Source organism: Dendrobates tinctorius, unplaced genomic scaffold (genome assembly GCF_039654945.1).
Source record: "Dendrobates tinctorius isolate UK_male_01 unplaced genomic scaffold, ASM3965494v1 ptg000105l, whole genome shotgun sequence".
Taxonomy (NCBI): domain Eukaryota; kingdom Metazoa; phylum Chordata; class Amphibia; order Anura; family Dendrobatidae; genus Dendrobates; species Dendrobates tinctorius.
The window spans coordinates 7,855,566-8,143,923 of record NW_027361773.1 but is presented as its reverse complement, the minus strand read 5'-3'; the positions used below and the strand labels follow the sequence as shown (position 1 = coordinate 8,143,923).

The following is a 288,358-nucleotide window of genomic DNA, read 5'->3' as shown; positions in this document are numbered from 1 at the left end:
TAATAAAAGGTGATGGCAGTAACTAATATTGGCCAAAACTGATGACAGTTTCCCTTTAAAAAACTTCTTCAATGTGGTTTTGAGTACTGTCAGGGGTACAGTTTTAAGAATGGTGTCACTTTTGGGTATTTTCTATCATATAGTCTCCACGAAGTGACTGCAAATATGATGTGGTCCCTAAAAAATGGTTTTGTAAATTTTGTTTCAAAATATGAGAAATCACTGGTCAATTTTTAACCCTTATACCTTCCTGTTACGTGTTACGGAACCACTCAGCACCCAGAATATGTTGTGTAGTTATATGTATGTATAATAGGTTCCATGGGAGATGCATGTCCCTAATGCATCAGCCCACAGGCTGCGCCCCTGGGCAGAGGGAACACGATATTCCCCTTTTGTCTGCCCCCCCACCTTTGTAATTCCCACAGTAAATATCGGCAGGCTCCGGCCACCTGCGGCTATTGTAATGTATGTCTGGCCTGCCGCTTTTCTATTGGCCTGCCCTCTGTATCTGTGTGATATATTCTGTGTCCTGTGAGTAAAGTGTTGTCAGACTGGAAATACGTGGAGAAACAGTGATCTTTTATATGCACCCATGTAACCAAGGAATTCCACCCAGCGTCCTTCATTCAGACTCCAGCCAAAGCAGTGTGGACCTCCGGAAACACGGGGTGGTACTGAAATAGGTACCCGAGATAGGAAGACCCCGTTACACTGGTGGCAGCCAGCGGGATATGATACCCCTTCTACAGGAGGAAAGGAATGAATGGAAAACAACTACCAGAAGTTAAAGAGGACTACATTAAAAGATCTGGTGGAAGCCCGAGGGTTGATCACCAGCAACAAAACAAAAGCGGATTTGATAGCAGCCATCATGGAACACGACAGTGCAGTGCCCCCCAATGTGAACGTGGAGGAGACTGAATTCCAGAGGGAGGTAAAGAACAGACTGGCGTTCTATGGCCCAAATCCTGCAGTAGAGATCATACGAGAGGTGGTGGCTGATGTGCATACTGATCTGAAGAAAAAGATGGCTGAGCGGACCAGGATAGAGCTAGCCAAGATGGAGATGGCAGAGCGGACCAAAGTGGAGCTGGTCAAGATGGAAATGGCAGAGCGGAGAGAGGAGAGTCAGCGAGCAGGGGGAGCTCTGGCCTTCGACCAGGTACCTTCAACAGTAAGCCACAAAAAGATCCAGTATAATGCCTTCCGACAGTTGGGGGAGGCAGAGGAAGACATTGATGGCTTTCTGCAGGACTTTGAGCGGCAGTGTGCCCTTCATCAAGTAAAGCCGGAGGAACGGGTTCAGATTCTGGCCAGCAAGCTGACAGGCCGGGCAGCGGACGCCTATCGCATGGTACCTGATGAGGACTGTATGTACTATGAGCGGATCAAAGAAGTGATCGCGCCCCGTACCACCCGCAAACCAATGGGTTGTGTGAACGCTTTAACGGGACATTAAAACAGCTCATTGGGACTTTTACCAGGACCTACAGGGACTGGGAGAAATCCTTGCCACACCTCCTGTTTGCCTATCGGGAGGTGCCCCTAGAATCCACGGGGTTCTCCCCGTTCGAGCTGGTATACGGGAGACGGGTAAGGGGACCCCTAGACTTAGTGCTAGAACACTGGGAAGGGGAGGGCCTCATAGAAGGGGTACCTATTGTACCCTATGTGCTGGAATTCCGGGACCGCCTACAGGAGCTGACCCAGGCTGAACATGCAGGCGACCCAGCGGCACCAGCGCGTATGGTACGATCGGAGGGCCAGAGAGCGCACCTTGGAAATAGGACAGAAGGTCCTGGTGTTAGAGCCCACTAAGCAGAACAAGTTCCAAGCTGCATGGCAGGGGCCCTACCAGGTAGTGGGGAAAATAGCTGACACAACCTATAATGTCGCCGATTGTGACGACTCCAGGGTTATCCGCATGTTCCACGTGAATAGGCTGAAGCCCTACCGGGAGCGCCCTGAAGAGGTAGTGGCCATCTGTGCACCTGAAGCAGAGGATTTAGCCGGACTTCCCTTACCGGATGTCTTAGGGGAAAGGACTCAGTCTAAAACATGGGACCAGGTACACTTGGGTGAAGACCTAGGCCCCCAGGAGAGACAGCAGGCGGAGGGGTTGTTGAGGCAGCGACAGAGGATGTTTTCGGGGAGACCAGGGTACACTCGCATGGCACAACACAAGGTCGAGACCCAGGATCAGACCCCCTGCGACAAAACCCCTTCCGCGTCCCTGAGTCTGTACGAGAGGGGATGCGACAAGAGATACAAGAGATGTTGCGTTTAGGGGTCATTGAAGAGTAAGATAGTAACTGGGCATCCTCCGTAGTGTTAGTGCCCAAGAAGGATGGGACTACACGGTTTTGTGTAGACTATCGTAAGCTCAATGAGAAAACAGTGACAGATGCATATCCCATACCGCATGTGGATGAGTTGTTAGACCGGCTGGCGGGGGCAAAGTATTTGACCACCATCGATCTATGCAAAGGCTACTGGCAGATTCCCCTTAGTCCTGATGCTATTCCCAAGTCGGCATTTGTCACCCCGTTCGGCTTATTCCAGTTTCGAGTTATGCCATTCGGGATGAAGAATGCCCTGGCGACCTTCCAAAGGCTGGCTGACCTGCTTCTGGATGTTCTCCAGGACTATGCTTGTGTCTACCTGGACGACATCACCATCTACAGTGCGACATGGGAAGAGCATCTAAATCACCTAGAGACAGTATTGGACAGGATCCACCAGGCCGGAATCACCCTGAACAAGTGTTTCATGTGGGCAAAGCAGAGGTTCAGTATTTAGGGCATTGGGTGGGAAGTGGGAAACAGCAACCAGAACCAGCCAAGATTGAGGCCATAGCCAAATGGCCCACCCCACGCACTAAAACCCAGGTCATGGCATTTCTATGGACAGCGGGGTATTACAGGAAATTCGTTCCCAATTACAGCAGCGTAGCCAAGCCCCTCACTGATCTGACCCGTAAGAACCAACCCCGCCAGGTAACCTGGACCCCAGAGTGTGAGGAAGCCTTCCGCCAACTAAAGGATGCCCTCACCAATACCCCTGTATTGGCCGCACCCGATCCAACTAAACGTTTCCTGGTTCACACAGACGCTTCTATGTTTGGATTGGGGGCAGTGCTGAGCCAAGTCGGGCCGGACGGCCAAGAACACCCGGTAGCTTACCTGAGTCGGAAACTACTGCCCCGTGAAGTAAGCTATGTGGCCATCGAGAAGGAGTGCCTGGCGGTAGTATGGGCACTCAAAAAGTTGCAACCATATTTGTATTGACGACAGTTTTCCCTCCTAACGGACCATAATCCCCTAGTCTGGCTTAATCGGGTCTCCGGAGACAACGCCAGATTGCTGCGGTGGAGTTTAGCCCTACAACCTCTGGACTTCACCATCCTCTACAGACCCGGCAAACAAAACGGTAACGCCGATGGACTGTCGACAAACGGAACTTGTACCAACCCCATAAACTTCGGTCATCCCCAAACCGATCCGTTAAGGATCAGACTGTGCATGCCGATCGCGTCGCTGAAAAGGGGAGCCGTGTTACGGAACCACTCAGCACCCAGAATATGTTGTGCAGTTATATGTATGTATAATAGGTTCCATGGGAGATGCATGTCCCTAATGCATCAGCCCACAGGCTGCACCCCTGGGCAGAGGGGACACGATATTCCCCTTTTGTCCGCCCCCTGTTGTGAGTTCATTTTCCCCTTCACCTTTGATATCTGATAAACTCCCTCTGCTGGTGAAGAGAGGTAGTGAAATTGATTGGGATGGGAAGAACCTGTTATCTGAACAGGCGGAGTGTGATTGGACATCTGGAATTTCTGAGTGGATATAAGGCAGCCGACGCCCTGCAGGGTTTGCTGGTGATCCTTTCTGCTCTGAGCTCTGGCATCCAGTTTTAGTTCCTGTCTACTAAAAGCTAAGTTTTTTGCCCTGCTATTATTCCATGAGATTTTGTCTCGTTTCCTTAGTGTTTGTATTCAGCCAGTCCTGGTTGGGACTGGCTGAATTCCATTTTTGTCTCTGATCAGTTGATCTCTTTGCTCTGTTTTCAGAATATACCTGAGTGCTGATATAGTGATTTTGAAGTCTAACGACTTCAGGGCCTTTTTTCCTATCAGACGGTTGGGACATTTTTGTAGGATTTTTTGCGGATTGCAGTCAGCATCTTTTCTGTCCTGTCCTATCTAGTTAGTTGGGCCCCATCGTTTGCTCAGCCTGTCTTTCTGTCTGTGTTTGTGTTTTCATCTGTTTTTCACCGATAATACATGTTGGGGGCTGTCTATTGCTTTGGGGTCTGCTCTGGGGCAGTTTAGATTTCCCCTTTCCTTCTTCAGGCTTATGTAGTTCTCCAGCTGTGACGAGGAGTCTAGGGCACCATAGGAACCCCCCACAGCTACTGTTAGTTGTGGTGAATAGGATCAGGGGTCTGCAATCCGATAGCTACCAACCTCTCCGGTTTTCTGGACTTAGCTTGTATTTTTGTTTTCTCCTCCTCCGGTGACTCATTCATAACAGAATCAAAACTGGATGCCAAAGCTCAGAGCAGAAAGGATCACCAGCAAACCCTGCAGGGCGTCGGCTGCCTTATATCCACTCAGAAATTCCAGATGTCCAATCACACTCCGCCTGTTCAGATAACAGGTTCTTTTCATCCCAATCAATTTCACTACCTCTCTTCACCAGCAGAGGGAGTTCATCAGACATCAAAGGTGAAGGGGAAAATGAACTCACAATAGCCCCCCCACCTTTGTAATTCCCACAGTAAATATCGGCAGGCTCCGGCCACCTGCGGCTATTGTAATGTATGTCTAGCCTGCCGCTTTTCTATTGGCCTGCCCTCTGTATCTGTGTGATATATTCTGTGTCCTGTGAGTAAAGTGTTGTCAGACTGGAAATACGTGGAGAAGCAGTGATCTTTTATATGCGCCCATGTAACCAAGGAATTCCAGCCAGCGTCCTTCATTCAGACTCCAGCCAAAGCAAAGTGGACCTCCGGAAACATGGGGAGGTACTGAAAGAGGTACCCGAGATAGGAAGACCCTGTTACACTTGCTAACAAAAAAAAAATATGTTTTCAAAATTGTGCTGATGTAAAGTTAACATGTCTGAAATGTTATTTACTAACTATTTTGTGCAATATGACTCTCGGATTTAAAGGCACAAAAATTAATAGTTTGAAAATTTCCATTTTTTTTCACAAATAAAGGCAAGTCATATCAAAGAAGTTTTACCATTATCATGAAGTACAATATGTCATGAAAAATCATTCTCAGAATCAGTAGGATCTGTTGAAGTGTTCCAGAGGTATTACCTCATAAAGTGGCAGTGGTCAGATTTAAAAAATGAGGCCAGGTCATTAACCTACAAAGTGGTTCGATCCTTAATGGGTTAAAAGAAATCGGTCAGTAGATTTTTGTTTTTTAATCTGAAATCAGCATAATGTAGGGGGAAGTGAGCGTGACTCCAGGAATATGTCACTTGCTCAACAGCTTGCTGTAGGTACAATAAAATCAGTGTTTTTATCAGCAGGATATTATCATTAGTGGGTTAGGTATTGAGTGCAAGACAGTAAGGCTAATCTGCGTGACCCCACCATGGCTACTAAATGGCAACTTGCTGACAATGTACAGAGTAACTGTTAATAAGAGATGTGGGCAGGGTTATACACATTGCCCGACTAATCAACCTCTATCCTCGATTATCCCCTTTACATATCTTTATGTTAGCTCCTGACTCCCCAAGATATCTAGTTCAAACTAATCTCCCGATATCTTCCCACACGTAATCTCTGATCCTCCAAAGATCTCTTTCTCTCCTCCACACTTGTATGTTCCTCACCCCATCACCTCCAGGACTTCTTCCGAGTATCTCCCATCCTCTGTAGTTTTGTGCCCTAACCCATCTGATTATCCATCATATTCAATACTTTCAGATAGAACTTGAAAACCCATCACTCCTAGAAAGCATAAAGCCTGCAATGACCCTGCTGTCACCTCACCACCAACGGAGCTGCCGCAACCCCCTAACTTACTGTTTCCTTCCCCATTATCTTGTAGAATGTAGGCCCACATTTTGTATATAACTCTTTTTAACATGTACAATACTATGGATTTAAAGATGCGCTAAAAATGAATAATAATGAGCTCAGCATTCTGACCACTGCTTCATCTACAGCAAAGAAAACGGGGATTCTGTCAAAACCGCACAAAGTCCAGCAAGTGATACATCGCTGGAATCAGGCTCTCTGCCCCTGTATCATGCTGCTGTCATAGTCCATTGCGAAAACGTACTGACAGATTCCTTTTCAATCAAAAATATATTTGTTTATTCCATTCTTTTCTATGACGTCACACATTAATGAAGATGGGCAATCATCTGTTTGTGCCTTTTAAATAAACAAGCTAAAAAAATGCCAACCCTTTTTTTTGTGCCTTTTGGTTTCACACTATGTGTAACATGGCTCATTTGCTACATTTCAACAAAGAAATTAACGTTTTAGTTCCACCACTCATCAGCTGCTATTATCTGATGCCGGTGTCAAGTGATTTATTATAACCCTCAATGCTCACATTGCAGCAATTGTTAAACATTACATGGTAGGCATGTATGTCCTAAGCACAGCTATTGTGTTGGTGAAAGGACAGAAACCTCACAAAATTGAGTATTCAGTTAATTCGTACAATTGAATGTCTTTAGGAAAGTGTGAAAAAGTGGATTTTATATTTAGACTTTTGTTAGCTTAACCTTTGCATTCAGATCTGAATTGGTGACCCTTCTCCACTGCTTGCAGAGCAACAATTCATTCTGGCACCAGGGATATGGGGGAGGTTATCCTTCATAACTTCACCACAAGTCTGTGCTTTATTTCAAGGTTTACATGAAAGCACAAAGTCAGCAATCTAGAATGTGTCAAACTTGTTTTATAGGAAACCTCTCTAATTTTTGCGGCCTCACAGAAATGCATTGGGGCTGCAAAAACGGACAGCAAAAACACGGCAAGTGTAAGGCTATGGGCACGCGCTACGGATCTGCAGCGTTTCTGGCCCTGCTGGTCCGCAGCAGTTTCTGCTGTGTTGTACAGTACCATTGTTTTCAATGGTCAAACTAAAAACGCTGTGCACATGCTGCAGATTTTTCCGCGGGTTGCAATCCGCAGCATGTCAATTCTTTGTGTGGATTCCGCTGCGGTTTCACCCCTTATCCATTTTGAGGTGTGAAACCGCAGGGCTAAACCGTAGGCTAATCCGCAGGTAAACTGCAGGACTTTTGACCTGCGGATTTTTACAAATCCACGGGGACAAATCCGCAGCTCTCAAAACTACGTGTGCACATAGCCTAAAGCCCCCGTCTCACTAAGCGATCTCAGTAGCGAGATCGCTGCTGAGTCACAACTTTTGTGACGTGACAGCGATCTCACCAGCGAGATCGCTGTGTGTGACAGCGATCAGCGAGCGGCCCCCCTGCTGGTATCGCTGATCGCTGGAAGAAACCTCTGAACATTTCTTTGGTCGCTGGTCTCCCGCTGGCCAGCACGCATCGCTGCGTGTGACAGGCGGGAGACCAGCGATCAGGTGTAAAAAATAATAAAAAAAATAAAAAATATAGTTATTCTCACCTTCCGACGTCCTGTTCAGCCATCCTGTCTCTCTCCACGCTCCGGTCCCAGTGATCCTTTGCACGAATGACCGCGAGACTTTGTTATCCCTCGAGACCGTGACATCTCGCGGTCATTCGTGCAAAGGATCACTGGGACCGAAGCGTGGAGAGAGGCAGGATGGCTGAACGGGACGTCGGAGGGTGAGAATAACTATATTTTTTATTTTGATTCTATTTTTTACAGCGATGACAAGCAATGCCGGGCACTCGGCATCGCTGTGCTGATCGCTGGTGCAGCTGTCTGTGTGACAGCTCACCAGCGATCACATAGCGACTTACTAGCGATCCTGACACCTTGATATCAGTGTCGGGATCACTGGTAAGTCGCTTAGTGTGACGGGGCCTTAAGACCAGCCTTATTCAACAATATCTGTCTTGAGCATTTCTAGGTGAGTATTACAACTATCTGGTTCCTGCAAGATACAGGGAAGGCATCAATCTGGATGGTTCAGTTCACCTGTAGGACTACTCTATCCCACTACTGAAGTTTACAATGAGATGCTCAGCTGGCTCCATTATTTCAATAGCTTAAAGGGGTTGTCCAGCTTTAGGCGTCAAGTCTGCAGTCACTCTATGTGCACTGTGAGAATTCGCCGACGGCAGCTGCATGGCCGCAGTTATTCCATTTGCATACATGTGGTCTTGTGCTGAATAGACATGCGCGGCCTCACTCAATACACTTGTCTTATGACTGCCTGGCACCGGAGAATTCTCTGAGCATGCAGTACAAGTGATCTGAGGATTCACAAGTCTGCAGTCACATAAAGAGACTATTTAAGCTAAGAGACCCCTTTAAACTATTCCAGTGTTCAAATCTCTGAATAAATGTTAAGCCAATGTGGAACATCAGATATGTGTAGTGCAAAAAGTCATATACAGTCATGAGAGAAATAAGCATACACCATGACGAGGTTTTTATTGCACATACATATAAAGGAAATCTGTCATCCCACATTTACATAGTAACATAGTTATTAAGGTTGAAGGAAGACTTTAAGTCCATCTAGTTCAACCCATGGGATGATTTAGCGAATCCTGCTTTGAGCAGGGGGTTGGACCAGATGGCCCAGGAGGTCCCTTCCAACTCTACGATTCTATGATATCCTATCCTAACTTTCCCTAACAAGTTGATCCAGAGGAAGGCAAAAAACCCCATGTGGCAAACAGTAAGCGTCACATTGGGGAAAAAAATTCCTTCCCGACTCCACATACGGCAATCAGACTAGCTCCCTGGATCAACGCAATATTAAGGAAACTAGTGTATATACCCTGTAATATTATACTTTTCAAGAAAGGCATCCAGTCCCTTCTTAAATTTTAGTAGGGAATCACTCATTACAACATCATATGGCAGAGAGTTCCATAGTCTCACTGCTCTCACAGTAAAGAATCTGTGTCTGTGAGTATGCTTAAACCTTCTTTCCTCCAGACGTAGAGGATGCCCTCTTGTCCTCGTCACAGGTCTAAGAGTAAAAAGATCATTACAAAGGTCTTTGTATTGTCCCCGCATATATTTATACATTGTAATAAGATCACCTCTAAGCCTTCGATTTTCCAAACTAAATAACCCCAAGTGTAATAACCTGTCTTGGTATTGCAGACCCCCGAGTTCCCTAGTAACCTTGGTCGCTCTTCTCTGCACCCGCTCCTGTTCAGCTATGTCTTTCTTATACACCCGAGACCAGAACTGTATGCAGTATTCTAAGTATGGTCGCACTAGTGATTTATATAGAGGTAAAATTATGTTCTCCTCGTGAGCATCCAAGCCTCTTTTAATGCATCCCATTATTTTATTTGCCTTTGCAGCAGCTGCCTGACACTGGCCACTAAATGTGTTTGTCGTCCACCCATACACCCAGGTCTTTTTCAGTGACAGTTTTACCCAGTGCTTTATAATTAAGCACATAATTATACATCTTGTTTGTTCTACCCAAGTGCGTGACCTTACATTTATCCCCATTAAAGCTCATTTGCATTTATCAGCCCAAGTTTCTAGTTTACATAAATCCTCCTGTAATATAAAATTGTCCTCATCTGTATTGATTACCCTGCAGAATTTAGTGTCCTCTGCAAATATTGAAATTCTACTCTCTATGCCCCCTACAAGGTCATTAATAAATATGTTAAAAAGAAGCGGGCCCAATACTGACCCCTGTGGTACCCCACTGCTAACCGTGACCCAGTCTGAGTGTGCTCCATTAATAACTACCCTTTGTTTCCTACCCCTGAGCCAGCTCTTAACCCACCTACACATATTTTCCCCTATCCCCATTGTTCTCATTTTATGTATCAACCTTTTGCGTGGCACTGTATCAAAAGCTTTTGAAAAGTCTATGTACACCACGTTCACTGCATTCCCTTGGTCCAGTCCGGAACTTACATCTTCATAAAAGCTTATCAGATTAGTCTGACAGGAATGGTCCCTTGTAAACCCATGTTGATATTGGGTCATGAGGTTATTCTTCTTCAGAAACTCCAGTATAGTATCTCTTAGAAAACCCTCAGGATCCCCTGGAGAGTGGTCGCATCAGCTGATGTGACAGCTCTCCACAGGAGATCGTCGTGGGACAATCATATTAATTGGATTACATCAGACACAGGGAGTATAGTGTTTGCTTTTTATTTTATTTTTTTTCAGGTGAGCAAGGGCTTCGGGGATTAGCAGAATATGGTGAGTATGAACTATATATGTGTGTATGCTTTTTTTTTTTTTGTTACATTCAACACATTAGCCTGATGATGGACTACTACTGTCCCATCATTGACTAATGTGTCAATCAATCATTGTCACTGTAGCAGGCACAGACCGATGGGACTTGTAGTCCCAACTGACAATGTCTGCAAACACACAAACACCTCACACAAACCCCCGTACAGACCTGCATACCCCCGCACAGACCCCCGCACAGACTCGCAGACCCCCGCACAGACTCACGCACAGCCCCGCAGACCCCCCCACATGTACACACGCATAGTCCGCACACATCATACAGGCACACAGTGTCTGTGCATGCGAAGTTAAAAAAACAGAATCTGGTGATGAATTCCGTCATTTGTTGGACAGCGATGGATCCGGCGCACATAGGCTTCCATTTTAGCAAACGGACGGCGCCGAATCCGTCGCTGTCCGACTTTTCGCTGGAGAAAAGTAACGTTCATATGTCCGTTGTCTCCGGCCGATGGACAAAGAATTTCTGACGGATCCGGCGAAAGACAGATGAAACGTGTGGCCATCAGTCAGAATCCGTCGCTAATACAGGTCTATGAGACCTGCGCTTCTGTGCTGGTGGATGGGAGAGATGGATCGAATGTGAGGGAAGGCTGGGAAGGTGCTGATGGGCCGGGGTGATCGAAGTGTCCCTCGGTGGCAGTCTCCTCAGGGATCGCCTCAGAAGGGTCCAACCATGCAGGCTCCCGAGTGCTGGTCACCGTGCTGTGGAATAAAGAGAAACAAATACAATTAATATAGTGACATGGCATTGGCCCTGGCTGAAAAAAAATTACACATGTCAACATTTTTTTTTTTTACATGGGATGTTTCATATTTACCTTCTGGTGACCATTGTTGCCCGGAGGAACGACAGAGCTCGTGCGTACTTGTACTTGCTCCTGTGTCCTCCAGGTCCACTCGGGGCCCGCATCTCTTTGTTGAACTCCTTCTTGAAACGATCCCTCACAGACCGCCACCACTTCACAATTCTCTCACCTGAAACGAGAAAGCACAAAGTGGTTGGTATACAACATCAGTGTTTCCCAAAATCCAGTCCTCGTGGTCCCCATGGGTCATGTTTACAGGATTTCCATAGTGTTGCTCAAAAGGAAATCCTGAAAACATGACCCATGAGGACCACGAGGACTGGAGTTCGGGAAACCCTGGTTTACATCAAGCAACCTGAATTGTATATACTTTCGCTCTTGAATCTGGGCCCGAGCATCGAGGTCCTCCCAGCAGTCCACAAGGAGCGAACAGATTTCCTCCCAGAGCCGTCGGGTAATAATAAGATCAGCATGGCGGCGGTCGGCCATATTCCATAGCGGCTCCCTTTCTCTGACCAGATCGATGAGGTGGTCCACATCAATCCCCCCCTCCTCACCGTCAGAGTCGGGAGCACGCTGTGAAGGCTGTTAAAGAAAAAGAGAAAAAAAAATTAGCCTCCACACTTAAGAAATGAAATAAAAAGGGAAAAAAATACCGAAGCAAAAATATTATATTATACTTACACGCTGGTGACCACTGCGTCGCTGTCGCTGACGACCCTGGGAGGCACTGCGAGGACCTCTTGGCCGAGCACCAGATTGGGAAGACTAGAAAAGAAAAAATAAAATTATGTGCTTGGATGTAGGCATTTGTGTTGTTTGCTGTGTGATGTCTGCGCTACATTGATTTCTATGTGTTGTGTGTAGTGTGATGTTGTGTTTCTGCATTTGATGCAGGAAACTTACCAATTGCGAGCCCACTCCAGGTATCTGTCCACCCCTTCGTTCTTTTTCTGGGAGATCCTCTTCAGCTTGTGATTCCTGTTTTGACATAAAAGCCAATTAATAGACATATATTCCAGAGATGATGGATTTTGGAAATAAAAACTTACCGTTAATCGCTGACGTTGCGAGGGAGGGCTCCCAGAAGAAGATGTGGTGTCCTGCTTCTGGCCATACTCCACTCCTGTTGTTGCTGCTGCTGCTGGTGCTGCTGCTGCTTCTGTAGGGTGGATTCTGCTGGTCAATAAAGAGAAACAAAGGGCCAATGAATATATTGATATTCAATGGCCCTAGTTTGGAGGAATGGGGGATGTGATAATTACCGTCTGTCATCTGCTGGTGGACTCCCCTCCGCTTGTTCGGCATGGTCGCTTGGCTCCATTTGGGGAGGTGCTGGTGGTGCAGTAGTCTCCTGCCTTCTCCTGCGGCTGGTTCCTCTTTGGCTGGCATGTTGGCTGTGGCTGAGGGTCCCACTGTCATGGTTTTATATATGTTTGCTGTGGGCAGGGCTACTGAGCATGCTCAGACCAAAAAAACCGTATCCGGCGCATTGCAGCACTCAGACTTTCATTGTGTGAAAAAGCCGGAAGCGCCGTGTACGGCAGGTCCGGCTTTTTCGCCGGAGACAAAAAACGTTACAGTTGCAGTTTTTTCCAGACGCCGGATTGAGACACATTGCCGATCCGGTCAAAACCGGACGAACCGCATGGCCATCCGGCGCGAACCGGCGCTAATGCAAGTCAATGGGGGAAAACCGGATCCGACATTGCATTTCGCCAGATCCGGTTTTAGTAAAAATAGCCGGATCGCGCCTGACGACGAAAAACTGATGTGTGAAAGAGGCCTAAGTTGGCCTGTAATACATGCTAGCCATGGTTTGGGCAGCATGAATCAATTGCTATATTCCTTTGAAAAAAATAAAATCAATGAAGACTTGTATCCCACATCTATGAGCTGTACTCACCTGACTATCAGGTCAGGTTCACACAAACGTACAGTGGCATGTAAAAGTTTCGGCACCCCTGACCAAAATTACTGTTCTTATGAACAGTAAAGCAAGTTGAAGATGAAATGACCTCTAAAAGGCCTAAGGTTAAATATGACACATTTCCTTTGTATTTTAGGAAAAAAAAAAAATATATATACACATATATATATATATATATATATATATATACATTGTAATTTTTACATTTTAAAAATTACAAAAAGGAAAATGGGTCAATGCAAAGTTTGGGCACCCTTAGAGATTTGTGTCCTTTAATCAAGGTTTCAGGCTTATGGCTTGTTCACTATCATCATTCAGAGAGGCCAGGTGATGCAAATTTCCCAGCTTTATAAAAACTCAGCCTCTTCTAATCTTGTGATAAAAAACAGCAGCCATAGGTTCTTCTAAGCAGCTGCCTAGCACTTTGAAAAAGAAAATGATGGAGAAACACAAAAGAGAAGAAGGCTATAAGAAGATAGCAAAGTATTTTCAAGTTGCCCTTTCCTCAGTTCAAAAAGTAATTAAGAAATGGCAGTTAACCGCAACGGTGGAGGTCAATATAAGGTCTGGAAGACCAAGCAAAATTTCAGTGAGAGCTCTTGAAGGATGGCTAGGGAGGAAAATCAGAGCCCATGCTTGACTGCAAAAGACCTTCAGAAAGATTTAGCAGACTCTGGAGTTACATAGTTCTACTGTTCAGAGATACCTGCATAAATATAGCCTTCAAGGAAGAATCATCAGAAGAAAACCTCTACTGCATCCTCGCCATAATATTCAGCGTCAGAAGTGTGCAAAATAACATCTAAACAGGCCTTATGCATTTTGGAAACAAGTCCGGTGAACCGATGAGGTTAAAATAAAACTCTTTGGCCACAATGACCAAGGGTATTTGGTGGTTGCTTCTCCAGTATACTTTTGCCAGACCACGTTGGGCTCAGACAGTGCTGTGGCCTCCATCCTCCCAGCGACACTGGTACATGTACTAGGGTCTCAGTGGAAGGTGCTGGAGAGGAGGCCAACCGCTGCCGCCAGAAAATGGATGACCGTTATTTCCAGGATCGACGCAAGCATTGTGCCAGCCGCTGTTAGTGCCATCACTGCTTCACAACACGGCCTGAGAATCGGGGGATAGGATAAGTTAACCCTACAAGAACTGCTTTTACTGTCTTTACTGTACTTTAATCCTACCTACAATTTTACATTTGAACTGCTTCATCCCCTGTTTAACTCTTTACCTCCCACTGTAAATTAAACCCAGTTAACCCTTGCTCTGTCTCCTGTCTGTCACTGCATCCCGCAACCTGCTCACATGAGGATGGTCTTGGATGATCTTTTCCACGGACCCCACATGAATGCTGACCTTTTGAGCTAGGTGACGAATGGTTACGCAGCGACTTCCACTTGCTGGGTGGTGTGTTCATCAATAGAGTGGGGTTGTCCTGTAATTAGAGCTGTTTGCTCCGAAGTCCAACCACATTTGAATTGACAAAGTCAGTTCTTAACTACATCATATAATGGGGAATCATCGCCATAAACCTCTTTCATCTCATCAAACATCTCCTTTGGTATGCAGCCTTTCAATTAAAGGAACTTGATGACTGCTTTGTATTCCACTGGGTCCATTATCAAACCTCACACCACTTCAGCACCTGTAAAATCAAGACTAGAGTTGAGCGAAACGGGTCGAAAAAATTCAAAAGTCGCCGACTTTTGGCAAAGTCGGGTTTCATGAAACGAAACCCGACCCTAGGATGAGGTCGGCCACGAGGTCGGCGACTTACGCGCCAAAGTCGCGTTTCAAAAGTTTGTTTTGCACTCTTTTTCAGCCAATCAGGATCCACGGACACTGTGGGCAACGTGATGACATAGGCACGGGTCACCACCATCTTTCAGAAGGGCATGCAAGTGATTGGCTTGCTTTGGTGGGCGTCACAGGGGGTATAAAAGGGCGTGCACGCCGACCGCCATCTTACTTCCGCCGATCTTAGTATAGGGAGAGGTTGCTGCTGATTCTGTAGGGAGAGCGTTAGGCAGGGAAGAAGACAAAAAAACTGCTTCTGCTGTTAGCGATTTGGCCTGCACAACACACCAGTCACTGTGTGTGCAGTGCAAGGGGAGGCTATATAGTGGTGTATCAGTGGTGTTGGTTGTTGGGCTGCTTTTTAAGGCTTCCTGACAGGCTGGCATTGCTGTTTACCCACTGCTCCGCAAACTGCTTTTTTAAAAGCAATCCCAATTTTTTTTTTTTGTCCTGCTGAGAAGAAAAAAAAACTGCTTCTGCTGCTAGCAATTTGGCCTGCACAACACACCAGTCACTGTGTGTGCAGTGCAAGGGGAGGCTATATAGTGGTGTATCAGTGGTGTTGGTTGTTGGGCTGCCTTCTAAGGCTTCCTGACAGGCTGGCATTGCTGTTTACCCACTGCTCCGCAAACTGCTTTTTTAAAAGCAATCCAATCTCCTTTATCCTCTAGTCACTTTTGTCACAGCTGTGCAATCGAGCCTGTCACATAGCGCTCAGATATTCATTGGGACTCACACAATCCAAAAGTGTCCAGTGTCCAAAAGTGTGTGCAGAGATTCAAAATCTCCCTTATCCTCTAGTCACTTTTGTCACAGCTGTGCCATCGAGCCTGTCACATAGCGCTCAGATATCAGTGGGCCTCACACAATCCAAAAGTGTCCACTGTCCACAAGTGTGTGCAGAAATTCAAAATCTCCCTTATCCTCTAGTCACTTTTGTCACAGCTGTGCCATCGAGCTGAAGCTAATATTCTTAGGTGACAAGCCGCACCATTCTGAAGAGTTGCTGACAGATCTGTGGCTGACTGCTGAACCTCCAGTCAGGCATGGTTGTGTGTGACAATGGCAGGAACCTGGTGGCGGCTCTGAGGCAAGGTGAACTGACACACATACCATGCCTGGCCCATGTGCTTAACCTCGTTGTTCAACGTTTTCTAAAAAGCTACCTGGGGCTGCTGAACCTGCTTGTCAAAGTACGCCTTCTGTGTACCCATTTTAGAAAGTCAGCTACAGCTTCAGCCGCACTTGCCGTGCTTCAGCAGCAATTTCAGCTTCTGGCTCACCGACTGGTGTGTGATGTCCCCAAGCGTTGGAACTCTACACTGCATGTGTTGAAAAGGATTTGTGAGCAGAAGAGGGCAGTTGTTGAATACCAGCATCAACAAGGCTGTCATTATTCAGGCTTGACTCCAAACATAAGACCTCAGGAGTGGACATGGATGTCAGACATATGTAACATCCTCCAAAACTTTGAGGAGTCCACCAAGATGGTGAGCAGCGATGATTAGTGTTGAGCATTCCGATACCGACTTCCGATATTTTTTCAATATCGGAAGTCGGCATCGGAATCGGAAGTTCAAAGTTGATTGACAGCCGAAATGACGTCATCATGATGCGCGGTGTGTGCGCATCATGATGCGCCGTCATTTCGGGCCTTCCGGGGGTCTCTGCCGGCCTGCTGGGGGGCTGTGTGGACTGCCCGGGGTCTGTACCGGCCTGCCGGGGGGCTGTGCCGGCCTGCCGGTGGTCTGTGCACCCTGTGGGGGTCTGTACCGGCCTGCCGGGGGGCTGTGCCGGCCTGCCGGGGGGCTGTGCTGATGTCCGGGGGTCTGTGCAAGCATCGTCCGATGGGACTATAAGTCCCATCTGGCGATGCCTGCTACCATGACAGTGATTGACACATTAGCCAATGATGGGACAGTAGGAGTCCCATCATCCGGCTAATGTGTTAAATGTTAAAAAAAAAAAAAAAAAAATACTACATACATACTACATACATACTACATGCATGCTACATACATACTACATGCTACATACATACTACATATATACTACATGCATGCTACATACATACTACATGCTACATACTACATATATACTACATGCATGCTACATACATACTACATGCTACATACATACTACATATATACTACATACATACTACATACATACTACATACATGCTACATACATACTGCATGCTACATACATACTACATACATACTACATACATACTACATACATACCACATATATACTACATACATACTACATGCATGCTACATACATACCACATACATACTACATACATACTACATACATACTACATGCATGCTACATACATAACACATATATACTACATGCATGCTACATACATACTACATGCTACATACATACCACATACATACTACATACATACTACATACATACTACATGCATGCTACATACATCTGTCTTCCAGGTGCAAAAATTAAAGATGTGTCTGACAGGATATCAGGACTCTTCAGACCTACTGATGACTACCCATTCCTGCTACTACATGTGGGGACAAATGACACCGCAAGAAACGACCTGGAAACCATCTGCAGAGACTTTGAAGACTTAGGCAAGAAAGTGAAAGAACTGGGAGCGCAGGTGGTCTTCTCTTCCATCCTCCCAGTGGATGGCCATGGAACAAGTAGGTGGAATAAGATTCTGCAGGTGAACAACTGGCTACGTCGATGGTGCCGTCAGCAACGATTTGGATTTCTGGATCACGGAGTGAACTACTTATACGATGGACTACTTGCTAGAGATGGGGTGCACCTTACGAAGACTGGAAAGCATGTATTTGGAAGTCGCCTTGCTACACTTGTAAGGAGAGCTTTAAACTAGAACAACATGGGAAGGGAAGCAAAAGACCAGAAAAAGCCATACACCTGACAAATGCTATTGAGAACTCTGCTATTAGAAGTGGAAAGGAAGAACAAAGACGAAAGAATCTAATTAATAAAAATATTGGTGAAAGAGAAACCAATCACAAACTAAAATGTTTCTATACTAATGCACAAAGCATGGGCAACAAACAAGGAGAATTGGAACTACTAACACAGGAAAAGAAATATGATGTAATTGGAATCACTGAAACTTGGTGGGACAATACACATGATTGGAATACAAGACTAGAAGGATACAACTTATTTGCAAGAAATAGACTTGATAAACGAGGAGGGGGTGTCGCATTGTATGTTCGAAACGCGTATATCTGCACAGAGATTGAAGCTTCAGAGACTGGGAGTTCTGTGGAAACTGTTTGGGTAAGAATACAAGGACAGAACAATGGAAAGGACACCATTGTAGGCATTTACTACAGGCCGCCTGTGCAAGCCGAAGATATAGATGAACTCTTTATGCATCAGATGGCCAAGTTCTCCAAAAAATATGACATAGTTGTCATGGGAGATTTCAACTATCCAGACATTTGTTGGGAATCTCTCTCAGGCAAAACTAACAGGTCAAGGAAATTCTTATCCTCTCTTGCTGACAACTTTATCTTCCAAAAGGTAGGGGAGAAAACAAGGGGAACTGCTACCTTGGATCTAATCCTTATAAACAGGGAGGAAATGGTTGAGGAGGTAAAAGTGGCTGGGACCCTAGGAGGTAGCGACCATGCTATTTTAGAATTTTGGATAACTAGAGGTGGAAGACCTGTGAAGACTCAGACGTCAAGGTTAGATTTCAGAAAGGCAGATTTTAAGGGATTCAGAAAGAGAATTGGAGGGATCCAATGGCTGGATATCCTTAAAGACAAAAATGTCCAGGAAGGATGGGAAATCTTGAAAAATGAAATTCTCAAAGCACAGTTGTTAACAATTCCGAAAAGAGGGAAGAATAGGAAGCATTTAAGGAAACCAGGATGGATGAACACAGAACTTAAGCACATGCTAAAAAGGAAGAAAAAAATGTTTATAAAATGGAAAGAGGGAGGCATATCTAAAGAAGAATATAATGCTGTCTGCAGAACCTGCAGGGCACAACTCAGATTAGCTAAAGCTGAAAATGAACTGAGGCTTGCAAGAGATGTCAAAAGCAATAATAAAGGATTTTGGGGATATGTCAAAAGTAAAAGAAAAGTCAAAGATGCTATAGGATTTTTACAGGATGAAAATGATGAAATGGTAAGACAGGATGTTGAGAAGGCTGAACTTTTAAATTCCTATTTTGCATCTGTTTTCTCTCAGAAAGGAAATGCAACATCAACTGTTATTCACTGTCCTATTAAGGGAATAGAAGAATCCAGGATATCTATAAACAGAAAGATAGTGAGGAAACACTTAGCTAACCTAAATGAATTCAAGTCTCCAGGTCCAGATGAATTACACCACAGAGTACTGAAGGAGATAGCAGAAGAAATTTTGAACCCCTCTCCATAATCTTTGAAAATTCTTGGAGAACAGGAGAAGTGCCAGAAGACTGGAGAAGAGCAAATGTTGTTCCTATCTTCAAAAAGGGGAAGAAGGTGGACCTAGGCAACTATAGGCCGGTGAGTCTGACTTCTATACCAGGAAAGATCTTTGAACAAAATATTTAACAACATGTATGTCAATACCTGGATAAGAATGAAGTGATTAAACAGAGTCAGCATGGGTTTCTAACTAATAAGTCATGTCAGACTAACTTAATTTCCTTCTATGACGGTATCACTGATTGGGTGGATCAAGGAAATGCTGTAGATATAGTATATCTTGACTTCAGCAAAGCATTTGACAAAGTCTCTCATACAATCCTTATTGAAAAAATGACTAAGTATGGAATGGACAAGGCAACTGTTAGGTGGATTCATAACTGGCTTAGTGATCGGACCCAAAGAGTGGTCGTAAATGGCTGCACATCCAGTTGGAAGAATGTCTCAAGTGGGGTACCACAGGGCTCTGTCCTGGGCCCTGTATTGTTCAACATCTTTATCAACGATTTAGATGAAGGAATTGAGGGTAAACTGATTAAATTTGCTGATGACACAAAGCTAGGAGGGATAGCTAATACTAGAGAAGAGAGAGAGAGGATTCAAAAAGATTTAAATAAACTGGAGAAGTGGGCAGCAACTAACAGAATGGTTTTTAACAGGGAGAAATGCAAAGTACTACATCTGGGCAATAAAAATGAAAAAAGCATATATAGAATGGGAGGAATAGGGCTAAGTGACAGCACATGTGAAAAAGACTTGGGTATACTAATAGATCACAGACTGAATATGAGTCAACAGTGTGATGCAGCAGCAAAAAAGGCAAATGCAATTCTAGGATGTATTAACAGAAGCATACAGTCTAGATCACGTGAAGTCATTATTTCCCTCTACTCCTCTTTGGTCAGACCTCATCTGGAATATTGTGTCCAGTTTTGGGCACCACATTTTAAAAAAGACATCAACAAACTGGAGCAAGTTCAGAAAAGAGCGACCAGAATGGTGACCGGTCTGCAAACCCTGTCTTATGAGGAAAGGTTGCAGGATTTGGGAATGTTTAGTTTGCAAAAGAGAAGACTGAGAGGAGACTTAATAGCTGTCTACAAATATCTAAAGGGCTGTCACATTGTAGAAGGATCAACTTTATTCTCATTTGCACAAGGAAAGACTAGAAGCAATGGGATGAAACTGAATGGGAAGAGACACAGATTAGATATTAGAAAAAACTTTTTGACAGTTAGAGTGATCAATGAGTGGAACAGGCTGCCACGAGAAGTGGTGAGTTCTCCTTCAATGGAAGTCTTCAAACAGAGGCTGGACAGACATCTGACTGGGATGATTTAGCGAATCCTGCTTTGAGCAGGGGGTTGGACCAGATGGCCCAGGAGGTCCCTTCCAACTCTACGATTCTATGATTCTATGATTCTATACTACATGCTACATACATACTACATATATACTACATGCATGCTACATACATACTACATGCTACATACATACTACATATATACTACATACATACTACATGCATGCTACATACATACTACATGCTACATACATACCACATACATACTACATACATACTACATGCATGCTACATACATACTGCATGCTACATGCATGCTACATACATACTACATACATACTACATGCTACATACATACCACATATATACTACATACATACTACATACAATACATTCATACAATACATACATAGACATACAGTACATATAACATAGAGTAACATACTTACCAATACTTGTCACATTGTTCCCCGAAGCCATTGTCTTTTACGGAATAAATATTAACATAACAAACCACAAAAATACTCACCCACGATCCGAAGCAGTCCACGAGTGTGTCCCACGACGATCTTGGGTAGAGAACTGCAGCATCAGCTGATGCTGCCGTTCTCTACGGGCTGCAGGAATCCAATGACGGAAGGTAGGTATCCTTCCACACTGTATTCCTCCGCCACTTAAAAAAAAAAAAAGTCCCTAGTCTCACTTTATGCCATTGCTGCGTGGGAAATTCCCACACAGCAATGGCATAAAGTGAGACTAGGGACTTTTTTTTTTTTTAAGTGGAGGAGGAATACAGTGCGGAAGGATACCTACCTTCCGTCATTGGATTCCTGCAGCCCGTAGAGAACGGCAGCATCAGCTGATGCTGCAGTTCTCTACCCAAGATCGTCGTGGGACACACTCGTGGACTGCTTCGGATCGTGGGTGAGTATTTTTGTGGTTTGTTATGTTAATATTTATTCCGTAAAAGACAATGGCTTCGGGGAACAATGTGACAAGTATTGGTAAGTATGTTACTCTATGTTATATGTACTGTATGTCTATGTATGTATTGTATGAATGTATTGTATGTAGTATGTATGTAGTATATATGTGGTATGTATGTAGCATGTAGTATGTATGTAGTATGTATGTAGCATGCATGTAGCATGCAGTATGTATGTAGCATGCATGTAGTATATATGTAGTATGTATGTGGTATGTATGTAGCATGTAGTATGTATGTAGCATGCATGTAGTATGTATGTAGTATGTATGTAGCATGCATGTAGTATATATGTAGTATGTATGTAGCATGTAGTATGTATGTAGCATGCATGTAGTATATATGTAGTATGTATGTAGTATGTATGTAGCATGCATGTAGTATGTATGTAGTATGTATGTAGTATGTATGTGGTATGTATGTAGCATGTAGTATGTATGTAGCATGCATGTAGTATATATGTGTTATGTATGTAGCATGTAGCATGCATGTAGTATGTATGTAGTATGTATGTAGTATGTATGTGGTATGTATGTAGCATGTAGCATGCATGTAGTATGTATGTAGTATATATGTGGTATGTATGTAGCATGTAGTATGTATGTAGCATGCAGTATGTATGTAGCATGCATGTAGTATATATGTAGTATGTATGTAGCATATATGTAGTATGTATGTAGCATGTAGTATGTATGTAGCATGCAGTATGTATGTAGCATGCATGTAGTATATATGTAGTATGTATGCAGCATATATGTAGTATGTATGTAGCATGTAGTATATATGTAGTATGCATGTTGCATGCATGTAGTATATATGTAGTATGTATGTTGCATGTAGTATATATGTAGTATGCATGTTGCATGCATGTAGTATATATGTAGTATGTATGTTGCATGTAGTATATATGTAGTATGAATGTAGCATGTATGTAGTATGAATGTAGCATGTATGTAGTATGCATGTTGTATGTATGTAGCATGTATGTAGCATGTAATTTTTTTTTATTTTTTTTTTTTTTTTTTACATTCAACACATTAGCCGGATGATGGGACTACTACTGTCCCATCATTGGCTAATGTGTCAATCACTGTCATGGTAGCAGGCATCGCCCGATGGGACTTGTAGTCCCATCGGACGATGCCTGCACAGACCCCCGAAGCCTGCACAGACCACCGGCAGGCCGGCACAGCCCCCCGGCAGGCCGGCACAGCCCACCGGAGCCTGCACAGACCACCGGCAGGCCGGCACAGCCCCCCGGCAGGCCGGCACAGCCCACCGGAGCCTGCACAGACCACCGGCAGGCCGGCACAGCCCCCCGGCAGGCCGGCACAGACCACCGGAGCCTGCACAGACCCCCTGGCAGGCCGGCACAGCCCCCCGAAAGGCCCGTACAGACCCCAGAGAGGCTGTACAAGGCAAAAACAGGGTTTTTCTTATTCCGATACCGGAAGTCCCATAGACTTGAATGGGACTTCCGGTATCGGAATCGGCGATACCGATACTTTTTTTTAAGATCGGCCGATCCATTCCGATCCGATACTTTGAAGTATCGGACGGTATCGCTCAACTCTAGCGATGATGCCATAAATAGCATCACCATCCCGCTTCTCTGCATTCTGAAAGCTCTCTTCTCACAATGAAAGAGGATGCATTGCAGGCAGAGCAAGAGGACATGGAGCAAGGAACCATACAGGGTGATAACACAGCCCAGCCTCATGTCATCCCAATGTAGATTGGTTGACAATGAAGAAGAGGAGGAGGAAGAACAGGAGCTACTTTCATGCGCTATAGATGGTACTAAAAGCACAACTGTCATACCGTCTGTTCAGCGTCGATGGCCTGAGGACAGGGAGGAGGAGGACACCTTGGTCAGTCGTCCTGTTGGTGAGGACACGGAAGGCTTGCCTGTTACCAGTCTGGCACGCATGGCTGACTTTATGTTGTACTGCCTTTCCTGTGACCCTCGTATTGTAAAAATTTTGGATGACAGTCATTACTGGGTAGTAAGACTTTTAGACCAATGCTACAAGGAGAACTTTAAATCTCTTGTTCCAGAAGAAGACAGGTGAACTAAAATGGTGCAGTACCAGAGGGCCATTGTTGCAGAATTAATAAAAAAAATTCCCCTCTCAAAACACTGGCGGCAGACATAACAGTTCATTGGACAACCAAGGAGTACAGGCGAGAGACACAACTCCAATACAGCAGAGGCAGGGGAACACTTGCAAAGTTCTGGGACAGTTTTCTCAGACCCTCCCATCGCCCTGGCCCTGAGGTACGGGGTAATGTCACAAGGAAAGGAATGTTTTCTAAAATGTTGAGGGACTACCTTGCTGACCGTACCAATGTCCTCCGTGACTCCTCTGTGCCTTTTAATTATTGAGTGTCCAAGCCAGACACATGGCATGAACTGGCTCTCTACGCCATGGAGGTCCTGGCCTGCCCTGCCGCTAGCGCTTTGTCAGAGCAGGTTTTTAATGTGACTGGTGGAATTATCACAGGTAAGCACATTTGCCTCTCAATGGAAAATGCAGACAGGTTGACTCTTATAAAAATGAACATGGCTGGATTGGGCCAGACTTCTCGACACCACCAAATGATGACAGTGAAACATAATCTCCAATACAGTGTCTTTTTGGAAGGTGTATTCCCAGGCACCTCTTCACACCCACACATGGGTATACACATCCTGATTTTGGTTATTTGGTGTCCTCCTCCTCCTTGATCCTCACCATCCACCACCACTAGAACACCAGGGTGAACGTATTCTGTCATACTCCAGCCACTCTAGTTTTTGTCAAGGGTGTTATGATGCCTGTCACCAAATTTAAAAAAATATGTACCCCCCCCGGGGGAAATGTTTGTCAGCCAATACACTTAGTATATGGGCATTACAAGTCGAAGACCTGCTCCTCTAAATTGGACATATTTTTTAAGGAGGCCTTCCTCCACGTCTCATCATCCACCGCCTCTAGATCACCAGGGTTAACGTGTTCTGTGCTGCTACAGCCAGTGTCAAATTCTTAACAAGGGTGGGTGGTTATGCTGGCCATAAAATAATTGTTATGATAAAGGTTGAGGTGTACCCCACAGGGGAAAATGTTTGCCAGCCTAAGTGTATGGGCATTACAAGTCTAGGAGACCCGCTCCTTTAAAATGGGCATATTTTTTAATGAGGCCTTCCTCCACGACTCATCATCCACAGCCTCTAGATCACCAGGGTTAAAGTGTTCCATGCTGCTACATCCAGTGTTGAATTCTTAACAAGGGTGGGTGGATATGTTGGCCATAAAATAATTGTTATGAAAAAGGTTGAGGTGTACCCCACAGGGGAAAATGTTTGCCAGCCTAAGTGTATGGGCATTACAACTCTAGGAGACCCTTTGTAATGTGACTTTTTTATGAGGCCCTCCTCCATCTTTCTTCCAAGGGGGAATTGGGGTGGGTGCAAATTTGGGTCAAGTCGGCCCTTGCATTCAATGCATAAGGAAACAGTATGGCAGGACCAGCTGAAGAATGTGAAGTGGGTTTTCCTGTGCCCATCCAGTACCTGTGTTCAAAGGCTTATTGAGGTGCAAATAACTTGGTAGCAGGGCAGGCCTTGCAGTCAATGCATGCGAAAACAGTATTGGAGTACAAAATGAATAATGTGAAGTGGATTTTCCTGTGGCCATCCAGTACATGGCTTCAAAAGTTTATTGGGGTGCATGTAACTTTGGGGCAGGCCAGGCCTTGCATTCAATGTAACATTTTTTCAGGAAGCCCTCCTGTACCTTGGCAGCCCATCCACTCACTGCATAGGCAATAACAGTATAGGAGACCCACTGTTTAATAATGGCTCTTTAAGAATATTAATGCCGCCTGATGGCCTTCTAAAAATAGGCTCTGTGACTTTGAGTCCCTCCCTCATAAATGAAACAAGATGTGTCTGCTTATGTGTCACACACCACATGGCCAGCTAGGGTTGTTAAATGTTACAATGACATTTCCCAGTGAATGCATTTGTATTGGTTGAAAGCAATACTAAAGTTGAAAAACGTATCAAAAACGCTGCGTGTGAACATAGCCCAATTGGTGGAGGAACATTTTTTTCTTTGTGTTAATTATTTTGCCTTATATGCAAGTCATTAACCTGGAAAGGATGCTCCTTAACATATTTCCCAGCAAAATCCATTTTGCTTTCGTGTTTGTATGTTTTTGGTGCGCCTGTAAAAGTGGTGTGAAACTCTGACATCATTGTTTACAGCTGTGACCTAGGAGTCAGAAATGCTTCCAGGGGCATTTGCCATGATGTTCCCCTGTCATTGGAGCAGTGTTTCCATAATTTTCAGATATTTTTAGAACTTAAAAGGACCCCCGGGGGGGATTGGGGTAAAAATGCTTGGGTCTCCCACAGACTTACATTGGGCTCGTTCTGTCCAAGTACCCGAGTATTCCAATTTGTTCAACCCGAGCAATGAGCACCCGAGCATTTTAGTGCTCGCTCATCACTAGTATTAACCATTTCACACCTGAGCCTGTTTTAACCTTCTTGATCTAATGGGTTTGGTGGTGGAACCTCTGTGCCGTGGACAAAGAAAAGCCTGGAGAGCCATAACTAGGTGCCTCATCGAATCCGACCTCTGATACGCTGCGGCTGACGATTCCGTGATCCGAGGAGAGACCAAGGAGGTGAGAGAAGATGCTACTTCAGACTGACCTCAGGAAGATGGTAACTGACCACGTAGAGATGGGTAGGCAGGACAGCCGAAAGAATGCACTGTAGAGGCAAGCACTTTAGGAACAACTATGGATTCAGACTGGACCAGCTGACATACAGATGAGCACTGGCAGGTGCAGACTGGACCGGCTGACAAACAGGAGAGCACCGGTAGGTGAGGACCGGACTGACTGACGAACAGAAGAGAACAGTCAGGTGCGGACTGGACCGGCTGATGAACAGATGAGCTGGCACAGCTGATAGGCAGGTAGACATGGCTGATAGGCAGTAATACAAGCACTGGGACTTGAGAACTAACAAGAGTGTTTAGGGACAAACTTATAACTTTGCACACGCACCTTATGCTGGAGGAGATGCCTTAAATAGTACGTGTCCTCCAGCCATTGGCTGAGGAGACTTTAGGAGGACACCCTTTAAGAGAGGGGAAGTGTGCGTACACACCCTAAGCACAGTGCTGGGGGACCTGCTGAAATATCGGCACTACACCTGACCAGGCCAGTTTTTTAAATATGACCAGTGTCACTTTGAGGTAATAACTCTGGAACACGTCTACATATCCCAGTGACTCTGAGGTTGTTTTTACATGACGTATTGTATTCCATGTTAATGATAAATTTAGATTGATATTTTTTGTGTTTATCTGTGAAAATATCAGAATTTTGGCGAAAAGTTATGTAAATACTTTACATAAGAAAAGAAAACTAATATTGAGGAGATTTAGAAAAATTATGTGAACATGCAAGTCCTCTTTAAGGCCTTATCTTAGGGCTGTGCAGCACTCTAGATTAGGTTTTTTTTTTGTATATTATTGGCATTGGCCATTTTTTTCACTGGGAAGGTGTTTAACATTTATCCAAATAAATTGTTTTTTAAAGAGGACTTGCATGTTCACATTATGCCCAACAATGACAAAAGTATTTTCGGAGTGATACCTTTATTGGCTAACCAGAAAAAAATGATATGTTTACAAGCTTTCAGAGCACAGAGGCTCCTTCATCAGCCAGGATTACAAATTGCAATAACGCTCTTTTCTCAGAGAATACGAAGTGTGGTGTAGTAACCACTGTGTCCACTAGGGGGGCGCTGTGTGGAGGTCCCAGGAGAAAGGATGAATGGCAGAATATTGAATGGCCGTTATGTATCTCAAAGTGGGTGGCTTTGAGATGGAGATTTATGCTGAGGTGCTGCTTTAATATGTGAGGGAGAAGTCTCCAGGTAACTAGAGAGATGGGCGGGTATGGTTACCTACAAACCCACCCAGGGGTGGGTCTGAAAACGCCTGTAGTAAAAGGCTATGTGAGTGTGTGAAGGACCTGTGATGAGGTCATAGTCATGTGAACGGTTGGTCCAGAGCGGAAGGTCCCGTGAGGAGAGTTGTCTCCTGGCTAACAGCCTGTGTGTGGCTGGGTGTAATGGCTGCCAGCATCTGAGAGTTCCAGAGGAGAGAGTGGATGTCTGCAGCGTGGAGCAACAGCCATGAGAGAACCCTGACGTGGGTGAGATAATTATGAGGCTGAAGAGCCTGTGTATGCTGGACATTGCTACCAGAGTGAAGCTATAATGGACGCTATGCTGTTATATGCCGTTTATGTTACTTCTGTGGGTTTATGATGGAGGAATAAACCGCATGGTCTATGTTAAGCTTTGATAGAAAACACGGTGCCGGATATGTTTTGTTCGCTGCCTAGCGAGGATCCCCTAACTGAATAACAGCGCTACCTAACATTTGGTGGAGAAAGCTATGGGCAAAGTTGTAGCCTTGTTGCTAGGAACAACGGAAGAGGACTGCAAAGTTGGTTGCTAAGGGCAACGCTGAGCCAGGAGGACTGACGATTGGGGAAGCCACTCTCCGGCTGTGGTTCTGGAACCGTGGGGCGGCCTAGTGAGTAAGGCAATGTCCAGATCGGTGAGCCCAGTACGGCCGTTTCCCCAGGAGAAAGAGACTTATAGGATACTTCTGCGGTAGAGGGGTCCGAGAACCTGCGCAGCCAGCAGGTGAGGCCATGAAAGCCGTGTTATACTGACCAGGGTCAGTGAGAAAGAGACTGGTGATTGCTATAGGGTGCCTCTGTGGAGAAGAGGTATCCGAGGACCTATGTGGCTGACACAGGTAACTGACTGGTGTTCGTGTGGTACTGACCTGGGTTAGTGGGAAAGACTGTGTTCCTGGAAGGTTCAGTGAGCAAGGTCCTGGAGGGCCAGTGTTGGGAGGATCCCTGGAGCACATGGTATGACTTTGGACCTGGTGAGGCATGAGTGTTGGGCAGTCTCAGGTGGAGATGGATGTCCTGAAGAGCACCCGCTGAGCCCCTGGACCTGTTGAGGCCGGTGTGTTGGGAAACCCTGGCAGGAGGGTCTGCTCCCTGAATAGCACCCGGTGCGCCCTGTGTGTTGGACGGTCTCAGACGGAGACGGTATGTCCTGAATTGCACACAGACAGGACACGTGAGTTTTTTGTGGTGTTTTTTTTTTCTTTTCTCAACTCAGCCTGCGGTGGCTCAGTGAGAGTCACGAAGGGGACAAGCGGCTTCCGGTGGATCAGCGGGTCCACGAAGACAGCGCAGCAGGAGCTGTGGCAGCACCAGAAGGAACTGGTGTGGTGTCGGTGATCGGTGACAGCAGGAGCTGTGGTGGTGCCAACAAGGACTTGTGTGGTATCGTTAAGACATAAACTGTGTTGTGTGAACTGTTGTCTGAAAAGACCGGTATAACGGACATGGGGAGATCCCGAAAGGGGGTGGAGTCCCAGAAGGGGGCGGTGACCCAAATCGGGGTGGTAACCCAAAAAGGGGTGGAGTCCCGGGAGGGGCGGCAACCCAAAGTGGGGTGTTGGTCCAGAAAGGGGCCGAGTTTGAAGAAATGACAGCACTGGGTGACTGAGTGGGTATGTCTGGAGTACCGCAGTGTGTGTGTATGTCTTGGTCAGAATGTGGGATATCCTTTCCGGATAGTAACGATGGGCCGCAAGTGTGTACCGTGATGCTGTACCAGGAAGGAGTCCCTGGTAAGCTGGACTCAAAGAGTCAGGTGACTCTGATAGGAACTCCGCTCATTTTATCTCTGACCCAGAAAAACGTCAGAGTTCGCTGCGTCCATGGGGTCATTGTGAATTATAAGGTGGACAGAGTCCTGATTGAGATGACAAAGGGGGAGTGCCAAGGTAGTAGTATGCCACCAAACTAAGTGCATACCTTTGAGAGGCGCTGGGACTTTGTCATATTTGATGATGTGGGGCAGGAGGATAGAGACGTTTCTACTGTTGGACTGGCAGACACTGAGACGCTGACGCCCCTAACGTGGACAGGCCAGACGTAGGGGCGACCGGAGAAAGAATGGCGTCGGACGAATTTACTGACCTGATGTCACCTGAAGGGTACCACAGTGTTAATGAGAAGAGTGTGGTAAACAAAAAGAGCAGAGCTGACATACGGATAGAGAGTGCCTTGGGAGTTCACCGTACGGTGTGGTGTGACTGTGACGTGTTGTTGCCAGTAGCCACCACTAGGACAAAATCTAGAGCTGTGCTGACTGAAACTTGTGACAGGACTGATGGTAACCTGATCGAGAAGATAACGGAAGTAGAAACACGGTCAGAGGGTAACGGGGGCTCGACTGACGGGACTAACCCAGGGGTACCCTTTGACGATATAATTAAAGACTTAGTGGTGCGACACGTGCTGGCCAAAAGAGAACAAGATCAGGAGATACAGCTGATAAAGGAGACAGTGGAAGGACATATCGAACAGGAAAGAGTCCTGAGACAAATGGCCGAGCACAGGGTTGAGGGGCTCGAGAAAGAAGTCTTGGAGCTCAGAGGTCACCTGTCCACCTGGCAAAGTGTGAACAAGAACCTCAAGGAAGAGATGGAGGAACTCAGAGGAGTAGTTAAAAGTCTTCTGCGGGAGAAATTGGATGAAGACTTACCGCAGGTGAGCACGAGTGAGACAGAACTGCCAGTAGCCATCGAGGCAAAGGGTCATGAAGTGATCAAATCATGTGAAGTTGGTGAGTTAAGAATTGAAGACGACAGTCACCCGGTCACGTCAACGGTAGTGAGGGAAGTGTCCGTGGTAAAGCTAGAGCCTTCGGTCCAGGAAGAGAGCAAGACCATGACCTTCCAGTCTGTGATTGATGTACCAGAAGACATGCAAGAAGCCTGTGCTGAGGAAGGTGTGCATGAGGCTTTCAAAGAGGTGGTCAAAGCGTGTAAGGTGCACTGGGCACCTGAGACTCGGCAGTTGGTGATAGCATCAGCCAGAGATGATACATCAAACCGAGTAGCTGTCCTGAAAGAGATGCATCTACAATGTCTCCACGCCAAACAGCTGGTCAGGCAGAGTAATATGAAGGCTGCTCGATGCCTAGAGTTAGCAAGGGAGGCTACGGATCGGCTGGGTTTGCGGAAAGATGTGGTTCCAGTACCCAAAGCTCTGATTGGAAGAATCATTGGAAGATCCGGGAAGGTAATGCAAGACCTTGTGAATATCTCCGGTGTGGTTTGGGTGAGGATCCCTCCTGATGATGAAGACCAGATATCCAGTGAAGTGGGTAGGATTCCCATCATGGTGGTTGGTTCCGTGGAGAGCCTGAGAGACTTTCGAATGCTCATAGAGTATCGAGTGGGGTACCTGCAAGAAATTGAGCAGTTGAGGCTGGACCGCCGGCAAATTAATAAAGAAGTACGGAATACCAGGTGGCGGCCGCCTCCAACCCAACAAGATGTAAGGACCCGAAGGGTTCCACCAAGAAGTGACAGGGCAGGTGGCCGAAGAATGTCAGTGAGTGGCAGTTCGACGGGCCGTACGAGGCTGAGAGACATTAGTTCCTTTGAGACGCTGAGTAGGTCAGACTCAGGCCAGACAGTAGACCCAAGTAAGACGGATGACCGTACCAACCAGGGGAGCTGGTCGGGGAACGGAACAAACAGAGAGAGGAAGGTGGTGACTAGACAGGGTCTGATGACGCAGACAGACTGTAACTGGAGGGTCAAAGATCAGGACCGATATTCTGACCGCTGGGGGCGGGGGAGGCCTAACGTAGAGAGGACGCCGTATGACAGATGGAAAAGGTGTGAGTGTGTGAAGGACCTGTGATGTGACCATAGTTATGTGACCCGGTGGGTGTGGCTATAAACCATATAATGTGGCCAGGGTAGGTCATATGTGGTGAATGCACGGACCTGGTTGGTCCAGAACGGAAGGTTCCGTGAGGAGAGTTGTCTCTTGGCTAACAGCCTGTGTGTGGCTGGGTGTAATGGCTGCCAGAGTCTGAGAGTCCCAGAGGAGAGAGTGGATGTCTGCAGCATGGAGCAACAGCCATGAGAGAACCCTGACGTGGGTGAGATAATTATAAGGCTGAAGAGCCTGTGTATGCTGGACATTGCTAGCAGAGTGAAGCTATAATGGACGCTCTGCTGTTATATGCCGTTTATGTTGCTTCTGTGGGTTTATGATGGAGGAATAAACCGCATGGACTATGTTAAGATTTATGAAAACACGGTGCCGGATGTGTTTTGTTCGCTGCCTAGTGAGGATCCCCTAACTGAATAACAGCGCTACCTCACATAAGCTACATAAACCGTTGCACTTGCTGCCTATGTGTATAAAATGCGATACAAAATTCAAATAAAGGTTACTTTAAATGCACTAAAGAATCTCTGTATATCCATAGCTAAATGAATATAGTTAAAATATGATAAACCTGTCAGACCTCGATCGGTGGTGTTTTTGATTCTCCAGTGCTCCGGCTGGCTTGAGGTCTGACAGGACACCATGTGTTGCCTGAGTAGCGTTATGCCCATGATGAAAGGAGAGAAAGCGATCGATGGGATCATGCTTGGTCCATGTGGTTTTGGCTAGCGGACCAGGGTACACACTGACCCCTGTGTCTCCACACCAGATTTATATTGTGTTTTTATGTTTGGCAGCATCACACACTAAAAGATGCTTTTTAAACAAAAAACTAGTTGTTGCATCATCATATTTTGAGAGTTATAATTTTTGTATATTTCCGCCGACACAGTCATGAGATGACTTATTTTTTACAGGAGGAGTTGATGTTTTTATTGGTACCAAACTTTGGACACAAAAGTTTTTGATCGCTTTCTATTAAGATTTTTGGGAGGCATAGTGAACGAAAACCAGCAATTCAGGAATTGTTTTTTTAAGGTTTTTCTTTAATGCCGATTACTGTGTGGTAATAGTGATAACTAGAGTTGAGCGACTTTTGTTTTTTTAGGGTCGAGTTTCGTTTCGTGAAACCCGACTTTTCCAAAAGTCGGGTCGAGCAAGATCGTCCGATTATAGGGAAAAGTCGGGGTCGTCCCGAAACACGAAACCCAATGTAAGTCAATGGGGAATAAAAGTCGGCAGTGAGAGGAGGACAGGAAACACACCTACAGTGCCCATTTGAATGCCAAAAGCATCAATTCTTCTTACTTAAGCTTGTCAACCTTAATTAACTTCATAATACAAGTTACGCACTGAAAAATGGGGGTTATTTGGCTAAAGTTGTGGGGGGGAGGGCTGGCTGCAGGTTTTCATGTGCCCTGGGCGAAAGAGCTCCCCTTTAACACATACCACAACTCATCATGCTCCGATACGGCAGAGAAATAGCGGTATAGTACAATGAAAAATACTTCACTTTTTACATCTCATGACGAGGCCCATCTATTTCTCCATACAGAATCATTGGTCCCGTATAATGTTTGAAACAGTATATGATGAGCTCCACATAATGCTACAGTATATGTTGGTCCCCATGGATGAAGCTCCACTGTCTTATGGGCCCAAATAATGCTCCAAACATAATGGGCCCCATTTCTAATGCTCTAGTGTATAATGGGCCCTGTAAATGCTGCTCCAGTGTCTAATGTCCACCTTTGGAATGTTCCAGTGTATGGTGGGCCCCATCTATCATTCTCCAGAGTATAGTGCTCCCCAAAAATTGCTGTCCCAACATTGAAAACAATCAAATAAGTCTCCTCGCTAGGGAATCCCTGTACTTGTCTGGACTCCTCGTAGTCCCCATCTTCCATCTCACTGCACAGTATTTCAACTTTGCAAGTGCTGTGATCCTGAGCAAGCAGGGGGGCCCACTCGTTGGCGACGGCACTGGCACAGGGCCCCTGATAGTACGGTGGTGTGTCTGATGGCGGGTGGGCCGAACCTGCACTTTCATCTGCAGCTTCCTCTTTGTCACCGTGTAAGATGGAACTGTATATGGGAAGGGTAACCTGAGTTTCATCAGGGTCAGACTCAGGTCGTGTAGCGTGCGAGGGGAATGTAGTGGTCTGGGTGAATGTACCAGCAGATTCATCGAGCAGTGGCTGGGCATCAGTGCACTTGTGTCACCCCCAGGAGTACGGTCGCCACAGTGGCATTACCTTCTTCCTAGGGAGTGTGATGTCATGCTTGGGAGCAAAGAACGATCTCTCTAGCAGGTTAACTGATTGGGCGGCGTTATTCCCACGAGTCATGACCCTCCAAACAGCGTTCATGAAGGCAAAGTGTTTGTTTTACGTGGGCAATATGGTTGCAAAGCTGAACCTTAAAGGAATGTCCAGAAGGGCACCACCAGGAGTGGAGCCTACGGTTAAATTCGACTCCACCTGGGAAACCTCAACCATGCCAGCTACAGAACAGATGCACACATTGCAAGCTTAATTCCGTTAACGAACGAGACTCCGTCATGCCCCGCGGTCCGAGTCCGGCTTACTAGAGGGACACGTGAGGCTCTGGCACATGAGATTGGCCAATAACTGGTGTGTCATGCCCTTACATGTCCGTGGCTGCATGTGCGCTACACTGAAAAGGCCAGCGTTTGTCGCTTACGGGTGCAGATAACCCGCTGAACAACGTTAGTGATGGGGATCACTGATTACAATTATTACCCGCGAACAATGATTTCCCAGTAAGTGCAGGTCAACCGCAGTTCCGGAATTAGGCCTAACCGTCATTCCTGAAAAAATGAAAAACTTACGTGTGCAAACCACAGGTGCTGTAGCTTGCTTAACAGCTCGCCAGCCGTTCTCACGCCCAATATGGATTACACGTGATTGCACAAAGGTGAGAAAGGGTACCGTATCCCCAGATAACATGTATGGATAGCGTACACATTAAAAATATATGTCTATACATCAGGAGGCAGGCTCAGACGGTGTTAGGCCCAGTATGGACTGCACGTGATTGCGCAAAGGTTAGAAAGGGTACCGTATCCCCGGATAACATGTATGGATAGCGTACACATTCAAAATATATGTCTATACATCAGGAGGCAGGCTCAGACGGTGTTAGGCCCAGTATGGATTGCACGTGATTGCACAAAGGTTAGAAAGGGTACCGTATCCCCAGATAACATGTATGGATAGCGTACACATTCAAAATATATGTCTATACATCAGGAGGCAGGCTCAGACGGTGTTAGGCCCAGTATGGATTGCACGTGATTGCACAAAGGTTAGAAAGGGTACCGTATCCCCGGATAACATGTATGGATAGCGTACACATTCAAAATATATGTCTATACATCAGGAGGCAGGCTCAGACGGTGTTAGGCCCAGTATGGATTGCACGTGATTGCACAAAGGTTAGAAAGGGTACCGTATCCCCGGATAACATGTATGGATAGCGTACACATTCAAAATATATGTCTATACATCAGGAGGCAGGCTCAGACGGTGTTAGGCCCAGTATGGATTGCACGTGATTGCACAAAGGTTAGAAAGGGTACCGTATCCCCAGATAACATGTATGGATAGCGTACACATTCAAAATATATGTCTATACATCAGGAGGCAGGCTCAGACGGTGTTAGGCCCAGTATGGATTGCACGTGATTGCACAAAGGTTAGAAAGGGTACCGTCTCCTCGGATAACATGTATGGATAGCGTACACATTCAAAATATATGTCTATACATCAGGAGGCAGGCTCAGACGGTGTCAGGCACAGTATGGATATGACGGCCCAGACTACACAGCGGAGGAGCAGGGAGAGGTAAAGATTGCAAATGCTGGGGCCCTGCCCAAGCAAGGGGGGCCCACTCGTGGGCGTCGGTACTGGCACTGGGCCCTTCATAGTACGGTGGTGTGTCTGACGGCGGGTGTGCACCACCACCGTCAGAGACACTTGATTGCACTATGAAGGACCCTGTGCCAGTGCCCGCGCCCAAGAGTCGGCCTACCCACCTGTCCAGGGCATCGGCACTCGCACGGTGTCGTGCGCTAGGTGGTGACCCCGGCCATGGGGGGGAGGCAGCACAGTTAGGGAGTTTTAGAAAGTGGCATATGTTGATGTTGGACATTCAGCTGATGCAAAAGGTGAAATAGGTCAAGTCCCAGGAAGAGGTGGACCAAAGCAAGCCATTTTTCTGTCACCCTATGTGTCATCAGGGGAAGGTGGGACAAAATCCTTGGAAACCCATGCGTGGTTCATTTTAATGAAGGTTAGATCATCCACATCTTGGGTTTACAGACGGGTCCTTTTTTCTGTCAGGATTGATCCAGCTGCACTGAAGACTCTTTCCGATAGCACACTTGCAGCTGGGCAAGCGAGCTCCTGTAAGGCATATTGTGCCAATTCAGGCCAGGTGTCCAGTTTAGCGGCCCAATAGTCAAAGGGGAATTACCTGTGTGGGAGAACATCGATATGGGAGGAAAAGTAGTTTGTAACCATAGTTGACAACTGCTGTCTCCTGTCACTTTCCATCGATGCAGTATTACCAGTTGTGTGAGCGGTACTTGAAAAATCAGTCCACAACATTGTCATGAAACCCCTGTCTCCAACGCCACTTCTGCTGTGTGCACCACGAACACCTCTGCCAAGCTGCCCCCGGCCCGTACGGCTCGTGTGAGAACCATCACCCCTGCTGTGTGCTGGGAATGCCTCAAGCAACCGATTTACCAGAGTTGCTTGTTTATTAGCCAATATTAGGTCAAGGTGTGAGCCAAGGTATGTGGCTGAGTTTTGAAAGGGCTATGGCTGCCACAAAATTACGCCCGTTATCACTAACTACCTTGCCTGCCTCAAGATGTACACTGCCCAGCCATGACTCAGTTTGTCGCTGAAAGTACTCGGCCAGCACCTCGGCGGTGTGTCTGTCGCCCAAACACATCATCTGCACCACTGCCTGCTGACGCTTTCCACTAGCTGCTCGATAGGGGGACACCTCATGTGCAACAGTGGCAGCTGCAGATGGAGTGCTCGTATGACTGCGCTCTGTGGACGAGCTTTCGCTTCTGGAGGAGGAGGAGGGTCGAACGCCTACAGCCAACTGTTTCCTATACCGTGGGCTAGGCAGCACTGTCCCACCACCGCTGTCCCCTGTGGACCCTGCATCCACCACATTAACCCAGTGCGCAGTGATGGACACGTAACGGGCCTGGCCATGCCGACTGGACCATGCATCAGTTGTGAGGTGCACCTTTCCGCTCACTGACTGCTTGAGTGCATGGACAATGCGGTCTTTCACATGATGGTGGAGGGCTGGGATGGCTTTGTGAGAGAAGAAGTGGCGACTGGGTAGGTCATAGCGTGTTACTGCATAGGCCATGAGTTCGCGGAAAGCTGCGCTTTCCACCAACCGAAAGGGCATCATCTCAAACGAGATTAGTTTGGCAATGTGGGTGTTCAAACCCAGTGTACGCGGATGAGAGACTGAGTACTTTCTTGACCTACTCATAGTGTCTGGGAGGGTGAGCTGGACTTGAGAGCTGCATATGGTGGAAGTAGCGGTGGACAGGGCGGACTGAGAGAGGGTTGATGATGGTGATGGAGTTGGTGTTCTTTCTGATGGCCTAGAATCAGTCTTTCGTTGATATAACAGTGGGATTCCCTGACTGCTGTGGCTTTGCAACGACACCTCAACATTTGCTGCTGTGCTAACCGGTGGGCTTACAGATAACCTTGGCCTGATCATGAGGATTTTGTTCAAAAAAGTGCCACACTGCACTCTTCCTACTTTGGCAGACATTTTGCGGCCTAGCACACTGTGATCTTTTGACCCTCTGGACAAGCTGTCCAGCAACTCTTTTGATGTTTGGAACCTGTCTTTGGAGTGCTCCGGGCCTGCCAGATAACAGCTGTTGCGATGTCGATGTCTGCTGTGGATGCTCCTCATCTGAGCTATTGGAAGCAGCACCCTCTTCCCCCAATGGATGCCAATCTGGGTCAACAACTGGGTCATCCATCACCTCCTCTTCTATGTCATGTGCACCTTCCTCTGTGTCACCGTGTATGGTGGTATAGTGTGCGGGAAGGGGCACCTGAGTCTCATCAGGGTCAGAATCTGGCTCTGTACACTGCAAGGACAATGTAGTGCTCTGAGTGAATGTACCAGCAGAATCATCCATCAGCGGCTGTGCATCAGTGCACTCCATGTCAGATTCATCTTGGCCTGGGTAATTCACCATTTCACTTGATAATCCAGGCATGGTATGTGAAAACAGCTCCATGGAGTAATCAGTAGTATGGCCTGCGTCATCCTTCAATCTTGGTTGGGGTGAAGGACACAAGGAAAGGTGTGGTTCATGAACATGAGCCTCCAATGACGACTCAGTGCTTTTACTTTTTACAACTGAAGAGGAGGCGATAGAGCTGGAGGCTGAGTCAGGAATGTAAGACAAAACTTTTTCCTGATGCTCTGGCTTTAAAAGCGGTTTGCCAACTCCTAGAAAACTAAGCGTTCGAGGCCTTATGTAGCCAGACGATGACGCAGGCTCAACACCTCCTGCATTCGGTCCTATTTTGCTCTTGCCACTACCATCAGATCCACCACCAACACCATCATTACCAGCTGCCAACCCCCGCCCAATTCCACGGCCTCTTCCACCACCCTTCCTCATTTTTGGTAGAAATGTCGACAAAATCCAACAAACTATATAGTAATGTAAAACAAGGTACAAGGTGTCTGTAGGACAGGGGAGATTTTGAATTTCTGCAGACACTTGTGGACACTGGACACTTTTGGATTGTGTGAGGCCCACTGAATATCTGAGCGCTCTGTCACAGGCTCGATGGCACAGCTGTGACCAAAGTGACTAGAGGATAAGGGAGATTTTGAATTTCTGCACACACTTGTGGACACTGGACACTTTTGGATTGTGTGAGGCCCACTGAATATCTGAGCGCTCTGTCACAGGCTCAATGGCACAGCTGTGACCAAAGTGACTAGAGGATAAGGGAGATTTTGAATTTCTGCACACACTTGTGGACACTGGACACTTTTGGATTGTGTGAGGCCCACTGAATATCTGAGCGCTCTGTCACAGGCTCGATGGCACAGCTGTGACCAAAGTGACTAGAGGATAAGGGAGATTTTGAATTTCTGCACACACTTGTGGACACTGGACACTTTTGGATTGTGTGAGGCCCACTGAATATCTGAGCGCTCTGTCACAGGCTCGATGGCACAGCTGTGACCAAAGTGACTAGAGGATAAGGGAGATTTTGAATTTCTGCACACACTTGTGGACACTGGACACTTTTGGATTGTGTGAGGCCCACTGATATCTGAGCGCTATGTCACAGGCTCGATGGCACAGCTGTGACAAAAGTGACTAGAGGATAAGGGAGATTTTGAATTTCAGCAGACACTTGTGGACACTGGACACTTTTGGATTGTGTGAGGTTCAATGAATATCTGAGCGCTATGTGACAGGCTCGATGGCACAGCTGTGACAAAAGTGACGAGAGGATAAGGGAGATTTTGAATTTCTGCAGACACTTGTGGACACTGGACACTTTTGGATTGTGTGAGGCCCACTGATATCTGAGCGCTATGTCACAGGCTCGATGGCACAGCTGTGACAAAAGTGACTAGAGGATAAGGGAGATTTTGAATTTCTGCACACACTTGTGGACACTGGACACTTATGGATTGTGTGAGGCCCACTGAATTTCACAGCGCTATGTCACAGGCAGAAATTGGCTAGTGTATCACAAACTACAAGGTGTATGTAGAATTGGGCAGAATAGGAATCTCCCTAGAGTGCAGGTCTGTAAGAACGGAACATGTCCTCATTTTATTCTCACAGAGTGACACACTGATAGCTTCACTGTGGCTGTGATAACAGCCGTTACACGGTACTGTGTGAGGAGCGTACACTGCTGTATGGTGTGAAAAAATGCACGCTCAGTACCTCAGCAGGACAAAAAAAAAAAATTGGGATTGCTTTTAAAAAAGCAGTTTGCGGAGCAGTGGGTAAACAGCAATGCAGGAATGTCAGGAAGCCTTAGAAGGCAGCCCAACAACCAACACCACTGATACACCACTATATAGCCTCCCCTTGCACTGCACACACAGTGACTGATGTGTTGTACAGGCAAAATCGCTAGCAGCAGAAGCAGTTTTTTTTTCTTCTCAGCAGGACAAAAAAAAAAATTGGGATTGCTTTTAAAAAAGCAGTTTGCGGAGCAGTGGGTAAACAGCAATGCAGGAATGTCAGGAAGCCTTAGAAGGCAGCCCAACAACCAACACCACTGATACACCACTATATAGCCTCCCCTTGCACTGCACACACAGTGACTGGTGTGTTGTACAGGCAAAATCGCTAGCAGCAGAAGCAGTTTTTGGTGTCTTCTTCCCTGCCTAACGCTCTCCCTACAAAATCATCAGCAGCAGCAGCTCTCCCTATTCTGAGATCAGCATGAGTAACATGGCGGTCGGCGTGCACGCCCTTTTATACCCCCTGTGACGCCCCCCAAAGCAAGCCAATCACTTGCATGCCCTTCTGAAAGATGGTGGTGACCCGTGCCTATGTCATCACGTTGCCCACAGTGTCCGTGGATCCTGATTGGCTGAAAAAGAGCGCAAAACAAACTTTTGAAACGCGACTTTGGCGCGTAAGTCGCCGACCTCGTGGCCGACCTCATCCTAGGGTCGGGTTTCGTTTCATGAAACCCGACTTTGCCAAAAGTCGGCGACTTTTGAAATTTTTCGACCCGTTTCGCTCAACTCTAGTGATAACACCTCTTTATTCTTTGTACCAGTACGATTAAAGTGATACCACATTTATAACAATTTTTTTATGTTTTGCCGCTGTTACACAATAAAAACTGTTTTATAGAAAGATATTTATTTTTGCATCACTTTATTCTGAGAGGTATAACTTTAATACTTCTCCACTGATGGAGCTGTATGGCAGATTGTTTTTTGCAGGGCAAGATGATATTTTCAGTGATCCCATTGATATGGACATTTGTCTTTTTTATCTTGTTTTATTCCACATTTTGTTCATGATTATGATGACGATACATAGTTTTTTGCCATTTTTTTTTTTTTTTATGCTGTTCACCAAAGGGGTTAACTAATGTGACCGTTTTATAAACCATGTTGTTCCGAATGCAGCAATACCAAATATGTGTACTTTTTTATTTTTGTTTTTACCTAAATATACGTAGTTATTGGTTTGATATTTGTCAGGAACACCGCACTGTACTTGCTCACTGAGCCAGTGTGCATGTCCTGAGTGTCAGGATCCTGTCAGCGCCGGCGTGCAGCCTCCGCTGAGCAGGGACTCACCCGCACTGTAGGGGTACCGGGGTCAGGTACAGCCAGAAAGTACCGATGCACAGGACCTGTGGATGCTGAAGTTTAGCAAGCAGACACGGGACCTACGGTCATGTGACTGCAAGGGGGCAGGGCTTAGCGTCCTGCTTAGTGAGATGGAAAGACACAATACAGAATCACTCAGAGTCAGGCAAAACGGGGTTCATACACAGAGATAGCCGTAACGTACCAAGGATGAGACAGAGCGGATAGTCAGGGCCAAGCAGCAGTCAAAACCAAACAGACATAGAAGGTACCAAGCAGAATCCAAAGCAATATCCAGAGAACAGACCGAGTCATACACAGATTATCAAGCAACCAGAACACAGCAAAAACACACTCAGGGGTCACCACACTATGCCAAGGGCAAGAGTGTAACTGACAGGGATGGGAGCGTCCTGAGGCTATAAGAAGCCTCTCACAGAACCAGGGAGAGGCCACAATCATAGCCCCAGGTGTGCAGGTAAGCCTGTACCGGGATCACAACCTTTAACCCCAGAAATGCCAGTCATCAGCACTGGTTCCAGACATTAACCCCACGTGTGCGAGTCAAACCCGCACTGAGATCATGACAATATTTTTTTCCTCTTTATTTATTTTGTGATTTATTTTTTTAAAATAGTTTAAAACATTTTCTTTATTTTTTTACTTTTATAATTAGTCCGTTTATGGGACTTCAACTTTTATTTCTATGATTGCTCGTCTCATGCATTGCAATACGCATGTATTGTATTGCATGAAAACTGTCAGTTTTGCACTTACAGAACACCTGATAGACCCAGCTGCTGGCAAACAGGCCACCATAGCTGGCAGACTGGAGGTTATCATTTGACCTCCGGCTGCCATGACAACCATCAGCTCCTTCTTGATCTTATCACGGGGGTGCTGGTGGGGTGAGAGAAGGTGCTAAATCCCTCTCACAAACTTCTAAATGCTGTGATCGCTATTGATTGCAGCATCTAGAGGAAAACACAGGGTTAGCATCATTGGGACGTGAGCCAATCATGTTGTTGCCTATCAAAGCTATCGCTCTGCACTGTAATTTCGGTGCTTGCAGGACTCTGTTGGTCCCAAGCGCCATAAGTCCACCAACTGTAGACAAACGTTGGCACTGCACAAAGCCCAGCAAGTGCCGATGTTTATTTACCATCGGCAATTGTGAAGGCGTTAAAGCATCCTTTGCAGGTAACAGTCAAGTGTGGCTTTGTAAATGGTCTTTTTACTTTTCTTCCAGACATTGCCATTCTCCCAAATTTCCAATCTACTTTCCCATACATACATGCTACAGGTGCTCTTAAGACTTAATAGGTTTGCAAAAGTGTTCTGATCTGGCTTCAATTAGCTCCCAACTACTATAACATCTGATGCTGGCTCATAAACACCTTTTGTGAAGGAAAAATAAGCAGATAATTGTGTGGATAGTTTTTAAAAAATAAACATTTCCACTAGAGATGAGCAACTTTGCCTTTTTTCGGGACAAGTCGGGTTTTATGAAACCCAACTTTCTCAAAAGCCGTGTCGAACGAAATCGGCCGATTATCGTGAAAAGTCGAAGGCCGACTGAAACACGAAACCCAATGCAAGTCAATGGGGAAGAAAAGTCGGCAGTGAGTGGAGGACAGGAAACACACCTACAGTGCCCATTTTAATGCCAAAAACATCAATTCTTATTACTTAAGCTTGTCAACCTTAATTTACTTTATAATAATAGTTAGGCATTGAAAACTGGGGGTTATCTGGCTAAAGTTGTGAGGGGGGTAGGGCTGTCTCCAGATTTTCGTGGGCCCAGTGCCAAAGAGTGTCAATGGCTCCTTTAACACATGCCACAATTCATGATCCTCTGATACGGCAGAGAAATAGCGGTATAGTACAATGTAAAAATACTTCACTTCTTACATTTCATGACTGATATCCATTTTAAATTCTCCAATAGCTCCAAAAACGGACAGTATATTACTCCATACAGTATTATGGCCACCGCATAGTGCGCTATACAGAATAATGAGGCCCATATATTTCTCCATACAGAATCATTGGTCCCATATAATGGCTTGAAACAGTATATGATGAGCTCCACATAATGCTACAGTATATGTTGGTCCCCATGGATGAAGCTCCACTGTGTTATGGGCCCTAATAATGCTCTATATATAATGGGCCCCATTTCTAATGCTCCTGTGGATAATTGGCCCTGTAAATGCTGCCCCAGTGCCTCATATATCATTCTCCAGAGTATAGTGCTCCCCAAAAATAGCTGTCCCAACATTGAAAACAATTAAATAAGTCTCCTCGCTAGGGAATCCCTGTACTAGTCTGGACTCCTCGTCGTCCCCATCTTCCATCACACTGCACTTGGACTGTTTAGGCAGAGGGCGTACAGACATGATGTCATCGTGCTCTCTGATCAGAATGTCACTGTCAGGAAACGCGGAAGACGTCACGGCGGTGGAGCAGGGAGAGGTAAGTATTTCAACTTTGCAAGTGCTGTGATCCTGAACAAGCAGGGGGGGGCCACTCGTTGGCGACGGCACTGGCACAGGGCCCCTCATAGTACAGGGCACAGGGCCCCCCACCGTCAGAGACAATTGATTCTACTATGAGGGACCTTGTGCCAGTGCCATTGCCAAAGAGTGTGCCCACCCACCTGTCCAGGGCAACGGCACTCGCACGGGTGCGTGCGCCAGGTGATGACCACGGCCCTGTGGGGGGAGGCTGCCGAGTTAGGGAGGTGGAAAAATTGGCATATGTTGATGTTGGACATTCAGCACCTACAAATGGAGTAATTGGAGAAGTCCGCAGAAGAGGAGGACAAAAGCAAGCTATTTTTCTGGCAACAGGGGAGGGTGGGACAAAATCCTTTGAAACCCATGCATGGTTCATTTTAATGAAGGTTAGATCATTAACTTTTTGGGTCGACAGACGGGTCCTTTTTTTCTATCAGAATTGATCCAGCAGCACTGAAGACTCGTTCAGATAGCACACTACCAGCAGGGCAAGCGAGCTCCTGTAAGGCATATTGTGCCAATTCAGGCCAGGTGTCAAGTTTACTGGCCCAATAGTCAAAGGGGAATCACCGGTGAAGGAGAACATCGATATGGGAGGAGAAGTAGTTTGTTACCATAGTTGACAACAGCTGTCTCCTGTCACTTTCGATCGATGCAGTATTACCAGTCGTGTGAGCGGCACTTGAAAAATCAGTCCACAACATGGTCATGAAACCCCTGTGCCCAACGCCACTTCGGCTGTGTGCACCATGAACACCTCTTTCATGTTGCCCCCTATGGCTCATTGGAAAAACATCACCGCCACTGTGTGTTGGAAATGCCTCAAACAAACGGTTCACCAGAGTTGCTTGTTTGTTAGCCAATATTAGCTCTAGATTCTCCTGTGGCATGATGTTTTGGAATTTGCCTTTATAGCGTGGATCCAGGATGCTGGCCAACCATTAGTTGTCATTGTTCATCATTTTGGCAATGCGAGGGTCCCTTTTTAGGATCTGCAAGGCATAATCGCACATGTGGGCCAATGTTAAAGGTGTCAATGATGCACTGCGAGTGCTGGGTGGAGGAGCACTTTCTGGCAAATCCACATCCCTCCAGTCACGCACAAACCCTGTACCTGACCTTGCCATGCCAACATTTTTTCTTGCCCCCTGAGAAGCATCTTCCTCCCCAAAATAATCATCCCCATCATCCTCCTCCTCTTCCTCTTCTTCCTCCACCTCGTCCACGAGACTTCCCTGACCAGAAAATGGCAGACTGTCATCAAGGCTTCCCTCCTCCTCTTCCTCCTCAGCTGCAGATGCCTGCTCCTTAATGTGCATCAAAGTTTGCATGAGCAGACGCATAAGTGGGATCCTCATGCTTATGATGGCGTCGTCTGCGCTTACCAGCCGTGTGCATTCCTCAAAACACTGAAGGACTTTACAGAGGTCTTTCAGCTTCGACCACTGCACAGCAGACAACTCCATGTCTGCCAGCAAACTGCCTGCCCATGTATCCTCCCACAAATGAATTACAGCCTGCCTCTGTTCGCACAGCCTCTCAACCATGTGCAGGGTGGAGTTCCACCTTGTTGCAACGTCGATAATTAGGCGGTGCTTGGGAAAGTGGAGCAATCGCTGCAGCTTCTGCATACGACTGGAGTGTATGGGCGACCGGCGGATGTGCGAGCACAGTCTTCGCACCTTATGGAGAAGGGGTGTTAACTCCGGATAATTATTGAGGACGCACTGCACCACCAGGTTCAAGGTTTGAGCCAGGCAAGGTATGTGTCTGAGTTTTGAACGGGCTATGGCTGCCACAAAATTCCAGCCGTTATCACTAACTACCTTGCCTGCCTCAAGATGTAGACTGAGAGTGGCGTCCTCCATTTCAGCGGACACACCGCAAGTTTCCTGGCGTCCTTCACTCCAGCGGTCTCACCGCAATCTATTTGGGCCAGAGGGAGCAGCGCCACAAAATATACCAAGCGCATTAGTGCCCCTTATATATACCATTTACAGAGAAGTTCTGATGAAGATCCATTATTGGATCGAAAACGTTTAACATGCATAATCTGGATGCAAATAAAACAAAAGAATTATAATTTGAGTGCCAAGTTCTTTTATTCTATTACGTGGGCTGGAAACCCTACTTGTGCACCTGCTGCCACTTATTTGAGAGAGTGCCTTGTTGGTTCTACTACGGTATCAAGATGTAGACTGCCCAGCCATGACTCAGTTTGTCACTGCAAGTAGTCGGCCAGTACCTCTGCGGTGTGTCTGTTGTCTCCCAAACACATCATCTTCAACACAGCCTGCTGACGTTACCACTAGCTGTTCAATAGTGGGACACCTCGTGTGCAACACTGGCAGCTGCAGATGGAGTGCTCGTGCGACTGCGCTCTGTGGACGAGCTTTCGCTTCTGGAGGAGGAGGGTCGAACGCCTACAGCCAACTGTTTCCTATACCGTGGGCTAGGCAGCACTGTCCCACCACCGCTGTCCCCTGTGGACCCTGCATCCACCACATTAACCCAGTGCGCAGTGATGGACACGTAACGGCCCTGGCCATGCCTACTGGACCATGCATCTGTTGTGAGGTGCAACTTTCCACTCACTGATTGCTTGAGTGCATGGACAATGCGCTATTTCACATGCACGTGGAGGGTTGGGATGGCTTTTCGCGAATAGAAGTGCCGACTGGGTAGGTCATAGCGTGGTACTGCGTAGGCCATGATCTCGCGGAAAGCTTTGCTTTCAGCCAACCGATAGGGCATCATCTCTAACAAGATTAGTTTGGCAATGTGGGCGTTCAAAGCCAGTGTACGTGGATGAGAGGATGAGTACTTTCTTGTCCTACTCAGAGTCTCTGGTAGGGTGAGCTGGACTTGAGAGCTGCATATGGTGGAACTAGCGGTGGACATGGCGGACTGAGAGAGGGTTGGTGATGGTGATGGTGTTGGTGATGTTGCTGATGGCCTAGATTCAGTCTTTCATAGCAATAACATTGTGATTCCATGACTGCTTTGCCCTTGCGACGACACCTCGACATTTGCTGCTGGTGGTGTGCTAACCGGTGGGCTTACAGTGGGGGAAGCGATGTAGCATTGCTGACTACCTTCATTCGGAGCAGGTGCATATGTGGTACGTGAGGTTTGGTAGTCCATCCACGCTTGCAAGTGCATGGTGGTTAAATGTCTAAGCATGAAACTGGTATTCAAATTTCTCAGATTTTTCCCTTGGCTAAAGGTCTTTGCGCACTTCTTACAGATAACTTTTGCCTGATCATTAGGATTTTGTTAAAAAAAGTGCCACACTGCACTCTTCCTACTATGGAATACATTTTGAGACCTTGCACGCTGTGCTAATTTGACCGTCTGGCTAAGCTGTCCTGCAACTCTTTTGTTTTTTGTAACATGTTTTTGGACTGCTACGGTCCTGCCAGATAACAGCTGTTGCGATGTCGTTGCCTGCTGTGGATCCTCCTCCTCCTCTTCTGAGCTATTGGCAGCGACACCCTCTTCCCCCAATGGATGCCAATCTGGGTCAACAACTGGGTCATCCATCACCTCCTCTTCAATTTCATGTGCACCTTCCTCTGTGTCACCGTGTAAGGTGGTATAGTATGCGGGAAGGGGCACCTGAGTTTCATCAGGGTCTGATTCTGCCTCAGTACACTGCGAGGACAATGTAGTGCTCTGAGTTAATGTACCAGCAGAAAAAGCTAGCAGTGGCTGTGCATCAGTGCACTCCATGTCAGATTCATCTTGGACTGGGGAATTCATGATTTGACTTGCTAACCTAGGCATGATATGTGAAAAGAGCTCCATGGAGTAATCTGTAGTGTGGCCTGCCACATCCTGCACTTTTGGTAGGGGTGAAGGACACAAGGAAAGGTATTGTTCCTGACTAGGAGCCTCCAATGACGACTCAGTGCTTTTATTTTTTGAAACTTCAGAAGAGAAGGCGAGAGAGCTGGAAGCTGTGTCAGCAATGTAAGCCAAAACTTGTTCCTGAAGCTCCAGCTTTAAAAGTGGTTTACCTACTCCCAGAAAAGAGAGACTTCGAGGCCTTGTAGAGCCAGACAATGATGCAGGCTCAACACCTCCTGCCTTAGGTGCTATTGTGCTTTTGCCACTACCAACAGATGCAACACCACCACCATCGGGACCAGCTGGCAACCTCAGCCCACTTCCATGGCGTCTTCCACCATACTTGCTCATTTTTGTGAAGATGTACCCAAAATACCACCAGCTATATGATACTGTAAAAAAAGGTAGAAGGTATATCTACTATTGGTGAGAATTTGAATCTCACTAGAGATTTGAGGACGCTGAACTATTGTCTCAAGCCCAGTAGAGATTACACCTCAATGTAACAGGCTGAAATTGGATGGTGTATGACAAGGTGTAGGGTGTCTATAGGATTGGTGAGAAATTTAATCTCACTATAGATTTGAGGATGCAGAACTATTGTCTCTGGCCCAGGAGAGATTACATCTCAATTTAACAGACTGAAACTGGATGGTGTATGACAAGGTATAGGGTGTCTATAGGATTGGTGAGAAATTGAATCTCACTATAGATTTGAGGACGCAGAACTATTGTCTCTGGCCCAGTAGAGATTACACCTCAATGTAACAGACTGAAATTGGATGGTGTATGACAAGGTGGAGGGTGTCTATAGGATTGGTGAGATTTTGGATCTCACTAGAGATTTGAGGACGCTGACAATGATGCTCTCAGTCCAAGTATGGACGCAGGCAGCCTAATAAGCAGGACTGCTGCACAGTGCACACACAAAAGGGTGGAAAAATCAATGTTTGGTAACTGTGCAGAAAAGAGGAAGAAATGTATTTTTGCTTTTAAAAAAGCAGTTTGCACAGCAGTGTGCAAACAGCAATGCAGCTATCAGGGAGCCTTATAAGGCAGCCTAATAACCAACAGAGCTGATGCACAAAAATAGAACCTCCCCTGTCACTGCACACAAAGTGTTGTAAGTGGAAATCGCTAACAGCAGAAGCAGTTTTTTGGTTCTTCTTCCCTGCCTAACGCTCTCCCTACAGAATCAGCAGCAGCAGCTCTCCCTATGCTAAGATCGGCATAAGTAAGATGGCGGTCGGCGTTCACGCCCTTTTATAGCCCCTGTGACACCACACAAAGCCAGCCAATCACTTGCATGCCCTTCTCAAAGATGGTGGTGACCGATGCCTATGTCATCGCATTGCCCACAGTGTGCGTCCTCCATCATTGGCTGAAAAAGGGCGCTGGAAGCATCTTTTGAAACGCAACTTTGGCGCTCTGGTCGCCAACCTTGTGGCCGACCTCACGCTATGGTCGGATTTCGTTTCATGAAAACCGACTTCAGCGAAAGTCGGCGACTTTTGAATATGACTGACCCGTTTCGCTCAACTCTAATTTCCACATTTGTCATATGCAAGAGATAAAAAGCCAGCAAAACGGGACAAAATGAATTAAAAGCAGTTTTTGTCCAGTTATAATCCATAGAGTCCTATTACTCCCGAAAGTTTTTTTTCTAATTCCAGCTTCTTCAGGAGATACAACAGATGCAATGAGATTGTTTTAATCTGACAATATTGGTCATAGAAAAAGTACTGCTCTAATTGTAGTACTTTGGTTCTAACACATAAGATTCATAATACACAGCAATATAGTTACAGGGATACTATATGTTTGCATGGTATTATTTTAATGTAATAACTGTTTAGTACACAAATGTGTATCCTTTACATGCAATGACGTCGGGGCCTGATTTTAGGTCTCGGTTTGTCAGATTAAAACTATAAGCTTTAATGCTTCAAATATTGCTGCAGACAGAAGTAGAATAAATTTAGCTACCTTTTTTTCCATTGACAAATTATCCAAAAATCGGAAAAAACAACTTTTTTGCAGGCGTAGAGACAAATCATAATGAATGGTAATATTGGCATGGTATTATTGGTGAGTATTGGCATGGTTTGTGATTGGCCGGCGCATCACGTGACCCAGCCTGTATAAAGGCCGGATCACGAGTGTCACCGACATTCTGGTCTCATTAGTGTAGGGATAGGACTCAGTTGGAATGAGGGACAGATTCTGACTTTGCCCTCTGCAAAATAAAAAAAAACTTCTGTGTGTACCCATAAATGTGTGCAACCCATAAATGTGGGAGTACTGTGCCAAAAAGCCTCTGTGTGTATTCTGCAACCCCTGCCTGTGGAAGTACTGTGCCAAAAAGCCACTGAGTGTACCCTGCATCCTTTGCCTGTGAGAGTACTGTGTCTTTAAGCTGCTGTATGTAGTACTCTCACCCCCTGCCTGTTAGAGTACTGTGCCTCTAAGCCGCTGTTTGTACTATGCACCCTCTGCTTGTAGGAGTACTGTGCCTTTAAGCTACTGTGTGTACTCTGCACCCTTTGCCTGTGGGAGCGCTCTGCCTTTAAGCCACTGTGTGATTTCTAATGGTCTTGGAAATAAATAATTAGCTAAATCAGCTGTTTTGTTGCCATTTTTAGGGTAAAGAAATTATTTTTTGGACAGGTGTGTTTTTTTTAGTAGTCTGGGAGCTAAATAATTAGCATCAGCCACCTTGTTGCCATTTCTAGGCCAAAGAAATTATTTTTCTAAACTGGTTTGTGTTTTCTAGTAGTGTTGCAAATAATTAATTGGCATCAGCCATCTCGTTGCCATTTGCAGGCCAAACAAATAATTTTTCTGTACCCCTGTGTCTTTTCTAATAATGTGGCAAATAAATCTCAGCAGCTGTCTCTTTGCCATTTGTAGGCTAAACAAATAAATTTACTGTACCGCTGTGTCTATACAAGCAGTGTATCTAAAAAAATGTTCTACTCTGCAGCTGTGTTTTTGTGAGTAGTGTTTCTAGAAATTTTTGGACTATTCAGCTGTCTCTTTCCCATTTGTAGGCAGAAAAAATTATTTTATTCTATCGCTGTGTCTCTATGAGTAGTGTTTATAAATCCAAACCTACTCTGCAGCTGTCTTTGTGAGTGGTGTGTCTAAAAAAATTCTAGTATGCAGCTGTGTCTTTCCCATTTGTGGGCCAAAGAGCCTATGTTTGAATTGTACCAAAAAGCCTCTGTTTATACTTTACCAAAAAGCCTCTGGGAGTAGTGTGCCAAAAAGCGTCTGTTTGCCGTCAGTAGTGCGGCCAACAGCATGCACTTGTAATTACACATTTTCCAATCTTGCTCTAGTGACAGAAGTAAGGAGGGCACGTTGTGCTTGTAGCGGAGATTAAGCAAGGTGGCCATCCAATAATCAGCACTTGTAACAATCTGGGCAGCTCGATGGTCGTTGCTTAGGCACAGCAGAATGTATTGCCTCTTGTGTCAGGCTGCACAGAGGCAACAACAAACTGTCCTCGGTGGGAGGTATATCATCTGGGTTCTCTGTATCCTATGTTTCCCCCCAGCCATGCACCAGTCATGCCCATGAGCTGGTTTGAGTGCCACACTGCTGTGAACACAATTGTCCCCCATACTCCTTTTCATACTCCAAAATTGTCCCCTTGGTTGTATATTTGTGCACTTGGCTGCTTTTGGTACAGAAACCCATCCTTCAAGACATGCATGGATGCCTGGCCTGATAATGGTGTGAATGGTCCCTGTTCCTCCTCCTCTTCTTCCTGTGCCATCACCTCATCCATCATCTTCTGAAGCTTTGTTTTTCTAAGAGGCATAGAAATGGGATAGTAACAGTGGTGAAGGTGCCATCAGTGCTGGCCATGTTCGTTGAGTAGTCAAAGCAGCACAACACGGCACACACATCAGGTATAGAGGCCCACTCATTGGTAGTGAACTGATGTTGTTCTGCAGAATGACTTGCCTGTGCATGCTGCAGCATACTATCGTATGCTGCTGTTCTCAGTCTTTCCAGCATATGCAAGGTGGAGTTCCACCTTGTGGGTACGTATCATATGAGGTGGTGAGCTCAAAGGCAGAGGTGAAGCTGCATTGCAGACAGGCGAAGAGCATCAGTTTGAGAATGCCGAAAGCGCGCACAGACGGCCCGAACTTTCAGCAGCAGCTCTGACATATCTGTGTAATTTTTAAGGAACCTCTGCCCCACTAAACTCAGCACATTTGCTAGGCAAAAGATAGGTGTCAAAGGAGCTAGGCCCAGAACTGCTAAGAGATTTCGGCCGTTATCGCACACCACCTGGCCAGTTTTGAGGTTTATCAGCAGTGCCAATTATAATTATGTCTGTTTTTTGATCACCATCAACAGCTCCTGCACAGTTTGACATTTTTCCCACAAACATGATTTTCTGAATAGACTGCTGTAGTTTGCCCCTAGCTGTGCTGAAGTTGGTCTCACAGGTATTACGTTGAATGAATGAGGAGGCGGTGGAGGAAGAGGAAGCAATATGGACAGAGAAACATCCAGCAATCCCCGGTGGTGGGTAGGACATATGCCAAAATGCTTTCCACCTCAGGCCCAGCCACCACTACATTTACCCAGTGGGCAGGTATGGAGATATTACCTCATATAAAACAGTTTGATGACATCTAGTTTATACTCTGAAAGACTAACTTACAACACAAGTCTTGCAGTGATTGGACAGTACCCATTTCAATTCCTCCAACAGCAATCACCAAATGGCACTCATGAAACATAAACTACAATGGATTGATGTGTACAAATCTTTCTCTGAACCATGTGTTAATTCTCAGCAAATGGGTAGGTGCAATATTACGCCTCATAGCAATGCCAGATAACTGTTTATAAAAAGCTCCACTATCACCTGCTGTGCCTCACAGTCTCTGCAGAACATGCAGGAGGGGTCCCACCTTGAGGGTACGTCGCATATGAGGCGGAGAGCAGGATGGCAAAAATGAGGTTGCATCACAGATAGTCGAGCTGCAGCAGGGTGAGAACGCCAGATGAGGAGATAGGGAGGAAGCGGATTAGGAGGAGGAGGTAACATGGGCAAAGAAAAGGCTAAGGGCTGGCCGCAGTGGCAGCTAACTTAATGGCTAGGGGCTGGCCTCGGCTTCCCTTATTTGTTGTGCATCTGGAGCAGCGTGACCACCACCTCTTCCTCCGAAGTGCCCAAGTCACTCCGAAGGCCTTGACTCTACGTGGGGTCTAGGACCTCTTCATCCCCCATTGCATCATCACACCTCTCCAGTCTGTCCATAACTCTGCTGCCCTACTAATCCACGTCTGTCCTTGCTATTCCTCTGCTTCTCCTATCTGCAAACCCCTTCATCGTCTCCCAATTCCATGTTTCCACTTCAAGCTAATAACACTGACCTACAAAGCTGTCCATAATCTGTCTCCCCCATATATCTATGAACATATCTCCCAGCACGTAATGTCTGGTCATCACAAGACCTCCTTCTCTCCTCCACAATCCTAATACAATTGCCTGAAAGATTTCTCCCAAGTTTCCCCCATCCTGCAGAATTTTATAGCCCGACATATCCAATTATCCCCTACATTTGGAACTATCAAGCGGAACTTGAAAACCCATGTCTTCAGAACAGCTTACAGACTGCAATGACCATGCTGCCACCTCACCAACACCAATTATACCATAGACTGTACCAACACCAATTATACCATAGACTGTAAGGCCACAAGGCTAGGGTCCTCTCCCTTCTGTACCAATCTGTCAGTATTTGTTCACTGTAATTTCTATTTGTGTTTTGTATGTAACCTGCTTGCAGCAGAGGAAGTTGTTTCATTTGGGTGCGTAGTAGACTCAGATTGACCAAGTCCTCTTTCTCCCTGTAGCAGCTACATTACCACCACTAGCCACTTGGCCACATCTCCTATTTGATGCTCTCCTCATTGCTTTCAACCCCAAAAATTGCAGACTATTACATGGCCTTTATACAAAGAGAGAGTGGCCAGAAGATTATTCAACTGCCTGTTTTCAGTGTACAAAAATAAATGAGAAAAACAAAAGTGTTGGCGACTTCCTCCTACTCCATCTCTTGACCAACACCACCACCTCCTCCTCAACCTCCTGCACCACTTGGACATCCGCCTCCTGTTTCAAGATTTTTTTTTTTTCTATGTTATTTTAAGTCACTTTCCTATCCACATTTGTTTGCAGGGCAATTGGCCTGCTCTTACCCTCATTTGGCTTCCTTTTTCAGCCCCCTAGTCTTTACTATCACCACTTTACAGCCATTTTAGAGCACTGAAGTTTGGGTCCCCATTGACTTCTATTGGGTTCAGGGTCAAGTTGGATCCCGAACCGAACTTTTAACTGTAGCTTTGTCTAACCTGCTGAACCCAAACATTCACGGGTCTGTTCATCACTACCCACATTTCCTTTGAGTTGTAAAAATAGATGTACTACCATCCTGAAAAAATATACCAAAAAATGTCCTCTACTTTTATGTATTATCTAGACATTTGGTAATCCTGTACTTTTTGTTTCTACTTCTTTTTTGTTACCCTGCGCACAACTTTCTTCTCTCTGTAAGCAACAGTTGTGCCATAGGATTTTCTTGATGTAAATAAACATTATCCTACCTCGGGAAGGGTTCCCAGAAACGACATTTGCTCATCCATCCTTTTGATTCCTGATGTAGATAAATTTACCAGAATTCTGAATACATGTAACTACAGGAACAATTGCTAACACTCTTGCACTCTTGTTTGTCTATTGGCAGGCTGACAAACCCTGACTTTTGGGTGATCTCATATGCTGCACTATTTACAAGGTCACCTGTACCTGAAAACACTAAAGAATTTAATAGAGTCTGCAAACTCAATAGTAATTGTTTGTCAATTACCTTAAACTGTCCTTTGTAGGGGCAACAAGTACAGTATGTGTGTAGGAACAGAGAAACAGTGTTATTGAGTAGAAAGGGAGCACTGTAACCTACAAAGTATATTATAATACTGTCCCAAACCATTTACACAGCTCATTGCAATATCTATTGGTTAACTTCCATAGTAATAATTTTGGCCTTCAGAATCAACCATTATTAAGCATTCTAGAATTTATGATTTTTGTATGATCTTTATGCGACCCTATTTTGTTGAACAAATAATAGCTTGAAGATATATAATCTTGGCACACATATAAAGAATATAAAAAAGACTATACTACTGTCACAAAGTGACTGTCCTACCATGATACGACCCAACGATTGGTCGGTCATCAAGCGGCAAAACAAAAAAACACACCAGGAGACACCAGGGAAAACTTTAACAACGGGGAGCCCTGTTGGTAGGGAATGGGAAATGGACACCTCCTGCACTTACCTGAGGATGTGCCCTGCTCTTACTAACATCCCTATACGGGTTCTCTCTCCCCGTCGCTGAGCAGGATACCTAAACCCTCACTTGCCCTGCTCCTATCCCTAAGTAGGGAACTGACAAGTGAGGACACTGGTCCCACAACTGCACTAAGACAACACAAGGTAAGATAAGACAGACAGCAAAAGGGAATGGGCAGGGGTGGGATTCAGCGGGTTCTCCCCGGTTCGATGCAACCGGTTGTTAAAAAAGCAGCCGGTTCCCCGAACCGGGGAGATCCAGAGCCGCGATCCGGTCCTCTGATGTTGCTGGTGGCGCTGCCTGCAGGCAAGGAGCAGATGAGGACTCTTGCTCTGCTTCCTGCTTGATACTGCTCTCGCATTGATACTTGACGTGCTGCTCTCTGTCTGTTGACTACTGGACAGAGCAGCACAGCACACCCCGGCGGCCCCCACTGCCCGTGCACTGATTCCTGCGGTGCAGTGTGGCTAAAATTGGAGGGTAACTAGACTCTGGAGCTCGCTGGCCTGGACTCAGGAGTTACCCGCCGCTGCGGCTGCCCAGTGAGCTGAGCGCCTGAGCCTGGACAGGAGGACTCTAGTCTGTGTGTGGTGACCGTGGCCCGCCGCCAGCCTGCCTCACCGCGGGATTATTTACTTCAGTCTTCAGTTCAACTTGAGCCTGTGGTACACACAGGCCAACACCAGGTCAGTTGTATATGTGCAGTGCTGCTACTTATTGGAGACCTGTGCTGTGCTGTGCTGCCTATTAGGGACCTGTGTGCTTGCCTGTTGGGGACCTGTGCAGCACTGTGCTGCCTATTGGGGACCTGTGCTGCCTATAGGGAACAATGCTGCCTATTGGGGACCTGTGCCTGCCTTTTGGGGACGTGTGCTGCCTATAGGGAACAATACTGCCTATTGGGGACCTGTGCCTGCCTATTAGGGAACAATGCTGCCTATTGGGGACCTGTGCTGCCTATTAGGGAACAATGCTGCCTATTGGGGACCTGTGCTGCCTATTAGGGAACAATGCTGCCTATTGGGGACCTGTGCTGCCTATTAGGGAACAATGCTGCCTATTGGGGACCTGTGCCTGCCTATTGGGGACCTGTGCTACCTATTGGGGACCTGTGCTGTCTATTAGGGAACAATGCTGCCTATTGGGGACCTGTGTCTGCCTATTGGGGATTTGGCACTTTGTAGTTCTGATGTGATTTTATAAGTACTATACATTAATAAATTATTATTACTCTGTCAATTATACTTGTGGTTGTGATATTTTCATGAACCATTCTTTTTGTTGTAAAAGAACAGAATAATCCAGCTCACCGCACTGCCTTGCTGGTAGGATCCAAATCCTGCGCACGGATTTGACTAGGCAGTCAATCAATAATAGAAAAAAGGGAAGAAAGTTCCAGCGCCAGGAATGGAAAATTAAAAATCCATTTTATTGTGCCAATGCATATTAAAATTCCAGCAGGTACAGCATATCAGTCGGATGACTGCAGAACAACGCGTTTCGACGCTTCAGGTCTTAATCATGTTCTTTTTGTTGTATTCTAGTTGTGGAAATATGCCAATTTAACCCTGCAATTAAAATCATCATTGTTTGACATAGATGGGACTTGAGTAACACCAGTTTGCAGGAAGGGTATGGTGATTTTTACTTTTAATTTCCATTAGGACGCAGACATGTAGTACAGAGCCTGGCCAGCCGGACAGTCAAGTGAGACAGCTGCATAGAAATATATGCAGCTGTCACACTCGGGTCAGGAGAGCCGCAGGCCAGTATGTGCACTGTTCTGATCTCATTCCAATTTATTTTTTTTTCAACTGTTTGACTGCGCCCCTACTTGTATATGTTTGAGGAAAAGGTGCATGTAAATGGGTGTGGCTTAAAATGGGGGTGGTTTTCCTACACACAAACACAGAACCTGTTGTTAAAAATTTGAATCCCACCACTGGGAATGGGGAACAAAAATACAACACTTGGCTTTCTCTGCTGCAATGCACAGCAGAGTAAGGCACCAGATCATAACATTCAGCTGAAGATCCACTGCACCAGAAAGCTCCTGTCTCCAGCTCGGTTGGTCTCCACAAGGACCTGTATAACCAACAGTCAGCTGGTGCATCAGGTGATCTTTTAAGGATGGTGGGAGTGGTCACCACCCACATCAGCAGAACTAGCAGCAATGCAATTACACCAGCAGGCCAGCGGGGGCAAAAACTGAAATTAACCCCCAATGGCCTGAAAGAAAAAGTTTTAATATGAAAAGCCTAATCTGCCACAGATTCAAAAATGGTTCGTGACAACTACCTTTTTTAATTGTTATTGATTTTACTGCACTTATGACAGCTGGCTCAGGAGTGCACCAGTGCAGAGCTGGTTGTCAGTGCCGAAGCGTGGTTACAGCTGTCAATCATTATGCTTTGACTGAAGCTGCACCTCTATGACTGAAAGTTGGAGGCTGCCAAGAGAAATAAAGTTAAATTTCCTCCCTGCAGCCGGGTTTCAGTTTATGGGCTGAGCAGCTTTGGAACGCCATTAGCCTACAGATTATACCCGATATCTGCGTCTTGGTATGTCAGTTTCTTTTTGATTATGAACATTTATAGGAAATATTGTTATAAGGATAACAGAATTCATTTATTTTATATTGTTTTATGTAGCATTATAAGACTGCTTTTCAAAAAATTGCCTACTTATGCAATGAATGTGCAAGAGCAGCAGACTCCTATTGAGGAGCCTAAGTATTGCCCCATTCTACCCTAATAACATTCTAATATGCGACATTGAACAACTCCTTTATGTTTATTTTTTAAGTTTTTGATGCACTATAGCACTTGTATATACTGAAGTATTATGTCTGTGTATAAAAAGATGCCTCAGCATCTGTCCGGCCCTTTTAGTATTTATTTTCACAAAAAAAAAGTCATGTTAGATCTATAAATGCAGCATTTTCCCATAAAATCAAATACACCGATAAATATTAGTTCTTCCATTGTCCTTTGAACAATATGTTGTGCAAGTAACTTTCTTGGTCACGTCTGTTTCTGGGAAAGCTAGGTGACAAAGGCAGAGGTTAATTCAAAAGATATAGATGGATCCAATTCTATCTTTAGCTAAAAAAAATTAAAAATGCATCCACAGCTGTGTATTTTCAGAAGCTGAATACAATAATGTCTGTAAAGCGCTGTGGAATTAATGATGCTATATAAATGAGTAAAATAAATAAAAAATAAATAAAATATATACCTTAGATAATTCTCATCCAACCAAACTGACTGTTATCTCTCCTGAATCCCCTAAACACATAAATGATTGGCTTGGACAAGCATTCATATGTTCTCTATTGGGAGAAAGGTGAAAGCTGCTGCCAGAGGTGTCTTATCTCCTATAAATTCAAACTGCCAAATATATAGATGTTGGTGGAGTCAAAAAAACAACCAACCATTCTCATTAGATGGTCAGCAAACCTAAACCAAAGTTTGTGTAATGAGTAGTGATGAGCGAGTATACTCGTTACTCGAGATTTCCCGAGCATGCTCGAGTGATCTCCGAGTATTTGGATGTGCTCAGAGATTTAGTTTGTGTCGCCACAGCTGCATGATTTACGGCTGCTAGCCAGCCTGAATACATGTGGGGTTGCCTGTTTGTTAGGAAATCCCCACATGTATTTAGGCTGTCTAGCAGCCGCAAATCATACAGCTATGGTGACAGAAACTAAATCTCCGAGCACGCCCAAATACTCGGAGATCACCCGAGCATGCTCGGGAAATCTCTAGTAACAAGTATACTCGCTCATCACTAGTAATGAGGCTTTAAAGTGGTTGTCCATCACTCTCATCAAATATCGGGTCAGTAGGGGTCCATCACCTGGCACCTCAAACTGATCGGCTGTTTGTAGCTCCTGCAGTGACCGTAAGTAATTAGGTGATGGAGTCACTCAGTTACCATTCACTTCTATAAGAACTGAGCTGCATTACTCATAACCTGCCCATACATCCACTCACTCCATACACTATATACTTTTGGATGTTGCAAACAGCTGATCGGTGAGACCCCGGTTGTCAGACCCCCCCCCACAATCTATTATTGATGACCTAAGAATGTGGGCCAAGATCTGAGCAGCTGTAAATGAAAACACGAGTACAAAACATTTTATCTGTTATGTTTTTACATCTCTGTAGATGGCTTTTATTTATAATAAGATCCTTGCTTTGGCAACAGAGTTAATGACACAAATTATATCATACAGGTATCATATAGCAGATCTATAATAAATTTTGTTAAAATTGAGGTTCGAATAACAAATCTTAACATTTTTTGAACCCACCCAAAAAAGACAAATAATCCAGGGAATATCTATTACATAATGACATACAAGAGCACTGAGATCTTCTCTTGAGAAAATGACACAGCGCTTAGGAATGATGATGTAATGAAGTCAGCACCAAATTCTGACATCCGCTGTCCCAGCCCTGCAGTGTTTCCTCTATCTGTAATCCAGATAAATCACACAGGAGCAGCCAGAGCACGAATGACCTATCCATAATACATTTATTATTTACCGTAGTATACTCTTTTATTAGCTATATTGTGCTAAACATGAATAAGCTAACTTGGCTTCAAATAATACAACATGAGATGAGAAACAGGATGGTAGTGTAATGTAAGGGCAAACTACCACAACTCATTTCTTTTCTTGTGTAGCTCGTGCTCATCTGAATTTGCAGCTCAGTTTTATTATAGAGAACCAGGCACCGCCACTATCAATCGATTCTCTAGGGAGGCTTTTAATATTTATTTTTTATATTCAAGCGCTTAAGCACAAAGCGGTCTGCTCATGGCAGTATTGTGGATTTCAATGTGGTGCATAGAATCCAATAGAAAATATCACGCTTCATTGTGGTATAAACCTGCAGTATTTGATGCATAGTGGGCATACTTTGCATCTCTACCAACTGGATATTTATACATGAGACTAGACATTTGATAAAATGAGCTGTACAACCCAGAATGCAGATTTTTTTTTTTTGTAACTGTAAAAAAAAAAAAATCATATTTTTAGTTTAATACATTTTACACTATTGTACTGAAAATGCATAGTATCACAATGTGTTACATTTTGATTTAGACAAACAAATAAAACTACGGTAGATCATATTTTCAGACAATTGCTACACATGTAGATTGGTACACCTCCCTATTTACAATACTGTATGTATTCGACCGAACATGTTAGAGGTTAAGTCGGCTTCATAAATGGTTGAAAGTGCAAAATGTTTGTAAAAACAAGCAACTTTGCATTTTACTGGTTATTAAAAATTGTGTAAATGCTTAAGAATAGAGGAATCTCTAATTCTTCAGTTCATTGCTCTAAAGGGGGTTTTACACTAAGCGATATCGCTAGCAATATCGCTAAAACGTCACTGGTTTTGTGACATTATAGCGATATTGCTAGCGATATCGCTATGTGTGATACTTACCAGCGACCGGCTCCCCCGCTGTCCATCGCTGATCGCGCGAGAATGTCCGGCTCCATTTCTCGTCGGGCGCTTCCTGCTGAGACTTCCTGCTGTGACGACGAGCGACGCTGGACGCGGGCGGGAGGACGCAGGATCGCTGTGTGTGAATGGTAAGTATCGTGCGCTGCGTCGCTGCTGCATCGCTGTGAGATCTTTCTGTATGAAAGCTCACTAGCGATCATTTAGCAATGCACCAGCGATCCTGACCGGGTCGGATCGCTGGTTGGATCGCTGGTGCATCGCTAAATGTAAAAGGGCCTTAAGCCTTGGTTTTCGGTCACCTGTGTAGTCTATGAGCATGGCTGTTTTCCTAGGTAAGCATTGAGCACTTGCAAACATAGTCTTAGGCTTTCAGTCATAGAGGAGCAACTGGCACGGCTTCAGTCACCAGTCAGTACATAGTCAGTGGTGGCTGTAACCATGTCCCGGCACTGATTGACAGCTGCCTCTGCAATGCTGCACTGCTTGTCAGTCAGTGCCATGGCGAGGTTACAGCCACCACTGACTATGTACTGGCTGTTGACTGAAGCCGCGTCTCTATGACTGAAAGCCCAAGGCTGGTGGGAGGAATAAAGTTAATTTTCTCCCAGCAGCCGTGCTTCCAGTGCGGTGGCTATTAACCTGCATATTAACTCCATATCTGCTGGTCACTGTGACGATCAGGAGCGGACAACGTCCAAGAGTGGACCCTCTGGGTCGCGGATCTGGAGCCCCTGGGCCGAGCACGCCAGGTGATGACCGACCCCTATACAGGGATCGTTAGGGGCAGGACCGCAGAGGTCAGCACCGCGACAGCCGGTACCAAGAGGGGCGGCTCACAGGAGGTACGGATGAATGAAAGGTACAGGACTGAGGATAGAAAGCAGAACGGGGTAGGAAGTGCAGGTCAAGGTATAGAACGGTGACACGGAGTACAGGACTGGGTGCTGGAGTACTGAACAGAGATACGGAGTACAGGACTGGGCACTGGAGTACCGGGTGAAGACACTGAGTACAGGACAGGGCACTGGAGTACAGGACGGGGATACGGAGCACAGAACTGGGCACTGGGGTACAGGACGGAGACACAGAGTACAAGACAGGGTACTGGAGTACAGGACGGAGATACGGAGCACAGAACTGGGCACTGGGGTACAGGACGGAGATACAGAGCACAGGACAGGACACTGGAGTACAGGACGGAGAAACAGAGTACAGGACAGGACACTGGAGTACAGAACTGGGAGCGAGCACCAGACTGAAACAAGGCAGGAATAGGAGGAAGGTTACAGGAAGGCTCCTGCAACCCGGCCAGAACACCGCAGGCAAGGCACACGATAATCAGGCGTCTCCACCATCTTGGAGACGCCTGATATAGCCTGTGCACAGCTCTCATTGGTGGCCTCACAGCTCTGGGCGGGCGCTGCAGGGTTAAGGAACCCTCAGAGAGCGCGCCCGCGCCCTAGAGCAAGTGCACATGGCCCGACGGAGCCAGGAGGACGGGAGTGAGGAGAAGGCGGAACCAGCGCGGCGGGGGGAGGACGGGTGAGTGCTGGCAGTGGCGGCGGCTACCGCCGCAGCCGTGACAGTCAATAGCATTTTTGACATGACAGGTTCCCTTAAAGGTGGATTTTCCCCTAAAGACATATAACCATAGTAAAACTCTTATCTCTCTTATCTTGTGATTTGTAGTAGTATATTGTAAGCTCTAGATTTTATCATTTTTTTCTATCTGTTTTTTCTAGAAACATTTGTGGATATTAATAAGAATATAGTCTACAAAAGCTGTGCATTTTTCTAGCCTAACATTCACATAACTGTAGTGAGAAATGTGATAAGCATAAAACTAACAAAAGTCTGTGACTACAGTAATGAGCATTAGTGTCTGGGACATTCCAATAAAAAACTATCATCAGTTTTATATACAAAATCTTCGTATATAGAAAGTCAACTGTATGCTGGATACCTCACATGAGCTAACCAAAAAATCCAGAGATATTACAATTCAATTTCAGTGCTTTCAGATTTAATCAATATGTGTCCTGCTCTTAATATTTGCTTCTGAAATTGACATCATTTAAAAGAAAAGTATGAAATTATTTATTGCTGATGTAATTGAAAAAATAATGTATAGGAAAAATATTAATATGTAGTAGTTTTAAAAGTCAAACTCCAAATTCATCAAGATTCATGAAAATGCATAATGCCAGAAATCTCACTCCAGTCAGGTACTAGAGTGAGATTTCTTTCATAGTGAATGCCACAGCTTGTCATGAATTAGACAAGTTGTGGTGACCCACCCCTGCCCACACCCCATTCCTCCCCCCCAGGTCTGCCTATTTCTGCAGAGCTTGGAAAAACTGGCACGAAGAGGCCAAAAATCACAAAATTGAGATACAACTTCAGGTTGTGCTTTAATTTGGCAACTTTTCAAAGCTTTTACGCCAGAATTCTGGCATGAAAGCTTTGTTGAATCAGTCCCAAAGTTTTAACAGACATTCGCAAATATTATATATTTATTGACAAGGCGGGTAGTACTACATAAATCAGATTTTGGACCAGTTACCCTGTCTTTCAGAATATATTCTATATATGAAGAGGACTTTTTTATGGGGTTCAACATTTTAGCTTTCTAGACTGTAGGCATCATATGGGTATACTGTAGATATGTTATATATCCCCAGCTTTTCTACATAACATAGCAACAATTCCTGGTTATATGTGGTCTACATCACTTACCTTTTGGAATGTCATTAGCATACAGGTTGTAGAATATGGGTCCAATTGTTAAAGGATAGTTTTGTACTATTCTTTCTACTAAGGAAACCTGTCTCTAGAAAAGTTCCTTTTACATTAATAATAATATATATGTAAAAGGTATAATTGTGACCACTTATAGTTCTCCCATCACCTATCCCATTTTATATCAAATCCTTATATATATATTTTTCTATTCTATGTATTTTAGGGAATAAGACACATTTGCATTTCCTTTTAATTAAAAACATTTTATCATTTGTGTTCCACATCTTGCATGTAGTAAAATAGCCTGCTTGAAGCAGTTTTTTGGTAAATTTGAAAGATGGTGCCCTATTGGATCAGTCTCTCTCCTCTCTAATCTATTTAAATTGAAATAAAATCAATTAACCTGGGATAAGAGCTGATATTATCACCTAGGATAGGAGGGAGAGCGTGTGGAGAACTGACCTAACAGGAAACTGGCTTTAAGGATTGAGAATGAACAGCATCAAGCAGCTTGAAGTTTATGGGGGCATGCAGACTGCAGAAAACAATTGATTTTATTAAAAACAGTTGAACACATATATTATCGAAAAACATTTTTTTTAAAAAACATACTATGCAATAAAACATTTGAGAGATGTCCATATCCTTTAATTTGTACATGTACCTGCCCATCAGGTCTTGAATAGTTGAATTTTAAAATTCAACTTGACATACGGTAAATAATACAGCTCTAAACAATCCAAATTATATTTCTTCAAAGTAGTACTGTCATTTCACTGCATTTTATGCAAGTCCTAAACAGTGCAAAAATAATCCTATATAAAATAAGTCAAACCATTGTAAAGTGGCCTCCATTTTCATGTACATGGGTTCCTCCAGTCTTCAGAAGTCACTAAGACTCTAACTTAATAGTGTCTCAATCTGCTCTGTATATCTGGAGGTACTGTAAGTTTTTCATTCCTTGGATAAAATGTGCTTGACCTAAATGGACCATCCATTCAATGCAATAAATCTGAATCCAAGTGAATAAAGTAACTAGTAAAAACGATTTTGTAAATTACGCAGTAAACGATGCAGATTTTCATTGTACACAAGAAGTTAGTATATATCATAAGACTATGGTTAAATATTAAGAAGACTTTATCTTTTTTCTTTTTTTTTTTTCAAATCAGTCATGCAGTTCCAGAGATATGGGCCCTTTTATTTAGTCATAATTTAAATGGTCTTTTCCAAGCGGGCATTGCTACCAGGGTAATACAGTAATGAACAGCCTAACGATTTCTCCTCCCTCCACTACAAAGAATACTGTAAGCCTCGTCCCTTGGGTAAAGACTATAAAAATCAACACTTAGTGAAAAGGTCTATATGTCTGGCAGATTTAAAAAAAGAAAAAAAAAGTATACGTAAGAGAGCAGTGTGAATAAAGCAGGAGCAAAAATGGTCGCTTTTGACCTGGTGACAGGTCCTCTTTAACACCTATCTATGCAGTAATGAGCATGAGCATCATATCAGCTTTGGTTCAATTGTAAATGTTCTCATGGAACAATTTATGCAAACAAGTCACATTATTTTCTGTAACACATAAAAGCAACATTATGTATCCACTGTGCAAGATGGATCCAAATGTAAGGAAACAACATTTTGCCAGCATCATGTTCTAGTCCACAGATTGTCTCCTGGAAACTGATCAGCTCAATATTGTTGATGTTGTCCACCTTGAGTCCTGATTTAAATTTCATTTGTTATTAAATCATTCCCACAGTCAAAAGGATGAGATGCCAGATAATCCTGATAAATTCCATCAATCAGTTTCTCTGCATTATTTTTTGCAAACCAACAATCAACTTGTTGAAGGCCATTGTACAACTTCCTCTGCTTTCTTATCACAGGGATTGAGCGATTTTGCACCTTCAACATACTGACAATATTTGAAGACAGGGCTGTGGCTTGGTCCCTGGTGCCCACTGACACATTTGTGACTTTAACTTCATTATATAAGAATTGGCCTGTGAAAAAAAAGATAATGTAACTTCTATTTTCACATCTGTTTCCTTATAATTCTTGAACAACTTTCTAATTAACTAAAAGTAATGCATCATCAGAAATAGAACTAGTATATACAACATTGAAACTGCAACACAGAAAACAACAAGGTGTGGAGTGGTGGAAATAACCGGATCAACCATCGTGTTAATGATATGCAAATGGCGAAAAGATGGAACCAAAATTTTCAAAACATCACAGATTATTCTGTATTGACAAAAATTGAGCTGGAGTTTGAGTTGGTATACATGCAAAATATAAACGCATGTTGACATTCGCCATTAAACAGACAAAACCTACAAGAAACAAATGGAGCATAAACCTTTCTTTAACTAAATAAGTAAAAAGCAATAGTGTATTTAAATAACAGAGTTCTTAACACTTTTTATTAAAAAAAACATAAAAGCCATCCCACCATTAGCACGGTTACCCTATTCGGGACTGTCCTACACCGTCTAACATTAAAAGCTTACCATGTGTCAGAAGTTTCCTGTGTGAATAAGGGCAGACAAAGGACTGGGTCCCGAACTGTGGATACCTCAACCTTGGGAACATTTTTAAATGTAATGTCCTGCTCCAGGAGGTTTTAATATTAGACATTGTAGGACCATCCCGAATAGGGTCACCTTGACAATGATGGGATGGCTTTTATGCTTTTATTTTATGAAAAAAAATACTGTTTTATTAAAAACCCTTCTTACTTATTTAGTTACAGCAGGGTTTATGCTCATTTTGTTTCTTGTACGCTTCATTCTGTATTCAGTACCACATGTAGAAGTACATGGCATTTACACACCTTGGCATGCTGTCAATGAGGTTATTAATGGTTATCTGAGGAATATTCTGCTGTGTTTTATTTACTTGGGCATGAAAAACATCAAGATCTACTGCTGGCAGATTCCTATGCAAATGGCAACCCATAACAAAACATTGTACTCGACAGGAAACAAGTCCAGAAATGTTACAGGCCATTGTACCACATTAAGGCCACAAAAGCTACTCTCCTCTTGAAAAATTACTCATAGGACATTTTGTAAAAATGGCAACACGACTGGTTCCATGATCAAATCAATTTAATACCAAACTGTTAATTTACCTGGAGAAAAGACTAGAGGGGTCTGGCTACCATACATTATACCTCTCCAGATTATCATCCTAGGAGTAGAGTCATTGTGACATTGCCTTGTGAAATCCCCGCTGAAGAGGATAGACCTGCATTCCAGTCTCTGATGGTTTGTGTAACACTGTTTGATTCCTTAGGCTTTATAGCTGCCTTTAGACCTTGGGTACACTGTAGTGTACAACGGGAACTCTATTATAAGACTTCTGGGTCTGAGGAGGGTATGTGATGTCCAATTCCACTTGTAGTGCAGAATAGATCAATTGTGGGACCAGTGGTATGGACATTTTTCCATTGTGTCCCAAGAGGCCAGGGCACATGTTGCTAGTCCTATTGTGACTAGCCTATGTGGCCTGAATGTGCTAAAATGGCCTGCAGCATCTTTGAACTTGTCTCCCATTGAGTACATCTGGAATGTCATTGACAATTGTAAAGTGACTTGCCAGTAACGCTTCTTAATCATTTGGGTGCTCAAGTAAATTCGGCCAAACTTTTCTCTTACAAGCATTAATAATCTTATTTATAGCATCTCAAGCCGGGTAAGTGTGTGTATTTCTGAGCATGGCACTTATACTCAATCCTGCATAAGTTGAGATGTTTGAAAATTTTGTTTCCACCTCTCATCATTTGCGTATTATTAACACGTCTATCCTGTGATTCCCAAAATTCCTTGAGTTTTCCTTCTTGGTGCTGACATTTCAATGCTGAGGAGTGTATTTCGCTATCTTTATGCCTAGAAATTTTCCTACAGTATTTAATTAAGTGGGTATCTCCAATCTATTGCCTCCTACGTCCTTGTAGCTATTGTATAGCATGTATCCAAATGCTGGTTCCAGCGTCTCAGGCACTGTTAATAATTGTATAGCTTTTTCTAATACGAAGAATAACTTTTATAGGCTGATGTCATATTATGCCTTTAAGTGAATTATTGCTTTTTGGTTCCTTTAGTAAATTCTGTTGTATCAACTTCTTGTTTTGTTAATATATACTGTACATCCACTGCAGCAAATGAAAGACCAAGAATTTAAGAGCTTTCCACCTTACCTAATAGGCCATGAGAATTAGGAGACAATCCTTTGCTGTTAGAAATGTAAAATCCCAAGTGATTCTTCTGATATGGAGCTGGATTTTTGTAGCGATGAACCAGAATAACAAAGCTAATAGTCCCTTGGACAGTTATGGTAACATTTGACTTGGCAGCGATGGAGACCATTAGATCCTCGTTTTTCACTATTGCATTCTTGTCACATGTGAGAATGAGACGATCTTTACTGTCCAGTATAACTTTGAAGGGAGTAACTTCTATATAAGTGCGCCTTGGTTTATTGATGATGATGGTAATTCTGCTAAAATAGGTCCTATGTTTCTTATGACCATTTGGTGGGGCTGGAGCTCCTATTAACTCTCCATTTACGGTTACACCTTAAACATAAATAGAACATGATTTACTTAGGTTATTCGGATATTGACTACAATGGTTTTGGCAAAGGTTCATAGTTTAATATCGTACCATTTAAACACTGTGGGTAAAATAGGAAAATTCTGAACAACTAACATGACAGACGATCATATTGTCTCTTGTAGATAAGACGTAGCTAGACATGTCTGGCAATTGCTCTCATAGAAAACACAGGAGAGCTCGGCTGAACAAGCGCTGGTATGTGTATGGTTGAAATGGCTGCTGGACAAATGACCGGCTAAACCATCTAATGTGCATGACAGGCTAAACTTTCCCATCGACAGTGGAAAAACCATTGTGAAGTGTATATATTATAGACATTAAATTTAGCTATAAATATATTTGGCTTATAATTATGATCCTTCATGTTCATATTAGTAGTATTGTTGAGCGAATTTGTTTTTTTGTCCCCGAATCCGATTTTGACATATTCGTGCCATATTCGAACACTATTTGTGCCGAATGTATGTTTGATGATCGGTTCCAAGCATATTTGGTAATTTCTACTCCCATTGACTCTAATGACTTTCAGCTGTATTCAACAAATATTGCAAAAACAATATTCGATGCCGATCGTGTTCGGAACCAAAACCGAACAAATTCGCTCATCTCTAATTAATAGCTTAATGATTTAGTCCATTGTAGCTTTTATCGACCAGTAAAATTGTCAACAATTTTGTATATGGTTGAACATATTTTTTATTTTGTCAATTTTATTTTGTAGAAATTGTGTAGGGTTTATTTAGCTAGATTACACCTCCACACAGTTTGACGTAATTGGAGTAACATAATAACTAGTAACATAGATGGAGAATTGAACTCTGTACCGTGAGGAATTAGAAAGCAGGAAGACCGAAGCCAAGAAGACCTGGCTTGGGAACTAAGCTGAAGATGACTGAAATGAATTAACATCTAAAATATTATTCACATGAATTAACAATGGAAAAGCATTTCTGAAATAGTATTAGTTGGGACTTCATGCATAAAATTAGTTTTTGTTCTTTCATTTGACAGGCTAATCACAAATTTTATTAGCAACTTACCAGAGTTTTTGTGATCGGACACAAGCCTTAGTATGTCACCGGGCTCACCATCAATGTTGAAGCACACTGTCAGTTTACTCAGCGGGAAATCAACAACAAAATGGGGATCACCATCCGCTAAAAGGACGGGGAGAAATACAAAAGGTTAACTGAGAATAGTTAATCCAGGTATCTAAAAATCTTTATTAAGTTTGTTCTTTTGAATCTTTAAGTCATCAGTTCATGTTGATTCTTGAAGCATAACCAATTAACAAGTTATGTGCTGGATTTTTCCTGGTCCCATGGAGCAGTCTATACCCTTCTATGCCATCTATAAGGCGTGCATCCATACATTTTCTCATCAACATTACATGGTGCACGATAAAAAAAATGCTTATCCATATGGCCCATTGTGGCATGTGGATATAATACAGTATATGGGCATCATCATGCTGGATACTCCAAGATAATGATTTTATTTCTATAGCAATTTTATTTCCACACAAACAATCTTAGACATCACATAATAACAGATATTTCAGCAATCCAAAAAAGAGGAGCCAGAATCCTGCTCACAAGAGCTTCCAATCTATGAGGAAATTGAAGGGACTAAAAAGGTAACAATAAAGTGCAAGTATTGTATTATGGTCCAGCCATCTTTATACTAAATAAGGGTATTCATTTGAAGATGTACGAACTGACTCTCCAGCCAGCATCTGTATGTCCTATGAACAGATCATAGGAAGGGACAGATTCTGAGGAAAGTGTAGGAAGGGAGAACTAAAAAAGTTAGATTACAGAGGTGAGGTGATAGACCTGTCTAAAGAGATGTGTTTTTAGGTGGGCCCTTGGCTGTGGGAAGGAGGAGGAAAAGAAAAAAAAGTGCGGTTTTAAGGGGCGTGTGCCCTTTAAAAGCTCAGGCAGCGTATCTGCTGGGGCGCGCGCAGGCAGCGTTCATTACCTGAACTGCTGCGGCACGTGTCCCGATTGATACTGGCAAGTGTGCACCCGGCGTATGACGTCAGTGTCATGCGACAGGCGCACACATCCACCGCTGGCCTCGGCTATGTCAGCGGCCAATTTACAATGAGCGTGCCGACCTGCAGCGGAGGATGCCACCGCCGGGAGCGCAGGCAGGTAAAAATAAAAGATAATGGGTTTTTTTCTTCTCTCTCTTTCATACAGGGGAGGGGGGGCCCTGGGTGGATGCACATACGGGGGGGGCCTGGATGGATGCACATACAGGGGAGGGGGGCCTGGATAGATGCACATACAGGGGAGGGGGGCCTGGATGGATGCACATACAGGGGAGAGGGGGGTCTGGATGGATTCCCATACAGGGGGGCCCAGGATGGATGCACGTACGGGGGGGTCAGGATGGATACACATGGGGGCAGGACAAGGGGCCACGATGGATACACACACGGGGGGGCCAGGGGCAGGAAGAGAGGCCCGGATGGATACACATTTGGGGGGGCAGGATAGATAAATATGGGGGGCCTAGATGGATACACGTGGGGGCAGGACAAGGGACCATATGGATGCATATGGGGGGCCAGGATGGATATATGGGGGGCCAGGATAAGAGACAAGGATGGATATATGAGGGAGCCAGGATGCATATATGTGAGGGGCCAGGATGAATTTATGGGGGGGCATGACAAGGGACCAGGATGCATATACATGGCTGGTCAGGATGCATATATGGAGCAGCTAGGATGGATATATGGGGGAGGGGGCCATGATGGATATATGGAGAGGGGGCCAGGATGGATATACATGGAGGGGCAGGACAAGGGACCAAGCTGCATATATATGGGGGGCCTAGATGCATATATGAGGTGGCCAGGATGGATATATGAGGGGTGGACAGGATGGATATATGGGGGGGAGGGTGGCCAGGATGGATATATTGGGGGAAGGGAAGGGCAGGACAAGGGACCAGGATGGATATATGAGGAGCCAGGATGCATATATATGGCGGGCAAAGATAGATTTATGGGGGAGGGGGGCAGGGCAAGGGACCAGGATGCAGATATATGTAGATATATGGGGAGGGGCCAGGATGGATATATATGTGGGGGCAAGTTGCATATATATATGGGGCCAGGATGGCTATATGGGGGAGCCAGTAAGGATATATTGGGGTCCAGGAGAGATATATGGTGGGGCAGGACAAGAGACATGTGAGGACCAGTATGTATTCCTGGGGAAGCGGGATGGATATCTGGGGGCCAGTCTGGACAAGAGACATAGGGAGCCAGGCTGGAGCATATTATAAAATATAGGGGGTCAGGATCAGGGACTTTATTACTGTTTGGGGGCCAGAATGAGGAACATGCTATATTAGTTTATGGTGACAAATGGGGAACATAATTTCTTTAGGGTCCAATTAGGGACATTATTACTACTGTAATATAATTTACTTTTTAGGAAATGGTTTTCCATGGAGGGAACAGAAGGGGGGATCCTGTTACTGTGCAAGGTGGCACTACGTCACTTTTCTTCTTCATCTGACATAGTGTAGAAGTCAGGGAAAAAGTAAGGAAAATGCTCTGGAAGCGGTCAGCTATTGATGACTGCGTGTTATTTTTTGCAGAGACAAGTCCTGGTTTGAAGAAATGATGGCGGTCTGTGCTGGTTGAAGAAAAGCAAAGATGAAGGACTTCAACTACAGATGTCACTGTTGAGTCAGTGTATTACATGCACACACACTATACACTATATGCTGTATACAGAGGTCCTGTGTATAATGTCAATGGTGATCACTGTATTACCTGTACACTGACACTATACAGAGAGCGCCTGTGTATAATGAATGTCCCTGGTGATCCCTGTATTACCTGTGCACTGACACTATATGCAGAGCTCCTGTGTATAATGTCACTGGTGATCCCTGTATTACCTGTACACCATACACTATAAACAGATCTCCTGTGTATGTCACTGGTGATCACTGTATTACCTGTACACACTATATTTAGAGCTCCTGTGTATAATGTCACCAGTGATCACTGCATTATCTGTACACTGACACTATATACAGAGTTCCTGTGTATAATGTCACTGGTTGTCACTGTATTACCTGTACACTGACACTATATGCAGTGATCCTGTGTATAATGTCACTGGTGATCACCGTATTATCTGTACACTGACGACTGACACTTTATACAAAGGTACTGTGTATAATGTCACTGGTGGTAATAACAGTGTTGTTAGTGTTGTGGTTTGTATTCATAATCAGTATTGTAGTATTCAGTCACTATGTGGTGGTAATTTGTGGTCTGGTCACGGTGTGGCAGTATTTCTCCTTGTATGTTGTATTATTTGGCCCTATATGCTGATAATATGTCATACTTTTCGGTCACTATGTGGTGGTAATATGTGGTCTGGTCATGGTGTGGTGGTATTTGTCCCTTGTATGTAGTATTATTCAGTCACTATGTGGTCTGGTTATAGTGTAATGGTATTTGTCCCTTGTATGTAGTATTATTTGGTCACCATGTGGTCTGGTCATGGTGTTTTGGTACTTCTTCCTGTATGTGTGATATTGGTCTTGTTATAGGGGATTGTGTTGTGTATAGCAGTCATTTGTTCTCTGATATTATTTATAAGATTCTTTATTTCCACTGGAGATTAAATACATTGTACACAGCGGCAGAGATGCACTTACAGGAGGTTTCCTGTGGAAAAAAGTACCGGTAATCATCTCTCCACAGGATAAGTAATAATGTGTTGATTGGTGGGGGTCTGACTACTTGGACCCATTCAGCAAAATGTGGAACTTTTCATCCCCATTAGACTGGAGTGGCATGTCTGACTTGACCACTGATCAATTCATTCCCTCAGTGGCTGCACTTGTTTTTTTCTAGAAGCTCCAAAGAGGGTGAATGGAGCTGCGGTCAGATATCCCACCTGCCGCTCGATTTTAAAATGGGGATAAGTGTCCTATCAATGATAAAACTTCCTCATTCTTCCGATCGTGCAGTTTCTAATGGTTGGACCTAAGCGATCACCTATCCTGTGGAGCCTATGGATCGGTGATAATTTGTTTTAACCAAAGAACCCCATTAATGTAAACTACTGTAATTATACATCCCAGTTATGGGGGCGCACAGTAGATTTGCAGGAGCTGCCTGTGTTTTACAGCCGATGCTCCACTATAATTGGGATAACGACTGACAGATATTTGCATATAGCTGTAGGGTGGACCCCTAGAGTCCATTCTCCTGGTGGGCCCCAGACACCCCAGTCCGACCCTGCTCCCAGACTATGAGAAATAAGATTGTCTGGTCTGATGAGACAAAGATAGAACTTTTGTAGTGATAATTCTAAGTGGTATGTGTGGAGTAAACCAGGCACTGCTCATCACCTGCCCAATACAATCCCAACAGTGAAACATGGTGGTGGCAGCATCATGCTATGGGGGTGTTTTTCAGCTGCAGGGACCGGATGACTGGTTGCAATTGAAGGAAACATGAATGCAGCCAAGTACAGCGATATCCTGGATGAAAATCTCTTCCAGAGTGCTCTGGACCTCAGACTTTGCCGAAGGTTCACCTTCCAACAAGACAAGGACCCTAAGCACACAGCTAAAATAACAAAGGAGTGGCTTCAGAACAACTCTGTGACCATTCTTGACTGGCCCAGCCAGACCCCTGACCTAAACCCAATTGAGCATCTCTGGAGAGACCTGAAAATGGCTGCCCACCAACGTTCACCATCCAGCCTGACAAAACTGGAGAGGATCTACAAGGAACAATGGCAGAGGATCCACAAATCCAGGTGTGAAAAACTTGTTGCATCATTCCCAAGAACACTCATGGCTGTAGTAGCGCAAAAGGATGCTTCTACTCAATACTGAGCAAAGGATCTGAATACTTATGACCATGTGATATTTCAGTTTTTCTTTTTTTAATAAATTTTCAAGAATTTCTACTTTTCTGTTTTTTTTCAGTCAAGATGGGGTGCAGAGTGTACATTAATGAAAAAAATGAACTTTTTTGAATTTACCAAATGGCTGCAATGAAACAGTGAAAAATTTAAAGGGGTCTGAATACTTTCTCTACCCACTGTCTAGCTGTATGAAAAGGTCACGTGGGCAAGGGTTCACAAGTTATGTGCCAGCCCTATATATTGGCCACACATGTATTTATACATATAAATGAGATCTCCTCTCCTTTTTTACTAAACAAAACAAACACAACCTCTTATTATTAGAGAGGCCTTACATCCCACGGAATAATCTTGTTAAAAAATAACTCATCGGTGAATTGCTGACAAGGCAAATTGTTCAAAGATTCACTCATTTCAATCTATGAAAATAAATACACAAATAAGGATATAATATATATGTATATATAATTCTATTGAGATTGTGCTACTATTATCTGATGTCAGATCGCAATGCATGTGCTGGCCGCACATCTGACGTGAGCATGATAGCTGCATATATTCCTATGAAGCTGTCACATTCAGGTCATCAGATGCTCATGCATTGCGATCCAACATCACACCAATTATCACAGCCATCTGAAACAGCCCTTATGTAACTAAGTAGGCATTAAATTACCTGATGTTTTGGAGATGGGTGGTTTGCTTGTGCTTATTAGTTTCGATGGAATTCCTATAAACAAAAAATTAAATTATATAAATGTGTATTACTGTGCATTTCCCTGCCAAAAACGTCAGATATGTCTGTGCTTCCTTTTGATAACATGTTTCCCTTGAAAAATATTTACACAGCGCTACTGTAAAATCCACACTTTGAACTTGCATTGTTAGGAAAACTGACCCACAGCTTCACTCCTACCAGAACATTGCAATGGTTATTTATAGTATGTAATAGTTCTGGAACGCTTCAACGGATCAAACTAATTCTGAGAGTGACATATTATACTGCATGATAGGCCGGGATCACACTATCGTGTGTGATGCGAGAAACTCGCACAAGTCTCTCTCATCAACACCCGGTGCTGCCACCGGCATTCAGGACTGGAGCTGCGGCTGCATAGAAATACATGCAGCCGCAGCTCCGGTCTGAGTGCCGGGTGTTGAAGCGAGAGACTCGTGCGAGTTTCTCGCATTACAAACAGTAGTGTGATCCCAGCCATAGTGGAAAATCCGTTCAATATTACTTGTCAGGCTCTCTGACCCTACACCATAATATCCTCAGTTTCCACAGAAAATCATGCGGATAGATTTCCTTTAATAGCTTACTTTATTTACTTATTAATTTATTACTTTTTTTATTATTTATTTTATGGTATTTTATCTTAAGTTAACATACAACATATAATCTACTGTTCTCAAAATGGCTGTTGATGGAGGAGTATGTGACCAGAGCTGTCAATTATCTACCTCTAATTTAAAAGCAGCTTTCCCATGTGAGATGTTTTCTAATTAGAGGGAGCTGATGGCTAGATCTGGTCCCGTACTCTTCCATCAGCAGCCATTTGAGAATAGGAGATCTGTGCAGTCTGTTAAAAAGGCTGCACTAACAAGAGGAGATCCTGTAATACTAGCAGGTGGCATAAAATAATGCTACCAACAAATTTGTAAAAGAAAAAAGACACTTCAGCAAAGCTTTCACTCCAGAATTCTGGATTAAAAGTTTTGAAAAGTCCCCATATTTAGCCACAACTCGGAGATGCACCTACATTTTGAGACTATTGGTGTCTTCCTGCCAGTTCACAATGGTGAACCTGGGGCAATGCAGGATTCAATACTGAATTTGATGAGTCACTTGTCTGTACGCCTCTTCATGAATCAGGAGCATCTGACCCGAGCATGCCTCCTCATCCAGACTGCCGTGAACAACGCCGGTCTTAATGAATCAGGCCTATGGTCTTCAACCCAATCAAGCTAGCTTACAGATCGAAATATTTATCCAATCAAAATAAAAATCCAGAAAATGAAATTGGTTTAAGTTAGCCCACCAATGATATTTTGTTATAATAGAACAAATTCTACTTGATGTGCTATGACTGACCTAACCTAAAACCTTTATATTTCCTATAATGGCACCATCTCTCCAGTATGCTGTTTGCATGGTATGATTAATGTGATTGGTGGACAGGTTTCTAAACACAAAAGATCAGTTTTTTGGCAGATAAGATAAATTTCAAACAGATCAACTATTCATTAAATACGCCAAATTGGATTAATATTCTAATTGGACAGAAATTTAATATTCATACATATAAAGGCTACCTTATCTGAGTGTAAAGTGTTGCTATTCTACCTTATGTATGCTTGCAGTAGTTCAATAGCGCTTTCACCGACTTGCTTACTCTCTCTTTAACATGAGCTGACTCTTCTCATTGTGTCCAAATCTACATAGCAAAGCTGCATGAAACAGAAAGAATTAGCCTATTGTGTGTGCTCCTGTGACTAGTATATAAACCCGAACATTTAAAGATTCTGTTTATATGGACAGGACTTCAAATCAAAATTATTTTCAAAATCAACTTATAATAAAAGGTTGATTTAAAAAAAAAAATGCAATCTTCTGATCATGAATTCTCTTTGAGAGCATAAAGATAATTCTGTATTACCTTGAGTAACTTTTTTTCCTTGCAGGGTAAGCAGTTTTTGACCAATCCCCTCTGTATAAAGGCTTGTTGAATCTTCTTTTGGAAAGTCTGCCTGGAATCCATAATCTTTGACTTCAAGAAGTGTAAATGGAGTCACAAAGTTGTACTTCATGGCAAGTTTGCTGGCCTTATTTGTTATTGTGTCTTTCTCCGCATCACTGTCACTTTTATGCCATGCTGTCAGTAGTTCCTTAAAAGTCAGATAACCCCATAGCCGTTCTATGTGGTTCTTGTCCTCAAAGATCTCAGATCCTGTAATCTCATTTTGGCCAGCACCGTCAATCTTTATATCGGCTTTTAGGATAACATATTTATTGCTGTTGCTTGCTTTGATTTCCACATGCAAAATATCATTGGACTGGTTAACAAGTTTTCCAGCCACCACAATTTCTGACCCATTAAAATAATTGTAGAACATGTTCTGGGTGATGTACTCAACACTGTCTTCTGGGTAGTCGATGCGTAAGTCAGACAGCAGAGGTGTGCCGATCTCATCATAAAACCTGAAAAGCAAACATTAATAATAAAAGTAGTGTTTACTAGCTATATAGATCAATCAGTGACTATTGTATGTCATCACATATTATTTTGAGAAATATGTCTGGTTAAGAGCTAATACTCAGACACCTACTTAGGATTTTCCACTAAGGTGAGAATGAATACAAAACAGAACAGCTATTATTTGGCTATAATGGTTGTTTTGTATAATACAGTTTAAAACAGAGTCAGAAGCCATACACTGTCTAAATAACATTTCCTTACAAGTGCCTGAAAATGAACACTGTACAGTGCAGCCACAAGCATTCACTGCAGAAAGGTACAGTACGAAGCATCAGTCTCATATAATGTCTAAGTAAATATTACCATAAAGTGACCAAAATAATATCAACCTACATAATTCAAACAAATGCTATAAAAATATTAGCATTCATGGTGGACACAAGTCAATCTATCCCTCTAAAGGGTTATTTTCAAGTTGTCTCTTGACCTTTTTTCAACTCTGCAGTCTGCTTAAAGAGGGTACCCATAAACACTAACAGACAGGGTAATTGCAGCTTACAACCATTTCACACTTCCGTTTTTGACCATCAGTCAAAATCCGCCGTTTTTGCAAAAAAAACGGATCCGCCATTTTTTTTGTCAGATCCGTTTTTTTTCCCTATTAACTTGCATTACTGGCGGATCTTGACGGATGGCCATCTGGTGGATCCGTTTTTTTGCGGATCCGTCAATTTTTTTGTGTCCGCTGAGATGCCTGGACGGACCATGTAATGTTTTTTGTAGTGAAGGATCCGCATTTTTATACAGCGCATGCCCAGAGGAATGAAGTCAGGAGGAAATTTAACCCTGAAATCATTTCTGGCGGACAGAGAAAACATCTTTCTCTCTCTCGCTCTCTTTTCCCGGGCAGCGGTTCCTTTAAGATTCTTCATTCAGCGGATCCATCAAAAAAACGGATCCAGTGGCATCCGTTCACATCAGTTAGGAACGGATCCGCTTTTCCGCCTTTTTGACAGATTTTAACTGACACAAAAAACTGAAGTGTGAAACAGGCCTTACCTGCTTGTTGTGTCTGGCGCCGTTCTTCCCCGGCACAGAGCAGTCACAGACGCTCCTGCTGGGTATTCCGATGCCTCTGCTGACGTCATGTCTACAGAGCGGAGGTTTCTTTTCTGCTCCGCACTGTCAATGGGGTGGGACTTCCAATTTCATTCTGATTGACAGCCGGATCTACGCTGCCTAAGTGGGGGAGCCAGCTTTCAATCAGAATTACGGCTGAAGTCAGGCCTTGTTGCGTCAGCTGAATTACCAGCAGGAGCCGGGGACGAACAGTGCCATGCACAACAGGTAGGTAAGTTGCAATTTTCTGCCTGTTAGTCCTTAGGTCCATTTTTTGTTTTTTCATAAAGTCCTTAATATACCCTTTAATTCCGGGTTTCTATCAGGGTGGGCTCTCCTCTGTGAGTGACAGTTCTGGTAAGTAGCAAAACTGTGATATTAGTAGAACTATAAAGCTCAGCACTAGTTCTCCTGTAACACATCAGCTATCTGTGCTTTATTCTGACATATACACAGCTACCACCATATTAAAACACAGAGCAGTGCATTTGAGCAAGCACAAAACTTGAGAGCTGTGATGCTGGGTGCCAGAGGGATTATGATTAATTAAACATGACAAAAAAGTGCGGCTCATCAGGAGCTGAGAGGGAAGTGAGCAGCTAACTGCTGTATAGAAAGACATAGGCAGGAGAGAAGTGGTTGGGATTTTAGAGGTTAACTCCACTCTTGGAATATAACTTTTGAGCATACTTGACCAGGCTCTGGTGGCTAAACTCTATGGTAACAAGATGTGCACTATGTAAGATAAAAGCTCTAAGAGGAGGAGAATTACAGCAGATAAAAATCAAGTCAGTTGCAAACTTGCTTATTTTCATGCTGTTTAATTAGACACCTTGAGAATAGCCTTTTAAGCAGGTGTGATCTTAGGTCACACACCCCAAGGTAAGCCATGGCGGAAGTGTGGTATACAAATCATGTTGGGGAATCATGGAACGGTCAAAGCAGGCATTAGAAAAATGAGTAAATTCTTTTATGTTTGTTTAACCCTTATCCAGTTTATATCTACATTTTACAAAGACAGAAAGAAAACAGAAAAATACTTCATTGATTGATTGCATACATATATCAATAAATATGACATGAAAATGCTGGTTAACTTTATCTTTGCAGTATAGTAGCGGTGTTTATTTTACTTGACCTGTTGGGGTTGTTATAGATCTGTTTGATCAAATAAGAGACACATTTTTATAAAAAACCTTGCATGTCTACTCACTTGGGGAAGATATCAGTATTAGACACACATATCTCTATTTATCCTTCTGAACTTTCAGCTGTCCATCACAGAAATGGTAAAAATAGCTAATTGAATAGGCAGGCTGTGGGAATCTTCAGAAGCTATTGCATGCCTTCCCTCTAAAAATACAGTATTTGGATTGTTTGCCGGCATGAATTCAGCTACTTATAAAAAGAGGATTATGCAAGTTAAAAGATGAATGAAATAAACATAGTCCTGCAATGTAAAAGTATCTTCTATGGTATTTGGACCCATGGACCAGGGTGGCATGGGAATAAAGTAAGGACTCCCCTGATTTCTAGAAAAAGCAGAATATTGATTTTAATTTATACAGGTTGCGGAAAGGATGTTTAAAGCTTCCCTGTGTCTTGAGTTTAAGCTTTAATGAGGTGTTCTGCTTTGGGTAACACAATGACTTTTTGCGTAATTATGTGACATTAGGTCAGGACTGGATTGAGAATGACACTCATTCTCCAGGTTGGGTTTAAATTTGGGTGCCACCCCACCTACATGCTTTAGTTTTAAAGCTATGGTCTAATCACTAATCTTATGCTAGGTTCACACAGAGGGTTTTTTAATGAGGATTATGAAGCGTATCTCCTCTAAGATTCTCTTGAAAACCTGCTTCAAATGCTTTTTATGATCAATTCAATGGAAGATCAACTTTGCTATACAAATGACAATGTGTTTTTTTTTTCACTTTATTCTCCCGCAAGGTTTTGAAAAACCCTGAAGGGCTTGTGCACTACTCGGACAGCCCCTTCTCAATCTGAATGTTTACTCCCATTAAAATAAAAATGGCTATACTTGCCTGCGGTGCCGATGCCATTCCAGCAGTGTCCACACTTGCGCTCCTGATGCTCAAGTGACACTGTTACAGCACACGAGACCCGCACCGGCTTCACTGTCCCCGACTTTGGACAAATTGAACATCGAGAGGAAGTGAGAGAACAGTCACAGCTCTGACTTCCTGTTGATGTTCAAGTCATCTAAAGGCAGGGACAGTGAAAGCCGGTGCTGATTTTGAGCAGGGCTGGTGCCACAGTATAACTTCACGTGAGCCCCAAGCATACATGGGTATGGGGGGGTTGGGACTGGAAGGGATAGAAGTCAGCCAAGTGCCTGTTCACCCAACAGCTATCTAAAGTGTACAGGCAACGTAAAGGGGTTGTTCCGACATAGCATATTATCACCTATCCACAAAATTGGTGATTATTAAAGGTCCGACAACTGGGATCTTGAGAACAGTAGTCTGGAGTGCCCTGTGTGAATAGAGTAGCGGTGCGCCGATACTTCATTGATTATCTATCAGATGCAGATAGACTACAGTATTTATGAGTAATGACTAAAAAATTCTAGGGTCATACTAGGCTCCTTTGCAGATGTGACCCTTCTGATCTTGTAAGTTTGTGTACTGAACAATAGCTTCTAGAAATAATATTCAATTTGCTTTAAGGAGAGCCAAATTATATACCGGGGTCAGTGTCGATTCTGGAATTTCTCCTGGGAAATCAACAGGAAAAATAAACTCTAAAAATTGGTATTCACCGCTGCACTAAGCCACGGGGAAGCTGCTCTGGTGATTAGTGTGTACATCACTCATTTGTCAGATGCAGTAAATATTTATCTGTGGAGTTAGCTGTGGCCGGATTTGTCTTCACAGTTGCCAAGTTGTGGTCACAACGGTTATACTGAGCTTTGTTAATAAATTGTAGTCATGAATTGATGAATTTTATTTCTTTTTTCAAAATAGCAGTAGATGATTATCCAAAATTTCAAGATGAAAAAACTGTCAGCCGGTCAGTCAGCTAAGCCGGCATACATTGAGGTTTGGTGACGTGGCTGTGTGTATGCCACTTCCTAAAATTGTGGAAGGAAGAAAGGACCATGCCAGAACAGCCAGAGGAGGCTGGACCTTGTACTCTAGTACACGATGATACATCCAGAATATTACAGTTACCTAATTTCTAACAGGCGATTTTCTAATTCAGACCACTCCTTTAAGAATGTCTTTGGAAACTACGTACCCTTTAAGCTGAAGTGCGGCATCTTCATCTTCACTGATTCGACGCATCATGCCACAGTTTTCTAGAGAGAGTTTCTCTAGTAGATGGAAGTCCACATCGTTGCCAATTCCAATGCTGAATAGGCAAAACTTTTCTTGAATGACATTTTTCGTATTTCCCAAAATTCGGGTAGATGCAATCTCCCCAACAGTAGGTCGCCCATCAGTCAAAAATATAATCAGAGAGACGCTCTTTTCATGCTTGCCATTATTAGCAAGGTAATCATTCAGAAGATTTGACGCCGTCTGGATACCACCATTTATATTTGTACCTAAAGTATAGAATATTTCCATAAGTATACTCCATGGACAAACCACAACATACAATAATAATAAAAAGTCAACATTAATCTTCTGTTTATAAATGTCTTATTAAAGGGAGTCTATTACCAGGTTATCGCTACTCCACCTGAGAGCAGCATGATTTAGGGGTAGAGACCCTGATTCAGGGGAGGAGTCACTTACTGGGCTGCTTACTGCAGTTTTGATAATATCACCGGCTTTTCTACTGTAGATCTACCAGTTCTGAGACTGTTGAGCCTTGTATAACCCCACCCACACCACTGATTGGCAGCTTTATGTCTATGCACAGTGTACACAGAAAGCTACCAATCATTGGTGGGAGCGGTATAATAGAGAACACATGAATATGGAGGACTACATGGCAGCAGGTTTACTAGTCCTCTAGTGATAATCTCCTACTTATAAATCAGTGATTTTATCAAAACTACAGTAAGCTGTTCAGTAAGTGTCAACACTGGAATCAGGGTCTCTGTCTCTACATCATGCTGGTCACAGATTAGGTCACAATAACCTGATGACAGATTCATCAGATACATCTGATATACTTCCATCCAATCAAATCTTGTTATTAATATATTGCAATATTATCAGAGGTGTCATTATTTTTATATTTTGTGACCCAATGTTAAAACTGTTTTAAGCATTAAGTACCTTTTAAATTTAATAATCTAGGGCAGGGTTCCCCAACTCCAGTCTTCAAGGCCCACCAACGGGTCCTGTTTTCAGGATTTCCTTAGTATTGCCCAGGTGATAATTGCATCACCTGTGCAATACAAGGGAAATCCTGAAAACATGATCTGTTGGTGGGCCTTGAGGACTGGAGTTGGGGAACCCTGACTAAAGGAAATAAAAACATAAAACAAATTGAGTTGATGTGTTTTGCAGGACCCAGTACATTGACCACATCCGTAATCTATGGCCACTGGCAAGAAGCTCTGAAGACCTCTCCGCATCTGCAGCTCTTTATTTATCTATCCAGTTTGGTGTAACGTCATTGTGGCGTGACGCACATGTGATGGCTCACCAGGCCAGCTCATCAAAGGATCCAGCGGCCACAGATTACTGACATGGTCGATTCGCATAAGCTCTAAACATAATAATTGTTCCAACTTGTCATGAGTCCTATGGATTTGTGTTAATTGGACTTGAATTATCAATTGATAAATATTGACTCACAAATTACACACAGAAAAAATATGTTGTACATATTCTGTATATATATATATATATATATATATATATATATATATATATATATATATATATATATATATATATATATATATACACACACTCACTGGCCACTTTATTAGGTACACCATGCTAGTAAGGGGTTGGACCCCCTTTTGCCTTCAGAACTGCCTCAATTCTTCGTGGCAGAGATTCAACAAGGTGCTGGAAGCATTCCTCAGAGATTTTGGACCATATTGACATGATGGCATCACACAGTTGGCGCAGATTTGTCGGCTGCACATCCCTGATGCGAATCTCCCGTTCCACCACATCCCAAAGATGCTCTATTGGATTGAGATCTGGTGACTGAGGAGGCCATTTGAGTACAGTAAACTCATTGTCATGTTCAAGAAACCAATCTGAGATGATTCGAGCTTTATGACATGGCGCATTATCCTGCTGAAAGTAGCCATCAGATGTTGGGTACATTGTGGTCATAAAGGGATGGACATGGTCAGCAACAATACTCAGGTAGGCTGTGGCGTTGCAACGATGCTCAATTGGTACCAAGGGGCCCAAAGAGTGCCCAGAAAAAATTCCCAACACCATGACACCACCACCACCAGCCTGAACCGTTGATACAAGGCAGGATGGATCCATGCTTTCATGTTGTTTACGCCAAATTCTGACCCTACCATCCGAATGTCGCAGCAGAAATCGAGACTCATCAGACCAGGCAACGTTTTTCCAATCTTCTACTGTCCAATTTCGATGAGCTTGTGCAAATTGTAGCCTCAGTTTCCTGTTCTTAGCTGAGAGGAGTGGTACCCAGTGTGGTCTTCTGCTGCTGTAGCCCATCTGCCTCAAAGTTCGACACACTGTGCGTTCAGAGATGCTCTTCTGCCTACCTTGGTTGTAACGGGTGGCAATTTGAGTCACTGTTGCCTTTCTATCAGCTCGAACCAGTCTGCCCATTCTCCTCTGACCTCTGGCATCAACATGGCATTTCCGGCCACAGAACTGCCGCTCACTGGATTTTTTTTCTTTTTCGGACCATTCTCTGTAAACCCTAGAGATGGTTGTGCGTGAAAATCCCAGTAGATCAGCAGTTTCTGAAATTCTCAGACCAGCCCTTCTGGCACCAACAATCATGCCATGTTCAAAGGCACTCAAATCACCTTTCTTCCCCATACTGATGCTCGGTTTGAACTGCAGGAGATTGTCTTGACCATGTCTACATGCCTAAATGCACTGAGTTGCCGCCATGTGATTGGCTGATTAGAAATTAAGTCTTAACACACAGTTGGACAGGTGTACCTAATAAAGTGGCCAGTGAGTGTATATATATATATATAAACAACGACAAAGCAAAGTCCAGCAATAACGTGAGCAATCCAGGGTGCTGTTAAAAATTTTTTTCTTTTTATTCATAAATCCATTAAAATGCAATGGTCCAAGCAGTTCAAAACAGCAATAACGCAGGAAAGTCGTGCAGATGGACTTTAGCCTTGAGATTGCTCATGCTTCCTCACAATTTGGTTTCTCAAGTCCTCAGACAGTTCTTTGGTCTTCTTTCTTTTCTCCATGCTCAATGTGGTACACACAAGGACACAGGACAGAGGTTGAGTCAACTTTAATCCATGTCAACTGGCTGCAAGTGTGATTTAGTTATTGCCAACACCTGTTAGGTGCCACAGGTAAGTTACAGGTGCTGTTAATTACACAAATTAGAGAAGCATCACATGATTTTTCGAACAGTGCCAATACTTTTGTCCACCCTCTTTTTTATGTTTGGTGTGGAATTATATCTAATTTGGCTTTAGGACAATTCTTTTTGTGTTTTTTCATTTAAGACAAATTAAATGAAGATAATAATACCAAAGAATTTGTGTTTGCAATCATTTTCAGGAAGAAACTGAATATTATCTGACAGAATTAAAGGGGTGTCAATACTTTTGGCCACAACTGTGTGTATATACAGTGGGGAAAAAAAGTATTTAGTCAGTCAGCAATAGTGCAAGTTCCACCACTTAAAAAGATGAGAGGCGTCTGTAATTTACATCATAGGTAGACCTCAACTATGGGAGACAAACTGAGAAAAAAAAAATCCAGAAAATCACATTGTCTGTTTTTTTTTTCATTTTATTTGCATATTATGGTGGAAAATAAGTATTTGGTCAGAAACAAAATTTCATCTCAATACTTTGTGATATATCCTTTGTTGGCAATGACAGAGGTCAAACGTATTCTGTAAGTCTTCACAAGGTTGCCACACACTGTTGTTGGTATGTTGGCCCATTCCTCCATGCAGATCTCCTCTAGAGCAGTGATGTTTTTGGCTTTTCGCTTGGCAACACGGACTTTCAACTCCCTCCAAAGGTTTTCTATAGGGTTGAGATCTGGAGACTGGCTAGGCCACTCCAGGACCTTGAAATGCTTCTTACGAAGCCACTCCTTCGTTGCCCTGGTGGTGTGCTTTGGATCATTGTCATGTTGAAAGACCCAGCCACGTTTCATCTTCAATGCCCTTGCTGATGGAAGGAGGTTTGCACTCAAAATCTCACGATACATGGCCCCATTCATTCTTTCATGTACCCGGATCAGTCGTCCTGGCCCCTTTGCAGAGAAACAGCCCCAAAGCATGATGTTTCCACCACCATGCTTTACAGTAGGTATGGTGTTTGATGGATGCAACTCAGTATTCTTTTTCCTCCAAACACGACAAGTTGTGTTTCTACCAAACAGTTACAGTTTGGTTTCATCAGACCATAGGACATTCTCCCAAAACTCCTCTGGATCATCCAAATGCTCTCTAGCAAACTTCAGACGGGCCTGGACATGTACAGGCTTAAGCAGTGGGACACGTCTGGCACTGCAGGATCTGAGTCCATGGTGGCGTAGTGTGTTACTTATGGTAGGCCTTGTTACATTGGTCCCAGCTCTCTGCAGTTCATTCACTAGGTCCCCCCGCGTGGTTCTGGGATTTTTGCTCACCGTTCTTGTGATCATTCTGACCCCACGGGGTGGGATTTTGCGTGGAGCACCAGATCGAGGGAGATTATCAGTGGTCTTGTATGTCTTCCATTTTCTAATTATTGCTCCCACAGTTGATTTCTTCACTCCAAGCTGGTTGGCTATTGCAGATTCGGTCTTCCCAGCCTGGTGCAGGGCTACAATTTTGTTTCTGGTGACCTTTGACAGCTCTTTGGTCTTCACCATAGTGGAGTATGGAGTCAGACTGTTTGAGGGTGTGCACAGGTGTCTTTTTATACTGATAACAAGTTTAAACAGGTGCCATTACTACAGGTAATGAGTGGAGGAAAGAGGAGACTCTTAAAGAAGAAGTTACAGGTCTGTGAGAGCCAGAAATCTTGATTGCTTGTTTCTGACCAAATACTTATTTTCCACCATAATATGCAAATAAAATGAAAAAAAAACAGACAATGTGATTTTCTGGATTTTTTTTTCTCAGTTTGTCTCCCATAGTTGAGGTCTACCTATGATGTAAATTACAGACGCCTCTCATCTTTTTAAGTGGTGGAACTTGCACTATTGCTGACTGACTAAATACTTTTTTTCCCCACTGTATATGTATATATATATATATATATATATATATATACATACACGAACGGTCAAAATTGTTGGTGCCCCTCGTTTAATGACAGAAAAACCCACAATGGTCATGGAAATAACTTGAATAAGACAAAAGTAAGATCAATGTCTGAATTTCATTTGTTAATTTTCATAGATTTTTTATTTATTATTAGATTTGTCAGATTCAAGTTATTTCTGTGACCATTTTGGGTTTTTCAGTCATTAAACGAGAGGTACCAACAATTTTGACCACATGTGTATTTTTTACATTTTACATTGTAGGGCTAAAATAGTAATAAGTAAAAATAAAACATAATATTGATAGAGATTGCTTGTAATGTATACAAATTAAGACTTATAAAATTATGTGTGTTAAATGCGGCATAAAAGGAATCTGTCAGCAGGTTTTTGCTATGTAATCTGAGGACAGCATGAGGTAGGGTTAAAACACAGATTTTAGCGATGTATCACATATCAGGCTGTTCGTTACTTACAGTGAAGGTTTTAGCACAAGGACATTATCACTGCTGTGACTAGCTGGCACGTGAGCACTTGTCAAACTCTGCCTCCTTGTGATAAGCATATCACTGTTAATAGACTATGTACAAACAGTCTGGTGTGGGCGGGGTTAGCTTTCCGAGCTCTGCTTCATCCTACATCTAGGAACTCTGATTGTGTCAGATCTGCTTCACCCAGTAATCTAAGTGATATATAGTTGGATTCAGCTTCTCTTTGCCTACATCAGGCTGCGCTCAGATGAGGTAGCAAACACCTGCTAACAGATTATCTACAAATAGCAGTTTATAAGCACCTACCTCCATTAGGTGACAAGCCAAAAATAAATTTTTTTGCATCTCTGATATTGTTAGGAGAAACTTTTACAAGCTCATTTTGCTTCCAAACTTTGATTTTGTTGGAAAATCCTATGATATTAAAGTGATCGTCAGGCCTCAGGTCCCGCAGAATTGTAAATAAGGCTTCTTTGGTCTACAGGAAAAAAAAAAAAGACATTCAGCTCAACAAAGAAACTTATATATAAGCAGGAGGGGAGGCAATTGGTGCCAACTAATGAAGAAAAATATTACATCACTGTTAGAAGAACAATCCAGCAGTTAGAACTTGTTCAGCGGTCGGGTATAAAACATGTCAGACATTTCTAACTCACTAGGCCACACTTCTGTTAAATCAGAATTAATCCAGGGTAAAGCTTTCCCTTTTTCATGCCAAGGACCTATACACATGGGTGCAAAGTCTCTGGAGCATTCAAAACGATATTCTATTGTAAGCATTTTTATGCTACTTGCTTAAAATGGTCGTGACAATCGCTTCCCTCGACATTCACTAACTGAGGCTCTCCCTGGAATATTACTTGCAGTTTTTTCCCATGCTGATATTCTATATAGTAAAAACAGATGCCATGGTATGGTGTTCACCCAGCAGCAAGCTAAAAACAGAACATGGAAATACACTGCAACGTCACAAGTACGTGCAGCATTTGTGTTTGAATTGTTGGTGCAGATTCCATATTAAATACACTGCAGTATACAGGATGGGAATGGAGTTTACACATCGTATTACAGGTTGTGGAAAAATGATTGGTTGTTTCTATGGTTGGCAATCATACAAGTGCCAGGCTTCATGCAGCCATGTTTCTGTACTCTGTAATTCTGGCTGCAGTCATATCATGAAGGCTTGGTATGCCATATTTACAGAAAGAGCGCTAATGATACCAGCTTGACTTTTGTATTCGTCCAAAAAGAAAAAGCTTGTAAGATAACGAACCATCTCAAGCATGAGAGTTTCTGCAATTATAAACTTTTACGAAATTCCTCATACTTCTGATTAGCGTGCAGGAAGAAGATACAAGATTAGCATATTTTCTACACAGATGAGTGTGGATACAAAGGATGATTTGTGAGACAGAGACTGATGTTCCATAGCTGGACCCATGAACTGTAACCAGCTGTAGATCTTCTTTATCAAGAAAAAGTAATGTGACTCAATCCATCACTGAAATGTCACTTCAATAATTAAGGTCATTGTGTCCAGACAACGTAATGCTTAAGTGGGCTTCCACATCAGCACATCGGTATTTAGTCAGGGTCAGCGCCAGTAGCCGGAGAACCCGGGCAAATAATGGTTGCCATCGGTGCTCATGTTTTCACTGACATCCATCAAACAAATATGACCGATCTGCACATTACATGCATGGAACATGTTCAAGAGCTGAGCCTGCTCCATACAGCTCAGGTGCTGGCTGTCTTATACAGTCTAACTGCTGCAAATTGCACTGGCTCTATCAATCATTACAGCAGCATTTAAGAGGTTAATAATAATAATAATAATTTTATTTCTATAGCACCGACATATTCCGCATCACTTTACATTTTAGAGGGGACTTGTACAGACAATATAAGACATTACTGCATACCAATGAACACATAGATCAATGGATACCAAGAGGAATGAGGGTGCAGCTCCCAAGCATACAATCTATGAGGAAATAGGGGAGGCACGAAAGGTGGATGGTAACAATTGCTTGTATTGTACGGACCAGCCATAATGTAAGAAATCGAGCGTTCATGTAATGCTGTGTGAGCGGGTTATCAGTCAAAATACGTACAGTTGTGGCCAAAAGTATTGACACCCCTGCAATTCTGTCAGATAATACTCAGTTTCTTCCTGAAAATGATTGCAAACACAAATTCTTTGTTATTATTATCTTCATTTAATTTGTCTTAAATGAAAATACACAAAAAGAATTGTCCTAAAGCCAAATTGGATATAATTCCACACCAAACATAAAAAAGAGGGTGGACAAAAGTATTGGCACTGTTCGAAAAATCATGTGATGCTTCTCTAATTTGTGTAATTAACAGCACCTGTAACTTACCTGTGGCACCTAACAGGTGTTGGCAATAACTAAATCACACTTGCAGCCAGTTGACATGGATTAAAGTTGACTCAACCTCTGTCCTGTGTCCTTGTGTGTATCACATTGAGCATAGAGAAAAGAAAGAAGACCAAAGAATTGTCTGAGGACTTGAGAAACCAAATTGAGAGGAAGCATGAGCAATCTCAAGGCTACAAGTCCATCTCCAAAGACCTGAATGTTCCTGTGTCTACCGTGTGCAGTGTCATCAAGAAGTTTAAAGCCCATGGCACTGTGGCTAACCTCCCTAGATGTGGACGGAAAAGAAAAATTGACAAGAGATTTCAACGCAAGATTGTGCGGATGTTGGATAAAGAACCTCGACTAACATCCAAACAAGTTCAAGCTACCCTGCAGTCCGAGGGTACAACAGTGTCAACCCGTACTATCCGTCGGTGTCTGAATGAAAAGGGACTGTATGGTAGGAGACCCAGGAAGACCCCACTTCTTACCCCGAGACATAAAAAAGCCAGGCTGGAGTTTGCCAAAACTTACCTGAAAAAGCCTAAAACGTTTTGGAAGAATGTTCTCTGGTCAGATGAGACAAAAGTAGAGCTTTTTGGGCAAAGGCATCAACATAGAGTTTACAGGAGAAAAAAGGCATTCAAAGAAAAGAACACGGTCCCTACAGTCAAACATGGCAGAGGTTCCCTGATGTTTTGGGGTTGCTTTGCTGCCTCTGGCACTGGACTGCTTGACCGTGTGCATGGCATTATGAAGTCAGAAGACTACCAACAAATTTTGCAGCATAATGTAGGGCCCAGTGTGAGAAAGCTGGGTCTCCCTCAGAGGTCATGGGTCTTCCAGCAGGACAATGACCCAAAACACTTCAAAAAGCAGTAGAAAATGGTTTGAGAAAAAGCAATGGAGACTTCTAAGGTGGCCAGCAATGAGTCCAGACCTGAATCCCATAGAACACCTGTGGAGAGATCTAAAAATGGCAGTTTGGAGAAGGCACCCTTCAAATATCAGGGACCTGGAGCAGTTTGCCAAAGAAGAATGGTCTAAAATTCCAGCAGAGCATTGTAAGAAACTCATTGATGGTTACCGGAAGAGGTTGGTCGCAGTTATTTTGGCTAAAGGTTGTGCAACCAAGTATTAGGCTGAGGGTGCCAATACTTTTGTCTGGCCCATTTTTGGAGTTTTGTGTGAAATGATCAATGTTTTGCTTTTTGCTTCATTCTCTTTTGTGTTTTTTCATTTAAGACCAATTAAATGAAGATAATAATATCAAAGAATTTGTGATTGCAATAATTTTCAGGAAGAAACTGAGTATTATCTGACAGAATTGCAGGGGTGTCAATACTTTTGGCCACAACTGTAAAAGTACAGACACAGAGGGCTATTAAATGCATAAAGTGTGTGAGAACATGATACAAGGATCCTGGTTATGAAGAGAATTTTGACTGGGCAACACAGGGATAGTTAAATAAATGTGTTGGGGCAGTAGGCCAGTCTGAAGAAATGTGTTTTTAGGGTATGCGCCAAACTGTGTGTATTGGGGATTAATTGAATTATCCTGGGTAGTAAGGTTGTAAACAATCAAACATGTCCCCCAGTGGTGTAACTAGAGTCTGATGGGACCCATTACAAAATTTGGAACTGGTCCTGCTCTTGCATGTTGGACAGATATACCGGCCCTTGTAGCATTCTAAATCCTATAAGGACATACAAGTTGCATCGTGGTATATATATTCCCCATCCTGGTATATATGTCCTTTATCCTGGGCTCCATCATGGATTATATATTCCCCATCCTAATATATATGTCCCTCATCCTGGGCTCCATCCCATTATATATAACCTCCATCCTAGTATATATGTCTCTAATCATGGGACCATCCTGGGATATATTTCACCCATCCTGGTATATACCATGTGTCCCTTATCCTGAGGTCCATCTTGGTATAGATATCCCCTATCCTGATGTATGTATGTTCCCAATCCAACTATATGTTTCCCTGTTCTTTAATGCATAGAAAAAAAGCAAGCATTCTTTTCTGAAGACGGCAGATGACTTCAGCATGCAAGCAACTGGAGCGTACGACATCACTGCCATGTGCCCCCAATTACGTGCATGCCGAGGTCAGCTGCTGGCTTCTGATTAGCCGGCAGCATGTGTTCCACTGCACTAACCTATTGGATCACTGTGACGCAATGCACTTCGGCTGAATGTGCATTTAAGGACACATATCCAGTTTAAGTTGTAAACTCTGTTATCATCGTACCCTTATATAATATCATCTATATACTAAACCCCAGTGACAACTACCTTATTGTCAGCTGAATATTAGGCTTTCATCTGTTGTGGTTTATAAATAATATTTTGTATATTTTAAATAGACTGGATAATAAATGTTAACTTAACCCCTTCACCCCCAAGGGTGGTTTGCACGTTCATGACCGGGCCAATTTTTAAAATTCTGACCACTGTCCCTTTATGAGGTAATAACTCTGAAACGCTTCCATGGATCCCGGTGATTCTGACATTGTTTTCTCGTGACATATTGTACTTCATGATATTGGTAAAATTTCATTCATATAACTTACGTTTATTTGTGAAAAAAAAAACAGAAATTTGGTGAAAATTTTGAAAATTTTGCAATTTTCCAACTTTGAATTTTTATGCCCTTAAATCACAGAGATATGGCACACAAAAAACTTAATAAGTAATATTTCCCACATGTTTACTTTACAACAGCACAATTTTGTAACCAAATTTTTTTTGTTGTTAGGAAGTTATAAGGGTTAAAAGTTGACCAGCGATTTCTCATTTTTACAACACCATTTTATTTTTACGGACCACATCACATTTGAAGCCACTTTGAGGGGTCTATATGATAGAAAATACCCAAAAGTGACACCATTCTAAAAACTGCACCCCTCAAGGTGCTCAAAACCACATTCAAGAAGTTTACTAACCCTTCAGGTGCTTCACAGGAATTTTTTGAATATTTAAAAAAAATGAACATTTAACTTTTTTTCACAAAAAAAATAATTCAGGTTCAATTTTTTTATTTTACCAAGGGTAAAAGGAGAAATTGGACTGGAAAAGTTATTGTGCAATTTGTCCTGAGTATGCGGATACCTGATATGTGGGGGGGAACCACTGTTTCGGCGCATGGCAGAGCTCAGAAGGGAAGGAGCGCCGTTTGACTTTTTCAATGCAAAATTGGCTGGAATTCTGATCGGACGCCATGTCACGTTTGGAGAGCCCCTGATGTACCTAAAAAGTGGAAACCCCCACAAGTGACCCCATTTTGGAAACTAGACCCCCCCAAGGAACTTATCTAGATATGTGGTGAGAACTTTTAACCCACAAGGGCTTCACAGAAGTTTATAACGTACAGCGGTACAATTAAAAATCATATTTTTTCCACAAAAATGATCTTTTCACCCCCAATTTTTATTTTCCCAAGGGTAAGAGGACCCTAAAAGTTATTGTGCAATTTGTCCTGAGTACGCTGATACCCCACATGTGGGGGTAAACCACTATTTGGGCGCATGGCAGAGCTCGGAAGGGAAGCAGCGCCATTTGACTTTTTTGGCTGGAATTGAGATCGGACACCATGTCGCGTTTGGAAAGCCCCTGATGTACCAAAACAGTAGAAACCCCCCACAAATGACACCATTTTGGAAACTAGACCCCCCAAGGAATTTATCTAGATGTGTGGTGAGCACTTTGAACTCCCCCAGTGCTTCACAGAAGTTTATAACGCCTGGGCGTGAAAATAAAAAAATCGTATTTTTTCCACAAACATGATTTAGTCCCCATTTTTTTTTAATTTCCCAAGGGTACCAGGAGAAAATGGACCCCAAAAGTTGTTGTCCAATTTGTCCTGAGTTCACTGATACCCCATATGTGGGAGAAAACTACTGTATGGGCCCACATTGGGGCTCGGAAGGGAATTAGTGACGTTTTGGAATGCAGACTTTGATGGAATGGTCTGCGGGTGTCATGTTGCCTTTGGAGAGCCCCTAATGTACCTAAACAGTGGAAACCCCCAACAAATGACACTATTTTGGAAACTAGACCCGCTAAGGAACTTATCTAGGTGTGTGGGGAGCACTTTGAACTCCCCCAGTGCTTCACAGAAGTTTATAACGCCCGGGCGTGAAAATCAAAAAACCTTTTTTTTTCCCCCAATTTTTTATTTTCGTAAGGGCAACAGGAGAAATAGGACCCCAAAAGTTGTTTTGCAATTTGTCCTGAGTAGGCTGATACCCCATATGTGGGGGTAAAACACTGTTTGGGCGCATGGCAGAGCTTGGAAGGGAAGGAGCACCATTTGACTTTTTCAACGCAGAATTCGCTGGAATTGAGATCAGTCGCCATGTTGCATTTGGAGAGCACCTGATGTTCCCAAACAGTGGAAACCCCCCAATTCTAACTCCAACCCTCACCCCAACACATCCCTAACCCTAATCTCAGCCCTAACCCTAGCCCTAACCCTAGCTCCAACCCTAGCCCTAACCCTAACGGGAAAATGGAAATAAATACATTTTTTTAATTATATTATTTTTCCCTAACTAAGGGGATGATAACGGGGGGTTTGATTTACTGTTTATGGCGGTTTTTATTTTTGGCAGCTGTCACACTAAAAGACGCTTTTTATTGTAAAAATAGTTTTTGTATCACCACATATTGAGAGCTATAATTTTTCCGTATTTTGACCCACTGAGTCATGTGAGGTCTTATTTTTTGCGGGACGAGTTGACGTTTTTATTGGTATCATGTTCGGGCACATGACATTTTTTGATCGCTTTTTATTCCGATTTTTGGGATGCAGAATGAACAAAAACCAACGTTTCATGAATTTCTTTTGGGGGGGTGCGTTTACACCGTTCCGCGTGCGGTAAAATTGATAAAGCGGTTTTATTCTTCGGGACAGTACGGTTACAGCGATACCTCATTTATGTAATTTTTTTATGTTTTGGGGCTTTAATGCAATAAAACAATTTTATATAAAAAATTATTTTTGCACCGCTTTATTCTGCGAGCTATAACTTTATTTTTTCTCTGATGATGGTGTTTGGTGACTCATTTTTTGCGGGACAAGATGTCGTTTTCAGCGGTACCATGGATATTTATATGTGTCTTTTTGATCGCGCGTTATTGCACTTTGTTCGGCGGTATGATAATAAATCATAATTTTTTTCTTCGTTTTTTATTTTTATTTTTTAAGGGGTTCGCTAAAGTGGTTAACTAATGGGACAGTTTTATAGGGCGGGTCGTTATGGACGCAGCGATACCAAATATGTGTACTTTGTTTTGTTTTTTTATATCCAAAAAATGAATTTATTAGGAAATATTTTTTTTTTTTTTTAATTTAGCGATTTTTTTTAAAATTATTTTTACACTTTTTTTTGTTTTTACCTTTATTACGTTGTCCCAGGGGGGACATCACTGTCCTGTCACATCACAGATCACATTGCGCTGCTGTGGGGGGCTCAGGGTAGCACGGAGGGAGCCCCCTCCCTGCCGATGATTCCCTTTAACCCCCGGTACACCGCGATTGTGTTTGATCGCGGTGTGCAAGGGGTTAACGTGTCGGGGCGGTCCGTGACCGCCCCTGACACATTGTGCCGGGTGTCAGCTGTGATAATCAGAATCAGCTGACACCAGGCCACGATCAGCGACGCTCACCACGTCGGTGCCGCTGATCGCACTAGACGTACTATCCCGTCCATGGGCATAGGGGCCCGGGTCCCATGGACGGGATAGTACGTCTGATGTCAGAAAGGGGTTTTCCGGGGCTATTTTTTTTTTTTACTATGGGCCTAAGGGCTAGCAGGCAGGTAGTTGCTATCTACCTGTTTATTCTATTCAACAGCAGTTCAGAGCAGTCACAAACCACTATTTCCATCGATTTTGCTCCTTTATGTTAACAGAGCAACTCTTCCTGTTCCAAGCTGCTATGTTAGGGCATGACTGGTGACATCATGCTGATTGACAGCCAAATCCTTGCAGTTCGGCAACTGGGAGCCAGCTGTCAATCAGCATGACATTGTCTGTGACCGCTGTGAGACAACAGAGATTGGCAGTGGGCAGAACGTTAGCAACTATCTGCCTCTTCTTAGGACCATAGCAAAAAAAAAAAAAAGTACTTGATAACCCGGCAATTTGGAGAAGGTGGCGAATTTTTAAATATTTGTTCATTTGTATTATCCTTATCCTTAAAGAAGCGCTCCCTTGGATATTTTTTCTAATTAATTGTATGTATATAGTGACATGTAAAAGTTTGGGCACCCCTGGTCCAAATTACTGTTATTGTGACCAGTTAAGCAAGTTGAAAATGAAATGATCTCTAATGGGTATAAAGTTTAAAGATGAAACATTTCCTTTGCATTTTAGGCAGAATAAATATATTTTAATATTTTCCATTTTTTTAATTTTTTCTAAGCAGCTGCCTAGAACTTTGAAAATGAAAATGTTGGATGCCCACAATGTAAAAGAAGGCTATACGAAGATAGCAAATCAATTTCAAGTTGCTCTTTCTGCATTTCAATATGTAATTAAGAAATAGCAATTAACAAACAGTATAGGTCAAGATAAGTTCTGGAAGACCAAGAAAATTTTCAGTGAGAACTGCTTGTAGGATTACTAGAAAAGGTAAATCAGAACCCCCGTTTGACTGCAAAAGACCTTTAGAAAGATTTAGCAGGCTCTGGATTTGTGGTACATTGTTCAACTTTTCAGAGACACCTGTACAAAAATATGGCCTTCATGAAAGAGTAATCAGAAGAAAACCTATCACGCACTCTCTTCACAAAAATTCAGCATCAGAAGTATGCAAAATAACTTCTAAACAAGCTTGATGCATTTTGGAAACAAATACTGTTGGCCGATGAGGTTAAAATAGAATTCTTTGGCCACAAAGGTATGGCCTTTGGTAAACATAAAGGTATGTGTGGAGAAAAAAGGCATCTTGCCAACCATTAAGTATGGGGGTGGATCAATCATGCTTTTAGTTTGTAGTCAATGACACAGTGAATATTTCACGGCTAGAAGGAAGAATGGATTCAATGAAAGTTCAACAAATTCTTGATGCAAACATAACACCATCTATAAAAAGCTCAAGTTGAAAAGAGGATGGCTTCTACAAATGGATAATGATTCTAAACCCACAATAGACATCCTCAAAAGGCGCAAGCTGAAGGTTTTACAATGGCCCTCACAGTCTCCTGATCTGAACGTCATTGAAAATCTGTGGCTAGACCTCAAAATAGAAGTGCATACAAGACGACCCAGGAATCTCACAGAACTGGAAGAATTTTCCAAGGAAGAATGGATGAATTTCCCTCAAATAAGAATTGAGAAACTATTGTCTGGCTACAAAAAGCATTTACGAGCTGTGATACTTTCAAAAGGAAGTGCTACTAGGTACTAACCATACAGGGTGCCCAAACTTTTGCATAGGCCCATTTTCCTTTTTGCAAGGTTTAAAAAGCAAAAGATGAAAATGAATGAATAAAAAATCTATATATTTCTAAATTATATATATATATATATATATATATATATATATATATATATATATATATATATATATATATATATATACACACACACACACAAACACACACACACACACACACACACACTGGTCAAAAAAATAAAGGGAACACTTAAACAACAGAATATAACTCCAAGTAAATCATGCTCCGTTCCATTGGCCTCAAGGACACCGTTCTCTCCTGGTTCTCCTCCTATCTCTCCGACCGCTCCTTTACTGCATCTTTTGCCGGTTCCTCCTCCTCTCACCTTCCCCTTACTGTTGGGGTCCCCCAAGGATCGGTTCTAGGCCCCCTCCTCTTCTCCTTGTACACTGCCCCTATTGGTCAAACAATCAGTAGATTTGGTTTCCAGTACCATCTCTATGCTGATGACACCCAATTGTACGCTTCTTCTCCTGACATCACACCAGCCTTTCTAGAAAACACCGGCGATTGTCTAAACGCTGTGTCTAATATCATGTCCTCACTATATCTGAAACTGAACCTGTCAAAGACTGAACCCCTGGTGTTTCCTCCCTCTACTAATGTACCTATACCCAACATTGCCATTTCTGTGTGTGGTTCCACTATTACTCCCCAGCAACAGGCCCGCTGTCTTGGGGTCATACTTGATTCCGAGCTTTCCTTTGCCCCCCACATTCGATCACTGGCTCGCTCTTGTCATCTGCACCTCAAAAACATTTCTAGAATTCGACCTTTTCTTACTTTTGACTCTGCAAAAACTCTTACTGTTTCTCTTATTCATTCTCGTCTCGACTATTGTAACAATCTTCTAATCGGTCTCCCTCTTACCAAACTCTCCCCTCTCCAATCTGTCTTGAATGCTGCAGCCAGGATCATATTCCTCACCAATCGTTACACCGATGCCTCTACCTTGTGCCAGTCATTACACTGGCTACCCATCCACTCCAGAATTCAGTATAAAGTTATTACCCTCACCCACAAAGCCCTCCATGGCTCAGCACCACCCTACATCTCCTCCCTTGTTTCAGTATACCACCCTACCCGCGCCCTCCGTTCTGCTGATGACCTGAGGTTAGTATCCTCAATAGTCAGAACCTCCCACTCCCGTCTCCAAGACTTTACACGTGCTGCGCCAATTCTTTGGAATGCACTTCCCAGGTCAATACGACTAGTCCCCAATCCCCACAATTTTAAGCGTGCCCTAAAAACGCATTTATTCAGACTGGCCTATCGCCTCAACACATTAACCTAATCTATCCATGTGTGGCACAGCCAAAAGTTTTACCATAACCAGATTTTCCGCATCATGTTCCCACATGCTTTATGCATCCATTAGCCCTCTGTGTCTGTACTGTCACACACTTAACATTATGGCTGGTCCATACAATCAGGGCAACTGTTACCACCCACCTTTCGTGTCTACCTCTTTCCTCATAGACTGTAAGCTTGCGACCAGGGCCCTCTTTCCTCTTGGTATTTGTTATAATCTACTGTATGTGATTGTTATGCTGTAATGTCTATTGTCTGTACAAATCCCCTCTGAAATGTAAAGTGCTGCGGAATATGTCGGCGCTATAAAAATAAAAATTATTATTATTATTATTATTATTATTATTAAATCAAACTTCTATGAAATTAAACTGTCCACTTAGGAAGCCACACTGATTGACAATCAATGTTGCATGCTGTTGTGCAAATGGAATACACAACAGATGGAAATTATTGGCAATTATCAAGACACCCTCAATAAAGGAGTGGTTCTGCAGGTGGGGACCACATCTCAGTACCAATGCTTTCTGGCTGATGTTTTGGTCAGTCACTTTTGAATGTTGGTTGTGCTTTCACACTCGTGGTAGCATGAGACGGACTCTACAACCCACACAAGTGGCTCAGGTAGTGCAGCTTATCCAGGATGGCACATCAATGCGAGCCAGAAGGTTTGCTGTGTCTGTCAGCGTAGTGTCCAGAGGCTGGAGGCACTACCAGGAGACAGGCTAGTATAAATCTGCTCAGAAAATGTACTGCGATACATAAATTCTGCTGAACCCAAGCAAAGAAACATTTGTAATAAAACCCTTTTGCAAAAAATGCTTTTCAGTCAAAAAATTCATGCATGTCTATTTCCTTAAATTAAAACAATCTGCACCTTAGAGCTACACCAAAAGACAATACCAGTTAGTCCTCATTAGGTTGATCCTATAACAAATCGGGGGTCATAACATGTCATTCCTGAGATTTCCACCACACAGAATCTTCCACACTGTACTTGCACCTGTGCCAGTGTAGAATTGCAGGTACGCAGGATGCAGTGACGAGCAGGTGGCAGAGCAAGAGTTAAAGGATTTATTACAGGGGATACTCCAAGCAGGGAAGTAAGACTTATGAGGGGAGCAATACTGAGTATTGTGTCAGGGTAAGAACAATGGTTTATGAAACAGGTAAACTTATCAGTCTGATGGTTTCCAGGCTGTGGAAGCTTGAAATCCCACAGCGGCGCCGCAAGTGACGCGTGAAGTCTCTGGCTTGATCCTGAAGAAAGTTGAGGCACTGTCTCCTGATGGAAGCGGCGTATCCTGGCTCTCCTAGGCGAGACCCTGTGTTCCCGGGGCGACGTCCATGGTGTGAAGCAGTCTGTGGTACCGCCAGAGTGTGACTCAGTTCAGTGGCGGAGGTGAAAGTACCCAGCTTTGTATGATTCACGGGGTCAGACCCAGGCCGCGAGACCGCGACAATCAGTGGAACGGTGCGGGACGAACACTCGGTGACAGGGGTCAGCGGGCTCACAGATTTACATTGCTCACAGTCAATGTGCGCGTGTGCCGGGGGGCTGCAGCACGGGCCTAAACTTTTGCATTTCTCCACGGAGAGTGAATCAACCTTCTCCTGCTGTGCACTCTGTCTTCCCACCAAGTCACCTGCGCCCTATAATTGAGTGCAAAGGTCTGTCCGGGTCAGAAAGCTTAGCTCCCTGCAACAATGGTGACAGCCCTGATAGTTCCGGAACCAACACGAGAGAGGTATCACCGGCCTGGTCCATCTTCCTACACTCTCCCTCTTCTTTTGCTCGCCATTCCATGGGTGAGTGTTCTTGTAAAACGCGTTGGCAGTCTTTTTCCTGGACAGTTTGCCAAACAAATTGGTCTTGATTGTATCGATTGGGGGGTATTCCGGCTGTTGTTCACTCGGAGCGCCGTAAGTCAGAAGGAGTATTTGAGTCAACTTGAGTGGTCGAGTCAGGTTGCATAGGTGAGGGTAGTAGCGTGTCCATTTCCACTGGAGCAGACTCCTCGGGAACCTCAGGTACTTGTTCCTCCTGTGGGTCTTCGGGTGGCCTTTCAGGAGCATCTTGCACCTCTTCCACTTGATCAGGATCCTTTGACAGATAGGGCAAAAGCATATTCTGGTGTACTATCCGAGTGGCAGAGTTCTCTTCCCCTTCAGGCTGAATTTCGTAAACGGGCCCTTCAGCATTGATTCGCCATTTTACCCGATATGGATTTCTCTCCCACCGGTTCTCTAATTTGTCTCGAGGATGTTTTTCTCGTACTAGTACACGGTCCACAGCATGGAGATCTGTCCCCCTCAGCGGAGTTCTTTCTGCATGCTCCAGTTCCTGGAATCTGGTGTGCACCAGACGATGCAAAGTCTGTAAACGATGGCAGTGTTCTCAAACCCAGGTGGACACCCCTGTCCGTGGGTAGTCCTCTTCTGGATCCAGCTCTAGTTCAGTGATTTCTTTCCCTGAACAACCAAATAGCAAGGTATGCGGCGTGTAATCAGTAGTTCTATGTGTGTGGTTGTGGTACACCCATACTAACTCAGCTACAAACTCGGGCCATCGGGATTCTGGTCTTCTTCCAGTGTTCGTAGCATTTGAATTAGGGTGCAGTTGAACCGTTCACAGGCTCCAGTTCCCTGAGAATGATACGGCGTTGTACAAGACTTCTCGATCTGATACAGGCGATTTAATTCTTCCATCACTTTCCCTAGAAAACATGCCCCCTTGTCAGAATGAATTCTCTTTGAGCAGCTGTATACTTGAATGAAATTCTTACAGATGGCATGCGCGGCAGATTTAGCAGTCTGTTCACGTGTTGGGGTCACGACAGCGAACTTAGTGATGTGGTCCGTCATTACTAGACAATGCTCTTATCCTGGATGAGCTGGCCCAATAGTCAGGTAGTCTATCATTGGTACCTCCAGAAGAGCAGAAGTCACGATGGTTTGTGCAGGAGCTCTCTGCTCTGGTGGTTTTGCCAACTCACAACTCCTGCATAGTCTACAGGTCTCTTCCACTACGGCCTTCAGTTGAGGATGATAAACTAATTGCTGTAACCACTGGAATGTTTTCTCTTGGCCAAAGTGTGCTCCCTTTACATGCGCCTCTGTGGCAACCTTAGATAACATCGTCTCCGGAATTACCACCTGCCAGATGGCACCCAGTTGTCATTGTAGATGGGTCTTCTGAAAAGCAGTCCATTTCTCATTTGGAGTCTTTCCCATTGTCGAAAAATCCGCAGAGTTTCTGGGGTTAGGGCATTTCTTTCTCCTTGACTGGGAAGTGGCTTAGACATCACCCACTCTCTTAGTTGGGAAAGCTCCCCATCTTCCTGCTGTAACTGAACCCATTCATCACGGGATCGTCTCATGACACCCTCCCGGGCCAACATTTGCACCTGTTCCTGCGTAGCTACCACCATCCTGGCAGAATCTTGGAACTCTCCTCATCTTTTAATTATTCATCTCTGTTTTGCCCAGGTTGCCCATGTTTCACCCTGGATAAGGCGTCAGCAAGAGTATTCTCAGCCCCTCCTCTGTGCTCCAGAGCTCCTAGTTTCGCATTTTCCAAATGAGCCAAAGGGTTGTTATCAGTACGCACCTGTACTTCAGATCCTGATAGGTATTCTACAAGCTTATCCATCATAGCCCACACCAATGCCAGCAGTTCTAGTGTGAAGGAACTGTAATTGTTGGGATTTCGTTCGGAATCATGAAGGGACCAACTCACATAAGCAATCACCTTCTCTCTCCCGTCCTGCATCTTCAACAACACAGCCCCAAGTCCATGCAAGCTTCCATCGGTGTAGAGAATGAATGGTTGAGAGAAGTCCGCATAAGCCAACACAGGTGCTTCTGGCAACGCCTTTTTTAGATCTTGAAATGGCTTTTCTTGCCGTTCTTTCCATCAAATAGTCCGGTTCTTGGCGCCTGAGTGTACTCCCTTTAAAAGTTCTAGCAGAGAGTTCACTATGCGGGTAAAGTTCTTCACAAAACGCCGAAAATACCCGGTCAGTCCCAAGAACGCTCTGACATCTTTCACTGTTGTTGGGGTAGGCCAATCCTGCACTGCAGCAATTTTCTCCTGGGACAGTTTCACCCCTTCAGCAAAAACGACGTGACTCAGGTACTCAATTTGAGTGCAAAACAGATGACATTTCTGAGGCTTCACTTTTAGGCCGTGTCTTTGAAGGCGACTCAACACCTGTTCCAATCTTTGTAGATGGTCCTCAAATGAAGCGGTATAAACTATTATGTCATCTAAATAGATGTGCATGGCTTGAAAGTTTAAATCACCTAAACACCTCTCCATCAACCGTTGAAATGTTCCAGGGGCATTGGCCAAACCGAACGGCATCCGGTTGAATTCATACAGTCCCATAGGAAGGATAAAGGCTGTATTTGCCCGGTCCTGTTCTGACATCGGTACTTGCCAGTAGCCGCTACCTAGATCCTACGATGAAAAGAATTTGGCATTTCCTAGTGCAGACAAGGATTATTCAATCCTGGGTAATGGATAGGAATCTTGCACAGTGCAAGCGCTGAGTTTACGATAGTCTACACAAAAACGCAGTGCGCCATCCTTCTTTCGTACTGTGCAGCTGAAATTATCCTCATGGCGTGCAAACATATCCTGATATCACCCCAGTAGAGATTCCACCTGCTGGATCTGTAGCAGAGTAAGGTCTGTCAGCTCTTCCCGCATCTGCTCCAATATACGACGCCCTTCTCGGACATGCTGGGGTTCTGGTGTCAGATGTATCCACAGCCACGGTCCAAGGATCTCTTTGCTTTACCATCAACTGCATGACCTGAGGTGGTATCACTTCTTTTGGCATGCCCATAATTCGAGCCACTTCACTTCTGTAGAAAGCATGATGTTACCTTCTCCTAAGTTGACACAGTGTACTGAGTCCATCCTGTCACGTACAATGACCAGCGTTCGCGCCACAAGGAGCACTGGGGGTTGCTGTTCCATAGTAGCTGGTTCGATTTGAATCTCAACTCCTTCTAGAGGGGTACAGGCCCGTACAGGCAGAGTAAGCACAGTCTGTCCTGGTAGCAAAACGAGTTTAGCAGAGGCTGGGATAATCACTTTTCCCAACTATCCTCCATCACTGGATGACTCCTGAGCTTGAGCCACGCCGATTAACTGTTGGAACACTCTTCTCTGAGGAGTGTGCAGGCTCCACTGCTTCAGGGTTACGTCTGAGGGTTCATTGATGAGGAGACTCCCGAACTCATTCATCCCCAGGGTGACAGAAAGTCAGTTACCTGCTTCTCCACTGGTCAACACCACTCCCTTCCGACTCAGATCTTTGCTACAGATGGTTATTTGCATCCAGACCACCCCTGCGACTGCGATAGGCAAGTGATTGTCAGCTGTCAACTTTATCTCGAGCCCCACTCAGGCCACATTGCTTCAGGATAGTGTCGCTGAAAGTAAGTTTCAGGCATCGTAGTCACCTGCGAACCAGTATCCACCAGACAACGTACTGCTCGACTGTCCAGTTCGTCCCAGATGAGAGGGCATGTAGAGACTAGATTCGTTGGACTTCTGTTACTCCTTCATGACTGTTCAGGCTCCGGGCGGCATCCCCCAAGCTCGAGCCCTCTAGTTTAACGGACGACGTTGAAGGGGCCTACCCCGTCGTGGACACACAATGGTTTAGGAAACAGTTAAACTTATTAGTCTGATGGTTTCCGGGCTGTTGAAGCTTGAAATCCTAAGGTGGCACCACAAGTGACGCGTGAAGTCTCTGGCCTGATCCTGAAGAAAGTTGAGGCCCTGTCTCCTGACGGAAGCAGCGCATCCTGGCTCTCCTAGGCGAGATCCTGTGTTCCCAGGCAATGTCCATGGTGTGAAGCAGTCGGTGGTACCGCTGGGGTGTGACTCAGTTCAGTGGCGGAGGTGGAGGTGAAACTACCCGGCTCTGTATGATTCATCAGGTCAGACCCAGGAGGGATGCGCCGGCTCACAGATTTACGTTGCTCACAGTCAATGTGCGCGTGGGCTGGGGAGCTGCAGCGCGGGCCTAAACTTTCGCGTTCCTCCACGGAGAGTGAATCAACCTTCACCTGCTGCATGCTCTGTCTTCCTGCCAAGTCACCTGCTTTCCCGCGCACGGTCCCTTTTATCCCCGATACGCCCCCTATAGTTGAGTGCAAAGGTCTGTCCGGGTCAAAAAGCTTCCCCCCCTGCAACAATGGTGACAGCCTTGATAGTTCCAGAACCAACGCGAGAGAGGTACCACCGACCCGGTCGATCTTCCTACACCTGTATTATGATACCATTGATTTCATGTACATGGAAAATAAAACAGGTTAACAATGTAGGTCGCATGTTATAACGTCACTGTAGTTTGAAGAGGAGTCTACAAAGTCATGCATAATTATAGTAGCGGCATAAAGACATAAAAGAATACATTGATAGTCTGTTGATCTGCATTCCTATGGAAGACAGTAATAGACCGCAGGTCAAGACAAGAAAGAGCACAGCCAGGGAATGCCAGGTGTACTGGGATATATTCAGGAGAACAATACTCTCTCCTGCCCGTGCCTCCTGGTTATTTTTATGCCTCACTGCAACCTTAACAGCATCCTTGTGTGTGAATTAAGTACATGTTTTCAGTGGCTCTGAGAATTGCTTGGTGTTGAAATTAGCATTACTGTTTGCTCAGCAGCAGCCATGGAGTTTCTTTGGCACAGCTCACAGTAGTTCCCATTGGAAAGCAGCCATTTGTTTATTACAGAGCGCCAGTCTTCTGCCAGCTATCCTGCACTACCAAGGAATGCTTTCTCAGTGTCAAGGCCTGTGTTTCTTATCCAGCTCTGGAGGACTCTGCATGTACAGAAAAATGTAAGATTGCATTTTTTTTTGGCTGAAGATTGCATAAACTATAGATTATAACATAAGGCAGGAAAATATTGAGGGTTTGATGGCTACCAACATTGATTAATTTGTCATTTAAAGAGTAACCTTTGTTTAAAAATACACATAAAAATAAGCAACTTTGTAAGACTTCATCAGAGAAATATGTTTTTTTCTCCTCCTAGACTGATAATTCATTTTCAAAATTCTCAATTCCCAGGCAATATCTGTATTCGGTCAAGACAGACTGTTACATTACTGAGATAGGAAGTGGCATTTGGTGCTGATAAGATTCTATGTAGATGGGAGGAGAGAAGGAAGGAACTAGAGATTGAGTTCCTCCCTATTTCACCCTTCTACATAGAATTTTACAAAAAAAACAACTGTCATCTTTTAGGACGCCTGTGAAAAAAGAATTTCAAGAATGAATGGTTCAGTACAGGAGGAGAAAGAAGCAGATTTATCTGAAAACATATGTTAAAAAGTTTCTTATTTTCATGTGCACTATTGATTTAGTAAATAAAAATTAAAACAATAATTACTCTTTAACACCTTCACCCCAAAGCCTGTTTTCACCTTCCTGACCAGGCCAATTTTTACAATCATGACCACTCTCACTTTATAAGGTTATAGCTCTGGAATGCTTCAATGGATCCCACTGACTCTGAGAATGTTTTCTCGTTACATACTGTACTTTATGATAGTGGTAAAATTTCTTTGATATGACTTGCGTTTATTTATGAAAATGACAAAAATTTGGTGAAAAATTCGCAATTTACATTTTTATGCCCTTAGATCAGAGAGTTATATCGCACAAAATAGTTAATAAATAACATTTTCCACATGTCTACTTTACCTCAGCACAATTTTTGAAACATTATTATTTTAGTTAGGAAGTTATAAGTGTTAAAAGTTGACCAGCGATTTCTCATTTTTATAACAAAATTTGCCAAACCATTTTTTTTAGTGAACACCTCACATTTGAAGTGATATTGAGGGGTCTAAATGATAGAAAATACAAAAAGTGACACCATTCTAAAAACTGCACATTTCAAGGTGCTCAAAACCACATTCGAGAAGTTTATTAACCCTTCAGGTGCTTCACAGGAACTTTTGGAATGTGGAAGGAAAAAATAAACATTTACTTTTCTTCAACAAAAAATTTTCTTTAGACCTACTTTTATTTTCTTTCGTAAAGGTAACAGTAGAAAATGGACCATATAATTTGCTGTGCAATTTCTCCTGAGCGTGTCGATACCCCATATGTGGAGGAAATCTACTGTTTGGGCACACGACAGGGCTCAGAAGGGAAGGAGTGCCATTTCACTTTTTGAATGTAAAATTTGCTGGCATAATTATTATTATTTATTTATATAGCACCATTGATTCCATGGTGCTGTACATGAGAAAGGGTTACATACAAACTACAGATATCACTTACAGTAAACAAACTAACAATGACAGACTGATACAGAGGGGAGAGAGGATCCTGCCCTTTCAGGCTTACATGCTACAGGATGGTGGGGAAGGAGACAGTAGGTTGGTGGGTTGCAGCAGTTCCAGTGTTGGTTGAGGTGATATCATCGGTAGTGGTGAGAGAGAAGGAGGTAGCGGGGTCATTGCAGGCTGTAGGCTTTCTTGAAGAGGTGGGTTTTAAGGTTCCATCTGAAGGATCCAAATGTGGTTGATAGTCGGACTTGTTGGGGCAAAAAATTCCAGAGAATAGGGGCTATTCGGGAGAAGTCTTGGAGGCGGTTGGGTGAGGAGCGAATAAGTGTGGAGGAGAGAAGGAGGTCTTGGGAGGACCGGAGATTACATGAGGGAAGGTATCGGGAGATTAGTTCAGAGACATATGGGGGAGACAGGTTATAGATGGCCTTGTAGGTCAGTATTAGTAATTTGAACTGGATACGCTGAGGGAATGGGAGCCAGTGAAGAGATTTGCGGAGGAGTGGCGAGGAGAGAGATGAATTAGTCAGGCGGCAGAGTTAATGATGGACTGGAGAGGTGCGAGGGTGTTAGCAGGGAGACCACAGAAAAGGATGTTGCAGTAGACGAGGCGGGAGATGATGAGGGCATATAAAAGAATTTTAGTAGATTGAGGGTTGAGGAAAGGACGGATTCTGGAAATATTTTTGAGCTGGAGGCGACAGGAGGTAGAAAGAGCTTGGATGTGCGGTTTGAAGGACAGGGTAGAGTCAAAGGTTACTCCGAGGCAGCAGACTTCCGATACTGGGGAAAGTGTGATGTCATTAATTGTTATAGCTAGGTCGGGTAAAGAAGATCTGTGAGATGAAGGAAAGATGATGAGTTCAGATTTGTCCACATTGAACTTGAGGAAGCGAGAGGAGAAGGAGGATTCGGCTGATAGACACTCTGGGATTCTGGACAGCAGAGAGGTGACGTCTGGGCTAGAGAGGTAGATCTGAGTGTCATCAGCATAAAGGTGGTAGTGGAATCCGTGGGACTTTATGAGTTGCCCCAGACCAAGTGTATAGATTGAGAAGTGTAGGGGTCCTAAAACAGAACCTTGGGGGACTCCAACAGAGAGAGGGTGGGATGAGGATGTGGTGTGGGAGCCCCAGATGTACCTAAACAGTGGAAACCCCCAACAAGTGACACCATTTTGGAAACTAGACCCCTTTGGGAACTTATCTAGATATGTATTGATCCCCTTGAACCCACAGGTTATAACATAGAGCCGTGAAAATAAAAAAAAAATCAAATTTTTCCCAGATAAATTTTTTTAGCTCCAAATTTTACATTTTCATAAGGGTAACAGTAGAAATTGTTCCATAAAATATGTTGTTCAATTTCTGCTGAGTACACAGATACCCCATAGGTGGGGGAAACCACCTGTTTGGGCGCCATATTACCTGGCAGATCTTGCTGCACTTGTTTTAGGGTGCCGTGTTATATTGGCAGAGCCCCTGAGGTGCCTTAGCAGCAGAATCCCACATAAGTGACCCTATTTTACAGACTAAATCTCTCAATGAATTTATCTAAGGGTGCAGTGACTATATTGACACTATAGGTGTGTCACAGACTTTTATACCATTGGGCAGTGAAGATAAAAATAATTTAAATTTTTACCACCAAGATTCTGTGTTAGCCCCAAGCTTTACATTTTCATACTGGGAAATGGGTAAAAATGGCACCAGAATTTGTCCCACAATTTCTACTGAACATGGCAATACCCCATTTGTGGCTGTACAGTACTACTTAGGCTCGGGAGGGACAGAGCGCTATTTGCCTCCTGGAACACAGATTTTCCAAGATTAGTTTGCAGATTCCATATAAAAGTGCTAGAAAAGCAGATTCCCCCCTCAAGGGACCGCATTTTGGAAATTAAACTCTTTGGGAACTTAACTACAGATGTAGTGACGATTTTGACTCCATGGGTGTTTTCTAGAAACAAGCAGCAGTGGATGTTGCCGAGTGAAAATTGCAAACTGGCGTTATAGTGACCAGTACATTGTAATGCCAGCTCATGCTTCTGGAAACATGCACTTGTAAATTAGGCAGGCTCTCATCACTACAGAAATGCCAAACATGTGGGCGCTAAATGTGGCATACTGGGGCTCAGAAGGGAGGGGGAGGCATTTGGATTTGGGAGCGGAGAATTTGCTGAATTTCTTTTGGCAGGTGAGGAGCCATTTTGCTTTTCCAGACTTTGCACTACCAGTAACGTGGAAGTCCGCTATATTTCCGTTAACAGATGACGGACCTGAGTGAGTGTTTGTTTTTTTTGTGGGATGAGTTGAAGCTTTTATTGGAAACATTTTACATAACATTTGGGATTAAATTTATCCGGCGCTCTACGCTGAGCACTTACGTCAGGGTTTCCATATAAATCTCCAATCCATCTAAATCTCCGAGTGACATGACAAACGAAACCCCCAATGGAACCGTTCACTATAATGAGGCTAATATTGCTTTAAATCAATTTTTTCAATAAAAATTGTATTTTTGGATATATAAATAACTAGCTGAAGAGCCCGGCGCTGCCCAGGCATAGTAACTAACTACGGTTAGTTATAACAAATTATAATGGTTATATCTTTATATATAAAGCTGAGTGTATAGCCCCACCCACTCCGCATAGCCACATTCACTATAATATCCCACATCATCCCGTCAGCCAGAGCTACCGGACTACTACCCCTAATATCCTACATCATCCCGTCAAAGCCAGTAAAAGTAGAATAGTGAAATTGCACAGAAACATGGTTCACTAAGATCCCAGGTTTTCTACTGATCAGGCTGATATTCTCACTTATCTGCCACCATAAATATCACAGTCATGCTTTTCACCAATGGACAGGCACAAACCTTATACATTAGTACAGTAGAGAAACCTTCACACACACATTTTCATGCACCGTCAACTTGTAATTTGTCCGACTGAGTTGCTCATGGATGTACAGCATCTGTATGCAGTATAGTATCATATTTAATGGGTTGTTATGGGAAAAGCATTACTTGTTATATGGGTATATTCAGGTGAATTATAGGGAAGTAGCACTTTAAAAAAAACTCACAGCATCAGAGCACAGTAACACATCAATAATGCATAAAAGTGTCTGTGAGAAAATATTAAACCCACATGACATTTAATATGTGCACTTTCCTACATTCATGTGTGTCACTTAATGATACCACACGGAAGGAGGGATTCATTTCTGTCATGTGCTCTGTGCTCCTTTCTGGGGGGCAGACAATGGCTGGGAGCTTATGTTCCTGGGGATGCTAGATTTCTCCCACAATGTCAGTGTCTGCTGAGGTGTTGTCAAGTGGGAAAATTTGCTCATAGCAACCAATCACAGCTCAACTACTTTTAACCAGCTCTGGTGAAATGAAAGATGCTTAGTGACACCCCTGCAATTCTGTCAGATAATACTCAGTTTCTTCCTGAAAATGATTGCAAACACAAATTCTTTGGTATTATTATCTTCATTTAATTTGTCTTAAATGAAAAAACACAAAAAGAATTGTCCTAAAGCCAAATTGGATATAATTCCACACCAAACATAAAAAAGACGGTGGACAAAAGTATTGGCACTGTTCGAAAAATCATGTGATGCTTCTCTAATTTGAGTAATTAACAGCACCTGTAACTTACCTGTGGCACCTAACAGGTGTTGGCAATTACTAAATCACACTTGCAGACAGTTGACATGGATTAAACTTGACTCAACCTCTGTCCTGTGTCCTTGTGTGTACCACATTGAGCATGGAGAAAAGAAAGAAGACCAAAGAATTGTCTGAGGACTTGAGAAACCAAATTGTGAGGAAGCATGAGCACTCTCAAGGCTACAAGTCCATCTTCAAAGACAAGAATGTTCCTGTGTCTACCGTGCGCAGTGTCATCAAGAAGTTTAAAGCCCATGGCACTGTGGCTAACCTCCCTAGATTTGGATGGAAAAGAAAAATTGACAAGAGATTTCAACGCAAGATTGTGCAAATGTTGGATAAAGAACCTCGACTAACATCCAAACAAGTTCAAGCTGGCCTGCAGTCCGAGGGTACAACAGTGTCAACCCGTACTATCAGTCAGCGTCTGAATGAAAAGGGACTGTATGGTAGGAGACCCAGGAAGACCCCACTTCTTACCCCAAGACATAAAAAAGCCAGGCAGGAGTTTGCCAAAACTTACCTGAAAAAGCCTAAAACGTTTTGGAAGAATGTTCTCTGGTCAGATGAGACAAAAGTAGAGCTTTTTGGGCAAAGGCATCAACATAGAGTTTACTGGAGAAAAAAAAGAGGCATTCAAAGAAAAGAACACGGTCCCTACAGTCAAACATGGCGGAGGTTCCCTCATGTTTTGGGGTTGCTTTGCTGCCTCTGGCACTGGACTGCTTGACCGTGTGCATGGAATTATGAAGTCAGAAGACTACCAACAAATTTTGCAGCATAATGTAGGGCCCAGTGTGAGAAAGCTGGGTCTCCCTCAGAGGTCGTGATCGGTGCTAGCACCGATCGTGGGGATTGCTGCAGGGTGTCAGCTGTCAGACAGAGCTGACACCCGCACCCTATCGCCACGGCGCTCAGCGTGAGCCCGCACGATCGTGCTGCCGTACATATACTGCTGCTTGCGGGAATGCAGCTCCTGCAGAGCAGTATATGTACAGCGCATGTTGGGAATTGGTTAAGCAGTAACACCTTTAGCTTGCTTTAGCTTGATTGATTGATTAAATGAGAGTTTTATAGTACTTGCTTTGTATTACTGATTAAAGTAATTAGCCCAAATCTGCAGCTTCGTTGCTCTGGTGTCCTTATAAAAAGACACAACATCCATACCTCCCAACTTTTGAAGAACAGAAAAAGGGACAAATTGACCACACTCATGGCCTCACCCTAATGAAAGCCCATTTACCATTTCTTTCTACTCTGACGCCCCCTGAGGAAGGAATTTTTCCGAAACGCGCATTGGGGCCAGCGGTGGACAGTGTGGTGTGTTCCTCTATAACCCTGGTATGTGTTTTATCAGTTATCATCTGCATATGAGGCCATAATATTGATTGATTGCTACTAGTGGATATCAGCCTGGGATTATTCCTTCTATTTAGATAATGTGATGTCTATTTACCTGACTAAGGCTGTTTGTCGGCCATTATTTTATGTTATGGCCCTGTGCACCTTACTATGTACCAGCTACTTATAATGGTTTTGTCATAATTATGATGATATTAATGAGGAGATCACTGCTCACTGTTCCACTGCTGCTTTTGCAGATAACAGGTGTCACTTTTTAGCCCATGTTTGTTACCTATCTGGTTTTCTAATAAAGATTTGCATTTTTTCTACAATATTATTTCTTTTGGACTTTTTACATTGCATTTTTTTCTGTAGTTTTTTTCTTTCTACTCTGTCAGTAAGAGGTGTCAGAGGGGAGGTGGCAGTGAGAGACATTCAGCAGACACTCAAGATTGCAGGGAGTAGACCCAAAACCGGGACTGTCCGCTGTATCCGGGACAGTTGGGATTGGCGATGAGTCGATCAATTCACGGGACTCTAGTGGATGGGAGTCCGCAAATCTCTTACCTTCTGGTATTCCCGGCACGGCTCTTGATTAGGCAGGGCCAGCGGGTGTAATCTTGGCATCCTGCTCATCTCTAGTTGGGACCTATGGATTTATTTTTTGTCCTTCACTCACAGTTGGAGCTGCCAGAACTTTCTAATCTTTCTGTAGCTTCACTATATGACACCTGGCTTCTTTGGGTCTGTAAAGCCGTGTTCACATGTTGCATAAATACTATGTTTTTTGTTTTCTGCAGGATCCGCACCAAACTACACAAAAACAATCTTTTTCTATAACTGCTGCATTTTTTAGGCCTTCCCCCCCTTATTTGATGCGTTTCTGGTGGAGTTGTTGAGCTGCATTTTTATAGTACAGAAAAGCTTTGATTCTGCACTTAAAAAATAACTGCTTTTGTTTATATGCTTTTTTTAGACTCCACACAGAAGACAAGAGAGAAAAAAGCACCAAAACCGCACAACTCAACAGTGGGGATGAGCTGACCCGTGGAAGTTCAGGTTCTGGTACCCAACCCAAATTTTACTCCAAAGTTCAGTTCAGGTACCAGGACTGTACTCGAACTTGAACCAAAGCCCAAGCCTCCTTAAAAGAAATGGAGACCCGAACTTTGGATCTGGGAAAGAAAATCTCTCTCTCTCTTCCCCTGTAACACCGAATATTACAACAGACTTCTGGGAGAAGTCCGTGTACAAACCCCAAACAAAAGTTTGGGTTTGCTCATCTTTACTCAGCCGAGTCTTTTGACACACAGTGGATGAAATTTTCATGAAATCACATTTACTGTGCTTGGAGAGTTACAGCTACATGTGGACATGGTCTAAAATGTCCAAGCAAAGTGTATGTGATTTCATGAAATCTCTGCCCTCGATGCGTCTCAAGATGCTGCAGAACTTTTTTCTCTATAGGCTTCTTCTATAAAAAATTACGTAAAAAAAACGGTGCATTTTTAAGCGCACAATCAAAAGGTTTCTACAGGATTAAGAAATGTTAAAAATTCTGCTTCGTATCTCCACCAAAAACGCATAAAATAAGTAGGAAAACTCAGAAAACACACAATAATCAGAGAAGATTGGTATTGCATTGTGCGGTGAGGGCACCTGGAGAAAAAAAACAGTAGAAAGAATGCAACATGGCCTTAGCATTATTTTTATTACATTTTTTATGGGTTTAATAGAAAAAAAAAATAATGAATTATACCATTTTTTTATATAATTTACCGATTCTCGTAAATAATCTGGTTACTGTGTTGTGCGGATAGTTATAATTACTGGGACACTAAATATGTCTGTCATTTGCTGATTTGTAATGTTTATTATTTTTTAAGAAATTGCATATAATTTACATTTTTTATTATCAAGTGTATTTAATTATTTTGAAGTATTTTGAATAGGATGAAAAAAATCTTTTATTCTCCCTTGAGAATACAAATACATAGAAATACACTGCTGTGTATAACATCAGAAAGAGGTGAGTATTAGAGCTTGAATAAAAGCCCTGAAGTTGCGAGACAGTCCTCCTTGAACTTGGGACAGTTGGGACCTATGAACATGCTCTGTGTTCTGATAGTTCAGCAATGCATTAGTACCAGAATAACACTGAGTGGGACTATATCAAAATCCATACATATACGCAAAATACTGCCACTATGCATGCCAGTTTAGATGCTAACATTGATATGAATGGAATTACACAGTCTCACTAATACACAAGGCCAGAGCACAAGCAAGGGGTGTAGTCATGTGAACAGTTTTATTTAATATAACAATATAGGTATTTATCCTCTAACCTCTTCCCAAAATAGGATGTATAAGTATGTCTTATTTTGGGTGATCACAGCAGTTGTGGGCTGTGATATATACCAGCATACCTCCCAACCATCCCGGCACCAGAAGAACAGTTGTAAGAAGGTGCAACATAGGAGACAAGAAACAAGACACTGTGGAACCAACCAGAAGAGTTTCAGAAAAGAAGAGATTGAATGGAGCACCAGGTTAGTTTCCCCATATAAAAAGCGAGTGCACCAAAAAGGGAGATTTGGCACCAAGTGAAGGAACGGGTAAACATGTATTGAGAAAGATTCTGAGGCTGAAGTAACAGGCCACAACAGTAGGCCCAAGGCAGTAGGCTGTGGCACGTCTGCAAATAGATGCTGGGCGGCAACAAGCAAGTTCCGGAATCTAGACGTATTGGGTCAAAACCTGAAGACTCAATCAACGCCAGGCAAGTTCCGGAATCCAGACAATGCCAGTCAAGAAAACCTGACTTGCACTTGTCAAGAACTGCAGTCCAAACTATGCCCGTCAAGAGCCGAGGCCCAGCCATCATCTCACTGGGTACAAGAGACATCTGCTGTCAGTCAAGCACAGAAGACCCGGGAGAAGACTCCGCTCAGGGGTGGACACCTGTGGTGATGAACGGGAATAGTAAGTGAGCCGGGCCTTTGCTTCTAGCACCAACATACAATACAAAGGTTTGCCTGGGACAGTACTACAGACAGGGCGGGGGGCCAATTGAAGCAAAGGTGGCCCAACAAGCTTTGTTAGGAGGACTTGTGGCCTAACAGGAAGAACCGGAGACCCCCAATAGGGCCTGCTTTAGAGGAAGTGCTAATACAGTGACTTTCTGTAATATTGGCATCATCCACTTTGTCAGAAGTTGTAAGAGCATACGACCAGAGATTGCTATAGTAGCTAGAGTGAACCTGAGGAATCTTTGTACATTTGTATTCGTATGTTTCATGATGTAATTACCCTGTTTAGCATTAACTGTCATTGCATATTTACTACAATTCCCGTGATATCAGGGAAATAAATAGTCTCAGTGGTTACTTCCACCTTGTGCTCTGCCTATTCTTTGCATCCTGTCACCTGCTTACACAGTCACAAATTTGAACATATGTAATGGGAGTTTGGTAGTATGTTCCAACTTTAAAGAGAACCTGTCACCAGAAAACACACTATTAACCTGCAAGTATGGGGTTAATCTGCAGACTAATAACGTTATTAACCTACTCAGTGCCCGTACTTAGTCGAATGCTGCGTGGAGAAAATTAACTTTATTCTCCTCAGCAGCGTTCCAGTTTCAGTCATGGGGGTGCTGGTTCAGACAACGATCTGAGTATGCATGCACTGACTGACACTGGATCTGCATTGGGGCAGGTTACAGCCACCACTGTGTATATCCAGAGTGATGACTGAACCTACAGTTGTGGCCAAAAGTATTGACACCCCTGCAATTCAGTCAGATAATACTCAGTTTCTCCTGAAAATGATTGCAAACACAAATTCTTTGGTATTATTATCTTCATTTAATTTGTCTTAAATTTAAAAAAAAAAAAAAAAAAAAAAAAAGAATTGTCCTAAAGCCAAATTGGATATAATTCCACACCAAACATAAAGAGAGTAGACAAAAGGATTGGCACTGTTCGAAAAATCATGTGATGCTTCTCTAATTTGTGTAATTAACAGCACCTGTAACTTACGTGTGGCACCTAACAGGTGTTGACAATAACTAAATCACACTTGCAGACAGTTGACATGGATTAAAGTTGACTCAACCTCTGTCCTTTGTCCTTGTGTGTACCACATTGAGCATGGAGAAAAGAAAGAAGACCAAAGAACTGTCTGAGGACTTGAGAAACCAAATTGTGAGGAAGCATGAGCAATCTCAAGGCTACAAGTCCATCTCCAAAGACCTGAATGTTCCTGTGTCTACCGTGCGCAGTGTCATCAAGAATTTTAAAGCCCATGGCACTGTGACCAACCTCCCTAGATGTGGACGGAAAAGAAAAGTTGACAAGAGATTTCAACGCAAGATTGTGCGGATGCTGGATAAAGAAACGCGACTAACATCCAAGCAAGTTCAAGCTGCCCTGCAGTCCGAGGGTACAACAATGTCAACCCGTACTATCCGTCAGTGTCTGAATGAAAAGGGACTGTATGGTAGGAGACCCAGGAAGACCCCTCTTCTTACCCACAAAAAAGCCAGGCTGGAGTTTGCCAAAACTTACCTGAAAAAGCCTAAAACGTTTTGGAAGAATGTTCTCTGGTCAGATGAGACAAAAGTAGAGCTTTTTGGGCAAAGGCATCAACAGAGTTTACAGGAGAAAAAAAGAGGCATTCAAAGAAAAGAACACGGTCCCTACAGTCAAACATGGCAGAGGTTCCCTGATGTTTTGGGGTTGCTTTGCTGCCTCTGGCACTGGACTGCTTGACCGTGTGCATGACATTATGAAGTAAGACTACCAACAAATTTTGCAGCATAATGTAGGGCCCAGTGTGAGAAAACTGGGTCTCCCTCAGAGGTCATGGGTCTTCCAGCAGGACAATGACCCAAAGCACACTTCAAAAAGCACTAGAAAATAGTTTGAGAGAAAGCACTGGAGACTTCTAAAGGTGGCCAGCAATGAGTCCAGACCTGAATCCCATAGAACACCTGTGGAGAGATCTAAAAATGACAGTTTGGAGAAGGCACCCTTCAAATATCAGGGACCTGGAGCAGTTTGCCAAAGAAGAATGGTCTAAAATTCCAGCAGAGCATTGTAAGAAATTCATTGATGGTTACCGGAAGCGGTTGGTCGCAGTTATTTTGGCTAAAGGTTGTGCAACCAAGTATTAGGCTGAGGGTGCCAATACTTTTGTCTGGCCCATTTTAGGAGTTTTGTGTGAAATGATCAATGTTTTGCTTTTTGCTTCATTCTCTTTTGTGTTTTTTCATTTAAGACAAATTAAATGAAGATAATAATACCAAAGAATTTGTGCTTGCAATTATTTTCAGGAAGAAACTGAGTATTATCTGACAGAATTGCAGGGGTGTCAATACTTTTGGCCACAACTGTATGCTAGAACCTCCCCCATGACTGAAATACAAACACTGCCGGGGAGAATACAATTTGTTCAGTGATGCAGAGATCTTAGGAAAGTAGAAAAACCTTATTGAGAACACAAGAGATTGTGTGGTGGCAATGTAGCAGACAGGGGCACGCACACCACTAAAAACAATGAAACACACAAGTAAAACAGACGTGCATATGGAACCTAGATGGTTTGTACATAAATATGTACTGTATGTAGGCACATATGGTGATTGCGGGCCAGATGTTTACACAAAAAACAATGGAGTCTGAAAAATAATCGACTCTATAGGTAAAGGGCTAGGATTGCAAAACACACAAAGTATGTTTGTAATGGTTCCTATCCACTTAAAGTGGACCTGTCAGCAGGATTTTGCCAAATAACCCACAGGCATTGTCAGGTTGTCAGTGATAAACTGATTAAAATGATACCTGAGGTGAAGAAATCCGTCTTGCAGTTCTTGTGTAAACAGTGCTAGAAGTTTGCAGCTAATGATATGCTCGTTGCTCCAGTTCCATAGGCAGAGTATTACCTTCTTGCTCTATCCTGCTCTAAGACATAGAAACTAAGGAGAGACTTGCCCACAGGGCTGCCCCAAAGCATAAACATGTTCCTCATCATAGAGACAGAGTGTCCTTCGAGGCGGCCTTTGGGCAGGTCTCTCCTTGGTTACTCTGGCTTAGAGCAGGAAGATAACTCTGCCTACAGTCCTGCCCCGGAGCTTGGGCATATCATTAACTGAAAACTTCTAACACTGACTACACAAGAACCACAAGACAGATTTCTTCACCCAAGTATCTTTTTTAAATCAGTATAACAGCACCAAACTGAAGTTTACTTTGCAAAATACTGCTGACAGATTCGCTTTAAATTCACTAATCAGGACAATGCAACTGAATAAGTTGAATAAATAGTGATGCTACAGTGCTAATCATAGTGAGGACAATGTAAATTGATTGTCATCTCAAAAGTGATGATGCTGTAGCTCAAATTGCACACAAGATATATAAGTGTATAATACATTATACAAATAACATACAGAAAATATATGTATATGCATACATACTAATAATTGCACCATCATTGTGTGATCTGGAGAGAGTATGCATATAGTGTAGTAATATGTAATTTAAGAGGCATTCACATGAATATCAGTCAGAGAAAATGACATAGATAGAGTATAGCATAATGATCATTTCATAAAAGCATGCAGAGTATCAAATATATAGGGCAGGGGTCCCGAACCTGTGGCTCTGGAGCCACATGTGGCTCGCAGGACCATGATGTGTGGCTTGCACCTGTGAGCCAGCTTGGTGCATTAGCATTAGGTCTAGCAAACAACTATGATGCGCAGTGCTCAAGATGGTGAATTTTATGAATCACCCTGCACAAAAAAGCAGATCTAAATGTATGTATGCTGACCTTGGGGTTTTTGAGATAATTTAAGTATGGTGCGCTAGAGAAAGGATGATACTACCTGTCAGTGGAGGTGCTTGAAGCTCGGTGCGACATTGTGGTGGGAGTGCTTGATGCGAGAATACTGAATAGGGGTATTGTAGGAGCCCCTGGATCTTGTTATACTGCTTCAGTGTTATTTCTGTGGAAAAGCTTTGGCTGTCAATATAGCAGTAATGGGGGATCTGTGTGTCACTACTGTGAGAGAACGGGAGCTGATTGTGGTTCGCAACTCTCTTAGACCTAAATGTGGCTCATGACCCTCTCTCAAAGTTGAATGTGGATCTCAAGGTCTGAAAGGTTGGGGACCACTGATATAGGGATAGGTGACAAGAATGTGAACAGCTAAATTGCAGTATACCTTAGTAGGCAGAGGCGTATCTGGGGAGGCAGCCGAGGCATGTGCCCTGGACGCAGCCGGCAGGGGGGCGCAGTTGGGCCCCCTAATGCGGCGGTGCACAGTGTCTCCCCTGGCGGCCGCATTCTGCCGCCCTCCAGGCAGGGAGTCAGCTGTTCTCTGTACCGGCAGTCAAGCTGACAGCCAGCACAGAGAAGCTGCAGTGCGCTGGCTGCCAGGGATCAATTGTACTTGTGTCTAAGGGCCCCGTCACACATAGCAACTCACCAGCAATCCCGACAACGATATCAACTTGTCAGGATCGCTGGTGTGTCGCTACATAATCGCTGGTAAGCTGCCAAACAGGCAGCTTCACCAGCGATCAGTACCAGCGATGCCGAGCGGGCGCGTCACTGTGTACATTAGTTACGAGCGCTCTGATGCAGGGAGCTGGTAACTAAGGTACACACCGGGTTTCTAAGCAGCGCGCGTCACTTAGAAACCCTCTGTGTACCTTAGTTACCAGTGCGCTGATGCAGGGAGCTGGTAACCAAGGTACACATCGGGTTTCTAAGCACAGAGCGCTGCTTAGAAACCCTGCGTTTTCCTTAGTTACCAGCGCGCTGATTGCTCATCGCTGGTCTCCCGCCTGCCACACGTAGCGATGCGTGCTGGCCAGCGGGAGACCAGCGATCAAAAAAATGCCCAGGGCTTTCCAACAACGATCAGTGATACCGGCAGGGGGGCCGGTCGCTGATAAGTGTCACACACAGCGATCTCGCTGGTGAGATCACTGTTGTGTCACAAAACAGCTATGTGTGACGGCTGCTTTACAGACGCAAGTAGAATTGAAGCTCTGACTACCGGATCAGAGCGACGCCAGCAGCGTAATCAGATCATGTCATTTAAAGTGTGTGGGGAGATTTGAAGTGGGGATGGGTGGATTTAATGTGTGTGGGGAGATTTGGAGTGGGGATCGGGGATTTAATGTGTGTGGGGAGATTTTGTGTGGGGATGGGGGGATTTAATGTGTGTGGGGAGATTTGGAGAGTGGATGGGGGGATTTAATGTGGGGGGATTTGAGGACACAAAATGAGGAGCAAATGGGGAGATGCAGAGCATGTATGAGGAAATGGTATGAGGGAATGGGGGCATGGACGAGTAAACAGTATGGGGGATGGGTGCAGACATAGTTTGGTGAGTGGGGGATGGGTGCAGACAGTATGGGGAGTGAACAGGGGAATGTATGTGGACACAGTATGAGTAGCGATGGGAAAATGTTTGTGGACACAGAATGGGGAGTGAGGGGGATGGGATTAGTGCAAACACAGTGTGGGGAGTCGGGAGTATATGTGAGTAGACAGTATAGAGAGTGAGGGGGTAAATATATGAGGAGACAGTATGGTGAACAGGGGGATATGAGAAGAGAGTATGAGGAGAGAGGGGAACAGTGTGAGGAGACAGTATGGGGGGAGAAAAGTGGGTGGGCACAGAACAGAGACCGAGTAGTGTGGGGGGTGTAGCATGGGGGGACAGTGTAAGGGTACAGCCAAGAGGGGATAGTACACCAAGGAGGGGGAGTGTGATGATAGGGTACAGTATAGAGACTTGGCCCTATAGGGGGGACACAGTGTGAAGAGGGGGCCAACATGGAAAGGAGAGATCAGTGTGAAGAGCATGTACCATAAGAGGGACAGTGTGGGTTCATATTTTGTCCAGACAATATAGTAAGGGGCAATTATTTATTGATGGCTCAGCATAGGGCAGATATTTTTATTCAGGAGCATTATAATGAACTGATATCTTTAAAGGCATCATGTGGTGATTTGCTGCGGAAGACCGGAGAAGATGGAAGTCTGCAGAGATGAGCTGTAGATGAGAAAACTCATCATGGGGTCTGGACAAGATGAAGATAAGAAGGAGAACGACTCCAGAGATGATGTCATCTATAAGGTACCTGGATGTAAATATTATTTGTGATACGGACTAATTCTTATGTTTTTATTTATGTTAGGAGCATTAAAGGGGTTGTCTAGGTCTGTGATGAGTCTGCAGTCATTCTATGTGACTGCAGACTTCTGAAATCTCACAGTGCTCTCTGCACGCTGTTAGGATTCTCTCATGCCGGCAATTTACATACATGCGGTCATGCACTGACTAGACATGTGTGGCCTCACTTAATGTAAATGAACAGAGCAAGGTCAGACACGTCTAACTGGAATGTGGCCAGAAGTATACAAATCGCGTGCTTGTGCTGACATGACCGTCCACTCTTGCCACCGGCATGAGAGAATCCTAAAAGTATGCAGTGTATTCGTTGTGAGAATTCAGAAGCTGCAATGTCAGGATTCAGCTCTGCAAGTTCCAGTAGTCATCACATAGACACTTCACTCATATGCGACTTTCATACTTATGGTCCTGTGACAAAGAGCTTCTCTCAGTTTTTCACTGAACATTGCGAGCATTAGAGAGAGCAGCTCATCGGTACGTGACTAGATGTACAAATCACATATGTGCTGGGGGGGAGCAAACTGAATTCTTGGTAAGGGTGCCAGAAAACCTAGATACACCTCTGTTAGAAGGTCCGAGAAAAGGAGTGTGAGTTTTGCCGGTCTGAGTTAACCCCTACATAAGGACAGTAGCCTGATAAAGGTGTATTATGTCACAAAGCTTGCAAATATGAGTGTTCTAGCTAGCCAGTAAAAGTGTCACTCCTATAATACTTTTGTCTCTTTTGACATAATAATATTTACAAAAAATCCAGTCTTGTAAGAACATATTCATTTGGATTACTTATTGCTGTTCTTTTGAAGAGATAATATATGAAGGCCTTCAATAGTCTATGCAAAGTTTTAAAGTAATGGTTTTCTTGTTCTTCTTTAACAGCTGTATATTGTAGCGAAAGAGACTTAAAATGAAACCTCTCATAAAGATATTGTCATTAAGGTTTTCCAAGGATTTTTGCAATAAAAAGTTCAGCTGTATAGCTTTTGAATCCCAACAGAGCATAGAAATGAACATTTTCTTATGCCTGAAGCTAAAGAGGTTTGATACATTGCCCAGAATATGACATATTGTTTACTGCCCAACCCTATTTTTTATTCTCTGTCTCCCCGTATTAGAGTATCTGCGCCTCATAGGATGATGTGCTATGTAGTCCTGATTACGTATCACAGTGCCAAATATAGTCAAGGAGTAATGAGACTATCGGAGAGAAAGCAACAAGTTTGCTCAGTTGCAATCTCTAGACATTTCATAGGAAATATTCTTACAAAGCTATAAGCCTAATGGAAATAGAGAAAACTGTAAAATATATTTACTGATATACCGTAATTCTTTTTTCCTCCCCTACCCTATACCCATTACAGTGCCAAATAGAAAGCAGTGACATTAAGTTACATAACATCCAGTGTCCACTTTTTCCAACCTCTGCCTGTCAGAGACACCGCACTGAACTTGCTCACTGAGCCAGTGCGCGTGTCCTGAGTAAAGCGAACTGTGCTCAAAGCTACCTGTGGAGCGGGCAGCAACCGAATAGACGTGTACTTCAGAGCTGCAGGTCCTGAAGCACGTGACTGCTAGAGGCGTGGCCTAAACTCCACAGAGCTAGGAGCTGCAAGACAATTCCTAGCAGAGTAACTGCGAGACAGAGTTACCAAGGGGCATAGACAGTGAGAATAGTCAGGACGTAGCCAATGAGTCACACACAGAGATAGCTGTAGGGTACCAAAGGGGGCGAGCAGAGAGTAGTCAGGTCACATGCAATGAGTCATACACAGATAGTTGCAAGGTACAAGAGGGGCGAGCAGAGAGTAGTCAGGTCACATGCAATGAGTCATACACAGATAATAACGCAGTACAAAATCAACAGGCAAACTCACAACGGGAAACAGAATCGGGTCAGAACCATATAAACAAGCTATAGCAACAAACAGGCACACGGGGGTCAGCACACTAGGCCAATGGCAAAAGTATAACTGGCAGGGATTGAAGCTACCCAGGGGTTTATGAAGCTCTCCCAGAACCAGAAAGAGGCCACAATCATTAACCCCAAGTGTGCAGGTCAAAACCTGCACAGAGCTCCAGACATTAACCCCCGGTGTGCAGCTCAAAAACCCGCACTGGGATCATGACAGTACCCCCCTCTCAACGGGGGGCCTCCGGACCCCCAGGCTTCCCCGGGTACTTGGCATGGAACGCCTGAACCAGGCGATCTGCATGTACCAAGCGAGCAGGGACCCATGAGCGCTCTTCTGGTCCATATCCCTTCCAGTGGACCAGGTACTGCAAAGAGCGGCGCACCCGCCAAGAGTCCACAATATGTCCGACCTCATACTCCAATTGACCCTCCACCAGCACTGGAGGAACAACAGGCTCAGAGTTCTCTTTGACAGATCCTGCTGGTTTCAACAGAGACTTATGGAACACATTAGATATTTTTAAGGAGGCGGGGAGACGCAACCTATATGCCACAGGGTTGACTATCTCCATAATCTCGTACGGACCAATGAACTTTGGTCCCAACTTAACTGATGGTACCTTTAAGTTGATGTTACGCGTGGAAAGCCAAACCTTCTCTCCCACCTGAAACATGTCTCCCGAGGCTCTCTTTTTGTCCGCAAAATATTTGTATCTCCCCTGGGCTCGAGAGATATTACGCTGGACCTCAACCCAGAGGTCTTTTAACCGTTGAACGGACCCCTCTGCTCCTGGACAACCGGAATCCACCCGAGAAAACTCCCCAAAATGCGGATTAAAGCCATAGTTAATCAGGAATGGGGACATGTTGGTGGACTGACTCACCAGGTTGTTAAAAGCGAATTCAACCAACGGTAAAGCATCACACCAATCCTCCTGTCTGGCGGAGGTCAGACACCTGAGAATTTGCTCCAGGGATTGATTGGTGCGTTCTGTCTGACCATTACTCTCCGGGTGATATGCCGACGAGAAGGAGAGTGAGATGCCCAATTTCATACAGAACGCCCTCCAAAATTTGGCCACAAACTGCACACCTCTGTCAGACACAACATTCATACCCCATGCAATCGGACCACATGCTGCACAAACAATCTTGACAACGTTTCTGCTGAAGGTAATGCTGCCAAGGGAATGAAATGGGCCTGTTTAGAAAACCTATCCACCACCACCCAGATCACGGTATTGCCCCTGGAAGGTGGAAGGCCGGTAATAAAATCCATGGAAAGATGAGTCCATGGCCTATCAGGAACCGGTAAAGGTATGAGTTCCCCAGCCGGTCGGTTATGCGAGCTTTTGGAACGGGCACATATGCCACAAGCAGAAACAAATTCTTTGACATCGGACCTTAACGAAGGCCACCAAAAACCCCTGGCTACTGCCTCTCTAGTGGCCGTGATACCTGGATGAGCACTCAGCCTAGAATCATGAAACTCCTGCAGAAGTCTAGGCCGCAATGAATCTGGAATAAACAGTTTATCGCTTGGCCTGGTTGCCGGAGCTAGGGCCTGAGCCCTTAGGATTTCTTGTTCCAACTCAGTTGAGACCCCCCGCCACTACCACCCCTGGGGGAAGAATGGAGGACGGCGGCTCAGGGGGAGACACTGGATCAAAACTTCTGGACAGGGCATCCGCTTTAACATTTTTGGACCCCGGTCGAAAAGTAATTGAGAACTGAAATCGTGAAAAAAAAAGTGACCAACGGGCCTGTCTAGGAGTAAGCCTCTTAGCAGATTCAAGGTATGCCAAATTTTTGTGATCCGTGACAACCGTGATAGGGTGAGCCGCCCCTTCCAAAAAGTGCATCCATTCCTCAAACGCCAGCTTGACCACAAGAAGTTCTCTATTGCCTACATCATAGTTTTTCTCAGCTGAATAGAACTTCTTGGAGAAGAAGGCACAGGGTTTGAGATTGGTAAGGGTGGCCAGACCCTGGGACAGCACAGCCCCCACCCCCACTTCAGAAGCATCCACCTCCACAATGAATGGTTTGGACGGGTCAGGTTGCACCAACACCGGGGCAGACATAAAACATTTCTTAATCGCTGAGAAGGATTTCTTAGCGAGTACAGACCAATTTTTTACATCAGCTCCTTTCTGGGTAAGATCCGTGAGTGGTTTCACCACTTGTGAGAAACCTTTAATGAATCTCCGGTAATAGTTCGCAAATCCTAAGAAGCGCTGGAGCCCCTTGAGATCTCGAGGCTGAACCCAGTCAGCGATCGCCAGCACCTTCTTAGGATCCATACGAAACCCCTCACAGGACACAATCAACCCCAAAAAAGACAGCTCCTGTACAAAAAATGAACATTTTTCCAATTTGGTGAGCAATTGGTTCTCCCTGAGTCTCTGGAGAACTGTCTTTAGATGTTGCAAGTGAGATTGACTGTCCGGGGAATACACCAAAATATCATCCAAATAAATAATAACAAAACGGCCTATCAGATCAGAAAACACAACATTGATGAAATTTTGGAAAATAGCGGGTGCCTTAGTTAACCCAAATGGCATTACCAGGTTCTCAAAGAGTCCTTCTGATGTGAGGAATGCCGTTTTCCACTCGTCCCCTTCCCGAACCCTTATCAGATTGTAGGCCCCCCGCAGATCTAACTTGGAGAACCATTGGGCCCCAGCTAACTGGTTACATAAGTCTGGGATGAGGGGAAGCGGGTAAGAGTTCCTAACCGTTATCTTGTTCAGTTCCCGAAAGTCGAGGCACGGCCGCAAACCACCATCTTTTTTCTTCACAAAGAAGAACCCTGCTGCCACAGAAGGCCTGATATGCCCTTTGCGGAGACTCTCAGCTATGTACTCCTTCATGGCTTGGCGCTCAGGCCCAGACAAATTGAACAATCGAGCCTTAGGTAACTTGGCTCCGGGTACTAAATCAATGGCACAATCATAGGGTCTATGTGGTGGCAGCGCCTCAGCCTCACTTTCGGAAAAAACGACTTCGAAATCTTTCAGGTACTCCGGAATACCATCCAGATCGACAGACGACACAGACACGGATTTAACAGCGTTAACAAGATGTCCCCGGTTACCACATTTATTATTGCATCCCCATTGAGTGATTTCCCCTGTAACCCAATCAATGGTAGGATTATGGCGTTGAAGCCAAGGCATCCCCAGTACCAGTCCTGCAGGCAAGTTATCTAGCACCAGACAACTTAGTTTCTCCACATGAGTGGAACCCACTTTTAGAGAAAAATGTTCAGACCTGCAACAGATACCGTCTTGGTTAAGAGGAGATGAGTCAATTGCCACAAGTTTAACAGGATCATGAAGCCTGACTGTTCCTATCTTATTAAGAGTCATAACCTTGGTATCAATCAGGTTCACAGCCGAACCGCAGTCAATAAAAGCAGTAGTCTGAACAGGACCATAACCAAGTTCCAGTTCCACCTGCAGCACCATTTTTGCACATGAGGAAAATTGTACCTGAAGGTCTGGGTAGCCTCCTCGATTACTACCCAGACCTAGTCGTTTCCCGCCATCTTGGAGGATGATGGACAGGAGGGGCAGTCCTTCTTCCAATGTCCAGATTTCCCACAATAGAAGCACAACTGCTTTTCCCGGCGGCGTCTTCTTTCTTTTCCCTCACAGGTGACAGCGCTCACCTCCATAGCCATAGGAAGAGTCTGGGTCTCATCTCCACTGAAGAATAAGGGCGATTCCCGTTGCATAATGCCTCTAGCCCGCAGCCTGCGATCCATGCGAACCGCTTGGACCATGGCATCCTCCAGGGAGTCAGGCGGAGGATGGAGTGCCAAAGCATCCTTCAGACATTCACACAGGCCTCTGTGGAACATCCCCCGAAGGGCGGCATCACTCCAGGAAATCTCTGCTGCCCAACGTCTGAATTCAGTACAGAACCATTCGCCCGAGTGCTCCCCCTGACAGACACTCATTACTTTGTCCTCAGCCAACCGCACTCTATCAGGCTCATCATAAATAAGCCCTAAGGCTTCAAAAAATGCATCCACAGACATTCTCTCAGGGGCAGAAGAGGAAAGCGAGAACGCCCAGGCTTGTGGGGACCCCCTAAGCAGGGACATCACCACCCCCACCCTCTGTTTCTCATCCCCAGAGGAGCGGGGTCTCAAAGAAAAAAAAAGCTTACAGCCCTCCTTAAATGCCCTGAAGTCATCCTTGTTACCAGAAAACTTATCTGGCAATTTAACCGGGGATTCAGGTGGGACTAAAATGACATCTCTATTCCCCACCTGCTGGAAGCCTGCGGAAAGTAACCCCTGAACTGAGTCCTCAACCCGCCGTTGGGACTGGGCCAGAGCTTGGTGTTCCAAACAAAGCTTCTGCAATGACTGAGTCAAGCTTTTCACCTGCTCAGAAAAAGCACACATTGGGTCCATGCTGCAGCAGTGAGGAGAGAAAAAAAAAAAAAATTGTGGGCCAGTTATAATGTCAGAGACACCGCACTGAACTTGCTCACTGAGCCAGTGCGCGTGTCCTGAGTAAAGCGAACTGTGCTCAAAGCTACCTGTGGAGCGGGCAGCAACCGAATAGACGTGTACTTCAGAGCTGCAGGTCCTGAAGCACGTGACTGCTAGAGGCGTGGCCTAAACTCCACAGAGCTAGGAGCTGCAAGACAATTCCTAGCAGAGTAACTGCGAGACAGAGTTACCAAGGGGCATAGACAGTGAGAATAGTCAGGACGTAGCCAATGAGTCACACACAGAGATAGCTGTAGGGTACCAAAGGGGCGAGCAGAGAGTAGTCAGGTCACATGCAATGAGTCATACACAGATAGTTGCAAGGTACAAGAGGGGCGAGCAGAGAGTAGTCAGGTCACATGCAATGAGTCATACACAGATAATAACGCAGTACAAAATCAACAGGCAAACTCACAACGGGAAACAGAATCGGGTCAGAACCATATAAACAAGCTATAGCAACAAACAGGCACACGGGGGTCAGCACACTAGGCCAATGGCAAAAGTATAACTGGCAGGGATTGAAGCTACCCAGGGGTTTATGAAGCTCTCCCAGAACCAGAAAGAGGCCACAATCATTAACCCCAAGTGTGCAGGTCAAAACCTGCACAGAGCTCCAGACATTAACCCCCGGTGTGCAGCTCAAAAACCCGCACTGGGATCATGACACTGCCACTATGGCCTGCAGCGACCAGTGTCAGAGTCATGGAAAGTTCACTAGGCCTCTTTCAGATGTGAGTTATTATACTTTTATGCAAAAAATGGACTGATTTTCATCAGTCTTTTGGATCAGATTTTCATCAATACTTGATCAGTGTTTCTCTATTTTTTTCTATCAGGAGTTTCAACAGTGATTTTGTTTCATATGAAAAAGTAAGAAAAAGTCTTAGTTACTCACCAGTTAACGGTGTTTTTCGGAGTCCATGACAGCACCACCTGAGAGAGGGGATCCGCCCTTCAGGAACAGGAAACCTACAGATACAAAAGGGCGGCACCTCTCCCACGCATCAGTTGGATTACAGAGCATAAGAGGACCACAATGGTTAATGGCAAAATTTATATACAGTACTTTTACACAACTATTCCTTACTAGTGTACATACAAGAAGAAGAAGTGCACACCCAAATTTAAACTAAAGGGAGGGAATATACGGGTGCTGTCATGGACTCCGAAAAACACCGTTAACCGGTGAGTAACTAAGACTTTATCGGTCGTCCATGACAGCACCACCTGAGAGAATTACAGAGAGTAAAAACTATTTAGGGAAAGACTACAGCCTGCAGTACCCTTATACCAAAAGAGAGGTCTGTGGAAGCACCCAAGTCTAGCCTATAATGACTATAAAAGGTGCTCGGAGAGGACCAAGTAGCCGCCTTACATATCTGGTCAATGGACACTTCTGATCTTTCGGCCCACGAGGTCGCCATGGCTCTGGTGGAATGCGCCCTCAGCTTCTGGGGTGGCGACCTGCCTTTTGAGGTGTATGCTATTGAGATCGCTTCTCTAACCCACCTAGCTAGTGTACTTTTTGACGCTCTACAACCTTTCCTAGGGCCTTGATGAGAGACAAACAGGGCATTATCTTTCTTCCAGGGATCGGTAACTGCCAGATATTTTATGAGGCATTTTCTAACATCCAAGGTGTGAAGCTTTTCTTCCTTCTCATTAGCTGGATTAGGGAGGAAAGATGGAAGGACTATCTCCTGTGTCCTATGAAAGCTGGAAACTACCTTAGGTAAATACGCCGGATCAGGTCTGAGTATTACCCTATCGGTCCTTGAACTGTATATAGGGAGGACGTCTAGATAATGCCTGGATGTCGCTTACCCTACGAGCTGAGGTTAGAGCTACCAGGAAGGCTACTTTGAGGGACAGGATCTTTATGGAAGCTGAAGAGATAGGTTCCAATGGGGCTTCTGTCATGGCCGTAAGGACTAGGTTCAAGTCCCACGGCATGAATCTATCTTTCGCTATTGGCCTGGATCTACCTGCTGCCTTAATGAATCTACTGATCCAGTAATTACCCGCGATGTTGCAGCTAAAGAGGGCCCCCAAGGCTGATACTTGTACTTTAAGGGTACTAGTGGAGAGCTCCATATCCAGACCCTTCTGAAGAAACTCTAAGATTTGGTTTATAGGTGCTGAAGTGCCAGCGACCACTCCAGAGTTCTGCAGGAATTTTTTCCAAATTCTGACAGATTTTGGTGGTGATGACTTTTCTACTTTTAAGTAGGGTGTTAACTAGGTTTGGGGAGAAGCCTTTTTCTCTCAGCAGTGTCCGTTCAAACTCCACGCCATCAGATGTAGGCCAGCCACCTGAGGATGGAACACTGGGCCCTGGGATAGGAGATCCGGGATGTCCGGAAGGACCCAAGGGTCGGATACCGACATGGTTCTGAGGCAAGAAAACCAAGCCCTCCTGGGCCAAAATGGAGCGATAACTATCACCCTTGCTCTGTCTCTCCTGATTTTCTTCATCACCAGGGGTAGTAATGATAGGGGAGGGAAGGCGTAGGCTAGCCCGAAGTCCCACTTTATCAGAAAGGCATCTACCACCAGGGGGTTCTCTCTGGGATTTAGGGAGCAAAATTGTTTTAATTTTCTGTTTTCCCTGGTAGCGAAGAGGTCTACCTCTGGTTGTCCCCATTTTTGTACAATTAGGTCGAAGATGGAGGTGCTTAGGGACCATTCTCCTTGTTTTAGTGGATTGCGGCTTAGGAAATCTGCTGTGATATTTTCCTTCCCTTTTATATGTAGAGCTGTTAAAGATTGGAAATGCTGCTCTGCTAGCCGGAATAGCCGCTCTGCCACATTCATCAGGGGTTTGGAATGAGTCCCGCCTTGGTGGTTGATATAAGCCACGGTGACCTGGTTGTCGGAGAACACTCGCACATGATGGCCCTGTAGATACACAAGTAGCTCCTTAGCTGCCTGCTCTACCGCTGTCAACTCTTTCAGATTAGATGACATTTCTATCTGATGATGCTCCCATAGTCCTTGTACTAGAATCTCACCCATATGAGCCCCCCAACCGGAAGGGCTAGCGTCCGTGGTGACTATGTGGGATATGTCATACTCCCAGGGGACCCCTTTGGATAAGTTATCTTTGTCTAGCCACCACTATAGGGACTCCCTTGTGTTTCGGGACAAGGTTAGCTGGCCCTCTAAGTGACCCTCAAGGATTCTCTGGTGCCTTAAGACCTCGCCCTGCAGTTTTCTTGTATGAAACTGTGCCCACTGGACTGCCGGGATACAGGACGAGAGGGAACCCAGGAGGGACATGGCTTTCCTGAGGGACATGGTGGGGTTATTGCAAGCGTTCAGGACCTGATAGTGTAGGCGAACAAGCTTCTCCGGGGGCAGACAGCATTCCTGTTTCTCAGAGTCTAGGATCAGGCCCAAGAATTGTTGGACTCTCACCGGCTGCAACCGAGACTTTTTAATGTTAAGCAGCCATCCTAACCCCTTTAGGGCAGACATTGCCCTTTGTAGTTGTTCCAGACAATGTTTTGCTGTTTTCCCTGTGATCAGGAAGTCATCTAAGTAGGGGATCACCAGAATGTCCGATTCACGTAGATGGGCCATAACTTCCGCTAGTACTTTGGTAAACACGCGGGGAGCGACTGCCACCCCAAAGGGGAGGGCCGCATATTGGAAATGTTGGACTGACCCATCCAGCTGAACCGCCACTCTGAGAAACCGCTGATGAGCTACATGAATGGGAATATGGTAGTAAGCATCTTTTAAATCTAACACCACCATAAAACAGTTTTGAAACAGTAATTTTATTGTCGATTTAATTGTCTCCATCTTAAACGGGCGTATGACCAGGAATTCGTTTAGGGATTTAAGGTTTATTATAGTCCTGAAGGACCCGTCTGGTTTGCGGACCAGGAACAGGGGGGAGTAAAACCCTTTCCCCGTTTCTCCCTCTGGGACCACCGTTAGGACCCTCTTACGGCAGAGATCATGCACCTCGGCCTCCAGGGCAGCTTGTTCTGGTGTGGAAGACCTGAGCGGGGTGACTTTAAATCGATCTTGGGGGACCCGGGCGAATTCTAGGCGTAAACCCGCAGCTATCACCCCCAGTATCCATTTACTATTGGAAATCAAGGACCAGGCTGGGTAGAAGGTAGCTAGTCTCCCCCCTACCGGGGCAACTAGTCATTGGGGCGGTTTTTTAGTGTCACGTGCTGGACCTTCTTGACGTCCCCCTCCTCCGAACATGAAGCCTGTACCTCTCCTTCTTTTGTCCTCCCATCTGCCCTGATCTCTGGACGGCCTTCTACGGAAATAGCCTTTCCTGGTAAAGGGACGTCTGTAGGAAGGATTCGGTAGACTGGGGAACTTCTTTTTATCATCCCCGGCTTTCTCTAAGAGTTCATCCAAGACTGGGCCAAACAGATATTCGCCCTCACATGGAATGGAGCAGAGTCGTGATCTGGCCTGGATATCTCCCGGCCAGCATTTTAACCAAAGGGCTCTTCGAGCTGCGTTAGATAAACCCGCAGTTCTGGCTGCCATCCTCGCCGAGTCCGCTGAAGCATCTGCCAAAAAAGCTGCCGCACTTTGGATGATTGGCAGCGTTTTCCGGATAGAAGCTCTTGAGACTCCGTCCTTTAGTTGGGAATCCAATTGGTCTAGCCAGACCATCATGGATCTGGCCGTACATGTGGCCGCTATCGCTGGTCTTAGAGCGCCTGCTGACATTTCCCAAGTTCCCTTCAAAAAGGAGTCTGCTTTCTTATCTAGCGGGTCTTTAAGGAGGCCATGTCGTTGAAGGGAATGGAGGACTTTTTGGAGGCTTTGGCTACCGCCGCATCCAGTTTAGGGGCTTTATCCCATCTGTTTACCACTGGGTCGTCAAACGGGTACCTCCGCTTGAAGGCCGAAGGTAAGGAACCTCTTCTTTCAGGTTTCTTCCATTCCATATCTATTAGGCTCTGGACCTTATCATTTAATGGAAAGGCCTTCCGCTTCCTAGGATCTAGACCCCCGAACATCACGTCCTGAGCTGAAAGTTCCGGTTTTGTGTCTGCTACCCCCATGGTGGACCTTATTGCTTTAACTAGCTTATCCATCTGGTCTAGGGGGAAGCAGAATCGACTCGAGTCTTCCTCTGAAGAAGACGAAGTGGAGGCCGGGGAATCTGAAGAGTCTTCGATCCTTAGGGCGGTCGAGGACTCTGAACCTGAGAAACTACATTCTCTTCCCCTAGAAGAATCCTTTTTAGATAGGGCCTTTATCTCTGTCCTGATTATGTCCCTCAGGCTTGTGGAGAAGTCTGGCGTTTCTTCCGCTACCTGTATGGACGGGGGAGAGTGTAAGGGCCTGTCAATCTACCCCTGGGCTCCCGTCCCTATCCGACCCCTACCGTTTGTCGCACGCATGGCTGACACAACTTTTTAGGGTAGCCGTCCGGCAAGGGGCAACTACAGAGGGCACATTCCCTGTGCTTCTGTTTTCCCGTAGCTTTCCTTCCCTGCGGAAAAAACATAAGGGGACACTGCATCAGGGTACATTCACGGAGATCTCTTACCCATGCAGATGAGGCAGGTACCGGATCACGGAGGGAGGCAGGAGGGTCCTTTAGCCTGGAGGAGCTTCTGTGGCTTTGTTCGCCCGTCCGTTTCTTCTTTTGCTGGCCACTCGCATGTGGTTTCACAGTGGCCTGTTTCTGCGGGTGCTCCTGGACCTCGTCCAGCTGCTCTGTGGGGGCTTCCGTCGCATCCATTGCTGGCCTTCAGAAGCAGCCCAGCAGCGTCACCTCCTGCCTTTTAAGGCCTCCTTCTGGATCAGCAGGATTCTAGGCACGCACCTCCCACCCGGGACCCCCCCGCGACCCTCCCCCTGCAAGCTCCGGTCATCCCCTCCCCCGCCCCGGCCACCGCGCACCGCCCAGTAACGCCGTGCACACACGGCGCGCGCCGGAAGCCGGCCGGCACCCGACTTCCGGTTTCGGCGTTCCCGGCCCCGCCCCCTCCGTCGCGTCACTTCCGCCACCCGTCCGAGGCCTGCGGGGACGCGCAGAAGGAGCTGGCACGGCGCCCCCGGCTCAGGCCCGGCCACAGCCCCCACGCGCGCCGACCTGCGCCCGCCGACCGGGCGCCACCACCGGCCGGTCGGAAGAGAGAGCGCGGACCACGGGGAGAGCGCACCAGGAGGGGCCCGGGACATACATACCTGGTGCGGCAATATGGAGGCGGCTGTCCACCGGACCCCTGGCTCCACCTGCTCTCACCACCGTCGTGGTGACCTACCCGGCCCCACCGTGGCGCTTCCAGGAACCCGAGCTTGACCGAGGTAGGAGACCCCCTCGCTACCTGGGTCGGTCAGCCGGCCTGGGAATCCCTCGGCGACTCCATGATGGACGATCTGAAGGAAGTCCCATCCTCTAGGAACAGGAAACCAACTGATGCGTGGGAGAGGTGCCGCCCTTTTGTATCTGTAGGTTTCCTGTTCCTGAAGGGCGGATCCCCTCTCTCAGGTGGTGCTGTCATGGACGACCGATAAAATTAGCAGAGCTTCTCCTACCCATTGTAACGTTACAACTGGACTTCAGAGGGATGGCAATGTATGCTGTCAGTAATTTTTCATGTACCCAGGGCCAGCGCTTGTGAGTGGGGTAGGGAAACGGGGCAATTGCCCAGGGTCCCACTTTCTTAGGGCCCTCAGCATTTCTTCTCCAAGGTTAAGACTGCTTAAGAACTTTGCTGACATCACTGTCATGTGGCCTTGATGTCACCAAAGGTCCTTCAACTGCGTGAGTCTAGAGGAGCTGAAGAGGAGGCAGGCTGGCATGCAGAATTGGCGTTAGAGAGAGAGTAGGCCAAACTAGGAAATTTCTCAGAGCCTTCGTTTTCTTAGGGGCCCTCACCATTTCAAGGTTAAGACTGCTTAAGGATCTTTCGTGACATCATGGTCATGTGGCCATGATGTCACTAAATGTCCCTTAACTTCAGGAGTCTAGAGGAACTGAAGATGAGACAGGCTGGTATGCAAGGCTGGCATTAGGAGAAAGGTGGGCAACCTGGGAAATTTCACAGGGCCTTCAATCTCTCAGAGGCCCACAGCATTTCTATTCCAAAGTTAAGACTGCTTAAGGATGTTTGGTGACATCACAGTCATGCAACCATGATGTTATCAAAGGTCCTTTAACTGCGGGAGGCTAGAGGAACTGAAGAGGTGACAGTCTGGAATGTATGTGAAGTGTGTGTAAGTACATGTATGTGTATAAATCATAATAATCTCAAAAGTTATCATATTATGCAAGACACTTCACCAAAATATGAAGAACCGACATCCCCGGAAGAAGCAAAGCTAAAAGGTGTTGGGGTAGTGGGAACCAGTGCCTGGGATCTCATAGAAAGTGCATTGAGTTTATAAGTAATGTTACCTCTTTACATTTCTACATAATTATGCCACTGTGAGATGTTTTGTTACAGCAAGCATTTGCCCTTCATAACTCTATACCTTTGGCCACTTTTCCTTGTGTATCCTCTCAAGATATTACCGGTTCTCCAGGCATTATCTGTGTCCTTTTTGAGGCTTATATATACTGCTCAAAAAAATAAAGGGAACACTAAAATATCACATCCTAGATATCACTGAATAAAATATTCCAGTTGCAAATCTTTATTCATTACATAGTGGAATGTGTAGGGAGCAATATAGCATAAAAATGATCAATGTAAATCCAAATTAATATCCCACGAAGGTCTGGATTTGGAATGATACTCAAAATCAAAGTGGAAAATCAAATTACAGATTGATCCAGCTTCAGTGGAAATGTCTCAAGACAAGGAAATTATGCTCAATAGTGTGCCTGTATGACCTCCCTACAATGCATGGGCACGGTCCTGATGAGGCGGCAGATGTTCTCCTGAGGGATCTCTTCCAAGACATGGACTAAAGCATCCGCCAACTTCTGGACAGTCTGTGGTGCAATGTGACGTTGGTGGATGGAGCGAGACATGATGTCCCAGATGTGCTTAATCAGATTCAGGTCTGGGGAACTGGCGATCCAGTCCATAGCTTCAATGCCTTCATCATGCAGGAACTGCTGACACACTTCAGACTTCAGCCACATGAGATTTAGCATTGTCATGCATCAGAAGGAACCCAGAGCCCAGTGCACCTGCATATGGTTTCAAAATGGGTCTGAGGATCTCATCCTGGTACCTAATGCAGCCAGGGTACCTCTGGGTAGCACATGGAGGGCTGTGGTGTCCTTCAAAGAAATGCCTCCTCACACCATTACTGACCCACTGCCAAACCAGTCATGCTGGAGGATGTTACAGGCTGCAGAACATTCTTTGCGGTATCTCCAGACTCTGTCATGTCTATCACAAGTGCTCAGTGTGAACCTGCTCTCATCTGTGAAGAGCACAGGGCATCTTCAAATCTGCCAAACACTATGTTCTCTGGCAAAAGCCAATCATCCTGCATGGTGTTGGGCTGTGAGCACAACCCCCATCTGTGGACGTCGAGCACTCAGACCACCCTCATGGAGTCGGATTCTCCCCTTTTGTGCAGACACATGCACATTTGTAGCCTGCTAGAGGTCATTTTGCAGGGATCTGGCAGGGCTCCTCCTGTTCCTCCTTGCACAAAGGCTGAGGTAGCGGTCCTGCTGCTGGGTTGTTGCCCGCCTATAGCCCCCTCCACATCTCCTGGTGTACTGGCCTGTCTCCTGGTAGTGCCTCCAGCCTCTGGACACTACGCTGACAGACACAGTACACCTTCCTGTCACAGCTCGCACTGATGAGCCATCCTGGATGAGCTGCACTACCTGAGTCACTTGTGTGGGTTGTAGAGTCCGTCTCATGCTACCACGAGTGTGAAAACACAACCAACATTCAAAAGTGACCAAAACGTCAGCCATAAAGCATTGGTATGGAGATGTGGTCTATGGTCCCCACCTGCAGAACCACTCCTTTATTGAGTGTGACTTGATATTTGCCAATAATTTCCATCTGTTGTCTATTCCATTTGCACAACAGCATGTGAAATTGATTGTCACACAGTATTGATTCCTAAGTGGACAGTTTGATTTCACAGAAGTTTGATTTACTTGGAGTTATATTCTGTTGTTTAAGTCTTCCCTTTATTTTTTGAGCAGTGTATATATAAATGTATGTACAGTGTGTGTGTGTGCATATATATACAGTATATGAATGTGTATGTGTGTGCAATGTTTGTGTATATATGTGGATGCATGTGGAATGTGTTTATATACATGTGCATGTGTGTGCAGTATGTGTGTATATACATGTGTATAAATGTGCAGTCTGTCTATACATGTGTATGTACTTGTGCAGTTTGTGTGTATATACATGTGATGTAAGTGCAGTGTGTGTATAGGCAGTGTGTGTATATACACATGTGTATGCATGTGCAGTGTGTGTACATACATGTTTATGTATGTGCAGTGTGTGTGTGTGTATACATGTGTATGCATGTGCAGTGCATGTGCATACATGTGTATGTATGTATGTACCGTTTGTGTGTATACATGTATAGTGTATATATATATATATATATATATATATATATATATATTAGCTGAAGAGCCCGGCGCTGCCCGGGCATAGTAACTAACTGTGGTTAGTTATAACAAATTATAATTATCCTCCATCCCATAGTCCCGTGCCCATATACCCATCATACATATTCACCATCCCATAGGCCCGTGCCCAAATACCCATCATACATATCCTCCATCCCATAGTCGAGTGCCCATATACTCATCACACATCCTTCATCTCATAGTCCAATGCCCATATACCCATCATACATATCCTCCATCCCATAGTCCCGTGCCCATATACCATCATACATATCCTCCATCCCATAGTCCCGTGCCCATATACCCATCATACATATCCTCCATCCCATAGTCCCGTGCCCATATACCCATCACACATCCTCCATCCCATAGTCCCGTGCCCATATACATATCCGCCATCCCATAGTCCCGTGCCCATATACCCATCAAACATATCCTCCATCCCATTGTCAAATGCCCATATACCCATCACACATCCTCCATACCATAGTCCCGTGCCCACATACATATCCGCCATCCCATAGTCCCGTGCCCATATACCCATCATACATATCCTCCATCCCATAGTCCAGTGTCCATATACCCATCACACATCCTCCATCCCATAGTCAACCATTATGACAAAATGAGCGGCGGCAGGGCTTGCAACCTATGACGACATCAGCGTCGCCATGGCAACCATTGTGACATCATAATGAGGGGCGGGGCTTGGTACGCACACACTGCTTCCCCAGTATGCAAATAGGGGCATTATGACATCATAATGAGGGCGGGGCTTGACGCGCACACACTTTTTCCCCAGTATGTACAGTTGTGGCCAAATGTATTGACACCCCTGCAATTTTGTCAGATAATACTCAGTTTCTTCCTGAAAATGATTGCAAATACAAATTCTTTGGTATTATTATCTTCATTTAATTTGTCTTAAATGAAAAACACAAAAGAGAATAAAGCAAAAAATTTATCATTTCACACAAAACTCCAAAAATGGGCCAGACAAAAGTATTAGCACCCTCAGCCTAATACTTGGTTGCACAACCTTTAGCCAAAATAACTGCGACCAACCGCTTCCGGTAACCATCAATGAGTTTCTTACAATGCTCTGCTGGAATTTTAGACCATTCTTCTTTGACACTGCTCCAGGTCCCTGATATTTGAAGGGTGCCTTCTCCAAACTGCCATTTTTAGATCTCTCCACAGGTGTTCTATGGGATTCAGGTCTGAACTCATTGCTGGCCACCTTAGAAGTCTCCAGTGCTTTCTCTCAAACCATTTTCTAGAGCTTTTTGAAGTGTGTTTTGGGTCATTGTCCTGCTGGAAGACCCATGACCTCTGAGGGAGACCCAGCTTTCTCACACTGGGCCCTACATTATGCTGCAAATTTGTTGGTAGTCTTCAGACTTCATAATGCCATGCACATGGTCAAGCAGTCCAGTGCCAGAGGCAGCAAAGCAACCCCAAAACATCAGGTTACCTCCGCCATGCTTGACTGTAGGGACCGTGTTTTTTTCTTTTTCTCCTGTAAACTCTATGTTGATGCCTTTGCCCAAAAAGCTCTACTTTTGTCTCATCTGACCAGAGAACATTCTTCCAAAACGTTTTAGGCTTTTTCAGGTAAGTTTTGGCACACTCCAGCCTGGCTTTTTTATGTCTCAGGGTAAGAAGTGGGGTCTTCCTGGGTCTCCTACCATACAGTCCCTTTTCATTCAGACGTAGACGGATAGTAAGGGTTGACACTGTTGTACCCTCGGACTCCAAGGCAGCTTGAACTTGTTTGGATGTTAGTTGAGGTTCTTTATCCAACATCCGCACAATCTTGCATTGAAATCTCTTGTCAATTTTTCTTTTCCGTCCACATCTAGGGAGGTTAGCAACAGTGCCATGGGCTTTAAACTTCTCGATGACACTGCGCAGGTAGACACAGGAACATTCAGGTCTTTGGAGATGGACTTGTAGCCTTGAGATTGCTCATGCTTCCTCACAATATGGTTTCTCAAGTCCTCAGACAGTTCTTTGGTCTTCTTTCTTTTCTCCATGCTCAATGTGGTACACACAAGGACACAGGACAGAGGTTGAGTCAACTTTAATCCATGTCATCTGGCTGCAAGTGTGATTTAGTTATTGAAAACACCTGTTAGGTGCCACAGGTAAGTTACAGGTGCTGTTAATTACACAAATTAGAGAAGCATCACATGATTTTTCGAACAGTGCCAATACTTTTGTCCACCCTCTTGCTTCGGGGGCCCCGGAAGAAGCAAGAGGGCGAAACACGCGTCGGGGCGCGGGGATCTTTTGCACGGCTCCTATTTATGGTCACATTGCGGAGAAGGTAATTAATAACTGCTTCTAGTTTATGTATATATCTTTTTGGTATCTCTTACTTGGATTACGGTATAATATCTTATGGATAAAACTACTGCATATATGGAGACTATTTTATAGTCCTTATTGATGTGTATTAGGAAGTTAATTATTTTAATTGTTAATTCCATATAATGATATCTAAAATGAACATTGGGAAGCGTTTATTTTGATGATACCTCCTGTGACACTTTAATTATGATATATTGAATATATTGTTCAAACGGATTATGTTTCCCCTAGGGGTATATTATGTTGAAAATGACATGTGGTTCTTTTATTCCTTTTTCATGAAATAAAATATTGTGATTTTATCACAGAATATTTATTGGTTCGCTTCATTTTTCTGGGATATTAGTTACATCTTATTTCCCTGTGGATGTGTTTATCATTTTAATCACTATAACAGCGCCAACTTGACAATGCTTGCAGTTTTCTTAGTGAAATCCTGCTGATGGGTTCGCTTTTAATATCATTCAAAGTTCAGAATAATCAGCATGTAATCTATATTCTGCAGGTCAATACAATTACTGAAATACCAAATATATATAGTACACAAATACTGGGTCCGCATAGCTGAAGTCCTAATCGCCCCCTTTTCCTCTTCACCTCCTTGAAAAAATAAAATATTCAGCAGGGTCAAAGAAGAGCATATCCTTCAACTTTGCCGCCTTTACAAAATAATTTTGCTCCTATTGAGGCCCTTGAAGCTACATTCCCATGATGAGTTTTTGGTGAGTTTTTGATGTTGCTACAGTTCTGCACCAAATATGTAAATCAGGTTACTTGCGTTTTTTCATTGCAATTTTGAGTGTGTTTATTTTAAATGCATTTTTATCGCATTTTTGACTGCGTTTTTTTGTCTAGTGCTGGTATGAAATGTTTTAAGTAAAGCTTTGTTAGGAGGACTTGTGGCCTAACAGGAAGAACCGGAGACCCCCAATAGGGCCTGCTTTAGAGGAAGTGCTAATACAGTGACTTTCTGTAATATTGGCATCATCCACTTTGTCAGAAGTTGTAAGAGCATACGACCAGAGATTGCTATAGTAGCTAGAGTGAACCTGAGGAATCTTTGTACATTTGTATTCGTATGTTTCATGATGTAATTACCCTGTTTAGCATTAACTGTCATTGCATATTTACTACAATTCCCGTGATATCAGGGAAATAAATAGTCTCAGTGGTTACTTCCACCTTGTGCTCTGCCTATTCTTTGCATCCTGTCACCTGCTTACACAGTCACAAATTTGAACATATGTAATGGGAGTTTGGTAGTATGTTCCAACTTTAAAGAGAACCTGTCACCAGAAAACACACTATTAACCTGCAAGTATGGGGTTAATCTGCAGACTAATAACGTTATTAACCTACTCAGTGCCCGTACTTAGTCGAATGCTGCGTGGAGAAAATTAACTTTATTCTCCTCAGCAGCGTTCCAGTTTCAGTCATGGGGGTGCTGGTTCAGACAACGATCTGAGTATGCATGCACTGACTGACACTGGATCTGCATTGGGGCAGGTTACAGCCACCACTGTGTATATCCAGAGTGATGACTGAACCTACAGTTGTGGCCAAAAGTATTGACACCCCTGCAATTCAGTCAGATAATACTCAGTTTCTCCTGAAAATGATTGCAAACACAAATTCTTTGGTATTATTATCTTCATTTAATTTGTCTTAAATTTAAAAAAAAAAAAAAAAAAAAAAAAAGAATTGTCCTAAAGCCAAATTGGATATAATTCCACACCAAACATAAAGAGAGTAGACAAAAGGATTGGCACTGTTCGAAAAATCATGTGATGCTTCTCTAATTTGTGTAATTAACAGCACCTGTAACTTACGTGTGGCACCTAACAGGTGTTGACAATAACTAAATCACACTTGCAGACAGTTGACATGGATTAAAGTTGACTCAACCTCTGTCCTTTGTCCTTGTGTGTACCACATTGAGCATGGAGAAAAGAAAGAAGACCAAAGAACTGTCTGAGGACTTGAGAAACCAAATTGTGAGGAAGCATGAGCAATCTCAAGGCTACAAGTCCATCTCCAAAGACCTGAATGTTCCTGTGTCTACCGTGCGCAGTGTCATCAAGAATTTTAAAGCCCATGGCACTGTGACCAACCTCCCTAGATGTGGACGGAAAAGAAAAGTTGACAAGAGATTTCAACGCAAGATTGTGCGGATGCTGGATAAAGAAACGCGACTAACATCCAAGCAAGTTCAAGCTGCCCTGCAGTCCGAGGGTACAACAATGTCAACCCGTACTATCCGTCAGTGTCTGAATGAAAAGGGACTGTATGGTAGGAGACCCAGGAAGACCCCTCTTCTTACCCACAAAAAAGCCAGGCTGGAGTTTGCCAAAACTTACCTGAAAAAGCCTAAAACGTTTTGGAAGAATGTTCTCTGGTCAGATGAGACAAAAGTAGAGCTTTTTGGGCAAAGGCATCAACAGAGTTTACAGGAGAAAAAAAGAGGCATTCAAAGAAAAGAACACGGTCCCTACAGTCAAACATGGCAGAGGTTCCCTGATGTTTTGGGGTTGCTTTGCTGCCTCTGGCACTGGACTGCTTGACCGTGTGCATGACATTATGAAGTAAGACTACCAACAAATTTTGCAGCATAATGTAGGGCCCAGTGTGAGAAAACTGGGTCTCCCTCAGAGGTCATGGGTCTTCCAGCAGGACAATGACCCAAAGCACACTTCAAAAAGCACTAGAAAATAGTTTGAGAGAAAGCACTGGAGACTTCTAAAGGTGGCCAGCAATGAGTCCAGACCTGAATCCCATAGAACACCTGTGGAGAGATCTAAAAATGACAGTTTGGAGAAGGCACCCTTCAAATATCAGGGACCTGGAGCAGTTTGCCAAAGAAGAATGGTCTAAAATTCCAGCAGAGCATTGTAAGAAATTCATTGATGGTTACCGGAAGCGGTTGGTCGCAGTTATTTTGGCTAAAGGTTGTGCAACCAAGTATTAGGCTGAGGGTGCCAATACTTTTGTCTGGCCCATTTTAGGAGTTTTGTGTGAAATGATCAATGTTTTGCTTTTTGCTTCATTCTCTTTTGTGTTTTTTCATTTAAGACAAATTAAATGAAGATAATAATACCAAAGAATTTGTGCTTGCAATTATTTTCAGGAAGAAACTGAGTATTATCTGACAGAATTGCAGGGGTGTCAATACTTTTGGCCACAACTGTATGCTAGAACCTCCCCCATGACTGAAATACAAACACTGCCGGGGAGAATACAATTTGTTCAGTGATGCAGAGATCTTAGGAAAGTAGAAAAACCTTATTGAGAACACAAGAGATTGTGTGGTGGCAATGTAGCAGACAGGGGCACGCACACCACTAAAAACAATGAAACACACAAGTAAAACAGACGTGCATATGGAACCTAGATGGTTTGTACATAAATATGTACTGTATGTAGGCACATATGGTGATTGCGGGCCAGATGTTTACACAAAAAACAATGGAGTCTGAAAAATAATCGACTCTATAGGTAAAGGGCTAGGATTGCAAAACACACAAAGTATGTTTGTAATGGTTCCTATCCACTTAAAGTGGACCTGTCAGCAGGATTTTGCCAAATAACCCACAGGCATTGTCAGGTTGTCAGTGATAAACTGATTAAAATGATACCTGAGGTGAAGAAATCCGTCTTGCAGTTCTTGTGTAAACAGTGCTAGAAGTTTGCAGCTAATGATATGCTCGTTGCTCCAGTTCCATAGGCAGAGTATTACCTTCTTGCTCTATCCTGCTCTAAGACATAGAAACTAAGGAGAGACTTGCCCACAGGGCTGCCCCAAAGCATAAACATGTTCCTCATCATAGAGACAGAGTGTCCTTCGAGGCGGCCTTTGGGCAGGTCTCTCCTTGGTTACTCTGGCTTAGAGCAGGAAGATAACTCTGCCTACAGTCCTGCCCCGGAGCTTGGGCATATCATTAACTGAAAACTTCTAACACTGACTACACAAGAACCACAAGACAGATTTCTTCACCCAAGTATCTTTTTTAAATCAGTATAACAGCACCAAACTGAAGTTTACTTTGCAAAATACTGCTGACAGATTCGCTTTAAATTCACTAATCAGGACAATGCAACTGAATAAGTTGAATAAATAGTGATGCTACAGTGCTAATCATAGTGAGGACAATGTAAATTGATTGTCATCTCAAAAGTGATGATGCTGTAGCTCAAATTGCACACAAGATATATAAGTGTATAATACATTATACAAATAACATACAGAAAATATATGTATATGCATACATACTAATAATTGCACCATCATTGTGTGATCTGGAGAGAGTATGCATATAGTGTAGTAATATGTAATTTAAGAGGCATTCACATGAATATCAGTCAGAGAAAATGACATAGATAGAGTATAGCATAATGATCATTTCATAAAAGCATGCAGAGTATCAAATATATAGGGCAGGGGTCCCGAACCTGTGGCTCTGGAGCCACATGTGGCTCGCAGGACCATGATGTGTGGCTTGCACCTGTGAGCCAGCTTGGTGCATTAGCATTAGGTCTAGCAAACAACTATGATGCGCAGTGCTCAAGATGGTGAATTTTATGAATCACCCTGCACAAAAAAGCAGATCTAAATGTATGTATGCTGACCTTGGGGTTTTTGAGATAATTTAAGTATGGTGCGCTAGAGAAAGGATGATACTACCTGTCAGTGGAGGTGCTTGAAGCTCGGTGCGACATTGTGGTGGGAGTGCTTGATGCGAGAATACTGAATAGGGGTATTGTAGGAGCCCCTGGATCTTGTTATACTGCTTCAGTGTTATTTCTGTGGAAAAGCTTTGGCTGTCAATATAGCAGTAATGGGGGATCTGTGTGTCACTACTGTGAGAGAACGGGAGCTGATTGTGGTTCGCAACTCTCTTAGACCTAAATGTGGCTCATGACCCTCTCTCAAAGTTGAATGTGGATCTCAAGGTCTGAAAGGTTGGGGACCACTGATATAGGGATAGGTGACAAGAATGTGAACAGCTAAATTGCAGTATACCTTAGTAGGCAGAGGCGTATCTGGGGAGGCAGCCGAGGCATGTGCCCTGGACGCAGCCGGCAGGGGGGCGCAGTTGGGCCCCCTAATGCGGCGGTGCACAGTGTCTCCCCTGGCGGCCGCATTCTGCCGCCCTCCAGGCAGGGAGTCAGCTGTTCTCTGTACCGGCAGTCAAGCTGACAGCCAGCACAGAGAAGCTGCAGTGCGCTGGCTGCCAGGGATCAATTGTACTTGTGTCTAAGGGCCCCGTCACACATAGCAACTCACCAGCAATCCCGACAACGATATCAACTTGTCAGGATCGCTGGTGTGTCGCTACATAATCGCTGGTAAGCTGCCAAACAGGCAGCTTCACCAGCGATCAGTACCAGCGATGCCGAGCGGGCGCGTCACTGTGTACATTAGTTACGAGCGCTCTGATGCAGGGAGCTGGTAACTAAGGTACACACCGGGTTTCTAAGCAGCGCGCGTCACTTAGAAACCCTCTGTGTACCTTAGTTACCAGTGCGCTGATGCAGGGAGCTGGTAACCAAGGTACACATCGGGTTTCTAAGCACAGAGCGCTGCTTAGAAACCCTGCGTTTTCCTTAGTTACCAGCGCGCTGATTGCTCATCGCTGGTCTCCCGCCTGCCACACGTAGCGATGCGTGCTGGCCAGCGGGAGACCAGCGATCAAAAAAATGCCCAGGGCTTTCCAACAACGATCAGTGATACCGGCAGGGGGGCCGGTCGCTGATAAGTGTCACACACAGCGATCTCGCTGGTGAGATCACTGTTGTGTCACAAAACAGCTATGTGTGACGGCTGCTTTACAGACGCAAGTAGAATTGAAGCTCTGACTACCGGATCAGAGCGACGCCAGCAGCGTAATCAGATCATGTCATTTAAAGTGTGTGGGGAGATTTGAAGTGGGGATGGGTGGATTTAATGTGTGTGGGGAGATTTGGAGTGGGGATCGGGGATTTAATGTGTGTGGGGAGATTTTGTGTGGGGATGGGGGGATTTAATGTGTGTGGGGAGATTTGGAGAGTGGATGGGGGGATTTAATGTGGGGGGATTTGAGGACACAAAATGAGGAGCAAATGGGGAGATGCAGAGCATGTATGAGGAAATGGTATGAGGGAATGGGGGCATGGACGAGTAAACAGTATGGGGGATGGGTGCAGACATAGTTTGGTGAGTGGGGGATGGGTGCAGACAGTATGGGGAGTGAACAGGGGAATGTATGTGGACACAGTATGAGTAGCGATGGGAAAATGTTTGTGGACACAGAATGGGGAGTGAGGGGGATGGGATTAGTGCAAACACAGTGTGGGGAGTCGGGAGTATATGTGAGTAGACAGTATAGAGAGTGAGGGGGTAAATATATGAGGAGACAGTATGGTGAACAGGGGGATATGAGAAGAGAGTATGAGGAGAGAGGGGAACAGTGTGAGGAGACAGTATGGGGGGAGAAAAGTGGGTGGGCACAGAACAGAGACCGAGTAGTGTGGGGGGTGTAGCATGGGGGGACAGTGTAAGGGTACAGCCAAGAGGGGATAGTACACCAAGGAGGGGGAGTGTGATGATAGGGTACAGTATAGAGACTTGGCCCTATAGGGGGGACACAGTGTGAAGAGGGGGCCAACATGGAAAGGAGAGATCAGTGTGAAGAGCATGTACCATAAGAGGGACAGTGTGGGTTCATATTTTGTCCAGACAATATAGTAAGGGGCAATTATTTATTGATGGCTCAGCATAGGGCAGATATTTTTATTCAGGAGCATTATAATGAACTGATATCTTTAAAGGCATCATGTGGTGATTTGCTGCGGAAGACCGGAGAAGATGGAAGTCTGCAGAGATGAGCTGTAGATGAGAAAACTCATCATGGGGTCTGGACAAGATGAAGATAAGAAGGAGAACGACTCCAGAGATGATGTCATCTATAAGGTACCTGGATGTAAATATTATTTGTGATACGGACTAATTCTTATGTTTTTATTTATGTTAGGAGCATTAAAGGGGTTGTCTAGGTCTGTGATGAGTCTGCAGTCATTCTATGTGACTGCAGACTTCTGAAATCTCACAGTGCTCTCTGCACGCTGTTAGGATTCTCTCATGCCGGCAATTTACATACATGCGGTCATGCACTGACTAGACATGTGTGGCCTCACTTAATGTAAATGAACAGAGCAAGGTCAGACACGTCTAACTGGAATGTGGCCAGAAGTATACAAATCGCGTGCTTGTGCTGACATGACCGTCCACTCTTGCCACCGGCATGAGAGAATCCTAAAAGTATGCAGTGTATTCGTTGTGAGAATTCAGAAGCTGCAATGTCAGGATTCAGCTCTGCAAGTTCCAGTAGTCATCACATAGACACTTCACTCATATGCGACTTTCATACTTATGGTCCTGTGACAAAGAGCTTCTCTCAGTTTTTCACTGAACATTGCGAGCATTAGAGAGAGCAGCTCATCGGTACGTGACTAGATGTACAAATCACATATGTGCTGGGGGGGAGCAAACTGAATTCTTGGTAAGGGTGCCAGAAAACCTAGATACACCTCTGTTAGAAGGTCCGAGAAAAGGAGTGTGAGTTTTGCCGGTCTGAGTTAACCCCTACATAAGGACAGTAGCCTGATAAAGGTGTATTATGTCACAAAGCTTGCAAATATGAGTGTTCTAGCTAGCCAGTAAAAGTGTCACTCCTATAATACTTTTGTCTCTTTTGACATAATAATATTTACAAAAAATCCAGTCTTGTAAGAACATATTCATTTGGATTACTTATTGCTGTTCTTTTGAAGAGATAATATATGAAGGCCTTCAATAGTCTATGCAAAGTTTTAAAGTAATGGTTTTCTTGTTCTTCTTTAACAGCTGTATATTGTAGCGAAAGAGACTTAAAATGAAACCTCTCATAAAGATATTGTCATTAAGGTTTTCCAAGGATTTTTGCAATAAAAAGTTCAGCTGTATAGCTTTTGAATCCCAACAGAGCATAGAAATGAACATTTTCTTATGCCTGAAGCTAAAGAGGTTTGATACATTGCCCAGAATATGACATATTGTTTACTGCCCAACCCTATTTTTTATTCTCTGTCTCCCCGTATTAGAGTATCTGCGCCTCATAGGATGATGTGCTATGTAGTCCTGATTACGTATCACAGTGCCAAATATAGTCAAGGAGTAATGAGACTATCGGAGAGAAAGCAACAAGTTTGCTCAGTTGCAATCTCTAGACATTTCATAGGAAATATTCTTACAAAGCTATAAGCCTAATGGAAATAGAGAAAACTGTAAAATATATTTACTGATATACCGTAATTCTTTTTTCCTCCCCTACCCTATACCCATTACAGTGCCAAATAGAAAGCAGTGACATTAAGTTACATAACATCCAGTGTCCACTTTTTCCAACCTCTGCCTGTCAGAGACACCGCACTGAACTTGCTCACTGAGCCAGTGCGCGTGTCCTGAGTAAAGCGAACTGTGCTCAAAGCTACCTGTGGAGCGGGCAGCAACCGAATAGACGTGTACTTCAGAGCTGCAGGTCCTGAAGCACGTGACTGCTAGAGGCGTGGCCTAAACTCCACAGAGCTAGGAGCTGCAAGACAATTCCTAGCAGAGTAACTGCGAGACAGAGTTACCAAGGGGCATAGACAGTGAGAATAGTCAGGACGTAGCCAATGAGTCACACACAGAGATAGCTGTAGGGTACCAAAGGGGGCGAGCAGAGAGTAGTCAGGTCACATGCAATGAGTCATACACAGATAGTTGCAAGGTACAAGAGGGGCGAGCAGAGAGTAGTCAGGTCACATGCAATGAGTCATACACAGATAATAACGCAGTACAAAATCAACAGGCAAACTCACAACGGGAAACAGAATCGGGTCAGAACCATATAAACAAGCTATAGCAACAAACAGGCACACGGGGGTCAGCACACTAGGCCAATGGCAAAAGTATAACTGGCAGGGATTGAAGCTACCCAGGGGTTTATGAAGCTCTCCCAGAACCAGAAAGAGGCCACAATCATTAACCCCAAGTGTGCAGGTCAAAACCTGCACAGAGCTCCAGACATTAACCCCCGGTGTGCAGCTCAAAAACCCGCACTGGGATCATGACAGTACCCCCCTCTCAACGGGGGGCCTCCGGACCCCCAGGCTTCCCCGGGTACTTGGCATGGAACGCCTGAACCAGGCGATCTGCATGTACCAAGCGAGCAGGGACCCATGAGCGCTCTTCTGGTCCATATCCCTTCCAGTGGACCAGGTACTGCAAAGAGCGGCGCACCCGCCAAGAGTCCACAATATGTCCGACCTCATACTCCAATTGACCCTCCACCAGCACTGGAGGAACAACAGGCTCAGAGTTCTCTTTGACAGATCCTGCTGGTTTCAACAGAGACTTATGGAACACATTAGATATTTTTAAGGAGGCGGGGAGACGCAACCTATATGCCACAGGGTTGACTATCTCCATAATCTCGTACGGACCAATGAACTTTGGTCCCAACTTAACTGATGGTACCTTTAAGTTGATGTTACGCGTGGAAAGCCAAACCTTCTCTCCCACCTGAAACATGTCTCCCGAGGCTCTCTTTTTGTCCGCAAAATATTTGTATCTCCCCTGGGCTCGAGAGATATTACGCTGGACCTCAACCCAGAGGTCTTTTAACCGTTGAACGGACCCCTCTGCTCCTGGACAACCGGAATCCACCCGAGAAAACTCCCCAAAATGCGGATTAAAGCCATAGTTAATCAGGAATGGGGACATGTTGGTGGACTGACTCACCAGGTTGTTAAAAGCGAATTCAACCAACGGTAAAGCATCACACCAATCCTCCTGTCTGGCGGAGGTCAGACACCTGAGAATTTGCTCCAGGGATTGATTGGTGCGTTCTGTCTGACCATTACTCTCCGGGTGATATGCCGACGAGAAGGAGAGTGAGATGCCCAATTTCATACAGAACGCCCTCCAAAATTTGGCCACAAACTGCACACCTCTGTCAGACACAACATTCATACCCCATGCAATCGGACCACATGCTGCACAAACAATCTTGACAACGTTTCTGCTGAAGGTAATGCTGCCAAGGGAATGAAATGGGCCTGTTTAGAAAACCTATCCACCACCACCCAGATCACGGTATTGCCCCTGGAAGGTGGAAGGCCGGTAATAAAATCCATGGAAAGATGAGTCCATGGCCTATCAGGAACCGGTAAAGGTATGAGTTCCCCAGCCGGTCGGTTATGCGAGCTTTTGGAACGGGCACATATGCCACAAGCAGAAACAAATTCTTTGACATCGGACCTTAACGAAGGCCACCAAAAACCCCTGGCTACTGCCTCTCTAGTGGCCGTGATACCTGGATGAGCACTCAGCCTAGAATCATGAAACTCCTGCAGAAGTCTAGGCCGCAATGAATCTGGAATAAACAGTTTATCGCTTGGCCTGGTTGCCGGAGCTAGGGCCTGAGCCCTTAGGATTTCTTGTTCCAACTCAGTTGAGACCCCCCGCCACTACCACCCCTGGGGGAAGAATGGAGGACGGCGGCTCAGGGGGAGACACTGGATCAAAACTTCTGGACAGGGCATCCGCTTTAACATTTTTGGACCCCGGTCGAAAAGTAATTGAGAACTGAAATCGTGAAAAAAAAAGTGACCAACGGGCCTGTCTAGGAGTAAGCCTCTTAGCAGATTCAAGGTATGCCAAATTTTTGTGATCCGTGACAACCGTGATAGGGTGAGCCGCCCCTTCCAAAAAGTGCATCCATTCCTCAAACGCCAGCTTGACCACAAGAAGTTCTCTATTGCCTACATCATAGTTTTTCTCAGCTGAATAGAACTTCTTGGAGAAGAAGGCACAGGGTTTGAGATTGGTAAGGGTGGCCAGACCCTGGGACAGCACAGCCCCCACCCCCACTTCAGAAGCATCCACCTCCACAATGAATGGTTTGGACGGGTCAGGTTGCACCAACACCGGGGCAGACATAAAACATTTCTTAATCGCTGAGAAGGATTTCTTAGCGAGTACAGACCAATTTTTTACATCAGCTCCTTTCTGGGTAAGATCCGTGAGTGGTTTCACCACTTGTGAGAAACCTTTAATGAATCTCCGGTAATAGTTCGCAAATCCTAAGAAGCGCTGGAGCCCCTTGAGATCTCGAGGCTGAACCCAGTCAGCGATCGCCAGCACCTTCTTAGGATCCATACGAAACCCCTCACAGGACACAATCAACCCCAAAAAAGACAGCTCCTGTACAAAAAATGAACATTTTTCCAATTTGGTGAGCAATTGGTTCTCCCTGAGTCTCTGGAGAACTGTCTTTAGATGTTGCAAGTGAGATTGACTGTCCGGGGAATACACCAAAATATCATCCAAATAAATAATAACAAAACGGCCTATCAGATCAGAAAACACAACATTGATGAAATTTTGGAAAATAGCGGGTGCCTTAGTTAACCCAAATGGCATTACCAGGTTCTCAAAGAGTCCTTCTGATGTGAGGAATGCCGTTTTCCACTCGTCCCCTTCCCGAACCCTTATCAGATTGTAGGCCCCCCGCAGATCTAACTTGGAGAACCATTGGGCCCCAGCTAACTGGTTACATAAGTCTGGGATGAGGGGAAGCGGGTAAGAGTTCCTAACCGTTATCTTGTTCAGTTCCCGAAAGTCGAGGCACGGCCGCAAACCACCATCTTTTTTCTTCACAAAGAAGAACCCTGCTGCCACAGAAGGCCTGATATGCCCTTTGCGGAGACTCTCAGCTATGTACTCCTTCATGGCTTGGCGCTCAGGCCCAGACAAATTGAACAATCGAGCCTTAGGTAACTTGGCTCCGGGTACTAAATCAATGGCACAATCATAGGGTCTATGTGGTGGCAGCGCCTCAGCCTCACTTTCGGAAAAAACGACTTCGAAATCTTTCAGGTACTCCGGAATACCATCCAGATCGACAGACGACACAGACACGGATTTAACAGCGTTAACAAGATGTCCCCGGTTACCACATTTATTATTGCATCCCCATTGAGTGATTTCCCCTGTAACCCAATCAATGGTAGGATTATGGCGTTGAAGCCAAGGCATCCCCAGTACCAGTCCTGCAGGCAAGTTATCTAGCACCAGACAACTTAGTTTCTCCACATGAGTGGAACCCACTTTTAGAGAAAAATGTTCAGACCTGCAACAGATACCGTCTTGGTTAAGAGGAGATGAGTCAATTGCCACAAGTTTAACAGGATCATGAAGCCTGACTGTTCCTATCTTATTAAGAGTCATAACCTTGGTATCAATCAGGTTCACAGCCGAACCGCAGTCAATAAAAGCAGTAGTCTGAACAGGACCATAACCAAGTTCCAGTTCCACCTGCAGCACCATTTTTGCACATGAGGAAAATTGTACCTGAAGGTCTGGGTAGCCTCCTCGATTACTACCCAGACCTAGTCGTTTCCCGCCATCTTGGAGGATGATGGACAGGAGGGGCAGTCCTTCTTCCAATGTCCAGATTTCCCACAATAGAAGCACAACTGCTTTTCCCGGCGGCGTCTTCTTTCTTTTCCCTCACAGGTGACAGCGCTCACCTCCATAGCCATAGGAAGAGTCTGGGTCTCATCTCCACTGAAGAATAAGGGCGATTCCCGTTGCATAATGCCTCTAGCCCGCAGCCTGCGATCCATGCGAACCGCTTGGACCATGGCATCCTCCAGGGAGTCAGGCGGAGGATGGAGTGCCAAAGCATCCTTCAGACATTCACACAGGCCTCTGTGGAACATCCCCCGAAGGGCGGCATCACTCCAGGAAATCTCTGCTGCCCAACGTCTGAATTCAGTACAGAACCATTCGCCCGAGTGCTCCCCCTGACAGACACTCATTACTTTGTCCTCAGCCAACCGCACTCTATCAGGCTCATCATAAATAAGCCCTAAGGCTTCAAAAAATGCATCCACAGACATTCTCTCAGGGGCAGAAGAGGAAAGCGAGAACGCCCAGGCTTGTGGGGACCCCCTAAGCAGGGACATCACCACCCCCACCCTCTGTTTCTCATCCCCAGAGGAGCGGGGTCTCAAAGAAAAAAAAAGCTTACAGCCCTCCTTAAATGCCCTGAAGTCATCCTTGTTACCAGAAAACTTATCTGGCAATTTAACCGGGGATTCAGGTGGGACTAAAATGACATCTCTATTCCCCACCTGCTGGAAGCCTGCGGAAAGTAACCCCTGAACTGAGTCCTCAACCCGCCGTTGGGACTGGGCCAGAGCTTGGTGTTCCAAACAAAGCTTCTGCAATGACTGAGTCAAGCTTTTCACCTGCTCAGAAAAAGCACACATTGGGTCCATGCTGCAGCAGTGAGGAGAGAAAAAAAAAAAAAATTGTGGGCCAGTTATAATGTCAGAGACACCGCACTGAACTTGCTCACTGAGCCAGTGCGCGTGTCCTGAGTAAAGCGAACTGTGCTCAAAGCTACCTGTGGAGCGGGCAGCAACCGAATAGACGTGTACTTCAGAGCTGCAGGTCCTGAAGCACGTGACTGCTAGAGGCGTGGCCTAAACTCCACAGAGCTAGGAGCTGCAAGACAATTCCTAGCAGAGTAACTGCGAGACAGAGTTACCAAGGGGCATAGACAGTGAGAATAGTCAGGACGTAGCCAATGAGTCACACACAGAGATAGCTGTAGGGTACCAAAGGGGCGAGCAGAGAGTAGTCAGGTCACATGCAATGAGTCATACACAGATAGTTGCAAGGTACAAGAGGGGCGAGCAGAGAGTAGTCAGGTCACATGCAATGAGTCATACACAGATAATAACGCAGTACAAAATCAACAGGCAAACTCACAACGGGAAACAGAATCGGGTCAGAACCATATAAACAAGCTATAGCAACAAACAGGCACACGGGGGTCAGCACACTAGGCCAATGGCAAAAGTATAACTGGCAGGGATTGAAGCTACCCAGGGGTTTATGAAGCTCTCCCAGAACCAGAAAGAGGCCACAATCATTAACCCCAAGTGTGCAGGTCAAAACCTGCACAGAGCTCCAGACATTAACCCCCGGTGTGCAGCTCAAAAACCCGCACTGGGATCATGACACTGCCACTATGGCCTGCAGCGACCAGTGTCAGAGTCATGGAAAGTTCACTAGGCCTCTTTCAGATGTGAGTTATTATACTTTTATGCAAAAAATGGACTGATTTTCATCAGTCTTTTGGATCAGATTTTCATCAATACTTGATCAGTGTTTCTCTATTTTTTTCTATCAGGAGTTTCAACAGTGATTTTGTTTCATATGAAAAAGTAAGAAAAAGTCTTAGTTACTCACCAGTTAACGGTGTTTTTCGGAGTCCATGACAGCACCACCTGAGAGAGGGGATCCGCCCTTCAGGAACAGGAAACCTACAGATACAAAAGGGCGGCACCTCTCCCACGCATCAGTTGGATTACAGAGCATAAGAGGACCACAATGGTTAATGGCAAAATTTATATACAGTACTTTTACACAACTATTCCTTACTAGTGTACATACAAGAAGAAGAAGTGCACACCCAAATTTAAACTAAAGGGAGGGAATATACGGGTGCTGTCATGGACTCCGAAAAACACCGTTAACCGGTGAGTAACTAAGACTTTATCGGTCGTCCATGACAGCACCACCTGAGAGAATTACAGAGAGTAAAAACTATTTAGGGAAAGACTACAGCCTGCAGTACCCTTATACCAAAAGAGAGGTCTGTGGAAGCACCCAAGTCTAGCCTATAATGACTATAAAAGGTGCTCGGAGAGGACCAAGTAGCCGCCTTACATATCTGGTCAATGGACACTTCTGATCTTTCGGCCCACGAGGTCGCCATGGCTCTGGTGGAATGCGCCCTCAGCTTCTGGGGTGGCGACCTGCCTTTTGAGGTGTATGCTATTGAGATCGCTTCTCTAACCCACCTAGCTAGTGTACTTTTTGACGCTCTACAACCTTTCCTAGGGCCTTGATGAGAGACAAACAGGGCATTATCTTTCTTCCAGGGATCGGTAACTGCCAGATATTTTATGAGGCATTTTCTAACATCCAAGGTGTGAAGCTTTTCTTCCTTCTCATTAGCTGGATTAGGGAGGAAAGATGGAAGGACTATCTCCTGTGTCCTATGAAAGCTGGAAACTACCTTAGGTAAATACGCCGGATCAGGTCTGAGTATTACCCTATCGGTCCTTGAACTGTATATAGGGAGGACGTCTAGATAATGCCTGGATGTCGCTTACCCTACGAGCTGAGGTTAGAGCTACCAGGAAGGCTACTTTGAGGGACAGGATCTTTATGGAAGCTGAAGAGATAGGTTCCAATGGGGCTTCTGTCATGGCCGTAAGGACTAGGTTCAAGTCCCACGGCATGAATCTATCTTTCGCTATTGGCCTGGATCTACCTGCTGCCTTAATGAATCTACTGATCCAGTAATTACCCGCGATGTTGCAGCTAAAGAGGGCCCCCAAGGCTGATACTTGTACTTTAAGGGTACTAGTGGAGAGCTCCATATCCAGACCCTTCTGAAGAAACTCTAAGATTTGGTTTATAGGTGCTGAAGTGCCAGCGACCACTCCAGAGTTCTGCAGGAATTTTTTCCAAATTCTGACAGATTTTGGTGGTGATGACTTTTCTACTTTTAAGTAGGGTGTTAACTAGGTTTGGGGAGAAGCCTTTTTCTCTCAGCAGTGTCCGTTCAAACTCCACGCCATCAGATGTAGGCCAGCCACCTGAGGATGGAACACTGGGCCCTGGGATAGGAGATCCGGGATGTCCGGAAGGACCCAAGGGTCGGATACCGACATGGTTCTGAGGCAAGAAAACCAAGCCCTCCTGGGCCAAAATGGAGCGATAACTATCACCCTTGCTCTGTCTCTCCTGATTTTCTTCATCACCAGGGGTAGTAATGATAGGGGAGGGAAGGCGTAGGCTAGCCCGAAGTCCCACTTTATCAGAAAGGCATCTACCACCAGGGGGTTCTCTCTGGGATTTAGGGAGCAAAATTGTTTTAATTTTCTGTTTTCCCTGGTAGCGAAGAGGTCTACCTCTGGTTGTCCCCATTTTTGTACAATTAGGTCGAAGATGGAGGTGCTTAGGGACCATTCTCCTTGTTTTAGTGGATTGCGGCTTAGGAAATCTGCTGTGATATTTTCCTTCCCTTTTATATGTAGAGCTGTTAAAGATTGGAAATGCTGCTCTGCTAGCCGGAATAGCCGCTCTGCCACATTCATCAGGGGTTTGGAATGAGTCCCGCCTTGGTGGTTGATATAAGCCACGGTGACCTGGTTGTCGGAGAACACTCGCACATGATGGCCCTGTAGATACACAAGTAGCTCCTTAGCTGCCTGCTCTACCGCTGTCAACTCTTTCAGATTAGATGACATTTCTATCTGATGATGCTCCCATAGTCCTTGTACTAGAATCTCACCCATATGAGCCCCCCAACCGGAAGGGCTAGCGTCCGTGGTGACTATGTGGGATATGTCATACTCCCAGGGGACCCCTTTGGATAAGTTATCTTTGTCTAGCCACCACTATAGGGACTCCCTTGTGTTTCGGGACAAGGTTAGCTGGCCCTCTAAGTGACCCTCAAGGATTCTCTGGTGCCTTAAGACCTCGCCCTGCAGTTTTCTTGTATGAAACTGTGCCCACTGGACTGCCGGGATACAGGACGAGAGGGAACCCAGGAGGGACATGGCTTTCCTGAGGGACATGGTGGGGTTATTGCAAGCGTTCAGGACCTGATAGTGTAGGCGAACAAGCTTCTCCGGGGGCAGACAGCATTCCTGTTTCTCAGAGTCTAGGATCAGGCCCAAGAATTGTTGGACTCTCACCGGCTGCAACCGAGACTTTTTAATGTTAAGCAGCCATCCTAACCCCTTTAGGGCAGACATTGCCCTTTGTAGTTGTTCCAGACAATGTTTTGCTGTTTTCCCTGTGATCAGGAAGTCATCTAAGTAGGGGATCACCAGAATGTCCGATTCACGTAGATGGGCCATAACTTCCGCTAGTACTTTGGTAAACACGCGGGGAGCGACTGCCACCCCAAAGGGGAGGGCCGCATATTGGAAATGTTGGACTGACCCATCCAGCTGAACCGCCACTCTGAGAAACCGCTGATGAGCTACATGAATGGGAATATGGTAGTAAGCATCTTTTAAATCTAACACCACCATAAAACAGTTTTGAAACAGTAATTTTATTGTCGATTTAATTGTCTCCATCTTAAACGGGCGTATGACCAGGAATTCGTTTAGGGATTTAAGGTTTATTATAGTCCTGAAGGACCCGTCTGGTTTGCGGACCAGGAACAGGGGGGAGTAAAACCCTTTCCCCGTTTCTCCCTCTGGGACCACCGTTAGGACCCTCTTACGGCAGAGATCATGCACCTCGGCCTCCAGGGCAGCTTGTTCTGGTGTGGAAGACCTGAGCGGGGTGACTTTAAATCGATCTTGGGGGACCCGGGCGAATTCTAGGCGTAAACCCGCAGCTATCACCCCCAGTATCCATTTACTATTGGAAATCAAGGACCAGGCTGGGTAGAAGGTAGCTAGTCTCCCCCCTACCGGGGCAACTAGTCATTGGGGCGGTTTTTTAGTGTCACGTGCTGGACCTTCTTGACGTCCCCCTCCTCCGAACATGAAGCCTGTACCTCTCCTTCTTTTGTCCTCCCATCTGCCCTGATCTCTGGACGGCCTTCTACGGAAATAGCCTTTCCTGGTAAAGGGACGTCTGTAGGAAGGATTCGGTAGACTGGGGAACTTCTTTTTATCATCCCCGGCTTTCTCTAAGAGTTCATCCAAGACTGGGCCAAACAGATATTCGCCCTCACATGGAATGGAGCAGAGTCGTGATCTGGCCTGGATATCTCCCGGCCAGCATTTTAACCAAAGGGCTCTTCGAGCTGCGTTAGATAAACCCGCAGTTCTGGCTGCCATCCTCGCCGAGTCCGCTGAAGCATCTGCCAAAAAAGCTGCCGCACTTTGGATGATTGGCAGCGTTTTCCGGATAGAAGCTCTTGAGACTCCGTCCTTTAGTTGGGAATCCAATTGGTCTAGCCAGACCATCATGGATCTGGCCGTACATGTGGCCGCTATCGCTGGTCTTAGAGCGCCTGCTGACATTTCCCAAGTTCCCTTCAAAAAGGAGTCTGCTTTCTTATCTAGCGGGTCTTTAAGGAGGCCATGTCGTTGAAGGGAATGGAGGACTTTTTGGAGGCTTTGGCTACCGCCGCATCCAGTTTAGGGGCTTTATCCCATCTGTTTACCACTGGGTCGTCAAACGGGTACCTCCGCTTGAAGGCCGAAGGTAAGGAACCTCTTCTTTCAGGTTTCTTCCATTCCATATCTATTAGGCTCTGGACCTTATCATTTAATGGAAAGGCCTTCCGCTTCCTAGGATCTAGACCCCCGAACATCACGTCCTGAGCTGAAAGTTCCGGTTTTGTGTCTGCTACCCCCATGGTGGACCTTATTGCTTTAACTAGCTTATCCATCTGGTCTAGGGGGAAGCAGAATCGACTCGAGTCTTCCTCTGAAGAAGACGAAGTGGAGGCCGGGGAATCTGAAGAGTCTTCGATCCTTAGGGCGGTCGAGGACTCTGAACCTGAGAAACTACATTCTCTTCCCCTAGAAGAATCCTTTTTAGATAGGGCCTTTATCTCTGTCCTGATTATGTCCCTCAGGCTTGTGGAGAAGTCTGGCGTTTCTTCCGCTACCTGTATGGACGGGGGAGAGTGTAAGGGCCTGTCAATCTACCCCTGGGCTCCCGTCCCTATCCGACCCCTACCGTTTGTCGCACGCATGGCTGACACAACTTTTTAGGGTAGCCGTCCGGCAAGGGGCAACTACAGAGGGCACATTCCCTGTGCTTCTGTTTTCCCGTAGCTTTCCTTCCCTGCGGAAAAAACATAAGGGGACACTGCATCAGGGTACATTCACGGAGATCTCTTACCCATGCAGATGAGGCAGGTACCGGATCACGGAGGGAGGCAGGAGGGTCCTTTAGCCTGGAGGAGCTTCTGTGGCTTTGTTCGCCCGTCCGTTTCTTCTTTTGCTGGCCACTCGCATGTGGTTTCACAGTGGCCTGTTTCTGCGGGTGCTCCTGGACCTCGTCCAGCTGCTCTGTGGGGGCTTCCGTCGCATCCATTGCTGGCCTTCAGAAGCAGCCCAGCAGCGTCACCTCCTGCCTTTTAAGGCCTCCTTCTGGATCAGCAGGATTCTAGGCACGCACCTCCCACCCGGGACCCCCCCGCGACCCTCCCCCTGCAAGCTCCGGTCATCCCCTCCCCCGCCCCGGCCACCGCGCACCGCCCAGTAACGCCGTGCACACACGGCGCGCGCCGGAAGCCGGCCGGCACCCGACTTCCGGTTTCGGCGTTCCCGGCCCCGCCCCCTCCGTCGCGTCACTTCCGCCACCCGTCCGAGGCCTGCGGGGACGCGCAGAAGGAGCTGGCACGGCGCCCCCGGCTCAGGCCCGGCCACAGCCCCCACGCGCGCCGACCTGCGCCCGCCGACCGGGCGCCACCACCGGCCGGTCGGAAGAGAGAGCGCGGACCACGGGGAGAGCGCACCAGGAGGGGCCCGGGACATACATACCTGGTGCGGCAATATGGAGGCGGCTGTCCACCGGACCCCTGGCTCCACCTGCTCTCACCACCGTCGTGGTGACCTACCCGGCCCCACCGTGGCGCTTCCAGGAACCCGAGCTTGACCGAGGTAGGAGACCCCCTCGCTACCTGGGTCGGTCAGCCGGCCTGGGAATCCCTCGGCGACTCCATGATGGACGATCTGAAGGAAGTCCCATCCTCTAGGAACAGGAAACCAACTGATGCGTGGGAGAGGTGCCGCCCTTTTGTATCTGTAGGTTTCCTGTTCCTGAAGGGCGGATCCCCTCTCTCAGGTGGTGCTGTCATGGACGACCGATAAAATTAGCAGAGCTTCTCCTACCCATTGTAACGTTACAACTGGACTTCAGAGGGATGGCAATGTATGCTGTCAGTAATTTTTCATGTACCCAGGGCCAGCGCTTGTGAGTGGGGTAGGGAAACGGGGCAATTGCCCAGGGTCCCACTTTCTTAGGGCCCTCAGCATTTCTTCTCCAAGGTTAAGACTGCTTAAGAACTTTGCTGACATCACTGTCATGTGGCCTTGATGTCACCAAAGGTCCTTCAACTGCGTGAGTCTAGAGGAGCTGAAGAGGAGGCAGGCTGGCATGCAGAATTGGCGTTAGAGAGAGAGTAGGCCAAACTAGGAAATTTCTCAGAGCCTTCGTTTTCTTAGGGGCCCTCACCATTTCAAGGTTAAGACTGCTTAAGGATCTTTCGTGACATCATGGTCATGTGGCCATGATGTCACTAAATGTCCCTTAACTTCAGGAGTCTAGAGGAACTGAAGATGAGACAGGCTGGTATGCAAGGCTGGCATTAGGAGAAAGGTGGGCAACCTGGGAAATTTCACAGGGCCTTCAATCTCTCAGAGGCCCACAGCATTTCTATTCCAAAGTTAAGACTGCTTAAGGATGTTTGGTGACATCACAGTCATGCAACCATGATGTTATCAAAGGTCCTTTAACTGCGGGAGGCTAGAGGAACTGAAGAGGTGACAGTCTGGAATGTATGTGAAGTGTGTGTAAGTACATGTATGTGTATAAATCATAATAATCTCAAAAGTTATCATATTATGCAAGACACTTCACCAAAATATGAAGAACCGACATCCCCGGAAGAAGCAAAGCTAAAAGGTGTTGGGGTAGTGGGAACCAGTGCCTGGGATCTCATAGAAAGTGCATTGAGTTTATAAGTAATGTTACCTCTTTACATTTCTACATAATTATGCCACTGTGAGATGTTTTGTTACAGCAAGCATTTGCCCTTCATAACTCTATACCTTTGGCCACTTTTCCTTGTGTATCCTCTCAAGATATTACCGGTTCTCCAGGCATTATCTGTGTCCTTTTTGAGGCTTATATATACTGCTCAAAAAAATAAAGGGAACACTAAAATATCACATCCTAGATATCACTGAATAAAATATTCCAGTTGCAAATCTTTATTCATTACATAGTGGAATGTGTAGGGAGCAATATAGCATAAAAATGATCAATGTAAATCCAAATTAATATCCCACGAAGGTCTGGATTTGGAATGATACTCAAAATCAAAGTGGAAAATCAAATTACAGATTGATCCAGCTTCAGTGGAAATGTCTCAAGACAAGGAAATTATGCTCAATAGTGTGCCTGTATGACCTCCCTACAATGCATGGGCACGGTCCTGATGAGGCGGCAGATGTTCTCCTGAGGGATCTCTTCCAAGACATGGACTAAAGCATCCGCCAACTTCTGGACAGTCTGTGGTGCAATGTGACGTTGGTGGATGGAGCGAGACATGATGTCCCAGATGTGCTTAATCAGATTCAGGTCTGGGGAACTGGCGATCCAGTCCATAGCTTCAATGCCTTCATCATGCAGGAACTGCTGACACACTTCAGACTTCAGCCACATGAGATTTAGCATTGTCATGCATCAGAAGGAACCCAGAGCCCAGTGCACCTGCATATGGTTTCAAAATGGGTCTGAGGATCTCATCCTGGTACCTAATGCAGCCAGGGTACCTCTGGGTAGCACATGGAGGGCTGTGGTGTCCTTCAAAGAAATGCCTCCTCACACCATTACTGACCCACTGCCAAACCAGTCATGCTGGAGGATGTTACAGGCTGCAGAACATTCTTTGCGGTATCTCCAGACTCTGTCATGTCTATCACAAGTGCTCAGTGTGAACCTGCTCTCATCTGTGAAGAGCACAGGGCATCTTCAAATCTGCCAAACACTATGTTCTCTGGCAAAAGCCAATCATCCTGCATGGTGTTGGGCTGTGAGCACAACCCCCATCTGTGGACGTCGAGCACTCAGACCACCCTCATGGAGTCGGATTCTCCCCTTTTGTGCAGACACATGCACATTTGTAGCCTGCTAGAGGTCATTTTGCAGGGATCTGGCAGGGCTCCTCCTGTTCCTCCTTGCACAAAGGCTGAGGTAGCGGTCCTGCTGCTGGGTTGTTGCCCGCCTATAGCCCCCTCCACATCTCCTGGTGTACTGGCCTGTCTCCTGGTAGTGCCTCCAGCCTCTGGACACTACGCTGACAGACACAGTACACCTTCCTGTCACAGCTCGCACTGATGAGCCATCCTGGATGAGCTGCACTACCTGAGTCACTTGTGTGGGTTGTAGAGTCCGTCTCATGCTACCACGAGTGTGAAAACACAACCAACATTCAAAAGTGACCAAAACGTCAGCCATAAAGCATTGGTATGGAGATGTGGTCTATGGTCCCCACCTGCAGAACCACTCCTTTATTGAGTGTGACTTGATATTTGCCAATAATTTCCATCTGTTGTCTATTCCATTTGCACAACAGCATGTGAAATTGATTGTCACACAGTATTGATTCCTAAGTGGACAGTTTGATTTCACAGAAGTTTGATTTACTTGGAGTTATATTCTGTTGTTTAAGTCTTCCCTTTATTTTTTGAGCAGTGTATATATAAATGTATGTACAGTGTGTGTGTGTGCATATATATACAGTATATGAATGTGTATGTGTGTGCAATGTTTGTGTATATATGTGGATGCATGTGGAATGTGTTTATATACATGTGCATGTGTGTGCAGTATGTGTGTATATACATGTGTATAAATGTGCAGTCTGTCTATACATGTGTATGTACTTGTGCAGTTTGTGTGTATATACATGTGATGTAAGTGCAGTGTGTGTATAGGCAGTGTGTGTATATACACATGTGTATGCATGTGCAGTGTGTGTACATACATGTTTATGTATGTGCAGTGTGTGTGTGTGTATACATGTGTATGCATGTGCAGTGCATGTGCATACATGTGTATGTATGTATGTACCGTTTGTGTGTATACATGTATAGTGTATATATATATATATATATATATATATATATATATTAGCTGAAGAGCCCGGCGCTGCCCGGGCATAGTAACTAACTGTGGTTAGTTATAACAAATTATAATTATCCTCCATCCCATAGTCCCGTGCCCATATACCCATCATACATATTCACCATCCCATAGGCCCGTGCCCAAATACCCATCATACATATCCTCCATCCCATAGTCGAGTGCCCATATACTCATCACACATCCTTCATCTCATAGTCCAATGCCCATATACCCATCATACATATCCTCCATCCCATAGTCCCGTGCCCATATACCATCATACATATCCTCCATCCCATAGTCCCGTGCCCATATACCCATCATACATATCCTCCATCCCATAGTCCCGTGCCCATATACCCATCATACATATCCTCCATCCCATAGTCCCGTGCCCATATACCCATCACACATCCTCCATCCCATAGTCCCGTGCCCATATACATATCCGCCATCCCATAGTCCCGTGCCCATATACCCATCAAACATATCCTCCATCCCATTGTCAAATGCCCATATACCCATCACACATCCTCCATACCATAGTCCCGTGCCCACATACATATCCGCCATCCCATAGTCCCGTGCCCATATACCCATCATACATATCCTCCATCCCATAGTCCAGTGTCCATATACCCATCACACATCCTCCATCCCATAGTCAACCATTATGACAAAATGAGCGGCGGCAGGGCTTGCAACCTATGACGACATCAGCGTCGCCATGGCAACCATTGTGACATCATAATGAGGGGCGGGGCTTGGTACGCACACACTGCTTCCCCAGTATGCAAATAGGGGCATTATGACATCATAATGAGGGCGGGGCTTGACGCGCACACACTTTTTCCCCAGTATGTACAGTTGTGGCCAAATGTATTGACACCCCTGCAATTTTGTCAGATAATACTCAGTTTCTTCCTGAAAATGATTGCAAATACAAATTCTTTGGTATTATTATCTTCATTTAATTTGTCTTAAATGAAAAACACAAAAGAGAATAAAGCAAAAAATTTATCATTTCACACAAAACTCCAAAAATGGGCCAGACAAAAGTATTAGCACCCTCAGCCTAATACTTGGTTGCACAACCTTTAGCCAAAATAACTGCGACCAACCGCTTCCGGTAACCATCAATGAGTTTCTTACAATGCTCTGCTGGAATTTTAGACCATTCTTCTTTGACACTGCTCCAGGTCCCTGATATTTGAAGGGTGCCTTCTCCAAACTGCCATTTTTAGATCTCTCCACAGGTGTTCTATGGGATTCAGGTCTGAACTCATTGCTGGCCACCTTAGAAGTCTCCAGTGCTTTCTCTCAAACCATTTTCTAGAGCTTTTTGAAGTGTGTTTTGGGTCATTGTCCTGCTGGAAGACCCATGACCTCTGAGGGAGACCCAGCTTTCTCACACTGGGCCCTACATTATGCTGCAAATTTGTTGGTAGTCTTCAGACTTCATAATGCCATGCACATGGTCAAGCAGTCCAGTGCCAGAGGCAGCAAAGCAACCCCAAAACATCAGGTTACCTCCGCCATGCTTGACTGTAGGGACCGTGTTTTTTTCTTTTTCTCCTGTAAACTCTATGTTGATGCCTTTGCCCAAAAAGCTCTACTTTTGTCTCATCTGACCAGAGAACATTCTTCCAAAACGTTTTAGGCTTTTTCAGGTAAGTTTTGGCACACTCCAGCCTGGCTTTTTTATGTCTCAGGGTAAGAAGTGGGGTCTTCCTGGGTCTCCTACCATACAGTCCCTTTTCATTCAGACGTAGACGGATAGTAAGGGTTGACACTGTTGTACCCTCGGACTCCAAGGCAGCTTGAACTTGTTTGGATGTTAGTTGAGGTTCTTTATCCAACATCCGCACAATCTTGCATTGAAATCTCTTGTCAATTTTTCTTTTCCGTCCACATCTAGGGAGGTTAGCAACAGTGCCATGGGCTTTAAACTTCTCGATGACACTGCGCAGGTAGACACAGGAACATTCAGGTCTTTGGAGATGGACTTGTAGCCTTGAGATTGCTCATGCTTCCTCACAATATGGTTTCTCAAGTCCTCAGACAGTTCTTTGGTCTTCTTTCTTTTCTCCATGCTCAATGTGGTACACACAAGGACACAGGACAGAGGTTGAGTCAACTTTAATCCATGTCATCTGGCTGCAAGTGTGATTTAGTTATTGAAAACACCTGTTAGGTGCCACAGGTAAGTTACAGGTGCTGTTAATTACACAAATTAGAGAAGCATCACATGATTTTTCGAACAGTGCCAATACTTTTGTCCACCCTCTTGCTTCGGGGGCCCCGGAAGAAGCAAGAGGGCGAAACACGCGTCGGGGCGCGGGGATCTTTTGCACGGCTCCTATTTATGGTCACATTGCGGAGAAGGTAATTAATAACTGCTTCTAGTTTATGTATATATCTTTTTGGTATCTCTTACTTGGATTACGGTATAATATCTTATGGATAAAACTACTGCATATATGGAGACTATTTTATAGTCCTTATTGATGTGTATTAGGAAGTTAATTATTTTAATTGTTAATTCCATATAATGATATCTAAAATGAACATTGGGAAGCGTTTATTTTGATGATACCTCCTGTGACACTTTAATTATGATATATTGAATATATTGTTCAAACGGATTATGTTTCCCCTAGGGGTATATTATGTTGAAAATGACATGTGGTTCTTTTATTCCTTTTTCATGAAATAAAATATTGTGATTTTATCACAGAATATTTATTGGTTCGCTTCATTTTTCTGGGATATTAGTTACATCTTATTTCCCTGTGGATGTGTTTATCATTTTAATCACTATAACAGCGCCAACTTGACAATGCTTGCAGTTTTCTTAGTGAAATCCTGCTGATGGGTTCGCTTTTAATATCATTCAAAGTTCAGAATAATCAGCATGTAATCTATATTCTGCAGGTCAATACAATTACTGAAATACCAAATATATATAGTACACAAATACTGGGTCCGCATAGCTGAAGTCCTAATCGCCCCCTTTTCCTCTTCACCTCCTTGAAAAAATAAAATATTCAGCAGGGTCAAAGAAGAGCATATCCTTCAACTTTGCCGCCTTTACAAAATAATTTTGCTCCTATTGAGGCCCTTGAAGCTACATTCCCATGATGAGTTTTTGGTGAGTTTTTGATGTTGCTACAGTTCTGCACCAAATATGTAAATCAGGTTACTTGCGTTTTTTCATTGCAATTTTGAGTGTGTTTATTTTAAATGCATTTTTATCGCATTTTTGACTGCGTTTTTTTGTCTAGTGCTGGTATGAAATGTTTTAAGTAAAGCTGCTTTGTTTGTTTTTGATACTTTCTGGTATTTGGCTTTGACAAAACTTTATTGATATAGTTATGTGCAGTTTACATGCGTTTTTGATGCATTTCCACAGTGGAAATTAAAAACGCACATCCTTTTTTTACATCCATATTTTCCTCATCTAATGCACGTTTATGGGGGAAATATACTTATTAAACTCAGTTTGCCCGCAAGAGAAATTGACATGCTGCGGATTTGAAACACGCACAGTAGGTCAGTTTAGACTGAGTAAAAAAAACAACAGTGAGCATGAAATTTTGTAAATCCCATCCAATTCGCTGGACCATGATTAAGACGCAAGTCGAAACGCGCTGCTTTTAATACTGCACCTATGTATTTGTGCTCACAATGTGCATATAAGCAAATGTAGTGGATCAAGTATTTGAATTTGTTTTAAGTGGCTCAATAAAAGCTACTTTTTACTTCAATGCATAGTCTATATCGCTGGATCAATATCCTCTCTCTTTTTCGTGCTTATACTGTGGCTGCTCTGCCCAGGTCCATGCGTGATTTGGACCTTACTCAGGAACTACTGACCAGATCAGCTGACTATCACATGGTTTTTGCTTGTATTTATTGATAAGGTTGTAAGTAACTTATTACTTTTATTCTGCAGTTCAATATAATTATGGGGATACTTAATTTTTTTGTGTATATACAGTGCCTTGCAAAAGTATTTGGTCCCCTGGAACTTTTCAACCTTTTACCACATATCATGCTTTAAACATAAAGATACCAAATGTAAATTTTTGGTGAAAAATCAACAACAAGTGGAGCACAATTGTGAAGTTGAACGAAATTTATTGGTTATTTTAAATTTTTGTGGAAATTAAAATACTTCTGCAGGGGAAGGATGGGGGCTCATCTTGTTCTGAGAGCTATAACGTTGTAATTTTGTTGTTTACAGAGCTACACATGTGGTCAAAATTGTTGGTACTCCTCGTTTAATGACAACAAAAAAAATCACAATGGTCACAGAAATAACTTGAATCTGACAAAAGTAATAGTAACAAAAAAATCTATGATAATGAGCAAATGAAAGTCAGACATTGCTTTTCAACCGTGCTTCCACAGAATTTTAAAAAATATAACTCCTGAAATAGGCCTGGACAGAAATGATGGTACCCCTGAAAATAATGTGACACAAAGGACATGTTAATTCATGGTGTGTCCACTAATTAGTATCACATGTGTCTACAATCTTGGAATCAGTGAGTGGGCCTGTATATAGAGGGCTACAGATACTCACTGTGCTGTTTGGTGATATGGTGTGTATCACACTCAACATGGACCAGAGGAAGCGAAGGAAAGAGTTGCCTCAGAAGATTAGAAAGAAAATTATAGACAAACATATTAAAGGTAAAAGTGATAAGACCGCGCGCCTAATTTTGGCTCATCTTTCATCGTTTTTAAGAAATCTCAAGATGGAAGAGGCCAGGAGCCATTTGGTGAGCTGCATTTCTTGCTACATGTTCACAGACTTACCAGTGGAAAAGCCAAATTTCACATGCCACAAATGCAAGCTTGTGTCCCTGTTGGAGGAAAAGTTGCAAAATCTCGAAGAGAGGTTGGCTACGTTGAAGATCATTAAGGAAGGTGAAGAGTTCTTGGACAGAGCAGAATTATCTCTTCATGTTACAGAAAGAGAAGAAATTCGAAGTGCACCTGAAGAAACAGAGGAATGGAGACATGTGACCCAGAGAAGCAGGAGGATCAGGAGGCAGTCAGCACCCATACTGCTCAGAAACCAGTACCAGGCTCTCACGCAGGAAAATGATGAAGAAATACATCAGGATAAGACTTTGCCAACAAACAGCAACCTTGTACGCCTTCAGAGTCCTCCTGGATGGAGAAAGAAAAATGTTGTGAAGAAGAAACGGAGAGTGGTGGTCATGGGGGATTCCCTGTTGAGAGGAACAGAGGCCGCTATCTGCAGACCGGATATAACTTCAAGAGAAATGTGCTGTCTTCCAGGTGCAAAAATTAAAGATGTGTCTGACAGGATATCAGGACTCTTCAGACCTACAGATGACTACCCATTCCTGCTACTACATGTGGGGACAAATGACACCGCAAGAAACGACCTGGAAACCATCTGCAGAGACTTTGAAGACTTAGGCAAGAAAGTGAAAGAACTGGGAGCGCAGGTGGTCTTCTCTTCCATCCTCCCAGTGGATGGCCATGGAACAAGGAGGTGGAATAAGATTCTGCAGGTGAACAACTGGCTACGTCGATGGTGCCGTCAGCAACGGTTTGGATTTCTGGATCACGGAGTGAACTACTTATACGATGGACTACTTGCTAGAGATGGGGTGCACCTTACGAAGACTGGAAAGCATGTATTTGGAAGTCGCCTTGCTACACTTGTAAGGAGAGCTTTAAACTAGAACAACATGGGAAGGGAAGCAAAAGACCAGAAAAAGCCATACACCTGACAAATGCTATTGAGAACTCTGCTAATAGAAGTGGAAAGGAAGAACAAAGACGAAAGAATCTAATTAATAAAAATATTGGAGAAAGAGAAACCAATCACAAACTAAAATATTTCTATACTAATGCACAAAGCATGGGCAACAAACAAGGAGAATTGGAACTACTAACACAGGAAAAGAAATATGATGTCATTGGAATCACTGAAACTTGGTGGGACGATACACATGATTGGAATACAAGACTAGAAGGATACAACTTATTTGCAAGAAACAGACTTGATAAACGAGGAGGAGGTGTTGCATTGTATGTTAGAAGCGCGTATATCTGCACAGAGATTGAAGCTTCAGAGACTGGGAGTTCTGTGGAAACTGTTTGGGTAAGAATACAAGGACAGAACAATGGAAAGGACACCATTGTAGGCATTTACTACAGGCCGCCTGTGCAAGCTGAAGATATGGATGAACTCTTTATGCATCAAATGGCCAAGTTCTCCAAAAAATATGACATAGTTGTCATGGGAGATTTCAACTATCCAGACATTTGTTGGGAATCTCTCTCAGGCAAAACTAACAGGTCAAGGAAATTCTTATCCTCTCTTGCTGACAACTTTATCTTCCAAAAGGTAGGGGAGAAAACAAGGGGAACTGCTACCTTGGATCTAATCCTTATAAACAGGGAGGAAATGGTTGAGGAGGTAAAAGTGGCTGGAACCCTAGGAGGTAGCGACCATGCTATTTTAGAATTTTGGATAACTAGAGGCGGAAGACCTGTGAAGACTCAGACGTCAAGGTTAGATTTCAGAAAGGCAGATTTTAAGGGATTCAGAAAGATAATTGGAGGGATCCAATGGCTGGATATCCTTAAAGACAAAAATGTCCAGGAAGGATGGGAAATCTTGAAAAATGAAATTCTCAAAGCACAGTTGTTAACAATTCCGAAAAGAGGGAAGAATAGGAAGCATTTAAGGAAACCAGGATGGGTGAACACAGAACTTAAGCACATGCTAAAAAGGAAGAAAAAAATGTTTATAAAATGGAAAGAGGGAGGCATATCTAAAGAAGAATATAATGCTGTCTGCAGAATCTGCAGGGCACAAATCAGATTAGCTAAAGCTGAAAATGAATTGAGGCTTGCAAGAGATGTCAAAAGCAATAATAAAGGATTTTGGGGATATGTCAAAAGTAAAAGAAAAGTCAAAGATGCTATAGGATTTTTACAGGATGAAAATGATGAAATGGTAAGACAGGATGTTGAGAAGGCTGAACTTTTAAATTCCTATTTTGCATCTGTTTTCTCTCAGAAGGGAAATGTAACACCAACTGTTATTCACTGTCCTATTAAGGGAATAGAAGAATCCAGGATATCTATAAACAGAAAGATAGTGAGGAAACACTTAGCTAACCTAAATGATTTCAAGTCTCCAGGTCCAGATGAATTACACCCCAGAGTACTAAAGGAGATAGCAGAAGAAATTTCTGAACCACTCTCCATAATCTTTGAAAATTCTTGGAGAACAGGAGAAGTGCCAGAAGACTGGAGAAGAGCAAATGTTGTTCCTATCTTCAAAAAGGGGAAGAAGGTGGACCCAGGCAACTATAGGCCGGTGAGTCTGACTTCTATACCAGGAAAGATCTTTGAACAAATTATTAAACAACATGTAAGTCAATACCTGGATAAGAATGAAGTGATCAAACAGAGTCAGCATGGGTTTGTAACTAATAAGTCATGTCAGACTAACTTAATTTCCTTCTATGACGGTATCACTGATTGGGTGGATCAAGGAAGTGCTGTAGATATAGTATATCTTGACTTCAGCAAAGCATTTGACAAAGTCTCTCATACAATCCTTATTGAAAAAATGACTAAGTATGGAATGGACAAGGCAACTGTTAGGTGGATTCATAGCTGGCTTAGTGATCGGACCCAAAGAGTGGTCGTAAATGGCTGCACATCCAGTTGGAAGAATGTCTCAAGTGGGGTACCACAGGGCTCTGTCCTGGGCCCTGTATTGTTCAACATCTTTATCAACGATTTAGATGAAGGAATTGAGGGTAAACTGATTAAATTTGCTGATGACACAAAGCTAGGAGGGATAGCTAATACTAGAGAAGAGAGAGAGAGGATTCAAAAAGATTTAAATAAACTGGAGAAGTGGGCAGTAACTAACAGAATGGTTTTTAACAGGGAGAAATGCAAAGTACTACATCTGGGCAATAAAAATGAAAAAAGCATATATAGAATGGGAGGAATAGGGCTAAGTGACAGCACATGTGAAAAAGACTTGGGTATACTAATAGATCACAGACTGAATATGAGTCAACAGTGTGATGCAGCAGCAAAAAAGGCAAATGCAGTTCTAGGATGTATTAACAGAAGCATACAGTATAGATCACGTGAAGTCATTATTTCCCTCTACTCCTCTTTGGTCAGACCTCATCTGGAATATTGTGTCCAGTTTTGGGCACCACATTTTAAAAAAGACATCAACAAACTGGAGCAAGTTCAGAAAAGAGCGACCAGAATGGTGACCGGTCTGCAAACCCTGTCTTATGAGGAAAGGTTGCAGGATTTGGGAATGTTTAGTTTGCAAAAGAGAAGACTGAGAGGAGACTTAATTGCTGTCTACAAATATCTAAAGGGCTGTCACATTGTAGAAGGATCAACTTTATTCTCATTTGCACAAGGAAAGACTAGAAGCAATGGGATGAAACTGAATGGGAGGAGACACAGATTAGATATTAGAAAAAACTTTTTGACAGTTAGAGTGATCAATGAGTGGAACAGGCTGCCACGAGAAGTGGTGAGTTCTCCTTCAATGGAAGTCTTCAAACAGAGGCTGGACAGACATCTGACTGGGATGATTTAGCGAATCCTGCTTTGAGCAGGGGGTTGGACCAGATGGCCCAGGAGGTCCCTTCCAACTCTACGATTCTATGATTCTATGATTCTATGATAAGACCATCTCCAAGCAGCTTGATATTCCTGTGACTACAGTTGCACATATTATTCAGAAATTTAAGCTCCATGGGACTGTAGCCAACCTCCCTGGACCTGGCCACAGTAGGAAAATTGATGACAAATCAAAGAGATGGATAATACAAATAGTAACAAAAGAGCCTAGAAAAACTTCTAAACAGATTAAAGGTGAACTTTCAGCTCAAGGAATATCAGTGTCAGATCGCACCATCCATCGTGGTATGAGCCGAAGTGGACTTCATGGGAAACGACCAAGGAGGACACCATTGCTGAAAAAAATTGTAGAAAAGCCATACTGGAATTTGCCAAACTACATGTTGACAAACCACAAAGCTTCTAGGAGAATGTCCTATGGACAGATGAGACTGCTATTTCTTACAGAACACAAAAAAACATGAATGTTGAGAAATACTTTTGTGACAACAATAGCAGACGTGTAGCTCTATACAGTTGGAAACATTCACATCCTTTTAGACAGCATATAAAGCTTAGACATTTTTTATGCTAAAGGTTCCCATATTAAATACATTAGAAAAACAACACCAAATCAGGGCATGTAAAGACAGCCATATACAATGTAACTCAATTTTTATGAATACATTCTACGTAAAATCTTACGCAGTGTCATTCCTGCAATAAAAACCTTTAGGGTATGTTCCCACAGTCAGTAAACCCTGCGGGTTGGACGCTGTGTACATCTGCAGCGTTGAACCTGCAGCGGCCAGATGTTACAGCATAGTGGATGGGATTTCATGAAATCCCATCTCCACTATGCATCCTGAGACGCCACCGGCTTCCCTGCGGAGACGGACATGCCGCGCGTCTTTCCATCTCCGCTGCATAAATTACCCATTCACTATCATTTGATGCAGTAAAACCGCATTATCTTCTTAGTCACATGCATATTTAGTGCGGGAATACAGCTTACTATGCATGTGTACTAATTTAAAATAATGTCTTACCTTGTTTCAGCCGGAAGTTCGCGTACACTGCAGTTCTCACGATGAGCTGAGCTGGGGACATCTCCGGTCACTAGCCAACTTATCACGGTCAGCTGACCGTGAAAACTGGAGTGCCCATGACCGTCGGGGACCGAGTTATCTACAGTCATAAGCGGTCATCAGGTTAAAGCTCCGCTGTGTCTGGATGTCAGGTTGAGTGGTGGTATAATTCCACAGTTCAGCCAAAGGCATCCAGATGTAGCAGAACAGGACTCGTCGTGGGACATTATGTATATCTTCTTGGCGGACAGGTATGGTATACTGTTGCTTTTTTTTTTATTTCTCTTACAGGAGAACGAGGGTGTCGATGGAATAGGCAATGCAGTAAGCATGGTTTCATTAAGATCTATTAAAGGAGTCTGTCAGTATTTCAATTAAAAGTACCATATAACTATAGGATTAGTAATGGATAGGTATCTTATAGTGTTAGGCGTCGGATTTCTGTCGCTGCACAGCGAGAATCCCGAGCCTTAAGGGCCTGTCACACTAAGCGATATCGCTAGCAATATCGCTATAACGTCACTGGTTTTTGTGACGTTATAGCGATATTGCTAGCGATATCGCTATGTCTGATACTTACCTCCGACCGCTCCCCCGCTGGTTATCGCTGATCGCGCGAGAACGTCCTGGACCGTTTCTCGTCATCAGCTTCCTGCTGTGGAGACGAGCGACGCGGGCGGGAGGACGTCAGGATCGCCTCGCCTGACACGTAAGTAGTGACCCCCAACCCCTGCAATGTCGCTGGTGAGATCTGCCTGTGTGGCAGCTCACTAGCGACCACTTAGCGATGCACCAGCAATCCTGACCGCGTCATATCGCTGGTCAGGATCGCTGGTGCATCGCTAAGTGTGACAGTACCTTTACTTCCAGGGGTCTCCCATTCCTCTCCACCCGCAGAGGAGGTTGCTCAGCAAACTCGTCGGTCCAGTCGCTCTGCCCAGACCAGCTCCATGGGTTTGCTTGCTGCTGCCACCTCTGGCGCAGCTATGACAATACATGCTGCTCAGCAGCGAGATTCTCCAGGGACTAAGTCTCCATGTCGGGCCACTGAGCATGCCCGTGGAGTGATCGTCCATTGGAGATCGAAGGTCACGTGCTCAGGTCCTGCTCCTGTTCGGATTGGCCCATCCGAGAAGCCAGGAAGGTCCCGGACGCTCGTGGCTATAAAAGGTTCGCATGGCCGCTAGGCCATGCGCTAGGATAAGACTGTATTTACAGACTATGTGGAGTGAGTGATGTATGCACGCATGAATGTCTCTGGTGAATGACTCATTAAGAAACCCCTACCCTTGGTATGCATGTGTTGTGCAGCCTAGCCTGCTAGCGCCCAGGCTTAGGTGTAGGAAGGACAGAGGTTGAGTCAGGCATCAGTCCTCACCAGGGACTCAGCACGCCTCAGTGCATGTGCTCCATAGCCAGCGTCTATAGCGGCGTTCGTGGCAGCGACGCCGCACGTTCAATGGGCCTAGAAGGACTCTAACCCCGTGTCCTTGGGGTAGAGTTCTGTGGCCGTACACTGTGCGCTATTTTGGCCGGGCTCTGTGAGCTTAACAGGCTCCGGCATCTACGTTCAGCAGTTGTGCGGCTCTGTGCATTAACAGAGTTCGCCCCTGTTCACATTGGGTGACGTAACCCACGTGTGACTGGTTTCACACCGCTTAATTCTTCCGCCATTACTTAGCAGCAGTGTACCACCTCTGCACGGTGGACCCCGGGCTGCGAACGCACCTACTATTATTTTATAATTTGGTGCGTTCCGCCAGCCCTAACATTTAGACGCTTCTCTATTACTAAGCCGTGGGCTTGATGTCACCGAACAATACAAAGGTGACATCAACCCCACAAATATTACCCCACTTGCCACAGCTCCAGGGCAAGTGGGAAGAGCCAGGTAAAATGCCACAATTGGTGCATCTTTGGATTATGGGGTGACTGTGAGCTGCTATTTTTAGGTTGGTGAGGGCCAAAATCCATGGGCCTCGCCAGCCTGAGAATACCAGTCCACAGCTGTCTGCTTTTTCCTTGGCTGGTTAACAAAAATAGGGGGACCATGCACTATTTTTTTTTAGGGGATCCCACTATTTTTGCTAACCATCCAAGGTAAGCAGACTGCTGTGGCCTGGTATTATCAGCCTTGGAAGGTTAATGGACATTGGATCCTTACCAGCCTGAAATACCAGTCCCAGTAATCTGCTTTACTCTGGCTGGCTAACAAATATAGGGGGACCCCACGCCTTTTTTTATTATTATTTATTTATTAAAAAGGAGGGGACCTCTCTCTGTGCTTTCCTCCACTTCCTGTGTCATGTACTACTGGCTGTGTCACAAGATTCACCATTATTTAAACTACTACACATGCATTGTAAGCTGCGTTCCCGCACTTAATATGCATGTGATTAGGAAGATAATGCAGTTTTACCGCAAATAATGATAGTGAATGGGTAATTTATGCAGCTATATAAATTGACATGCTGCGGTCTGGAAAGACACACCGCATGTCCATCTCTGTGGGTGAGCCGCGGGCATCGGTGCACGCATAGTGGGCATGGAATTTCTTTAAATCCCATCCACTATGCTGAAACAGCTGGATGCTGCGGGTTGTACATTGCGGATGTATGCAGCATCCAACCCGCAGCGTTTACTGACCGTGGGAACATACCTCAATATATCTGCAAACACTTGTGTGAATCTGAATATCTGAAATCACTTTTATTTCCTTCCCAGAAGCCAACTTTTAATTAATTTTATTTCAAGTGACAAAAAAAAAACCGCATGCAATGAAAAAAAGCATCAAAAATGCATGCGGGGAAAAAACGCATCAAAAACGCATGTAAAAAAATTATCAAAAATGCAGGTCACATCCCAGTGACCTCAGATGCAGATTTGGTGCAGATTTCACCTGCGTCAAATCCTGAGCAAATACTGAGCCATTCCTGATCGTGTACACATACCCTTAGGGTATGTTTCCACAGTCAGGAAACGCTGCGGATTGGACGCTGCGTACAGCCACAGAGTCCAATCCGCAGCGTCCAGATGTTACAGCATAGTGGACGGGATTTTATGAATTCCCATATCCACTATGTGTTCAAAGACGCAGGTGACAGACCTGCGTATACGCACATGCGGCACGTCTTTATAGACCGCAGCATGTTTATTTATGAGCATCTCCGCAAGATAAATTACACAGTCTATGTATAGGATGCGGTGATTCCGCCCGGTTCAATGAACACATGCGGAATCACCGTGCGTACAAAAGCCGGCAGCGCTTTGGGCGGACCTGCATGTACGGAGCATGGAAACATACCCTACAATAATTCGTACCAGAACTGTATAAGTTGTGTGAACACATCGCACAGTAATACCCATATTCATCTTCATCATAACCAGCACCACTGGTAAACTTACCATTGTACAGCAATGTATTCTGATCTTGGATTATTATGACTGTAAAGACTTAGCCTTACCTGCCTAATTTTTGTTCCAACCATAGAAGCGCTTGTATCAATTACAAAAACCACATTCTTTGGAAGCGGAGGCAGATCTGTAGGTGCAAAGTAATGCACAAAGTATCCATTTAAAACCTAGAAAAAAGGTGAAATGTAACTTGTGTTAAATTGACTAAATCAGAGTTACATGACATCACAATAGCTGTATTTTTACTGCAGCTTTTAATTATTATCTTATACTGTACATAAAAATGAGAGATTATGGCTATGTTATTCATCCATTATCTACCTCTATCTGTTGCATGGTGTTGAGTTCCACTCGGGCCTTTTAACCCCTTAATGACCGCCGATACGCCTTTTAACGGCAGTAGTTAAGAGTACTTATGCCTCAGCGCCGCTTTTTAACGACGCTGAGAAATAAGTGTATATTGCCCCCAGAGTCGGAATTTCTCCAGGGTCTCGGCTACTGGGGGTAGCTGAGACCCCAGAGAACATGATTCGAGTCGGTTTTTACCCACTCCAGTGTTGCGATCACTGTTATTCACGGAATAACGGCAACCGCAAAAAAAAATTCCGATTTCCCATTTAATTTCTCTCTCCTCCAATGTGATCGCACACCAGAGGAGAGAGAAAAGGGGTCCCCCAATTCCCCCCGGTACCTCCCGGTGTCCCTGGACCATCCTGCATCCCCCATTTTCTTCAGAGATCTGCCATCTGGGACCCAGCAATAATAGGATAGTTTTCCTATTTGATCACTGTGATAGGGTCTATCACAGTGATCAAAATAAAAAAAATAGTAAATAGTAAATTAAACCACCCTTTTTGGTTAGGTAAAAATAATAAAATAAAAAAAGTATTTATTTCCATTTTTCCATTAGGGTTAGGGTTATGGTTGGGCTTATAGTTGGAGTTGGGCTAAAGTTAGGGTTGGGCTAAAGTTAGGGTTAGGGTTGGGCTAGGGTTAGGGTTAGGTTTAGGGTTGTGGTTGGGATTATGATTAGAGTTGGGATTAGGGTTAGGTTTGTGGTTAGGGTTGGGATTAGGATTAAGGATGTGTTGGAGTTAGGATTGTGGTTAGGGTTTGGATTAGGGTTAGGTGTGTGTTAGGGTTTGATTTATAATTGTGGGGTTTCCACTATTTAGGTACATCGGGAGTCCCCAAACGCAACATGAAGCCACCATTGATTCCAGCCAATTTTATGTTCAAAAAGTCGAACGGTGCTCCCTCCCTTCTGAGCCCTGCCATGCGCCCAAACAGTGGCATTTCCCCACATACACAGGGTACCAGCATACTAAGGAGAAATTGCACAACAAATTTTGTGGTCCATTTTCTCCTGATACCCTTGTGAAAATAAAAAAAAAATGGTTTCAAAGTAAATTTTTTTGTGAAAAAAGTAAAATGTTCATTTTTTATTTCCACATTACTTTAGCTTTCATGAAGCACCTGAATGGTTAATAAACTTCTTGAATGTAGTTTTGCGCACCTTGAGGGGATTCAGTTTTTAGAATGGTGTCACTTTGGGGTATTTTCTGTTATATTGAGCCCGAAACTCACTTCAAATGTGAGGTGGTCCCTAAAAAAATGGTTTAGTAAATTTTGTTGGAAAAATGAGAAATCATTGGTCAACTTTTAACCCTTATAACATCCTAGCAAAAAAAATGTTTCCAAAATTATGCTGATGTAAAGTTGACATGTGGAAAATGTTATTTATTAACTATTTTCTGTGAAACCACTCTCTGATTTAAATGTACAAAAATTAAAATTTTGAAAATTGCTAAATTTTCTAAATTTTTGCCAAATTTTCTTTTTTTTGTAGATAAACGCAAGTTATATCGAATACATTTTACCACTAGCATGAAGTACAATATGTCACAAAAAAACATTCTCAGAATCAGTGGCATACGTTGAAGCATTCCAGAGCTATAACCTCAAAAAGTGACAGTGGTCAGAATTGTAAAAATTGGCTTGGCCATTAAGTACCAAATTGGCTCTGTCATTGAGGGATTAACCTGTTAAATGTATCTGTTAATCTGTTACAGCAGCATTTGCAGTGCATATGCCAGGAGGGGTACTTTGTTGTAAATGTGGGTCGCCCTCCCAGGGCTGTGGGGTACTCGGTACCGGGCCGGTATCAGTGGGATGTGTCACAGCAGTGGTGACCCAGACCATGGCCCTGGGCGCCCAAGTAATAGGGGAATGTAATGGTTGGAATGAATAGTTTGTGACGCCACCTGTGGTGCTCGGCAAGGGAGGTGTTAAGCCGACGCTGCATGCAGGTCCGCTGGGACTGATGGTATGGTGCAGCAAAGATGTAAAAGCTCCCCACAGGTGAAGCTGTAGTCCCAGGGCAGTGTAGATGTGGTTGGCACGGCGATGTAGCAGTGCCGGAAAGGTAGGAAGCAGACAAGACACAGCAGGGTGCAATTTCTGTACCTTTACTTGATAACTGCAGACCAGGGTCCTGATTACAGATGGTACCGGAGCAGGCTAGCCTGGAAGCAATTCAGGGATTCTCTCTCAGCAGATGGGCTGTGCAGTCTCCTTCCTAGCGCTTACTTAAGGGATCTCCAGTACTGAGATACACTGAAGTTCCTCCTCTCAGATGTTCCCAAGAACTCTACTTGTACGGCAGACAGCTGTAGCCTATCTCGGGGACTCCTCTCTTCTGAGTCCCGGCTCACTTTCCAAGCTGCTGTTGTGCCCTCAAGTCTTAGATGAGAGTAGTGCATTTACAGCCTTCTACTCCTCTGGTGTCTGCTGTAGGACCATCAGTGTCCATACAGCCATGGAGACCAGGCTCCAGTTCATGCGCTCTTACTGTGAGGGAGCTCTCCTTCCTCAGCTCAACCTCCAGCTTCTTTATACACGTCTGCACACTTCACCCTCCGCAGACTAACTCACCACTCCTTCCTCTTGGCCCTCAGAGAGCACTCCTCCCCTTAATTCCAGTTCAGAGTTCCCCCTGCTGGCCTGGAGTGGAACTGTGTTGCATGCATAGATTGACTGCGAGAGAGACTCATCATTGCCTCCAAGCCTGGCATTACCCTCCCCTGGAGGAAGGCAAAGCCACTGTGACGACCATACTCCTGGGGGCGACACAAATGTCCATTAGTGCCCCACCCCCTCACAATTGTGGGGCACCGATAGAGTTTGACAACAGCCGGTTGTCTGTTAAAGACCCCTGTGCCTGTCATGATGGCACTTCTATGAATGACAGTCAGCATGTGGCTGACATTCATAAGAAACCAGTATTTCTGTAATATACAGCGATACTATGGTATTGCTGTACACAGCACAAGCGATCAGATACTATCAGGTTTACAAAGTACCGTGAAAAGTAAAAAAAAAGTTTTGAAAAATATGAAAAAATATAAAAATACAAACATTCGAATCACCACCCTCTTCCACCATTAAAAATTTTTAAAAATTCACTTGGTATATTTGAGTTAGTAAAAGTCATATCTGCCAAAATATGAAATTAATGGACCTGACTGGAAAACGGCAAAATGAGAAATAAAATCAAAATGCTGTTGCAACAGCGCAAAAAAAATGCAATAAGAGGAGATCAAAACATTGCTTCAACCCAAAAATTGTATCAATATAAACATCAGCTCAGGGCGTAAAAAACAAGCCCTCACTTTGCCTCATCACTAGTGTTGAGCATTCCGATACCGCAAGTATCGGGTATCGGCCGATATTAGCGGTATCGGAATTCCGATACTTAGTTCCGATACTTTTGTCATATCGGATTCCGGAATCGGAATCGGAATCGGAAGTTCCCATCATGCTATGAGCCTGCTTGCTTTGATTAAGCCAATGGGAATCCTCCGAAGTGTGGGCACATCCTGTTAGGCATGTAGGCATGTTAACTATTGGCATGGCTGTGATTGGCTGCCGAAATGATGTCATGATGCACTATAAAAGCCACCGCAGCCGCCATTTCTGGTCACTCTGCTGTGAATTCAGTTAGGGACAGGCTGCTGTAGAAGACTGTGAGGGACAGTTAGAAATAGCGATTCCACCAAACATCTAGTGCTTTACCCAGGCTACATAAACCACCACTGTAGCCTTCTTTGCCCTAGCAGCAGTGTTCACAGCTGTCTGCAAGGGCTGTGTGAGTGCAGCTCACGCTGTGGAGTGGGTCCTGCAGCCACGTCAGGCTGTAGGCCACCCAGTGTGATCACTGCTGCCTCATACATCTTTTATTTTTTGAGCTGCATTTTTTACATAATTTCAATCTAGTGTGCTTCCATCCGTATCCATATACGTTGGTTGCAAACACTAGTAGTAGACAGCAGAGCCTTTCTGCAGCCTTTCAGTGCTAGTGTCCACTTTGCTGCACTGTTCACGGCTGTCTGAGAGGTCTCTGACTGTGTGTGAGTGCAGCTCACGCTGAGTAGTGTGTCCTGCAGCTACGTCTGGCTGTAGGACGCTCAGCGTGCGTCAGTGCCTCACACATATTTTTATTTGAGTGCAGCTCATTTTTTCTTCTATTAGTGTGCATCCATCCGTCTCCATCTACGGTGGTTGCAAACACTATATAGGAGTACACAGCGGAGCCTTTCTGCAGCCTGTCAGTGCCAGTGCCCACTTAGCTGCACTGTTGACGGCTGTCTGAGAGGCCTCTGACTGTGTGTGAGTGCAGCTCACGCTGAGTAGAGTGTCCTGCAGCTACGTCTGGTTGTAGGACGCTCAACGTGCGTCACTGCCTCACACATATTTGTCTTTGAGTGCAGCTCATTTTTTCTTCTCCTATTAGTGTGCATCCATCCGTATCCATCAACATTGGTTGGTTGCAAACACTATATAGGAGTAGATAGAGGAGCCTTTTTTTCTGGCTTGTGCCCTGCCGGCGCAGCCAGATTAGTATTACCCAATTTTTTTGGAGCCTCATCTTTTGCATTGTAGGTTACCTGCCTGCATTGTAATAGCTCCAAAAAGTTGGTGATACTATCAGTTTCAATTCTTTGTTCACATACTTTGAGTTTGTTTCCAACAAAGAAACCACAAAAAAAGTTCACCAAACACTACATTTGGAACTTGTGTAAGCCACATCAGCTCCTATTAAAGTCTAGTCCACACACACACACTTCATAAAATTAGTGTTTCTTGTACCTGTAACCAGCTGTTCAGGAATAAGCACACTAAGGCCCCCCTTTGTACTTTTTTGCCTATCTTAAGCAGTCTTGCAAGATGAAGAAGGCAGGGAGTAAGGCGCGTGGGCGTGGGCGTGGGCGTGGAGTTTCAGCAGGGAGAGGACGTGGGGATTCTGCAGGGAGAGGACGTGGGGATTCTACAGGTAGAGGACGTGGGGATTCTGGGCCTGCTGCGGGCACCAGTGGATCAGCATCCCCCAGTTTTAGCAGGCAACAGTCCTTTATGCGCAGCTTTGTAGGACCTCAACGTACCCCACTGCTGCGGGAGGAACAAATTGAAGCCGTTGTCGGATGGATGGCAGCTAACGCATCGACTTCAATTACTTCCGCATCCTCTCAGGGTCAGAGCATCGACGAGCAACCATCTGTCTCTTCACCACCTGCCAAAGTGCCCAGGCAGTCAGAGAGACATGGACAGGAGCCATCACAGTCTCTACTTCTGTTCTCGGAATCTGTTGGCTTGGAAAGAGGGGGCCAGCCAAGCAGCATTCCTGAATGTGAAGAAGAGGGAGTATGCAGTGATGCGCAACTTCTTTGTCCCTCTGAATCTGAAGAGGCGAGTGGGCCAGTGCCTATGGTCAGCACACCTCAGTACGCATCAGATGATGACGAGACTCAGTTGCCACTTTCTGGTGCGTACGGTGCTGGCGAGACAACCCCGGAGAAGCAGCTGTTTGAAGAGGGGAGGGAAGATGATGAGGTCCTTGACCCATCATGGCGTGAGCAACAGGAAGGTGGTGGGAGCAGCTCGGAGGAAGAGATTCCCCTACCGGCCAAAACAGGAGGCAGAGGGAGGGGGAAGACTTGGTTGCCTGTACCCTCCACTTCGGCACCCGTTAGGAGCATTCCTCCTTCCAAAGGCAAACCGGGCGCTCACAAGAGTTGCAGTGCGTGGTCCTTTTTTGACACAGTTGCAGATGACATTTGCTTTGTCAAATGCAAGCTGTGTCATCAGAGAGTCAAAAGAGGGAGAAATGTCAGCAACCTCAATACCACAAATATGTGGAAACATGTGCGCACCAAGCACGAGTTGGAGTTGCAGAGACACCCTGAAGACGTAGGCCAACGTACAGCACCACCTACCACCTCTTCAGTTCGTGTTGGGCCCTCTTCCTCCAGCTCACACACTGCTGGTTCGGCTTCCTCACAGGATCGCCAAGGAAGAACCTCTGCCACTGTTGTCCGGAGACCCTGTCAGATTACACCCATAGCAGCACGTTCCCATCCATCACAGCCATCGGTAGCACAGGCATGGGATAAAAGGCGCCCTTACTTGGCAAACCATCCCCGAGCACAGTCTCTGAATGCTGGCATTGCCAAACTTCTGGCAGTTGAAATGCTGTCATTCAGGCTGGTGGATACTGACACCTTCCGGGACTTAATGGCATTGGCAGTCCCCCAATACAACGTGCCCAGCCGCTTTTATTTCAGCAGGCGAGCCGTCCCTGCCCTGCAGAAACATGTTGAGGGCAAAATAAAACATGCACTACTAAACGCCGTTAGTAGCAAGGTCCACCTGACCACCGATGCGTGGACCAGTAACCATGGACAGGGACGATACCTTTCCCTCACTGCCCACTGGGTCAACGTTGTGGAGCCGGGTACGGATCTGGAGAGTGGCGCTGTACGTGTTCTTCCAACGCCACGGATTGCAGGACTCCAGTCTGTACACATAGACTCCTCCTCCTACTCAAGTTCCTCAGAAACAGCAGAGCAGGAGCCTGTTACGACCGATATGACCACAGCCATGGCCAAACGTCAACAGGCTGTACTCAAATTAATTTCTTTGGGGAATCGAAGCCACACAGCGCAGGAGCTCTGGAATGCTATCAAGCTGGAGAGCGATGTGTGGTTTGGGCCAGCGAATCTCCAGCCGGGCTTGGTAGTGTGTGACAATGGCCGAAATCTGGTGGCAGCTCTTGGCCTAGGCAACCTCACACACATCCCATGTCTGGCACATGTTCTTAACTTGGTCGTGCAGAGCTTTCTGAGGGACTATCCGGATCTTGCTGCACTGTTGCACAAGGTCCGCATAGAGTGCGCTCACTTGCGACGTTCCAGCACGGCAAGATCGCGCCTCGCTGCTCTGCAGCGACGATTTGGCCTTCCGGAACATCGCATCATATGTGACCTACCCACCCAGTGGAATTCAACGTTACATATGTTGGAGCGGTTGTGTGAGCAGCAGGCAGCAGTCATGGAGTACCAGCTGCATCAGGCACAAACAAGTCGCACTGTGCGCCGTTCACACTTCAGCACCATTGAGTGGGCCTCTATGAAGGACATCTGCCTCGTTTTGCGTGCCTTCGATGAATCCACGCGGATGGCGAGTGCAGATGATGCACTAGTCAGCATGACTGTCCCCCTTATCTGCCTGCTTCAACAAACACTGCAAGCACTAAGGGATGAGGTTTCAGAAGAGGTGGAGGATGAGGAGTCCCAAATGCCATCTGCTTCTGGACAGTCTGCGCTACGTGTTTCCTCACAAAGGCCTAGGCAGGGGACACTTTGTGAAGAGGATGAGGAGGAGTCGATGGAGGAGGAAGACATCTCTCCAGAGGAGGGAGGTACACAAACCTCTACTCAGTATGTACAGCGAGGGTGGGGTGATGCAGAGCAGGCCGAGGTCACGCCTCAAACAGGGGACAGCGGTTCTTTGGCAGTTGGGAGTCTGCAGCACATGGTTGATTTCATGCTGCAGTGCCTGAGAAACGACCGCCGCATCGCCCACATTCTCGTCTCGGCTGATTATTGGGTGTACACCCTCCTAGATCCTCGCTACCGGGACAGCGTACAAAGGCTCATACCAACGTTGAACCGGGAGCGTAAAATGCGGGAGTACGAAGAGTCACTGGTGCAGTCCATAATGTTTTCCATTCCACCCGACAGCATTGTTGCTAGTGCTTTACAAAGCAGCTCTGTGCGTCGAGGCAGTGGAGGAAACTCTGCACAAAGAGGGAGCAGAGGCAGCGCCGCAGCACAAGGCAAGACCACTATGGCCCAAATGTGGCAAAGTTTTGTGTGTCCACCACAATTGTCTACACCATCAGCGACGCCTCGAGTCAGCAGGAGGCAACGCTTCCGTCAGATGGTGTCAGACTACATGTCTTGCCCTGTCGCTGTACTCCCAGATGGCTCTTCCCCCTTCAAGTTTTGGGTCTCTAAGCTGGATACATGGCCAGAGCTTAGCCAGTATGCATTGGAGGTGCTGGCTTGCCCTGCTGCCAGTGTATTATCGGAACGTGTCTTTAGTGCCGCAGGTGGTGTACTAACAGACCGTCGCACGCGACTATCTTCCGATAATGTTGACCGGCTGACTTTTCTGAAAATGAACAAGGCCTGGATCTCAAAAGACTTTGCCATTCCTCTTACAGACTAAATTAGTGGTTGGCAACTGTATCCAGGTCTGCTGGTGTGTTCATTTTTCTACCACCTGAACTATAATCCCTTTGCTTCAACACAGCCAGTTGTCGCTCAGATGTGTCGTCTGCACAGAGAAACACACTAGCTCCTGTGTTAGTGGGGTTCAGTAATGCCAGCTGATCCCCTGCTGTGTGGACGGCAAAGTCACCAGCTCCATCAACATTCAAACCACTACTGATTTTTAACCGTGCCCAACTTAGGTCTCTGGCTCCACTGTCTCTACTATTTCCCCTGACCTCCAACCCCGCCATCTACATCTCTGAAGTGGCGTCAGCACAATCTACACTTGTTCCTGTGTTCCTGTGGCTCAGTCCCATCAGTTTATCCCCTGATGTGTGTCCGGCAAGGTCTCCTGCTCTGTCCACATTCCCATAACCAGTAGTGGGAATGAGGACAGAGCTGGCGAACTTGCCGGACAAACATCAGGGGATCAACTGACGGGACTGAGCACCAGTAACACAGGAACAAGTGTAGATTGTGCTGACGCCACTTCAGAGATGTAGCTGGCAGGGTTGGAGGCCAGGGTAAATAGTAGAGACAGTGGAGCCAGAGGCCTAAGTGGAGCATGGTTAGAATCAGTAGTAGTCCACAACCTCCATAAAACCCGCTGCCCATTGGCCTCTGCATGCGGCATGCGTAATCCTGGGCTACAACAGCGTCAGTTGGTGTTCAGAAGTGTCGTCTCCACAGAGCCAAACACATTCGTTAGAGTGTTAGTGGGGTTCAGCACTGCCAGCTGTTCCCCTGCTGTGGAGATGGCAAGTCTCCTGCTGCCTTCACCTGCCAAAATCCAGTAGGCCCCAGCCTGCTCCTCGCCAAATCCTGGGCTCCAACAGCGTCAGTTGGTGTTCAGAAGTGTCGTCTCCACAGAGCCAAACACATTCGTTAGAGTGTTAGTGGGGTTCAGCACTGCCAGCTGTTCCCCTGCTGTGGAGATGGCAAGTCTCCTGCTGCCTTCACCTGCCAAAATCCAGTAGGCCCCAGCCTGCTCCTCGCCTAATCCTGGGCTCCAACAGCGTCAGTTGCTGTTCAGAAGTGTCGTCTCCACAGAGCCAAACACATTCGTTAGAGTGTTAGTGGGGTTCAGCACTGCCAGCTGTTCCCCTGCTGTGGAGATGGCAAGTCTCCTGCTGCCTTCACCTGCCAAAATCCAGTAGGCCCCAGCCTGCTCCTCGCCAAATCCTGGGCTCCAACAGCGTCAGTTGGTGTTCAGAAGTGTCGTCTCCACAGAGTCAAACACATTCGTTAGAGTGTTAGTGGGGTTCAGCACTGCCAGCTGTTCCCCTGCTGTGGAAATGGCAAGTCTCCTGCTGCCTTCACCTGCCAAAATCCAGTAGGCCCCAGCCTGCTCCTCGCCTAATCCTGGGCTCCAACAGCGTCAGTTGGTGTTCAGAAGTGTCGTCTCCACAGAGCCAAACACATTCGTTAGAGTGTTAGTGGGGTTCAGCACTGCCAGCTGTTCCCCTGCTGTGGAGATGGCAAGTCTCCTGCTGCCTTCACCTGCCAAAATCCAGTAGGCCCCAGCCTGCTCCTCGCCTAATCCTGGGCTCCAACAGCGTCAGTTGGTGTTCAGAAGTGTCGTCTCCACAGAGCCAAACACATTCGTTAGAGTGTTAGTGGGGTTCAGCACTGCCAGCTGTTCCCCTGCTGTGGAGATGGCAAGTCTCCTGCTGCCTTCACCTGCCAAAATCCAGTAGGCCCCAGCCTGCTCCTCGCCTAATCCTGGGCTCCAACAGCGTCAGTTGCTGTTCAGAAGTGTCGTCTCCACAGAGCCAAACACATTCGTTAGAGTGTTAGTGGGGTTCAGCACTGCCAGCTGTTCCCCTGCTGTGGAAATGGCAAGTCTCCTGCTGCCTTCACCTGCCAAAATCCAGTAGGCCCCAGCCTGCTCCTCGCCTAATCCTGGGCTCCAACAGCGTCAGTTGGTGTTCAGAAGTGTCGTCTCCACAGAGCCAAACACATTCGTTAGAGTGTTAGTGGGGTTCAGCACTGCCAGCTGTTCCCCTGCTGTGGAGATGGCAAGTCTCCTGCTGCCTTCACCTGCCAAAATCCAGTAGGCCCCAGCCTGCTCCTCGCCTAATCCTGGGCTCCAACAGCGTCAGTTGGTGTTCAGAAGTGTCGTCTCCACAGAGCCAAACACATTCGTTAGAGTGTTAGTGGGGTTCAGCACTGCCAGCTGTTCCCCTGCTGTGGAGATGGCAAGTCTCCTGCTGCCTTCACCTGCCAAAATCCAGTAGGCCCCAGCCTGCTCCTCGCCTAATCCTGGGCTCCAACAGCGTCAGTTGGTGTTCAGAAGTGTCGTCTCCACAGAGCCAAACACATTCGTTAGAGTGTTAGTGGGGTTCAGCACTGCCAGCTGTTCCCCTGCTGTGGAGATGGCAAGTCTCCTGCTGCCTTCACCTGCCAAAATCCAGTAGGCCCCAGCCTGCTCCTCGCCAAATCCTGGGCTCCAACAGCGTCAGTTGGTGTTCAGAAGTGTCGTCTCCACAGAGCCAAACACATTCGTTAGAGTGTTAGTGGGGTTCAGCACTGCCAGCTGTTCCCCTGCTGTGGAGATGGCAAGTCTCCTGCTGCCTTCACCTGCCAAAATCCAGTAGGCCCCAGCCTGCTCCTCGCCTAATCCTGGGCTCCAACAGCGTCAGTTGGTGTTCAGAAGTGTCGTCTCCACAGAGCCAAACACATTCGTTAGAGTGTTAGTGGGGTTCAGCACTGCCAGCTGTTCCCCTGCTGTGGAGATGGCAAGTCTCCTGCTGCCTTCACCTGCCAAAATCCAGTAGGCCCCAGCCTGCTCCTCGCCTAATCCTGGGCTCCAACAGCGTCAGTTGGTGTTCAGAAGTGTCGTCTCCACAGAGCCAAACACATTTGTTCAAGTGTTAGTGGGGTTCATCATTGCCAGCTGATCCCCTGCTGTGGAGATGGCAGTCTCTCCTGCTGTCTCCGCATTCCAAAGACAGTAGGCCTCTGCCTACACCCTCCTATTTCCTGGGCTTCAACTCAGCCAGTTGTAGCTCGGAAGTGCCGTCCACACGGAAAGAGATACTTGCTCCCGTGTCTCAGTGGGGTTCAGTAACGTCAGCTGATCCCCTGCTGTGTGGATGGCAGTCTCTCCTGCTGTCACCTCATTCAAAATACAGTAGGCCTCTGCCTACACCCTCCTATTTCCTGGGCTTCAACACAGCCAGTTGTAGTTCGGAAGTGCCGTCCACACGGAAAGAGATACTTGCTCCCGTGTCTCAGTGGGGTTCAGTAACGTCAGCTGATCCCCTGCTGTGTGGATGGCAGTCTCTCCTGCTGTCACCTCATTCAAAATACAGTAGGCCTCTGCCTACACCCTCCTATTTCCTGGGCTTCAACACAGCCAGTTGTAGTTCGGAAGTGCCGTCCACACGGAAAGAGATACTTGCTCCCGTGTCTCAGTGGGGTTCAGTAATGTCAGCTGATCCCCTGCTGTGTGGATGGCAGTCTCTTCTGCTGTCACCTCATTCAAAATACAGTAGGCCTCTGCCTACACCCTCCTATTTCCTGGGCTTCAACACAGCCAGTTGTAGTTCGGAAGTGCCGTCCACACGGAAAGAGATACTTGCTCCCGTGTCTCAGTGGGGTTCAGTAACGTCAGCTGATCCCCTGCTGTGTGGATGGCAGTCTCTCCTGCTGTAACCTCATTCAAAATACAGTAGGCCTCTGCCTACACCCTCCTATTTCCTGGGCTTCAACACAGCCAGTTGTAGTTCGGAAGTGCCGTCCACACGGAAAGAGATACTTGCTCCCGTGTCTCAGTGGGGTTCAGTAATGTCAGCTGATCCCCTGCTGTGTGGATGGCAGTCTCTCCTGCTGTCACCTCATTCAAAATACAGTAGGCCTCTGCCTACACCCTCCTATTTCCTGGGCTTCAACACAGCCAGTTGTAGTTCGGAAGTGCCGTCCACACGGAAAGAGACACTTGCTCCCGTGTCTCAGTGGGGTTCAGTAACGTCAGCTGATCCCCTGCTGTGTAGATGGCAGTCTCTCCTGCTGTAACCTCATTCAAAATACAGTAGGCCTCTGCCTACACCCTCCTATTTCCTGGGCTTCAACACAGCCAGTTGTAGTTCGGAAGTGCCGTCCACACGGAAAGAGATACTTGCTCCCGTGTCTCAGTGGGGTTCAGTAATGTCAGCTGATCCCCTGCTGTGTGGATGGCAGTCTCTCCTGCTGTCACCTCATTCAAAATACAGTAGGCCTCTGCCTACACCCTCCTATTTCCTGGGCTTCAACACAGCCAGTTGTAGTTCGGAAGTGCCGTCCACACGGAAAGAGACACTTGCTCCCGTGTCTCAGTGGGGTTCAGTAACGTCAGCTGATCCCCTGCTGTGTAGATGGCAAAGTCTCCTGCTGCCTACACAGTCGTACCACTACTGATTTTTAACCGTGCTCCAATTAGGCCTGTGGCTCCACTGTCTCTCGTATTTCCCCTGTCCTCCAACCCTGCCAGTTACAGCTCCGAAGTGGCGTCTGCACAATCCACACTTGTTCCTGTGTTACAGGTGTTCAGTCCGGTCAGTTAATCCCCTGATGTGTGTCCGGCAATGTCGCCTGCTCTGTCCACATTCCCATTATGGGAATGTGGACAGAGCAGGCGACATTGCCGGACACACATCAGGGGATTAACTGACCGGACTGAACACCTGTAACACAGGAACAAGTGTGGATTGTGCAGACGCCACTTCGGAGCTGTAACTGGCGGGGTTGGAGGACAGGGGAAATACGAAAATCAGTGAAGCCACAGGCCTAAGTGGAGCTTGGTTCAAATTAGTAGTCTACAACCGATCTTAAAATTTCTTCAATGCAGCCTCAGCCTGCTCCGTGCTTGTCCCTGGGCTTCAACACAGCCAGTTGTTGCTCGGAAGTGCCGTCTTCACAGAGTAAAACACTAGCTCCTGTGTTTGTGGGGTTCAGTAACGTCAGCTGTTCCCCTGCTGTTTTGATGGCAATCTGTCCTGCTGCCTCCCAATTGACAGCACATCAGGCCTCAGCCTGCTAAGTGCTTGTCCTGGGCTCCAACATCGCCAGTTGCTGCTCATAACTGACTTTGGCACGGGTACTCCCTCCTGCCCAGCTTGGTTCCAGCCCTGCCTGCTGTTTCCGGGAAGTGTCAATGTCAGTTTGCCACCCCAAGTTGCCATGTCGTGTTGCGGTTGGGTTAGCCGAGGCTAGGGTGCCAGCAGTTTAGGTGCTTCCTATGTGGACTGCGGGTTCTGGTAAGAAAGACTTGTTCCATAGTGCCAGTAGGACAAGCACCCCCTGTAGGACTGTGTGATTCGGTAACTGCGGCCAGCTTGCGGCATGCCAACTTTGCTTTTCAGGGGTAACTTCTGATACCCCTCCGGGTTCCAGCACCGTCAGCTGGTTCTCGTCAGAGCCTTTGGCCTAGGTGCCTCCATCTCGGTATCCGAGTTCCGGCAACGTCTGCTGGTCCTTGGTAGTGCTTTGTAGCACAGGTACCTCCTGCTTAGTAACCGGGTTCCAGCACCGTCAGCTGGTCCTCGGTTGTGCCATTGGCTCTTATTCCTTCTGCTGCCCCTCCGGGTGCCAGCACTGTCAGCTGGTCCTCGCTATTTCCATTTGCTCTTGCAGCTTATGCTACCCCTCCGGGTTCCAGCACCGTCAGCTGGTTCTCGTCAGAGCCTTTGGCCTAGGTGCCTCCATCTCGGTATCCGAGTTCCGGCAACGTCTGCTGGTCCTTGGTAGTGCTTTGTAGCACAGGTACCTCCTGCTTAGTAACCGGGTTCCAGCACCGTCAGCTGGTCCTCGGTAGTGCCATTGGCTCTTTTTCCTTCTGCTGCCCCTCCGGGTGCCAGTACCGTCAGCTGGTTCAAGAGGACAAAGAACAGGAAGACAACCACCAAGATGCAGAACAACAAGAGAGAGAAGACAAAGAAGCATAAAAAAAACAAAGCAGAAGAACATTAAGCATAAGACTAATACTCTGAGCAAATGATATTATCTTATTTATAAGCAGAAGAAGACTAAGCAGTGTATGGGGGTGAGACCGTTCCTCCTCGTGGTGCCCCTGGAAAAGGCCTGCTGCTGCAGGCCAAACTGAACGCGGACAAATCCTGTTGTAAATCTTTTGTGACAGGCAGAACGGAAGGTGTAAACTTCTAACTTTTCTAGATAACAACTACAGGAATGCCTGACACAAACAAGAATATGATGAAGAAGAATAGGAAGAAGATGAAGAAGTTGAATATGTAGAATAATAATTGTTGAATAAGAAGAATATGAAGAATGTAAGAAAAGGAAGAAGAAGAAGAAGAATGTAAAAAAAGGAAGTAGAAGAATTTAAAAAAGGAAGAAGAAGAAGAATGTAAAAAAGGAATAAGAAGAAGAATGTAAAAAAAGGAAGAAGAAGAAGAATGTAAAAAAAGGAAGTAGAAGAATGTAAAAAAAGGAAGAAGAAGAAGAATGTAAAAAAAGGAATAAGAAGAAGAAGAAGAAGGTAAAAAAAGGAAGAAGAATAAGAAAGAAGAAGAAAGAAGAAAGAAGAAGAAGACATACATGTCTGGCAAAATATAAATGAGGCTAACATAGTCAATATCTTTGTAACTCCTAACATCTTTAAAAAAAAAGTTTAATTCCTGCTATTCCATTTGATTGGGCTAAACCTCTATGGCTTTAATGTCTCCTCCACCTCCCACAATACATTCTACATTATTCTTAGTTGTTTTTCTTCATGTAGAATTAACCTACAAGGAAAGAAAGGGTTTTTTTTAATTCCGATATTTTGGCCCCATTGACTTGCATTGGTTGCCGGTATCGGAATCGGCGATACCGATACTTTTTTTTAAGATCGGCCGATCCATTCCGATCCGATATTTTCAAGTATCGGCTGGTATCGCTCAACTCTACTCATCACTCAAATATTTAAAACTTTAAGAGTCTCAGAAAATGGTGCAAGAAGCAAAATTTGTTGTGTTTTTTTTTTTTACAAGTATCCAATTTTTTTTCACTAGCTACATAAAAAAAATGAAACGTTTGGCATCACTGTCGTACTGTCCTGGAGAATCGTATTTTCAGTTCACTTTTACTGTATAATGAATGCTGTAAATAAAAACCTAAATAAACAATTGCAAGAGCACTTTTTTTTGCTATTTTGTCATGATTGAAATTCTTTTCCTACTTTCTAGTACATTACACAATGAAGTAGCTAATATCACTCAAAAGTACAACTCGTCCTGCAATGACTCTTAAAGGTATAGAAGGAAAAAACAAAAGTGCAAAAATATAAAATCGACCAGTTGGGAAGGGGTTAAAGGGGTATTTTAATTAGACAATGACCTATAAGTTAATCGAATTTTTCTGTTTAAAGTGATCCCTAACTTTGAACCCTGCTGCAGGGAGGAAATTAATTTTATTCCTCCTGGCAGTGTTCAGCATCCGGTCATGCGGGCGGCATCAGTGCAGGTTCAGTTACCACACAGTGTATACAGGGCAGTTGCGGTAAACACACTGACTAACAGTCAGCTGTAATGCTGAGACTATACACAGAGCACTGACTGAAGCCGCGTTGGCGTCAGACTCATGTCTGAATAATGAACACTGACGGGAAAATAAAGTTAATTTTCTCCCAATAGCGGGGCTCTAAGTGGCAGTGTCAGGCAGGGTCAGAACTCTATTAACCTGCAGATTTATCCCATATCTGCATGTTAAGTGTTTTTTTCCCTTTATCACTTTTTTAGGAATTTTTTTTACTGCTATCTATTAGAAAATCCATGTAATTTTGCAATTTTCACTTTGACCAACGAGTCTCACAATAGACTACTGTAAAGCCCCCATCACACACAGCGATCTCACTAGCGAGATCGCTGCTGAGTCACAAGTTTTGTGACGCAACAGCGATCTCACCAGCGAGATCGCTGTGTGTGACAGGTATCCCCCCTGCTGGGTATCGTTGATCGTTCTGGAAAGCTCTGGACTTTTTTGGGTCGTTGGTCTCCCGCTGCCTAGCACGCATTGATGCCTGTGGCAGGCGGGAGAGCAACAACCAGCGAGCAGGAGCTGGTAACTAAGGTAAACAGCGGGTTTCCAAGCGCAGCGCGGTGCTTAGAAACCCTCTGTGTACCTTAGTTACCAGCGCGCTGGTGCAGGGAGCTGGTAACCAAGGTAAACAGAGGGTTTCTAAGTGCCGCGCGGCGCTTAGAAACCCGCTGTTTACCTTGGTTACCAGCTCCCTGCATCAGCGCGCTGGTAACTACGGTACACAGCAACGCGCCCACTCGTCGTCGCTGGTGCTGATCGCTGGTGAAGCTGCCTGTTTGGCAGCTCACCAGCGATCATGTAGCGACATACCAGCGATCCTGATAAGTTCATATCATTGTCGGGATCGCTGGTGAGTCGCTATGCGTGACAGGGCCCTAACACTTCTTGCTCTGTAAAGATCCACATAGTGATATGCACAATACTATAATCTTGGAATATTTCAAATCACCATTATCGATTATGTATATATACAAACATATACCTCCAGTTGCTAATAAAGTTGCCAAATATATACTAATAATACATTTCAGCCATTAACATCTACATCAAACTTTATTTTTGAAATGGTTTGTTAGCTGCAGGTGTTTGGGAGGGAAGAAAACACTGATAGCATAGCAATAGTAAAATATAGATAAATTCCCTTTTTTATTCTAGATACCTGAATATCTCCAACGCTGAGCTCTCTTCGTACATCATAGCGAACTACAAAATCACCCAGAATCCCATTTTGAATGATCTTGGCTTGCTGGAGCACATTGGGCTTAAATGTTATTTGTGCAAAGTTTTCAGTTTGGTTGATTATTGTGGAAGGAGGAGGGTTTGTTCCATCTGTTGGAGAAAGAAACTGCTGTGACCATTTACAGTTACAAAAATAAGAAACAAAATCCAACCACTAAAAAGCAAATATTTCGTCAGAGAGGTAAAATTCACGTCGGTGTAACACAACTTTACTGGTTTGTGCCATACTTCTCCATCCCCACATACTAAATTTATATTGCATAAATTGTCAGTCAAATAATTCTCAATATAGACAATGAGTAATATATTAATAGTAAGTATTGGAAACAAAATTTGATTGGGTGAATGGCAACTAGAGATGAAAGAATATTTCAATATTCGGTTTGGATCACGATTGCCGTATTTGCAATATTCGCCGAACATAGCCGAATGCCATTGGAGTCAAAGGGAGTACAGATGAGTGTATATGTTCGGAAACGATTGTCAAACATAAATTCAGCACAAATATGGCAAATTTGGATTCGATGTTCATTTTTCGGACGTATTCACTCATCTCTAATGGCAACATGTAACAACATCTAATATCCATCCACTTCCACAATTTAATTAGTTCCAAAATCATGGTCGTAGCTCATACACTTTGTATAGCACTGGTGGACATATCACTGGTCCAATCTGTGAGGCTACACCAGGGCTCAAGTGGAAAGGGGTCCCATTACCTCCTCCAAAACATATGGAAATGTGCATTGCGATGACCTAACTCTACTACAAAGGACCCATATATTGTTCTATCAGAGGACCCCTCTTCTGTCTGTGTCTACCAGTGTTATAAAGTATGTTACACCATGAAAATTGAGTTTCTATTATTTACAAGCCTAATTCAATGTCTGAAATGGATAACGTCAAACTAAGTTTGACCAATAGTTCTGAAAATCCAGTGATTGTAAACCCTTATTCGCAAGGAGCCATCACTCATTTACCTTCTAAGAACCATGGCTGGTGAATTGCTCTCTCTTTAGGCTTAGAAGACAAATACCAAGAATGCCAACATGTAATGTATTGGTTATAGAGTATTATATAAATTAAAATCACTTTATAAGTGATAGTGTATTAAATGTTTAGACTGCAGTAAAAACATGAGTCCATTTACACTGTGTTCCAAATTATTATGCAAATTGGATTTAAGTGTCATAAAGGTGTAATTTTTTGTTTATCAAATAAACTCATAGATGGTATTGTGTATCAGGGCTCTTTGGATCACTGAAATCAATCTCAAATGCCTGTGATAATTAGTTTACCAGGTGAGCTCAATTAAAGGAAAGCTACTTAAGAATGATGTTCCACATTATTAAGCAGGGCACAGGTTTCAAGGAATTTAGGAAATAAAAAGGATCTCTCTGCTGCTGAAAGGCATCAAATAGTGCAATGCCTTGGTCAAGAGATGAAAATATTAGATATTTCCCAAAAACTTAAACGTGATCATTGTACTGTTAAGAGATTTGTGGTTGATTCTGAGCACAGACATGTTTGTGCTGATAAAGGCAGAATGAGGAAGGTTTCTGCCAGGCAAGTTCATTGGATTAAGAGAGTGGCTGCTAAAAAGCCATTACAAACCAGCAAACAGATATTTAAAGCTGCTGGTGCCTCAGGAGTCCCTCGAACCTCAAGGTGTAGGATCCTTCAAAGGCTTGCTGTGGTGCATAAATCTACTATTCGGCCACCCCTAAATAGTGTTCACAAGCAGAAATGGTTGCAGTGGCCCCAGACATACATGAAGACTAATTTTCAAACAGTCTTGTTTACTGATGAGTGTGGAGCAACCCTGGATGGTCCAGATGGATGGAGTACTGGATGGTTGGTGGATGGCCACTATGTCCCAACAAGGCTGCGACGTCAGCAAGGAGGTGGAGTCATGTTTTGGGCCAGAATCATGGGGAAACAGCTGGTAGGGCCCTTTAAGGTTCCTGAAGGTGTGAAAATGACCTCTGCAAAGTATATAGAGTCAGCTGTCTTCCATGGTATAAAAAGCAGAAACGTGCCTTCAGGAGCAAAATCCTCTTCATGCATGACAATGCACCATCTCATGCTGCAAAGAATACCTCTGAGTCATTGACTGCTATGGGCATAAAAGGAGATAAACTCATGGTGTGGCCACCATCTTCCCGTGACCTCAACCCTATAGAGAACCTTTGGAGTATCATCAAGCAAAAGATCTATGAGGGTGGGAGACAGTTCACATCAAAACAGCAGCTCTGGGGGGCTATTCTGACTTCATGCAAAGAAATACAAGCAGAAACTCTCCCAAAAACTCACAAGTTCAATGGATGCAAGAATTGTGAAGGTGATATCAAAGAAGGGTTCCTATGTCAACATGTAACTTGGCCTGTTAAGCTATTTAACTCCAAAATATCCTTTTTGTTCAGTGAATGTGACCTCCTAATGCTGCAAATTCCACAAATGAGCATTTTCAGTTCTTTAAAACATATCAAATGCTTAGAAATTCTACTGTGCCTAAATATTTGGAACAGTGCAATTTGAGTTTTTATTCATTTTGGAGATTATACTGTTATTATTGGGAGGTTTCTTCAATAAAATTTGATGTATACTCTAAACAGTGATGACTTTTATTAGACTGACTGTCATTTGTACCGACTATTTAGGAAAATCAGAGAAAAATATCATTTGTATAATAATTTGGAACACAGTGTAGATGAACCAACTGGGGGCACAAAACCTCTGCCATCCAGTAAATATTTCCTGATTGGTGGTCAAGTAAAAACCTGCTTACGCAGGAAGAGGTTGCTAAACGATGCACATGACTGATCTGGAAAAGATCACTTAGTGCTCATAGGCTGCAATTGTTTTCAGCAACACTAGTCTTAATTACACAGGATGATTTTTGAATTCTGATTCAAAATCATTTCACCCGACGAATGACAGCTCTGCTCTTTTATCGGGTGATTGGCAACTTGTTTACACTGCAAGATTCTCCTTGTTCATAATAATCTTTAAGTGTAAATGCACCTTAATTTTCCTTCCACTTCTGGGAACAAGTAAAACAGGAAGATAAGATACCAAGAGTTACACTTCTGAATAAACCGCAAAATATTATTCCTCGGAATCGTATCTCTATTAGCAGACAACCTCATCATAATCCCACTCAGGATTATGGGAAGGTTAAACTCCATTTCCTAATGTATTATTTCTTGTTGCTCAGTGCTCTGGAATCAGATGTGGAAAATGACTTTTTATGTAATTTTAGCTGAAGATATTCATTTGCATTTATTTTTAGACGCTGTTAACCAGGGATAGCGTTTACCAATGACACCTTGACGTATCTGCATTTCCTGACTCCAGCTCCTTTCCGCTGTTTAGACTGATAAGGAAGCCAAACAAGTAGCCATTGTGCAAGGTTTACAGTACTATGTTATTTTATGTGTAACGTAACTTTCCCTCGATAAGTCCACAGGAAGCCTATTACTTTATTCCAATACTGAAATATCTGCAGCCACGACGGAATATCTATTACTGGCCCAGCATGAAAGTGGTGAGCTTGTTTGTTCCAGTGCACTGCAAAAGCACAATTCTATTATTGTTGTGGCATAATTCATTTTCCAATGTAGACATCTTTTATATGATGCCAAATGCAATAAAACAAACAAGATACAAGAAAAATAACCTCCCTTCACTCAGCTGTGAAGATGGATTTGATTATTTCATTTATAATGTATTTATTTGTGCTGACTTTGATGCCAGCTGCAAATACAAGGATGCGGAGACAAGAGAAGTCAGAATATAAGACCTTGGCAATGGTACAAACATCCGGAATTTTCATCTCAAAAACAAAAATGAATATAAGCGTAACCAGTCTATAGCTATTCATAATATTTCATCTAATATATAATTTCACATTCTGATTGTATGAAATGCTCTATTATTTTTTCTATTATGTGTTGTAAAGGTGGGCCAAAGGGTGAAATCATAATAAAGAAGTTCAGAAACTATCCTATTGTTTACTGCCAAGGTTAGTTTGTACCAGTGGCAATCAATCTGATCTTGCATATAGCTCTAAACTACTTCACTGAACTACTTAATATATATATATATTGATGATAAATTATCATAAATGAGATATAGTCATCAGAAACTCATCATTGACTAAAGTAGAATATTGTCATAGATTAGTCTTTAGAAATGATGTCTTCATGTCTTGACATACAGCATTCTTACTTTCTATGAACATCTTTTATAGCAGAATAGGAAAAATCTAAAAAATTCCCAATTCCTGCTACAAAACATGAAAGCCATTCCTTTTCTCATCAGACTAGCTATGTGCGGTTCTTCACTAAGGGAGTGTGTCACACCCCAAACACATTGCAGACTAACTACACCGCCAAATAGTGGACTTAGTCCCTATTATAATCAAACCTTTATTTTAATAATTGGTCAAACCGTTAGTCAGAAAAAGTTCATCTAAAAAGCAAATTACGGTGCTCATTGCACTCTCGATCCTCGATCTGCCTGCTTCGCCACCTCCCTTTGGGTATGTGCAAACGCTGCGGATTCTGCTGCGGATCCGCAGCGGATTTGGCCCTGCGGATCCGCAGCAGTTCCGCAGACAGTGTACAGTACTATGTAAGTCTATGGGGCTTACAATCCGCAGTGCACATGCTGCGGTTTCTTCACTGTGGAAAAGATGTGGTTTTAAATCCGCAGAAAGAATTAACATGTCAATTCTTTCTGCGGATTGACACCTATTCCATTGTCCAGGTGTCAAACCGCAGGGGAAAACCGCTGGCCAATCCACAGGTAAAACCACAGGTCAATTTACCTGCGGTTTTACCTGCGGATCCGCACGGAAAAATCCGCTGGTGAATCCGCAGCGTGTGCACATAGCCTTTGTGTTGATGGACAGCGTTGCCTTGTTTAGAGTGAGTGCCGTCTAAAGGGAAAATCTTCGCCATGTACTCACTGTTTCTATGCTCTGTGTACTTGTGTGCACTACTATGACACTAAAAAAGTGAGCACGTGCACAAGGTGTCCTTTTCAGACAGCGCTCATTCTGGACATTTTCTTACTGGCCATGGTAGGTCTTGTCTGGTTGGTTTTACATCTGTAGTTGTAATATGGAGGCACTCCATAGGGTATTGCCAGAGACCAGAGGTAAATGGTTGAAACTTATCAATATGCTCACCTGGTGGTTTTGTATATCCTAGACACAACATTTATGTAAATGTAGGGTGGTAAAGAGTCTGTCCCAAGGTTCCTTTAGATATCAAAAGAATCAAGGAGAAGATGGAAGAAAAGAGACTGATCCCTTTATAACTGCTCTTCTTTTACTATATGGTTACTATATGGTTATCTTGTATTGTTGAGCAAATCAATTTGTAGGTAATCCATGGCAGTCAGACTGGACCCCTGCAAACCGCCTTCTACCTGCCAACATCCCTTGCTCCTCTTTTCATTTGTGGTCCTGGCTCGATGTCATATATTCTTCATGCCACTGTAGGTACCAACAGGTTCTTAGGGTGCAGTGACGAGACACGAGACTGAGTATGATTTTGGAAAGCAACGTTTATGAACTGGAGCCGCTAGGGCTATGCTGAGCAACCAAAAAGGGTAACACTTATTTGTCCACACAGGGACTCAACAACAATAACAATGCTTTTCTTATCGAGACTACGACTAACCTGGCAGGGCCGGCTAATATAGGCCACGTACGGCCAACTATGAGTACTTATTTCCTAAGGTCAACTTATCCTTCCGGTCGTCCTTCGGTGTCACTGGCGGGTGTGCTTCGAGGTCTCTGTTGCGGCTGTTTTGACATCACTGATGTGTCTGCTTTGACGTCGCAACCGCTAGGCACAGCTACTGAAAGATGGCAGTGATCTTAGGCATCTCAGTATCCAAAAGAAGTTGGGGCACAACAAGCCCTGAAGGATCTGTGCTGTTGGGGAACAACAGGCCCAGTAGTAATCCTGAAGCTGGGGGCACAACAGGCCCTGAAGGATCTTGGCCGTCGGGGCACAACAGGCCCTGGGGTAACCCAAAAACTGGGGGCACAATAGGCCCTGAAGGACTTGGCTGTTGGGGCACAACAGGCCCTGGAGTAATCCAGAAGCTGGGGGCACAACAGGCCCTGAAGGATCTTGGCTGTCGGGGCACAACAGGCCCTGGAGTGATCCTTTGTAGAGATAACCCCCTGTCAACACGGCGGGGTTGGCCTTTCAGAAAGTCTTGTCAGGTTTCTCTCTCAAAGCGGGGCTGTGACGCAGTTTGCAATAGTGACAGTTGGCAGGCCTATGCTAAGGGTCCCTCTGTAGACGGGGAGTAGGCCTCAACTGCCGACTGTCGCGACATGGCGCCCGCTGTGGCCGGTGATGAAGGGGCCGCAACCACGGGCTGAGGCAGGGAGGCAGTATCCAAGTCGCCGCAGCAGGCTCGTGTGTCGTGACAGCGGCGGCTAGGGGTCGCGGTCCAGCCCCACCAGAGCGAGGGACAGCGGTAACAGCTGCGGCCGACCGTGGACAGAGAGTGGCCCAGGGTTGGGGTGAAGCACAAGCCTCTTGTCGGGCAGTTCGCTGCTTACCCTCCACAGACCACTGACGATCTCCTCGCTGATCAACGTCTGACAAGCCCGCTGTCTCTACCTTCCATGGTCTCTCTTCTCCTGTCAGCCTCTCTGCCAACTGAACTCTCAGCGCGCTCCCTGCTCCTTTTTCCCTAGCCCTCCCCCTGCTGCCCCATTACCTCTAGTCGTCCGCTTTGCTTCGTTGGCCCCCTGGTACCGTTTCTTCAGGAACCCAGAAGGCGATCCCCTTGGTTCCAGTCCAGACACTTTACGGGAGTCCTCCTCCCCACACTCCTCCACCATGTAAGCTCGCCAGTCCTCGGGCGAGGGTCTCAGTCTATTGGAATTGGTCTGTCGAGGTATCAATTTTTGCTGCCATATGAACTGATCTTGTTCGTATTGTTCGGGGGGTTTGCCGGCTGTTGACCGCTCGGATCATCTTAGTTCAACTGGGGAGCGGTCTTCTGGGGTGTTGGACGGTGGTGGGTTAATTAATCCGGGCGGGCCATTTGTGTCAGTTGGCTCATTATCGAGTGGAGGGCCTCCGGGTATTGGAGGAAAATCTTCGTCGTCGTCTGGGTCCCAAAACACGGGTGGCGGTTCAAAGGTCGGAGGGGCGGGTTCCGTTTGTTTTAGGTCGGTGGAAATGCATGGGCATAACATATTACGATGCACAATGAGGGTAGGTAGCGTTTCATCTTCCTCAGGCTGTATCTCGTACACAGGTCCTTCAGAGTTGATACGGCGTAGGACCCGATAAGGGCTCTCCTCCCAGCTTGGCTCCAGCTTGTTCTGGGGGTGTTGATCTAGTACAAGTACACAGTCCCCGCTTTGGAGGTGGGGTTATATTTTTCCCTGAATGTTCCAAGTCTCGGAGTTTGGTATGTACGATTCGATGAAGAGTTTGCAGCCGGTGACAATGAGTTCGGACCCAGGACGACACTCCAGTCTAGGGCTGAGGCTCTTCGGGGTCCAACTCTACCTCCGTGATCCCTTTACCCTCTCGTCTGAACAGTAGAGAGTAGGGGGTATAGCCGGTAACTCGGTGCACCCGGTTGTTATAGACCCATACTAATTCAGAAACATATTCGGGCCAACAGGCCATCTTTTCACTCTCCAGAGTACGTAACATTTGAATCAATGTCCGATTAAATCGTTCACAGGCCCCGTTTCCTTGTGGGTGGTATGGTGTGGTCCGGGATTTGTCAATCCAATCCCATAGAGATGGTGTAGTTCCTCCATAAATTTTCCCAAAAAACATGCTCCCTGATCAGAATGTATTCGTTGGGGGCAGCCGTATACTTGTATGTAGTTTCGGCAAATTGCGGAGGCAGCTGACTCCACGGTCTGTTCCTGAGTGGGGGTGACCACAGAGAACTTGGTGAAATGCTCCACCTTGACGAGGCAATGTTCGTATCCCTGAAATGCGGGACCAATGGTCAGGTAGTCTACTGAGAGAAGTTCAAGGGGTTCTGAGGCCACAATTGTCTGTATTGAGGCTAGCTGAGCGGGTGGTTTGGCTAACTCGCATAAGCGGCAGGTCCGGCAAATTTCGTCCACAACAGCTGGCAAGCGTGGGTGATAAACTTTCTGCTGCAACCACTGCAAGGTCTTTTTGGCTCCGAAGTGAGCCCATTTTTCGTGAGCTTCTCGAGCCAGTTCGTGGAGTTGTGCTCCAGGCGTAACCACCTGCCAAACCGTCATTAAGGTTGCCTGCAATGTTATTTTATGGTACAACAGTCCCTTTCGTATAACCAGCCTCTCCCATTGTCGCAACATCAGTGACAGGTCTTGAGTCAAAGTTTGTCGTTGGGAGTCAGCGGGTAATTGGCCAGCGGCAACCCACGCCCGGAGAAGTCCATCTTCTTCGTCTTCTTGTTGTTGTTGTACCCACTTATCCCGAGATTGTTCCAGTATGCCCCTTGGGGGTCTCTGGGGAAGATACTTTTTGCTCAGCAGTTGTGAACGGTATCTCCTCTCCCTCTAATTCTTCATCTCGATTCTTTCCTGGAGTTCTATGTCGGATTCTGGAGAGAGCGTCAGCATGGACATTCTCGGCCCCTCTTTTGTAGATGATTTTATAATTGAACTTCGCCATCCAGGCCACCCATCCTTGTTCTAGAGCCCCCAATTTGGCGTTTTCCAGATGAGCCAGTGGGTTGTTGTCAGTCCACACCACTACCTCGGAGCCCGCTAGGTACTCTGCGAACCTCTCCGTCATGGCCCACACCTCCGCGAGGAGCTCGAGCTTGAAGGAGCTGTAATTGTCAGGGTGGCGCTCGGAGTCATGGAGTGAGCGGCTTCCATATGCGATCACTCTCTCCCGGCTGTCTTGAACTTGTGACAACACAGCCCCCAGCCCGTGAAGACTCCTGTCAGTGTGCAAGATGAACGGTTGTGAGTAGTGTTGAGCATTCCGATACCGCAAGTATCGGGTATCGGCCGATATTCGCTGTATTGGAATTCCGATACTTAGTTCCGATACTTTTTTCATATCGAATACCGGAAATCGGAAGTTCCCATATTGCTAGGAGCCCGCTCGATTTGATTCAGCCAATGGGGATCCTCAGAAGTGTGGGCACATCCTGTTAGGCATGTAGGCATGTTAACTACTGGCATGGCTGTGATTGGCTGCTGAAATGATGTCATGATGCACTATAAAAACCGCAGCAGCCGCCATTTCGGGTTCACTCTGCTGTGAATTCAGTTAGGGACAGGCTGCTGTTGAAGACTGTGAGGGACAGTTAGAAATAGCGATCATCAAACATATCTATTGCTCTACCCAGGCTACATAATCCACCACTGTAGCATTTTTTTTAGCCCAGCAGCGCTGTTTTAATAGCTGTCTGCAAGGGCTGTGTGAGTGCAGACCCACGCTGTGTAGTGTGTCCTGCAGGCACGTCTGCTTGTAGGCCGCCCAGAGTGTGTCTCTGCCTCATACACATTTTTCTTTTATTGCTGCTTTTTTTTTCTCCTGTATAGTGTGCTTCCATACGTATCCATATACGTTGGTTGCAAACACTAAAGGAGTGGACAGCGGAGCCTTTCAGCAGCCTTTCAGTGCTATAGCCCATTTCTCTGCACTGTTTTTGGCTGTCTGATAGGTCTCTCTGTGTGTGAGTGCAGCTCACGTTGCAGTGTGTTCTACAGCCACCGCTGGTTGTAGTCCGCTCAGCGTGTGTCACTGCCTCATACATAGTCCTTTTTTTGCAGCTAATTTGTCCAGATTTTTGCTCCTATATTAGTGTGCTTCCATCCGCATCCATTGTCATTGGTTGGTTGCAAACACTATATAGGATTAGATAGAGGAGCCTTTTTGCTGGCTTGTGCCCTTCAGGGCCAGCCAGACTAGTATCACCCTATTTTTTGCAGCCTCGTCAATTGCATTGTAGGTTAGCTTCCTGCATTGTAATCGCTCCAAAAAGTTTGTGATACTATAGCTTTCAAACTTTGGTCACATCATTTTATTTCCCCCCCAAAAAAAAAAAGGAAATAAAGTTCACCAAACACTCCACTTTAGAGTTGTGTAGGCCACATTAGATCATATTAAAGTGTAGTACACACACTCTTAGCAAAATTAATGTTTCTTATACTGGTTAGCAGGTGTTCAGGAATAAGAACACTAAGCCCCCCCTTTTTTACTTTTCTGCCTATCTCTATCAGTCTACCAAGATGAAGAAGGCAGGGAGTAAGGCACGTGGTCGTGGCCGTGGAGTTTCAGCAGGGAGAGGACGGGGGGATTCAGCAGGGAGAGGACGTGGGGATTCGGTGTCTGCTGCGGCCACCAGTGACCCGGCATCCCCCACTTTTACCAGGCAACAGTCCTTCATGCGCAGCTTTGTAGGACTTCACCGTACCCCACTGCTGCGTGACGAACAAATTGAAGCCGTTGTCGGATGGATGGCAGCTAACGTATCCACTTCAATGACTTCCGCATCCTCCCAGGGCCAGAGCACTGAAGAGCAACCATCTGTCTCTTCACCACCTGCCAAATTGCCCAGGCCGTCTGAGAGCCCTGGACAGGAGCCATCTCAATCTTTACTTCTGTTCTCAGAATCTGTTGGCTTGGAAAGAGGTGGCCAGCCAAGCAGCATTCTAGAGCGTGAAGAAGAGGGAGTATGCAGTGATGCGCAACTGCTTTGTCCCTCTGAATCTGAAGAGGCGGGTGGGCCAGTGCCTATTGTCAGCACACCTCAGCACTCATCTGATGATGATGAGACTCAGTTGCCAATTTCTGGTGTGTACGATGCTGGCGAGACAACCCAGGACCAGCCGATGCTTGAAGAGGGGAGTGGAGATGATGAGGTCCTTGACCCATCATGGCATCAGCCACAGGAAGGTGGTGGGAGCAGCTCTGAGGAAGAGATTCCCCGAACGGCCAAAAGAAGAGGGAGAGGGCGGGGGCAGACTTGGTTGCCTGTAGCCTCCACTTTGGCACCCGTGAGGAGCAATCCTCTTCCAAAACACAAAACGGGCGCTCCCAGGACTTGCAGTGCGTGGTCTTTTTTTGACACAGTTGCAGATGACATTTGCTTTGTCAAATGCAAGCTGTGTCATCAGAAAGTTAAACGAGGGAAAAATGTGAGCAACCTCAATACCACAAATATGTGAAAACATGTGCGTACCAAGCACGAGGTGGAGTTACACAGACACACTGAAGATGTAGGCCAACCTTGAGCAGCACCTACCACCTCTTCAGCTCGTGTTGGGGCCTCTTCCTCCAGCTCACACACAGCTGGTTCGGCTTCCTCACTGGAACACCATGGAAGAACCTCTGCCACTGTTGTCCAGAGACCCAGTGAAATTCCACCCACTGAACCACGTTCTCAGTCATCATCACACTCCCAGGCCACTCACCAGCAATCGGTAGCACAGGCATGGGAGAAAAAGCGTCCATACTCGGCAAACCATCCCCGTGCACTGGCTCTGAATGCCGGCATTGCCAAACTACTGGCCCTTGAGATGCTGTCATTCAGGCTGGTGGAGACTGACACCTTCCGGAACTTGATGTCATTGGCAGTTCCACAATACAATGTGCCCAGCCGCTTTTATTTCAACAGGCAAGCCGTCCCTGCCCTGCAAAAGCATGTGGAGGGAAAAATTAAAAATGCGCTACTAAACGCCGTCAGTAGCAAGGTCCACCTGACCACCGATGCGTGGACCAGTAGCCATGGACAGGGACGATACCTTTCCCTCACTGCCCATTGGGTCAATGTTGTGGAGCCGGGTACAGATCTGGAGAGTGGCTCCGTACGTATTCTGCCAACTCCAAGGATTGCAGGAATGCAGTCTGTACATATTGAGTCCTCCTCCTACTGTAGTTCCTCAGAATCAGCACTGCATGAGCCTGTTAGGCCAGATATGAGCACAGGTGTGGCCAAACGTCAACAGGCCATCCTTAAATTAATTTCTTTGGGGAATCGGAGCCACACAGCACAGGAGCTCTGGAATGCCATCAAGCAGGAGAGCGATGTGTGGTTTGTGCCAGCGAATCTCCAGCCAGGTTTGGTAGTGAGTGACAATGGTCGAAATCTAGTGGCAGCTCTGGGCCTAGGCAACCTCACTCACATACCATGTCTGGCACACGTGCTCAATTTGGTCGTGCAGAGCTTTCTGAGGGACTATCCGGATCTTGATGCACTGCTGCACAAGGTTCGCCTAGAGTGTGCTCACTTGCGGTGTTCCAGCATGGCAAGATCGCGCATTGCATCTTGCAACGCCGATTCCGCCTGCCAGAACATCGCATCATATGTGACCTCCCCACCAGGTGGAATTCAACGTTACATATGTTGGAGCGGTTGTGTGAGCAGCAGGCAGCAGTAATGGAGTACCAGCTGCATCAGGTGCAAACAAGTCGCACTGTGCGCCGGACACACTTCACCACCACTGAGTGGGCCACTATGAGGGACATCTGCCAAGTTTTGCGTGCCTTCGATGACTCCACGCGGATGGCCAGTGCAGATGATGCACTAGTCAGCATGACTGTCCCCCTTATCTGTCTGCTTCAAAAAACCTTAGAAGCACTAAGTGAGGAGGTTTTTGAAGAGGTCGAGGATGAGGAGTCAGAAATGCCATCTGCTTCTGGCAAGTCTGCGCAACGTGCTTCCACACAAAGGCCCAGGCAGGGGACACTTAGTGAGGAGGATGACGAGGAGTCAATGGAGGAGGAGGAACACATCTCTCTAGAGGAGGGAGGTACACAAGGCTCTAGTAGTCAGTGTGTACAGCGAGGGTGGGGTGATGCTGAGCAGGCTGAGATGCTGCCTCAAGCTGGGGACAGCGTTTCCGGTCCAGTTGGCAGTCTGCAGCACATGGTTGATTTCATGCTGCAGTGCTTGTTAAATGACCGCCGCATCGCCAACATTCTCCACACGGCTGATTATTGGGTGTACACCCTCCTAGATCCTCGCTACCGGGACAACTTACAAAGCCTCATACCACAGTTGAACCGGGAGCGTAAAATGCGGGAGTACCAAGAAACACTTGTGCAGGCCATCATGTTCTCCATTCCCCCCGCAAGTGTTGCTGGTAGTGCTTTTCAAAGCAGCCATGTCGGTAGAGGCAGTGGAGGAAGCTCTGCACATAGAGGTAGCAGAGGCAGTGCCGCAGGACAAGGCAAGGCCAGTATGGCCCAAATGTGGAAAAGTTTTGTGGGACCGCCACAAACGGCTACACCATCACAGACAGCTCCAGTCAGCAGGAGGCAACGTTTCCGTCAGATGGTGACAGACTACTTGTCTTGCTCTGTTAGTGTACTCCCAGACGGCTCTTCCCCATTCAAGTTTTGGGTCTCTAAGCTGGATACATGGCCAGAGCTTAGCCAGTATGCATTGGAGGTGCTGGCTTGCCCTGCTGCCAGTGTATTATCGGAATATGTCTTTAGTGCTGCAGGTGGTGTGGTAACAGACCGTCGCACGCGACTATCAGCCGATAATGTTGACCGGCTTACTTTTGTGAAAATGAACAAGGCCTGGATCTCACCTTAATTTGCCAGTCCTCTTCCAGAATAAATAATTGCCTGGCAACAGGATCCAGGTCTCCTGTTGTGTTCATGTTTCTATGACCTGAACTTTATTTCCTGGGCTACAGCAATGCCCGTTGTTGCTCAGAAGTGCTGTCCACACAGACAAAACACTCGCTCATGTGTAAGTGGGGTTTGGTAACGTCAGCTGATCCCCTGCTGTGCGTATGGCAAAGTGTCCTGCTCCCTCCAAACTCAAAGTACCTCAGATTTACACCTGGCTCCAAGTAGGCCTCGGCCTACTACCTGATTTTCCCTGGGCTCCGACACCGCCAGTTGGTGCTCAGAAGTGCTGTACGCACAGACAAAACACTCGCTCATGTGTAAGTGGGGTTCCGTAACGTCAGCTGATCCCCTGCTGTGTGTACGGCAAACTCTCCTGCTGCCTACATCTTCTGACTACCTCTGATTTAATATGTTCTCTGATTTGCCCTCTGTCTCCACTCTGTTTTGAGTATTTCCTCCGGCCTACAACACCGCCTGTTTCTGCTCTCAAGTGCCGTCTGCACAATCAACACTTGTTCCTGTGTTACCTGGGTCCTGTAACATCTGCTCATCTCCAGAGGTGAGTCCGGCAATGTCTCCTGCTTTGTCTACATTCCCACTACTTGTAGTGGAAAAGTGGACAGAGCAGGAAACATTGCCTGACTCACCTCTAGGGAGAAGCTGCTGTTACAGAACCCTAGTAACACAGGAACAAGTGTGGGTTGTGCAGACGGCATTTCAGAGCAGCAACTGGCATGGTTGGAAGCCAGAGGAAATACTCGAAACAGAGTGAAGACAGAGGCCTAACTGGACTACGTTGACAGTTAGTGGTAGTCTAGAAACAATCTAAAACTGCCACCAAGTAGGCCTCAGCCTACTACCGGATTTTCCCTGGGCTCCGACACCGCCAGTTGGTGCTCAGAAGTGCTGTACGCACAGACAAAACACTCGCTCATGTGTAAGTGGGGTTCGGTAACGTCAGCTGATCCCCTGCTGTGTGTATGGCAAACTCTCCTGCTGCCTCCCAATTCAAACAACGTCTTATCTTAAACTGCCTCCAAGTAGGCCTCAGCCTACAAAATGACTATCCCTGGGCTCCAACATCGTCAGTTGTTGCTCGGAAGTGCTGTCCACACAGAAAAAAAACACTCGTTCATGTGAAAGTGGGGGTCAGTAACGTCAGCTGATCCCCTGCTGTGTGGAGGGCAAACTGCTGCTGCCTCCAAATTGTAACTACTTCTGATTTAAACATTCTCTGATTTGGCCTCTGTCTCCACTCTGTCTCTAGTATTTCCCCTGACCTCCAACACCGCCAGTTCCTGCTCACAGTTGCCGTCCACTCATTCCACACTTGCTCCTGTGTTCCTGGTGTTCTGTTACGTGAGCTGATCCTCCAATGTGTGTCCGGCACTGCATGTGGTGGGAATGTGGACAGAGCAGGAGACATTGGCAGACACACATCAGGGGATCTGCTGACATTACAGGCAGACGGCTACTGTACGCATAAACTGGCGGTGTTGGTGGTCACGTGAAATCCTGGAAACAGAGTGGAGACAGATGCCTAACTGGAGCACGATGACAGTCTGTTGTAGCCTACAAACAAACTAAAATTGCCACCAAGTAGGCCTCGGCCTACACCATGATTGTCCCTGGGCTCCAACAACGCCAGTTGGTGCTCGGAAGTGCTGTCCACACAGAAAAAAACACTTGTTCATGTGAAAGTGAGGTTCGGTAACGTCAGCTGATCCCCTGCTGTGTGGAGGGCAAAGTGTCCTGCTCCCTCCAAAGTCAAAATACCTCCGATTTACACCTGGCTCCTAGTAGGCCTCAGCCTACACCATGATTGCCCCTGGGCTCCAACAACGCCAGTTGGTGCTCGAAAGTGCTGTCCACACAGAAAAAAAAAAAAAACTCGTTCATGTGAAAGTGGGGGTAAGTAACGTCAGCTGATCCCCTGCTGTGTGGAGGACAAACTGCTGCTGCCTCCAAATTGTAACTACTTCAGATTTAAACATTCTCTGATTTGGCCTCTGTCTCTAGTATTTCCCCTGACCTCCAACACCGCCAGTTCCTGCTCACAGTTGCCGTCCACGCATTCCACACTTGTTCCTGTGTTCTGTAACGTGAGCTGATCCCCCAATGTGTGTCTGGCACTGTCTCCTGCGCTGTCCACCTTCCCACTGCAAGTGGTGGGAAAGTGGACAGAGCAGGAGACATTGGCAGACACACATCAGGGGATCTGCTGACATTACAGAACCCCAGTAACACAGGAACACGTGTGGATTGGGCAGACGGCTACTGTACGCATAAACTGGCGGTGTTGGTGGTCACGTGAAATCCTGGAAACAGAGTGGAGACAGATGCCTAATTGGAGCACGTTGACAGTCAGTTGTAGCCTACAAACAATCTAAAACTGCCACCAAGTAGGCCTCGGCCTACACCATGATTGTCCCTGGGCTCCAACAACGCCAGTTGGTGCTCGGAAGTGCTGTCCACACAGAAAAAAACACTTGTTCATGTGAAAGTGGGGTTCGGTAACGTCAGCTGATCCCCTGCTGTGTGGAGGGCAAAGTGTCCTGCTCCCTCCAAAGTCAAAATACCTCCGATTTACACCTGGCTCCTAGTAGGCCTCGGCCTACACCATGATTGTCCCTGGGCTCCAACAACGCTAGTTGGTGCTCGGAAGTGCTGTCCGCACAGAAAAAAAACACTCGTTCTTGTGAAATTGGGGGTCGGTAACATCAGCTGATCCCCTGCTGTGTGGAGGGCAAAGTGTCCTGCTCCCTCCAAAGTCAAAATACCTGGGATTTACACCTGGCTACTAGTAGGCCTCGGCCTACACCATGATTGTCCCTGGGCTCCAACAACGCCAGTTGGTGCTCAGAAGTGCTGTCCGCACAGAAAAAAAACACTCGTTCATGTGAAAGTGGGGGTCGGTAACGTCAGCTGATCCCCTGCTGTGTGGAGGGCAAAGTGTCCTGCTCCCTCCGAAGTCAAAATACCTCCGATTTACACCTGGCTCCTAGTAGGCCTCGGCCTACACCATGATTGTCCCTGGGCTCCAACAACGCCAGTTGGTGCTCGGAAGTGCTGTCCGCACAGAAAAAAAAACACTCGTTCATGTGAAAGTGGGGTTCGGTAACGTCAGCTGATCCCCTGCTGTGTGGAGGGCAAACTGCTGCTGCCTCCAAATTGTAACTACTTCAGATTTAAACATTCTCTGATTTCGCCTCTGTCTCCACTCTGTCTCTAGTATTTCCCCTGACCTCCAACACCGCCAGTTCCTGCTCACAGTTGCCGTCCACGCATTCCACACTTGTTCCTGTGTTCCTGGTGTTCTGTAACGTGAGCTGATCCCCCAATGTGTGTCCGGCACTGTCTCCTGCGCTGTCCACCTTCCCACTGCAAGTGGTGGGAATGTGGACAGAGCAGGAGACATTGGCAGACACACATCAGGGGATCTGCTGACATTACAGAACCCCAGTAACACAGGAACACGTGTGGATTGGGCAGACGGCTACTGTACGCATAAACTGGCGGTGTTGGTGGTCACGTGAAATCCTGGAAACAGAGTGGAGACAGATGCCTAATTGGAGCACGTTGACAGTCTGTTGTAGCCTACAAACAATCTAAAACTACCACCAAGTAGGCCTCGACCTACACGATGATTGTCCCTGGGCTCCAACAACGCCAGTTGGTGCTCGGCAGTGTCTTTGGCACGGGTACTCTCTGTTGCCCAGCCTGGTTCCAGCACGCCAGCTGTTTCCAGGTAGTGTCAAGGTCACTATGCCAACAATCCGTTGTCCTGTCGTCTTGCGGCCGGGTTAGCCAACTCTACGGTGCCTGCAGTTTAGGTGACTCCTATGTGGGCTGCGGGAACTGGCACTGAAGGCTGGATCCGTAGTGCCAATCGGACATGGACCCCCTGTAGGACTGTGGGTTTCGGTAACTGCGGCCGGCTTGCGACCTGGCTACTTTGCTTTGGATGGGTACCTTCTGCTACCCACCTGGGTTCCAGCACTGACAGCTGGTTCTCGCCAGAGCCTTTGGCCTAGGTGCCTCCATCTCGGTATCCGAAGGTCCAGCACCGTCAGCTGGTCCTTGGTAGTGCTTTCTAGCACAGGTACCTCCTGCCTAGTAACCGTGGTCCAGCACCGTCAGCTGGTCCTCGGTAGTGCCATTGGCTCTTGTAGCTTTTGCTACCCATCTGGGTTTCAGCACCGTCAGCTGGTTCTCGGCAGTGTCTTTGGCACGGGTACTCCCTGTTGCCCAGCCTGGTTCCAGCATGCCAGCTGTTTCCAGGTAGTGTCAAGGTCACTATGCCAACAATCCGTTGTCCTGTCGTCTTGCGGCCGGGTTAGCCGACTCTACGGTGCCTGCAGTTTAGGTGACTCCTATGTGGGCTGCGGGAACTGGCACTGAAGGCAGGATCCGTAGTGCCAATCGGACATGGACCCCCTGTAGGACTGTGGGTTTCGGTAACTGCGGCCAGCTTGCGGCCTGGCTACTTTGCTTTGGATGGGTACCTTCTGCTACCCACCCGGGTTCCAGCACTGTCAGCTTGTTCTCGCCAGAGCCTTTGGCCTAGGTGCCTCCATCTCGGTATCCGAGGTCCAGCACCGTCAGCTGGTCCTTGGTAGTGATTTTTAGCACAGGTACCTTCTGCTTAGTAACCGTGGTCCAGCACCGTCAGTTGGTCCTCGGTAGTGCCATTGGCTATTGTTCCTTCTGCTGCCACTAGGGGTTCCAGTACTGTCAGCTGGTTCTCGCCAGTTTCTCAGCCTTCTTGTACCTTCTGCTACATTTCCAAGATCAAGCTTTTTGAAATTGTCTTTGGTAATCCTTATTGATCTCCATGACGATGACCCTGATGACGACGACCCTGAAGACCACACCAAAGAAGACCAGAAATATGACCCTAAATAATATGACCAAGAGGACAAAGAACATGAAGACAACCACCAAGATACAGAACAAAAGACAGAAGAACAAGAAGCAGAAGAAGCAAAAGCAGAAGAACAGAAAGCAGAAGAACATTAAGCATAAGACTAAAAATCAGCATAGAAGAAATCAAAATTATAAGCAGAAGACGACTAAGCAGTAAATGGGGGCGAGTCCGTTCCTCCTCGTGGTGCCCCTGGAAAATGCCTGCTGCTGCAGGCCAAACTGAACGCGGACAAATCCTGTTGTAAATCTTTTGTGACAGGCAGAACGTAAGGTATAATCTTATAACTTTTATAGATATGTACTACAGGAATGCCTGTCACCATAAGAAAATGAAGAAAAAGAAGACTAGGAAGAAGATGAAGAAATAGCATATGAAAATTAATAATAGCTGAATAAGAAGAATATGAAGAATGGAAAAAAAAAATTAATGGGAAGAAGGTGAAGAAGAAGATGAATAAGGTGAAGAAAAAGTTGATGAAAAAAATGCTACTGCTGTGGATTATGAAGGAGAAAGTGTGGGAGAAGTACAAAAGAAGGTGAAGAGCATGGAAGTTGTGAAACATACATATCTGACAAAATATAAAAAAGTTAACATAGTCAATATCTTTTTAACTCCGAACGTCTTGAAAAAAAAATTGGAATTAATGCTATGCCATGTGATTTGAATAAACCACTATGCCTTTAATGTCTCCTCCACCTCCCACAATACATTCTACATGATTCTTATTTGTTTTCAATTATGTAGAATTAGCCAACAAGGAAATAAAGGGCTTTTTTTAATTCCGATACCGGAAGTCCCATTGACTTGAATGGGACTTCCGGTATCGGAATCGGCGATACTCGATATTTTTTTCGTATCGGGCGATACCATCCGATGCGATATTTTTGGGTATCGCTCAACACTAGTTGTGAGAAATCCGCATAAGCCAACACCGGGGCATCCGAGAGCGCAGCCTTGAGGTCTCGGAAGGCTTCTTCCTGAGGTTGTTGCCACTGGATTCTTCATCCATTTGCCCCAGCGGGAGCCCCCTTTAGCAGGTCGTGCAGGGCACGAGCTCGACATGCAAAATTCTTTACGAAACGACGGTAATATCCGGTCAACCCCAGAAAAGCCTGCTCGTCTTTTACCGTCTCGGGGGTAGGCCATCCCTGGATCACAGCAACCTTCTCCTGAGATGGCCTCACACCCTCTGCCGAGACAACATGACCCAGATACTCGATCTGGGAGCAAAATAGGTGGCATTTCTGGGCTTTTATCTTCAACCCGTACTTTTTGCAACCGTCCGAGTACCTGCCCCAACCGCTTTAGGTGGTCCTCGAATGTGGCAGCATAGACGATGATATCGTCAAGGTAGATCAACGTGGCCTCAAAATTGAGATCTCCCAGACACCGCTCCATCAACCGCTGAAAGGTCCCTGGGGCATTGGTCAGTCCAAATGGCATTCGATTGAACTCAAATAGTCCCATAGCAGTATGAATGTCGTCTTGGCCCTATCTTCTTCTGACATGGGCACTTGCCAGTACCCACTGGCCAAGTCCAGAGTTGAAAAATATGTCGCCTTCCCCAAAGCGGACAAGGATTCTTCTATGCAGGGCAGTTGGTATGAGTCTTTTATCGTGCAAGCATTCAGCTTCCGATGGTACATTACGATTCTGTGTGGAGTATCTTTTTTCTGGACCAGCACGATCGGGGCCGCCCAGGGGCTTTGGCTTTCCTGTATCACCCCTTTTTGCAACATCTGGGCCAGCAAAGTTTTCACCTCTTGGTAGAGTTGTGGGGGAATCTGTCGATATTGTTCCCGGATGGGAGCCGCTTCTGCCATGGGAATTTCATGAGTGATGGCGGTGGTACACCCAAAATCTTCCTCATGACTGGCAAATACTTCATGATACTGTCTGAGCAATGTTTTTATCTGTGAGAGCTGGGTTGAGGTTAACCCGGAGAGCTCGGCCCGCATCTGCTCCAGGACATTTCGACCCTTCTCCTGGGTCGAGACTTCGGTGGCCTGTAGAGTTCGGATCGTTACTTCCCAAGGATCCTCGGATTGTACTCTCAATTGAACCGCAGGGGCCAGCAACACTTCCTCTAAAGGCCTTACTAGCTTGGCCAGTTCGGTCCACGCTTTCAAAACAATGCCTCAATCTTCAAGGTTAACGCAGCGCACCAGGACGGTCCCTTTTTGCACAGTAGCCAGAGAACGGGCCACTAGTATGCCAGGAGGTAAGCGCTCTGACTGGCACGGCTCCACCTGCATTTCCACGCCCTCCAAGGGTATCGAGGCTCGAATTGGCAGGGCCACCACAGTCTGCCCAGGAGGTAGCACAAGCAGGGGGGCCGCGGGGGCGATGACCTTGCCTAGAGCCTCACCTTCCCGGCAGTCCTGATGTACCCATGCCTCCCGCACCAACTGCTGGAATACCTGTCCCTGGGCCATGCGAGAACCCCACTGCTTCAGAATCATCTGCGTAGGATCATTGAGAAGTAGGTTGCCGAACTCCCGTAATATGTTCATGCCTAGGGTGACTGGATGCTGCTTATCAGTTTCTCCATAGGTCAGTACCACCCCTCTGCGACCAAGGGATTTACTGCACAACGTCACCTGCACCCACACCACCCCGGCAACCGGGACCGGTAGTTGATTGGCGGCTATTAGTCTGACCATGGGCCCCCACTGAGGTCTTGTTGCCTCTGTGAAATTTTGTCGAAAATAAGTTGCGGGCATAGTGGTTACTTGTGACCCCGTGTCCACCAGACACCGGATGGCCCGACCCTCCACTTCTGCCCAGACCACCGGACATTTTGCGACCAAACCTTCGGGACTTCCACCACCCCTAGTTGTGGTTTTCGGCTCCGAGCGGCGTCCCCCCTGCCCGGAGCCCTCGAGTTTAATGGCCGCAGGGGTGGGTATTTCCCACGCTGCGGACACTCTTGGGCGAAGTGGCCAGGTTCTCCGCACTCATAACACCGGGCCTGTGCAGGCCGACCGCCCCGCAGGGAGCGTGACCCCCAGGGACCAGGGTGGAAACTAGGTCGTCCAGTCCCGGTCTCAGTCCTTCCCTTCACTTTGACCAACTCGCCCTTAATGTTCTTCAACTCTTGTTTCATCTCTTCCACCCACTGAGGCTCCTCGACTGCATTCACGGAAGCCTCCACACCCCGGACCTTCCCCACGGGGACCGCCATCCCCTGCTCTTGCTCTCGAGCCCGTGCTTGACTTCCCACCTCTGAAAAGTCTATACGGGGATTCATTCTGATCTGCTCCCGTAATGCCTGTTTTATTAATGGATCTCGCAGTCCAGTCACCAGCAGATCACGTAGGGTAATGTCAATAGGACCAACCTCTACTCCGTCCTTCCTTTCAATAGCAGTATGCAATTCTTGGAGGACATTCATATACCGAGTGAGCGTCTCGCCCTCTCCCTGCATTCGACTGAACAATCGGGTCCTTAATTCTCCCACATTAATTGGGTCCCCATGGGTCTGTTCTACTATCTGTAAAACTTTATCAAAGGTGTTGAGGTGTCCTGGGGGTCTCAACATCACTGACCTCCGTGGCTCCCCATCTAATGCCATGAGAGCTACTTTGGCTTCCAGGTCAGGAGTCATTGGGTGCATCCGAAAGAGTCCCCGCATCCGTTCTGTCCAGCTCCATAGCATAGTATTGGAGCCAGAAAATCTAGGCAGGTTGTTCAGCATAGCCCCCAATGAAATGCGGAACGAGGACCCTCATTATTGGTAGAGTTCACAACTCCGTCCTGCTTGGGGGCACCATTGTCCGTGCTCAGAGACTGCATCCTGCCGACTACACCAAATGTAGGTACCAACAGGTTCTTAGGATGCAGTGACGAGACACGAGACTGAGTATGATTTTGGAAAGCAACGTTTATGAACTGGAGCCGCTAAGGCCATGCTGAGCAACCAAAAAGGGGTAACACTTATTTGTCCACGCAGGGCCTCAACAACAATAACAATACTTTTCTTATCGAGACTACAACTAACCTGGCAGGGCCGGCTAATATAGGCCACGTACGGCCAACTAGGAGTACTTATTTCCTAAAGTCAACTTATCCTTCCGGTCGTCCTTCGTTGTCCCTGGCGGGTCTGCTTCTAGGTCTCTGTTGTGGCTGTTTTGACGTCACTGATGCGTCTGCTTTGACGTCGCAACCGCTAGGCACAGCTACTAAAGGATGGCAGTGATCTTAGGCATCTCAGTATCCAAAAGAAGTTGGGGCACAACAAGCCCTGAAGGATCTGTGCTGTTGGGGAACAACAGGCCCAGTAGTAATCCTGAAGCTAGGGGCACAACAGGCCCTGAAGGATCTTGGCCGTCGGGGCACAACAGGCCCTGGGGTAACCCAAAAACTGGGGGCACAATAGGCCCTGAAGGATCTTGGCTGTCGGGGCACAACAGGCCCTGGAGTAATCCAGAAGCTGGGGGCACAACAGGCCCTGAAGGATCTTGGCTGTCGGGGTACAACAGGCCCTGGAGTGATCCTTTGTAGAGATAACCCCCTGTCAACACGGCGGGGTTGGCCTTTCAGAAAGTCTTGTCAGGCTTCTCTCTCAAAGCGGGGTTGTGACGCAGTTTGCAATAGTGACCGTTAGCAGGCCTATGCTAAGGGTCCCTCTGTAGGTGGGGAGTAGGCCTCAACTGCCGACTGTTGCGAGATGGCGCCCGCTGTGGCTGGTGATGAAGGGGCCGCAGCCATGGGCTGAGGCAGGGAGGCAGTGTCCAGGTCACCGCAGCAGGCTCGTGTGTCGTGACAGCGGCGGCTAGGGGTCGCGGACCAGCCACACCAGAGCGAGGGACAGCGGTAACGGCTGCGGCCGACCATGGACGGAGAGTGGCCCAGGGTTGAGGTGAAGCACAAGCCTCTTGTTGGGCAGTTCGCCGCTTACCCTCCACAGACCACTGACGATCTCCCCGCTGATCAATGCCTGACAAGCCCGCTCTCTCTACCTTCCACAGTCTCTCTTCTCCTGTCAGCCTCTCTGCCAACTGAACTCTCAGCGCGCTCCCTGCTCATTTTTCCCTAGCCCCACCCCCTGCTGCCCTGTTACCTCTAGTCGCCCGCTTTCCCTCGTTGGCCCCCTGGTACCATTTCTTCAGGAACCCAGATGGTGATCCCCTTGGTTCCGGTCCAGACACTTTACGGGAGTCCTCCTCCCCACACCACAATGATGATGTCATGCCAGGACTGCAAATAAAAAGAGTAGCCATGGATGCCAACAGGTAGGAGGCAGTTTGTAATGCTCCTTTCCAGCAGTCACGGTCTACTGATGCCTCCCATTGGAGGGTCCTTGCTCAGCTCTATTATCGTGCATGAAATTGATTTTGAGATGCACAAGTCTGTTTCATGCACCATTAACATGTCTGCCCAATTCTAATAGGAGGAAAGCATTATAAAGTGATTACTCTTCTTTCTTCCATGGTATTGGTTTTGTATGTAGCTACATACTGTATTATGGAAACCTGTGAATGATTATCTGTGTGCATGACATTTCCTCCATGTAAATATACCTGTACAGGGTGTGTGGACTGTATTACATTTGTAAATGCTACATATAGCAATAAATGATTATTTTCCCACCTGCTCATTATTTATAAGGTGTTATGGGGATCGTTACCATAGTAACATAACTTGTTTAATGACTATTATTCCCATCCAGGTGTTCTCCATATCATTGTCCTCAGGAAATCAGGAAGGTGTGAACATAGGAAATGAGCTAGTGTTTTATTTTCCAGATAATCACATTTATGTTCATAACATGCAGTATTTCCTGGCATGATGGTTCTTGTGCTCAGTGTTGATATCACTAGATGATGTAAATCTCCATACGTGGTATATCTATATCATAGACGAATAATGACTATTGCATTAGATAAAGTGTCTGAACTGTATTGAAACTGTAATAATATTTTCCCATGATGCATATACGCCTCAAATTTTCCACTGCAGAGGGAACTGTTACTTTTCCAAAGAAAGTATTAAAAATGTTAGTCTACCGCTATGGTGGCTTAGCCGTGAAAAAAAACACCCTTTCCAAAATCCTTTCCATAACAAGATAACAAGATAACAAAAATGTGGAAATAAATTGAGCCAAACTGATCAAAATATCATCTACTACTGTACATATTTTTGTTGTAATGCACAACAAACTAGGTAGGCACCAAAAGGATTATTATGAAGTCCATTAGCAGACTCTGGTTTGGCAGGCAAATACAGTTCCGGAAGGTATTGATAATTTGATAAGAGCCTCACCTAAAAAGGGCAGTTGCCAGCCATAAAATAGTGACAATTGATTAGGTGGTCAGGAGAAGTTGTTTAGAAGGTTGGGACAGGTATATAATCATGGTGAAGAGACATACACATCTTTACTCCCATCATGTAAACTATCATTTTCAACTACTGTCAGGCTGGTTCATGATACCACATGAGGTCACATCGGTTTGGTTGGCCATAGAAAGTGTGAACTTGCTAATTGAGGAGGATGTACGGCAAGTTCCTAACCAAGGTTCTGACCCAAACAGCCACAAAAATTAGCCAGAATCATTGGTTCCACAAGGAATCAACTGATCAAAGGTAGGCTTAGTCTACCAAGCGGCGTGGGTGCCAGAGATAAGCATGAATATGCTCATAGAGAGTGGTGTCATGATTGGTCTACTGTGTGTTAAAATGGAATTTCTAATAATGCTGACTACCAACTATGTCTTTTACCGATAAGTATCTGCTGTGTAGTGTTTCATTGTGAGGTTGGGTGAGAAGAGACTTAGGTAATAGCAAGCGTGCTCTTTATAATAAATTTGCTGCAACCATCATACACCACATGCCTTCGATGCATGTGTTTTTAAGTCATAAATAAAGCACAAGTCACTTGCACCATTTTTGTCCACCTGCTTCATGCGTAAAGCAATGCTTACCCACATCTTTACTCTTCTGCTTGTTGTTCTGAAGAGGAGGAACCTCTAGGAAGGTAATACCAGATGTTTCTAGAATATTGACCTCCACAGAAAGGCTGCCTACTAGTTGCATTGGACGGACACTAATTGCATGTTCATACACTCCCAGACGTCTTTGCAAAAGCTCCTCATACTTCAGAAGAAAAACTGCTTTATTACGCCCAGGGATTGTTGCAGATGCATTAAAAGTTTCCATTCCATTTTCCCTGGAAGAAATTCACATGAGAAAACTTGAGAAAAATATATAAATTCACCTTAAAACTAAACATCTATTTTAAACAAACAAAAGTTAATTTTAATTAATAGATCTTAGAATAATAATAATTTCCACATTCGGATATAATTAAATTAAATGTTCCTGTGCTGAGATAATCTTATAAATGTGCCTGTGCTGTGTACTGTGTAATGGCTGTGTCTGATCATACCACAGCTCCTGGGCAGGGAGGACACAAAAGAGTATACACGCAGGATAGCATGGGATCCCAGCTGATTCTTTTTGTGAGGTAAAACATTTCCCTGCCTGTTTTTAAACAATATTTTCTTCAAAGAAAGAATCTCCTGTGAAACCCTACTGTAATGTCTGTATAGTTTTTTAACTCCCCCCATCCCCTGCCCAGGAGCTGTGGTGTGATCAGGCCATGTTCCTGCACGGTCAGACACAGCCATTACAAAGTATACAGCAGGGGCACATTTATAAGATTAGCTCACCACAGGAACATTTTATTAACACATCCAATTGTGGAAATTATTTGTCAGGAACACCGCACTGCACTTGCTCACTGAGCCAGTACGCGTGTCCTGAGTACAAAAACAGTGCTCAAAGATACCTGTGGAGCGGGCAGCAGCGGTGATGATGCATGCTCCAGGACCTGAAGCACGTGACTGCTGGGGGCGTGGCTAGGAGCTGCAGGGAAACTCCTAGAAAGGTAACTACAGGACAATGTTACCAAGGGGCATAGACAGACAGAAACCAGATCAAGCCGGGTCAAAGCACGAGATAGCAGGACAGTACCAAAGGGTTAGACAGAGCGAATAGTCAGGACATAGCAATAGATCAGAAAACCAGAACGGGCAATGGACGGTACAATAGGGACAAACTGTAACGGAGTAACGATAGCCAAGCCAGGAGGTCAGAACCGGAGAAGACAATAGTACCAAAACGAGAGACGGAGCACAGAGTGAGGGGACAGACCGGGTCATACACGGGAATCAAACAAGCAATGCAGAATACACGCACACCAGGGGGGTCGGTCAGACACACAGCCAGAATAACAGTATAGCTGACAGAGAATGCTAGTCTGGAGTGAGTATAAATACCCCTCTCAGATCCAAAGAGAGGCCGGCAAAAGTTAACCCTGTGAGAACAGGACATTAACCATGTCCTAATCATGACATTATTATTATTCCAAGATCTATTGATTAAAATCCAATTTTGTTCGAAAACCCATTTAATAAAAAAGATAATATTGATTCCTATATTAAATTCTTCCCGACTGGCAGCTATCTGATGTTGCAATAAGGCTCCCACTCCTGAAAACTCTCAAGAGCAGGTGGGATACCTAACTGTCAGAGTTGGATGGGACTCTGAGAAGAAACTAGAACCTGTTTATCACCACTCTTGTCATTGCTTTTCCAGGCTATACAGGCCTCAGTGTTAGGCTGGGATCACACATGCGAGAAACACAGCCGAGTCTCGCATGTTAATACCCGGCACTGCCGCCAACACTCGGGAGCGGAGCGTTCAGCTGCATGTATTGCTATGCTTCCACACGCTCTGATCCCGAGTGCCGGTGGCAGTGCTGAGTATTAACATGCGAGACTCAGCCGTGTTTCTCGCTTGTGTGATCCCGGCCTTAGTTAGTGAATAGATTAATCAAAAACGCTGATATCACTATTAGAACTGGCGATGTCATGATCTTCAGTGGTCTATCTGGAACACCAGAGCAGCCATTAACATTTAATTTCTAATTTCCATATTTTTGCAGTGAATAACTGCTGCAACATTTAGGATGCATCTTTTCAGAAGATGCACCTTGGGCGCATTATACAGTTGCTCCAAGTGCTATACGTGTCCAATCTTAGGGCTTATTCACACGTCAGATTTTTCCATGTATGAGAAAAACTGACCAATTATTCTGATAAGAGTTTGATCAGAGTGTTTTTCAAGTGTCATCCATTTTTGTTATACGTGGAGAAATAAAAGAAAAAAATGTCTTCACCTTCTCCATTCTGACTGCGTGTGAAAATTGGACCTTACTCCGATGTCATCCGAGTGCAGTCCCATTTTTGCAGAGACCCATTGACTTGCAATTGCCGATTTTGAACCGACCCTCTAAGGGTAGTTCATGTAAAATTATCAGGCAAAAACCTGCCAAGTGTGAACATGTTCTCTATCTTCCATCAATGAAGAGTATTAGGATATTCAGTCATACTAACACCTTACACTTTGCAAGCATTTTCAAGCAAATGTTTCTTAGATGGAGTACTAAACAGTCTCTGAAGATCCGTGGAGACTTCAGAAAAGACTTTTGCTGTTTTTTTGTTTCTTTGTTTGTTTTTCTTTAGCCAAACATAACAGTATACAAAAAAGTGACTTTGTTTCATATTTTTTTCTTCCTTTTTCTTTCCACTCCTATCTAAAAACTGGCAAAAACTGCACCAAAACCAGTATGTATTAATTAAAGTAGTGACTGACTAAAGTTATAATGCCGACAAGTCTGTTTTAAACTGATCTCCATAGAGTTCTATTACTTTTGTAGATTGCATTGAAATAAGGGCAGATGTAGGGGACTGTACACATTCATAGGTAAAACCCAGATACTTGTTTTCTAAGCATTGTACATTGGGTGTTCTGCTCTGGATATTGGAGAAGCTGTAAGCCATATGACAGTAAACAGCAGCTGATAAAATGCAAAATATACTTATATATGGCAGATATTTTCTTGGTTAAATACATAAAGTATACAGTAGGCTAATGGGTGTAACAGTAAATTCCTGCTTACCCGCCATCACCAATAATCTTATCATACTCTTGTATATTGTTTTCTCCGGTCTTTTTTCTCCATGTGACTTCACTGTGATAAGTCCTGCCTCCAATAATCCTGCAATGGACAATTAGTAACACACAAGACACGTCACTTACAAAAGAATAAACTGAGAAAAAGACGATGTACGTAGTGATTACAAACAATAACATTTAAAACATGTAACATTGCAAAACCTCTACATACTTATTATGAATATGTGTTCCTATTACTTCTTGTATTATTATCACTGGGCATATATTATATACAGGTGTAGTTGTGGCACATGTCGGTAGCCGGGAGCAAGGCACTCGTCTGAGGTGCCCCAGCACGTTACATGAAATTGGAGGTCCTGGCTAGGTATGTGGACTTGTGCTGTGAGGGCATTACGCCCCTGCCGGCCACATGAAACCATTGTTGCAGGTTTTACAGGACCAGATATTTCACCATTTAGTGAGGGAAACCACCATTCAAAAATAAACTCTTTACTGGCAAGGGTTATATACAAGGGATAGCGTGTACAAATTCTTACGTATGTTTCCTTTACAACTAGAAGCATTTTTCACAGTTTCTTTCCTTAGTAGCATACTCCAGGGATCTATATGTCCGCTGTTTCTCTCTACTTCACCACAACCCAGTTTTAATACTACAGTCCTGATCAGCAAGTGTCCTTTACTTGTTCTGCGGTTCCACGTCCTCCTTCCACTACTGGCACCCTGGAACTCCCACTTGAGATACTTCATTAGTCCCACTTACTCAGTCCTGTTTAGGCCCGCTACCTTGCAGCATTATAAGCTCGGTATCTCGTGGTTAGGCATTATCTCCTAGGACCCATCTCCAGAAGGTCGCGTTGTCTCTCTGTCACTATTGCTCAGGATCTCACTATCCCTTCTTATCAGTCTTCTCTTCTGGTCTCACCCCAGAATGCAGCACTGTTCCCCCTGGACCTTCACGTCCACTCACTAAGCACTCAAGGCCCTATATAACCTTCTAGCAGGAAACAGTTTGTGTCTTTTGCACTAGCCACTCCCACTGTGGGCTAGTCTCAATTATTATATCCAACTGTCCCTATAGTCAAACTACGCACTACACCATTCACAGTACACAACACAGTTCATATTACATATCATTAACACTTATTACATTTTACACAACATGTCACATTACATCACATAAAACAATTCACAACATTGAAATTGTCTCTTCCAGGCAGAAACGTGGGCAGCATGTCCTTATCCTTACATATACAGTATTGTAAAATGCTTCCCATAAGATGGAGAGCAATGAGAAGAAGCAGCAGCTACCTTCTACATACAATCTTTTGGAAAATATATTGAGTTAAATTTGCAATATATTTTTGTTTGCAGAGTAATCCACTTGTACTTTTATATTTCAATATTTTTTTTAAAATTAGTTTATTAACCACAGAACATATATACATACAGTACGTATGCATATAGCCAGATGAATATACATGCTTTTATCCAAACAATTATAGTGGACAGCAAATTTGCCCAGTAGATTATCAATATAATTTAAGTTACATAGGTCCATGTATTGCTGTATGGGCAATAAACCAAGTATCAGGTGATTGGAACATTATTTAACCTTATAACCTTCCGGCAACATACACCCTAAACAACACTATATGCCTAATCAAACTACTACTAACACACTGCCAGGCATAGCTGTATAATGTAACGAAATATTTTAATTTACCCAGAAAATTACAATATATGTATGCATTAGTCCTCATTCAGAGTCTGTAATTCTTCACATTTGCAAAAAGAAAATGGTTTAAGCGTCATCGGTGTTTGGTCCATGGCTCTGTTTTTATAATCAGTGATTTTCTCATAGAAATAAATAAATATCAAAGCTTCTCCCATCTTTTGTATTGTTAATCACGGACATCAAACTGATGCCCTCCGTGTGCTTATCAAATAAGGAAATGGTTGCACTCAATTGCATTAAGGCATATCAAATATGAAATCTATGAAGTACGAATAGCATAATGGCTTTTGTAATCTAGAAAAAACATATGATATACTTAGCACAAAATTTGGCCAAAAGATGTGAGCCCATTCAGCAACGTCAAGGTGATCTCATTGAACGGGTCCCTATTCTAACTGCCTAGATTGAACTAACCTCTGGCTAATAACATGGTAAAGCCTGTATTTATAGGAAGATAGGAACCAAAATGTGATTGGATGGAATTAAAATCACAGCCTGATGAAGGGCGGAGTGCTCAGTCGGAAAGCTAACATACAAATGACAGAAAAAACTGACGGCACATCTAGAACTAGTCTGAATAAGTGCATACCAAAAAGCAGCTTACATATCAAATAAGGAAATGGTGGCTCTCAATTGCATTAAGGCATATCAAATATGAATTTAATTCCATCCAATCACATTTTGGTTCCAATCTTCCTATAAATACAGGCTTTATCATGTTATTAGCCAGAGGTTAGTTCACACTAGGCAGTTAGAATAGGGACCCGTTCAATGAGATCACCTTGACGTTGGTGAATGGGCTCACATCTTTTGGCCAAATTTTGTGCTAAGTATCTCATATGTTTTTTCTAGATTACAAAAGCCATTATGCTATTCATACTTCATATATTTCATATTTGATATGCCTTAATGCAATTGAGTGCAACCATTTCCTTATTTGATATGTAAGCTGTTTTTTGGTATGCACCTATTCAGACTAGTTCTAGATGTGCCGGCAGTTTTTTCTGTCATTTGTATGTTAGCCCTCCGTGTGCTGTCTGTGATTCTTTTGGACCTTGTATTGCTATGTAAGGCTGGATTTACACTTACCGTATTTTTGAGGGCCGATTTTGCGGCCCCAATAGATTCCTATGGGAAAATCAACCCGCAAAAATTCAATAGTGCGCCGTGTGCTGTGTTGTACGGCCGTGAGGGCCGTATTTGCGGCCATGATAAAAGATCGAGCTTGCTCGATCTTTTATATGGTGTACGGACATGGCCCCCATTGAAAAACAATGAGGCCGCAAAAACAAAAGGAAGTTTATTTTTGCGGCGCACCGCGACTTCCGGTTTTGCGGATCACCGTGTTTTTTTCCAATACTATTTACATAGTACTGGAAAAAAACAGCGATCCGCAAACTGTTTTGCGGCCCGTTATTGTGGAAGACTGCCATTTTACGACGATACAGCCTGCAAAAACGGGCCGCAAAAAAAGCGGCAAGTGTAAAATTAACCTAATACTAAAAAATAATGGACGTCTCCATGATTTTTTCACTGACACCTGGCCTGCAAAAAAAATGCAGGTATGTGAACAGCCCATAGACTATTATGGGTACGTGTTCTATTCGTGAAAATCATGGATAGAAGCAGACGCCTGAATGAAGCCTTAAATGCTTAAGGCCAAAATCCACATTCATGTTTATTTGCAGACTGTGTATTCGCAAAGAAATTATGGAGACAAGTCCTTTTTTTATACAAGTAACGGATCAAAATCATACAAATCTATGGATGTATGAAAATCATGAAAATGACATGGATGCCATTCGGGTGTGATGATCCATGTGATGTCTTTTTAACACTGTTATGAGTAGGAGAAGCTCTACCGATTTTCTTGTTTTTGGAGGGGGGCATATGAGAAAATCACTGACGGTAAAAAATGACACTGACCAAACCCTGATGTTAATCTGATCCAGCACACTGATGAAAATCAGCCAGTACGAGAAGAAAAATCATGTCTGAATTAGGTCTTAGTTCTCTGAATATTTTACCCATGTAATACAAGACTTTGTCTTAGTACAATGGAACGTATTCTTACATGGTGAAGTTGGAGACAAAGGCTGCGGCTGGGATCTGCATCTGGAACACAACTTCTTTTGCCTCTACAGCCCTATTCACCATGGTGCAGGACACCGCCGTGAAGGCATAGCGGGATATGATTGTGGATTTCACATTGAAGTCAGTAATCAAGGGTCTGATTTCCTGTAAATAAATATTATTTAATAGACACATTAATAACACAGGTCAACGAAAAAAATTTTTTTTTCTGGTGTCCAAAATATTTTAATGAATTTGGGGTATTTTTGGGGTGCTGATTCTGAATATGTCATCAGTTTTGCCAGATTGGCTCAAGTTTTTGAGATTTTTGGTATCTTATTTATAGCACTTGTTGGTAAATGCGACGCATCATCTCATTAATTTCTTTGGATTAGTACTTGAACTGAGCAGTTCTCAATATAGTTTTGTGTTAATTAGTGTTCTAAAAGTTTGTTCATAGCTTGATTTTTGCACTAACTTTATGTTGTTGTCTGTTTTCCAGTGAAAAGCATGAACTCATCATGAAGAAGTTGTCTTAACGATCCAGACTCATTCTGTTACATTTGTGGTGAATATACACTGCCAAAACATAGAAGAAACATAACAGACTTCGTAAAAAAAGTGTATTTTGCCTATTTTGGGGTTATGCTTGGGGACCAAGACAAGTTTTGGGCACCACACATAGTGTGCAAAGCATGTATCGAATGATTACGAAAATGGAGCAAAGGACAAAGAAAAAGCTTCAAATTTGGTGTTCCAATGGTGTGGAGAGAGCCAAAAAATCATCATGATGACTGTTATTTCTGTGCAGTGCAAGTGCAAGGATTCAATAAGCATAAGAAACGAAAATGGGAGTAACATGGAATCTGCAAGAAGGCCTGTCCCTCATTGTGAAGATGTGCCTGTACCTGTGTTTACCATAAATAACAGTCATCATGATGATTTTTTGGCTCTCTCCACACCATTGGAACACCAAATTTGAAGCTTTTTCTTTGTCCTTTGCTCCATTTTCGTAATAATTCGATACATGCTTTGCACACTATGTGTGGTGCCCAAAACTTGTCTTGGTCCCCAAGCATAACCCCAAAATAGGCAAAATACACTTTTTTTACGAAGTCTGTTATGTTTCTTCTATGTTTTGGCAGTGTGTATTCACCACAAATGTAACAGAATGAGTCTGGATCGTTAAGACAACTTCTTCTTGATGAGTTCATGCTTTTCACTGGAAAACAGACAACAACATAAAGTTAGTGCAAAAATCAAGCTATGAACAAACTTTTAGAACACTAATTAACACAAAACTATATTGAGAACTGCTCAGTTCAAGTACTAATCCAAAGAAATTAATGAGATGATGCGTCACATTTACCAACAAGTGCTATAAATAAGATACCAAAAATCTCAAAAACTTGAGCCAATCTGGCAAAACTGATGACATATTCAGAATCAGCACCCCAAAAATACCCTAAATTCGATGAAATATCTTTGGCACCAAAAATGCTGTTGACCAGTGATATACATAATGGGCTGCAGATTACTCATTGACCCTGTAATACATTGCAGATGCCATTCATTAATTCATCATCATTTTATTGTATTGTCTTGTGTAATATTCTGCTAACTCTGGAATGTTTTCATTTTGTCTTCAGTCTTCTAAGGGTATGTGCACACGGTGCGGATTTTGCTGCGGATCCGCAACGGATTTGCCTCTGCAGATCCGCTGTAGATCCGCTGGCATTGTACAGTACAATGTAAATCAATGGGATTTCAAAACCGCAGTGCACATGCTGCGAATTTTTCCGCGATTTTAAATCCGCAGCATGTCAATTCTTTCTGCGAATTCCGCAGCAGTTTAACACCTGTTCCATTGTCCAGGTGTCAAACTGTAGGGGAAAACCGCTGGCAAATCCGCAGGTAACCCGCAGGTCACTTTACCTGTGGTATTACCTGCAAATCCACGCAGAAAAATCCGCAGCTCAATCCGCACTGTGTGCACTCACCCTAAAAGGAAGCTACTTTTCCATTAATTGAAATAAAAAAAGACCGGTCACCACTCCTGACATCTGTTTTAGCAGTTACTAGACATGAGCAGATGAATTTGTGGGACTCCAGTCTATTGGCCCTATCAGTTGTCTCTGGCTGCTGGATGAGAAATGCGCAAATCCCTCACCCTCCAGAATTCTCGGCACAGCTTTACATTAGCCAGGGTTGGCACAATCATTGAGGTATGTCGCATAGATGACATTGCACCAGCCCAGCTAGTCAAAATCTGCGCCGGGGATCTGGTAAGAGAGTCGATTGTCTCCCGTCTCCAAAACACATGTCTAAGAAGCATACTAACATAATCAAATATAGTTTTCTACCTATTAAAGAAAAACATAGTGTATTTTTATCATTGAAGTCAATGACGAAATGTATGGAAAGGAATTTATCATCCAATTTGCTTTTCATATTGATCCGGATCCATTCTAATTATATGTGTAGTTGGTATTGATAACTAAGCACTATATATGGCTTCACATGTAAGCGATTAAAAAGAAGACTTAGTTGGACCATTTTTTTGTTTCTACTGAAATGCATGTTTTTTGGGCTAAAAACAGTTTTAGAATTGGGTTTTATTAAAAATTGTTTTCACTATTTGTTTTAAATAGCCTCTGTATTCCATTGTCTATTGCTGGCTGCAGAATGAGTAATCTGAGCATCCGTCAGTGAACTTGTTCTGATGATCTAACATGTTAGGGTTTATAACTCTTTTATCTCTTTTTTTATGAGCTCCCACCACAGACAATAAAAGCGGATTGTGCGGAAACCAAGGAAATTGTAAAAGCTAACTGAAGCAACATTTTTAATGAAACCCAGGTGCAAAAATGATTTTTAGCCCAAATAACATGTATTTAATTTAAATAAAAAAATAGTCCTCAAGCTGGGGCAACTTTGATGGAAGTTTCATGACACTTACCCTCCTTGATGCATATGAAACTTGCCTTGGAAAGCGCGATCCGACCTGAAGTGAATAAACCGTAAGTTTATAAAAAATATAGACTAATAGTAAGGAAAATGTAATTTAGAGTGTAATCACAGATTATTGTATCCTTTAGCAGAGAAACGTGATGTTAGTAACGTTTAATGAAATTTCCCATAATCGAGTGCATTCCTGAAATGTGAACTGCTGATATTAAAGTTAGACTTATCTCACATAACAAACTACTGGAGAAAAAATTTTTGTTAACATTTTGATGCTACATTCAAACAAACAACATGGCATAATGCTTATATAAACTAGTTATTTAGGATGTAAATTGGCACACATTCATCAAATGCAACCCTTTCTCAGACCAGGCCAGCTGAAATGTACAATTCCTTATTGAACCTGTGGTACTAGCAGGTACACAGGACGCAGTGACGAGGCGCGAGACGGTTTAGTGCTTTTAGTAATAACGTTTATAGGCCTAGAGGTAACTGTCCTCGGTCGTAGCCTGACCAACCAAAGGGTAACAAGAGTTGCCCTCGCAGGGGCTCAATACAAGCAAACACGAACAGATTAGAACACGACTACGTCCGGTGAAAGCCGGTCACTATAGGGCCGCTGTATGACCGACTATGGGTCCTTAACTATATAATCAACTTAGCCGTCCTGACGTCCCTCGGCGCTCTGGATGGTGGTTCTTCGGCGTAGCAGCTGCTGGGCTCAGCCGCTGAAGAGTTGACGTAGTCTTCAAGCGTCCCAACGCTCCGGTGACATCAGGGCACCACAGGCCCCGGAGGAGTCCTTGGACGGATGGGCCACAGCCCCCGGACTGGGGCAAGCAGCAGCGATGCGGGGTGGCGATTGGCAGGCCACCTGTGCAGCTAACAGCTGCGACGGGGAATCCGCGGCGAGCAACGGCCCAGCCCTTGCCATGGACCGGTGCAGGACAGTGGTGGCCGCCGACGGTACTGGACTTGCCGTGGCTACGGGTGAGAGCAGGGCGGCTGTGGGTGGTGGGAGACAGGCCGCAGCCGCGGGCTGGAGCGAGGCGGCAACGGCCGCGAGCAACCGTGGGTAGGCCGCAGCCGTGGGCTGGAGCGAGGCGGCAGCGGCCGCAGGTTGAAGCGGGGCAGCGGCTCTTGGACAGTCGCCTGGGCGCCGTCCCTCTGATGTCCTAGGTGAACGTCTCTCCTGGCTCTGGTAAGTCGCTTTGGCTCTCAGTCGCTCCCATGGTCTCCTGCTGCTTCTGTCCCGGTCTGCTGACTCACCGTGACTAGCGTTCCCCGCCCCTTTTATACTGGCTCCTCCCCCAGCCCATCTGTCCATCTCAACGGTCCGTCCCTGAACTCTGTCCCCCGGGAACAGTTTCCCCCGGAACCTAGGTGACGGTCCCCTTGCTTCCGGCCCAGACACTCGGCGGGGGCCCTTCTTCCCACAAACCCACATAGAAATCTGAACATTTTCTAGCTTAGTCAGTGTCATGCTCGCCATGTCCGTTATGTCCGCCATGTCTGTTTTGCCTCATGACCCTGGAGCGGTATGCACGCGCATCTCATGTCTGCTATCCTGCTTGTTCCCTAGAGCAGTGTGCACATTCACCTCATGTCTGCTGAGCTGCAAGATGCCTGCGTTTCTGCTTTGCCTTCTGTGATCTTCTCGTCATGTCTAGTATCCCTGATCATGTGTCTTTCCTAGGATCCTGCACTGTCTGGTTCTGCAATCATCTCGTCATGTCTGAAACCTTGATCATGTGGCGTTTCCTAAGATCCTGCACTCTCTAGTTCTGCGATCATCTCGTCATGTCTGAAACTCTGATCATGTGACCTTTCCTAGGATCCTGCACTGTATGGTTCTGCAATCATCTCGTCATGTCTGAAACCTTGATCATGTGACATTTCCTAAGATCCTGCACTGTCTGGTTCTGTGATCATCTCGTCATGTCTGAAACCCTGATCATGTGACTGCGCTCTGTGATCCTGGAGCATCTGAACTAGGAAGTTCTCCCCTGGTCCTGACCCGGAAGAGGAGGTGCTATGCCCTATATTAGACTGCCCCTTCCTATGCTCAAGGCCTGAGTATTGTGTCCCTGCATGGCTGCTTGGTCTGTGGGGCGCTCCCTCTATTCTGTGCCCTTGCACTCTGCTCTGTCGTGCATCTCTGCACACGCTCCGTGCTCGTACTCCGTCTCTTGTCCCGTGCCTTGTCTTATGTTTGTCCGTTGTGCCATGTTCGTCTTTGTCCTGCTTGGACTTGTAGTCCTTCTGTTATTCTCTGCCTTGCCTGTTTTCGCTATGCCTTGTTTCGTACCTTGCCTTGCTCTGCCTTGTTCCTCCCTATGGTCTCAGTCTTTGCTTGCTCTGCCTCGCTCTCTCTCCTATGGTGCTCTGTAGTGCTCCCTGGCACACGCACCATCCCTCCTTTCTTTCCTTTTGTGGTCTTTTCCATGTCTAGTCCCAAGGCTCTGCCTTGGCCCGGCTCTGGGCTTCGGCCTACGCTCCGCTGCTAGACTCTTTCCTATTATGCTCTCTTGCACGTTTCTAGGCTAGTCCCAAGGTTCTCTCTTGGCCCGGCTCTGGGCTTCAGCCTACGCTCCGCTGCTAGCTCGGTTCTTGCTCTGTTCTTGTTACGTGTTTCTGCCTATGCTTCTGTTCCTGGTTCTGTACTCTGCTTAAGCCCTGCCTTGTTTCTCCTCTTGTCTTCCCTTGCTCTGTTTCTTCGGGTGCTCTTTGCATGTGCCTGGCCTTCCTAGCCTCCTGTTTGTGCCTCAGCCGTGCCCGCCCTAGCCGTGCCCGCCTACTTGTGCCTCAGCCGTGCTCGTCGGTCAGTGACAGCTGTGTCGCCTGCCATGCCTCAGTCGGGTTCGCTGGAGTCTTGCCCGTCTGTCAGTGCCGCAGCCCGATCAGCTAGCCAGTGCCCCAGCTGTGCTCTCTGTGCTCCCTTGCACCTCACGCTGTTTCTGCACTGTGCTCTACGTGCTCTTTATAGCACACGCAGGCATCGCCTGCCCATGGCATACCTCCCCGTGCTTCTTTAAAAGTGCGCGCAGGCTTTGCCATGTCCCCTGTCGTGCCCTCTTGCACGCACAGGCCCTAACCCTGTCCTGGAACCCTGACCTTGGCGTGTCTGTACACACACACTCTGTCTTTTACCTTGTGCCTTGGCGTGTCTCTACACATGCACCCTGTCTCGTTATGTGTACCCTGGCGTGTCCCCTACACACGCCCCTAGCCTTGGACCTTGGCGTGTTCCCTAACACGCACCATGCTTGGATATCTGTCGTGCCTCCTTGCCTGAAACCTGGTTTGCCTGCCGGATGCCCGGAACCTGCCGATCGCTGCCAGAGATCGTAAGCTGAATGACTGCGGCATGATGTCCGGAGCTGATGTCCGCAGCCTGATGCCTTGATCATGTCGATCGTTGCCAGCGGTCCGGAGTCCGATGCCATTGTGCCTTTACCTGTACCTAGGCGTGCCACCTGGCACGTACCATGCTATGGACCTTGGCGTGCCCACGCACGCACTTTGCACGTTTTGCTTGTTCTCACGTTTTTACACTGAAAGTGATTCTGAAGTTATCCTAATGAAGATACCTTGCACCTACGTCTTGTCTTGTCTTGCTTCTTGCTCGTCCTGTTGCCAGACACTCAATAGTGTCCCCTGAGCCGGCCGTCTGGTCCCAGCAATCGTGGTGGCTCACCCCCTTGGTCTTGCCCCTGACACTCCCTGTACAGGGGGTGGGTTCTCACTAGGTCAGCTCGCCCTAGGTGGGTAGTGCCACGGCCCAGAGGGTCCACTCTAAAAAGGAAAATGGGCTCAGCAGAAGCTGAGTCCGTCACAGTCAGTTTATGAAAGTTAAAAGTCCCCCAGTGATTCAACCACACTCCCGATTTTAGTTTACATGAGGACAGCACGTGACCACTGCAGCCAATCTGTGACACCAGAAGCCGTCACTGCTCAGAGGTAGGAGGCATGGTGGATGATTATTCAAACTAAAATAAAGGTAACCCCTTTAGTATCAGATCTATGTAAAATGTTGTCTATGGATCTTCCTTTATCATCTCATGGGGTAGGGCATTCCGAACTAATACAGTTTTGAAGAGTCTTTCAAATGGGGTGATAATCACTTGAATAATTTTTCATAACTGGCTCAGTGATCGTACTGAAAGAGTGGTAATAAATGGTTGCACATCTAGTTGGCAGAGTGTTTCAAGTGGGGTACCACTGGGCTCTGTCCTGGCCCCAGTGCTGTTCAACATTTTTATAAATGATCTAGATAAAAAAACTGAAGGTAAACTAATCACATTTTCAGGCCGTAAAAAGCTAGGAGCAATAGCTAACACTAGAGAAGACAGAGAAAGGATTCAGAAGGATCAACATAAGTTTGACCAATGGGCAGCGACTAATTGAATGGTATTTAACAGGGAGAAATGCAAGACTCTACATATGGGCGAGAAAAACAAAAATTACATGTATAGAATGGGAGGAAATAGAACTAAGCATCAGCACATGTGAAAAAGACTTGGGTATACTAATAGATCACAGACTGCACATGAGTCAACAGTGTGATGCAGCAGCAAAAAAGGCAAACACAGGTCTAGGGTGTATTAAGAGAAGCATAGTGTCTATATCATGTGAAGTAATTATTGTTCTCTACTCTTGTTTGGTCTGACCTCATCTGGAATACTGTGTCCAGTTCAGGGCACCACATTTTAAAAAAGACATTGAAAAACTGGAGCAAGTTCAGAGAAGAGCTACCAGGATGGTGAGCTGATTGCAAAGTAAGTCTTACGAGGAACGGTTAGTGGATTTGGGAATGCTTAGTTTACAAAAAAGAAGGCTAAGAGGAGACTTATTAGCTATCTACAAATATCGGAAGGGATGTCACAGTGCAGCGGGATCATCATTCTCATTTGCACATGGAAACACTAGAAGCAATGGAATGAAACTGAAAGGGAGAAAATACAGATTAGATATTACAAAAAACTTTTTGACAGTGAGGGTGATCAATGAGTGGAACAGGCTGCCTGTAGTGAAACCTCCACCAGGGGGAGCTGGTGAGGGAAGAGAGGTTACACACTAAGAGCTGCAACCCTGAGCAACAGCACAGGTGCCACAGGTAACGAGAGAGAATAGTCAGACGAACCGAGTCAGAAACTAGCAGGAGCAGATGTACCAGAAGGAGCAGCAATACACGTAGTCAAAATACCAAGCCGAGAGTCAGAAAGCCAGAACATGAGCATGGGGTCCAAAACGTGAAACGAAATACGTGGTCGGGGTACAAGCCGTGGGTCAGATGCCAGAGAGGGAACATAACAGCAGAGACGAATACCAAGAGACGGGGTCAGAGATTAGTCCGGGTCATACACGTGAATATCAGTCAAAGGCAGGAGGATCACCAAGGTACAAGGGTCAGAGGCTCTAAACTGGAAGCTTGAGCTATCACTAACACTGCTCAGCAGGCTGTGAGAGACTGAAATAGCCCAGCTAGCTCCAGAACGAGGCTGAGGAGATTAACCCCCCGCATGACCAGTCCGGAGTGAAGACAGCAGAAGATAAACTCCAGACTGGACCATGACACTGCCATGAGAGGTGGTGAGTTCTCCTTCAAAGGAAGTCTTCAAAAAGAGGCTGGACAGACATCTGTCTATGATGGTTTAGTGAATCCTGCATTGAGCAGGGGGTTGGACATGATGACCCTTGAGATCCTTTACAACTCTAACATTCTGAGATTCTTATGATTGGTTATTTCTGATTAATTATTGGACCATGTCAGCAAAACAGGGGGGATAATAAACAATTGCACAAATGATCATTTGTAACATCTAAATATCCCTTTCTAGTCTTGAGGTTTCCCCCCACAATGTCCCCTATCAAGTGCTGCCTATTTTCTTGAGTGCACCTCACCTGCTGATTTTTAATAATATTGCACTAGAGCAGAGCTTTGATAAATGACACCATCTTAGATGTACTGTTTATAGCAGACCACTGGATCTAATGATATAAGTACTGTTGCTACATCTATGATGCTATATGTTCAAATTACGAAATCAAAATATATGTGCTAGTACGACTTTCGAAAAGGGATTGGTTAAAAGAAGGCAAACCCTTTAAAGGGGTTGTCAGGAACTTTTTTTTTAACAATGGGCCTAAAAATTAACACCAACCGCTCCTGCCATCAGTTCATCTGCTCCACATCAACAAAGCAGCTCTTCTCTTCCTGGCTGCTTTGTCAATAGGTTGTGACAGCAGATATAATGTTGATTGACATGTAGCAGGGAGCCGGCTTTTAATCAGCATGACATCAGCAGTCATGTCCTATTAACAGTGCAGGGCCGAAGAGAAGGCAACGTCTGTCAACGAGACGTCAGCGGAAGCCGCTGAATCATCGGCACGAGCGGTCAGTGACTGCTATGTGCCAACAGAGATCCTGTTAGTTCTTAGCATGTAGTAAAAAAAAAAAATAGTCCTGGATAACACCTTTTACTACTAAACAGTCCATAGCTAGGAAATCTAGTACATATAGAAACCTAGTAATTCTGCAAATACAGTATTTGCAGTGGTACTATACTTATATGAAATAACTACATAAATTCTGGAGAAGTGCTACCACAGTTAGTATTTATATGACAAGCTACTTCTATCTTTAGTTGTCACGTAAAATAATAAAGTATTGGAAACCCAAGTCCTCAGCGTGTAACAGTACAGTACAACTGGTGTTGGAACAAAATAATTTCATGCATGTGAAGTCTTTCCTATGTTCATCAATCTTCTCGGATAGTATCCCATTGCCCACTCAGTTTCTGAATTGTGCGCAGGCCAGTGCATTTTGGCAACAATAAGCCTCAGCTGAGAAGAAAATGAAGAGGTCACTCAAATCGTGACCTGGAGATTTACCATACAGATCACAACTATGCTGCATAGCAGTCTAGCTCACTAAAGATGATGAGCAACCACTGATGATGATGTCCCTTTCGCTACATAAACACATTGATATGTACTATGAAAAATCTGTAAATTAGCCCATGGGACCATCATCATCTAAGAAAAATGGTTAGTACAAAATTAAATATGACTCCAACACAGTAGATTAGGTTCAGCACAAGCTACATCCAACTTTATTATCTTCCTATAGAGCTACATAAGGGTATGTGCACACGCTGCGGATTCTGCTGCGGATCCGCAGCGGTTTTGGCTCTGCGGGTCCGCAGCAGATTCTGCTGCATTGTATAGTACCTTTATTTCCTATGGAAAAAAAACGCTGTGCACATGCTGCGGATTTGCTGCGGGTTACAATCCGCAGCATGTCAATTCTTTGTGCGGTTTCCGCTGCGGTTTCACACCTTATCATTATGAGGTGTGAAACCGCAGGGCAAAACTGCAGGCTAATCCGCAGATAAACCACAGGACTTTTGTCCTGCGGATTTTTCATCAAAATCCGCACAACCAAAAAAACTACGTGTGCACTTACCCTAAGTCACGGACAGAAATAATTAAATCAATCTTTGGATATCTGTCCACTATCTGAACATATGCAGTGTCCCTTCACTAACGGGCGCTGAGACTAGGGCCCAGCACCTTAGTGCCCAACATCGTAGTCCATATCATTCCTCATGGTGGTGAAGACCCCCAAAAGTCTTGGCATGGCTGGATCCTCAGTCTGGGAACATTTGTGTAAGCATTACAACACACTTTTTTATGTGTCCATTCAGCCAAAGTCTATGTGCACAGGCCAAGACTGAGGAAAGTTCCCTCTAGTCTTATAAAGTTATTTTAGAAAGCACCAAATTGTCTCGCGACTCATCACTGCATCCTGCGTACCTGCAATTACCACACACATGCTGCGGTTTTTGCTGCGGATCAGCTGCGGATTTGGCCGCTGCGGATCTGCAGCAGTTCTGCAGACAGTGTACAGTACAATGTAAGTCTATGTGATTTACATTCTGCTGTGCACATGCTGCGGATTTTCAACTGTGGAAAAGCTGCGGTTTTGAATCCGCAGAAAGAATTGACATGTCAATTCTTTCTGCGGATTCCGCTGCGGTTTGCCACCTATTCCATTGTCCATGTGGCAAACCACAGGGGAAACCGCAGGCCAATCCGCAGGTAAAACCGCAGGTCATTTTAACTGCAGTTTTACCTGCGGATCCGCAGATACAAATCCGCGGGTGAATCCGCAGCGTGTGCATGTGGTGTGGGCCGGGATGGGGGGTGGACCGCCAGACAAGGCAAAGACGAGACGGAGACAGAATCCAGTTGTAACAGTTCCAGGTTTATTCGTCGTCCTCCTAACGACCACTGCCACGCACCGCAGCCACTTTACAATTCTCCATTTCTAGGCCCGGGTAACTTTTCACCTTTAGTCATGTTGGCGTCCCTCGCGGATCTTTCACTGGGGCTGTCCTACACCCATCTACCGCCAGCGCTTCACCTGTCTGAGGTCGCCGTCTAGTCGGTACTCCTGGGGCCTCACTTGTCCTGCGGTACGTCACCTCGCCTGTCCTGCGGTACGTCGTGCCACCCCCCTGACTGTCCTCTCCTGTCAGTCCCCTGGCCGAGCTATCTCCGTTCTCTGTCTTCTTCTGCTAAGCTCCTCCTGGGACTGAACTCTCTGGAACCCCAACCACTCCTACTTATCCCCTCTCTCACCGGGAATTCCCCTCCTGGGTTCCTATCTCCCCGCCCCCCATGACTATGCGTTTTCTATAGCCGTAAGCTGCTGTTGAGTCCTGAACTACTCTCCCCTGCCATCTTGTGGTCATTTCTCGGTACTGCACTCCCTTTTCTGTCCTTCCCTGCTGTTACCTTTCTGTCATTGCCAATCCCTGTCTACCGTGCACAAAGCATCCCCTCCTACTGCCAGTCACATCTGTCCATCAAGTCACCTTCCCCACAGTCCCCCTCCATTTGTCCATTGTCGTCCCGACAATCGTACTCTCTACCTACATCGTCCTGAAGCTTGTCCACAGTCTGTTGTCGGACCAGTCGTTGGGCGAAAACCCGCTACCCACAGGGCCGAACTAAACCGGGAGCACCATGCTCCGAGCAGCCTACTGCTACTCACCAGCGCGCACGCCACGTGACAACTTCTTTCGGGTTGGCGAGGTCCACCCGGACTACTCTATGGCGTGAACCTCCCACTGCTCTCCCCTTCCACTACCTTCAGTTGTCCGGAATGCCATGACCGAGGCCTTTCGCCTACCAGGTCATCGACACCCGCTCATCCTTTTGGGGTGTCCGTGGTGTGGGGGACCTGACTGGTGGACCACTGTCTGGTTCAATGTTCTCTGTTTCTTCATCTTCCACTTAAAAGAGTCATGGTCGGCGTATTCGTCACCTCTACCTCGTACCCGGAACCTGTTACATATACATTTTTGCCAAACACAATACTCACTAAATCAACTCTTAACAGACTATTATGCTTACTTTAATAACATAAGGAGTTACTCAACTGGAGTAACCCCTTTTCACCTTTTTTTTTGTTTTTCTCTTTTTTTTTTTTTCCAAAACACGTTAACATATTTTTCCAAAACATTTTCCGTACAGCATTCTTAAAATAAAGACTCCCCCTCCCTTTAACGTGGGTACTCCCTTTTACGCATCCCTGCTATGTGAAGAAAAACAAACTTCGCCATAAAAAAAAAATTTTCTTTCAACCTGGACGAACACTGTCCTCGTGGTCTGCACAACGGTGCAGCGAAATTCCGACAGTCCAAGCCATCTCCTGGTGGCCGGTAGCAAGGGACCCCACAGCCGTGGAGCTCCCAGGATGCAGGGAGTGTCTTTAGGGGTCCTTTCTACGGGGGCTCGTGAGCTTCGGGTTCAGCGATTACGGCTACCGCGTAGTAGCCGCGGGGACAGTATTCCTTGTAGTATGACACCATGTCCCCCTCTCGCAACACCCGGCTGTGATGAATGGAGGTCACATTGATGTACACCTTCTGGCCAGTTGCGAGGTCTCGGATGAACCCGTAACCTTTCTGCAAGTTAGTATACACGAGCCGTCCCATAGATCGTGCGGCCGCCATGCCAGCCTCCCCTCTCTCATGGAGCAGGTTCCAGACCTCCTGCTCCCTGGCCTTTTTCTTCCGGATTGACCTCCGCGACCCAAACGGAGGGTCCAGTGTAGGCCCCGGAGTCCGATGGGCGGGACACCGCCGGGGTTGAGAGCGGGTTAGATGTCGGCGGCCCGGCAGTCGCTGAGGCCGGGCGGCGGGTAGGGGCAGCTGTAGTTCCTGATGAATAGGCCGCAGAGCCCGACAAGCAGGCCGCGGAGGACTCCGGCGATGACACAGTCGCGGCCGCGCGGCGGGACGCAACCGGAGTTGCAGACAGGGCCGGAGTAGCGTCCGGCTTCAGAGACGGGGCCGCCGCTGCCAGGCGGAACGCAGCAGCGTTGGCCGCGGGCTGGCTCCGCACAGGCGACACCGGACATGGCGCCGCCGGGCAAGGCGGCTCGGGGACGGGAGCAGGGGCTGAGCGAAGCCCGGCGGAAGCCGAGAGCCTTCTGCAGCCGGGCTTCCAGGAGCACAGGAGGCCGCGCGCCTTAGCTTGTGTTTTTGTTTTTTCCTCCTCCGGTGACTCATTCATAACAGAATCGTAGACAAAAAAAAAAAAAACAAGCTAAGTCCAGAAAACCGGAGAGGTTGGTAGCTAGCGGATTGCAGACCCCTGATCCTATTCACCACAACTAACAGTAGCCGTGGGGGGTTCCTACAGTGCCCTAGACCCCTCGACACAGCCGGAGAGCTAAATAAGCCTAAAGAAAGAAAGAGGAAATCTAAACTGCCCCAGAGCAGACCCCAAAGCAATAGACAGCCCCCAACATGTATTGTCGGTGAAAAAAAGATGAAAACACAAACACAGACAGAAAGACAGGCTGAGCAAACGATGGGGCCCAACTAACTAGACAGGAAAGGACAGAAAAGATGCTGGCTGCAATTACGCAAAAAACCCTGCCAAAAATAATGTCCAACACGTCTGATAGAAAAGGCCCTGAAGTCACTAGACTTCAAAATCACTATATCAGCACTCAGGTATATTCTGAAGACAGAGCAAAGAGATCAACTGATCAGAGACAAAAATGGAGTTCAGCCCGTCCCAACCAGGGCAGGCTGAACACAAACACTAAGTAAACAGACAAAATCTCATGGAAAAATAGCAGAGCAAAAACTTAGCTTTTAGTAGACAGGAACTAAACTGGATGCCAGAGCTCAGAGCAGAAAGGATCACCAGCAACCCTGCAGGGCATCGGCTGCCTTATATCCACTCAGAAATTCCGGATGTCCAAACACACTCCACCTGTTCAGATGACAGGTTCTTCCCATCCAGATCAATTTCACTACCCCCTTTCACCAGCAGAGGGAGTTCTTCAGACATCAGAGGTGAAGGAGAAAATGAACTCATAACAGTACCTCCCCCTTGAGGAGGGGTCACTGAACCCTCATCCACGCCACCAGGGAGATCAGGATGGGCCCGATGAAAAGCACAAACCAATCTTTCGCCATGAATATCGGATGCAGAGACCCAAGAATTATCGTCCTTGCCATAACCCTTCCATTTAACCAAATACTGGAGTCTCCGTCTAGCCAAGCGAGAGTCCAGTATCTTCTCAACCTCATATTCCACATTACCTTCAACCAATACAGGGTCAGGAGGTGCCACCACAGGAACTACTGGCTCAACAAACCTCTTTAACAGAGACTTATGAAACACGTTATGGATCTTGAATGTAACAGGAAGAGTCAATCGAAACGAGACTCTCCAAAATCTTGTAAGGTCCAATAAATCTAGGTTTAAACTTTGGAGAAGCCACTTTCATAGAGATATTCTTTGATGACAACCAAACCATATCACTCACCTTAAACCGGGGACCAATGGTCCTATGCCGGTTGGAAAAACGCTGGGCCTTTTCCTGGGAGAGAGACAACTTATCCACCACTTGGTCCTAGATATGGTGCATTCTCTCCACCACAGTGTCAACACCTGGGCAGGCAGAAGACTCCACCTGCCCTGAAGAGAATCGAGGATGAAACCCAAAGTTACAAAAAAAAGGTGACATCAAAGTGGCAGAACTAGCTCTATTATTTAAAGCAAATTCGGCCAAGGGCAAAAATGAAACCCAATCATCCTGATCAGCAGAAATAAAACATCTCAAATACGACTCCAAAGTCTGGTTTGTTCTCTCCGTCTGCCCATTGGTCTGAGGGTGAAACGCAGAGGAGAAGGACAACTGAATTCCCAGCTTGGAACAGAAAGTCCTCTAAAATCTAGAAACAAACTGAACTCCTCTGTCAGATACAATGTTCTCAGGAATCCCGTGCAAGCGAACCACCTGTTGCAAAAACAAGGGCACCAACTCTGAGGAAGATGGCAACTTAGGGAGTGGTACAAGATGGACCATCTTAGAGAATCTATCACAAATCACCCAAATAACAGTCATTCTCTGAGAGACAGGCATATCAGAGATAAAATCCATTGAAATATGGGTCCATGGCCTCCTGGGCACCAGCAAAAGCATCAACAACCCACTATAGCGAGAACAAGGTTTAGACCGGGAGCAAGAGATCAACTGATCAGAGACAAAAATGGAGTTCAGCCCGTCCCAACCAGGCAGGCTGAACACAAACACTAAACAGACAAAATCTCATGGAAAAATAGCAGAGCAAAAACTTAGCTTTTAGTAGACAGGAACTAAACTGGATGCCAGAGCTCAGAGCAGAAAGGATCACCAGCAACCCTGCAGGGCGTCGGCTGGCTTATATCCACTCAGAAATTCCGGATGTCCAATCACACTCCACCTGTTCAGATGACAGGTTCTTCCCATCCAGATCAATTTCACTACCTCCTTTCACCAGCAGAGGGAGTTCATCAGACATCAGAGGTGAAGGAGAAAATGAACTCATAACAGGCTAGCATCCAGGCTCGGGGATCCCGCGGGGAGGCTCCCCGTTGGTGTCTCTGGCCGCTGCTCCCGCAGGGCCCGCAGTCGCTCTTCTCCGCCAAATGTCTTGATGAGGGGGCGTCGGTGTCCGGACATACACGGCTCCCCCCAGGGGTACGTTGGAGGGGGCCCCAGTCCATCCAGAACAATGGCAAACGCCCGGGCCTCTCCCCGGCGTTGGAGTACCACCGCCATCTTGGACGGAATCTGGCACCTCCCCGGATCCTCTGTTGGCAACGCAGATCCGAAACAGCGTCCACAATTTGTAATTCACAGGTGTTTGTAATCCACAGAGAAACAGTCCACGTCCTTCTAGCTTCTTCAATCGCAGGCCTGCCGCGGAAGGTGTCGTATTAGCGGCGGCGATCCTGCCGACTACGCCAAATGTGGTGTGGGCCGGGATGGGGGGTGGACCGCTGCTTACCAGACGAGGCAAAGATGAGATGGAGACAGAATCCAGTTGTAACAGTTCCAGGTTTATTCGTCGCCCTCCTGACGACCACTGCCACGCACCGCAGCCACTTTACAATTCTCCATTTCTAGGCCCGGGTACCTTTTCACCTTTAGTCGTGTTGGCGTCCCTCGCGGATCTTTCACTGGGGCTGTCCTAGACCCATCTACCGCCAGCGCTTCACCTGTCTGAGGTCGCCGTCCAGTCGGTACTCCCGGGGCCTCACTTGTCCTGCGGTACGTCACCTCGCCTGTTCTGCGGTACGTCGTGTCAGGGCCACCCCCCTGACTGTCCTCTCCTGTCAGTCCCCTGGTCGAGCTTTCTCCGTTCTCTGTCCTCTGTCTTCTTCTGCTAAGCTCCTCCCGGGACTGAACTCTCTGGAACCCCAACCACTCCTACTTATCCCCTCTCTCACTGGGAATTCCCCTCCTGGGTTCCTATCTCCCCGCCCCCCATGACTATGCGTTTTCTATAGCCGTAAGCTGCTGTTGAGTCCCGAACTAATCTCCCCTGCCATCTTGTGGTCATTTCTCGGTACTGCACTCCCTTTTCTGTCCTTCCCTGCTGTTACCTTTCTGTCATTGCCAATCCCTGTCTACCGTACACAAACCGTCCCCTCCTATTGCCAGTCACGTCTGTCCGTCAAGTCACCTTCCCCACATGCACATAGCCTAAGGGCTTTAATTAGGTAGCTCAAACCATACATGGGTAGAATAGGTGCTCTTTTTTCTCTCTGACAACTCCAAAAACAAGGCCTTATTCCTGGTTGTAGACTCAATCTAATGGTCTATATAGACATGCCGATAGCAGCCCATTAGTGCAGGGTATGTGCCCACGATCCGGAACTGGCATATTGGACACATTGCATGTTCACTGCGGCCAAAGCGCTGCCATATATTGAATGCAGGTGATTCCGCATGTGTTCACTGAACCGTGAGGAATCACCACGTCCAATACACTGTATGGGTGAAATTTCTTTTGCGAAGGCTTGCGTCTCCGTAAGTGAAATTGACATGCTGCAGTCTGGAAAAAACGCACCACATGTCCGTCTCCGCTAGTGAGCCGCGGGCGTCTGTGGAAGCATAGTAGACATGGGAACCATCCACTGTGCTGTAACATCTGGCTACTGCGGTTGGACGCTGCACAAGTATGGAGCGTCCAACCCGCAGCACTTAGCCTACTTTCACACATCAGGTTTTCGGCGTCAGGCGCGATCCGGCGTCGTGCCGGAATGCCGGATCCGGCAAATGTTTTGTAAAACCTGATGTGCCGGATCCGGTTTTCTGCCGGATCCGTCTTGTTCTTGACAGACAAAACCGGATCCGTCTCATCCGGTTCATCCGTTTTTCTATCCGTTTTTTCGACGGATTACGCCGGATCCGGTTTTTAAAATTGACCCTTGTGGCCCCTCAAGGCAGAGTACACTGGCAGGATGACAGAGTGTGAAAGATTTGTGCCCTAACCAAACTTGTGTACCTTCTGGACCAACAGTATATACCTTTGCCAACCAAAGTTGGCTATCTTGTCATGGTCTACTATTTTTAGCTTTAGGCCACAGGTGTGTACCTGGTTGTGTTTTATGCAAAGTATTTCACCTTTTAACAAAAGTTGTGTACATTGTTAGGAAATCACCAACAATAAACACAACTTTTTAGGTGAAATACTTTGCTTCAAACACAACCAGGAACACAACTGTGGCAAAAAGCTAAAATTTACCCACAGTTATACCTGGTTTTGAATACCTTTTTACCTTTGAAATACCCTGTATTTAACCTTTTTTTTAAACATAGTTCGCCGCAGAAAGAAAAGACAGACAACCATTGTGAAACGATAATTTAACTTTTATTTAAAATTTTTTTTTTTTTTGTAAAATGTTTTTAAAGTGCAAAAAACTTTTTAAATAAAGGTTTTAAACCCAATGGGCATTTTTATTAAAAAACACACATTACAAATCTGTGTATTGTGGGGTGGAAATACTGCTGGAGGGGCTGCGGGACACTTCGACACTGGGTGTGTGGAGAGAGGACTGGGATCGTGGTGGGGAAGGAACAGTTAGAGGTGAAGGTGTGGAAAAAACTACAGAATGGGTGGACATGTGGGAAGCAGAAGAGGTGGTGGGTGGTGGAGTGGAGGGTTGGGCAGGGACTGTAGGAGCAGATGATGTTGATGGAAAGTTGTATGGGGAAGGAGTTTGGTACGGGGAAGGAGTTTGGTACGGGGAAGGAGTTTGGTACGGGGCAGGTTGCTGGAAGTGGGGAGATGACTGGTACTGGGGAGGTTGCTGGTACTGGGGAGGTTGCTGGTACTGGGCAGGTTGCTGGTATGTAGTAGGAGGGGGAGGATGAAAAGTGGCTGGAGGGGGTGCAGATGTAATAGGAGGGGGAGGATGGAAAGTGGCTGGAGGGGGTGCAGGTGGAGGAACTACAGTGGTGGGAGGTGGAGGTTGGGAGGTAACCTGCTGTAGAGCACCGTGGCACGAATGCATTACATGCATCTGCTGGGCAGGAGAGAGCGTTTCCATGCGCTCCACAACAGACCTGAAAAAGGTGTGGTTTGGCGAAGATCTTGCTTCTGAATGCATGGTTTGCAGAAGTGTCTTCACCTCCAGAATGCTGGAGTTGATCTGCTGAAAGCCTGCGGAGATTTGCTCTGACAAGACTTTGAGACAGTTCTGGAAAGATGCATTCAGATGCAATAACTCTTGCGCATAACTCTTTTCCTGACCCCTCTGCCGCTGCCGCCCAGTACCCGCAGGTGTACTAGAGGCGGCAGGGGCAGAAGGGTGGGGTAAAGGGAAAGCGATCTCCTCACCAGCAGCTTCATGTAATGTAGGCGGCCACGATGCTCCTGTGCTGGTGGATGGGACAGATGGGTCGAATGTGTGGGAAGGCAGGGAAGGTGCAGATGTACCGGGGCGGTCGAAGTGTCCCTCGGTGCCGGTCTCCTCAGGGATCGCCTCAGAAGGGTCCAATCGTGCAGGCTCCCGAGTGCTGCTCACCGTGCTGTGGAATAAAGAGAAAAAAAAACAATTAAAATACTGACATGGTATGGCCCTGGCTGAAAAAAAAAAGTTACATCTTTTTCACATGTGGTGTGTAATATTTACCTTCTGGTGAGCATTGTTTCCCGGAGGAACGACAGGGCTTGTGCGTACTTGTACTTGCTCCTGCGTCCTCCAGATCCACTCGGGGCCCGCATCTCTTTATTGAACTCCTTCTTGAAACGATCCCTCACAGACCGCCACCGATTCACAATTCTGTTCCCTGAAACGAGAAAGGAGTGGTTAGTATACAACATCAGTGTTTCACAAACTCCAGTCCTCATGGTCCCCAGGGGTCATGTTTTCAGGATTTCAATAGTAAATAGAAATCCTGAACACATGATCCGTGGGGACCACGAGGACTGGAGTTCGGGAAACACTGGTTTACATCAAGCAACCGTTACTGTATATACTTACGCTCTTTATTCTGGTCCCGAGCTTCGAGGTCCTCCCAGCGGCCCACAAGGAGAGAACAGATTTCCTCCCAGAGACGTCGGGTAATGATCAGGTCAGCGTGGCGGCGGTCAGCCATATTCCAGAGCGGCTCCCTTTCTCTGACGAGATCGATGAGGCGGTCCACATCAATCCCTCCATCCTCACCGTCAGAGTCGGGAGCACGCTGTGAAGGCTGTTAAAGAAAAAGACAAAAATAACATAATTAGCCTCCACAAAAGAAATGAAATAAAAAGTGCCAAAAAACAAAGCAAAAATATTTATACTTACACGCTGGTGACCGCCGCGTTGCTATCGCCGACGACCCTGGGAGGCACTGCGAGGACCTCTTGGCCGAGCACCAGATTGGGAAGACTAGAGAAGAAAACAAAAAATGTTATGAGTTTGGATGTAGGCATTTGTTTGCTGTGTGTGGTCTGCAGAACATTGTTTTCTATGTGTTGTGTGTAGTGTGATGTTGTGTTTCTGCGTTTGATGCAAAAAACTTACGAATTGTGAGCCCACTCCAAGCGTCTGTCCACCCCTTCCTTCTTCTTCTGGGAGCTCCTCTTCATCTTGTGATTCCTGTTTTGAAATAAAAGGCAATGAATAGACATATATTACAGAGATGATGGATTTTGGAAATAAAAACTTACTGTCAAACGCTGACGATGCGAGGGAGGGCTCCCAGAAGAAGATGTGCTGTCCTGTTGATGGCCAGACTCCATGGCTGTGGGTATTGCTGCTGCCAGTGATGCCATTTCTGCTGCTGCTGCTGCTGCTGCTGCATCTCTTTGGCGGCTGTTGAATAAAGAGAAACAAAGGGCCAATGAATATCTTGATATTCCATGGCCCTAGTTTGGAGGAATGGGGGATTTGATAATTACCGTCTCTCATCTGCTTCTGGACTCCCCTCCCGTTCAGCATGCTGCTCCATTTGGGGTGTTGCTGATGGTGCTGCTGCTGCATCTCTTTGGCGGCTGTTGAATAAAGAGAAACAAAGGGCCAATGAATATCTTGATATTCCATGGCCCTAGTTTGGAGGAATGGGGATTTGATAATTACCGTCTCTCATCTGCTTCTGGACTCCCCTCCCGTTCAGCATGCTGCTCCATTTGGGGTGTTGCTGATGGTGCTGCTGCTGCAGATGTCTGCTGCCTTCTCCTGCGCCTGGTTGCTGTCTTGGGTGGCATGTTGGGTGTGTCTGAGGGTCCCATTGTCTTGCTTTTATATATCTCCTGTGGGCAGAGCTACTGAGCATGCTCAGACCAAAAAAACCGGATCCGGCAACCGGATCCGGCTTTCGCCGGATCCGGCGCATTGCGGCGCTCATAGGCTTTCATTGTGTGAAAAAGCCGGACGCGCCGGATCCGGCGTGTCCGGCTTTTTCGCCGGAGACAAAAAACGTTACAGTAGACGTTTTTTCCAGACGCCGGATCGCGACACATTGCGACACATTGCCGGATCCGGCGAAAACCGGATGAAACGCATGGCCATCCGGCGCGATCCGGCGCAAATGCAAGTCAATGGGGGGGAAACCGGATCCGGCATTGCATTTCGCCGGATCCGGTTTCTGTCAAAAGCGCCGGATCGCGCCTGACGGCGAAAACCTGATGTGTGAAAGAGGCCTTACTGATCTTGGGCAAATACCCTAACAAGCACTGACCAGCTACATACAAGTCCTGAGCTGCTTGTTTTTAGGCCGATGAATACTCAGCGAACAGAACCATCATTAATATTGTGGGTGTCTCCAGAACCAGCATCATCGTCTCGTGAACAACAAAGGGTGATGTGCTGCTAATGACTTTAATAAGTGATCCACAGTGATCCAATCAATCGTCGAATTAACGCTTTAGTCACTCGTCTGGTGGTCGGCAACATGTTTACACAGGCCAATAAAAAGGAATAAGTTCTTGGCGATTATCAGCTCTTCTAAATGCACAATAAAAGTCTGGAAGAAATGATTCTTTATCTGCACATTCCCTGGTTGCTTCCAATATTACACTGTGCTGGCAGAAATGTGCGACTCCAGCAGCTGCACTGACACAGTACGTATTACTTTCAGGAGTTAAAGGGAATCTGTTGCCTCAGAAAACACTATGTAGCAGCAGATATAGTGCTAATCTGCAGGTACATAACGTTACAATACTTCCTGACCACTTTACAGAAAGGGCGGCTACTGGGAGAAAATGAACTTATTTCCTCCCAGGATCCATTGCCATTCGGTCATAGGGGACCAGAGGGGCATCAGTCACTGCTCACAGCACTGTAAGCGCGCCCCGTCATTGTGATTGACAGCTCGCTCCGCACATGCACACTGTAGAGTCAGCTATGAACATTCCGAAGCGTATTACTACCTGCAGATTACAGCTCTGTAGGCCCCCCTCTGTAAAGTAACTGCATAACCGTCTATACAGTACAGCTCTGGATGATGTCAGTTTTGCAAACAAAAAATGATCTCTCATCTTTTAAATTTATACAGGAATCTTGCCATTCACTGACAGCAAGCAGTGATCTTAGCAATGGTATAATGTAATATGTAATGGAGTAATGTAATATAGAAAGAAAAATAATGTTTCATTTTTAACAACTAAACTTACTTTAAATTTCTACAAAACCATAAAAGCAGTAGGACTCATTGCTGAGCATCAGAGAGGTTAGATAGCGCACTATAGGTCTCAGCCAATATTATGGGTGGCAGTGTTATCATCAGACGTGTGAGAAGCCGGATACAATGTGTTTGGTGAATGTACATTCTCTGACTTTAAAGTATGGAAAGCTTTTCCAGATCAGTTGACCTGACTTCCTATCAGGGACATGAGAGATAAGCTGAAAACCTTAGCAGCTCCACATTCCATTTCCCGAGTACCGAGGGACCTCACGGTAATCTGTAGAACTTCCCCAATTCTACTTCACATGTATAAATGAGCTTCAAGTATTTTTTACTTTTAAAGCAAAAAGCCAAGAATTCATATAAATCAGTAATATTTGTTCTAATATCAACCTTTTCCCATCTAAAATGCTGACATTGGTCAACCATTTTAGAAATGTAAGCGTGAGTGCACACAGTGCGGATTCACCTGCGGATTTTTCTGCACGGATTTGCAGGTAAAGTGGCCTGCGGTTTTCCTGCGGATTTGCCAGTGGTTTTCCCCTGCGGTTTGACACCTGGACAATGGAACAGGTTTCAAACCGCTGCGAAATCCACAGAAAAACTTGACATGCTGCAGATTTAAAAACGCAGCAAATTCGAGCGGAAAAATCCGCAGCATGTGCACTGCGGTTTCTAAAACCCATTGAATAACATTATACTGTACATTGCTTGGCAAATCCGCTGGGGATCCGCAGAGTGAGCACCTACCCTAACCCTCTTGCTAGAAAGAACCCGTCAGCACTCCTGGTGTAAATTATAGCAATTCTGGAGCATATTGACTTAGAGCTCTGCATTCTGCCATTCCTCTGTTATTTCTCCTGGAGATGTATGATAAGGTGACAGCTGGATCTTATCACACTCTGACTGCTACCAATATCAGACTGTGTTGGCCTCCCCTCCCCCATACACAAGGAGAATGGTACCACCTAGTTGTCAATTTTTTCATGAACTTTTAGGGTATGTGCGCACGTTGCGGATTGCTGTGCGGAATTTTCCATTCGGAATCTGCATCTTTTGGCAGAATCCGCAGGTCAAAATCCGCGTGTTTTTTATGCGGATTTCCTGCAGATTTTGTGTGGATTTGGCATGCGTTTTTACACCTGCGGATTCCTATAATTTAATGAGTGTAAAAACGCTGTGGAAATTGACATGCTGTGGGAAAAAAAACGCTGCATTTCCTTGCAGATTTTTCCGCAGCATGTGCACAGCGTTTTTTTTTCCCCCATAGAATAGTATTGTACTGTAAATCACTTGCGGATCTGCCGTGGATCCGCAGGGTCAAATCCGCAATGTGTGCACATACCCTATGGCTATGTGCACACGTAGTTGGAAGTGCTGCAGATTTTTCCGCGCGGATTTTGAAAAATCCGCAGGTAAATCCGCAGGTCAAAATACCTGCGGTTTACCTGTGGATTAGCCTGCGATTTAGCCCTGCGGTTTTCACACCTCACAGTGGTGAAGGTGTAAAACCGCAGCAGAATCCGCACAAAGAATTGACATGCTGCGGATTGTAACCCGCAGCAAATCCGCGCTGAAAAATCTGCAGCATGTGCACAGCGTTTTTGGTTTTACCATTGAAAACAATGGTACTGTACAACGCAGCAGAAACTGCTGTGGACCCGCAGGGCCATAAACGCTGCAGATCCGCAGCAGAATCCACACCGTGTGCACATAGCCTTAGGAGGAATAACGGGGAACCACCGTACATAGAGTTCTAAGAAGAGCTCTTCCAGAATAGTTATGTTATTGGGAATACGAATTACTAAAGTAGCCTGGAGAGTCATCAGACTGTCTCTTAGTGACTTCAGTACAGAATAGATGACTTACGGTGGTCCATTGGTAGATCTTTACTCTACACCCAGGCCACTCTGGAAGGTATAGCTCTAACATAGTATGTAGTGGCTGTAGCCATAGAGTGATCCCCTACCAATTGGGGCAAATATTCTACGCTTCTGAGCTGTATGCACAAGAGTAGTAAACAGCACAGCACAACTATCACAATATCATAAAAGCTACTGTAAGTATATTTACTAAACTTATACCTTTACTCATTACAAGTATAGGCAGATGTCACTATGACAAATAGATACCACATTGCTAATTCATCATGCATTGAAAGAAAAGGGAAATTACTAGACTTTCTAATTAGTACAAGATATTCACTCACTTCTGGAAAATATGAGATAATGAAAAATAAAATGTGTTAAATGTTCATAAAATGATATATGATATAATGACCTTCCGAGAGTTCAGCACTCAATTATTAATATCCTCGTATACGAGTCTTATTCTTAAAAGCCTAATTTTTTCGTTTTTCCATTTCTAGACTGAATGCTACAGAAAAATGACTAAACCTGTGAGATCTTTATTGTAGCAAGCAACAAGTGCAGCAAAAAATATATAAAGTACTCACTTTCTCCGCAATGCCATTTGTTATCGTGAACTCAAACAAGTTACTCTCAATTTTCTCAGATTCATGATCTGCCAAGAAAAGAGAGAAGCAGAAGCAGAAGCAAAGCCCAAGCAGAAAGTTCATGTTAAATCCTTTGGGTGCAGTGATTCTCCCAGGGAGGACTGGAATATGTCTGTGCTAGGGCTAGGTTTGTACATGTAGAGTGGGAACTTGCCAGTCTGCAGCTGGCTGAGATGCCTCTGAGAGAGTGGAGAAAGAGGCAGACACAGTTCCACCCCTCCCACACCTCACCCCAGCCTCTCATCCATGTTCTCTCCATCAAACCTGCAGTGTGTGTTGTATATCGGCACTGTACAGGCTACAGATGTGGATGATGACTACTGAGATTTGCTGCCAGCTGAATAAACGATGGGCCCAGAGCAGATATCCAGCACCTGTTGTTCCACTTCAGATAGTAAACTCATGGGAATAAATGTATCCAGTACAAGTGTTGCTGTTTCCTGATCACAACCCTTCATGCAGCCTTTATCATAAATACAATGAGTGGTCACTTAAAAAGAGTGCAAATGTTTCACCCAGTTGGGGTGTAATGTGGTGCTGGGTGGTAGCCATGGGTGTGGTACTCATCTTTCACGCCCCAGCATGCTACATGAAGATGGGGTTCCTGGTTGGATGTGTGGAATTTGTCTGCAGGGGCATTACACCCTTGCCAACCACATGAGGCCGGTGACTTAGGCTGAGCAGGACCATATCATGAGAGGTTCAATGGAGGAGACAACCAGTCAACAATAAACAGCTTTTTACTGAACAGTAACTGGGTAGGAATTATGTACAATAGCTAGCGGGGGCATAACTTCACAAAGGTTTCTTTTACAACATGGAGCATCTTCACACATGATCTGACTACCTCTTGCAGGTTTACTTCCTTCTGTCCCCAAATTCCTCCACCTTCACCGCAACCTAACACAGTACTACAGTAAGTGAGTGTCCTGTCCAGAAACCATGGTTCCACATTCTTATTCCCCCTATGGGAGCTGTCATGGTCCAGTCCGGAGTTTATCTTCTGCTGTCTTCACTCCGGACTGGTCATGCGGGGGTTAATCTCCTCAGCCTCGTTCTGGAGCTAGCTGGGCTATTTCAATCCCTCACAGCCTGCTGACCAGTGTTAGTGATAGCTCAAGCTTGCAGTTTAGAGCCGCTGACCCTGGTGATCCTCCTGCCTTTGACTGATATTCACATGTATGACCCGGACTGATTTCTGACCCCGTCTCTTGGTATTCGTCTCTGCTGTTACGTTCCCTCTCTGGCATCTGACTCCCTGGCTTGTACCCCGACCACGTATTTTGTCTCACGTTTTGGACCCCGTGCTCATGTTCTGGCTTTCTGACTCTCGGCTTTGGTATTTTGACTACGTGTATTGCTGCTCCTTCTGGTACGTCTGCTCCTGTTAGTTTCTGACTTGGTTCGTCTGACTATTCTCTCTCGTTACCTGTGGCACCTGTGCTGTTGCTCAGGGTTGCTGCTCTTAGTGTATAACCTCTCTTCCCTCACCAGCTCCCCCTGGTGGAGGCTTCACTACATTATCACTAACCCCACATTTAAACGAGATTTTGCATTTTTTTTTCTCTGGCCATGGATCTGCTGCATAACTTGGCAGATCAAGTGTCCAGTTTGACACAGATGGCGCAGGACTTTTCTGTGAATCATCAGACCCTTGTCATGTCTCAGACCCACTTACAGAAAGAACTGACTGAGACTATTAAGACCATGCAGGGAAACACCTCTCATATTGTTTGTCCACCAGGTGACTCTGTAGATGTTATTTTGCACTCTCCTGAACCCTCAGTTAAACTTCCTGACACATTTTCTGGCGAAAAAGATAAATTTCATATATTCAAGGAGAGTTGTAAATTATGGTTTTCTCTTAGACCCCGATCGTCTGGGGATGAGACTCAGCGGGTGGGGATTGTTATCTCCTTACTTAGGGAGGGTCCACAATCCTGGGCTTTTTCATTGCCCCCTACTGCCCCTGAACGGATGTCGGTAGATAGGTTTTTGAGGCCCTAGGACTTATCTATGACGAACCGGACCGTGTTAGGGTGGCAGAGGACACTATTTTGGGTCTGGGGCAAGGGAAGCACTCAGCCGAATGGTACAGCTCCGAATTCCGTCGATGGTCCACTGAGGTGTCCTGGGACGACTCTGCACTGAGATGTCTGTTCAGGAAGGGACTGTCGGATTGCTTGAAGGACGCTCTGGCTCTCCATCCACCTCCCAGTTCATTGGAGGAGGCTATGACTCAGGCTATCCGTAAGGATCGGAGACTGCGGGAGAGAGGTGTTACTCAGCGAGGGGTTCCGTTTTTCCCTGTTAACCCTGATGCTTTGCTTCCATCTGAACCTATGGAGGTGGGAGTCACCAACCCCCAGGAGAAAGAGAGGAGACAGCGACGTGATGGAAAGTTGTGTTTTTACTGCAGAGATCCCGGACATTGGAAAAAAGACTGCCCCTCCTGTCCTCCGACTAACAAGCGGCTGAGTCTGGGTGATAATCGTGGAGGTCACCCAGACTCTCAGGTACTTTTTTCTTCCTTTTCAAGAGTACTGCTAAAGGTGGAACTTGGTGTTGAGAACGGCTTTTTCCATACTTCGGCTTTTGTAGACTGTGGGTCATCTCTGAACCTGATTGACTCTAAGCTGGTGGCTCGCTGTAGATTAGGGACATTTAGGTTGGAGACTCCCTTAAAAATTGTGGCTATTGATTCTACACCTCTCACTAAGGATGGTCTCCATTTCAGTTCTAAAGAATTTACCCTCAGGGTGGGGGCCCTACACCAGGAGGGCATGTCATGCTTTGTTTTGGATAACCTCCCTGCTGGCCTGGTGTTAGGGTTTCCCTGGTTGCAACGGCATAACCCAGTTATTGACTGGGGGTCCCAGGATATTGTTAAATGGGGACCTGGGTGTTCTGAACATTGTCTTGCTACTGTGTCTGTCATCCGTCAACCTGGAGGGTATTCCGGAGTACCTAAAGGGTTTTAAGGATGTGTTCTCCGAAAAGGAGGCTGAGGTTCTACCACCACACCGCCCATTCGATTGTGCCGTGGATCTTGTTCCCGGTGCCAAATTGCCCAAAGCCCGGCTGTACAATCTCTCCGGCCTTGAGCGGGCTGCTATGAAGGAGTATATCTCTGAGAGCCTCCGTAAAGGGCATATACGGCCATCTGTCTCTCCCGTGGCAGCGGGGTTCTTTTTTGTAAAAAAAAAAAAAAAAGGATGGTGGTTTACGCCCATGCCTCGATTTTCGAGAACTGAATAAAATAACCATAAGAAACGCCTACCCTCTCCCACTGATAGCTGATTTGTACAATCAATTGTCGGGGGCCAGGTGGTTCTCTAAGTTGGACCTCAGGGGAGCATACAATCTCATCCGTATGCGGTAGGGGGATGAATGGAAAACTGCATTTCTCACCTCTGAGGGTCTGTTTGAAAATTTGGTTATGCCCTTCGGTTTGACTACCGCACCAGCGGTATTCCAGAATTTCATTAACCATGTTTTTTCTGATTTTATTGGACGTTTTGTAGTTGTTTATCTTGACGATATACTTATATATTCTTCTGATAGACAAAGTCATATGGGTCATCTTCAGAGGCTCAGGGAGAACTCACTCTTTGCCAAATTGGAGAAGTGTTCATTTTTTACTCAAGCAGTGTCCTTTCTAGGGGTCATCCTGTCTGCTGAGGGGTTTCGTATGGACCCTAGGAAGGTACAGGCCATTGTGGATTGGGTGCAACCCAGAGATCTCAAGGGTCTTCAGCGATTTCTGGGTTTCGCAAATTATTACTGAAAATTCATCAAGGGGTTCTCTCAAGTGGTCAAACCCCTCACTGATCTCACCCAAAAGGGAGCGGATCTTAAAAACTGGTCAGCTCCAGCTGTGGCGGCGTTTTCTTTGTTAAAAGAACGTTTCATGACTGCTCCGGCACTGGTGCAACCTGACTTGTCTAAACCATTCATCGTAGAAGTGGATGCCTCTGAGGTGGGAGTGGTGGCTGTGTTGTCCCAGGGGCCCACCACATTAACTAACTTAAGACCCTGTGCCTTCTTTTCTAAAAATTTTTCCTCTGCTGAAAGGAATTATGATGTGGGTAACCGAGAGTTGTTGGCCATTAAATTGGCTTTTGAAGAATGGAGGCATTTTTTGGAGGGGGCTGTCCATCGTATCACTGTCATTACAGATCACAAGAATCTGTCTTACATCGAATCCGCCAAACGTCTGACTCCGAGACAGGCAAGGTGGTCACTTTTTTTTTCCCGATTTCAGTTTTCCATCACTTTCAGACCAGGTTCCAAGAATGTGAAGGCGGATGCCTTGTCTCGCAGCCTAGATCCGGTATCTCCTCCGGAGCCTCCTTCCTCCATTCTTCAGCACGGGGTGGTGGTGGCCTTGGTGTCCCAGAGATTGGGCCTCACGAATCTCCTGCTCCAATCTCTTGCTCCCCCATCCATACCTGAAAATAAGCTCTTTGTGCCTGTCCAGTATCAGTTAAGGGTGCTTCGGGAGTTCCACGACTCAGCTCTGAGTGGGCATCCAGGAATCTCGGCCACTCGTAAAGCCATCACTAGGCTGTTCTGGTGGCCCTCGTTGACTTCTGACTAGAGTTGAGCGAAACGGGTCGAAAAATTTCAAAAGTCGCCGACTTTTGTCAAAGTCGGGTTTCATGAAACGAAACCCGACCCTAGGATGAGGTCGGCCACGAGGTCGGCGACTTACGCGCCAAAGTCGCGTTTCAAAAGTTTGTTTTGCGCTCTTTTTCAGCCAATCAGGATCCACGGACACTGTGGGCAACGTGATGACATAGGCAGGGGTCACCACCATCTTTCAGAAGGGCATGCAAGTGATTGGCTTGCTTTGGTGGGCGTCACAGGGGGTATAAAAGGGCGTGCACGCCGACCGCCATCTTACTTCTGCCGATATCAGTATAGGGAGAGGTTGCTGCTGATTCTGTAGGGAGAGCGTTAGGCAGGGAAGAAGACAAAAAAACTGCTGCTGCTGCTAGCGATTTGGCCTGCACAACACACCAGTCACTGTGTGTGCAGTGCAAGGGGAGGCTATATAGTGGTGTATCAGTGGTGTTGGTTGTTGGGCTGCCTTCTAAGGCTTCCTGACAGGCTGGCATTGCTGTTTACCCACTGCTCTGCAAACTGCTTTTTTAAAAGCAATCCAATCTCCCTTATCCTCTAGTCACTTTTGTCACAGCTGTGCCATCGAGCCTGTCACATAGCGCTCAGATATCAGTGGGCCTCACACAATCCAAAAGTGTCCAGTGTCCACAAGTGTGTGCAGAAATTCAAAATCTCCCTTGTCCTATAGACACCTTGTACCTTGTTTTACATTACTATATAGTTTGTTGGATTTTGTCTACATTTCTACCAAAAATGAGGAAGGCTGGTGGAAGAGGCCGTGGAATTGGGCGGGGGTTGGCAGCTGGTAATGATGGTGTTGGTGGTGGATCTGATGGTAGTGGCAAGAGCAAAATAGGACCGAATGCAGGAGGTGTTGAGCCTGCGTCATCGTCTGGCTACATAAGGCCTCGAACGCTTAGTTTTCTAGGAGTTGGCAAACCGCTTTTAAAGCCAGAGCATCAGGAAAAAGTTTTGTCTTACATTGCTGACTCAGCCTCCAGCTCTATCGCCTCCTCTTCTTCAGTTGTAAAAAGTAAAAGCACTGAATCGTCATTGGAGGCTCATGTTCATGAACCACACCTTTCCTTGTGTCCTTGACCCCAACCAAGATTGAAGGATGACGCAGGCCATACTACTGATTACTCCATGGAGCTGTTTTCACATACCATGCCTGGATTATCAAGTCAAATGGTGAATTACCCAGGCCAAGATGAATCTGACATGGAGTGCACTGATGCACAGCCGCTGATGGATGATTCTGCTGGTACATTCACTCAGAGCACTACGTTGTCCTCGCAGTGTACAGAGCCAGATTCTGACCCTGATGAGACTTAGGTGCCCCTTCCCGCACACTATACCACCATACACTGTGACACAGAGGAAGGTGCACATGACATAGAAGAGGAGGTGATGGATGACCCAGTTGTTGACCCAGATTGGCATCCATTGGGGGAAGAGGGTGCTGCTTCCAATAGCTCAGATGAGGAGCAGACATCGACATCGCAACAGCTGTTATCTGGCAGGCCCGTAGCACTCCAAAGACAGGTTCCAAACATCAAAAGAGTTGCTGGACAGCTTGTCCAGAGGGTCAAAAGATCACAGCGTGCTAGGCCGCAAAATGTCTGCCAAAGTAGGAAGAGTGCAGTGTGGCACTTTTTTGAACAAAATCCTCATGATCAGGCCAAGGTTCTCTGTAAGAAGTGCGCAAAGACCTTTAGCCGAGGGAAAAATCTGAAAAATTTGAATACCAGTTGCATGCTTAGACATTTAACCAGCATGCACTTGCAAGCGTGGGCACAACACCAAACCTCAAGTGCCACATGTGCAACTGATCACAACGAAGGTAGTCAGCAACGCTACATTGTTTCCCCCACTGTAAGCCCACCGGTTAGCACAGCAGCAAATGTTGAGGTGTCGTTGCAAGGCCACAGCAGTCAGGGAATCCCACTGTTATATCAACGAAAGACTGATTCTAGGCCATCAGAAAGAACAACAACTCCATCACCATCATCAACCCTCTCTCGGTCCGCCCTGTCCACCGCTACTTCCACCATATGCAGCTCTCAAGTCCAGCTCACCCTCCCAGACACTGAGTAGGTCAAGAAAGTACTCAGTCTCTCATCTGCGTACACTGGGTTTGAACACCCACATTGCCAAACTAATCTCGTTTGAGATGATGCCCTTTCGGTTGGTGGAAAGCACAGCTTTCCGCGAACTCATGGCCTATGCAGTACCACGCTATGACCTACCCAGTCGCCACTTCTTCTCTCGCAAAGCCATCCCAGCCCTCCACCATCATGTGAAAGACCGCATTGTCCATGCACTCAAGCAGTCAGTGAGCGGAAAGGTGCACCTCACAACTGATGCATGGTCCAGTCGGCATGGCCAGGGCCGTTACGTGTCCATCACTGGGTTAATGTGGTGGATGCAGGGTCCACAGGGGACAGCGGTGGTGGGACAGTGCTGCCTAGCCCACGGTATAGGAAACAGTTGGCTGTAGGCGTTCGACCCTCCTCCTCCTCCAGAAGCGAAAGCTCGTCCACAGAGCGCAGTCGTACGAGCACTCCATCTGCAGCTGCCACTGTTGCACACGAGGTGTCCCCCTATCGAGCAGCTAGTGGAAAGCGTCAGCAGGCTGTGTTGCAGATGATGTGTTTGGGCAACAGACACACCGCCGAGGTGCTGGCCGAGTACTTGAAGCGACAAACTGAGTCATGGCTGGGCAGTGTACATCTTGAGGCAGGCAAGGTAGTTAGTGATAACGGCTGTAATTCTGTGGCAGCCATAGCCCTTTCAAAACTCAGCCACATACCTTGCTTGGCTCACACCTTGAACCTGGTGGTGCAGTGCTTCCTCAAAAATTATCCGGAGTTAACAGCCCTGCTCCAGAAGGTGCGAAGACTGTGCGCGCACATCCGCCGGTCGCCTGTACACTCCGTTCGTATGCAGAAGCTGCAGCGATTGCTCCACCTTCCCAACCACCGCCTCATTATCGACATTGCAACAAGGTGGAACTCCACCCTGCACATGGTGGAGCGGCTGTGCGAGCAGAGGCAGGCCATAATGCATTTGTGGGAGGATACACGGCCAGGCACTTTGAGAGCAGACATGGAGTTGACAGGTGTGCAGTGGTCGAAGCTGAAAGACCTTTGTAAAGTCCTTCAGTGTTTTGAGGAATGCACACGGCTGGTAAGCACAGACGACGCCATCCTAAGCATGAGCATCCCACTTATGCGTCTGCTCATGCAAACTTTGACGCACCTTAAGGAGCAGGCGTCTGCAGCCAATGTTGATGAGGAGGAAGAGGAGGAGGGTATCCTTGATGACATTCAGCCATTGTCTGCTCAGGGACCTCTCCTGGACGAGGTGGAGGAAGAGGAGGAGGAGGATGATGATGGGGATGATTACTTAGGGGAGGAGGATGCATCTCGTGGGGCAAGTGAAAATGTTGGCGTGGCAAGGTCTGGTACAGGGTTTGTGCATGACTGGAGGGATGTGGATTTGCCAGAAAGTGCTCCTCCACCCAGCACTCGCAGTGCATCATTGACACCGGGAACATTGGCCCACATGTCAGATTATGCCTTGCAGATCCTAAAAAGGGACCCCCGCATTGCCAAAATGATGAACGATGACGACTACTGGTTGGCCAGCATCCTGGATCCACGCTATAAAGGCAAATTACAAAACATCATGCCACAGGAGAACCTTGACCTAATATTGGCTAATAAACAAGCAACTCTGGTAAATCGGTTGCTTGAGGCATTCCCAGCACACAGCAGCGGTGATGGTTCTCACACGAGCCGTACGGGCCGGGGGCAGCTTGGCAGAGGTGTTCGTGGTGCACACAGCAGAAGTGGCGTTGGAGACAGGGGTTTCATGACAATGTTGTGGACTGATTTTTCAAATACCGCTCACACAACTGGTAATACTGCATCGATGGAAAGTGACAGGAGACAGCAGTTGTCAACTATGGTTACAAACTACTTTTCCTCCCATATCGATGTTCTCCCACACAGGTCATTCCCCTTTGACTACTGGGCCGCTAAACTGGACACCTGGCCTGAATTGGCCCAATATGCCTTACAGGAGCTCGCTTGCCCAGCTGCAAGTGTGCTATCGGAAAGAGTCTTCAGTGCAGCTGGATCAATCCTGACAGAAAAAAGGACCCGTCTGTCAACCCAAAATGTGGATGATCTAACCTTCATTAAAATGAACCATGCATGGGTTTCCAAGGATTTTGTCCCACCTTCCCCTGATGACACATAGGGTGACAGAAAAATGGCTTGCTTTGGTCCACCTCTTCCTGGACTTCACCTATTTCGCCTTTTGCATCAGCTGAATGTCCAACATCAACATATGCCACTTTCTAAAACTCCCTAACTGTGCTGCCCCCCCCCCCCCCCCATGGCCGGGGTCACCACCTAGTGCACGACACCGTGCGAGTGCTGTTGCCCTGGACAGGTGGGTAGGCCGACTCTTGGGCGCGGGCACTGGCACAGGGTCCCTCATAGTGCAATCAAGTGTCTCTGATGGTGGTGGTGCACACCCGCCGTCAGACACACCGCTGTACTATGAGGGGCCCAGTGCCAGTACCGACGCCAACGAGTGGGCCCCCCTTGCTTGGGCAGGGCCCCAGCATTTGCAATCTTTACCTCTCCCTGCTCCTCCGCTGTGTAATCTGGGCCGTCAAATCCATACTGTGCCTGACACCGTCTGAGCCTGCCTCCTGATGTATAGACATATATTTTGAATGTGTACGCTATCCATACATGTTATCCGGGGATACGGTACCCTTTCTAACCTTTGTCAAATCCATACTGTGCCTGACACCGTCTGAGCCTGCCTCCTGAGACATATATTTTGAATGTGTACGCTATCCATACATGTTATCCGGGGATATGGTACCCTTTCTCACCTTTGTGCAATCACGTGTAATCCATACTGGGCGTGAGAACGGCTGGCGAGCTGTTAAGCAAGCTACAGCACCTGTGGTTTGCACACGTAAGTTTTTCATTTTTTCAGGAATGACGGTTAGGCCTAATTCCGGAACTGCGGTTGACCTGCACTTACTGGGAAATCATCGTTCGCGGGTAATAATTGTAATCAGTGATCCCCATCACTAACGTTGTTCAGCGGGTTATCTGCACCTGTAAGCGACAAACGCTGGCCTTTTCAGTGTAGCGCACATGCAGCCACGGACATGTAAGGGCATGACACACCAGTTATTGGCCAATCTCATGTGCCAGAGCCTCACGTGTCCCTCTAGTAAGCCGGACTCGGACCGCGGGGCATGACGGAGTCTCGTTCGTTAACGGAATTAAGCTTGCAATGTGTGCATCTGTTCTGTAGCTGGCATGGTTGAGGTTTCCCAGGTGGAGTCGAATTTAGCCGTAGGCTCCACTCCTGGTGGTGCCCTTCTGGACATTCCTTTAAGGTTCAGCTTTGCAACCATACTGCCCACGTAAAACAAACACTTTGCCTTCATGAACGCTGTTTGGAGGGTCATGACTCGTGGGAATAACGCCGCCCAATCAGTTAACCTGCTAGAGAGATCCTTCGTTGCTCCCAAGCATGACATCACACTCCCTAGGAAGAAGGTAATGCCACTGTGGCGACCGTACTCCTGGGGGCGACACAAGTGCACTGATGCCCAGCCACTGCTCGATGAATCTGCTGGTACATTGACCCAGACCACTACATTCCCCTCGCACGCTACCCGGCCTGAATCTGACCCTGATGAAACTCAGGTTACCCTTCCCATATACAGTTCCATCTTACACGGTGACAAAGAGGAAGCTGCAGATGAAAGTGCAGGTTCGGCCCACCCGCCATCAGACACACCACCGTACTATCAGGGGCCCTGTGCCAGTGCCGTCGCCAACGAGTGGCCCCCCCCCTGCTTGCCCAGGATCACAGCACTTGCAAAGTTGAAATACTGTGCAGTGAGATGGAAGATGGGGACGACGAGGAGTCTAGACTAGTACAGGGATTCCCTAGCGAGGAGACTTATTTGATTGTTTTCAATGTTGGGACAGCAATTTTTGTGGAGCACTATACTCTGGAGAATGATAGATGGGGCCCACCATACACTGGAACATTCCAAAGGTGGACATCAGACACTGGAGCAGCATTTACAGGGCCCATTATACACTAGAGCATTAGAAATGGGGCCCATTATGTTTGGAGCATTATTTGGGCCCATAAGACAGTGGAGCTTCATCCATGGGGACCAACATATACTGTAGCATTATGTGGAGCTCATCATATACTGTTTCAAACATTATATGGGACCAATGATTCTGTATGGAGAAACAGATGGGCCTCGTCATGAGATGTAAAAAGTGAGGTATTTTTCATTGTACTATACCGCTATTTCTCTGCCGTATCGGAGCATGATGAGTTGTGGTATGTGTTAAAGGGGCGCTCTTTCGCCCAGGGCACATGAAAACCTGCAGCCAGCCCTCCCCCCCCCCCCCCCCCCCCACAACTTTAGCCAAATAACCCCCATTTTTCAGTGCGTAACTTGTATTATGAAGTTAATTAAGGTTGACAAGCTTAAGTAAGAAGAATTGATGCTTTTGGCATTCAAATGGGCACTGTAGGTGTGTTTCCTGTCCTCCTCTCACTGCCAACTTTTATTCCCCATTGACTTACATTGGGTTTCGTGTTTCGGGACGACCCCGACTTTTCCCTATAATCGGACGATCTTGCTCGACCCGACTTTTGGAAAAGTCGGGTTTCACGAAACGAAACGCGACCCTAAAAAACCAAAAGTCGCTCAACTCTACTTCTGACGTCACTGGTTTTGTGTCCTCCTGTGAAACTTGTGCCCGCGCTAAAGCCTCCCACAACCGGCCGGCAGGGGAATTGGTGCCACTGCCAATTCCGGATAGACCGTGGACTCACCTGTCCATGGATTTTATCACTGATCTCCCACCCTCTAATGGCAAAACCGTGATCTGGGTAGTTGTGGATAGGTTCAGTAAACAAGCACATTTTGTACCCTTAACGGGCCTTCCTAATGCTGAGACTCTATCTAAGCTGTTCATTGAGCATGTGATTCGGTTGCATGGTGTGCCTGTCAGTGTGGTGTCTGATAGAGGGGTGCAATTCGTGTCAAAATTCTGGAGAGCTTTTTGTAAAAGGCTGGGCATCAGTCAGACCTTTTCATCGGCCTACCATCCCGAGACCAATGGTCAGACTGAAAGGACCAATCAGTCTTTAGAGCAGATCCTGCGGTGTCTTGTCACATCCAGACAGGATGATTGGTGCTCTATGATACCTATGGCGGAATTCGCCTTCAATAATCGTGTCAATCAGTCTACTGGTACTTCTCCTTTCTTCTGCAACTATGGGTTTCACCCTTATTTTGGTGAATTCTCCAGACTAGATTCGGAGTGTCCAGGGGCTGACTCAGTCTTTTTGCGGTTGGAAGAGGTTTGGAGGGAAGTTCAGAGAAACATTGGGGAGGCTCAGGGCAAATATAAGTTTTTTGCAGATAAACGACGCTCGGTGGGGCCGACTTATCAGGTGGGGGATAAGGTATGGTTATCCACCAAAAACATAAGGCTGAGAATTCCCTCTGGTAAGTTGGGTCCCAAGTTTATTGGTCCGTATGAGATTTTAGAGGTGATTAATCCTGTGGTCTTTCGCCTGCGGTTGCCTCCGTCATTACGGATTCCTAATGTGTTCCATAAAGCGCTTCTGAAGCCATCGGTGCCTTCCTCTGACGAGTCTCCCTCGCACCCGCCGCCTGTTATGGTAGATGGGCAGACCGAGTACGAGGTGGAACAGGTGGTGGATTCTCGTATGCTCCGTCGTTCACTTCAGTACTTGGTCCATTGGAAAGGATACGGTCCTGAGGATCGGTCATGGGTGCCGGCGCGTTCGGTCCATGCGGATCGGTTGGTCCGGGCCTTTCACGCTCGTCATCCAGGGAAGCCTGGGGGTCCAGTGGCCCCCCCATTGAGAGGGGGGTACTGTCATGGTCCAGTCCGGAGTTTATCTTCTGCTGTCTTCACTCCGGACTGGTCATGCGGGGGTTAATCTCCTCAGCCTCGTTCTGGAGCTAGCTGGGCTATTTCAATCCCTCACAGCCTGCTGACCAGTGTTAGTGATGGCTCAAGCTTGCAGTTTAGAGCCGCTGACCCTGGTACCCTGGTGATCCTCCTGCCTCTGACTGATATTCACGTGTATGACCCGGACTGATTTCTGACCCCGTCTCTTGGTATTCGTCTCTGCTGTTACGTTCCCTCTCTGGCATCTGACTCCCTGGCTTGTACCCCGACCACGTATTTCGTCTCACGTTTTGGACCCCGTGCTCATGTTCTGGCTATCTGACTCTCTGCTTTGGTATTTTGACTACGTGTATTGCTGCTCCTTCTGGTACGTCTGCTCCTGTTAGTTTCTGACTCGGTTCGTCTGACTAGTCTCTCTCATTACCTGTGGCACCTGTGCTGTTGCTCAGGGTTGCTGCTCTTAGTGTATAACCTCTCTTCCCTCACCAGCTCCCCCTGGTGGAGGTTTCACTACAGGAGCTAGATCGCAACTATGACCATTACTTAGCTTCCCTGCTTGTTGACACCTTGGAACTACCGCCCGAGGCACTCTTTTCCGTCCTGGCCCATTACCTCTCTGAGTTGAAAACTCGAGGGCCATACTGCTAGGTGTCCTGTCCCAGTGCTTGTCTGCTTTCATTTCAGGCTGAGGCTTATTTGACTTCCTGACTGGAAGCAGTTTCTGTCCCTTCATTTTAGCCCCTTCCACTCTTGGCTTGTCCCAATCATTAACCCTAACTTTCCCTACAACATCGTCACTGACACAATACATATTACACATTACAACAATGTGGGGGGGATGCAGGCAACACTTAAATATTCTTACATTTCCACCTTCTATAACAATGGCCGTCCTTGGCCATCTGAAACTCGGAAGACACCTAACAGCTTGTCACACATACATAAAGTTAAACACTGTGGAGTTCTCCTCCATTTGTAGAGCGACATTGCCCCTATGCTTCTTAGCAATGAGCCCAGAGCAATGACCCCGCAACTAACCAAGTCCTTTTAACCAGGAATCAGTGCTCTTGGTCGATCTGACCCTTCTTAGCAAGGGCCCTAGAACCAACACATGGCAAAGTCTGTCTCTCTGCAAATAGCCCAAATGACAGAGACACAGTCCTTTGTTCTACCATCAGTCCTTAGGATGGAGAAACAGTCCAGTAGCTCACACCTGCCCACGAGACAGGAGACAGTTCTTTAGAGGCAACGTTTATTCTGAATTTAGCTCAGTCCTTAACTGAGGGAGTAGGACAGTGATGGCGAACCTTTCTGAGACCGAGTGCCCAAACTTCAACCTAAAACCCAATCATTTATGACGAAGTGCCAAATGTCCCATCATGATCCCCTTCTTGTAGTAAAATGCCTCATCATTGTCACCTTCTTGTAGAAATATGCCCCATCATGATCCCCTTCATGCAGAAATATGCCCCATCATGATCCCCTTCATGCAGATATATGCCCCATCATGATCCCCTTCATGCAGATATATGCCCCATCATGATCCCCGTCATGTAGAAATATGCCCCATCATGATCCCCGTCATGTAGAAATATGCCCCATCATGATCCCAAACTCAGCCCTGGCATTTGAAGTTACACAGGGCCACTAGTCACATGGTGATTATATAATATTTTTGTACACTTGTAGGTTACATGAAGTGAGAGCAGATTAACACGACTATATAGCATGTAGTCAGAGCTGTTATGAATGGGTCACAGAGGAGAAAAAAGCAAAACAAGCTAAGTCATAGAAAACCAGAGAGGTTGGTAACTATGCAGATTGCAGATCCCTGATCCTAACCACACAACTAGCAGCAGCCGTGGAGCTTACGCACGATGATCCTAGACGCTTCGTCACAGCCATAAGCCTGAAGCAAGAAATGGGGGAAAACTAACTGCCCCAGAGCAGACCCCAAAGGAAAGACAGCCCTCACACATGTATTGACGGTGAAACAAGATGAAAGCACAAACACAGGCAGGAAAATAGGCTGAGCAAACGAGGGGGCCCAAACTAACTAGAAAGGAAAGGAAAGACACTGTCTGCAATCTGCAAAAAACCCTACAAAAATAATGTCCAACGCTTCTGATAGCAAAATTAACCCTGAAGTCACTAGACTTCTCCCACTATATCAGCACTCTGAAATATTCTGAGACAGAGCAAAAAGAGGCAAATCTAGTAAGGGACAAAAAGCAAATTGGTAAATACAGATAAATAAGAGTGGAAATTCAGCGCAGCCCCAGCCGGGGCTGGCTGACCACACAAAAAACTGAATAGACCAACAAAATCAAGTGTGAACATTAGCAGAAAAACTTAGCTTTAGATGACTGGAACAGAGCTGAAAACCAAGACCTGACAAGCCAGAAGGAATCACCAGCACCAGAATAGGGCATCGGCTGTGTTAAATCCAGTCTGAGATTCCTGAGGTCCAATCGTCATCCTCATTATCAGGTGGCAGATCTCTACAGACCAAATCAGCCTCACTACCTCCTGTACCACCAGAGGGAGTCTGGAAGGAGAACTCAAAACTGGTGTACCATAGAATGAACTCACAACACAGAGCTGTGCCCAGTATTTCAGCTCAGTCCTATTTATTGCTTTTAGGTACAGTACTCCTCCCAAAGCTCTGTCCCCTTTTGTACGCACGATGACAGAATTCCTGGCAGAACTGCTATCCATTGGGCAACCAGACCCCCTGGTCATAGCCGCCCCTATCATAGCTCCCAACTTTTGAAGAAGGGAAAGAGGGACAAAGACTGTGGTGTGCGCAGCGCGCCGCTGCAAATTTTAGGCCACGCCCCGGCCACACCCATTTCACAACTAGTCACACCCATGTCTACACCCAACCGCACCCATTTAGCACTGCTGATCACACTGACTGGTACTGAGGGCACAGTGGCTGGCATTATGGGCACACTGACTGGCACTAAGGAAGAGAGAAAACAGAGAGAAAAAAGAAAACAGAGAGAAAGGAAAAAAAAAGGAGAGAAAGAGAGAACAGAGAGGGAAAGAAAGAACAGAGAGAAAGAAGTAAGGAAAAAGAACAGAGAGAAAGAGAGAGATTTAAAAACACCTATTCCCGTGAGCAATTGATAAAGACAAAAAATTGTAAACAAAAGCCCTATTAAAGGCTACAATGGACTATCTGTACCCTTCCTTGCCGTGGAGGTTGGCACCCTAATAGATACGATTGTTTGGAGCCCCCCACTCAACGTCGACTGACCCTGTCTCCCCTATCTCACCCTAGTGACACAGGTGGGAAAACAATGTCAAATAGAAAAGAAATGAAGGAAGGGAATAAAAGGAAAACCTTTTTAAAAAAAGAAAAAATAGCCACAGAAAAGGTTGCCCAAACCTAGATTATAATAGGGCTGACCACTGACATTAAACCTCACAAACATGGAAATGTCAAAAACAATTGTTTTTGCCTAATAAAGAACAATGGGCCAAAAAACCACCATACATTGCTCAGAGCATGATTCACAGAATATACATGCACCAAGGACATAAATAGTCCAACAAATAGAATTATAGCAGTATATGGCGGAAAATAGATAGTCGCCTCTAATAATTAGAATAACCACAGGTGGTGCAATAGAATAGTCATGATATTAAATTGTCCCATAACAGACAAATAGATGAAAACATAAATCAAACACCCCTAGTGGTTTTACTTATCATTTAAAGTCGCCCCGACGCGTTTCCATGGTGTAACGGTTCATCAGGAGGCCGCAGACTTTAGTACCACTGATACTGGATATACTCTGTGATGCCCCAGATAACAAGATGTGAAAAGGCCTTGACTATTCTATTTATAAAAAGGTTTTCCTTTTATTCCCCTTCCTTCATTTCTTTTCTATTTGACATTGTTTTCCCACCTGTGTCACTAGGGTGAGATGGGGAGACAGGGTCAGTCGACGTTGAGTGGGGGCGCCAAACAATCGTATCTATTAGGGTGCCAACCTGCACGGCAAGGAAGGGTACAGATAGTCCATTTTAGCCTTTAATAGGGCTTTTGTTTACAATTTTTTGTCTTTTTTATCAATTGCTCACGGGAATAGGTGTTTTTAAATTTATCATTAAAATCTAATTTTAATGGGAATACATGTTCACAAAAATTGTTATATTCCTTTTTCTATATAATTAGTCTGTTATGTATAGAAAGAAAGAGAGGAAAGAGAAAGAAAGAGGGTAAAGAAAGAACAGAGAGAGAAGGAAAAAAGAAAGATTAGAGAGAAAGAAAATGAGGGAAAGACAGAACAGAGAATGAAAGAAATAAAGAAATATTCTATAAAGATACTATAGCAGCCTGGCTCCCATTGTAGTGCCCACCTGAGCCTCCCGATGCAGGACATATCATGATCCGCTCACATGGCCGGCATCCCCGATTCCAAGTTGATCCTGCTGTCTGTGCTGTCGGAGGAGGACAGGAGGACATGGTGATGGATCTGAAGCATTCCTTGTTCCGTCACAATCTCCTCATGAAATTATCTCATTTCCGGTCAGCTTCCAGCACATCACTTCAGGTGGAACGTCATGTGCGAGTTTTAAAATGCTCCTCGGGGCTCTGCCGTCTACTCCTGTGTCTGTGGGAAAAGCCCGCTTAGTATGCTTCGTACACACTTGGCTCCGCTCCGTTCATCCCGTACACATATGGCTCCACTCCAAACACACACAGCTCCGGTCCGTACACCTCGCACATGCGCGGCTCCGCTCTGTACACCTCGCACATGCGCAGCTCCGCTCTGTACACCTCGTACACGCGCGGCTCCGCTTTGTACACGCGGCTCCGTTCCGAACACCTCATACACTCGCGGCTCCTCTCCGTACACGCGGCTCCGTTCCATACACCTCGTTCACACACGGCTCCGCACACCTCGTACACACGGCTCTGCTCCGTACACCCCGTACACATCTCCGCTATGTACACCTCATACACACACGGCTCCGCTCCGTACACCTCGTACACACATGGCTCCGCTCCGTACACCTCGTACACACATGGCTCCGCTCCGTACACCTCGTACACACATGGCTCCGCTCCGTACACCTCGTACACACACGGCTCCGCTCCGTACACCTCGTACACACACGGCTCCGCTCCGTACACCTCGTACACACGGCTCCTCTCCGTACACCTCGTACACACACGGCTCCGCTCCGTACACCTCGTACACACACGGCTCCGCTCCGTACACCTCGTACACACATGGCTCCGCTCCGTACACCTCGTACACACACGGCTCCGCTCCGTACACCTCGTACACACATGGCTCCGCTCCGTACACCTCGTACACACATGGCTCCGCTCCGTACACCTCGTACACACATGGCTCCGCTCCGTACACCTCGTACACACATGGCTCCGCTCCGTACACCTCGTACACACATGGCTCCGCTCCGTACACCTCGTACACACACGGCTCCTCTCCGTACACCTCGTACACACACGGCTCTGCTACATCTATCCTGTAAACCCCTCCTGACCCCACACATACTTCCCTCATCCAGCACCATGACAACCAGCACAGCCGAGTACTGCAGACACCAAGAGGCAGGGCTGTGCGCACAGGACCTGTGATGAGGGCACAGGACCTGTGATGAGGTCACAGGAGGGGCGGAGTCATCAGTGGTTACATGATCAGGGGTCTGGGCAAAGGCTCCTGATCATGTGACCCCTGACTCCTCCCCTCCTGTGACCTCATCAAAGGTCCTGTGTACAGAGAAGAGAGCAGGCAAGCGACGCTGTGTGTGGCTGCGGGTGGGGGGGAGGTCTCATACTAGGGCGTGGATGGAGTGCGAGGGAGGGGGAGGTCTCATGCTAGGGCGAGAATGGAGTGCCAGTGGCCGCATCAGCTGGCAAGCGGCCAGATGATCGGGCGCTGCCGCCCGCGGCCCACATGACAGCGGCCCAGCGGGAAAATGCCCGGTTGGGTATATTACCAATCCAGGCCTGCCCTTCATGCAGATATATGCCCCATCATGATCCCCCTCATGTTGAAATATGTCCCATCATGATCCCCTTCATGTAGAAATTGCCCATTCCACCACCTCCATAATTTCCTCTCCCCATCACTCCCATCATTGGCCCTCTCCCCATCACCCCCATCATTGGCCCTCTCCCCGTCACTGGCCATCTCCCCATCACTCCCTTCATTGGCCCTCTCCCCATCACTGACACACACACCACGCCACACACACACCACAGCTTCCACACTCACCTCTCCACGCGCCGGCAGCTTCCTTCCTCTCACTTCCTTTCACACATTGAGAGACGCGGCCGCGGCTGGATTACATCATCATTCAGCTCCGCGGCCGTGCCACTCAATGTGTGAGAGGCAGGAAGCTGCTTCTCTGGAATAGTGAGGAGAGGCTGCGTGTCAGCTGAGAGGGCTCTGCGTGCCCTCTCTGGCACGCGTGCCATAGGTTCGCCATCACTGGTGTAGGACCTCCAGCCTGTGTCACACCTCTCAGTCCTGCAAGGGAAAGAGCAATGAGCACAACACAACTAGGGGACAATAAACAACAACTTGGCCATCTATGTGGGGGAGTCCCGGATGTATGGATCAAAGATCCGCAAGATCTTGGCTCTCAGGAAACTTGAACTGTTCCAATCATGGGGTGCAATGAGCAGAACACAGGCTCTTCCAGCTTCTAACTCCTTTCTGCTTTTCTCTTAACTGGTCTTCCTCCAACCTCACTCAGACTCAGGTTTTCCTTCTTGCCCCAGCCTCCCGTACGTACACCGCTGATTAGGCACCATGGACAACATAGACAGCAGCTGGGTTGGCTACTACTATAAGCAGTCCTGTGGGCACTCCACCCACGGCGCCTAATTCTTCTCTCAAACTGTTGAGACTCTAGGTCGCTTCCCCAATTATGTCCCCCATGCGGACAGCTGATCATAAGGGCGATAAACCCCCTCGCAGCGCCTTCTGCGCCTCGTTTCCAAACTATACTGAGTTCGACCACTCTTTCTCAGGCCTCATCATCATTTGGGAGAACAGCCACAGTGTACCATCCTTGTGGGCCATCTTCCTTCAGAAACTGTGCCCATTCCCTGGGCTGCAAGCTTTGCAAGCAGGACGGAGTGGTACCTCATCAACTATGCGTCGTGTGCATTCATCCTCCAGAAAGCCACACACCTTGTCAAAGAACACCATTCCCCACATCATCAGTTTGGCCAGGTCTTTGCCCTCCAAACCATCTAACTGGACCCTCACCCATTCCTCCCTCATCTTCTCAAAAAGAGTGGAAATGTTTCACCCAGTTGGGGTGTAATCCGGGATGGGGTGGTAGCCGTGGGCGAGAGGTGCGCATCTTTCACATTCCATCGCACTACATGAAGAGAGGTGTCCTGGCTTGGGTGTGTGGACTTTATTTATGGGGGCATTACGCTCTTTCAGGCAGTATGATGCTATTGACTTTGGCTGGCTGGGACCAAATGGTGAGACGTTCAATGAGGGAGACGACCAGTCAACTATAAACATTTTTTTTTTACTGAACAGTAACTTGGTGGTAATTATAAACAGAGGGGGCATAATTTCACAAATATTTCTGTTACAACATGGAGCATCTTTATACACAGTCTCTTTATCTCTTTGATACTTGCTTCTGTCCTCAAATTCCATTGCCTTCACTACAACCTAGCACAGTACTACAATCCAGTAACTGAGGGTCCTGTCCTCAAACCGTAGTTCCTTATCTTTTCCCCCTAAGGGAGCTAGTTTGCCACTATGGCCATTTCTTAGCGTCTCTGCTTCCTGACGCCCTGGGGCGACTGCCCATCCCTGTTCCATCCTGGTCCGTTACCTCTCTGAGTTGAATACTTGGGGGGTCATCTCTACTTCAGATCTCATTATCCAGTTCTTTGATCTCCACTCACGTCAGGGACACCCACATCACACAGCTCTGCTGACTAATCAGACCTTAAGTCTGCTTTTACTCCAGGTTGAGCCCTAGCTGACTTCCTGACAGAAAACTGTCTTGTCCCTTCACTTTAGCTCCACCCAGTCTGATCTAGTCCCAGTCATTTACCCTAATCTCCCTACTGTCGGGCAAACTGCAACATTGTCACTAATAACACACGTTATAATACACATTACAACAATACTTGTGTCTTCAAGGGGGAACATGGGCAACACTTTCATCTTCTTACAGGGGCATAGTATTCCACAACACCTAACTTTGAAAGATAAGAAAGATGGACTGTGGCAATTTTTATTTCATGGTGAGTTTCTACCCTAACCTTTTTCAGTCATTTATATGTGTCCACAAAACAATATTGCTCCTAGAAAAGCCCATTAGTGTTCCCATAGAGTATGGTAACCCATTTTATGGCCCCCATAGCACCCACCACACACAGAATGATGCCTCCACATTACATTTTCCATACATAACTTGATGCCACCACAAACTCCCAACAAACATGATTTTGCTTCCAAAGCTCCCCAACAAACAGTATGATGGCACCAAAATATCCTCCATACACATAGCCAGGGTTGCCAACCGTCCAGAAATTCCAGGACAGCATGTAAAAAAAGACACTTTTTTGCTCTGTCCGTAAAAAAATACAAAGCGTCCGTGATTGTTTTTTTAAAGCTGAAGAAACTTATACAGATTATTTTGACTGTAATAATCATTATTTTGCAGTTCATAGTGAATGCAGCTGCTGTGTTCGGACCAGAATTATGAGATGTAGACATGTACAGTATCTGTTTTAATCATAATGATTTATTATGGTTTTCAAATGTGATCTGATCATAAAAAATATTTTCTGGCCGTGATTTTTTGATAAGCTCTGCAGAAAACGTAAAAAGCCAAGTTGGCTTCCCTGCACATAGTATAATGCCACCACAGCCTCCAACACACCATATGATGTCCCATCTGGCCCCATACAGTGTAATTCCCACAACACATAGTGTGATGCTTGCACAGTAAATTCCCCTACTGAATGATGACCCCCACTTACAGTACATTCCCCCCCAGGACCTAACCCTATATAAGGCTCCATACAGAAGCATCCCACTTGCCATAGCATCTTGCTTGTATGCTGAGTTGGTGGCTGCTGCCAGTCACTGGCTCCACTTAATTTCCTCTTCCTCTCCCTATTGGGGTACCTTAGGGATCAGTCTTTGGGCCCCCTTCTCTTCTCTCTCTATACAGCCCCAATTGGACAGACCATCAGCAGATTTGGGTTTCAGTACCATCTTTATGCTGATGACACACAACTATACCCATCATGCCCTGACCTTACCCCCGCTGTACTACAGAATGCCAGTGACTGTCTGTCCACAGTCTCCAACATCATGTCCGCCCTCTATCTGAAACTCAACCTTTCCAAAACTGAACTTCTTCTGCTCCCGCTGTCTACTAACCTCCCTAAATCTGACATTTCCCTCTCCGTGCGTGGCACCATAAGTACACCCCGGCAGTAGGCGCGCTGTCTGGGTATTATGTTTGACACGAATCTCTCCTTCACCTTGCTCTTTTCTCACCATGAAGACCACTAAAACCCTCACTGTCACCCTGATCCACTCCCGCCTGGACTACGACTACTGTAATTGGCTTCCCCCTCACTCGCCTTTCCCCTCTCCAGTCCATCCTTAATGCAGCAGCCAGGGACGTCCATCTGGCTAATCGGTACTTGGATGCATCTGCTCTTTGCCAGTCATTACACTGGCTGCCCATTCATTATAGGATCCAATTCAAAGTACTTCTTCTCACCCACAAAGCTCTCCACAGCGCGACACCCCCTTATATCTCCTCAATCAATTCTGTCTATTGGCCTAGCTGATCACTGTGATCTGCAAACGACTTTCGACTAACTTCTGCACTAATTCGTTCCTCCCATTCCCAACTCCAAGACTTCACCTGCGTTGCGCCAATCCTCTGGAATGCTCTAGCCCAAGAAATTAGGACCAGCCACAAATCATCATCTACAGATGTATTGATGATTTAACTCAATGGGTGGTTTCCAGAAAAAAGCAGCAGTGGATGTTGCTGAGTGAAAATTGCAAATCTGCTAGTTTAGTGCCCAGTACATTATGCCCAGCTCATGCTTCTGAAAACATGTAGCCATAAATTAGGCATCGCTACAAAGATGCCAAACATATAGGCGCTAAATGTGGTTTATGCACAATGGGGCTCAGAGGGGAGGGGGGCATTTGGATTTGGGAGAGCAGAATCTGCTGACTTTCTTTTGGGGGGTGAGGAGCCAAAGCATTTTTCTAGAACCTTGGTACTGTCAGTAATGTGGAGGAACCCTATAATTCCGTTAGCAGATGATGGATTTGAGTGGGGACTTGCTTATTTCGTGGATTGAGCTGAAACTTTTACTGGGAACATTTTACAAAATGTTTGGGATCACATTTATCCTGTGCTCTACACTGAGTACTTACATTGGGGTTTTCATTTAAATTTCCAAGTGAGATGATTCAAGTGAAATCACCAAGGGACGCACTCACTATAATGAGCCAGTAGAGTTACTCACTCTGGACTATGTCTGGCCTCTGTTCAGCTGTGTCCTTCTTTTCAGAGGTGTACAAAACTGTGGCAGTCTAAGCTTTTATGTATGCCTAAAAAGACGGATACCACTGGATCACAGGCCAGGCTGCATCCACAGTGCCTCCATCTGCCTTATTATAAAGAATCTTTCACTGGGGGTTCCATCTGAATCACATATTTCAGAGATTTAAAAAACAAAAGAGAATGAAGCAAAAAGCAAAACATTGATCATTTCACACAAAACTCCAAAAATGGGCCAGACATAAGTATTGGCACCCTCAGCCTAATACTTGGTTGCGCAACCTTTAGCCAAAATAACTGTGACCAACCGCTTCCGGTAACCATCAATGAGTTTCTTACAATGCTCTGCTGGAATTTTAGACCATTCTTCTTTGGCAAACTGCTCCAGGTCCCTGATATTAGAAGGGTGCCTTCTCCAAACTACCATTTTTAGATCTCTCCACAGGTGTTCTATGGGATTCAGGTCTGGACTCATTGCTGGCCACCTTAGAAGTCTCCAGTGCTTTCTCTCAAACCATTTTGTAGTGCTTTTTGAAGTGTGTTTTGGGTCATTGTCCTGCTGAAAGACCCATGACCTCTGAGGGAGACCCAGCTTTCTCACACTGGGCCCTACATTATGCTGCAAAATTTGTTGGTAGTCTTCTGACTTCATAATGCCATGCACACGGTCAAGCAGTCCAGTGCCAGAGGCAGCAAAGCAACCCCAAAACATCAGGGAACCTCCGCCATGTTTGACTGTAGGGACCGTGTTCTTTTCTTTGAATGCCTCTTTTTTTTTCTCCTGTAAACTCTATGTTGATGCCTTTGCCCAAAAAGCTCTTCTTTTGTCTCATCTGACCAGAGAACATTCTTCCAAAACGTTTTAGGCTTTTTCAGGTAAGTTTTGGCAAACTCCAGCCTGGCTTTTTTATGTCTCGGGGTAAGAAGTGGGGTCTTCCTGGGTCTCCTACCATACAGTCCCTTTTCATTCAGATGCCAATGGATAGTACGGGTTGACACTGTTGTACCCTCGGACTGCAGGGCAGCTTGAACTTGTTTGGATGTTATTCGAGGTTCTTTATCCAACATCCGCACAATTTTGCATTGAAATCTCTTATCAATTTTTCTTTTCCGTCCACATCTAGGGAGGTTAGCCACAGTGCCATGGGCTTTAAACTTCTTGATGACACTGCGCACGGTAGACACAGGAACATTCAGGTCTTTGGAGATGGACTTGTAGCCTTGAGATTGCTCATGCTTCCTCACAATTTGGTTTCTCAAATCCTCAGACAGTTCTTTGGTCTTCCTTCTTTTCTCCATGCTCAATGTGGTACACACAAGGACACAGGACAGAGGTTGAGTCAACTTTAATCCATGTCAACTGGCTGCAAGTGTGATTTAGTTATTGCCAACACCAGTTAGGTGCCACAGGTAAGTTACAGGTGCTGTTAATTACACAAATTAGAGAAGCATCACATGATTTTTCAAACCGTGCCAATACTTTTGTCCACCCTCTTTTTTATGTTTGGTGTGGAATTATATCCAATTTGGCTTTAGGACAATTCTTTGTGTTTTTTCACTTAAAACAAATTAAATGAAGATAATAATAACATAGAATTTGTGTTTGCAATCATTTTCAGGAAGAAACTGAGTATTATCTGACAGAATTTGGCCTCAACTGTAGGAACATCTGACAGGAGGAACTCCAGTGTAACTCAGTACTGTGAGTACTTCACTATAGGCGCAAAAGGGAGACATTCGGAAAAGGCGCATATGTTGGCGGAGTGTGGGAAAGGAATGCTTCATCTTGCCTGGAAGTTGGCTGAGCCCCTGACTCGGAGGACACGGCACCGAGGCGGGCACCTGTACCTGCAACAGACTGTGAGTAAAGCTTTGGAACTACATGCCCTGGTGTCCTCCACTTATTCCTGCGGCAACACACCCAGCACTGCTACATCCTTGTGCCTAGCCCTGCACCATTCACGTCTCTCCCCTATCTCTTCATCTACACTGCCCTGGGACTACAGCCCTGCCTGTGGAGGGCTACACCATCATTGCTGCACCACACCATGTGTCCCAGAGGATCTGTCTGCAGCGTCAGCTTAACACCTTCCTTGCCGAATGCCACAGGTGGCGTCACGAAACATTCATTAATAAACTTTATTCCATCACTCAACATTCCCCCCTTTTACAATGGATGCCCAGGGCCACGGACCGGGTCACTGCCAGTGTGACAACCCCCATTGAAATCCACCGGGCCCGGCTCCGAGTATCCCGCCGACCTGGCGAGACCCTGGGTGAGGGCGATCCATTTTTGGAGTCACGAACAGGATGACGAAGCCCGGTGCCACCCCGGGTTCTGTGTGCCGAAGATTTATTGGACTTATGATTGCTGAAATTGTGCAGAATAACCAAATTGATAGACTGTAAAATGGACTCTCAAAATGGTCGCCGGCGCGGTGAAGAAGGGCGTGACAACATGGGTGGTCCTAAGAAAAGACCACGAACTGTCCTGGGCCTCCCCTGCCTGAACTTCTATGCAACTGCAACATGGCCCACCCCCCGAGGGGTTCGGATACTGGCTTGGTATGGAGTAGTAGGAAGAAGACGCCGCCCTCAGAAGGAGGGGCGAGAGCGAGTGGCGGGAAAATAGGGAAGGAAGAAGAAGGGGAGAACGCCATGATGGAAGAAGGACGGAGGCCAGAAAAACGCAATGGAGAGAAGCCACTTGCTCCCAGACAGCCCCTGCGGGGCATGCGGCCACTGCGATACCAGCTACAGCACCCACCTCCGCCTCCAAGCCGATGCTGTCACTGGATGCGGCTTCCCAGGAGATACATGAGAGTCCCAGAGCAAGCAGTGGAGCAGGGGCTGAGGCCCTACCTGGATCTGGCGTGGTCGCGCGGGCCCGCCCCAGAGGCTTTGGCAGGCATCGCTCCCGCACCAGCTCCGATCCAGCTGCCGACCATTCACCAGGCAGTCCCGGAGGTTGCAGCTGCCACCATTCACCACCCTGAACCCGCGCCGGAGTCAGAACATTGTCGGGAATCACCAGGTAGGATCACCGCCCCTGCCATGATCCTGGTATGAGGAACTGTGCCCCTGGACAGATATGGTCCAGTGATTGCTCAGACACCAAGTGGCAGCATCCAAATCGCCCCATGCCAGGAACGACCGGTTGCAGCACTGCTAACTGTGGTACCACCTGAAACTGGAGAACAATATCCTTCGGTACCAGCTGCAACTCCTGCAGAATCACTGGCAGCAGAGATACCACCACCACCACCACCACCAGCAGCTGAAGTATTACCCTCACAGGCAGCAGTTACTCCCGCTGCCATTCCATTTACACAGACAGATGCCCATCTCACTCCATGGGAGGAAGAATACCTGCAATTTGTGGACAGTAAGCAGGAAGAGGAAAGCCTGAAAATCTCCCCTGGAAACAGCCCAAGTCATCAGCTTTCAGCACCCCAGGAGGGGACCACCAGCACTAACAATGATTAGTAACTAACTCTGTTACCCAGGAGGGTATTTGCACCGTTGTGCCTTAAAGTTATTTTTGTTTTTGTTTGTTCATCATGTTTTTCCAGGTTGCACAGTTTTTATTGGCAACATTTTCATATAACTGCGGAGATCATGGACACTGAATGATCCAAAACTGTAATGTATATAGTTGCACCTCCTTAGGTGCCCTCTCTTGGTTTTACATAGCTCTTTTTGGAATAAGGACTACCTCAAGAATTGGCGTTTTGCTCTTAAAATAAGGACATTTCAAGGCAACTTGGCTGGACCAGTGTCTAACCTACATAACTGCATTTAAAGAAATAATATTTGGTATTTTTTGATAGAACAGATTTTATAGTCAGTAGTGAGGTTTAGGAATCTGATTAATAGTTTACTTATGCTAATATTTGAATAAAGATTTAAAAATTGCAGGTGACGAACCAGGCATCAGCGGTTGTCACTTAAGGTTCAGAAATAATAGTAAAATGTGAAGGAAAAGAAGAAGTGATGAAGAAATGTGAGAATGATAACACTCGAAAGTGTTAGTGTGTTTACTGCTAATAGCACTTTGAATTAGGTACTGTATTAAGATATAGATAGTTAGTTAAAATTGTTTGTAACGTTCAAGAGTCAGTGCCTCCCACATTGGGAAGTTTAGATAAGAATTGTTTATCAGCATTCAAAAAAAAATTTTGTATGTTCCTCTGTTTTGTCTAACTTTGTTTCACTTGCAGCCCACGGACGTGCTGTGTTTAACGGGGGGGTATGTGGCGCCCCTGAAGGTTCAGTCGCCACAGAGGTACTGCACCTCCTCCTGAGGTGTGGTGCCCCACCATTCAGGTAAGGTGGAGACTCCTGACCACGCTCTAACACCTGCATTCCACACAACACAGTAGCGTAGCAAAGCACCTTTTGGTGGCTCCCTGCTTGGAACACGAAGAGTGCTGGGACGTGGGTGGAGTTTAGTTAGCACCAAAAGAGCGGGAACAGTTCAGGATTTGGTCAGTCAGAGAGGCTGAGAGAGAAGCTCCCCTGAGTGGCATGGATGAAGGAAGTGCTGCAGCCGACCTCAGTGACCTGGGTCCGCTGGCACAGGAAAGGAACATTGATAGAAAGTCTGACTCTCTCCATAAGAAAGAAGGATTTGTACGGAACGTGAGGAGAGGAGGACTAAGGATTAGGGTTAGAGGAGAACCCTTCTCAAGTTCACAGCGCAAGGCCGGGGTCCGGTCCCTGAGGTTGTATGGATACTAATGGTCCTGCAGCAGACACCGGAGGAATAGAAGTTGTCACCACTTTATTCCCACACAAGACTTGGGGGCACAACAGCAACGTGAGTGAGCCGGGACTTAGTAGCAAGGAGTCCCCGAAGCAGGCTACAGCTGTCTGCCGTACAAGTAGAGTTCATAGGAACATCTGACTGGAGGAACTCCAGTGTAACTCAGTACTGTGAGTACTTCACTATAGGGGCAAAAGGGAGACGTTCGGAAAAGGCGCATATGTTGGCGGAGTGTTGGAAAGGAGTACTTCATCTTGCCTGGAAGTTGGCTGAGCCCCTGACCCGGAGGACACGGCACCAAGGCGCGCACCTGTACCTGCAACAGACTGTGAGTAAAGCTTTGGAACTACATGGCCTGGTATCCTCCACTTATTCCTGCGGCAACACACCCAGCACTGCTACATCCTTGTGCCTAGCCCTGCACCATTCACGTCTCTCCCCTATCTCTTCATCTACATTGCCCTGGGACTACAACCCTGCCTGTGGAGGGCTACACCATCATTGCTGCACCACACCATGTGTCCCAGAGGATCTGTCTGCAGCGTCAGCTTAACACCTTCCTTGCTGAATACCACAGGTGGCGTCATGAAACATTCATTAATAAACTTTATTCCATCACTCAAGATTCCCCCCTTTTACAATGGACGCCCAGGGCCACAGACCGGGTCACTGCCACTGTGACAACCCCCATTGAAATCCACCGGGCCCGGCTCCGAGTACCCTGCCGGCATGGTGAGACCCTGGGTGAGGGCGATCCATTTTTACAAAATAAAAACATTGTGGGCACCACTCCTGGCAGCGAGAGCTAGGTGTCAGCTGTCAGTTTTGCTGAACACCTGGTGGTGATTGAGCACACAGCTCCTGTACATTCAAAATTACTAGGACGCATCCATACATCCAATGCTGGGAAGTCCTTTCCAGCCAGGATGTAAAGAATACATCTAAGGTCGTGAAGGGGTTAAATTCAGGAATGTCCTGCTGGATTTGGGACAGTTAAAATGTCTTTCACTATTATAGTCTAGCGCTGCCAGGGCATAGTAACTAACTACGGTTAGTTATAACAAATTCTAATGAAAATATATATATATATATATATATATATATAATCTGAGTGTAGAGCCCCGCCCACTCTGCATAGCCACATTCACTATAATATCCCACATCATCCCTTTAGCCAGAACAACCGGACAACAACCCCTAATATCACACATCGTCCCATCATCCAGAGCCACCGTACTACTAGTCTTAATATCCCACATTGTCCCGTCAACCAGAGCAACCGGACTACTACCCCTAATATCCCACATTATCCCATCAGCCAGAGCAACCGGACTACTACCTCTAATATCCCACATCGTCCCATCAGCCAGAGCAACCGGACTACTACCTCTAATATCCCACATCGTCCCATCAGCCAGAGCAACCGGACTACTACCTCTAATATCCCACATCGTCCCATCAGCCAGAGCCACCGGACTACTACTCCTAATATCCCACATCATCCCGTCAGCCAGAGCCACCGGACTACTACCACTAATATCCCACATCATTCCGTCAGCCAGAGCCACCGGACAACTACCACTAATATCCCACATCATCCCGTCAGCCAGAGCCACTGGACAACTACCCCTAATATCCCACATCATCCCATCAGCCTGGGGTGAGAGCCAGAGCGCTAAGTGGAACGGTCCTAACTTCCATACCAGGGATCCCTTTAAGAGAGGCCTGGTGTCAGAACCAGAGCGCTGAGTGGATTTGCCCTGACTTCCATACCAATGATCCCTATGATAGAAGCCTGGGGTGAGAATCAGAGCACTGAGGGATTTACTATAGCTTCCATACCAAAGATCCCTTTAAGAGAGGCCTGTGGTCAGTACGAAAGCGCAGAGTGGATTTGCCCTCAGTTTCATACCGTGAATCCCTTTAAGAGGGGCCTGGGATCAGAACCAGAGCGCTGAATGGATTTGCCGTGACCTGATTTGCATACCAATGATCCCTTTAATAGAACCCTGGGGTCAGAATCAGAGCATTGAGGGATTTGCCCTAACTCCCATACAGAAGATCCCTTAAAGAGAGCCTGGGGTCAGTACCAGAGCATTTGAAGGCAATTGCCCTGACTTCCATACCAGGGATCCCTTTAAGAGAGCCTGGGGTCAGAACCAGAATGCTGAGTGGAATTGCCCTAACTTCCATACCGGGGATCCCTTTAAGAGAGGCCTGGTGTCAGAACCAGAGTGCTTAGTGGAACAGTCCTAACGTCCATTTCAGGGATCCCTTTAAGAGAGGCCTGGCATCAGAACAGAACACTGAGTGGATTTGCCCTGACTTCCATACCAATGATCCCTTTAATAGAAGCCTGGGGTGAGAATCAGAGCGCTGAGGGATTTACCATAACTTCCATACCGGAGATCCCTTTAAGAGAGGCCTGGGGTCAGTACCAAAGCGTAGAGTGGATTTGCCCTCACTTCCATACCGGAGATCCCTTTAAGAGAGCCTGGGATCAGAACCAGTGCGCTGAGTGGATTTGCCCTGACTTGCATACCAATGATCCCTTTAATAGAACCCTGAGGTCAGAATCAGAGCACTGAGGGATTTGCCCTAACTGCCATACAGGAGATCCCTTTAAGAGAGCCTGGGGTCAGTACCAGAGCATTTGAAGGCAATTGCCCTGACTTCCATACCGGAGATCCCTTTAATAAAGGCCTGGGGTCAGTACCAAAGTGCAGAGTGGATTTGACCTAAATTCCATACCTATGATCTCTTTAAGAGAAACTGGGGTCAGAATCACAGAGCTGAGTGGAACGGTCCTAACTTCCATACCAGAGATCCCTTTAAGAGAGGCCTGGGGTCAAAACCAAAGCGATGGATGGATTTGCTCTGACTTCCATACCAATGATCCCTTTAAGAGGGAGTGCCTATATGATGGAGGATGTGTATATGGGCACAGGAGGGGGGGATTCATTTCTGTCATATGCTCTGTGCTGCTTTTTGGGGGGCAGACAATGGCTGGGAGCTTATGTTCCCAGGGATACTAGATTTCTCCCACCATGTCAGTGTCTGCTGAGGTGTTGTCAAGTGGGAAAACTTGCTCATAGCAACCAATCACAGCTCAGCTTCTTTTAACCAGCTCTGGTGACATGAGAGATGCTTAGTGATTGGTTGCTATGCGCAACAGTTTTCCTTGCAACCAATCATAGCTCAGCTTCTTTTGAACAGCTCTGTTGAAATGAAAGATGCTTCGTGATTGGTTGGTGATACACACACCCACATTGAGTTTTACATATAGAGATATATTTATTTGTTTTCTTTACTTTTAGCTTTGAAATCAAATTGGTTATTTATATTTTTGGAAAATTGCATTTACAACTTTGAAAATATATATTGACAGATTACATCCACATGTTCTTACCAGTAACTAAATACAGATTCCTATGTGATGACGTTGTTATAAGGTCCTGTGCTAGTACTCACCACACTTCCCCTGGATAAAGCTAACGGTGATTAGCGAAACGCGCTTCGGGGTGTCCCGGGACGTGGCCTCTGTGCTCTCCATGTGAGTATTCACTCGCTGCCCTTTACCCCGCCATTTTTACCCCCCCTTTTTTCCGTCCGCCGGCGGATTTTTCACATGGTGCCGCTTATACTATAAGCAGGACAGTGGAGGCTGTATGGTTAGCCAGGTCCTTTCTTTGTGCCATGGGTTTTTTCCGTTGTGGGACTTTACTGTGTCATTCATACGGTTATGGGTGTTATTTACTTCTGGAAAGTTACTCTGGCAGTTACTTATAGATAGCCTGACGCCACACTTCCCGGTCTTTTGGTGTTTATCCTTATACATTGTCTATATGTGCTAGATTTTACTTGTATGTAATAATAAAGATTACTGATTTTATGAAAACTCCTGTGGTTCTCTGGTTTCCTAGATTACTGCGTGAGTAGCAGGTGGCCTGTTACTGACATGCTATGATTTAGGAGAGTTGAATCCTTTACTAAGTAATATGAGAAAGACGTTGAAATTAAACTTATTTTCAGGGAGTTCTCATGAATGCATTTGTAAATGAATCTCGAGTTTAGGAAAGATTAGATAGAATGTGTCAGTAGGATCAACCTTCCTAAGCTGTCTACATGGGCATATAGGTCACAGAAAATGATATGTTGATATTTGCGGTCTGATGTCTTATTCCTGATAAATCCACATATAAATGAGCTGTTAAGATCTATGGGACAGACATAGATCTCCCTGAGAATCTGCTTCCAAAGCGTATTGTGAATGAAAGAAGGTGTTACCAGCAGGACCTGACTGGTCATCTGACAATTCTGGCAAATGCCAGATGGGTCGGTGCCAGCTGTGGGCCGTTCCTTCACTCCAGGTGCGCACATGCAAACCTTCCCCCTGGCGTATTATCTGTTCTATTTAGATAACTGTGCTGCACACGGATTAACTATAGTGGTGACCTGACCTCTGCTTCTTCCTATCCACATTCAGTAAATGAAGGAGATAGCGGGGATGACGCCGAAGCAGCCAGTCAGCTTAATCATGCTTAATGACTCAGCCAGCCCAGCAAGAGCAGCCGAGGTATAGACAGCAGAGCAGCACTGTGACAGTCGTGCTCCAGTGAGTTCTGCAGTCTACATGCCCCTCCCACATACAGGCCCTCTAACAATTGTCCTCTGGCAGGTCCTGTCTCTTTGATCTGTTGCTCCTCTCTCATTCCTCTTATCACTGTTGTGTGTTTATAGAAACTGTTTCCACAAGACAGAGGATTTAAACATTTTTCTGCCTCCGTGCACTTGAGTTAGAGAACTGTGTTTTTTTTGAGCTAGGTATTGAAAGGGTTACATCTTGTGCCTTGTGTAAATTGCTTTTGCAAATTAAAGATATTGTATACCCGGTCAGTGCCGCAGCCTCTGTCCCCACCCGTAGACGAAGTGGCCATCATCAGTGACATCCATTTCAGGAATTGGGCTAGTCCCTGCTCAACTGAGCATGGGTTGGTTGTCAATTCCAGCGTATACACAGTAGGACTTTGTCACTTTGCAGGGAAAGTGTGCAACCTTGCTGACTCTTATGGGAAGTGACAAGCCAGAAAGAGAGCGCACTGTTATTCTGCATTGTTTCAGGCGCTCCCTCAAAACACATTTGTTCAGAGCGGCCTATCACGTTCACTAATCAAAGTCATTCTACAGTCATATGTAAAAGTTTGGGCACCCCTATTAATGTTAACCTTTTTTCTTTATAACAATTTTGGTTTTTGCAACAGCTATTTCAGTTTCATATATCTAATAACTGATGGACTCAGTTATATTTCTGGATTCAAATGAGGTTTATTGTACTAACAGAAAATGTGCAATCTGCATTTAAACAAAATTTGACCGGTGCAAAAGTATGGGCACCCTTATCATTTTCTTGGTTTGAACACTCCTAACTACTTTTTACTGACTTCCTGAAGCACTAACTTGGTTTTGTATCCTCATTAAGCTTTGAACTTCATAGCCAGGTGTAACAAATCATGAGAAAAGGTATTTAAGGTGGCCACTTGCAAGTAGTTCTCCTATTAGATTCTCCTATGAAGAGTGGCATCATGGGCTCCTCAAAACAACTCTCAAATGATCTGAAAACAAAGATTATTCAACATAGCTTTTCAGGGGAAGGATACAAAAAGTTGTCTCAGAGATTTAACCTGTCAGTTTCCACTGTGAGGAACATAGTAAGGAAATGGAAGAACACAGGTACAGTTCTTGTTAAGCCCAGAAGTGGCAGGCCAAGAAAAATATCAGAAAGGCAGAGAAGAAGAATGGTGAGAACAGTCAAGGACAATCCACAGACCACCTCCAAAGACCTGCAGCATCATCTTGCTGCAGATGGTGTCATATTCCTAGTGATCTTCAGTAGTTAGTTGTGCTGGTATCCACCCATTATATTAGCAAATTTAGTATTAAAGGATTAAAGGAATATTTTGAAACTAAAATGTATTTTTTTAATCCTAAATGTCTATTTAATGTCATAATCTTATCTCTTTTCTAAGGTACTTTAATTAAAAAATCCTTACCATTCCCTCACTATGCTATCTAAGTGCTTTAATTTTTTTTCACTACTTCCCCTTAGACAACGCTTTTGTTTGAGAATCCCAGTGCATGCTTTGATAGTCAAGCAAGTCATCATCAGGGGCAGAGGCTGACACTGCCACAACCTCTGCTCCCTCCCTGAAATGAGCGCCATCTGTGGCGTCAGTTTTAGGACTAAGCGAGTCCATGCTCTCCTGAGCATGTCTCGATATCAATTCTGACATATGTTCTGTAAGTTCTTGTCCCTGTCCAATATGCACAGTGACAGTGCACTCACCGGCTCTGATAAGAAATTATGAGCTGGCAAAAGAATGCATTGTCAGTGCGCGTTGCAAAAAGATTACCCAGTGAGTAGCAAAACCAGAAATAAGCGCCAGCTCTGCAAATAAGCATTCACAGGACATATCCTTAAAAACTTATCTGCCTCATACAGCCTTTAACTGTAGGTGTTGACTGCATTTAGACAAGCCAAACCATAAATGACCATCAAACAGCTAAATAGAAGCTGATTGGCCTTTCTAAACAGGATATTAAACAATAGCCAATCGTACTTCTTGTTTACACAGAACGATTGCCAATACAATTGTATGCAGTCTGATGGTTGTTAGGCAACCTTACAAATTATTTCCCAGAACTCATAAAGATTTTGCTTGTTCTTTGGGTGATTGGCCAGTGAACACTGACTAATTATCATGAAACAAACCCTTCTAGGAATTATTGTTCACAATAATTGGCCAGTGTAAATGCATCATTCAGGATCTCCCCAAGATAAGCAATATGATACATTTAAAGAGGTACACTTTTTTTGTAAATTATACGAATACATAGACATCACAGAATGGGAAACCAATATATATCTACTGTTATACTCAGGTAATTTTCATATATTTGTGGTATTTATCATTTGTGTTACTTTTTCTGCCTAATCCAACTACTGTGAGTGATTATCTACAGTGTAATAAACCAAGATTACTGTACTGTTCAGGATCGCCCTTATCAGGGTATGCATTTCATGAACAGTAGAGGTACTGTCACACTTAGCGATGTACCAGCGATCCTGACCAGCGATATGTCGCGGTCAGGATCGCTGGTACATCGCTAAGTGGTCGCTAGTGAGCTGCCACACAGGCAGATCTCACCAGCGACATCGCTGGGGACGGGGGTCGCTACTTACCTGTCACACTAGGCGATTCTGCGCCCTCCCGCCCGACTCCACGCTCGTCTCTCCACAGGAAGCGCCGCAGGAAGCTGACGACGAGAAACAGTCCAGGACGTTCTCGCGCGATCAGCGATTACCAGCGGGGGAGCCGCTTAGTGTGACAGGCCCTTAGGGTGATGTACAGGGTATTACAGGTGCCCAAGCAAACCTCCCTGCTTGTTTTATTACTCATTTGACATTAGGTATAGTATTTATTAAAGGTGTTAAAAATATAGTTAAAGTGGTTGTTCACAACTATAAATATTTAGCTTTATCAATTTAGCATCCTAATAAAACTATAAACAACCTATTCTCATTTCCCGGAGTGGTGCCATTCCAGTGATGTCGGCACCGCTGTTCCTGGAGAGTGGCGTGACTTGCTGTGTCATGCAAAGTCCTTAAATTTATGAGACAGCTCTTGTTCGGTGACATCACTGGGAGCTACAGAAGTCCAGATAGATCAGAGTTCTATCCAATGCGTTTCTAAACGTACCGCTTTTCCTCTAAAGAGATGTCACTGTTTTACCTAGACTACTTAAAGAGTTGCTTATGGCTGTCAATTTATGAAGAGGGAGGAAAATGAAACACAAAATCTTACCAGAAAGCAATGGATTGTAATAGTTTTATCTGAACAAACACTGTCTCCAAAACTTGAGAACTTCAGAGAGTTGCTACCGGTTGGAGCGCTCTCACACATATCACATATCAGATTCCTACCAAGATCAGAGTATTATTCTGCTACAAACTAACCCAAGACACCACCTTTTTTATTGGACTTATCTATCAGTACATCCATGATTTTCTACTATCGATACACCCACTGAGGTCAGTCTACTGTGTTGTCCATTGCGCCCTACATCGCCTTTAGTATCTTGTATGTACAATTAGCTATTGTGCACTGGGTTCAATTGTGACATATTAGACAATTATGCAGGAGGTATAGTATGGAGTAGTTTTATGAATATTTTTATTATTTTAGTACTGAATATTTTTGCAAAACTTTTCTCAGCTAGCTATTGGATGTTCCCTATGGAATATAGGATTGAGTGGGGGTAAGTGTTGTATCTTCTGAAGTAGATAGGGCACAAAGCACCATTCACGTGTTTGTGCAGTGCTTGAATACAGAGAGTAAGGACCCCGTCACACATAGCGACGCACCAGCGATCCCGACAACGATATTACCTTGTCAGGATCGCTGGTGTTTCGCTACATGATTGCTGGTGAGCTGCCAAACAGGCAGCTTCACCAGTGATCAGCACCAGTGACACGCGGGTAACAAGCGACGCACGTCTCTTAGTTACCCACTGTATACCTTAGTTACCAGCGCGCTGGTGCAGGGAGCTGGTAACCAAGGTACACATCGGATTTCTAAGCGGCGCGCGGCACTTAGAAACCCGATGTATACCTTGGTTACCAGCTCCCTGCACCCGCACGCTGGTAACTAAGGTACACATCGGGTTTCTAAGCGGCGCGCAGCGCTTAGAAACCCGATGTTTACCTTAGTTACCAGCGGCAGCTCGCTGATCGCTGGTCTCCCGCTGGCCAGCACGCATCGCTGCGTGTGACAGGCGGGGGACCAGCGATCAGCGAGCTGCCGCTGGTAACTAAGGTAAAACACCTTAGCGATCAAAAAAATGTCCTGGCCATTCCAGGACGATCAGTGATACCCGGCAGGGGGGCTGGTCGCTGAGAAGTGTCACACACAGCAATCTCGCTGGTGAGATCACTGTTGCGTCACAAAACTTGTGACTCAGCAACGATCTCACTAGCGAGATCGCTATGTGTGGCGGGGGCTTAAGAGGTGAGAATCAACTTTATTTTTAATAGAATCTAATCGCCTCCATACTCTCTACGTTTGGATGAAATTGGGGCTTGATAGGTCTTGCATTTACTTATCTCTTTCCAGCAGACTGAATCTGTGTCAGTAATTAAAATTTAGGATGTATTACTTTTAGGTAAAATTACTTATAAAAAGGTGTGTCTCCCTTTTATCACAAATAGTATAAATGTTTCTATTTAGACAATAGTTACTGCAAGAACCACTTTTATCCCCAGTTATCTGTGTGATACACTCTGATCATCCTTGTGTCTAATCCCATAATGTGATAGACATACACAAATGTGTTTGGGACTGGGGTTGTTGCTACTGAATTGGTAAATTATGTATAAGGATATTGAAACCTGGATCTCCGCAGACTGGCTTATCAGCTTCCTGGAAATATGGTCCAATACAATATCTTTAAAATTGCTGGAATTTGAAACACAAAGAATATTAGAAAGCTGAAGAAGGATTTATTTATATACAAGGAATAAGCTTTCTTTATATCATATGTATGTGGCTGGTAAGAGAAAGTTTGTTCTCTTGTTGTGTGCTTAGGTACTATATGCTATTTCATAATTTTTAATATACTCTTTAATAAATGTAAAAAATGGAATGACTTTCTAAATCTACATCTTACTTATTTAGTTGTAAACAGCCCAGGACCCTGCAGATTTTACCTCTGATGACCCCAGATAATAAATAATAACAAAATAATAATTTGCTCACATCACAAAGCACACACAGCTGTCACAAAAGTCTAAGTAAAGCAAACATAGGTTTAGGATGCCCCCTAGTGGTAGTTAGTGTTTCCAGGAGTCGGCGGTTCAATACGACCACACTATTTTACACTTTGCCTTAGTTTTTGGTCATTATTCACACCAATTTGGGAAACATAATAGAAATAGGAACAGCTAACTGTGGATTTACGATTCATCCTGTTTCATTGTGATTGCCTCAACAAATAGTGATTTAGCGAATTCCCTGTGACTGATAGCCCTCCACTAGTGGCATAGAAGAAGGACTAGCAACATTTTTCCACAAATGAGAGGCAACAACATATCCCATTGCATTGTCCACGTTTCCTGCTTTGGGTTTTTATAGAGTGACCGTGTTGGACTGAATTGTCTAAGGTCCCCAGGTGGAGTTGGCTCTAGGGGCCCACACTACAGCTACATGTAAAGATCTACTAATTCGAGTTGAGCGAAACGGGTCGGCCAAATTCAGAATTCGCCGACTTTTGCTAAAGTCGGGTTTCGCAGATCGAAACCCAACCAGAGCGTGAGGTCGGCCATGAGGTCGCCGACTTGAGCGCCAAAATCACGTTTCCCACAATGCTTCCTGCGCTTTTTCTCAGCCAATAATGAAGGACGCACACTGTGGGCAAAGCTATTACATAGGCAGCGGCCCCCACCATCTTAGAGAAGGGCATCCAAGTGATTGGCTGGCTTTGTGTGGGGTCACAGTGGCTATAAAAGGCCGTGCCCGCCGACCGCCATCTTATTTCTGCCGATCTTAGCATAAAGGAGAGGTTGCTGCTGCTCGTTCTCAATAGGGAGAGTGTTTAGGCAGGGCAAAAAAAAAATTGCTTCTGCTGATAGCGATTTTCACTGTACAACACAACTGTATAGTGTGCAGTGACAGGGGAGGATATATTTGTGTGCAACAGCTCTGTTGGTGATTAGGCTGCCTTATAAGGCTTCCTGATAGCTGCATTTCTGTTTGCACACTGCTGTGCAGAGTGCATTTT

At 45.6% G+C, this 288,358-nt stretch overlaps 1 protein-coding gene across 1 annotated transcript; it reads right to left on the bottom strand.

Moving 5' to 3' along the window:
* Positions 1-58,829: 58,829 nt before the first annotated feature.
* ITIH5 (inter-alpha-trypsin inhibitor heavy chain 5) lies at positions 58,830-249,727 on the bottom strand. The gene is made up of 14 exons (XM_073589035.1): positions 249,491-249,727; positions 227,554-227,598; positions 224,596-224,759; positions 220,770-220,868; positions 217,729-217,973; positions 192,201-192,370; positions 174,962-175,078; positions 86,972-87,143; positions 81,046-81,355; positions 76,126-76,667; positions 74,142-74,195; positions 68,588-68,704; positions 67,130-67,507; positions 58,830-64,928 (listed from the first exon to the last, which is right to left on the bottom strand). The coding sequence occupies exons 1-14, from the start codon at positions 249,611-249,613 to the stop codon at positions 64,651-64,653; spliced, it is 2,814 nt and encodes a 937-aa protein (XP_073445136.1). The 5' UTR covers positions 249,614-249,727; the 3' UTR covers positions 58,830-64,650.
* Between the last annotated feature and the right edge of the window lie 38,631 nt (positions 249,728-288,358).

Excerpts from the sequence above, each read along its gene's own strand:
- ITIH5 (XM_073589035.1), bottom strand. The coding sequence starts at position 249,613 with ATGAACTTTCTGCTTGGGCTTTGCTTCTGCTTCTGCTTCTCTCTTTTC. Across the intron at positions 220,869-224,595 it reads TTTGTCTCCAACTTCACCAT|GATTATTGGAGGCAGGACTT; the intron begins GTAAGAATACGT and ends TGTCCATTGCAG. Across the intron at positions 74,196-76,125 it reads AGGAAAAAAAGTTACTCAAG|GAATTCCATCGAAACTAATA; the intron begins GTAATACAGAAT and ends TTTTGTTTATAG.